Consider the following 259,101-nt stretch of genomic DNA (forward strand, 5'->3'; position numbering starts at 1 on the left):
GTGTGGCTTCCACACTCCTGCCCCTTTGCTGAAGAATTCTCTGGGTCAGAATGCGTGCTTGCAAAGCCCGGGTGAAGGTGTGAGTTCCACCCTGCAAGGTGTGGCTTCCACACTCCTGCCCCTGTGCTGAAGAATTCTCTGGGTCAGAATGCTTGCTTGCAAAGCCCGGGTCAAGGTGTGAGTTCCACCCTGCAAGGTGTGGCTTCCACACTCCTGCCCCTGTGCTGAAGAATTCTCTGGGTCAGAATGCTTGCTTGCAAAACCTGGGTCAAGGTGTGAGTTCCACCCTCCAAGGTGTGGCTTCCACACTCCTGCCCCTGTGCTGAAGAATTCTCTGGGTCAGAATGCTTGCTTGCAAAGCCCGGGTCAAGGTGTGAGTTCCACCCTGCAAGGTGTGGCTTCCACACTCCTGCCCCTGTGCTGAAGAATTCTCTGGGTCAGAATGCTTGCTTGCAAAGCCCGGGTCAAGGTGTGAGTTCCACCCTGCAAGGTGTGGCTTCCACACTCCTGCCCCTGTGCTGAAGAATTCTCTGGGTCAGAATGCTGGCTTGCAAAGCCCGGGTCAAGGTGTGAGTTCCACCCTGCAAGGTGTGGCTTCCACACTCCTGCCCCTGTGCTGAAGAATTCTCTGGGTCAGAATGCTGGCTTGCAAAACCTGGGTCAAGGTGTGAGTTCCACCCTGCAAGGTGTGGCTTCCACACTTCTGCCCCTGTGATGAAGAATTCTCTGGGTCAGAATGCTTGCTTGCAAAGCCCGGGTCAAGGTGTGAGTTCCACCCTGCAAGGTGTGGCTTCCACACTCCTGCCCCTGTGCTGAAGAATTCTCTGGGTCAGAATGCTGGCTTGCAAAACCTGGGTCAAGGTGTGAGTTCCACCCTGCAAGGTGTGGCTTCCACACTCCTGCCCCTGTGCTGAAGAATTCTCTGGGTCAGAATGCTTGCTTGCAAAGCCCGGGTCAAGGTGTGAGTTCCACCCTGCAAGGTGTGGCTTCCATACTCCTGCCCCTGTGCTGAAGAATTCTCTGGGTCAGAATGCTGGCTTGCAAAGCCCGGGTCAAGGTGTGAGTTCCACCCTGCAAGGTGTGGCTTCCACACTCCTGCCCCTGGCTGAAGAATTCTCTGGGTCAGAATGCTTGCTTGCAAAGCCCGGGTCAAGGTGTGAGTTCCACCCTGCAAGGTGTGGCTTCCACACTCCTGCCCCTGTGCTGAAGAATTCTCTGGGTCAGAATGCTTGCTTGCAAAGCCCGGGTCAAGGTGTGAGTTCCACCCTGCAAGGTGTGGCTTCCACACTCCTGCCCCTGTGCTGAAGAATTCTCTGGGTCAGAATGCTGGCTTGCAAAACCTGGGTCAAGGTGTGAGTTCCACCCTGCAAGGTGTGGCTTCCACACTCCTGCCCCTGTGCTGAAGAATTCTCTGGGTCAGAATGCTTGCTTGCAAAGCCCGGGTCAAGGTGTGAGTTCCACCCTGCAAGGTGTGGCTTCCACACTCCTGCCCCTGTGCTGAAGAATTCTCTGGGTCAGAATGCTGGATGGGAAAGAAAGGGCTAAGGTGTGAGTTCCACCCTGCAAGGTTTGGCTTCCACACTTCTGCCCCTGTGCTGAAGAATTCTCTGGGTCAGAATGCTTGCTTGCAAAGCCCGGGTCAAGGTGTGAGTTCCACCCTGCAAGGTGTGGCTTCCACACTCCTGCCCCTGTGCTGAAGAATTCTCTGGGTCAGAATGCTGGCTTGCAAAACCTGGGTCAAGGTGTGAGTTCCACCCTGCAAGGTGTGGCTTCCACACTCCTGCCCCTGTGCTGAAGAATTCTCTGGGTCAGAATGCTTGCTTGCAAAGCCCGGGTCAAGGTGTGAGTTCCACCCTGCAAGGTGTGGCTTCCACACTCCTGCCCCTGTGCTGAAGAATTCTCTGGGTCAGAATGCTGGCTTGCAAAGCCCGGGTCAAGGTGTGAGTTCCACCCTGCAAGGTGTGGCTTCCACACTCCTGCCCCTGGCTGAAGAATTCTCTGGGTCAGAATGCTTGCTTGCAAAGCCCGGGTCAAGGTGTGAGTTCCACCCTGCAAGGTGTGGCTTCCACACTCCTGCCCCTGTGCTGAAGAATTCTCTGGGTCAGAATGCTTGCTTGCAAAGCCCGGGTCAAGGTGTGAGTTCCACCCTACAAGGTGTGGCTTCCACACTCCTGCCCCTGTGCTGAAGAATTCTCTGGGTCAGAATGCTTGCTTGCAAAGCCCGGGTCAAGGTGTGAGTTCCACCCTGCAAGGTGTGGCTTCCACACTCCTGCCCCTGTGCTGAAGAATTCTCTGGGTCAGAATGCTTGCTTGCAAAGCCCGGGTCAAGGTGTGAGTTCCACCCTGCAAGGTGTGGCTTCCACACTCCTGCCCCTGTGCTGAAGAATTCTCTGGGTCAGAATGCTTGCTTGCAAAGCCCGGGTCAAGGTGTGAGTTCCACCCTGCAAGGTGTGGCTTCCACACTCCTGCCCCTGTGCTGAAGAATTCTCTGGGTCAGAATGCTGGCTTGCAAAGCCCGGGTCAAGGTGTGAGTTCCACCCTGCAAGGTGTGGCTTCCACACTCCTGCCCCTGTGCTGAAGAATTCTCTGGGTCAGAATGCTGGCTTGCAAAACCCGGGTCAAGGTGTGAGTTCCACCCTGCAAGGTGTGGCTTCCACACTCCTGCCCCTGTGCTGAAGAATTCTCTGGGTCAGAATGCTTGCTTGCAAAGCCCGGGTCAAGGTGTGAGTTCCACCCTGCAAGGTGTGGCTTCCACACTCCTGCCCCTGTGCTGAAGAATTCTCTGGGTCAGAATGCTTGCTTGCAAAGCCCGGGTCAAGGTGTGAGTTCCACCCTGCAAGGTGTGGCTTCCACACTCCTGCCCCTGTGCTGAAGAATTCTCTGGGTCAGAATGCTGGCTTGCAAAGCCCGGGTCAAGGTGTGAGTTCCACCCTGCAAGGTGTGGCTTCCACACTCCTGCCCCTGTGCTGAAGAATTCTCTGGGTCAGAATGCTGGCTTGCAAAACCCGGGTCAAGGTGTGAGTTCCACCCTGCAAGGTGTGGCTTCCACACTCCTGCCCCTGTGCTGAAGAATTCTCTGGGTCAGAATGCTGGCTTGCAAAACCCGGGTCAAGGTGTGAGTTCCACCCTGCAAGGTGTGGCTTCCACACTCCTGCCCCTGTGCTGAAGAATTCTCTGGGTCAGAATGCTGGCTTGCAAAACCTGGGTCAAGGTGTGAGTTCCACCCTGCAAGGTGTGGCTTCCACACTCCTGCCCCTGTGATGAAGAATTCTCTGGGTCAGAATGCTTGCTTGCAAAGCCCGGGTCAAGGTGTGAGTTCCACCCTGCAAGGTGTGGCTTCCACACTCCTGCCCCTGTGCTGAAGAATTCTCTGGGTCAGAATGCGGGCTTGCAAAACCTGGGTCAAGGTGTGAGTTCCACCCTGCAAGGTGTGGCTTCCACACTCCTGCCCCTGTGCTGAAGAATTCTCTGGGTCAGAATGCTTGCTTGCAAAGCCCGGGTCAAGGTGTGAGTTCCACCCTGCAAGGTGTGGATTCCACACTCCTGCCCCTGTGCTGAAGAATTCTCTGGGTCAGAATGCTGGCTTGCAAAGCCCGGGTCAAGGTGTGAGTTCCACCCTGCAAGGTGTGGCTTCCACACTCCTGCCCCTGGCTGAAGAATTCTCCGGGTCAGAATGCTTGCTTGCAAAGCCCGGGTCAAGGTGTGAGTTCCACCCTGCAAGGTGTGGCTTCCACACTCCTGCCCCTGTGCTGAAGAATTCTCTGGGTCAGAATGCTTGCTTGCAAAGCCCGGGTCAAGGTGTGAGTTCCACCCTGCAAGGTGTGGCTTCCACACTCCTGCCCCTGTGCTGAAGAATTCTCTGGATCAGAATGCTTGCTTGCAAAGCCCAGGTCAAGGTGTGAGTTCCACCCTGCAAGGTGTGGCTTCCACACTCCTGCCCCTGTGCTGAAGAATTCTCTGGGTCAGAATGCTTGCTTGCAAAGCCCGGGTCAAGGTGTGAGTTCCACCCTGCAAGGTGTGGCTTCCACACTTCTGCCCCTGTGCTGAAGAATTCTCTGGGTCAGAATGCTTGCTTGCAAACCCCGGGTCAAGGTGTGAGTTCCACCCTGCAAGGTGTGGCTTCCACACTCCTGCCCCTGTGCTGAAGAATTCTCTGGGTCAGAATGCTGGCTTGCAAAACCCGGGTCAAGGTGTGAGTTCCACCCTGCAAGGTGTGGCTTCCACACTCCTGCCCCTGTGCTGAAGAATTCTCTGGGTCAGAATGCTTGCTTGCAAAGCCCGGGTCAAGGTGTGAGTTCCACCCTACAAGGTGTGGCTTCCACACTCCTGCCCCTGTGCTGAAGAATTCTCTGGGTCAGAATGCTTGCTTGCAAAGCCCGGGTCAAGGTGTGAGTTCCACCCTGCAAGGTGTGGCTTCCACACTCCTGCCCCTGTGCTGAAGAATTCTCTGGGTCAGAATGCTTGCTTGCAAAGCCCGGGTCAAGGTGTGAGTTCCACCCTGCAAGGTGTGGCTTCCACACTCCTGCCCCTGTGCTGAAGAATTCTCTGGGTCAGAATGCTTGCTTGCAAAGCCCGGGTCAAGGTGTGAGTTCCACCCTGCAAGGTGTGGCTTCCACACTCCTGCCCCTGTGCTGAAGAATTCTCTGGGTCAGAATGCTTGCTTGCAAAGCCCGGGTCAAGGTGTGAGTTCCACCCTGCAAGGTGTGGCTTCCATACTCCTGCCCCTGTGCTGAAGAATTCTCTGGGTCAGAATGCTGGCTTGCAAAGCCCGGGTCAAGGTGTGAGTTCCACCCTGCAAGGTGTGGCTTCCACACTCCTGCCCCTGGCTGAAGAATTCTCCGGGTCAGAATGCTTGCTTGCAAAGCCCGGGTCAAGGTGTGAGTTCCACCCTGCAAGGTGTGGCTTCCACACTCCTGCCCCTGTGCTGAAGAATTCTCTGGGTCAGAATGCTTGCTTGCAAAGCCCGGGTCAAGGTGTGAGTTCCACCCTGCAAGGTGTGGCTTCCACACTCCTGCCCCTGTGCTGAAGAATTCTCTGGATCAGAATGCTTGCTTGCAAAGCCCGGGTCAAGGTGTGAGTTCCACCCTGCAAGGTGTGGCTTCCACACTCCTGCCCCTGTGCTGAAGAATTCTCTGGGTCAGAATGCTTGCTTGCAAAGCCCGGGTCAAGGTGTGAGTTCCACCCTGCAAGGTGTGGCTTCCACACTTCTGCCCCTGTGAAGAATTCTCTGGGTCAGAATGCTTGCTTGCAAAGCCCGGGTCAAGGTGTGAGTTCCACCCTGCAAGGTGTGGCTTCCACACTTCTGCCCCTGTGCTGAAGAATTCTCTGGGTCAGAATGCTTGCTTGCAAAGCCCGGGTCAAGGTGTGAGTTCCACTCTGCAAGGTGTGGCTTCCACACTCCTGCCCCTGTGCTGAAGAATTCTCTGGGTCAGAATGCTGGCTTGCAAAGCCCGGGTCAAGGTGTGAGTTCCACCCTGCAAGGTGTGGCTTCCACACTCCTGCCCCTGTGCTGAAGAATTCTCTGGGTCAGAATGCTGGCTTGCAAAACCTGGGTCAAGGTGTGAGTTCCACCCTGCAAGGTGTGGCTTCCACACTTCTGCCCCTGTGATGAAGAATTCTCTGGGTCAGAATGCTTGCTTGCAAAGCCCGGGTCAAGGTGTGAGTTACACCCTGCAAGGTGTGGCTTCCACACTCCTGCCCCTGTGCTGAAGAATTCTCTGGGTCAGAATGCTGGCTTGCAAAACCTGGGTCAAGGTGTGAGTTCCACCCTGCAAGGTGTGGCTTCCACACTCCTGCCCCTGTGCTGAAGAATTCTCTGGGTCAGAATGCTTGCTTGCAAAGCCCGGGTCAAGGTGTGAGTTCCACCCTGCAAGGTGTGGCTTCCATACTCCTGCCCCTGTGCTGAAGAATTCTCTGGGTCAGAATGCTGGCTTGCAAAGCCCGGGTCAAGGTGTGAGTTCCATCCTGCAAGGTGTGGCTTCCACACTCCTGCCCCTGGCTGAAGAATTCTCCGGGTCAGAATGCTTGCTTGCAAAGCCCGGGTCAAGGTGTGAGTTCCACCCTGCAAGGTGTGGCTTCCACACTCCTGCCCCTGTGCTGAAGAATTCTCTGGGTCAGAATGCTTGCTTGCAAAGCCCGGGTCAAGGTGTGAGTTCCACCCTGCAAGGTGTGGCTTCCACACTCCTGCCCCTGTGCTGAAGAATTCTCTGGGTCAGAATGCTTGCTTGCAAAGCCCGGGTCAAGGTGTGAGTTCCCCCCTGCAAGGTGTGGCTTCCACACTCCTGCCCCTGTGCTGAAGAATTCTCTGGGTCAGAATGCTTGCTTGCAAAGCCCGGGTCAAGGTGTGAGTTCCACCCTGCAAGGTGTGGCTTCCACACTCCTGCCCCTGTGCTGAAGAATTCTCTGGGTCAGAATGCTTGCTTGCAAAACCTGGGTCAAGGTGTGAGTTCCACCCTCCAAGGTGTGGCTTCCACACTCCTGTCCCTGTGCTGAAGAATTCTGTGGGTCAGAATGCTTGCTTGCAAAGCCCGGGTCAAGGTGTGAGTTCCACCCTGCAAGGTGTGGCTTCCACACTCCTGCCCCTGTGCTGAAGAATTCTCTGGGTCAGAATGCTGGCTTGCAAAGCCCGGGTCAAGGTGTGAGTTCCACCCTGCAAGGTGTGGCTTCCACACTCCTGCCCCTGTGCTGAAGAATTCTCTGGGTCAGAATGCTGGCTTGCAAAACCTGGGTCAAGGTGTGAGTTCCACCCTGCAAAGTTTGGCTTCCACACTTCTGCCCCTGTGCTGAAGAATTCTCTGGGTCAGAATGCTTGCTTGCAAAGCCCGGGTCAAGGTGTGAGTTCCACCCTGCAAGGTGTCGCTTCCACACTCCTGCCCCTGTGCTGAAGAATTCTCTGGGTCAGAATGCTGGCTTGCAAAACCTGGGTCAAGGTGTGAGTTCCACCCTGCAAGGTGTGGCTTCCACACTCCTGCTCCTGTGCTGAAGAATTCTCTGGGTCAGAATGCTTGCTTGCAAAGCCCGGGTCAAGGTGTGAGTTCCACCCTGCAAGGTGTGGCTTCCACACTCCTGCCCCTGTGCTGAAGAATTCTCTGGGTCAGAATGCTGGCTTGCAAAGCCCGGGTCAAGGTGTGAGTTCCACCCTGCAAGGTGTGGCTTCCACACTCCTGCCCCTGGCTGAAGAATTCTCCGGGTCAGAATGCTTGCTTGCAAAGCCCGGGTCAAGGTGTGAGTTCCACCCTGCAAGGTGTGGCTTCCACACTCCTGCCCCTGTGCTGAAGAATTCTCTGGGTCAGAATGCTTGCTTGAAAAGCCCGGGTCAAGGTGTGAGTTCCACCCTGCAAGGTGTGGCTTCCACACTCCTGCCCCTGTGCTGAAGAATTCTCCGGGTCAGAATGATTGCTTGCAAAGCCCGGGTCAAGGTGTGAGTTCCACCCTGCAAGGTGTGGCTTCCACACTCCTGCCCCTGTGCTGAAGAATTCTCTGGGTCAGAATGCTTGCTTGCAAAGCCCGGGTCATGGTGTGAGTTCCACCCTGCAAGGTGTGGCTTCCACACTCCTGCCCCTGTGCTGAAGAATTCTCTGGGTCAGAATGCTTGCTTGCAAAACCTGGGTCAAGGTGTGAGTTCCACCCTCCAAGGTGTGGCTTCCACACTCCTGCCCCTGTGCTGAAGAATTCTCTGGGTCAGAATGCTTGCTTGCAAAGCCCGGGTCAAGGTGTGAGTTCCACCCTGCAAGGTGTGGCTTCCACACTCCTGCCCCTGTGCTGAAGAATTCTCTGGGTCAGAATGCTTGCTTGCAAAGCCCGGGTCAAGGTGTGAGTTCCACCCTGCAAGGTGTGGCTTCCACACTCCTGCCCCTGTGCTGAAGAATTCTCTGGGTCAGAATGCTGGCTTGCAAAGCCCGGGTCAAGGTGTGAGTTCCACCCTGCAAGGTGTGGCTTCCACACTCCTGCCCCTGGCTGAAGAATTCTCCGGGTCAGAATGCTTGCTTGCAAAGCCCGGGTCAAGGTGTGAGTTCCACCCTGCAAGGTGTGGCTTCCACACTCCTGCCCCTGTGCTGAAGAATTCTCTGGGTCAGAATGCTTGCTTGCAAAGCCCGGGTCAAGGTGTGAGTTCCACCCTGCAAGGTGTGGCTTCCACACTCCTGCCCCTGTGCTGAAGAATTCTCTGGGTCAGAATGCTTGCTTGCAAAGCCCGGGTCAAGGTGTGAGTTCCACCCTGCAAGGTGTGGCTTCCACACTCCTGCCCCTGTGCTGAAGAATTCTCTGGGTCAGAATGCTTGCTTGCAAAGCCCGGATCAAGGTGTGAGTTCCACCCTGCAAGGTGTGGCTTCCACACTCCTGCCCCTGTGCTGAAGAATTCTCTGGGTCAGAATGCTTGCTTGCAAAACCTGGGTCAAGGTGTGAGTTCCACCCTCCAAGGTGTGGCTTCCACACTCCTGCCCCTGTGCTGAAGAATTCTCTGGGTCAGAATGCTTGCTTGCAAAGCCCGGGTCAAGGTGTGAGTTCCACCCTGCAAGGTGTGGCTTCCACACTCCTGCCCCTGTGCTGAAGAATTCTCTGGGTCAGAATGCTTGCTTGCAAAACCTGGGTCAAGGTGTGAGTTCCACCCTGCAAGGTGTGGCTTCCACACTTCTGCCCCTGTGCTGCAGAATTCTCTGGGTCAGAATGCTTGCTTGCAAAGCCCGGGTCAAGGTGTGAGTTCCACCCTGCAAGGTGTGGCTTCCACACTCCTGCCCCTGTGCTGAAGAATTCTCTGGGTCAGAATGCTGGCTTGCAAAACCTGGGTCAAGGTGTGAGTTCCACCCTGCAAGGTGTGGCTTCCACACTCCTGCTCCTGTGCTGAAGAATTTTCTGGGTCAGAATGCTTGCTTGCAAAGCCCGGGTCAAGGTGTGAGTTCCACCCTGCAAGGTGTGGCTTCCACACTCCTGCCCCTGTGCTGAAGAATTCTCTGGGTCAGAATGCTGGCTTGCAAAGCCCGGGTCAAGGTGTGAGTTCCACCCTGCAAGGTGTGGCTTCCACACTCCTGCCCCTGGCTGAAGAATTCTCCGGGTCAGAATGCTTGCTTGCAAAGCCCGGGTCAAGGTGTGAGTTCCACCCTGCAAGGTGTGGCTTCCACACTCCTGCCCCTGTGCTGAAGAATTCTCTGGGTCAGAATGCTTGCTTGCAAAGCCCGGGTCAAGGTGTGAGTTCCACCCTGCAAGGTGTGGCTTCCACACTCCTGCCCCTGTGCTGAAGAATTCTCTGGGTCAGAATGCTTGCTTGCAAAGCCCGGGTCATGGTGTGAGTTCCACCCTGCAAGGTGTGGCTTCCACACTCCTGCCCCTGTGCTGAAGAATTCTCTGGGTCAGAATGCTTGCTTGCAAAACCTGGGTCAAGGTGTGAGTTCCACCCTCCAAGGTGTGGCTTCCACACTCCTGCCCCTGTGCTGAAGAATTCTCTGGGTCAGAATGCTTGCTTGCAAAGCCCGGGTCAAGGTGTGAGTTCCACCCTGCAAGGTGTGGCTTCCACACTCCTGCCCCTGTGCTGAAGAATTCTCTGGGTCAGAATTCTTGCTTGCAAAGCCCGGGTCAAGGTGTGAGTTCCACCCTGCAAGGTGTGGCTTCCACACTCCTGCCCCTGTGCTGAAGAATTCTCTGGGTCAGAATGCTGGCTTGCAAAGCCCGGATCAAGGTGTGAGTTCCACCCTGCAAGGTGTGGCTTCCACACTCCTGCCCCTGTGCTGAAGAATTCTCTGGGTCAGAATGCTTGCTTGCAAAGCCCGGGTCAAGGTGTGAGTTCCACCCTGCAAGGTGTGGCTTCCACACTTCTGCCCCTGTGCTGAAGAATTCTCTGGGTCAGAATGCTTGCTTGCAAAACCTGGGTCAAGGTGTGAGTTCCACCCTGCAAGGTGTGGCTTCCACACTCCTGCCCCTGTGCTGAAGAATTCTCTGGGTCAGAATGCTTGCTTGCAAAGCCCGGGTCAAGGTGTGAGTTCCACCCTGCAAGGTGTGGCTTCCACACTCCTGCCCCTGGCTGAAGAATTCTCTGGGTCAGAATGCTTGCTTGCAAAGCCCGGGTCAAGGTGTGAGTTCCACCCTGCAAGGTGTGACTTCCACACTTCTGCCCCTGTGCTGAAGAATTCTCTGGGTCAGAATGCTTGCTTGCAAACCCCGGGTCAAGGTGTGAGTTCCACCCTGCAAGGTGTGGCTTCCACACTCCTGCCCCTGTGCTGAAGAATTCTCTGGGTCAGAATGCTTGCTTGCAAAGCCCGGGTCAAGGTGTGAGTTCCACCCTGCAAGGTGTGGCTTCCACACTCCTGCCCCTGTGCTGAAGAATTCTCTGGGTCAGAATGCTGGCTTGCAAAGCCCGGATCAAGGTGTGAGTTCCACCCTGCAAGGTGTGGCTTCCACACTCCTGCCCCTGTGCTGAAGAATTCTCTGGGTCAGAATGCTTGCTTGCAAACCCCGGGTCAAGGTGTGAGTTCCACCCTGCAAGGTGTGGCTTCCACACTCCTACCCCTGTGCTGAAGAATTCTCTGGGTCAGAATGCTTGCTTGCAAAACCTGGGTCAAGGTGTGAGTTCCACCCTGCAAGGTGTGGCTTCCACACTCCTGCCCCTGTGCTGAAGAATTCTCTGGGTCAGAATGCTTGCTTGCAAAGCCCGGGTCAAGGTGTGAGTTCCACCCTGCAAGGTGTGGCTTCCACACTCCTGCCCCTGTGCTGAAAAATTCTCTGAGTCAGAATGCTGGCTTGCAAAGCCCGGGTCAAGGTGTGAGTTCCTCCCTGCAAGGTGTGGCTTCCACACTCCTGCCCCTGGCTGAAGAATTCTCTGGGTCAGAATGCTTGCTTGCAAAGCCCGGGTCAAGTTGTGAGTTCCACCCTGCAAGGTGTGGCTTCCACACTTCTGCCCCTGTGCTGAAGAATTCTCTGGGTCAGAATGCTTGCTTGCAAAGCCCGGGTCAAGGTGTGAGTTCCACCCTGCAAGGTGTGGCTTCCACACTCCTGCCCCTGTGCTGAAGAATTCTCTGGGTCAGAATGCTTGCTTGCAAAACCTGGGTCAAGGTGTGAGTTCCACCCTCCAAGGTGTGGCTTCCACACTCCTGCCCCTGTGCTGAAAAATTCTCTGGGTCAGAATGCTTGCTTGCAAAGCCCGGGTCAAGGTGTGAGTTCCACCCTGCAAGGTGTGGCTTCCACACTCCTGCCCCTGTGCTGAAGACTTCTCTGGGTCAGAATGCTTGCTTGCAAAGCCCGGGTCAAGGTGTGAGTTCCACCCTGCAAGGTGTGGCTTCCACACTCCTGCCCCTGTGCTGAAGAATTCTCTGGGTCAGAATGCTGGCTTGTAAAACCTGGGTCAAGGTGTGAGTTCCACCCTGCAAGGTGTGGCTTCCACACTCCTGCCCCTGTGCTGAAGAATTCTCTGGGTCAGAATGCTTGCTTGCAAAGCCCGGGTCAAGGTGTGAGTTCCACCCTGCAAGGTGTGGCTTCCACACTCCTGACCCTGTGCTGAAGAATTCTCTGGGTCAGAATGCTGGATGGGAAAGAAAGGGCTAAGGTGTGAGTTCCACCCTGCAAGGTGTGGCTTCCACACTTCTGCCCCTGTGCTGAAGAATTCTCTGGGTCAGAATGCTTGCTTGCAAAGCCCGGGTCAAGGTGTGAGTTCCACCCTGCAAGGTGTGGCTTCCACACTCCTGCCCCTGTGCTGAAGAATTCTCTGGGTCAGAATGCTGGCTTGCAAAACCTGGGTCAAGGTGTGAGTTCCACCCTGCAAGGTGTGGCTTCCACACTCCTGCCCCTGTGCTGAAGAATTCTCTGGGTCAGAATGCTTGCTTGCAAAGCCCGGGTCAAGGTGTGAGTTCCACCCTGCAAGGTGTGGCTTCCACACTCCTGCCCCTGTGCTGAAGAATTCTCTGGGTCAGAATGCTGGCTTGCAAAGCCCGGGTCAAGGTGTGAGTTCCACCCTGCAAGGTGTGGCTTCCACACTCCTGCCCCTGGCTGAAGAATTCTCTGGGTCAGAATGCTTGCTTGCAAAGCCCGGGTCAAGGTGTGAGTTCCACCCTGCAAGGTGTGGCTTCCACACTCCTGCCCCTGTGCTGAAGAATTCTCTGGGTCAGAATGCTTGCTTGCAAAGCCCGGGTCAAGGTGTGAGTTCCACCCTGCAAGGTGTGGCTTCCACACTCCTGCCCCTGTGCTGAAGAATTCTCTGGGTCAGAATGCTTGCTTGCAAAGCCCGGGTCAAGGTGTGAGTTCCACCCTGCAAGGTGTGGCTTCCACACTCCCGCCCCTGTGCTGAAGAATTCTCTGGGTCAGAATGCTTGCTTGCAAAACCTGGGTCAAGGTGTGAGTTCCACCCTCCAAGGTGTGGCTTCCACAATCCTGCCCCTGTGCTGAAGAATTCTCTGGGTCAGAATGCTTGCTTGCAAAGCCCGGGTCAAGGTGTGAGTTCCACCCTGCAAGGTGTGGCTTCCACACTCTTGCCCCTGTGCTGAAGAATTCTCTGGGTCAGAATGCTGGCTTGCAAAGCCCGGGTCAAGGTGTGAGTTCCACCCTGCAAGGTGTGGCTTCCACACTCCTGCCCCTGTGCTGAAGAATTCTCTGGGTCAGAATGCTGGCTTGCAAAACCCGGGTCAAGGTGTGAGTTCCACCCTGCAAGGTGTGGCTTCCACACTCCTGCCCCTGTGCTGAAGAATTCTCTGGGTCAGAATGCTGGCTTGCAAAACCCGGGTCAAGGTGTGAGTTCCACCCTGCAAGGTGTGGCTTCCACACTCCTGCCCCTGGCTGAAGAATTCTCTGGGTCAGAATGCTTGCTTGCAAAGCCCGGGTCAAGGTGTGAGTTCCACCCTGCAAGGTGTGGCTTCCACACTCCTGCCCCTGTGCTGAAGAATTCTCTGGGTCAGAATGCTGGCTTGCAAAACCTGGGTCAAGGTGTGAGTTCCACCCTGCAAGGTGTGGCTTCCACACTCCTGCCCCTGTGCTGAAGAATTCTCTGGGTCAGAATGCTTGCTTGCAAAGCCCGGGTCAAGGTGTGAGTTCCACCCTGCAAGGTGTGGCTTCCACACTCCTGCCCCTGTGCTGAAGAATTCTCTGGGTCAGAATGCTGGCTTGCAAAGCCCGGGTCAAGGTGTGAGTTCCACCCTGCAAGGTGTGGCTTCCACACTCCTGCCCCTGGCTGAAGAATTCTCTGGGTCAGAATGCTTGCTTGCAAAGCCCGGGTCAAGGTGTGAGTTCCACCCTGCAAGGTGTGGCTTCCACACTCCTGCCCCTGTGCTGAAGAATTCTCTGGGTCAGAATGCTGGCTTGCAAAGCCCGGGTCAAGGTGTGAGTTCCACCCTGCAAGGTGTGGCTTCCACACTCCTGCCCCTGTGCTGAAGAATTCTCTGGGTCAGAATGCTGGCTTGCAAAACCCGGGTCAAGGTGTGAGTTCCACCCTGCAAGGTGTGGCTTCCACACTCCTGCCCCTGTGCTGAAGAATTCTCTGGGTCAGAATGCTGGCTTGCAAAACCCGGGTCAAGGTGTGAGTTCCACCCTGCAAGGTGTGGCTTCCACACTCCTGCCCCTGGCTGAAGAATTCTCTGGGTCAGAATGCTTGCTTGCAAAGCCCGGGTCAAGGTGTGAGTTCCACCCTGCAAGGTGTGGCTTCCACACTTCTGCCCCTGTGAAGAATTCTCTGGGTCAGAATGCTTGCTTGCAAACCCCGGGTCAAGGTGTGAGTTCCACCCTGCAAGGTGTGGCTTCCACACTTCTGCCCCTGTGCTGAAGAATTCTCTGGGTCAGAATGCTTGCTTGCAAAGCCCGGGTCAAGGTGTGAGTTCCACCCTGCAAGGTGTGGCTTCCACACTCCTGCCCCTGTGCTGAAGAATTCTGTGGGTCAGAATGCTGGCTTGCAAAGCCCGGATCAAGGTGTGAGTTCCACCCTGCAAGGTGTGGCTTCCACACTCCTGCCCCTGTGCTGAAGAATTCTCTGGGTCAGAATGCTTGCTTGCAAAGCCCGGGTCAAGGTGTGAGTTCCACCCTGCAAGGTGTGGCTTCCACAATTCTGCCCCTGTGCTGAAGAATTCTCTGGTTCAGAATGCTTGCTTGCAAAACCTGGGTCAAGGTGTGAGTTCCACCCTGCAAGGTGTGGCTTCCACACTCCTGCCCCTGTGCTGAAGAATTCTCTGGGTCAGAATGCTTGCTTGCAAAGCCCGGGTCAAGGTGTGAGTTCCACCCTGCAAGGTGTGGCTTCCACACTCCTGCCCCTGTGCTGAAGAATTCTCTGGGTCAGAATGCTTGCTTGCAAAGCCCGGGTCAAGGTGTGAGTTCCACCCTGCAAGGTGTGGCTTTCACACTCCTGCACCTGTGCTGAAGAATTCTGTGGGTCAGAATGCTGGCTTGCAAAGCCCGGATCAAGGTGTGAGTTCCACCCTGCAAGGTGTGGCTTCCACACTCCTGCCCCTGTGCTGAAGAATTCTCTGGGTCAGAATGCTTGCTTGCAAAGCCCGGGTCAAGGTGTGAGTTCCACCCTGCAAGGTGTGGCTTCCACAATTCTGCCCCTGTGCTGAAGAATTCTCTGGTTCAGAATGCTTGCTTGCAAAACCTGGGTCAAGGTGTGAGTTCCATCCTGCAAGGTGTGGCTTCCACACTCCTGCCCCTGTGCTGAAGAATTCTCTGGGTCAGAATGCTTGCTTGCAAAGCCCGGGTCAAGGTGTGAGTTCCACCCTGCAAGGTGTGGCTTCCACACTCCTGCCCCTGTGCTGAAGAATTCTCTGGGTCAGAATGCTGGCTTGCAAAGCCCGGGTCAAGGTGTGAGTTCCACCCTGCAAGGTGTGGCTTCCACACTCCTGCCCCTGGCTGAAGAATTCTCTGGGTCAGAATGCTTGCTTGCAAAGCCCGGGTCAAGGTGTGAGTTCCACCCTGCAAGGTGTGGCTTCCACACTCCTGCCCCTGTGCTGAAGAATTCTCTGGGTCAGAATGCTTGCTTGCAAAGCCCGGGTCAAGGTGTGAGTTCCACCCTGCAAGGTGTGGCTTCCACACTCCTGCCCCTTTGCTGAAGAATTCTCTGGGTCAGAATGCTTGCTTGCAAAGCCCGGGTCAAGGTGTGAGTTCCACCCTACAAGGTGTGGCTTCCACACTCCTGCCCCTGTGCTGAAGAATTCTCTGGGTCAGAATGCTTGCTTGCAAAGCCCGGGTCAAGGTGTGAGTTCCACCCTGCAAGGTGTGGCTTCCACACTCCTGCCCCTGTGCTGAAGAATTCTCTGGGTCAGAATGCTTGCTTGCAAAACCTGGGTCAAGGTGTGAGTTCCACCCTCCAAGGTGTGGCTTCCACACTCCTGCCCCTGTGCTGAAGAATTCTCTGGGTCAGAATGCTGGCTTGCAAGCAGGGTGAGTTCCACCCTGCAAGGTGTGGCTTCCACACTCCTGCCCCTGTGCTGAAGAATTCTCTGGGTCAGAATGCTTGCTTGCAAAGCCCGGGTCAAGGTGTGAGTTCCACCCTGCAAGGTGTGGCTTCCACACTCCTGCCCCTGTGCTGAAGAATTCTCTGGGTCAGAATGCTGGATGGGAAAGAAAGGGCTAAGGTGTGAGTTCCACCCTGCAAGGTGTGGCTTCCACACTCCTGCCCCTGTGCTGAAGAATTCTCTGGGTCAGAATGCTGGCTTGCAAAGCCCGGGTCAAGGTGTGAGTTCCACCCTGCAAGGTGTGGCTTCCACACTCCTGCCCCTGTGCTGAAGAATTCTCTGGGTCAGAATGCTGGCTTGCAAAACCTGGGTCAAGGTGTGAGTTCCACCCTGCAAGGTGTGGCTTCCACACTCCTGCCCCTGTGCTGAAGAATTCTCTGGGTCAGAATGCTTGCTTGCAAAGCCCGGGTCAAGGTGTGAGTTCCACCCTGCAAGGTGTGGCTTCCACACTCCTGCCCCTGTGCTGAAGAATTCTCTGGGTCAGAATGCTGGCTTGCAAAGCCCGGGTCAAGGTGTGAGTTCCACCCTGCAAGGTGTGGCTTCCACACTCCTGCCCCTGGCTGAAGAATTCTCTGGGTCAGAATGCTTGCTTGCAAAGCCCGGGTCAAGGTGTGAGTTCCACCCTGCAAGGTGTGGCTTCCACACTCCTGCCCCTGTGCTGAAGAATTCTCTGGGTCAGAATGCTTGCTTGCAAAGCCCGGGTCAAGGTGTGAGTTCCACCCTGCAAGGTGTGGCTTCCACACTCCTGCCCCTGTGCTGAAGAATTCTCTGGGTCAGAATGCTTGCTTGCAAAGCCCGGGTCAAGGTGTGAGTTCCACCCTGCAAGGTGTGGCTTCCACACTCCTGCCCCTGTGCTGAAGAATTCTCTGGGTCAGAATGCTTGCTTGCAAAACCTGGGTCAAGGTGTGAGTTCCACCCTCCAAGGTGTGGCTTCCACACTCCTGCCCCTGTGCTGAAGAATTCTCTGGGTCAGAATGCTTGCTTGCAAAGCCCGGGTCAAGGTGTGAGTTCCACCCTGCAAGGTGTGGCTTCCACACTCTTGCCCCTGTGCTGAAGAATTCTCTGGGTCAGAATGCTTGCTTGCAAAGCCCGGGTCAAGGTGTGAGTTCCACCCTGCAAGGTGTGGCTTCCACACTCCTGCCCCTGTGCTGAAGAATTCTCTGGGTCAGAATGCTGGCTTGCTACGCCCGGGTCAAGGTGTGAGTTCCACCCTGCAAGGTGTGGCTTCCACACTCCTGCCCCTGTGCTGAAGAATTCTCTGGGTCAGAATGCTGGCTTGCAAAACCCGGGTCAAGGTGTGAGTTCCACCCTGCAAGGTGTGGCTTCCACACTCCTGCCCCTGTGCTGAAGAATTCTCTGGGTCAGAATGCTGGCTTGCAAAACCCGGGTCAAGGTGTGAGTTCCACCCTGCAAGGTGTGGCTTCCACACTCCTGCCCCTGGCTGAAGAATTCTCTGGGTCAGAATGCTTGCTTGCAAAGCCCGGGTCAAGGTGTGAGTTCCACCCTGCAAGGTGTGGCTTCCACACTTCTGCCCCTGTGAAGAATTCTCTGGGTCAGAATGCTTGCTTGCAAACCCCGGGTCAAGGTGTGAGTTCCACCCTGCAAGGTGTGGCTTCCACACTTCTGCCCCTGTGCTGAAGAATTCTCTGGGTCAGAATGCTTGCTTGCAAAGCCCGGGTCAAGGTGTGAGTTCCACCCTGCAAGGTGTGGCTTCCACACTCCTGCCCCTGTGCTGAAGAATTCTGTGGGTCAGAATGCTGGCTTGCAAAGCCCGGATCAAGGTGTGAGTTCCACCCTGCAAGGTGTGGCTTCCACACTCCTGCCCCTGTGCTGAAGAATTCTCTGGGTCAGAATGCTTGCTTGCAAAGCCCGGGTCAAGGTGTGAGTTCCACCCTGCAAGGTGTGGCTTCCACAATTCTGCCCCTGTGCTGAAGAATTCTCTGGTTCAGAATGCTTGCTTGCAAAACCTGGGTCAAGGTGTGAGTTCCACACTGCAAGGTGTGGCTTCCACACTCCTGCCCCTGTGCTGAAGAATTCTCTGGGTCAGAATGCTTGCTTGCAAAGCCCGGGTCAAGGTGTGAGTTCCACCCTGCAAGGTGTGGCTTCCACACTCCTGCCCCTGTGCTGAAGAATTCTCTGGGTCAGAATGCTGGCTTGCAAAGCCCGGGTCAAGGTGTGAGTTCCACCCTGCAAGGTGTGGCTTCCACACTCCTGCCCCTGGCTGAAGAATTCTCTGGGTCGGAATGCTTGCTTGCAAAGCCCGGGTCAAGGTGTGAGTTCCACCCTGCAAGGTGTGGCTTCCACACTCCTGCCCCTGTGCTGAAGAATTCTCTGGGTCAGAATGCTTGCTTGCAAAGCCCGGGTCAAGGTGTGAGTTCCACCCTGCAAGGTGTGGCTTCCACACTCCTGCCCCTTTGCTGAAGAATTCTCTGGGTCAGAATGCTTGCTTGCAAACCCCGGGTCAAGGTGTGAGTTCCACCCTACAAGGTGTGGCTTCCACACTCCTGCCCCTGTGCTGAAGAATTCTCTGGGTCAGAATGCTTGCTTGCAAAGCCCGGGTCAAGGTGTGAGTTCTACCCTGCAAGGTGTGGCTTCCACACTCCTGCCCCTGTGCTGAAGAATTCTCTGGGTCAGAATGCTTGCTTGCAAAACCTGGGTCAAGGTGTGAGTTCCACCCTCCAAGGTGTGGCTTCCACACTCCTGCCCCTGTGCTGAAGAAATCTCTGGGTCAGAATGCTTGCTTGCAAGCAGGGTGAGTTCCACCCTGCAAGGTGTGGCTTCCACACTCCTGCCCCTGTGCTGAAGAATTCTCTGGGTCAGAATGCTTGCTTGCAAAGCCCGGGTCAAGGTGTGAGTTCCACCCTGCAAGGTGTGGCTTCCACACTCCTGCCCCTGTGCTGAAGAATTCTCTGGGTCAGAATGCTGGCTTGCAAAGCCCGGGTCAAGGTGTGAGTTCCACCCTGCAAGGTGTGGCTTCCACACTCCTGCCCCTGTGCTGAAGAATTCTCTGGGTCAGAATGCTTGCTTGCAAAGCGCGGGTCAAGGTGTGAGTTCCACCCTGCAAGGTGTAGCTTCCACACTCCTGCCCCTGTGCTGAAGAATTCTCTGGGTCAGAATGCTTGCTTGCAAAGCCCGGGTCAAGGTGTGAGTTCCACCCTGCAAGGTGTGGCTTCCACACTCCTGCCCCTGTGCTGAAGAATTCTCTGGGTCAGAATGCTGGCTTGCAAAACCTGGGTCAAGGTGTGAGTTCCACCCTGCAAGGTGTGGCTTCCACACTTCTGCCCCTGTGCTGAAGAATTCTCTGGGTCAGAATGCTTGCTTGCAAAGCCCGGGTCAAGGTGTGAGTTCCACCCTGCAAGGTGTGGCTTCCACACTCCTGCCCCTGTGCTGAAGAATTCTCTGGGTCAGAATGCTGGCTTGCAAAACCTGGGTCAAGGTGTGAGTTCCACCCTGCAAGGTGTGGCTTCCACACTCCTGCCCCTGTGCTGAAGAATTCTTTGGGTCAGAATGCTTGCTTGCAAAGCCCGGGTGAAGGTGTGAGTTCCACCCTGCAAGGTGTGGCTTCCACACTCCTGCCCCTGTGCTGAAGAATTCTCTGGGTCAGAATGCTGGCTTGCAAAGCCCGGGTCAAGGTGTGAGTTCCACAATGCAAGGTGTGGCTTCCACACTCCTGCCCCTGGCTGAATAATTCTCCGGGTCAGAATGCTTGCTTGCAAAGCCCGGGTCAAGGTGTGAGTTCCACCCTGCAAGGTGTGGCTTCCACACTCCTGCCCCTGTGCTGAAGAATTCTCTGGGTCAGAATGCTTGCTTGCAAAGCCCGGGTCAAGGTGTGAGTTCCACCCTGCAAGGTGTGGCTTCCACACTCCTGCCCCTGTGCTGAAGAATTCTCTGGGTCAGAATGCTTGCTTGCAAAGCCCGGGTCAAGGTGTGAGTTCCACCCTGCAAGGTGTGGCTTCCACACTCCTGCCCCTGTGCTGAAGAATTCTCTGGGTCAGAATGCTTGCTTGCAAAGCCCGGGTCAAGGTGTGAGTTCCACCCTGCAAGGTGTGGCTTCCACACTCCTGCCCCTGTGCTGAAGAATTCTCTGGGTCAGAATGCTTGCTTGCAAAACCCGGGTCAAGGTGTGAGTTCCACCCTCCAAGGTGTGGCTTCCACACTCCTGCCCCTGTGCTGAAGAATTCTCTGGGTCAGAATGCTTGCTTGCAAAGCCCGGGTCAAGGTGTGAGTTCCACCCTGCAAGGTGTGGCTTCCACACTCCTGCCCCTGTGCTGAAGAATTCTCTGGGTCAGAATGCTGGCTTGCAAAGCCCGGGTCAAGGTGTGAGTTCCACCCTGCAAGGTGTGGCTTCCACACTCCTGCCCCTGTGCTGAAGAATTCTCTGGGTCAGAATGCTGGCTTGCAAAACCTGGGTCAAGGTGTGAGTTCCACCCTGCAAGGTGTGGCTTCCACACTTCTGCCCCTGTGCTGAAGAATTCTCTGGGTCAGAATGCTTGCTTGCAAAGCCCGGGTCAAGGTGTGAGTTCCACCCTGCAAGGTGTGGCTTCCACACTCCTGCCCCTGTGCTGAAGAATTCTCTGGGTCAGAATGCTTGCTTGCAAAGCCCGGGTCAAGGTGTGAGTTCCACCCTGCAAGGTGTGGCTTCCACACTCCTGCCCCTGGCTGAAGAATTCTCTGGGTCAGAATGCTTGCTTGCAAAGCCCGGGTCAAGGTGTGAGTTCCACCCTGCAAGGTGTGACTTCCACACTTCTGCCCCTGTGCTGAAGAATTCTCTGGGTCAGAATGCTTGCTTGCAAACCCCGGGTCAAGGTGTGAGTTCCACCCTGCAAGGTGTGGCTTCCACACTCCTGCCCCTGTGCTGAAGAATTCTCTGGGTCAGAATGCTTGCTTGCAAAGCCCGGGTCAAGGTGTGAGTTCCACCCTGCAAGGTGTGGCTTCCACACTCCTGCCCCTGTGCTGAAGAATTCTCTGGGTCAGAATGCTGGCTTGCAAAGCCCGGATCAAGGTGTGAGTTCCACCCTGCAAGGTGTGGCTTCCACACTCCTGCCCCTGTGCTGAAGAATTCTCTGGGTCAGAATGCTTGCTTGCAAAGCCCGGGTCAAGGTGTGAGTTCCACCCTGCAAGGTGTGGCTTCCACACTCCTGCCCCTGTGCTGAAGAATTCTCTGGGTCAGAATGCTTGCTTGCAAAGCCCGGGTCAAGGTGTGAGTTCCACCCTGCAAGGTGTGGCTTCCACACTCCTGCCCCTGTGCTGAAGAATTCTCTGGGTCAGAATGCTTGCTTGCAAAGCCCGGGTCAAGGTGTGAGTTCCACCCTGCAAGGTGTGGCTTCCACACTCCTGCCCCTGTGCTGAAGAATTCTCTGGGTCAGAATGCTTGCTTGCAAAGCCCGGGTCAAGGTGTGAGTTCCACCCTGCAAGGTGTGGCTTCCACACTCCTGCCCCTGTGCTGAAGAATTCTCTGGGTCAGAATGCTTGCTTGCAAAACCTGGGTCAAGGTGTGAGTTCCACCCTCCAAGGTGTGGCTTCCACACTCCTGCCCCTGTGCTGAAGAATTCTCTGGGTCAGAATGCTTGCTTGCAAAGCCCGGGTCAAGGTGTGAGTTACACCCTGCAAGGTGTGGCTTCCACACTCCTGCCCCTGTGCTGAAGAATTCTCTGGGTCAGAATGCTGGCTTGCAAAGCCCGGGTCAAGGTGTGAGTTCCACCCTGCAAGGTGTGGCTTCCACACTCCTGCCCCTGTGCTGAAGAATTCTCTGGGTCAGAATGCTTGCTTGCAAAACCTGGGTCAAGGTGTGAGTTCCACCCTGCAAGGTGTGGCTTCCACACTTCTGCCCCTGTGCTGAAGAATTCTCTGGGTCAGAATGCTTGCTTGCAAAGCCCGGGTCAAGGTGTGAGTTCCACCCTGCAAGGTGTGGCTTCCACACTCCTGCCCCTGTGCTGAAGAATTCTCTGGGTCAGAATGCTTGCTTGCAAAGCCCGGGTCAAGGTGTGAGTTCCGCCCTGCAAGGTGTGGCTTCCACACTCCTGCCCCTGGCTGAAGAATTCTCTGGGTCAGAATGCTTGCTTGCAAAGCCCGGGTCAAGGTGTGAGTTCCACCCTGCAAGGTGTGACTTCCACACTTCTGCCCCTGTGCTGAAGAATTCTCTGGGTCAGAATGCTTGCTTGCAAACCCCGGGTCAAGGTGTGAGTTCCACCCTGCAAGGTGTGGCTTCCACACTCCTGCCCCTGTGCTGAAGAATTCTCTGGGTCAGAATGCTTGCTTGCAAAGCCCGGGTCAAGGTGTGAGTTCCACCCTGCAAGGTGTGGCTTCCACACTCCTGCCCCTGTGCTGAAGAATTCTCTGGGTCAGAATGCTGGCTTGCAAAGCCCAGATCAAGGTGTGAGTTCCACCCTGCAAGGTGTGGCTTCCACACTCCTGCCCCTGTGCTGAAGAATTCTCTGGGTCAGAATGCTTGCTTGCAAACCCCGGGTCAAGGTGTGAGTTCCACCCTGCAAGGTGTGGCTTCCACACTCCTACCCCTGTGCTGAAGAATTCTCTGGGTCAGGATGCTTGCTTGCAAAACCTGGGTCAAGGTGTGAGTTCCACCCTGCAAGGTGTGGCTTCCACACTCCTGCCCCTGTGCTGAAGAATTCTCTGGGTCAGAATGCTTGCTTGCAAAGCCCGGGTCAAGGTGTGAGTTCCACCCTGCAAGGTGTGGCTTCCACACTCCTGCCCCTGTGCTGAAAAATTCTCTGAGTCAGAATGCTGGCTTGCAAAGCCCGGGTCAAGGTGTGAGTTCCACCCTGCAAGGTGTGGCTTCAACACTCCTGCCCCTGGCTGAAGAATTCTCTGGGTCAGAATGCTTGCTTGCAAAGCCCGGGTCAAGGTGTGAGTTCCACCCTGCAAGGTGTGGCTTCCACACTTCTGCCCCTGTGCTGAAGAATTCTCTGGGTCAGAATGCTTGCTTGCAAAGCCCGGGTCAAGGTGTGAGTTCCACCCTGCAAGGTGTGGCTTCCACACTCCTGCCCCTGTGCTGAAGAATTCTCTGGGTCAGAATGCTTGCTTGCAAAGCCCGGGTCAAGGTGTGAGTTCCACCCTGCAAGGTGTGGCTTCCACACTCCTGCCCCTGGCTGAAGAATTCTCTGGGTCAGAATGCTTGCTTGCAAAGCCCGGGTCAAGGTGTGAGTTCCACCCTGCAAGGTGTGACTTCCACACTTCTGCCCCTGTGCTGAAGAATTCTCTGGGTCAGAATGCTTGCTTGCAAACCCCGGGTCAAGGTGTGAGTTCCACCCTGCAAGGTGTGGCTTCCACACTCCTGCCCCTGTGCTGAAGAATTCTCTGGGTCAGAATGCTTGCTTGCAAAGCCCGGGTCAAGGTGTGAGTTCCACCCTGCAAGGTGTGGCTTCCACACTCCTGCCCCTGTGCTGAAGAATTCTCTGGGTCAGAATGCTGGCTTGCAAAGCCCGGATCAAGGTGTGAGTTCCACCCTGCAAGGTGTGGCTTCCACACTCCTGCCCCTGTGCTGAAGAATTCTCTGGGTCAGAATGCTTGCTTGCAAACCCCGGGTCAAGGTGTGAGTTCCACCCTGCAAGGTGTGGCTTCCACACTCCTACCCCTGTGCTGAAGAATTCTCTGGTTCAGAATGCTTGCTTGCAAAACCTGGGTCAAGGTGTGAGTTCCACCCTGCAAGGTGTGGCTTCCACACTCCTGCCCCTGTGCTGAAGAATTCTCTGGGTCAGAATGCTTGCTTGCAAAGCCCGGGTCAAGGTGTGAGTTCCACCCTGCAAGGTGTGGCTTCCACACTCCTGCCCCTGTGCTGAAAAATTCTCTGAGTCAGAATGCTGGCTTGCAAAGCCCGGGTCAAGGTGTGAGTTCCACCCTGCAAGGTGTGGCTTCCACACTCCTGCCCCTGGCTGAAGAATTCTCTGGGTCAGAATGCTTGCTTGCAAAGCCCGGGTCAAGGTGTGAGTTCCACCCTGCAAGGTGTGGCTTCCACACTCCTGCCCCTGTGCTGAAGAATTCTCTGGGTCAGAATGCTTGCTTGCAAAACCTGGGTCAAGGTGTGAGTTCCACCCTGCAAGGTGTGGCTTCCACACTCCTGCCCCTGTGCTGAAGAATTCTCTGGGTCAGAATGCTTGCTTGCAAAGCCCGGGTCAAGGTGTGAGTTCCACCCTGCAAGGTGTGGCTTCCACACTCCTGCCCCTGTGCTGAAGAATTCTCTGGGTCAGAATGCTGGCTTGCAAAGCCCGGGTCAAGGTGTGAGTTCCACCCTGCAAGGTGTGGCTTCCACACTCCTGCCCCTGTGCTGAAGAATTCTCTGGGTCAGAATGCTGGCTTGCAAAACCTGGGTCAAGGTGTGAGTTCCACCCTGCAAGGTGTGGCTTCCACACTTCTGCCCCTGTGCTGAAGAATTCTCTGGGTCAGAATGCTTGCTTGCAAAGCCCGGGTCAAGGTGTGAGTTCCACCCTGCAAGGTGTGGCTTCCACACTCCTGCCCCTGTGCTGAAGAATTCTCTGGGTCAGAATGCTTGCTTGCAAAGCCCGGGTCAAGGTGTGAGTTCCACCCTGCAAGGTGTGGCTTCCACACTCCTGCCCCTGGCTGAAGAATTCTCTGGGTCAGAATGCTTGCTTGCAAAGCCCGGGTCAAGGTGTGAGTTCCACCCTGCAAGGTGTGACTTCCACACTTCTGCCCCTGTGCTGAAGAATTCTCTGGGTCAGAATGCTTGCTTGCAAACCCCGGGTCAAGGTGTGAGTTCCACCCTGCAAGGTGTGGCTTCCACACTCCTGCCCCTGTGCTGAAGAATTCTCTGGGTCAGAATGCTTGCTTGCAAAGCCCGGGTCAAGGTGTGAGTTCCACCCTGCAAGGTGTGGCTTCCACACTCCTGCCCCTGTGCTGAAGAATTCTCTGGGTCAGAATGCTGGCTTGCAAAGCCCGGATCAAGGTGTGAGTTCCACCCTGCAAGGTGTGGCTTCCACACTCCTGCCCCTGTGCTGAAGAATTCTCTGGGTCAGAATGCTTGCTTGCAAACCCCGGGTCAAGGTGTGAGTTCCACCCTGCAAGGTGTGGCTTCCACACTCCTACCCCTGTGCTGAAGAATTCTCTGGTTCAGAATGCTTGCTTGCAAAACCTGGGTCAAGGTGTGAGTTCCACCCTGCAAGGTGTGGCTTCCACACTCCTGCCCCTGTGCTGAAGAATTCTCTGGGTCAGAATGCTTGCTTGCAAAGCCCGGGTCAAGGTGTGAGTTCCACCCTGCAAGGTGTGGCTTCCACACTCCTGCCCCTGTGCTGAAAAATTCTCTGAGTCAGAATGCTGGCTTGCAAAGCCCGGGTCAAGGTGTGAGTTCCACCCTGCAAGGTGTGGCTTCCACACTCCTGCCCCTGGCTGAAGAATTCTCTGGGTCAGAATGCTTGCTTGCAAAGCCCGGGTCAAGGTGTGAGTTCCACCCTGCAAGGTGTGGCTTCCACACTTCTGCCCCTGTGCTGAAGAATTCTCTGGGTCAGAATGCTTGCTTGCAAAGCCCGGGTCAAGGTGTGAGTTCCACCCTGCAAGGTGTGGCTTCCACACTCCTGCCCCTGTGCTGAAAAATTCTCTGAGTCAGAATGCTGGCTTGCAAAGCCCGGGTCAAGGTGTGAGTTCCACCCTGCAAGGTGTGGCTTCCACACTCCTGCCCCTGGCTGAAGAATTCTCTGGGTCAGAATGCTTGCTTGCAAAGCCCGGGTCAAGGTGTGAGTTCCACCCTGCAAGGTGTGGCTTCCACACTTCTGCCCCTGTGCTGAAGAATTCTCTGGGTCAGAATGCTTGCTTGCAAAGCCCGGGTCAAGGTGTGAGTTCCACCCTGCAAGGTGTGGCTTCCACACTCCTGCCCCTGTGCTGAAGAATTCTCTGGGTCAGAATGCTTGCTTGCAAAACCTGGGTCAAGGTGTGAGTTCCACCCTGCAAGGTGTGGCTTCCACACTCCTGCCCCTGTGCTGAAGAATTCTCTGGGTCAGAATGCTTGCTTGCAAAGCCCGGGTCAAGGTGTGAGTTCCACCCTGCAAGGTGTGGCTTCCACACTCCTACCCCTGTGCTGAAGAATTCTCTGGTTCAGAATGCTTGCTTGCAAAACCTGGGTCAAGGTGTGAGTTCCACCCTGCAAGGTGTGGCTTCCACACTCCTGCCCCTGTGCTGAAGAATTCTCTGGGTCAGAATGCTTGCTTGCAAATCCCGGGTCAAGGTGTGAGTTCCACCCTGCAAGGTGTGGCTTCCACACTCCTGCCCCTGTGCTGAAAAATTCTCTGAGTCAGAATGCTGGCTTGCAAAGCCCGGGTCAAGGTGTGAGTTCCACCCTGCAAGGTGTGGCTTCCACACTCCTGCCCCTGGCTGAAGAATTCTCTGGGTCAGAATGCTTGCTTGCAAAGCCCGGGTCAAGGTGTGAGTTCCACCCTGCAAGGTGTGGCTTCCACACTCCTGCCCCTGTGCTGAAGAATTCTCTGGGTCAGAATGCTTGCTTGCAAAACCTGGGTCAAGGTGTGAGTTCCACCCTGCAAGGTGTGGCTTCCACACTCCTGCCCCTGTGCTGAAGAATTCTCTGGGTCAGAATGCTTGCTTGCAAAGCCCGGGTCAAGGTGTGAGTTCCACCCTGCAAGGTGTGGCTTCCACACTCCTGCCCCTGTGCTGAAGAATTCTCTGGGTCAGAATGCTTGCTTGCAAAGCCCGGGTCAATGTGTGAGTTCCACCCTGCAAGGTGTGGCTTCCACACTCCTGCCCCTGTGCTGAAGAATTCTCTGGGTCAGAATGCTTGCTTGCAAAGCCCGGGTCAAGGTGTGAGTTCCACCCTGCAAGGTGTGGCTTCCACACTCCTGCCCCTGTGCTGAAGAATTCTCTGGGTCAGAATGCTGGATGGGAAAGAAAGGGCTAAGGTGTGACTTCCAGAGTCCTGCCCCTGTGTCTTTGTGCTGAAAATATCAGCACAACATGCTTAAAACATGTTTTAAAATTGGCATCCTTGGAAAAAAAAAGTTTTCAAAAGTGTTTTGCAAACTGTTTCCTGCCTCCCCCCTACTTTCCTGAACTTTTCCTCGCAGGGAGCAGGGACCTATTGTTATGGTCCGCCCTCGAAGGCTACTGGATCCGATTGGATTCCAGGATGCCATGAGAGGTGCTATGGCTGACCTGGCTGGCGCTCCTGTCGAGGTTCTGGCTGACAGCTGGTTCGCCGCTGCGGTCAGGGCTGCAGACATGACCGCACCTAAACGCCCTCTCCGACGCAGAGGCCGCCCGGCACCCTGGTTTAACCAGGACCTCCGGGCGCTGAAGCGGGTCAGGAGACGGCTAGAGCGCAAATGGAGAAAAGACCCGACGGATTATATCTGGATAGCTGTTAAGGTCGCCACTAACCTTTACCTGGCTAAGGTAAAGGCTGCCAGTCGAGCATACTTCGCTAACTGGATAAGCGAAGCGTCCAACCAGCAGGCGGAATTATTCCGTATAGTGCGCGACCTATCCGGAATTGGCCCGGGTGATGGGCCTCCCCCTAGTTTTACACCGGACCAATTTGCAGCATTTTTTAAATCTAAAGTGGAGGCCATCCGCCGGGACCTGTCTCCTTTTTTGAATACAGTTGGTCGAGTTGAGATGTCCAGCGCTCCATCTTGCCCGGCAATTTTTGACTCCTTTCAGCCTGTCACGCCTGACACTGTCGCCAGGGCGCTTGATCGCTGTCACGCCACCACCTCCTCCCTGGACCCCTGTCCGGCCTGGCTAATCAAAGCAGCCAGGCCTACAACAACGGAATGGGCCACCGTAATAATTAATGGGTCTTTCCTTGAGGGCAGATTTCCATCTGCCCTCAAGGAGACACTCATTAGGCCCATCAGGAAGAAACCAAGTTTGGCGGCGGACGAGATTGGCAATTACAGGCCCGTCGCCAATGTTTCTTTCCTAAGTAAGGTGGTGGAGAGGGTGGTGGCCGATCAGCTTCAAGCGCACCTGGATGAAACAGATGCCCTGGATCCATTTCAGTCGGGCTTCAGGCCGCGCCATGGCACAGAAACGGCATTGGTCGCCCTGTGTGATGACCTACTGAGGGAGGCTGACAGGGGCAAAGTGTCCCTGCTGGTCCTCCTCGACATCTCAGCGGCCTTTGATACCATTGACCACGGGATCCTCCTGGGGAGGCTCTCTGAGTTGGGAATTGGGGGCCTCGCATTGGCTTGGCTCCGTTCCTTCTTGGAGGACCGCCCCCAGAGAGTGCAGCTTGGGGAGAGCGTCTCGGCCCTGTGGAATCTCAATTGTGGGGTCCCACAGGGGTCGATTATCTCCCCAATGCTGTTTAACATCTATATGAGGCCGCTGGGTGGGGTCATCAGGGGGTGTGGAGCCCGGTGTCATCAGTATGCCGATGATACTCAGCTCTACATCTCCTTTCCACCTACCGCAGGAGAAGCCGTTCTGTCCCTTCAGCGCTGCCTGGGGACCGTACTGCAATGGATGCAGGAGAACGGGCTGAGGCTGAACCCGGACAAGACGGAGGTGCTAAGGGTGGGTGCCCCCACACTTGGGGATATGGGAAACTCCCTCACTTTTTGGGGGGGTGACCCTTCCCACCAAGGATGGGGTCCGCAGCTTGGGAATCCATCTTGACCCAGCACTCACAATGGAAACTCAGGTGGCGTCGGTGGTCCGAACCGCCTTTTACCATCTTAGGCGGGTGGCCCAGCTGCGGCCCTATCTTGATGTTGGGGCGCTCACCACTTTGGTGCACGCGCTCGTAATCTCAAGATTAGACTACTGTAATGCGCTCTACGTGGGGCTACCTTTGAGGCTGCTGCGGAAACTTCAGGTGGTGCAGAACGCGGCGGCCAGACTCCTTAGTGGGGTGAGAAAATTCCAACATATCTCGCCCACTCTGGCCGCATTGCACTGGCTGCCCATCCGATTCCGCATCAACTTCAAGGTGTTGATGCTCACGTACAAAGCCCTAAACGGTTTAGGGCCTCGATATTTGGCGGAACGCCTTCTACCACCAAGTTCTACCCGTGTCACTCGCGCGAGCCAGGAGGTGAGGTTGAGGAGCCTAACGCTGAGGGAGACCCGGAAGGAGAAGACAAGAAATCGGGCCTTCTCGGCGGTGGCTCCTCGCCTCTGGAACAACCTTCCCCCGGACATTCGCGTGGCCCCCTCGCTGGGTATTTTTAAAAAGCAATTAAAGACAATGATGTTTCGGCAGGCCTTCCCCCCACCCCCCCTTAGCTAATCCTGATTTTCCTTTTTTCTTTTTCTTAGTTTATAATTTCATGATTGAAAGTTTTCTTCTTTGTAAATTCGTTTTTAGTTATTGTTGTACCCCTGTTGTGAGCCGCCTAGAGTGGTCTATTGACTAGATAGGCGGGATATAAATAAAATAAATAAATAAATAATAAATTTTCTTGACCTAAGAAAAAAAGAAGAAAAATATCCCCCTCTAGCAGCAGAAGGTGGAATAGCAGCTTTCCATTAGTTTCTATGGACGGAAAAGAGCAGATACGGATTAAATGGTTTTCAATGTATTCCTATGGGAAATGCAGATTCGACCTGAGAACTTTTCGACCTGCGAACCGCCTTCCAATACGGATTAAGTTCACAAGTCGAGACTCCACTGTACTCTGGCACAACATGCCAAGTTTGTGTCTCTTGGAAAGTGGAATTAACTAATCAATTTCCAACCAACAAGGGAGTGAAGCAAGGCCGCATTCTTGCTCCCTTCCTATTCAACCTTTTTACAAATGATTTAGCCCCCTTTCTAGCCAGTGTGGAGGGCCATCCACCAAAATTGGGGATGCATCGTGTCCCGTTATTGCTTTATGCAGATGATGCTGTTATCATCTCACGCTCCTGTCCAGGTTTGAAATGTTTAATCAACAGAACTGTGGAATAACTGGACAAAAAACAAAATGTAAGTAAATTATGATGAATCCAACATTTTGGTTTTCTCAAAGGCATGGAAGCAACTTCAATGGAATCTGAATGGGCACAAGATAGAACAGGTAAAAGAGTATAAATACCTAGGCAACCTAAACATCTGCCGCACCCCAAACCTTCACATATAATCTGTGCATTGACCAATCTGGAGAGAGAAAAGGAGGAAGGTAAAGGCTGCTTTTGCAAGTCCCTGCAAGGACAGGATGATTGAGTAATTGATCCAATATTAATTTAATAAGTAAAATTAATTAATTGATTAATATTTAAATTAAATATTAATATTAAATATTAATTCTGCCATGCCCCTACGTGTCCCCAGATTATTTCACTAACCTGAGGCCCACGACACATTCTCTCCTTTACGCTGGTCACCAGTTGACCTCTCTCAACACCACAGTCCTCCCCCCTTAATCATTCTGTTTTATGAGGGGAAAGCTTGCCGTTTGCCTTCGTCAACAAACAGCTACGTACATGCAAATACAATATCTTACTAATATTTATACATATCTTAAAATACAGTTCTCTCTTTATTCTACACATATAACTGTAAGTATTCTACAGTTAAAAAGACCGCAGAGAGATTAGGAAAAGGCAACATTGAAAAAATAAGGATAGAAATAAATAAGAGGGATCTAGGTAAAGAGAGGAGTGGGAGATGTAAACAGAGGCGGGACTTCCTGTGATTGGTTTAGGTGCACCGGATAGGCTGCACACCTTGGAGTAGCCAGACCAATGGGGAAACAAGGGAGGGATCCTGCGGCCGGGTGTAGGGGAGAAATATTGTGTTACCCGTATTGGTGGGTGTGCCTACCCAGTTAGGGCACCCGCTTTTGAAAAAGTGCTTTTTAATAAAAGACAGCTGCTTGCATTCGTGGTTGCCTGGTTACTGTATTAAGTAACAAGGGTGTGAGCATTTCTCTCGATTGGGGGCTCATCCCGGATCCAAGTCTCCTGCCATGGTCCACTGCTGAGAAAACAGGGAGATGCGTCCCATTGATTTCAACGGCCTGCTTTCTCTGGCAGGGACCTTGGCTGCGCAGATGGAACAATCCGAGACATATGACACCACGGTGAAGCAGACAGGGAAAATTTGTTGGGCACAAATCTAACAACCAGGCAACTCCGTGCATGGAACAATGTAAGAAGAGTAGACTGTTAAGTATTGCCTTGGTGGTTGGGATTGGGACTGATTGATAGAATGTGTTAGATGTGTCTTGGACACAAAGTGAGTGTGGAGTCTTGATCCGCAGTTCCATTGTATCCGTGAGGAGCATCCAGACAGGAAAAAGAGGAAATGGGACAAAGGAGAAAAGGGGAAACGCCATCCCCCCCACGTAGGATGTGAAGAGAAAAGGAAGGAGATTAGAAATAAGAAGGACCAGGAACAGAGAGTTAGAGAGAAGTGGAGGCCGGTACGGTGGAGGTGAAGAGAGTAAGGTATTGCTAGAAGGGTGGGTTGGTTTCTGGATGGAGAAATCATGGATTCATATGTGATGATATCAAGAGAAGAGGTAGAAAGGTGAAGGAACCATCACTCAGCCAGAAAAACTTTCCCCTGGGGCAAACGGGAGAGTACAGGATGGACTTGAAAGGGAAGTGTGGATGCAAATAGCAAAGGAGAAAAGAGACAATGTAGAACGGAAGAACCATCACCCACACAAGGCTATGGAATCGCCTTCCCAGAGGAGACAACCGGAGGGGGAGAGCGATGGACTGAGGAGACCCTGCCCCTCTTGCATCTCCTCGTGTCTGCCTCAAGGGAAGCCCCACCTAAAGAGAGTTACTGTAGTCTATTCTTAGAGACATAGAGTCATAGAGTTGGAAGAGACCACGGAGGCCATCCAGTCCAACCCCCTGCCATGCGGGAACATCCATCAAATTATTTCCAACAGACGGCCACCCAGCCTCTGCTTAAAAACTTCCAAAGAAGGGGACTCCACCACCCTTCGAGGCAGCCTCTTCCACGGCCGGACAGCTCTGACCGTCAGGAAGTTATTCCTAATGTTCAGATGGAATATTTTTTCCTGTAGTTTGAAACCATTGCTCCGCGTCCTAGTCTCTGGAGCCCTGGAAAATAAACCTGTCTCCTCTTCAACATGACACCCTTTCAAATATTTAAACACAGCTATCATTTCCTCTCTCAACCTTCATTTTGTAAGGCTAAGCATTCCCAGCTTCCTAAGCCGCTCCTCATACATGGCTTCCAGACCTTTATCCATTTTGGTCGCCCTCCTCTGGACACATTCCAGGTTGTCAACATCCTTTTGGAATTGAGGTGCCCAGAACTGGACACAAGACTCCAGGTGAGGTCTGACCAAAGCAGAATAGAGTGGTACTATCCCTTCCCTTGATCTAGTCAATATACGCCTATGTATGCAACGAAGAATCGCATCGGCTTTCTTGGCAGCCGCATCACACTTCTGACTCATGTTCGGCTTGTGGTTTACCAAGACTCCTGGATCCCTTTCACGGGTCCTGTTTTTCTAGCCAGGTGTCTTCCATCCTAGATCCTAGATCTGTGCAGATCATTTTTTCTGCCTTGCTGTAGGACCTTACATTTCTCCCTGTCGAAATTCATTTTGTTAGTTTTGGTCCATAACTATAATCTGTCAAGGTCATTCTGAATTTTAATCCTGTCCTCTGGGGAATTAGCAACCCCTGCCAATTTGGTATCAAAACCACACGTTTTCTAAATAGTTTTTATCCTAGAGCTATAATTGCAATTAATAATGAGCTTAAAGACCACCAGTAGTTGGACTGTGTTACTTGGCCTGAGGTGTAGATGTTTGTATTTTTAGTGGGGGACTTCTAGTGGGTGGGGAGTGTTTGGGGAATGTTATGTGTGTGCATGTGTCTGGTCTCTGGGTGTCTGTGAATTTCATTGTATGGTATACTGTGTATATACTTACAATGACAATAAATTATATTATTATTATTATTATTATTATTATTATTATTATTATTATTATCATCATCATCATCATCATCATCATCATCATCATCATCATCATCATCTGCAAATTTAATGATACCACTCTGATGGCAGAAAGTGAGGAGGAATTAAAGAACCTTGTAATGAGGGTGAAAGAGGAGAGTGCAAAAAACGGTCTGAAACTCAACATCAAAAAAACTAAGATCATGGCCACTGGTCCCATCACCTCCTGGGAAATAGAAGGGGAAGATATGGAGGCAGTGTCAAATTTTATCTTCCTGGGCTCCATGATCACTGCAGATGGAGACAGCAGCCCTGAAATTAAAAGGCGCCTTCTTCTTGGGAGGAAAGCGATGACAAACCTTGACAGCATCTTAAAAAGCAGAGACATCACCTTGCCAACAAAAGTCCAAATAGTCAAAGCTATGGTTTTTCCTGTCGTGATGTATGCAAGTGAGAGCTGGTCCATAAAGAAAGCTGACCGCCGAAGAATTGATGCCTTTGAATTGTGGTGCTGGAGGAGACTCTTGAGAGTCTCCTGGACTGCAAGGAGATCAAACCTATCCATTCTGAAGGAAATCAACCCTGGGTGTTCACTGGAAGGACAGATCCTGAAGATGAGGCTCCAATACTTTGGCCATCTGATGAGAAGAGAAGATTCCTTGGAAAAGACCTTGATGTTAGGAAAGTGTGACGGCAAGAGGAGAAGGGGACGACCGAAGATGAGATGGCTAGACAGTGTCTGCGAAGCAACCAACATGAAATTGACAGAACTCCGGGAGGCAGTGGAAGACAGGAGGGCCTGGCGTGCTCTGGTCCATGGGGTCACGAAGAGTCGGACACGACTAAACGACTAAATGAACGCAAATTTAATCGGCATGCTCTCTATTCCTTCATCCAAGTCATTGATAAAGATGTTGAATAACACAGGACCCAGAACAGAACCCTGGGGCACCCCACTAGTCACCTCTTTCCAGAACGAAGGGGAGCCGTTTGTGATCACCCTTTGGGTTTGGTCAGTCCACCAATTACAAATCCACCTAACAGTAGCACTGTCCGTCCCACATTGTGCTACCTTCTTTGCAAGAATATTGTGAGGGACCTTGTCGAAGGCCTTACTGAAATCAAGATATGCTAGGATGTCACTTCCGCTCGGGAGGGATGAGCAGCTAAGAAATAAGCCTCCATATCGCCGGTATATAAAACTACTTTTTAAATGCATTTCTTCCTTTTGAAGATGGAGTTTTTCTTCATAAACCTTTGGAGCGAAAGGTAAGGAGTGTCAACATGTTGCTAAATTCTTTTAAGACTGTGTTGGTTTAGAGTTGAACACTACTTTTGTTTTTGAGTCTGGTAAACTTTTAGGGCTATGCTTCTAATGAGACAATTTCCTACCATAACACTCATTTCGAAACAATTTTTCTATACAAAAGAATTTTGTCCTTTTACTTCACCAATAAAATTAGTGACTGGAATAGAAAATTTCCCAGCAAACCTGAAGGGATTTGTTGATTTGTTTAAGGATAAAAAAATTGCCAGATTGAAGGGCTGGATGATTAAAATGAGCTCAAAGGATCAGATTATAGCTAAACTTGAAACTAATAAACTGTCATGGTACAATTATATCCAGTGAGGCAGATGGACTAAAGAATGGTTGAGGATTATTGGCAAACGTAGAGAATGTACTAAGTATGAACAATTTCTATCATCACATGAAGACATGGAGAAGGATGGTTTGAGGAAGGCAGTACTAAGTAAAATTGATAACCTAATTTTGGATCAGGAGGAGAAAGAGAATGAAATAGAAGGATTGATATCAATTTGGGAACATAATTTAACGACAGAAATCAGAATAGAAGATTGGGAAAAAAATCTGGAAGACGAGCGTTTTAAGATTAATGTCCGTAAAAATAAAGGAGATTTTTTAAAAAATTAGTTTAAGGTGGTACATTACTCCAGTGAAATTGAACAGAAAAAAAATCAGAATATTTTAAGGCCTGTTTGAAATGTGATGAAGAAATTGGCACATATTATCATATGTGGTGGGACTGTAAGTAGATTGAGAAATTTTGAAAATTGATTTTTAAGGAAATATATGATACATTTGGAAAAGAGATTGACCTTAACTCAAAAATTGCTTTGTTGTCAATTTTTGATGAATTAGAAATTGATTATTACTCAAAAGAATGGATTTATAATTTTATGACAAGTGCTAAACTATTAGATATTGGAAAGACAAACATGATATCAAAGTAGAAGATCGGTATAATGAAATATGGGACATTGCATTAAATGACAAATTGACTACTGAACTTAAGATGAAAGGAGAGGAAATAAGTTTGAATATTTTTAATGCTATTTGGGGTAGATTTCTTGAATTTGAATTAGTGAAGGGAAAGTAATAAAAGAATTACTCCAAAAGGTCCCGTGGGCAGGGGGGTGGCACTGGGTTTTAGATTGTTAGTAGGTATTTTGTGTTGTTGCATTTGATTTGGAAAATAATTTTTTTTAAAATGAACTCAGGATATTCTACATCCACAACGTTCCCTTCATCCACCAGGCCTGTAACTCTATCAAAAAGAGAGATCAAATTCGTCTGGCATGACTTGTTTTTTTGGGAAACCCGTGTTGACTTCTAGTAATGACAGCATTACTTTCTAAGTAATTACAAACTGTCTGCTTAATTATCAATTCTAGACTCTTTCCAAGAATTGATGTCAGACTGACGGAGCGATAATCCTTTGGGTCTTTTTTTTTTCTTGTACATTTTTTTTACACTTAGCTGAGTTGAAAGTTCTTTAGTCAACCTTTCTGGTTTCTTTAGAGACTCTCTGTGTGTGGACCCATCTGGGGAGCGACAGGGCGTCCAGGCAGGGACACAGCTGTGCAATACGTCTGATAGGGAAATGAGCAGATAGGACCACCGGCACCATCTGGTTCAACATTGACAGCGTTGCGTCCAGGACGCCCAGCGAGTGTTAGGAACCCTGCAAATCACATACATCAGGTGCACCCAGTTGGAAGACCCCCCCATCCTGAATGGGGGCTGAACCCCCATTCAGCCTCAGTCTACCGTCCCTTTTATCCTCCCATCGAAGGAGAAGGTGGGAACAGAAATGACGTTCCTTGTTGATCGACTATCATAAGAGTTTTAAGCAAAAGTTGATGGTGCAAAGCAAACCCCCCCCCCGTCTGGCTTGTCTGTTCAGGGGGAAGGAGGAGGGAGACTTGAAGGGGAACCCCCCACACACACACACCCCAAATCAGGATGACCAAGTTTTGCCTCTTGTCAAGAGGACCTGCCCTTGGTGAGCATGGGGTTGGGGTGAGCAGGATTGAGATTTTATTTTAAAAATACACCTAAATAAGATAAAAAGAAAACCATACCCCCAAACACCACCACTTTGCACATGTTGAAAGAAGAACTGTGGTGTCATGGATGGAGTACCAGAATGGAAACCAGGATACCTGGATTCAAATCCCTGCCGGAGCAGGGAAACTCAGAGGAGAGAGTGTGCGGGGGGGGGGGGGGCAAGGCTACTTAAGCCACCTCTTGAAATCTCACTGACCTTGCAAACGATGGAGGGATCTGGGATGTGGTTCTTTATTTTCGGTCCCAGAAAAAGCAAAGGGAATTCAGCTCAGTCTCGCCCCTTCCTAGGAGAAAAGAAAAACAGAAAAGATCATCTGGGAGGCTTTACGGATAAAGCAAATCAAAAACATTTCCTTCTGGGATGTGCCTTCCTCATGTTTTTATTAGGAAGGAAGGAAGGAAGGAAGGAAGGAAGGAAGGAAGGAAGGAAGGAAGGAAGGAAGGAAGGAAGGAAGGAAGGAAGGAAGGAAGGAAGGAAGGAAGGAAGGAAGGAAGGAAGATCTCATGCCGGGCTCCGAGATCAAACCTCCACCAACCCAGGGAGGAGGGGGGGGCAACAGCTGGGAACCAGAGAGCAACAGGAACCATGCTTCCCACAGACACCTGTGATGAAAGCATCATCATGCAAGATAGTATTTCTCCCACTATTTATCTGAAATATTTTACCCCACCTTTCTCCTTAAAAAAGGTCACAATGCAGCTTATGTAAATCTTTAAAACACAAGATTTAAAAGTTTAAAAACAGCAAGTCTACAAACCTTAAAGAGAATCAAACCAAAGCTACACTAAAAATGGTAAACAAAATCAACATCTAGAAAACACCAGAGCCCGTGTGATGTAGTGGATTTCTGTTCTCAGGGGACCAGTTGTTACTTCTTGTCACTTCACGGGGTTGAGAACGGCGGCCACTGAGGGTGGGGGTGGTCTTGGTGTCTGTTGCCCCTGCAGTAGAAGAAAGCGTTTTGTGGTCACTTGGTCTGGAACAGACCCTTCAGAGCCATTCACTCCACAAAAGACCTGCCCAGAGAGGGAGACGCCCCAGAAGGAGAGGCTGGGCTGCCTTTTCCGGTCCTTCTTTCCTCCTGCCCTCCACGTGGAAGGACCGGAGCCTCTTCCGGCCTCTTTCCAAAGCCCCCTTTTTGCTCCATCCCACGGAGAGCCAGGAACTGGAGGCAGGAGGGCGAATCCCCTGGGAGGAGGAGTGAGGGGGCAGGTCTTTTGCAGAGCCGACGGCCCTCGATAGCGCCTTCAGGACCCAAAGTCCTGAAGCGTTTTGGTGGTGGTGGGGAGAACGACTTCGAAGAAAGACCGTTCCTGGGGAGATGGATCTCCCTTTCAGCCTCCGCTCCAGAAAGATCCCAGAGTGTGTGTGTGTGCAAAAAAGCAAGAGGTCCAGTAGAAGTCCCCCCTCGCAGCGAAGGGTTAGGGAGGCCCCCCTCCTTCGCCAGCCCAACTTCTCCTGTGCCATGTTGCTAGGGATGGGGCCTCCTCCCTCCTGCCCCCCCCAGCACCACCCCCCATTTTCCTCTCCAGCCCCACCTAGGACTTTAAGGGAGGGAGGGGAGCATCCCACATCATGAGAGGGAGGCACGAAGGGGGAGCAAGAGATGGGAGGCAAGTTACTTTTTCCCACGTTTCTCCCCCCCCACCCACCAGGGCTGCTGTTGGCAGGATTCAGGGGGGAAGGGGGGGGTCTCCTCGCAGGGAAGGAAACTCCACCCGCCCAGTCGATGATGAAGCCCTCCTCTGGCTAGATAGGCGGGATATTAATTAAATAAATAAATAAATAAATAAATAAATAAATAAATAAATAAATAAATAAATAAATAAATAAATAAATAAATAAATAAATAAATAAATAAATAAATAAATAAAAAATACTAGGGCCTTGCAGGGGTGGGTGGGGTCTCCCTACCCATGGGGGCTCCCAGATCTGGACCTCAGAGATCCTCTCTCTCCCCCCCCCCTTTGAATCCCCTTCCCCTCGAGGAGACCCAGAAGGAAAAACAGCCTTGCAACTGCAGGAGGGAACCTCGGCCATGTCCGGAGAAGCCGCCCCCCCTCCCCCCCTGAGAGTGGCCACCTCTCATTCCTAGCCCCCCCCGCGTGAAGATCCCACCCCCCCAACCCGACCGGCCCCTCCGTCGCCCCACCTCCGTCTGGGTCCCGATCCGGGAGGCGCCAAGCCCCAACACACAGGCACAGGGGGACGGAGGGAGTGCCCCCTTAAGACACCATAGACTTGGGGGGGAATAGCAGGCCAGGCATGGGGGGGCAGGAGGGGAGCCCCATCGCCCCCAACTTACCCCCCCTCTTCACCCCAGAAGCCCCATTTGTGGGACCCCCCCCTCTCCCTCTCTCTCTCCTCCCCACTGCATCCCACGCCCCACTTCCGACCTGGGGGGGTGAAGTTTGGGGAGGGGGTTCCTGGAGGAAGGAGAAATTGGGGGGGAGAAAGAGCACGGGGGGGACGCTCCCCACTTTCCCCCCCTCTGCCACCCCCCCCAAAAAGGCTGCCTGCAAGATCTGGGGAAAGAAGGGGGTCGAAGAGGACCCAATTGAGCCCTCCCCATGAGAGGAGGGAGAGGAGGGGGGCAGGGACCAAAACAAACGGACCCCCCCTGCGCCCCCCAACCCTCCAACCGGGCGAGGCCTTCCGTGCTTTGCAGACCGAGCAGATTGTGGGGGGGGGGCTCCGGGGTTGGCGGGGGGGGGAAAGAGAAGAACAGGCGGGCTTTTCTCCATCTCTGCCACTCCTGAGCCCACCCCCCCCAAAAAAATCAGTCCTGAATCTCCCAACCGAGGGCTCCCCTCCTTTGCCGGCCCTCTGGAGGGAAACTCGCGAGGAATCCCTTCCCCTCCCCCCTTGCAAAGCGGCCTCTTCTTCCCCGGGGGGGGGAGAATCCTAGAGGGTGGGGCGGCAGAGAGCCAGGCTTCCCACCTCCGGTTCCCCTTCGACGCCGCTCTTCCTCTTCCTCCCCCTTTTTTCCCCTGAATGGAAAGGGGGGCGATGGGGGAGGGGAGGGGGAGGACAAAGAGGGTGGGGGGAGGGGAGGGAGAGCGGAAGGTACGAAGGAGACGTGGGCCAGCCCTGGGCTTTGGGGGGGGCATTGACATCTAGGAGTTTGGGGGGAAAGCCCCCCCCAGAAAGGAGGCCAGGAGTGGAGAGGGAACTCACTGTGGAGAAGGACCAGTGACTCCACTCAAACTGGACCGGGTTTTTTGGGGGGGTTTCTTTCCCAATCATTCAAGCTCAACTCAGAACCCACCCAACCTCTCCCCTTTTTCTGAGGGAAAAAAAACCTTGTTTTTAATAGGGCCCCAAACTTGTTTCCAAGGACTCAGACTTTGGATTCAAGGACTTTGACTCAAACATGGGATTTGGACGAGTCCTTCTAGAAGACCAATCCACCCATAAAAAGGGGGTCCCTTTCCCCCCATCTCTGCAAAGAGACCAGGAATTATGGTATCCAGGTATCCAGGGCCCAAGCCGTTTAGGGCTTTATATGTCAAAACAAGCACTTTGAATTGGGCCCGGGCAGCAACTGGTAAACAATGTAACTTAAACAGTTACATTGATGTGTTCTCTAGCAGCCCCACCACTCACCAGCCGCGCAGCTCAATTCTGGACCAGTTGCGTTGCTGGACCATTTTCAAAGGCAGCCCCACATATAGCGCATTGCAATAATCTATACGAGATGTTACCAGTGCTTGTGTAACTGTCATGAGACTCCGCTTGTCCAGGTAGGGCCGTAGCTGGTACAATTTCCACAGCTGAAGGAAGGCGCCCCTGGCCACCGAGTCCACCTGGGCTTCCAGAGTTAGACTGGGGTCCAGGAGCACCCCCAGGCTGCTGACCCTGTCCCTTAGGGGGAGTGTAACCCCATTCAGGGCAGGGAAATATCCCTCCAACCTGTCCGGCAAAGCACCCACTAACAGCACTTCTGTCTTGTCTGGATTGAGTTTCAATTTATTAACCTTCATCCAGTCCATTATCAGGTCCAGACACGAGTTCAGCACAGAAACCGCCTCACCTGGATTGGTAGAAAAAAAGAGGTAGAGCTGAGTGTCATCAGCATATTGCTGACTCCTCAGCCCAAACCTCCTGATGACATGTTGCAAGCCCTTGGCAAATCCATTTATGCATGTCTTGATCGAGTGCAACTTTTAAGTCAAAAGGCTACCCTGGGCAAAAGGTCCCTGGACAGGTGGACTGAACTGGCCTAGAGGTAAGGCCTATGAACTAGATTCCTGACCAGCCTGTGGAATGGCACTTTGGCTTGTTTCATACACAGCACAATTGCCTGTTCCTGTTGGCAAAAAGGGCTGAGGATTCCATCCAGTCTGGACGTTTTAATGATGGAATGAGCAAAAACAAAACAAAAAACAACCCAGATACAAGACTGCTGTGGCAACAAGGTTCCGGCTGAGCTTGAAGATAAAGGAACAGCATGGACAGGCTACAAGGTTGAATACTTTCATCTTGTAAATCACTTTTTTATTGGGATGAAGATGAAAGGATATACAAAGTTAACAGCAAATGAGTACCGTATAATTATGGACAGAACATACTGTATCAATTTCTTCTTTCTCCTACACGCAATATGTGTGATGAATCCACTTGAAATGCAGAATCATCATTAGTGATGCAAGCAGACCTTTCGGCTCATTTAATCCAACATCGTATCGATGAAGGAATCCACAATGAGAGGACCTCTGACAGAAGACCATCGTGGCTTGCGCCTCTAGAGGCCTTAATGCCACCTTAATCTTACTGAATTGCTTTCCTTGGCATTTCTGCAAAACAGCACCGAGATAACTATCTCTGGGGTCATTGGGGGAATTTCCCATGTGCCCTGGGCATCCTTATTAGGATTTGCTGTTTCAGATCATGGAACCTGGGGGAAAAATGGATTGGAAATGAGGCCAAGGTACCACATGCTAAAGGCTCATCGATATGGAAAGAAGCTGGGTCTTCCTGGGCCTTATTCCAGAACCCGTCCGTGTCCTGCTTTTGGCCTTTCCCGGGGACACCCTATAGCCAAGCATGTGCTACAGGTAGAGGGCATCACCTCTTTCTTGGCCCCATGTCCTGCCACTGTCATTGTTGTGGTCCCTGAAAAGGAAGCTGGGAGCCATATTTTTGCATTTCAACAGTAACCATACTGCCTTTTTTGTTCCCAGTCAAGTCTATAGACCTGCGCTCATCTCCCAGCTGGAGAAAGAAGATCATCTGTTTGCCCAGGACCCAGTGGTGGGATTCAGCCGGTTCGCGCCGGTTCTACAGAACCGGTACCTAATTTATTATCAGTTCTGCAGAACCCTTTGCTGGCCTGCTGAAATCCACCACTGGGCTGAGGGCTCCCTCACGCTCGCCCTGCCCTGCGCACGCCCTCCGGCCATGGCCACTGCCTCCGGCTCCGCTCCGCCCGCGCCTCACCTTGCCTCCACTCTCCTCCAAGTGCCTGACCGGCTGGGGGAGCACACTCAGTCGGTGCGCGCAGGGACTAGTGCGGTGCGGGCACGGTGGGCAGAGAGCGCAAGGAGGAGGGTCCGGGGCTGCTCTGCCGGTAACCCCTTTGTCGCCTCTGCCGCCGCCGCCAGTCCGCAGCGCAGGGGAGAGCCCCCCTCGCCCCCTCCGTCTCCCGAGGGACCCCTCCCGGAGCGCCCAGGGTTCCCCTTCCTCTCCTCGGAGCACCCCAACAGGGAGCTCCCACCCTGTCTTCTCACCCCTTTCCGGAGTGGGGAGACGGCTGTTCGGCAAGAAGCCACTCCTTCTATGCGCGCGGCAGGAGCAAGAGTTAAATACTGTATATATGGTCAAAGCCAGGGGGAAGAAAAAAAGTGGTGTGAGCGGGCGCTTCTTGGTTTGTGCAGCTGGGAGTTGACATCTCTGGTGCTGCAGGAGGAAATTTGCAAGCCAGTGAATTGGGTTGTGTGGGTTTTTTTCTTTTCCTTGTCCCTTTCGATGTCATGTTTGCTGCAGATAAGCAGTAACAGATCTTTTAAAAGGGTGCAGCCTAAAAATTGTGACCTTTCAATGTTTAATTTCAGAGTGAACATAGAAAGTAAACTTAAGTGTAGAGCAAGGCATCTTTTAATCCGGCACTATAGTTGGGAGCTTCATTTGCTGGGTGAGGCTACAGCCTAGTGCAGTAGAATTTGGATAATAATTTTTTTTTTTAAAAAAAGAAACAGCTCATGAACAAGCAGTAGAAGCATCTGAAAAGGTGGGAAATGCTTATTACGCATTTTTGTTTCACTCCTTTCTCTCTGGAGCCGCTCGGGGGAGCGAGACTCTCTCCCTTCCTGCTTTCCAAGGGACTTCTCGCCTATGGCGAAGGTTTCGCCTCCCCTCTTTATCCCTTTTATATTTTCTCTCTCTCCCTTCCCGCTTCCTCCTCCTCTGTCGGCAAAGCCGAGAGCCGGGAAGGGAGGGCGGCGGGAGCGGCTGGAGTGAAGCCCCTCCGTTCCAGGCCATGTGTTCCACTCTGAAGAGTCCCTCGGCCGCTCCTTCCGCTGTCCTGCGTCTTTTCTCTGCCTAGCGTGGCTTTTCTCCTCCGCTCTTTCCTCAGGAGTGCCTCTTTTCCCCCTCCTCCGCCTCTATCTCTCTCGCCGTCCCTTCTGCCCTGTCCTCTCCCCCTGGCCGTTTCCTCCCGGACAAGCCATTCAGCTCCCCCGCAAGGCGAGATCCTGCATGGGTTTCTCCCACGGTGGAGACTAGAAGGAAGGGATGAGGTACTGTAACTAGTTACAAGTAACTGCACTCCCGGTAACTGAGAACTTCCAAGTTCAGTTTTTCTTCCCTGCCCCACCCGGTTCCCTACCTGAACCCTGGGAGGAAGGAAAGAGGTTGGGTGAGTTGTTTGAAGAAGTAGCTTTTATTAGTTGGTGGGAACATATTTGACAAAACAAATAAAACAAAAACGGGGAAAAAAATTATTTCACCTATTTTATTTATATTATTTATGTGCTGCCTTTTGTCTCATAGGGGGCCTAAGGCAGCTATTAACAGATGAGACAAAGAATTCCTCCCTTTTAACATGAGCTTCTTGGATCTAGTCCACTTTCTCAGACAAAAGAGTGAGACAGAAGGGCTGACAGAGGCATAAATGGCCCCACGACCAGGCAGGGATACAGGGGGTGGGCAAAGTGGCTGTGGTCTGTTAGTCACAGAGTAAGACTGAATAATTTCAATAATCCAACCACTCGCACTTATGGAAAAGGCTTCAGGAGGTAACCTCGAGGCAAAATCCAGAGCTGGAGTCCCGGAGGCAGTTCGTGTCGTTCTGCCAACTCCCGCGACGTCGTTGGAACCAGTTGTATTGGCTCTTGCCTTTCCATTGGACCATTCCAGCAACGTGGAGAGGGGGGATCTGCTGCTTGGGTAACAGCCTATCCTCCATATTACTTTACTCAGGCTTCGTGCTCTGGAGAGGACACTCCAACTTCGCATACAGCATCGAATTGGCCTCCTCAGCCATACTAGATGCTGTTCCAAGTCCTCCATACAGAGCACGTTACCATAGTCTTTTGAGACTGAAGGATGCCTAATGTAACGTATAATAAAATAGCCAAACTCTTTCAAGGGCCAAAACCTCTTTATTGCAGGAGAAGCTGCAAGCGTAGGTTTAAAATAATTATATGTTATCAACAATTTTTGTTTGTGTACTTAGTCCATGAATGATGTATGATCATGAGGAAAAAATCCCTTTAAAATATGTAACAGTTTTGCTTGATATATAAAACAAACTCTTGCACAAATTTATCAAGTAGAGCAATGATTCCCAACCTTGGGTCCCCAGATGTACTAAAATTCCCAGAAGCTTTCACCATTAGCCGTGCTGGCCCAGATTTCTCGGAGTTGTAGTCCAAGAACATCTGGGGAACCACGGTTGAGAACCATTGAAGTAGAGCATTCAAAGCATGTTAGCGTGGTATATGAATACTGTACTAAGCACTGCTGATCTCTATTTATATTTAAGATTTAGTTAATCAGCTTCTTCTGCCCTAAAGTGTCTAGGATTTGTTTTCCTGGTATATACTCTGGTTTCAGTAAGTTTAAAGTGGGTTTCTGTGCTTAATGGGAGTGGGGATGTGATACGTTGCATGGGAATGACTGTAACTTTAATCCTTTTCCTTTAAGACCAGATTTTGAATAATTATTGACTTTAAACAGGCAGATACTTGACCATTTGGTAGAAAAATTGGGGTAACGAGCTACATTAGCTACAAACCCTCAATTTCACATTTCCTTGAGAACCTATGCCAAATGATTGTCCATTGTTTTATACAAGCCTGGGTTCTGTTCAGCCCCACATAGTTATTATGCAAAAATCTTCAACATCTGCTAGTTCTGGTCCATTATGTTGTACAGACTATTTGGGTCCCCCTTTGAATATGAAATGAATATATCCAAAGTGATGGCTTGGAACATGGCAGAAAACAGATGTGGTCTTTCTTCTTACCAGATCTACACCAAATGCTTGTGCTAGCTATGTCCTGCTTCAGGCCAGAAGCCCCAACAGGGGTACCTCGACTTACGAACGTCTCCACTTGTGAACGATTCGAGTTACAAATGGCTCCATTTACAAAAAGTTGCTTCGACTTGCGAACGGAGCCTCGACTTAAGAACGAAAAGAACCCCTTTCCTGCCCTTTTTTTTAACCTAAATTCATCTTAGGTCAAAAGAAGAAGAAAAATCTCTCCCTAGTGGTAGAGTACGGATTAACCAGCTTTACATTAGTTTCCATGCGCCCCAAAGCACCCTGGCAGCCTGGGATTTGGGGAGGCGTCGTCCGAAACCGAATGCCCCCCCGACCTGGGTTTGAGGATGGGCAACAAAATGTGGTAGTTGGGTGTGTGTGTGTCCTGGCATAGAACCTGTGGTTAATTTATTTGAATCCCACCACTGGAACAAACCTATCCATTCTGAAGGAAATCAACCCCGAGTGCTCACTGGAAGGACAGATCCTGAAGCTGAGGCTCCAGTACTTTGGCCATCTCATGAGAAGAGAAGATTCCTTGGAAAAGACCTTAATGTTGGGAAAGTGTGAAGGCAAGAGGAGAAGGGGGACGACAGAGGACGAGATGGATGGACAGGGTCATCGAAGAGACCAACATGAACTTGACCCGACCCCGGGAGGCGGTGGAAGAAGACAGGAGGGCCTGGCATGTGCGCTGGTCCATGGGGGGGGGTCACGAAGAGTCGGACGCGACTAAAGGACTAAACGAAACGAATCGCTGTTGAGAAAAAAAGGGGGGGAGGGGCATAGATTCCATCCTGGGGAGGGAAGGGAGGGGGAGAGAACATAGAGCTACGAAAATGGAAGAGGAGGAAGAAAAGGAGGAGGGGCTGCTTCTGTCGCTCCGTCCACCCACCGGAACCGGAAGTGGCGGCCGTGCCCCTCCCTCTCTCCTCCCTTTTTCCCCTCTCGCCCCTCCCCCTCCGACCTCTTTCCCGCCTGAGGATCCCCAACGGAGGTGGTGCGATTTGGGACCCTTTTTTTTGGGGGGGGAGGGGTGTCCCTAGAAAGATATTCCCCCTGAAGGGGGGCGCAGGAGGGGCCTTGTTTGTGTGTTCGTGTGTGTGTGTGTGTGTTTGTGTGTGGGGGGGAAGACAGGCGTATGTGTGTGTACGTTTTTTTTCTCCCGGAGTCCCCGTTGTGGTTGTTTCCCCCTCCTCACCCCTCCTGAGCTTGAGCCCCCCCCCGGGAAACCCCACTGGAAACCTTGGGGGGGTGAAAGTTTCTGGAAAGCCCCAAATGGGAAATGGGGGCCTTTTTGGTGGGGGGGGGTGCAAGGCAGTGGGAGGAGGGGGTGGGCGTCACAAAGAAATGTGGCTGGGGGGAGAAGGTAGGGGTCGGCCGGGAGGGAGGGATGTGGATGATGAGGATGATTTTTCATTTCTACGGCAGGCGAGGCGGCTGCTGATGCCCCTGCAAGGGAGGGACGTTCCCGACATGCGAAACAGGCCCTGACCTGAACCCAGACCCTCCATCCCACCCCCTTCTCTTCCCACCTGGAGAGGCCCTGGGGGGAGGGGCTGCCCATTTCCTACACTGAGAAAACTGTGTGTCTGTCTCTGTGTCTCTGTGGAGTCTTGCGTGAGGTTTTACCGCTGCTGATTTTAGGTTTATAAAAATATTCCCAGGAAATTGTCTGAATCTCCTCTTGGTTTCCAGGAAGAGACTTTCTTAGAGGCAGGAAATTCAGTCATTAGATTCTTAATTAGCTTAGAATTTATTCATTCAAAATTACTTTCATCCTGCCTTTCTCCTCTTTGCTTGTTTATGTCTTAACTGTTTTCGTTGGCGCAGGGGATGGTGGTCGGCTGGATGGCCAGACCTTGGGGGCTGAGAGGCTGAGCGAAGGGCCTCCTGGAAGGTCTTAAAAGCAGACGGAAGTTGAGTGTCATCATCACACGGGTGTGTGTGTGTGATGATGATGGAAGGTCTTAGAAAGCAGACAGAAGTTGGGTGTCATCATCACACGGGTGTGTGTGTGATGATGATGGAAGGTCTTAGAAAGCAGGCGGAAGTTGTGTGTCATCATCACACAGGGAGTGTGTGTGATGATGATGGAAGGTCTTAGAAAGCAGACAGAAGTTGTGTGTCATCATCACACGGGTGTGTGTGTGATGATGATGGAAGGTCTTAGAAAGCAGGCGGAAGTTGTGTGTCATCATCACACGGGGGGTGCCGGACCACCACATTCTTTTGCATAGGCTCTTTCCGGTTCTTCATGCCTCTGTGAAATTGTACGGGGAATTAATGGAAACCTAAAACACTCCACAGGCTGAGGGTCGGGGGGGTGAACAAGAGTCCATCCCCCCCAGCACCCCCGCCATTCACAGAGTGACACCACACGAGGGAAAATCCCAGAATCTGACTCCCCTTTTTGTCAAGTGACCACTCCTCCCCCAGACACAAAGCTGTGTGGTCAGGGCTGTGAAGGGCAAAGAGCAGAAGAGGGTCTCCCGCAGAGTCCAGGGGTCCCCAACCTTGGGCCTCCAGATGTTCTTGGACTGCAACTCCCAGAAGCCTTCACCACCGCCTCTGCTGGCCAGGATTTCTGGGAACGGAAGTCCAAGAACATCCGGAAGCCCAAGGTTGGGGGGACCCCCTGCTGTTAGACCCTTTGGACGGCTGCCTTGGGTGTGGCCACCCTTGAGACGCCCTTTGCTCTGTCAGGCTTGGCCTCCTTTCTCCTGCTGGCAAGGCGGGCACGAGATTGTGCAGCAGTTTTGGGCTATTTCCTGGCTTTTGGAATCGTGGGTACAGAAGCACACAATTCCCCCCTCACACACACACATTCATAAACCAGAAGTTTTTTTTTTAAGAATTAAATTCTCCAGATTATCAAAAAGACGAAGGCTTTTGGTTTTGTCCATCTGGGAAGGCTCCAGAATGATTTGTTTTTATTTTTCTCTCCCAAGGACGAGGTGAGACTCAGCTGATGCTCTCCGATTTTTCTCTGGATGAAAAGACAAGAATCAAACTCCGAAGCTCCCCAAAAACTTGAATGACAGGTGAGATCAATTTCATTCTTTGGGACCAGAAGCACCACTGTGTTTGCTTATTTATTAAACAGTAATCCTATGATTAGCACGCTGCTAATACCGAATTACATCAGTATTTCAGAGAATTTTAGCCCCATCGCCGGAAGCATCAGGAGTGCTTGGAGGCCACCTTTCACCAGACCTTCCATGGTGCCTGGTGAGGGCAAGAGGGGCCACCAAGATGGGAGTGACAGTGCAAAGGACTGAGTTGGTGGGTGTTTGTGCATTTATCGGGACTCAGGCATGGATTTTAGAGAAGGTGCCTCTTGCTTTAATCAAGTGGTAGATGGAACTCATGCACACACACACACACACACACACACACACACACATATATATACACGCATACATGCATACGTAGATAAATGTGGGTTGAAGATTTCTCCCCTAAGGTTCCCACAGTGTTTAAAACATTTTTCCAGGATCTTTGTCCACCGTTTCCCCAAAGCTTACTGAATCTGTTGCAGAAACATCATTGAAATAAAGTTTGGGGATGATGATCTTTGGTCATAAGAAGAGGACATCAAAGGAAAATGTTTCCATTTTGAATCCCATCATCAGATGAAGGGGTGAAAGATATGGAGACAGAGAGTATAGGATCCGATGGACCACTTCATTATTGAGGGGAAAAAATGAGAGAAGAAAAATAAAATAGGATGCAAGTCATTTCATTTATGATCCCCTTTCTGTTTTTCATTGCTTCTAGCTTCAGTCTTTTTTCAATTGTCTCCTCAATTTTCCTAATTTTTTACCTTCTCCTTCCTTTCTTTTCTATTCTTTTGCCCATTTTTCTAATTGAACTATGTTTAGTCATGACATTCTCTCTTCTCCCACTGTCTTTCCTATTTGCTTGCTATCTTGTATCTGTTTCATCCAATTAAAAAAAACATTTAAAATTTTCTAGAGAATTTCTCAACCACTTTGGTCAGAGGGGAGATTGGTGGACTTAATACTCCCCTGTAACATTACCAACTTCCTAACAAACTGTAGTTTTCCATGTATAAGATGGTACTTTTTCCACAGTTCACTGGTTACACAAAAGTAAGCTGAGAGCACGGAGAGAACAAAAAAGGGCCCGTATGTTGCCTCTGTAAACAGGCTTCCTTCAATCACGAGGCTTTGCTTCCTACAGTCAGGAGACTTAGCTTGCTCCAATCACGAGTCTTGTGGAACTGATGTCAGCTGATGCTCTACAAATTAATTGGGACACGCCTCATTGGAGGTGGAAACTGCAGGCTCAGAAGCAACAGGGACTACTAATGTCCGAGCATTCTCAACCCAGAGGCTGAATACTCAAAGCTAAGTTTTCTTAATTTTTGGGTTAGAAAAGAGTCTGTGGGTCTTACAAACAAAGGTGTCTTATAAATTGAAAAATACAGTATTTTTAAGAACAGGATTATCAGTCTTTTTAACCTTTTCCCCAATGTTTTCTTTAAAAAAAAATGTTATCCAAAATTCCCTCCCTCCCATACATTTCTAGTTGTTTTCATATTAAATATTTATTGTTGGTTATAATACCTGAAATACATCTTATTTGATTTGCTATATAATAACATTTAATATCGGTTATCTGACAAGCTTCTTTTTGTAATATCTACCAACATTTCTTATTAATCCTAGCTTTCTTACTATTATGGCAGTATGTATTAATCATCACTCGCCATTATTTTAACTACTTACCCGAAATCTTTATTGGTAACACCCAGAATAGGAAATATAATTTAGGGATCTATTTCATTTTAAATAATGGACTTCTGCCAAACCACAAAATGTTTCATGTTTTATATTCCTTTATCTTTTGACTTATCTTGTTCCTCAACCTATCCAAATTGATTTTAATTTCATCTTGTAATTTCCAAGTAATCTTTACCCAAGTGTGCTTGGGAAGAAAATAAATAAAAAAGGACTGCTCCATGGACAGGGTGTTGGTGGTTGGTCGGGTGAGCTTTCCTTCATTCCAGCCTGGTGTGCAAGCTTTGGAGTCCTCCAGAACTCTTCCTCAGCCTCAGTAGTGCTTATGTCAGAGTGCCGCAGTTTTTAGCAGCGTCTCTTGCCGAAGCTCCTTGTTGCAGTCCCAGGAGTCAAGAAAATTAGGCAGAGACACTAGACTTCTAGCAACTAAGTCTATTGACGTTTATATACAGCAGCAACAGCATAACAGTCCACAAACATCTGCATGAGCCAAGAGAAAGAAGTTATTACCCAGTGTCCGTATAGACTATCACACTGTCCAATCTGTGTTCAGAGACCTGACGTCAACCTCACCCTTAAGTGGTATATTCCGGTGTCCTTGTCGGGCACTTTCTGTCACAGATCTCTGTGCTGAGTGTTCATGGCTGTAAAATTCAGGTTCTGTTTTATTTGGCTTATTTTATATAACCTGACAGTCTGAATGTGGGATATTTTGCTTCTGTAGCCACGATTAAAAAAAATCATCCAGAATTACTGCACAATGTTGTGCCTGTGTTGCTAGCAGGAGAAAAAGTTGCCAGGCTTCCCATAGGAAAGGGCAGCCTGAATATTAGGAGCAGGATTGGGAGCAGTGAAGGTGGTCTACCCACGACACCCTCTCTTCTGCTCCCTGCCATCCACACTTGCTGAAAAATAGCCCTGACATTTGAACTTGGGTTTGGGAGAGTAGCGGTGGACTGTCAGACTGTTGGCTTCTGGGATTTCCCTTTGTGGGATGTCCCTCTGTGAACGGTAGTGGTGCTTGAGTACTCCTGCTCCACCTCTTGGCCACTGGAGTGTCTCCATGTTCCATGGTTTCCCCTACTATTTCACACCACTACAAGATGGGGGACACCTGGCTCAGCACTACTATGAGCGAGAAGGACCTTGGGATCGTCTTAGGTCATAAGCCAGCAGTGTGATGTAGCTGTGAAAAAGGCCAATGCTATTTAGGCTGCATTAAGAGAGGGAGAGTCTCCAAAGTCCATGATGTGCTAGTTCCCTTCTCCTTGGTAAACCTAATTCTCCTGTTGTTTAGTTGTGTCCGACTCTTTGTGACCCCATGGACCAGAGCATATCAGGCCCTCCTGTCTTCCACTGCCTCTTGGAGTTGGGTCAAATTCATGTTGCTCTCTCCTAGTTTCTGATATTAATACAGTGGTGCCTCACAAGACGATGACCTCGCAAAATGATGAATCCGCATGACGACGAGGTTTTGTGACCGCCATTGCGCTTTGCAAAACAGTGTTTCCTATGGGGGAATTTCGCTATACGAGGTTTCTGTTCCCCTCCCAGGATTCCCAGCCTTTTTTCCCCGGAGAAGGAGATCCCCTCCTCCTCTTGGCTTCCCTCCCCTCCCACACCAAGCGACGCTTACTGGTGGCATAGGGGAGGCGGCAGGCGGTGGCTGGGGAGTGGGGGGGATTGCGAGCGGCTTCGCAGATGAACGGGGTTTCCCAGCACAATGAGTCAAGCCCAGGATTTCCCCTCGCCTCCTTATACGAGTGGGGCAGTGCGGGCCAGTTCCCCTCTGCCCACTTTGCTTCCCTACCCGCCCACAGCAAGCAAGTTTGGGATTTCTTGCCGGCTTGGTTTTCCTCCTGACTCATCACCCGAGCAGGAAGCACACGCTGGCTCCCCGTCTCCTCTTGGCTTCCCTCCCCTCCCACACCAAGTGATGCTTACCGGAGGTGCATCTGAGGAGCGGGGGGGGAGAGTCACGAGCGGCTTCAGGGACTACCGGTGCTACTTGGGAAGCTCAGGATCTCCCTTTCGGCATTGAGCAGGGGTTTCCCGGACTGGGGCTCGGGAGTTGGAGGTTCTCTCATTGCTAGATCGGCTGCATCTAGCAACTCCCTTTGTCTTTGCCAGCCACGTGGGCACTCAGGAGCTCCCTTCCAGTGCCAAGCAAGGGTTCCCCTGCCTGGGGGACAAGAGGGAGAGGTCGCCTTTGTTTTGCCAGCCACGTGGGTACTCAGGGGCTCCCTTTCACCATAGCGCAGGAGCTGAGAGGTGAGGTCCCTTGGGCATTAACTGGGGCCAGGTGGGCATGGAGGAGCTCCCTTCCACCAGGAGCTATCGGCAACACAGGGCTTGCAGCGGCAGCCAACCATTGTTCCATTTAATTCAACAGCTGATCGGCGGCTCCGTAAAATGGTTTCCCTAGGGTGTTTTCAGCACTGATGCTTCAGAAGACAGCGATTTTAAATGGCTTCCCTATGGGCGATCTTCGCACAACGACAACTATTTTCCTCATTAGAGCACATTAAACAGGTTTCAATGCATTCTAATGGGGAAATGCTTTTCGCAATACGATGATTTCGCTAAACAGCGATTTCAATGGAACGCATTATCATCGTCTTGCAGGGCACTACTGTACCAGTACTTTATATTAATCCTTGCTTTTTCATCACCATTTCAAAATCTGTAATGTTTTGCCAGTCTTTCAAATCTTTCTTTATTGGTTTCATTCTAAAGAAATTATTTTAGGCACTAACCCTTTGTTACACATTTCATAGTGTGTTAAATTAGGCTTTCCTTACCACCCTCTCTTACGAATTATCCTCCATTTTTCTGTCAAATCTTTCTCCGTTTTCTCTAATATATGTTTATGTTGAAAAATGTCAAGAAACTTTTTTAAAAAATTTATTTATTTTTTCAAAACTATTAAGGGATAGGGAAGGAATACAAAGGCAAGGGGTGATGGGAGGGGTGGAAAAGAGGGGCTTGAGTACAAGAGAGCATCAGAAATACAGTCATTCAATACTTTCATATTAAGTATATAAACCTATAATCTATTCATATTCCAACAAAAGCTCTTCTTCTTCTTCTTCTTCTTCTTTTAACTATTTATCAGTGTATTTACCCCCTAGCTTTCAGCTCATAATTATAACATAGCTTAAATCTAAGTTATTCCAATATCATCAGAACACCAAGACCAATAGTGAAATATATCCTCTCTTTCACACTCCTTTTTTCTTGAAATTACACTCGACTGGCTTGAAATAGTATAGACTCTGTCCACTTCTCCCCCCCTCTCCATATACTTCTTTTTTTTTCTGTGACTCTGTTTTCCTCCACATTCTGAGAGGGTGAACCATACCTACAGTAATATTTCGCTGTTTAATCTCAGCTTTCCTAGCTGTCTTGGTCACATGGCCCACTGGGAGACACACCATCCCCTCCATATTATCTAAAATTGTTCTCGATACAACCGGTTCCAGCATTTCCTTTGAGTGTGGTTTAACCTCTGCTATTTTCTCTTCCTTAGAACCTTTAATTAGATCTTGCATCTGATCAAGACAGTAATTTATCTGCTTAAATTTTTCCAGTGCTTTGCTTAATACCCTCTCTTACGAATTATCCTCCATATTTCTGTCAATTCCTTTTTCTATTTCCGTCAATAGTTTTCTCTAATATATGTTTATGTTGTAAAATGTCAAGAAACTTTTGTTATGTGGACACAAACAGTGGCCGTGGTGGAAGCGTAGATGTTACCCCTCTGGAGGGAATGAGAGAGACCTGACAGAAACTCCGTGCTTTGTCTTTCTCTCCGGATGCAAAAACCTATGATAGGCAAACATAAATATAAAAATACTTTGTATTAAACAATTTAAATTAAATAGCTTAACTTCAGCATAACAGCATGTACAGAACATATAATGACTGTTTGCTCACAAAACCACTGTCGCCCTCAAGCAATGGTGCAGCAATGAATGCTCTGCCTGACCTGCTTTTATACCGACTTCAGCCCCTACAGTCTGCCCGTGGTTACAGCAGCCTCAAACTTTTCCCGTGAATCAGCTTCAAGGTTTTGGCTGACCTACACGCAGTTGGTTTCTCCAGCTTTCCTATGTGAGTATGTTGAATTATTAAATTTACTGAATTTCTCAGTGACCTGATCTATACGAACATTTTGACATAAAATTCCTGTTCATAGCCTCCACCTCCTAGCTTTTTTATAATCACATGTACCCTTAAAATCCATATTTACCAATGTGTGATCTGCTACTTTTATTAACCCTATGTCTCTCTTACAAACTCCAAATCACAATCACTAGATGCAAATATATATAATCTATCCTAAAATAACTTTTATATGCTCATGAATAAAAAAACTTATTTACATCTCCTTTCACTTCTCTCCAAACATCTTGCATGTCAGTTCTATTTATCAGTTCATTTAATATGGTAATATTATACAGTGGGGTCTTGACTTGCGAACGGCCCAAGGTATGAACTTTTTGAGTTACGTACATCTCCGTCTGCAAAAATCCATTTTGACTTGCGGATGGAGAATTGACGTAAGAACCAAAAAGTTAAAAAAAGCGGGAAAGCACCCGGAGCCGGGTGGCGGCGACGCGGAGAGAGGCGGAGAGGCGATGGTGCTGCTCCTGCTCCGGGATTGGGGCGCCTCGAGGCATTCTGGCTGCCAGAATTCCAGCCCGGCCGGAGCCTCCGCCTGTCCTGGGTGGGCCCTCGCTGAGCCGAGCTCCGGTGGCGGCAGCAAAAGGCAGTGGTGAGGATGGCGGAGGAGCCTCCGAGCAGCCCGGTGAGCCCACGTGGGAGGGTGGGAGCGAGTTCGCGGGGTGGCACTGGCACTGGGAAGGCTCTGAGCCAGGGAACTAGGCGGGTGGCGGGTGATGGGAACAGGGGTTGGTGAAGGAGAGCGAGGAGGGCGGGGGCGCGCTGGCTTCTGCCAGGCGCCACTGGGAACTATCTGCTGGGATCCAGCTGGGGCTGGAAACGGGGGCCGGGTGGGGAGGGAGGGAACGCCGTGGGGGCCGTGGGGAGCTCAATGGCTGGGCACCGTGTGCTGCTGCTGCACCCATCTGCACCAGCCCATTCCCTCGGAGCTGGGAGGAAATGGCCGGGCTGCCTGTTTCGCCTTCCTGGGATTACTGTAAAGGTAAAGGTAAAGGTTCCCCTTGACAATTTTTGTCCAGTCGTGTTCGACTCTAGGGGGTGGTGCTCATCCCCGTTTCCAAGCCATAGAGCCAGCGTTTGTCCGAAGACAATCTTCCGTGGTCACATGGCCAGTGCGACTTAGACACCGAACGCTATTACCTTCCCACCGAGGTGGTCCCTATTTATCTACTTGCATTTGCATGCTTTCGACCCGCTAGGTTGGCGGGAGCTGGGACAAGCGACGGGCGCTCACTCCGTCGCGTGGATTCGATCTTACGAATGCTGGTCTTCTGACCCTGCAACACAGGCTTCTGCGGTTTAGCCCGCAGCGCCACCACGTCCCTCGAGGGATTATTGTATCTAAGAAAAAAAGAAACAAAATATTCCCCTCTAGTGGCAGAAGGCGGAATAGCAGCTTCCCATTACTTTCTATGGACGGTACAGAGCAGATACAGATTACAATGGTTTTCAATGCATTCCTATGGGAATGCAGATTTTGACCTGCAAACTTTTTGACCTGCAATCCGCCTTCCAATACGGATTAAGTTCGCAATTCAAGACCCCACTGTACCTTCTTTCATCCTTGGTAGAGTTTAACTTCTTTACCTCTTCATCCATTAACATTTATCTTTATTTATCAAGACTTTAAACCATTCCATTTTAGCATCACATCTCCATTTGGCCCCATACTCTGATGACATACCCCCGCAAAGCAACACCCAATAATAACAAATCCTCAAACTTCAGCTATTTTTCTAAAAATAACCCTAACCCATAAACCTGCACCACTACATTTAATAATATTTCCCCCCTCTTTTTGGCAAGATCCTATGTGGCCATGGTTAAGTGCAAAGTTGTGCACCTTGGAAAAAGAAACCAATTGCACACTTACAAGATGGGGGATACTTGGCTCAGTAGAATTAGGAGCAAGAGGGATGTTGGAATTGTAGATTGCAAGCTAAATGTGAGCCAACAGTGGCTTTTTATTAATCCAGGTTCTCCAAATCTTCCTCCCCTTTCTCCTTTCATGCGTTCTACATTTTCAATACATTTATGGACTTGCAATGCCTTTAAATTAAGTACTGTACAGTGGAGGAAATTTGCAAGTAAACTGGAACTTTTCCAGTGAAACCTCAATTCTAATCAAACCCCATCCATGTATTTCTGAGTAAGCTGGCTGGATAGGTCAGAGGTTCCCCACTGTGTCTCCAAAAGGTAAGGTCAGCCTGTGTGGCTTTCGGGAAACTGCAGGGTTCCAGAAGCAAGGAATGGGGAATGACTTTTGAGTATTCTCTGCCTAGAACCCCCCCCCAACAGGGTTGTCATCAGTCAGAATTGACTTGATGGCCCATGTTTAATATTATTTTGGGCAGTGGTTAATATTAATCATCTATGTTTTCCCATCACTGTCCCTTTGGAAGTATCAATTCAGGCAAGGGGAGTCTGTGCTGTTTGTACAATACGGCTAATTTTTCAAATGTTGCCAGTCAAGCCTTCAGGAGACATATGCCTTCTTTTTTTTCTATTAGGTAACAAAAACGATGGCCAGAATTATACAGAGCCACTTCTTCCGGCCCTGAAAAGAGTCAAGTGTGAAGCCAGGAAGAAAAGCTTAGAAAAACCCGTGAGCTAAAAGAGAAACGGGTTAAATGCCTGAAGTGTGGAGACAGGTTCAGATCAGTGTCGCTAGTACAGATTAAAGAACTCCCCCTGGGGAGAAATCATACAAAAACATGGAATGTGAAAAGAGTTTCAGCAGGAGAAGAAATCTGCCTTCACTTCAAAGGACCTACACTGGGAAGAAACCACATAAATGCACAGAATGTGGAAAGAGCTTTAGTCACAGTAGTACCCTTAGGTTGCATCAAAGGACCCACACTGGGGAGAAACCACATAAATGCATGGAATGTGGAAAGAGCTTTAGTCACAGTGGTCACCTTAGGTTACATCAAAGGACTCACACTGGGGAGAAACCACATAAATGCATGGAATGTGGAAAGAGCTTTAGTCAGCATGGTAATCTTAGGTTACATCAGAGGTCCCACACTGGGGAGAAACCACATAAATGCATGGAATGTGGAAAGAGCTTTAGTCACAGTAGCACCCTTAGGTTGCATCAAAGGACCCACACTGGGGAGAAACCACATAAATGCATGGAATGTGGAAAGAGCTTCAGTTACAGCAGTCATTTTAGGTCACATCAAAGGACTCACACTGGGGAGAAACCACATAAATGCATGGAATGCGGAAAGAGCTTTAGTCAGCATGGTCAGCTTAGGTTACATCAAAGGTCACACACTGGGGAGAAACCACATAAATGCATGGAATGTGGAAAGAGCTTTAGTCAGCATGGTCAGCTTAGGTTACATCAGAGGTCTCACACTGGGGAGAAACCACATAAATGCATGGAATGCGGAAAGAGCTTTAGTCGCAGTGATGCCCTTACATCACATCAAAGGACCCACACTGGGGAGAAACCACATAAATGCATGGAATGTGGAAAGAGCTTTAGTCACAGTGGTAATCTTAGGTTTCATCAAAAGACCCACACTGGGGAGAAACCACATAAATGCATGGAATGTGGAAAGAGCTTTAGGCATAGTGGTCATCTTAGGTCACATCAAAGGACTCACACTGGGGAGAAACCACATAAATGCATGGAATGTGGAAAGAGCTTTAGTCAGCGTGGTAATCTTAGGTTACATCAGAGGTCCCACACTGGAGAGAAACCACATAAATGCATGGAATGCGGAAAGAGCTTTAGTCAGCGTGGTCAGCTTAGGTTACATCAGAGGTCCCACACTGGGGAGAAACCACATAAATGCATGGAATGCGGAAAGAGTTTTAGTCAGCGTGGTCAGCTTAGGTTACATCTGAGGTCCCACACTGGGGAGAAACCACATAAATGCATGGAATGTGGAAAGAGCTTTAGTCACAGTAGTAATCTTAGTTTACATCAGAGGTCCCACACTGGGGAGAAACCACATAAATGCATGGAATGCGGAAAGAGCTTTAGTCACAGTGGTGGCCTTAGGAAACATGAAAGGACTCACACTGGGGAGAAACCTCATAAATGCATGGAATGTGGAAAGAGGTTTAGTCAGTGTGGTCAGCTTAGGTTACATCTGAGGTCCCACACTGGGGAGAAACCACATAAATGCATGGAATGTGGAAAGAGCTTTAGTCACAATGGTAACCTTAGGGTACATCAAAGGACTCACACTGGGGAGAAACCATATAAATGCATGGAATGTGGAAAGAGCTTCAGTTACAGCAGTCATTTTAGGTCACATCAAAGGTCTCACACTGGGGAGTAACCACATAAATGCATGGAATGTGGAAAGAGCTTTAGTCACAGTGGTAATCTTAGGTTTCATCAAAGTACCCACACTGGGGAGAAACCACATAAATGCATGGAATGTGGAAAGAGCTTTAGGCATAGTGGTCATCTTAGGTCACATCAAAGGACTCACACTGGGGAGAAACCACATAAATGCATGGAATGTGGAAAGAGCTTTAGTCAGCGTGGTAATCTTAGGTTACATCAGAGGTCCCACACTGGAGAGAAACCACATAAATGCATGGAATGCGGAAAGAGCTTTAGTCAGCGTGGTCAGCTTAGGTTACATCTGAGGTCCCACACTGGGGAGAAACCACATAAATGCATGGAATGTGGAAAGAGCTTTAGTCACAGTAGTAATCTTAGTTTACATCAGAGGTCCCACACTGAGGAGAAACCACATAAATGCATGGAATGCGGAAAGAGCTTTAGTCACAGTGGTGGCCTTAGGAAACATGAAAGGACTCACACTGGGGAGAAACCACATAAATGCATGGAATGTGGAAAGAGGTTTAGTCAGTGTGGTCAGCTTAGGTTACATCTGAGGTCCCACACTGGGGAGAAACCACATAAATGCATGGAATGTGGAAAGAGCTTTAGTCACAATGGTAACCTTAGGGTACATCAAAGGACTCACACTGGGGAGAAACCACATAAATGCATGGAATGTGGAAAGAGCTTCAGTTACAGCAGTCATTTTAGGTCACATCAAAGGTCTCACACTGGGGAGTAACCACATAAATGCATGGACTGTGGAAAGAGCTTTATTTGTAGTTATGCCCTTAGGTTACATCATAGGTCACACACTGGGGAGGAACCACATAAATGCATGGAATGTGGAAAGAGCTTTAGTCAGAGTGGTCAGCTTGGGTTACATCAAAGAATCCGCACTGGGGAGAAACCAAATAAATTCATGGAGTGTGGAAAGAGCTTTGTCATAGTTTACTATTTGTGTTAAAGAATGCCGGTGCTTCATTTCAGAGGATGATAGACAAACTTTTACATGGTCTTAGTTTTGCTAGTGCTTATCTTGATGATATTGCAATTTTCAGTTCTAATTTTGAATCTCACATGTCACACATTGAAACTATCTTGTCTAGAATCCAGCAAGCAGGGTTGACAGTCAAAGTGACTAAGTGTCAGTGGATGCAGGGAAAAGTCATGTACTTGGGTCATTTAATTGGACAAGGATAAATTCAGCCTCTGCAAGCCAAAGTGCAAGCCATAAATGATTGGCCTATTCCTAAAACTAAAAAGCAAGTTCAATCCTTTTGGGCCTAGTTGGCAATTACAGAAAAATCATTCCTAATTTCAGTCATTTGGGAATGTCTTTGACAGAGCTAACTAACAAAAGACAGCCTGTCAAGGTAAAATAGACACCTGAGTGTCAAAGTGCCTTTGAAGCCTCAAAGGCAAAGATTAGTGCTGCACCTATGCTAAAATCACCTGACTTTGACAAACCATTCTACAAACAAATGCTTCACATTTGGGTCTTGGAGCTGTAACAGAATGGGGAATATGGGATTCCTAATCCAATCTCATATTTCTCCAGAAAACTCTTAGAAAGAGAAAAAATTACTCAGTTCTAGAAAAAGAGGCCTTATCTATTATCTAGTCTCTTAATCTTCTTAGGCCTTATCTGTGGGGATGTAAATTCACTCTGCAGACAGATCATAGAGCTTGGGTTTTGTTGCAGAAGATGAAATCTCACAATCAGAAATTGCTGAGATGGAGTTTGGCATTACAAGAATTTGATTTTGGAGTTCAGCACATTCCTGGAAAGTTGAATGCTGTGGAAGATGGTCTTTCCAGAGTGTATTGTGAAGATCAAGATGTGACAGACTGTTCAAACACTGTTACTGTTTTACTACTTATGTGTTCCTGAGCACATGTAGAGTGCATACTGTATTGAGTATTACTAATGTAATGAGATGTGTTTTTGAAACTAGTATGTATTTCATGGATGGGATTTGTAGTTATGAATATGTCAAGAGGAAATCCATTTTGAATCAATGTGAGAGTCTGTTCTGGAAATTTACAAGCTGCAGTTTGTGTCTCCTAGCTGCCAGACTTATCTGGTTGCTAAGAAGGCCGCAGGGAAGGACTGTGAGTAGTCATAATATTCCTACTGGGATAATGTAAATAACGCCTGTGTTCAGTGAGAATCAGAGGCAGCAAATAACATTTTCTCCATCCTGATTGGTGGTTAACTGAAAGAAGAAGGAGGAGGGGTATCCCTCGGGGTGTGTGTGTAAAAACTGAGGATTACAGAGAAGCAAGGAGATTCTTCCTCTGAGAAGTTTCTTTTTCCTGGAGGATACTTTTTTTTGGAGATGGACTTTATCCAACATGGACTTTCCAGTTTCTGACGGACTATGGAATCCTTGCACTACATAAGGATGTAGTTTTTATTGGAGTTAAGGGAGACGCCTAGCCTTTCTATTAGATTAGTTTTGTTATGATTTTTATAGCAGGATTTTGTTAAGAGTTCTGATGCCTTAGAATGGAAATGGTTTCTAACAGCTATGCTTTGCAATAAATTGATTTCTCTTTATTTTACTAATAAACATAATTATGCTTAAGAACTGAAGGTCTGGTCTCTTGAACAGAATAGCTTGTTACTTTATTTTGCTACCATATAATTGGCCACGTGTTACCATAATTGAGTCAAATATTTACATGAGTTTCTGAGTGATTTAAAACTCATGGTTTTCTAAAAAGTTTTTTTAAAGGAAGTAGACTTAATCCTTCATGGATTGCTGCCTTGTCGTGGCGAAGGGGCTTGGGCAACTCAGAGAAACTATGGGCTATACCGTGCAGGGCCACCCAAGACGGACAGGTCATAGTGGAGAGTTCCGACTAAATGCAATCCACCTGGAGTAGGAACTGGCAATTCCACTCCAGTATCTTTGCCAAGAAAACACCATGATCAGAAACAAAAAGCTAAAAGATATGACGCTGGAAGATAGGACCCTCAGGTCGGAAGGCGTCCAACACTCTACTGTGGAAGAGTATAAGACAAGTACAAGTAGCTCCAGTGCTAATGAAGTGGTTGGGCTAAAGCCGAAAGGACTCTCAGCCGTGGACGTCCCCGGAAGTGAAAGGAAAGTCCGATGCTGCAAAGAAAAATACTGCATAGGAACCTGGAATGTAAGATCTATGAACCCCAGGAAGCTGGAGGTGGTCAAACAGGAGATGGCAAGAATAAACATCGACATCCTGGGCGTCAGTGAACTAAAATGGACAGGAATGGGCGAATTCAACTCAGATGATTATCATGTCTACTATTGTGGGCAAGAATCCCGTAGAAGGAATGGAGTATCCCTCATAGTCAACAAAAGAGTGGGTAAAGCTGTAATGGGATACAATCTCGAAAATGACAGAATGATGTCAATACGAATCCAAGGCAGACCTTTCAATATCACAATAATCCAAGTTTATGCACCAACCTCCATTGCTGAGGAGACTGAAATTGAACAATTTTATGAAGATTTACAACACCTACTAGAACTGACACCAAAGAAAGATGTTCTTCTCATTCTAGGTGACTGGAATGCCAAAGTAGGGAGTCAAGAGATAAAAGGAACAACAGGGAAGTTTGGCCTTGGAGTTCAAAACGAATCAGGGCAAAGGCTAATAGAGTTCTGTCAAGAGAACAAGCTGGTCATCACAAACACTCTTTTCCAACAACACAAGAGGCGACTCTACACATGGAAATCACCTGATGGGCAATATCGAAATCAGATTGATTATATTCTCTGCAGCCAAAGATGGAGAAGCTCTATACAGTCAGCAAAAACAAGACCTGGAGCTGATTGTAGCTCTGATCATCAGCTTCTCATAGCAAAATTCAAGCTCAAACTGAAGAGAGTAGGAAAAACCACTGGGCTACTCAGGTATAATGTAAACCAAATCCCTTATGAATACACAGTGGAAGTGAAGAACAGATTTAAGGAACTCGATTTGGTGGACAAAGTGCCTGAAGAACTTTGGATAGAGGCTCGTAACATTGTACAGGAGTCAGCAACAAAAACCATCCCAAAGAAAAGGAAATGCAAGAAAGCAAAGTGGGTGTCCAATGAAGCCTTACAAATAGCAGAGAGGAGATATCAGAGGAACCTTTTGTGCAAAGATGAACATGATAAAGGACAAAAATGGGAGAGACCTCACAGAAGCAGAAGACATCAAGAAGAGGTGGCAAAAATACACAGAGGAATTATATCAGAAAGATTTGGATATCCCGGACAACCCAGACAATGTAGTTGCTGACCTAGAGCCAGACATCCTGGAGAGTGAAGTCTAGTGGGCCTTAGAAAGCCTGGTTAACAACAAGGCCAGTGGAGGTGATGACAACCCAGCTGAACTATTTAAAATCTTAAAAGATGATGCTGTTAAGGTGCTACATTCAATATGCCAGCAAATTTGGAAAACTCAACAGTGGCCAGAGGACTGGAAAAGATCAGTCTACATCCCAATACCAAAGAAGGGCAGTGCCAAAGAATGCTCCAACTACCGTACAATTGCATTCATTTCACATGCTAGCAAGGTTATGCTCAAAATCATACAAGGCAGGCTTCAGCAATATGTGGACCGAGAACTTCCAGAAGTACAAGCGGGATTCCGAAGGGGCAGAGGAACTCGAGACCAAATTGCTAACATGCGCTGGATTATGGAGAAAGCCAGAGAGTTCCAGAAAAACATCTACTTCTGCTTCATTGATTATGCAAAAGCCTTTGACTGTGTGGAACACAGCAAACGATGGGAAGTCCTTAAAGAAATGGGCGTGCCTGACCACCTTATCCATCTCCTGAGAAACCTATATGTGGGACAGGAAGCCACAGTTAGAACTGGATATGGAACAAGTGATTGGTTCAAAATTGGGAAAGGAGTACGACAAGGCTGTATATTGTCCCCCAGCTTATTTAATTTATATGCAGAATACATCATGAGGAAGGCTGGACTGGAGGAATCCCAAGCTGGAGTTAAGATTGCCGGAAGAAATATCAATAACCTCCGATTTGCAGATGATACCACTCTGATGGCAGAAAGTGAGGAGGAACTAAAGAACCTTGTAATGAGGGTGAAAGAGGAGAGTGCAAAAAATGGTCTGAAACTCAACATCAAAAAAACTAAGATCATGGCCACTGGCCCCATCACCACCTGGCAAATAGAAGGGGAAGATATGGAGGCAGTGACAGATTTTACTTTCTTGGGCTCCATAATCACTGCAGATGGAGACAGCAGCCACGACATTAAAAGACGCCTGCTTCTTGGGAGGAAAGCAATGACGAACCTTGACAGCATCTTTAAAAGCAGAGATATCACCTTGCCAACAAAAGTACGAATAGTCAAAGCTATGGTTTTTCCTGTCGTGATGTATGGAAGTGAGAGCTGGACCATAAAGAAAGCAGACTGCTGAAGAATTGATGCCTTTGAATTGTGGTGCTGGAGGAGGCTCCTGAGAGTCCCCTGGACTGCAAGGAGAACAAACCTATCAATTCTGAAGGAAATCAACCTTGAGTGCTCACTGGAAGGACAGATCCTGAAGCTGAGGCTCCAGTACTTTGGCCATCTCATGAGAAGAGAAGATTCCTTGGAAAAGACCTTGATGTTGGGAAAGTGTGAGGGCAAGAGGTGAAGGAGACAACGGAGGATGAGATGGTTGGACAGTCTCACCGAAGCGACCAACATGAATCTGACCCAACTCCGGGAGGCAGTGGAAGACAGGAGGGCCTGGCATGTGCTCTGGTCCATGGGGGGGGGTCACGAAGAGTCAGACACGACTAAACGACTAAACAACGAAGTGAAGAGTCGTGCTGTGCATGGAGATGATGGAAGATACTGATGGAACCCCCTTTCCTCGGCTCTGCTCGTCCGTGGGGTCTCCTTTTCCCTCCCCCCCTTTTTCTGGCTCTTTGTGGGGAGACCTTGGGAGGGCCTTTCCCCCCCCCTTTGGAGCCTTCCTGCCCTCCAACCGCCCCCCCATTGTTTCTGCCATTATCCCCTCCCGTTCATGGACGGAGGGGGTAAGGGGTAGGGAACCTAGAGCTACGAAGGGGAGGGAGAAGAGCCCCTCCCCCAGGCCTCTTCGAACGGGAGCCGGAAGCGGGATCTGCAGCGCCTGCCGGGGGGGCGCCTGGAGAGAAGAAGAAGCGGGGCTCTTATTTTTTTGGGGGGGTTGGCGCCTCCCTGATCGGGACCCGGACGGAGGTGGGGCGACGGAGGGGCAGGTCGGGTGGGGGGGTGGGATCTGCACGGGGGTGTGTGTGAGATGATGATGAATAAAAGGAAGGAAGGAAGGAAGGAAGGAAGGAAGGAAGGAAGGAAGGAAGGAAGGAAGGAAGGAAGGAAGGAAGGAAGGAAGGAAGGAAGGAAGGAAGGAAGGAAGGAAGGAAGGATCTGATGATGGATGGATGGATGGAAGGAAGGAAGGAAGGAAGGAAGGAAGGAAGGAAGGAAGGAAGGAAGGAAGGAAGGAAGGAAGGAAGGATCTGATGATGGATGGATGGATGGAAGGAAGGAAGGAAGGAAGGAAGGAAGGAAGGAAGGAAGGAAGGAAGGAAGGAAGGAAGGAAGGAAGGAAGGAAGGAAGTGATGATGGATAGAAGGAAGGAAGGAGCTGATTATGAATAAAAGGAAGGAAGGAAGGAAGGAAGGAAGGAAGGAAGGAAGGAAGGAAGGAAGGAAGGAAGGAAGGAAGGAAGGAAGGAAGGAAGGAAGGAAGGAAGGAAGGAAGGAAGGAAGGATCTGATGATGGATAGAAGGAAGGAAGGAAGGAAGGAAGGAAGGAAGGAAGGAAGGAAGGAAGGAAGGAAGGAAGGAAGGAAGGAAGGAAGGAAGGAAGGAAGGATCTGATGATGGATAGAAGGAAGGAAGGAAGGAAGGAAGGAAGGAAGGAAGGAAGGAAGGAAGGAAGGAAGGAAGGAAGGAAGGAAGGAAGGAAGGAAGGAAGGAAGGAAGGAAGGAAGGAAGGAAGGAAGGAAGGAAGTGATGATGGATAGAAGGAAGGAAGGAGCTGATGATGAATAAAAGGAAGGAGGGAGGGAAGGAAGGAAGGAAGGAAGGAAGGAAGGAAGGAAGGAAGGAAGGAAGGAAGGAAGGAAGGAAGGAAGGATCTGATGATGGATAGAAGGAAGGAAGGAAGGAAGGAAGGAAGGAAGGAAGGAAGGAAGGAAGGAAGGAAGGAAGGAAGGAAGGAAGGAAGGAAGGAAGTGATGATGGATAGAAGGAAGGAAGGAGCTGATGATGAATAAAAGGAAGGAAGGAGCTGATGATGAATAAAAGGAAGGAAGGAAGGAAGGAAGGAAGGAAGGAAGGAAGGAAGGAAGGAAGGAAGGAAGGAAGGAAGGAAGGAAGGAAGGAAGGAAGGAAGGAAGGAAGGAAGGAAGGAAGGATCTGATGATGGATAGAAGGAAGGAAGGAAGGAAGGAAGGAAGGAAGGAAGGAAGGAAGGAAGGAAGGAAGGAAGGAAGGAAGGAAGGAAGGAAGGAAGGAAGGAAGGAAGGAAGGAAGTGATGATGGATAGATGGAAGGAAGGAGCTGATGATGAATAAAAGGAAGGAAGGAAGGAAGGAAGGAAGGAAGGAAGGAAGGAAGGAAGGAAGGAAGGAAGGAAGGAAGGAAGGAAGGAAGGAAGGAAGGAAGGAAGGAAGGAAGGATCTGATGATGGATAGAAGGAAGGAAGGAAGGAAGGAAGGAAGAAAGTGATGATGGATAGAAGGAAGGAAGGAGCTGATGATGAATAAAAGGAAGGAAGGAAGGAAGGAAGGAAGGAAGGAAGGAAGGAAGGAAGGAAGGAAGGAAGGAAGGAAGTGATGATGGATAGAAGGAAGGAAGGAGCTGATTATGAATAAAAGGAAGGAAGGAAGGAAGGAAGGAAGGAAGGAAGGAAGGAAGGAAGGAAGGAAGGAAGGAAGGAAGGAAGGAAGGAAGGAAGGAAGGAAGGAAGGAAGGATCTGATGATGGATAGAAGGAAGGAAGGAAGGAAGGAAGGAAGGAAGGAAGGAAGGAAGGAAGGAAGGAAGGAAGGAAGGAAGGAAGGAAGGAAGGAAGGAAGGAAGGAAGGAAGGAAGGAAGGAAGGAAGGAAGGAAGGATCTGATGATGGATAGAAGGAAGGAAGGAAGGAAGGAAGGAAGGAAGGAAGGAAGGAAGGAAGGAAGGAAGGAAGGAAGGAAGGAAGGAAGGAAGGAAGGAAGGAAGGAAGGAAGGAAGGAAGGAAGGAAGGAAGGAAGGAAGTGATGATGGATAGAAGGAAGGAAGGAGCTGATGATGAATAAAAGGAAGGAGGGAGGGAAGGAAGGAAGGAAGGAAGGAAGGAAGGAAGGAAGGAAGGAAGGAAGGAAGGAAGGAAGGAAGGAAGGATCTGATGATGGATAGAAGGAAGGAAGGAAGGAAGGAAGGAAGGAAGGAAGGAAGGAAGGAAGGAAGGAAGGAAGGAAGGAAGGAAGGAAGGAAGGAAGGAAGGAAGGAAGGAAGTGATGATGGATAGAAGGAAGGAAGGAGCTGATGATGAATAAAAGGAAGGAAGGAGCTGATGATGAATAAAAGGAAGGAAGGAAGGAAGGAAGGAAGGAAGGAAGGAAGGAAGGAAGGAAGGAAGGAAGGAAGGAAGGAAGGAAGGAAGGATCTGATGATGGATAGAAGGAAGGAAGGAAGGAAGGAAGGAAGGAAGGAAGGAAGGAAGGAAGGAAGGAAGGAAGGAAGGAAGGAAGGAAGGAAGTGATGATGGATAGATGGAAGGAAGGAGCTGATGATGAATAAAAGGAAGGAAGGAAGGAAGGAAGGAAGGAAGGAAGGAAGGAAGGAAGGAAGGAAGGAAGGAAGGAAGGAAGGAAGGAAGGAAGGAAGGAAGGAAGGAAGGAAGGAAGGATCTGATGATGGATAGAAGGAAGGAAGGAAGGAAGGAAGAAAGTGATGATGGATAGAAGGAAGGAAGGAGCTGATGATGAATAAAAGGAAGGAAGGAAGGAAGGAAGGAAGGAAGGAAGGAAGGAAGGAAGGAAGGAAGGAAGGAAGGAAGGAAGGAAGGAAGGAAGGATCTGATGATGGATAGAAGGAAGGAAGGAAGGAAGGAAGGAAGGAAGGAAGGAAGGAAGGAAGGAAATGATGATGGATAGAAGGAAGGAAGGAGCTGATGATGAATAAAAGGAAGGAAGGAAGGAAGGAAGGAAGGAAGGAAGGAAGGAAGGAACGAAGGAAGTGATGATGGATAGAAGGAAGGAAGGAGCTGATGATGAATAAAAGGAAGGAAGGAAGGAGGGAAGGAAGGAAGGAAGGAAGGAAGGAAGGAAGTGATGATGGATAGATGGAAGGAAGGAGCTGATGATGAATAAAAGGAAGGAAGGAAGGAAGGAAGGAAGGAAGGAAGGAAGGAAGGAAGGAAGGAAGGAAGGAAGGAAGGAAGGAAGGAAATGATGATGGATAGAAGGAAGGAAGGAGCTGATGATGAATAAAAGGAAGGAAGGAAGGAAGGAAGGAAGGAAGGAAGGAAGGAAGGAAGGAAGGAAGGAAGGAAGGAAGGAAGGAAGGAACGAAGGAAGGAAGGAAGGAACGAAGTGATGATGGATAGAAGGAAGGAAGGAGCTGATGATGAATAAAAGGAAGGAAGGAAGGAAGGAAGGAAGGAAGGAAGGAAGGAAGGAAGGAAGGAAGGAAGGAAGGAAGGAAGGAAGGAAGGAAGGAAGGAAGGAAGGAAGGGAGGGAGGGAGGGAGGGAGGAAGATCTCATGCCGGGCTCCGAGATAAAATGTCCACCAACCCAGGGAGGAGGGGGGGCAACAGCTGGGAACCAGAGAGCAACAGGAACCATGCTTCCCACAGACACCTGCGATGAAAGCATCAGCCTACAAGATGGTATTTCTCCCACTATTTATCTGAAATATTTTACCCCACCTTTCTCCTTAAAAAAGGTCACAATGCAGCTTATGTAAATCTTTAAAACACAAGATTTGAACGTTCTTGAAAACAGCAAGTCTACAAACCTTAAAGAGAATCAAACCAAAGCTACACTAAAAATGGTAAACAAAATCAACATCTAGAAAACACCAGATCCCGTGTGAGGTAGTGGACCTCTGTTCTCAGGGGACCAGTTGTTACTTCTTGTCACCTCACGGGGTTGAGAACGGCGGCCACTGAGGGTGGGGGTGGTCTTGGTGTCAGTTGCCCCTGCAGTAAACGAAAGCATTTTGTGGTCACTTGGTCTGGAACGGACCCTTCAGAGCCATTCACTCCACAAAAGACCCGCCCAGAGAGGGAGACGCCCCAGAAGGAGAGGCTGGGTTGCCTTTTCGGGTCCTTCTTTCCTCCTGCCCTCCACGTGGAAGGACCAGAGCCTCTTCCGGCCTCTTTCCAAAGCCCCTTTTCTGCTCCACTTCACGGAGAGCCAGGAACTGGAGGCAGGAGGGCGAATCCCCTGGGAGGAGGAGTGAGGGGGCAGATCCGTGTGTGTGTGTGTGTGTGTGTGTGTGTTTGTGTGTATGTGTGTGTGTGTGCAAAAAAGCAAGAGGTCCAGTAGAAGTCCCCCCCTCGCAGCGAAGGGTTAGGGAGGCCCCCCTCCTTCGCCAGCCCAACTTCTCCTGCGCCATGTTGCTAGGGATGGGGCCTCCTCCCTCCTGCCCCCCCAGCACCACCCCCCATTTTCCTCTCCAGCCCCACCTAGGACTTTAAAAAATACTAGGGCCTTGCAGGGGTGGGTGGGGTCTCCCTACCCATGGGGGGTCCCAGATCTGGACCTCAGAGATCCTCTCTCTCCCCCCCCTTTGAATCCCTTTCCCCTCGAGGAGACCCAGAAGGAAAAACGGCCTTGCAACTGCAGGAGGGAACCTCGGCCATGTCCGGAGAAGCCGCCCCCCCCTCCCCCCCTGAGAGTGGCCACCTCTCATTCCTAACCCCCCCCCCGTGAAGATCCCACCCCCCCCAACCCGACCGGCCCCTCCGTCGCCCCACCTCCGTCCGGGTCCCGATCCGGGAGGCGCCAAGCCCCAACACACAGGCACAGGGGGACGGAGGGAGTGCCCCCTTAAGACACCATAGACTTGGGGGGGGAATAGCAGGCCAGGCATGGGGGGGGCAGGAGGGGAGCCCCATCGCCCCAACTTACCCCCCCTCTTCACCCCAGAAGCCCCATTTCTGGGACCCCCCCTCTCCCTCTCTCTCTCCTCCCCACTGCATCGCATGCCCCGCTTCCGACCTGGGGGGTGAAGTTTGGGGAGGGGGTTTGCTGGAGGAAGGAGAAATTGGGGGGGAGAAAGAGCACGGGGGGGACGCTCCCCACTTCCCCCCCTCTGCCACCCCCCCCAAAAAAGGCTGCCTGCAAGATCTGGGGAAAGAAGGGGGTCGAAGAGGACCCAATTGAGCCCTCCCCATGAGAGGAGGGAGAGGAGGGGGGCAGGGACCAAAACAAACGGACCCCCCCTGCCCCCCCAACCCTCCAACCGGGCGAGGCCTTCCGTGCTTTGCAGACCGAGCAGATTGGGGGGGGGGTCTCCGGGGTTGGCGGGGGGGGGGGAGAGAAGAACAGGCGGGCTTTTCTCCATCTCTGCCACTCCTGAGCCCGCCCACCCCCCCCCAAAAAAAAATCAGTCCTGAACCTCCCAACCGAGGGCTCCCCTCCTTTGCCGGCCCTCTGGAGGGAAACTCGCGAGGAATCCCCTCCCCTCCCCCCCTTGCAAAGCGGCCTCTTCTTCCCCGGGGGGGGGGGAATCCTAGAGGGTAGGGCGGCAGAGAGCCAGGCTTCCCACCTCCGGTTCCCCTTCGACGCCGCTCTTCCTCTTCCTCCCCCTTTTTTCCCCTGAATGGAAAGGGGGGCGATGGGGGAGGGGAGGGGGAGGACATAGAGGGTGGGGGGAGGGGAGGCAGAGCGGAAGGGGCGGAGCCTGAACAGGGGGGGGGGCGGCAGAAAAGATATTTTTAACTCTCTCCGGAGGGAGGAATTTTTTAAAATGAGCGGCTCCTAAAACTCGCCCAACCCCCTTCCTGGGGGGGGGTGAGACGTTCGGGCCGCTTTCTCAACTGCGCATGCGCCACAGCCCCCCTCCCCCACCTGGCTCACCCACGCCCCCTCTGTGGGGGGAAGAGGAGCGCATGCGTGGGAGGGAGACCGAGCCGAGCAGCTAGTGAGGGGATCTTGCGCGTGCGCAGAGAGAAGCCCTGGGGGGGCTTGGAGGGCAGCCTGTCCGTCACTCTGAGGGGGAAGAAAGGGGGGTTCTTGCCCAGCCAGCCTTCCAGAGGGAGGGGCTTCTGCCCGGAGACAGGTGACGCGAAAGGAACAAGAGCAGGATCGAGCTCTCATTGGGTCTGCCTTGTCTTCTGGGCGGAGCCAAAATCTCTCCCCTGACCGTCGCCGGGTTGCCAGGCAACCCCCCTCGTGGTAACGGGTGACACGCAGGAGGACCGAGTTCTCATTGGGTACCCATTGTTCTTCCCTGGGCTGCAGACTGGGAGTGGGACGGGGGAGGGGCTGTGGCTGTGGAAGGCTGGCTGGGCAAGAACCCCCGTTTCTTCCCCCTCAGAGTGACGGACAGGCTGCCCTCCAAGCCCCACCCACGGCTCGTCTCTGCGCACGCGGGAGGTCCCCTCCCTGGCTCGGTCTCCCTCCCGCGCATGCACTCTTCTTCCCCCCACAGAGGGGGCGTGGGTGAGCCAGGTGGGGGGGGGGTTCTGTGGCGCCTGCGCAGTGGAGAAGGCGGCTAGAACGTCTCGCCTCAGGAAGGCGGTTGGGCGAGTTTTAGTAGCCGCTCATTTTTTAAAAATTCCTCTGTGGGGGGGGAAGAGAGAGAGAGAGAGAGGAACGGGGGGGGGGGGTGAATGCGTTCTCTGTCGGGTTCAGGGGTTCACTCGTACCCGCCTCTTATCTGTGTGTCCTCACGTCCCCACCCTGCCCTTCTAAAGTCTTCTGTGACAGGCAGAAGTTCAACAGGATGAGGCTTTTCCTCCGGTCCCAACCGTCTCCTCCTTCCCCACACTTTTGAATGGGGCAAGAGAAGAAATCCCTCTCCCCCCAGGGACGAGGCTGAGCGGGAGAGTTGTGGTACGAAGGAGACGTGGGCCAGCCCTGGGCTTTGGGGGGGGCATTGACATCTAGGAGTTTGGGGGGAAAGCCCCCCCCCAGAAAGGAGGCCAGGAGTGGAGAGGGAACTCACTGTGGAGAAGGACCAGTGACTCCACTCAAACTGGACCGGGTTTCTGGGCGGTTTCTTTCCCAATCATTCAAGCTCAACTCAGAACCCACCCAACCTCTCCCCTTTTTCTGAGGGGAAAAAAAACTTGTTTTTAATAGGGCCCCAAACTTGTTTCCAAGGACTCAGACTTTGGATTCAAGGACTTTGACTCAAACATGGGACTTGGACGAGTCCTTCTAGAAGACCAATCCACCCATAAAAAGGGGGTCCCTTTCCCCCCCCATCTCTGCAAAGAGACCAGGAATTATGGCAAGGGATCATCAGTGGGGCAGAAGACAAGGTGATGGAGTTCGGGGCAAAGAAAGGAACAGGAGGGGAGAAAAAACAGGTAACCTTTAGCCACTCAGTTCTTTTTTTTTCCAGTTCTTTGGGAAAGAGAAGAAAGAGGAGCAGAAAGGCATGGCAAGCATTTGCAAATTAACAGATTCTGGTGCTTTCTAGGAAAATATTCTGCTCCATTCAAAATGGTGCCACTCATGCCAAGCTCAGGCCATGAGAGTAAAGGACACGGGCACTTCTTGGTGAGTGATGCCCAGCATTGTATAATCCTCCATTTCAGCCATATGGTCCTCCTTGACATCTCAGCGGCCTTCAATACCGTCGACCACGGTATCCTCCTGGGGAGGCTCTCTGAGTTGGGTATCGGTGGCTTGGCTTTGGCCTGGTTCCGTTCCTTCTTGGAGGACCGCCTCCAGAGAGTGCAGCTTGGGGAGAGTATTTTGGCCCCGTGGAATCTCAATTGTGGGGTTCCACAGGGGTCGATCATCTCCCCAATGCTGTTTAACATCTATGTGAGGCTGCTGGGTGGGGTCATCAGGGGGTGTGGAGTATCATGTCATCAATATGCTGATGATACCCAGCTCTATATTTCCTTTTCACCAACTGCAGGTGATGCCGTCCTGTCCCTCCAGCGCTGCCTGGGGGCCGTACAGCAATGGATGCAGGAGAACGGGCTGAGGCTGAACCCGGACAAGACGGAAGTTTTGAGGGTGGGTGGCCCTGTGGATGGTGGCTTGGGAAACTCCCTCATGTTTGGGGGGGTGGCCCTGGCCATGAAGAGTGGGATCCGCAGCCTGGGAGTACACCTGGACCCGATGCTCACCATGGAAACGCAGGTGGCATCGGTAGTCCACACTGCCTTTTTCCACCTTTGGCGGATTGCCTGGCTGCGACCTTACCTAGACATGGGGGCGCTCACTACCTTAGTACATGCGCTCATAATTTCTAGATTAGACTACTGTAATGCGCTCTACGTGGGGCTTCCTTTTTTCTCTCTTTATTTGATTCATTTTGTATTTTTCCCATCTTGCTGAATCATTTAATTAATTAATTGTTATAATTTTTTTTAACTTACTATGCTTTATGTTGTAAGCCGCCTAGAGTGGTCGAAATGACTAGATAGGCGGGGTATAAATACAATAAATAAATAAATAAATATCGAATTAGGAGACAAATTGGAATCTGCGTCTGCTTTTCCGAAGATTAGTCACATCCTGCCACTGTATGCAAATCAAATATTGAAAGTGTTTCCTCATTAGAAGATTCACAAGGTAAGAACATTACGGCAATTAACAAAATGATCACCTATCATTAGGGACGTCTGTAAGGGTTCCCCAGTACTGTATTGATTTTCAAGAGCTTCCTCAGATCAAGTTCACCTCCACCTACAGCATTTTTAGCAAAATGGTACTGGATTCCCATTTGGGCAGCTAGGTTTTCTTTCTGTCCTTTTTTGATTAGGCTAGCTAATGATTTAAAGAAAGAAAAAAGCAACGGATGATGAATCCATGATTCCAGACAGCCGTTTTCACCCTCTTCCTAAGCTTCATCTCCTACCTTACCTACCTGGACTACAAGTGTTTCCTGTGGGAAAATCCCTGAAATAAGGCTTACAACAATTAAAATACAATTAAAATACAATAAAAGATAAGATGATTAAAATACAATTAAAATAAATACTCTAAAAATTGCCATCCGGACCCACAGTTCATATTATTTCAATTAAAACTCTTCTGGAACAGGAAGGTTTTAACCTGGAGCTGAAATGTCATCAACATCGGCGCCAGACGAATCTCAGTTGGGAGGGCATTCCAAAATCTGGGGGCAGCTGCCGAAAAGGCCCTTTGTCTACAAGCCCTTCCTCTTACCTCCTTGAGGGACGGCTCTTTCAAAAGGGCCCCCTGGCTAGATCTTAACTGCTGGGTAGGTTCATATGGAAGGAGGCGGTCCTTCAGGTATCCAGGGCCCAAGCCATTTAGGGCTTTATATGTCAAAACAAGCACTTTGAATTGGGCCCGGGCAGCAACTGGTAAACAATGTAACTTAAACAGTTACATTGATGTGTTCTCTAGCAGCCCCACCACTCACCAGCCGCGCAGCTCAATTCTGGACCAGTTGCGTTGCTGGACCATTTTCAAAGGCAGCCCCACATATAGCGCATTGCAATAATCTATACGAGATGTTACCAGTGCGTGTGTAACTGTCATGAGACTCCGCTTGTCCAGGTAGGGCCGTAGCTGGTACAATTTCCACAGCTGAAGGAAGGCGCCCCTGGCCACCGAGTCCACCTGGGCTTCCAGAGTTAGACTGGGGTCCAGGAGCACCCCCAGGCTGCTGACCCTGTCCCTTAGGGGGAGTGTAACCCCATTCAGGACAGGGAAATATCCCTCCAACCTGTCCGGCAAAGCACCCACTAACAGCACTTCCGTCTTGTCTGGATTGAATTTCAATTTATTAACCTTCATCCAGTCCATTATCAGGTCCAGACACGAGTTCAGCACAGAAACCGCCTCACCTGGATTGGTAGAAAACAAGAGGTAGAGCTGAGTGTCATCAGCATATTGCTGACTCCTCAGCCCAAACCTCCTGATGACATGTTGCAAGCCCTTGGCAAATCCATTTATGCATGTGTTGATCGAGTGCAACTTTTAAGTCAAAAGGGTACCCTGGGCAAAAGGTCCCTGGACAGGTGGACTGAACTGGCCTAGAGGTAAGGCCTGTGAACTAGATTCCTGACCAGCCTGTGGAATGGCACTTTGGCTTGTTTCATACACAGCACAATTCCCTGTTCCTGTTGGCAAAAAGGGCTGAGGATTCCATCCAGTCTGGACGTTTTAATGATGAAATGAGCAAAAACAAAACAAAAAACAACCCAGATACAAGACTGCTGTGGCAACAAGGTTCCGGCTGAGCTTGAAGACAAAGGAACAGCATGGACAGGCTACAAGGTCGAATACTTTCATCTTGTAAATCGCTTTTTTGTTGGGATGAAGATGAAAGGATATACAAAGTTAACAGCAAATGAGTACCATATGTTACATACAGCACTGATGTTACCTGTCTGTCATGGGTTTGGAGGGAAAGTTCCATCCTATGGGGAGTGGAAGGCGGGACATCAGGAGGAGGGGCTGTACTGTATATATATGTGGAGCGTGTGTGGTGAAGTTCAGCAGACGCTGGGATGTGAAGAAGCAGCAGCTGGGAAGAAGAAGCTGGTGTGGGAGTCTGTGTGTCAGACAGGGTACTACTGTGTGTCAGAGTACCAACCTGATAGGTTCAGGTGTCTGTTGGTTAGCCAGAACTGATAGGTTCAGGGTCTGTGCTTCAAGTTAAGTGTTCTGTGTGAACCAAACTGTGTGCATGTATGAATGAGACTAAGCCACGTTACTATATCTTATTCACTTGTTCATTTTATTTTCCCTGTGTGTTGTTTTAAATAAACCTTATTCTTTTATTGGTTAAAAATCCATCCCTGGTCTGTGTGACTTCTTACAGGGAATGGTTGGTGGCAGCTTAGTTAACGTGTGGCATATCCCAGTAGGTCTGGGTTTGTCACATTGATTGGTGTCCAGCGTGTGGGATACGACTGGTCCAGTTGTCCAGCGGTCCAGCAAAGCCTTGGCAAGTGTGCCCAGAGCAAGGGGGGTCTAGTCAGGGACAATCTGAGGCGCGTAGGTAATCTTCTAGGTGTACCTCACGGGGAGGTGCGCTAGTAGAAGAACGTGCCAACTGGGGAGACTAGATTAGGGTGCTCTGAGGCAGCCTGTTTTGGCGGGAAAAAGCTGAGGCAAAACTGTGAAATAGCAGTGAGCTAGCTTGTCTGCTGAGAGGCCCAGCAGAGGGGGGTAGACTCTAGCTTGCAACTGTTGCAAGTAGTGCTGAAGGACAGCAGCAATCTATAGGGAGAGCTGGTTCTGAGGCAAAAGAAAAAAAAAAGTGGTCGCTTTATTTTGAGGCTTGACTTTTGAAAGCAGCCTGTTCTGAGGGGGGGATTATGCCCTTGACTCGAAGCCAAGTGGCAGAAATGGGTGAAGTGAAAGACCCCCAGGTAGACCAAGGTTCTGAGGATGAATTTGGCTCAGTGCAGGGTGACAGCACAGGAGAACAGAACCCAGAACTCAGGAAAATGCTCATAGCCCAACAGCATGAACTGAGGATGAGGCAATTTGAAATAGAGGCCAGAGAAACAGCTGAAATCTGTCAGGCAGAGGCAGATGCCAAGAAAAGGGGAATGGCCATGAGGATAAAAGAGATGGAACTGAAACACCAAATTAGAATGGTACAATTGGAATTGGATTTCCTAAATAAGTGTATTAACAATTTATCAGTTGAAGAAATGTCAAAGAAGGAAAAGTATGAGGCTCAGGTCAGACAAAGTGAGCAAGATCTTGAAAAATATACTCAGCAAAAAGACATTAAATTAAAAGAAATCAGAGATAAGACTGAAGAAAAAGTAAAAGAGATAAAAGCTAGGGCTGAGGAAGAAATTTTACAGATCAGGGCTGAGTTTGAGGCCAAGCAAAAGGAGCTGGATTTGAGAATAAAAGGGAAAAGCCAGCAAGGGGGAGGGGCCCATGGTGAAGGGAAGCCCTCAGACATGAAACCAAGACCTCAGATTTTGGAGGGAAAACCAAAACAAGATGAGAAAGACTCAAAATATAGCGGAAAATGTTATTTCTGTCAGGGAAAGGGCCATCTAATCTCAGAGTGTGAGAAATTAAAGCAGCTAAAAGGAATTGTGCCTCAGGATTCGAGTGGGACCAAGCCAAAAGCTGTGTTCTGTGTCCAGAAAGAGCAAGGCTCATTGTCACTGAGGGAGCCTGTTGCCATGGCTACTCAATCTGGAACAGCTACATCTGCTGATCAGGCTGAGGAAAATGGTCCTCTTGTAGAGGTCAGGCGCTGCCTACTGGTGAGAACAGATTCTCAGTTGTTTGAAACCGCAGGGGTGGACGTAGGAATACTTGGCCATCAGTATCGGGGGCTGAGGGACACTTGTTCTCAGGTGACCCTGTGCCATCCAGATATTATTCCTAGGGAGTATGTAATCCCAAATGAGAGCATGAAGGTGGCAGGGATTGACGGGCAGGTAATCTCTCTGCCAGTCGCGGAGGTACCTGTCAACTTTCAAGGCTGGAGGGGAGTTTGGCGGCTAGCAATTTCATCGACTCTGCCAGCAGCCGTGCTCGTGGGAAATGACCTGGCTGAACATGTGAAATGGGTGCTAGTGATTACACGTTCACAAGCCACCACGGGGACAGTTCAAGGGGGTAATGATGAGCCAGAGACGGAAGCAGGTGGGGGAAGTTCAGAAGCTGTGGTGGAAACCTTAACCACAGACAGCCGATTTGGACAAGAGCAAAAGGCAGACGCCACTCTCCAAAAGTGTTTTGAACAGGTGACTGACGCCCAGCTAACACCTGAAACCCCAGTGAGATTTCTGGAGAAAAAGGGGATTTTATATAGAGAGACCCTGAGGAATATCTCAAAAGGGGGAGATGGGATCAGAAGTCAGCTGGTGGTACCTGAAAAGTATCGCCCCATGATCTTACAAAGGGGGCACTCTGACATGTTTGCTGCACACTTAGGGGTGAACAAAACACAGCAGAGAATCACACAGAATTTTTACTGGCCTGACATAGGGAAGCAGATCAGGGAGTTCTGTAAACAATGTGATGTGTGTCAAAGGCAGGGGAATAGCCGCGACAGGACCAAAGCAAAGTTGTGCCCTTTGCCTGTGATTGACACTCCGTTCAAATGCATAGGGGTGGATATTGTGGGACCTTTGCCCAAGGCCACAAAGAGGGGGAATAGGTTCATTCTCACCATTGTGGACCATGCCACGAGGTACCCTGAAGCCATACCCTTGACTAACATTGAAACTAACACAGTGGCAGATGCCTTGGTGGGGTATATGTCCAGGATGGGATTTGCCTCAGAAATAATCACAGATTTGGGCGCATCGTTCACATCAAAGCTCATGAAACGCTTATGGCAAATCTGTGGAATTAAGCACAAGGAAACCACTGCCTATCGCCCTGAAAGTAATGGGTTAACTGAGAGGTTCAATGGGACTCTAATGCGCATGATTAGGGCTTACTTGGCAGAGAATCCAGGCGGTTGGGACCAGAGGCTGCAATCCCTTTTGTTTGCTTGTCGATCAGTGCCACAAGCCAGTGCCGGGTTCAGTCCATTTGAACTTTTATTTGGGAGAAGGGTGAAAGGGCCCCTTGATTTGATCAAACAGGATTGGGAGCAGATCACCCAGGATGACCCACAAGATGTTGTGACAGATATAGACTCTTTAAGGAATGACCTAAAGAGAAACCTAGAGCTAGCAGCAGAGACCCTGCAAGCTCAAAAGGTCAGAAAGAAAGTTTGGGATGACCAGGAAGCCAGGGAGAGGCACTTTAACCCAGGGGAGGGAGTGCTTTGGCCCAGGCCCTGCAAAGAAAACAAACTGCAGCTGGGTAGCCCAGAAATAACATACTTGGGTCACATGGTAGGGGGAGGAGTGATAAAACCCCTAGAGGCCAAAATAGAAGCAGTTCGTGATTGGCCCAGACCCAACACCAAGAAAAAAATCAAATCATTTCTTGGGTTGGTGGGCTACTACAGAAAGTTCATCCCGAGGTTTAGCGAGATTGCGGCTCCGCTGACCGATCTGACAAGGAAGACGGCTGATGACCGCATCCCGTGGACCAGCGACTGTGAGGAGGCGTTCCAGAGGTTGAAGCAGGCGCTCATCAACTATCCAGTGCTGCGTGCTCCAGACTTCGACAGGGAGTTCATCGTCTACACCGATGCGTCTAACAGCGGGGTAGGAGCAGTTCTTTGCCAGGAGGATGAGAATGGTGACCAGCATCCAGTGTCCTACCTGAGTAGGAAACTTCAAAAAGGTGAGAGACATTTGGCAACCGTGGAGAAGGAGTGTTTGGCCATAGTCTACGCGATCCAGAAGGCCAAGCCCTACATCTGGGGAAGACATTTTGTTCTGTGCACTGACCATTCACCACTGCAATGGTTAAAGACAATGAAAACCCACAATAGCAAACTTATGAGGTGGGCTTTAAATCTGCAGGACTATGACTTTGAAGTGAAGGTGGTCAGAGGGTCAGTGAACTGTGTTGCTGACGCCTTGTCAAGAAGACCTGAAGATTGAAGACGGCGAAAGAACATGGACTATGTATATATATTGATGACAAAAGGTTAAATGTACCTGGTTTTTTGAACTTGGTTTGTATGAATAAAGGTAAATTGATGTAATGTATATGGTAAATGTTTAAATGCCTAATTGCTATGGTTAACTTAGAATGTAAGTATAAGTAAGTATGATATGGTATGTATAACTGTTGTTGTGTGTTTTATCCAGGTTGTTTTTTTGGGAAAAAGCACCTTAGCTTTCCCCCTACAAAACAACTTATAAAGAGGGGAGGTGTTACATACAGCACTGATGTTACCTGTCTGTCATGGGTTTGGAGGGAAAGTTCCATCCTATGGGGAGTGGAAGGCGGGACATCAGGAGGAGGGGCTGTACTGTATATATATGTGGAGCGTGTGTGGTGAAGTTCAGCAGACGCTGGGATGTGAAGAAGCAGCAGCTGGGAAGAAGAAGCTGGTGTGGGAGTCTGTGTGTCAGACAGGGTACTACTGTGTGTCAGAGTACCAACCTGATAGGTTCAGGTGTCTGTTGGTTAGCCAGAACTGATAGGTTCAGGGTCTGTGCTTCAAGTTAAGTGTTCTGTGTGAACCAAACTGTGTGCATGTATGAATGAGACTAAGCCACGTTACTATATCTTATTCACTTGTTCATTTTATTTTCCCTGTGTGTTGTTTTAAATAAACCTTATTCTTTTATTGGTTAAAAATCCATCCCTGGTCTGTGTGACTTCTTACAGGGAATGGTTGGTGGCAGCTTAGTTAACGTGTGGCATATCCCAGTAGGTCTGGGTTTGTCACACCATATAATTATGGACAGAGCATACTGTATCAATTTCTTCTTTCTCCTACACGCAATACGTGTGATGAATCCACTTGAAATGCAGAATCATAATTAGTGATGCAAGCAGACCTTTCGGCTCATTTAATCCAACATCCTATCGATGAAGGAATCCACAATGAGAGGACCTCTGACAGAAGACCATCGTGGCTTGCGCCTCTAGAGGCCGTAATGCCACCTTAATCTTACTGAATTGCTTTCCTTGGCATTTCTGCAAAACAGCACCGAGATAACTATCTCTGGGGTCATTGGGGGAATTTCCCATGTGCCCTGGGCATCCTTATTAGGATTTGCTGTTTCAGATCATGGAACCTGGGAAAAAAAAAGGATTGGAAATGAGGCCAAGGTACCACATGCTAAAGGCTCATCGATATGGAAAGAAGCTGGGTCTTCCTGGGCCTTATTCCAGAACCCGTCCGTGTCCTGCTTTTGGCCTTTCCCGGGGACACCCTATAGCCAAGCATGTGCTACAGGTAGAGGGCATCACCTCTTTCTTGGCCCCATGTCCTGCCACTGTCATTGTTGTGGTCCCTGAAAAGGAAGCTGGGAGCCATATTTTTGCATTTCAACAGTAACCATACTGCCTTTTTTGTTCCCAGTCAAGTCTATAGACCTGCGCTCATCTCCCAGCTGGAGAAAGAAGATCATCTGTTTGCCCAGGACCCAGTGGTGGGATTCAGCCGGTTCGCGCCGGTTCTACAGAACCGGTACCTAATTTATTATCAGTTCTGCAGAACCCTTTGCTGGCCTGCTGAAATCCACCACTGGGCTGAGGGCTCCCTCGCGCTCGCCCTGCCCTGCGCACGCCCTCCGGCCATGGCCACTGCCTCCGGCTCCGCTCCGCCCGCGCCTCACCTTGCCTCCACTCTCCTCCAAGTGCCTGACCGGCTGGGGGAGCACACTCAGTCGGTGCGCGCAGGAACTAGTGCGGTGCGGGCACGGTGGGCAGAGAGCGCAAGGAGGAGGGTCCGGGGCTGCTCTGCCGGTAACCCCTTTGTCGCTTCTGCCGCCGCCGCCAGTCCGCAGCGCAGGGGAGAGCCCCCCTCGCCCCCTCCGTCTCCCGAGGGACCCCTCCTGGAGCGCCCAGGGTTCCCCTTCCTCTCCTCGGAGCACCCCAACAGGGAGCTCCCACCCCGTCTTCTCACCCCTTTCCGGAGTGGGGAGACGGCTGTTCGGCAAGAAGCCACTCCTTCTATGCGCGCGGCAGGAGCAAGAGTTAAATAACTGTATATATGGTCAAAGCCAGGGGGAAGAAAAAAAGTGGTGTCAGCGGGTGCTTCTTGGTTTGTGCAGCTGGGAGTTGACATCGCTGGTGCTGCAGGAGGAAATTTGCAAGCCAGTGAATTGGGTTGTGTGGGTTTTTTTTCTTTTCCTTCTCCCTTTTGATGTCATGTGTGCTGCAGATAAGCAGTAACAGATCTTTTAAAAGGGTGCAGCCTAAAATTGTGACCTTTCAATGTTTAATTTCAGAGTGAACATAGAAAGTAAACTTAAGTGTAGAGCAAGGCATCTTTTAATCCGGCACTATAGTTGGGAGCTTCATTTGGTGGGTGAGGCTACAGCCTAGTGCAGTAGAATTTGGATAATAATTTTTTTTTTTTAAAAAAAGAAACAGCTCATGAACAAGCAGTAGAAGCATCTGAAAAGGTGGGAAATGCTTATTACGCATTTTTGTTTCACTCCTTTCTCTCTGGAGCCGCTCGGGGGAGCGAGATTCTCTCCCTTCCTGCTTTCCAAGGGACTTCTCGCCTATGGCGAAGGTTTCGCCTCCCCTCTTTATCCCTTTTATATTTTCTCTCTCTCGCTTCCCGCTTCCTCCTCCTCTGTCGGCAAAGCCGAGAGCCGGGAAGGGAGGGCGGCGGGAGCGGCTGGAGTGAAGCCCCTCCGTTCCAGGCCATGTGTTCCACTCTGAAGAGTCCCTCGGCCGCTCCTTCCGCTGTCCTGCGTCTTTTCTCTGCCTAGCGTGGCTTTTCTCCTCCGCTCTTTCCTCAGGAGTGCCTCTTTTCCCCCTCCTCCGCCTCTATCTCTCTCGCCGTCCCTTCTGCCCTGTCCTCTCCCCCTGGCCGTTTCCTCCCGGACAAGCCATTCAGCTCCCCCGCAAGGCGAGATCCTGCATGGGTTTCTCCCACGGTGGAGACTAGAAGGAAGGGATGAGGTACTGTAACTAGTTACAAGTAACTGCACTCCCGGTAACTGAGAACTTCCAAGTTCAGTTTTTCTTCCCTGCCCCACCCGGTTCCCTACCTGAACCCTGGGAGGAAGGAAAGAGGTTGGGTGAGTTGTTTGAAGAAGTAGCTTTTATTAGTTGGTGGGAACATATTTGACAAAACAAATAAAACAAAAACGGGGAAAAAAATTATTTCACCTATTTTATTTATATTATTTATGTGCTGCCTTTTGTCTCATAGGGGGCCTAAGGCAGCTATTAACAGATGAGACAAAGAATTCCTCCCTTTTAACATGAGCTTCTTGGATCTAGTCCACTTTCTCAGACAAAAGAGTGAGACAGAAGGGCTGACAGAGGCATAAATGGCCCCACGACCAGGCAGGGATACAGGGGGTGGGCAAAGTGGCTGTGGTCTGTTAGTCACAGAGTAAGACTGAATAATTTCAATAATCCAACCACTCGCACTTATGGAAAAGGCTTCAGGAGGTAACCTCGAGGCAAAATCCAGAGCTGGAGTCCCGGAGGCAGTTCGTGTCGTTCTGCCAACTCCCGCGACGTCGCTGGAACCAGTTGTATTGGCTCTTGCCTTTCCATTGGACCATTCCAGCAACGTGGAGAGGGGGGATCTGCTGCTTGGGTAACAGCCTATCCTCCATATTACTTTACCCAGGCTTCGTGCTCTGGAGAGGACACTCCAGCTTCGCATACAGCATCGAATTGGCCTCCTCAGCCATACTAGATGCTGTTCCAAGTCCTCCATACAGAGCACGTTACCATAGTCTTTTGAGACTGAAGGATGCCTAATGTAACGTATAATAAAATAGCCAAACTCTTTCAAGGGCCAAAACCTCTTTATTGCAGGAGAAGCTGCAAGCGTAGGTTTAAAATAATTATATGTTATCAACAATTTTTGTTTGTGTACTTAGTCCATGAATGATGTATGATCATGAGGAAAAAATCCCTTTAAAATATGTAACAGTTTTGCTTTATATATAAAACAAACTCTTGCACAAATTTATCAAGTAGAGCAATGATTCCCAACCTTGGGTCCCCAGATGTACTAAAATTCCCAGAAGCTTTCACCATTAGCCGTGCTGGCCCAGATTTCTCGGAGTTGTAGTCCAAGAACATCTGGGGAACCACGGTTGAGAACCATTGAAGTAGAGCATTCAAAGCATGTTAGCGTGGTATATGAATACTGTACTAGGCACTGCTGATCTCTATTTATATTTAAGATTTAGTTAATCAGCTTCTTCTGCCCTAAAGTGTCTAGGATTTGTTTTCCTGGTATATACTCTGGTTTCAGTAAGTTTAAAGTGGGTTTCCGTGCTTAATGGGAGTGGGGATGTGATATGTTGCATGGGAATGACTGTAACTTTAATCCTTTTCCTTTAAGACCAGATTTTGAATAATTATTGACTTTAAACAGGCAGATACTTGACCATTTGGTAGAAAAATTGGGGTAACGAGCTACATTAGCTACAAACCCTCAATTTCACATTTCCTTGAGAACCTATGCCAAATGATTGTCCATTGTTTTATACAAGCCTGGGTTCTGTTCAGCCCCACAAGTGGATTCATAGTTATTATGCAAAAATCTTCAACATCTGCTAGTTCTGGTCCATTATGTTGTACAGACTATTTGGGTCCCCCTTTGAATATGAAATGAATATATCCAAAGTGATGGCTTGGAACATGGCAGAAAACAGATGTGGTCTTTCTTCTTACCAGATCTACACCAAATGCTTGTGCTAGCTATGTCCTGCTTCAGGCCAGAAGCCCCAACAGGGGTACCTCGACTTACGAACGTCTCCACTTGTGAACGATTCGAGTTACAAATGGCTCCATTTACAAAAAGTTGCTTCGACTTGCGAACGGAGCCGCGACTTAAGAACGAAAAGAACCCCTTTCCTGCCCTTTTTTTTAACCTAAATTCATCTTAGGTCAAAAGAAGAAGAAAAATCTCTCCCTAGTGGTAGAGTACGGATTAACCAGCTTTACATTAGTTTCCATGCGCCCCAAAGCACCCTGGCAGCCTGGGATTTGGGGAGGCGTCGTCCGAAACCGAATGCCCCCCCGACCTGGGTTTGAGGATGGGCAACAAAATGTGGTAGTTGGGTGTGTGTGTCCTGGCATAGAACCTGTTGTTAATTTATTTGAATCCCACCACTGGAACAAACCTATCCATTCTGAAGGAAATCAACCCCGAGTGCTCACTGGAAGGACAGATCCTGAAGCTGAGGCTCCAGTACTTTGGCCATCTCATGAGAAGAGAAGATTCCTTGGAAAAGACCTTAATGTTGGGAAAGTGTGAAGGCAAGAGGAGAAGGGGGACGACAGAGGACGAGATGGATGGACAGGGTCATCGAAGAGACCAACATGAACTTGACCCGACCCCGGGAGGCGGTGGAAGAAGACAGGAGGGCCTGGCATGTGCGCTGGTCCATGGGGGGGGGTCACGAAGAGTCGGACGCGACTAAAGGACTAAACGAAACGAATCGCTGTTGAGAAAAAAAGGGGGGGAGGGGCATAGATTCCATCCTGGGGAGGGAAGGGAGGGGGAGAGAACATAGAGCTACGAAAATGGAAGAGGAGGAAGAAAAGGAGGAGGGGCTGCTTCTGTCGCTCCGTCCACCCACCGGAACCGGAAGTGGCGGCCGTGCCCCCTCCCTCTTTCCTCCCTTTTTCCCCTCTCGCCCCTCCCCCTCCGACCTCTTTCCCGCCTGAGGATCCCCAACGGAGGTGGTGCGATTTGGGACCCTTTTTTTTGGGGGGGGAGGGGTGTCCCTAGAAAGATATTCCCCCTGAAGGGGGGCGCAGGAGGGGCCTTGTTTGTGTGTTCGTGTGTGTGTGTGTGTGTTTGTGTGTGGGGGGGAAGACAGGCGTATGTGTGTGTACGTTTTTTTTCTCCCGGAGTCCCCGTTGTGGTTGTTCCCCCCTCCTCACCCCTCCTGAGCTTGAGCCCCCCCCAGGAAACCCCACTGGAAACCTTGGGGGGGGTGAAAGTTTCTGGAAAGCCCCAAATGGGAAATGGGGGCCTTTTTGGTGGGGGGGGGTGCAAGGCAGTGGGAGGAGGGGGTGGGCGTCACAAAGAAATGTGGCTGGGGGGAGAAGGTAGGGGTCGGCCGGGAGGGAGGGATGTGGATGATGAGGATGATTTTTCATTTCTACGGCAGGCGAGGCGGCTGCTGATGCCCCTGCAAGGGAGGGACGTTCCCGACATGCGAAACAGGCCCTGACCTGAACCCAGACCCTCCATCCCACCCCCTTCTCTTCCCACCTGGAGAGGCCCTGGGGGGAGGGGCTGCCCATTTCCTACACTGAGAAAACTGTGTGTCTGTCTCTGTGTCTCTGTGGAGTCTTGCGTGAGGTTTTACCGCTGCTGATTTTAGGTTTATAAAAATATTCCCAGGAAATTGTCTGAATCTCCTCTTGGTTTCCAGGAAGAGACTTTCTTACAGGCAGGAAATTCAGTCATTAGATTCTTAATTAGCTTAGAATTCATTTATTCATTCAGAATTACTTTCGTCCACTTTGCTTGTTTATGTCTTGCTGTTTTCGTTGGCGCAGGGGATGGTGGTCGGCTGGATGGCCGGACCTTGGAGGCCGGAGAGGCTGAGCGAAGGGCCTCCTGGAAGGTCTTAGAAAGCAGGCGGAAGTTGTCTGTCATCATCACACAGGGGGTGTGTGTGATGATGATGGAAGGTCTTAGAAAGCAGGCGAAAGTTGTCTGTCATCATCACACAGGGGGTGTGTGTGATGATGATGGAAGGTCTTAGAAAGCAGGAGGAAGTTGTGTGTCATCATCACACGGGTGTGTGTGTGTGATGATGATGGAAGGTCTTAGAAAGCAGGCGAAAGTTGTGTGTCATCATCACACGGGTGTGTGTGTGTGATGATGATGGAAGGTCTTAGAAAGCAGGCGAAAGTTGTGTGTCATCATCACACGGGTGTGTGTGTGTGATGATGATGGAAGGTCTTAGAAAGCAGGCGGAAGTTGTGTGTCATCATCACACGTGTGTGTGTGTGTGATGATGATGGAAGGTCTTAGAAAGCAGGCGAAAGTTGTGTGTCATCATCACACAGGGGGTGCCGGACCACCACATTCTTTTGCATAGGCTCTTTCCGGTTCTTCATGCCTCTGTGAAATAGTATGGGGAATTAATGGAAACCTGAAACACTCCACAGGCTGAGGGTCGGGGGGGTGAACAAGAGTCCATCCCCCCCAGCACCCCCGCCATTCACAGAGTGACACCACACGAGGGAAAATCCCAGAATCTGACTCCCCTTTTTGTCAAGTGACCACTCCTCCCCCAGACACAAAGCTGTGTGGTCAGGGCTGTGAAGGGCAAAGAGCAGAAGAGGGTCTCCCGCAGAGTCCAGGGGTCCCCAACCTTGGGCCTCCAGATGTTCTTGGACTGCAACTCCCAGAAGCCTTCACCACCGCCTCTGCTGGCCAGGATTTCTGGGAACGGAAGTCCAAGAACATCCGGAAGCCCAAGGTTGGGGGGACCCCCTGCTGTTAGACCCTTTGGACGGCTGCCTTGGGTGTGGCCACCCTTGAGACGCCCTTTGCTCTGTCAGGCTTGGCCTCCTTTCTCCTGCTGGCAAGGCGGGCACGAGATTGTGCAGCAGTTTTGGGCTATTTCCTGGCTTTTGGAATCGTGGGTACAGAAGCACACAATTCCCCCCTCACACACACACATTCATAAACCAGAAGTTTTTTTTTTAAGAATTAAATTCTCCAGATTATCAAAAAGACGAAGGCTTTTGGTTTTGTCCATCTGGGAAGGCTCCAGAATGATTTGTTTTTATTTTTCTCTCCCAAGGACGAGGTGAGACTCAGCTGATGCTCTCCGATTTTTCTCTGGATGAAAAGACAAGAATCAAACTCCGAAGCTCCCCAAAAACTTGAATGACAGGTGAGATCAATTTCATTCTTTGGGACCAGAAGCACCACTGTGTTTGCTTATTTATTAAACAGTAATCCTATGATTAGCACGCTGCTAATACCGAATTACATCAGTATTTCAGAGAATTTTAGCCCCATCGCCGGAAGCATCAGGAGTGCTTGGAGGCCACCTTTCACCAGACCTTCCATGGTGCCTGGTGAGGGCAAGAGGGGCCACCAAGATGGGTGTGACAGTGCAAAGGACTGAGTTGGTGGGTGTTGGTGCATTTATCAGGATTCAGGCATGGATTTTAGAGAAGGTGCCTCTTGCTTTAATCAAGTGGTAGATGGAACTCATGCACACACACACACACACACACACACACACACACACACACACACACACACGCATACATGCATACGTACATAAATGTGGGTTGAGGATTTCTCCCCTAAGGTTCCCACAGTGTTTAAAACATTTTTCCAGGATCTTTGTCCACCATTTCCCCAAAGCTTACTGAATCTGTTGCAGAAACATCATTGAAATAAAGTTTGGGGATGATGATCTTTGGTCATAAGAAGAGGACATCAAAGGAAAATGTTTCCATTTTGAATCCCATCATCAGATGAAGGGGTGAAAGATATGGAGACAGAGAGTATAGGATCCGATGGACCACTTCATTATTGAGGAAAAAAAATGAGAGAAGAAAAATAAAATAGGATGCAAGTCATTTCATTTATGATCCCCTTTCTGTTTTTCATTGCTTCTAGCTTCAGTCTTTTTTCAATTGTCTCCTCAATTTTCCTAATTTTTTACCTTCTCCTTTCTTTTCTATTCTTTTGCCCATTTTTCTAATTGAACTATGTTTAGTCATGACATTCTCTCTTCTCCCACTGTCTTTCCTATTTGCTTGCTGTCTTGTATCTGCTTCATCCAATTAAAAAAAACATTTAAAATTTTCTGGAGAATTTCTCAACCACTTTGGTCAGAGGGGAGATTGGTGGACTTAATACTCCCCTGTAACATTACCAACTTCCTAACGAGCTGTAGTTTTCCATGTATAAGATGGTACTTTTTCCACAGTTCACTGGTTACACAAAAGTAAGCTGAGAGCACGGAGAGAACAAAAAAGGGCCCGTATGTTGCCTCTGTAAACAGGCTTCCTTCAATCACGAGGCTTTGCTTCCTACAGTCAGGAGACTTAGCTTGCTCCAATCACGAGTCTTGTGGAACTGATGTCAGCTGATGCTCTACAAATTAATTGGGACACGCCTCATTGGAGGTGGAAACTGCAGGCTCAGAAGCAACAGGGACTACTAATGTCCGAGCATTCTCAACCCAGAGGCTGAATACTCAAAGCTAAGTTTTCTTAATTTTTGGGTTAGAAAAGAGTCTGTGGGTCTTACAAACAAAGGTGTCTTATAAATTGAAAAATACAGTATTTTTAAGAACAAGATTATCAGTCTTTTTAACCTCTTCCCCAATGTTTTCTTTAAAAAAATGTTATCCAAAATTCCCTCCCTCCCATACATTTCTAATTGTTTTCATATTAAATATTTATTGTTGGTTATAATACCTGAAATACATCTTATTTGATTTGCTATATAATAACATTTAATATCGGTTATCTGACAAGCTTTTTGTAATATCTACCAACATTTCTTATTAATCCTAGCTTTCTTACTATTATGGCAGTATGTATTAATCATCACTCGCTATTATTTTAACTACTTACCTGAAATCTTTATTGGTAACACCCAGAATAGGAAATATAATTTAGGGATCTATTTCATTTTAAATAATGGACTTCTGCCAAACCACAAAATGTTTCATGTTTTATATTCCTTTATCTTTTGACTTATCTTGTTCCTCAACCTATCCGAATTGATTTTAATTTCATCTTGTAATTTCCAAGTAATCTTGGGAAGAAAATAAATAAAAAATAAAAAAGGACAGGGTGTTGGTGGTTGGTCGGGTGAGCTTTCCTTCATTCCAGCCTGGTGTGCAAGCTTTGGAGTCCTCCAGAACTCTTCCTCAGCCTCAGTAGTGCTTATGTCAGAGTGCCGCAGTTTTTAGCAGCGTCTCTTGCCGAAGCTCCTTGTTGCAGTCCCAGGAGTCAAGAAAATTAGGCAGAGACACTAGACTTCTAGCAACTAAGTCTATTGACGTTTATATACAGCAGCAACAGCATAACAGTCCACAAACATCTGCATGAGCCAAGAGAAAGAAGTTATTACCCAGTGTCCGTATAGACTATCACACTGTCCAATCTGTGTTCAGAGACCTGACGTCAACCTCACCCTTAAGTGGTGTATTCCGGTGTCCTTGTCGGGCAGTTTCTGTCACAGATCTCTGTGCTGAGTGTTCATGGCTGTAAAATTCAGGTTCTGTTTTATTTGGCTTATTTTATATAACCTGACAGTCTGAATGTGGGATATTTTGCTTCTGTAGCCACGATTAAAAAAAACCATCCAGAATTACTGTACAATGTTGTGCCTGTGTTGCTAGCAGGACAAAAAGTTGCCAGGCTTCCCATAGGAAAGGGCAGCCTGAATATTAGGAGCAGGATTGGGAGCAGTGAAGATGGTCTACCCACGACACCCTCTCTTCTGCTCCCTGCCATCCACACTTGCTGAAAAATAGCCCTGACATTTGAACTTGGGTTTGGGAGAGTAGCGGTGGACTGTCAGACTGTTGGCTTCTGGGATTTCCCTTTGTGGGATGTCCCTCTGTGAACGGTAGTGGTGCTTGAGTACTCCTGCTCCACCTCTTGGCCACTGGAGTGTCTCCATGTTCCATGGTTTCCCCTACTATTTCACACCACTACAAGATGGGGGACACCTGGCTCAGCACTACTATGAGCGAGAAGGACCTTGGGATCGTCTTAGGTCATAAGCCAGCAGTGTGATGTAGCTGTGAAAAAGGCCAATGCTATTTAGGCTGCATTAAGAGAGGGAGAGTCTCCAAAGTCCATGACGTGCTAGTTCCCTTCTCCTTGGTAAACCTAATTCTCCTGTTGTTTAGTTGTGTCCGACTCTTTGTGACCCCATGGACCAGAGCACATCAGGCCCTCCTGTCTTCCACTGCCTCCTGGAGTTGGGTCAAATTCATGTTGCTCTCTCCTAGTTTCTGATATTAATACAGTGGTGCCTCACAAGACGACGACCTCGCAAAATGATGAATCCGCATGACGACGAGGTTTTGTGACCGCCATTGCGCTTTGCAAAACAGTGTTTCCTATGGGGGAATTTCGCTATACGAGGTTTCTGTTCCCCTCCCAGCATTCCCAGCCTTTTTTCCCCGGAGAAGGAGATCCCCTCCTCCTCTTGGCTTCCCTCCCCTCCCACACCAAGCGACGCTTACTGGTGGCATAGGGGAGGCGGCAGGCGGTGGCTGGGGAGTGGGGGGGATTGCGAGCGGCTTCGCAGATGAACGGGGTTTCCCAGCACAATGAGTCAAGCCCAGGATTTCCCCTCGCCTCCTTATACGAGTGGGGCAGTGCGGGCCAGTTCCCCTCTGCCCACTTTGTTTCCCTACCCGCCCACAGCAAGCAAGTTTGGGATTTCTTGCCGGCTTGGTTTTCCTCCTGACTCATCACCCGAGCAGGAAGCACACGCTGGCTCCCCGTCTCCTCTTGGCTTCCCTCCCCTCCCACACCAAGTGATGCTTACCGGAGGTGCATCTGAGGAGCGGGGGGGGGAGAGTCACGAGCGGCTTCAGGGACTACCGGTGCTACTTGGGAAGCTCAGGATCTCCCTTTCGGCATTGAGCAGGGGTTTCCCGGACTGGGGCTCGGGAGTTGGAGGTTCTCTCATTGCTAGATCGGCTGCATCTAGCAACTCCCTTTGTCTTTGCCAGCCACGTGGGCACTCAGGAGCTCCCTTCCAGTGCCGAGCAAGGGTTCCCCTGCCTGGGTGACAAGAGGGAGAGGTCGCCTTTGTTTTGCCAGCCACATGGGTACTCAGGGGCTCCCTTTCACCATAGCGCAGGAGCTGAGAGGTGAGGTCCCTTGGGCATTAACTGGGGCCAGGTGGGCATGGAGGAGCTCCCTTCCACCAGGAGCTATCGGCAACACAGGGCTTGCAGCGGCAGCCAACCATTGTTCCATTTAATTCAACAGCTGATCGGCGGCTCCGTAAAATGGTTTCCCTAGGGTGTTTTCAGCACTGATGCTTCAGAAGACAGCGATTTTAAATGGCTTCCCTATGGGCGATCTTCGCACAACGACAACTATTTTCCTCATTAGAACACATTAAACAGGTTTCAATGCATTCTAATGGGGAAATGCTTTTCGCAATACGATGATTTCGCTAAACAGCTATTTCAATGGAACGCATTATCATCGTCTTGCAGGGCACCACTGTACCAGTACTTTATATTAATCCTTGCTTTTTCATCACCGTTTCAAAATCTGTAATGTTTTGCCAGTCTTTCAAATCTTTCTTTATTGGTTTCATTCTAAAGAAATTATTTTAGGCACTAACCCTTTGTTACACATTTCATAGTGTGTTAAATTAGGCTTTCCTTACTACCCTCTCTTACAAATTATCCTCCATTTTTCCGTCAAATCTTTCTCCGTTTTCTCTAATGTATGTTTATGTTGAAAAATGTCAAGAAACTTTTTTTAAAAATTTATTTATTTTTTCAAAACTATTAAGGATAGGGAAGGAATACAAAGGCAAGGGGTGATGGGAGGGCTGGAAAAGAGGGGTTTGAGTACAAGAGAGCATCAGAAATACAGTCATTCGATACTTTCATATTAAGTATATAAACCTATAATCTATTCATATTCCAACAAAAGCTCTTCTTCTTCTTCTTCTTCTTCTTCTTCTTCTTCTTCTTCTTCTTCTTCTTCTTCTTCTTCTTCTTCTAACTATTTATCAATGTATTTATCCCCTAGCTTTCAGCTTATAACATAGCTTAAATCTAAGTTATTCCAATATCATCAGAACGACAAGACCAATAGTGAAATATATCCTCTCTTTCACACTCCTTTTTTCTTGAAATTACACTCAACTGGCTTGAAATAGTATAGACTCTGTCCACTTCTCCCCCCCTCTCCATATACTTCTTTTTTTTTCTGTGACTCTGTTTTCCTCCACATTCTGAGAGGGTGAACCATACCTACAGTAATATTTCGCTGTTTAATCTCAGCTTTCCTAGCTGTCTTGGTCACATGGCCCACTGGAAGACACACCATCCCCTCCATATTATCTAAAATTGTTCTCGATACAACCGGTTCCAGCATTTCCTTTGAGTGTGGTTTAACCTCTGCTATTTTCTCTTCCTTAGAATCTTTAATTAGATCTTGCATCTGATCAAGACAGTAATTTATCTGCTTAAATTTTTCCAGTGCTTTGCTTAATACCCTCTCTTACGAATTATCCTCCATATTTCTGTCAATTCCTTTCTCTATTTCCATCAATAGTTTTCTCTAATATATGTTTATGTTGTAAAATGTCAAGAAACTTTTGATATGTGGACACAAACAGTGGCCTTGGTGGAAGCGTAGATGTTACCCCTCTGGAGGGAAAGAGAGAGACCTGACAGAAACTCCGTGCTTTGTCTTTCTCTCTCGATGTAAAAACTTCTGACAGGCAAACATAAATATAAAAATACTTTGTATTAAACAATTTAAATTAAATAGCTTAACTTCAGCATAACAGCATGTACAGAACATATAATGACTGTTTGCTCACAAAACCACTGTCGCCCTTAAGCAAAGGTGCAGCAATGAATGCTCTGCCTGACCTGCTTTTATACCGACTTCAGCCCCTACAGTCTGCCCGTGGTTACAGCAGCCTCAAACTTTTCCCGTGAATCAGCTTCAAGGTTTTGGCTGACCTACATGCAGTTGGTTTCTCCAGCTTTCCTATGTGAGTATGTTGAAGAATTAAATTTACTGAATTTCTCAGTGACCTGATCTATACGAACATTTTGACATAAAATTCCTGTTCATAGCCTCCACCTCCTAGCTTTTTTATAATCACATGTACCCTTAAAATCCATATTTACCAATGTGTGATCTGCTACTTTTATTAACCCTATGTCTCTCTTACAAACTCCAAATCACAATCACTAGATGCAAATATATATAATCTATCCTAAAATAACTTTTATATGCTCATGAATAAAAAACCTTATTTACATCTCCTTTCACTTCTCTCCAAACATCTTGCATGTCAGTTCTATTTATCAGTTTATTTAATATGGTAATATTATACAGTGGGGTCTTGACTTGCGAACGGCCCAAGGTATGAACTTTTTGAGTTACGTACATCTCCGTCTGCAAAAATCCATTTTGACTTGCGGATGGAGAATTGACGTAAGAACCAAAAAGTTAAAAAAAGCGGGAAAGCACCCGGAGCAAGGTGGCGGCGACGCGGAGAGAGGCGGAGAGGCGGTGGTGCTGCTCCTGCTCTGGGATTGGGGCGCCTCGAGGCATTCTGGCTGCCAGAATTCCAGCCCGGCCGGGGCCTCCGCCTGTCCTGGGTGGGCCCTCGCTGAGCCGAGCTCCGGTGGCGGCAGCAAAAGGCAGTGGTGAGGATGGCGGAGGAGCCTCCGAGCAGCCCGGTGAGCCCACGTGGGAGGGCGGGAGCGAGTTCGCGGGGTGGCACTGGCACTGGGAAGGCTCTGAGCCAGGGAACGTGGTGGGTGGCGGGTGATGGGAACGGTTTGGTGAAGGAGAGCGAGGAGGGCGGGGGCGCGCTGGCTTCTGCCAGGCGCCACCGGGAACTATCTGCTGGGATCCAGCTGGGGCTGGAAACGGGGGCTGGGTGGGGAGGGAGGGAACGCCATGGGGGCCGCGGGGAGCCTCGATGGCCGGGCACCGTGTGCTGCTGCTGCTCCCATCTGCACCCAGCCCATTCCCTCGGAGCTGGGAGGAAATGGCTGGGCTGCCTGTTTCGCCTTCCTGGGATTACTGTAAAGGTAAAGGTAAAGGTTCCCCTTGACAATTTTTGTCCAGTCGTGTTCGACTCTAGGGGGTGGTGCTCATCCCCCTTTCCAAGTCATAGAGCCAGCGTTTGTCCGAAGACAATCTTCCGTGGTCACATGGCCAGTGCGACTTAGACACCGAACGCTGTTACCTTCCCACCGAAGTGGTCCCTATTTATCTACTTGCTTTCGAACCGCTAGGTTGGCGGGAGCTGGGACAAGCGACGGGAACTCACTCCGTCGCGTGGATTCGATCTTACGACTGCTGGTCTTCTGACCCTGCAACACAGGCTTCTGCGGTTTAGCCCGCAGCGCCACCACATTCCTCGAGGGATTACTGTACCTAAGAAAAAAAGAAACAAAATATTCCCCTCTAGTGGCAGAAGGCGGAATAGCAGCTTCCCATTACTTTCTATGGACGGTACAGAGCAGATACAGATTACAATGGTTTTCAATGCATTCCTATGGGAATGCAGATTTTGACCTGCAAACTTTTTGACCTGCAAACCGCCTTCAAATACGGATTAAGTTCGCAATTCAAGACCCCACTGTACCTTCTTTCATCCTTGGTAGAGTTTAACTTCTTTACCTCTTCATCCATTAACATTTATCTTTATTTATCAAGACTTTAAACCATTCCATTTTAGCATCACATCTCCATTTGGCCCCATACTCTGATGACATACCCCCGCAAAGCAACACCCAATAATAACAAATCCTCAAACTTCAGCTATTTTCCTAAAAATAACCCTAACCCATAAACCTGCACCACTATATTTAATAATATTTCCCCCCTCTTTTTGGCAAGTTCCTATGTGGCCATGGTTAAGTGCAAAGTTGTGCACCTTGGAAAAAGAAACCAATTGCACACTTACAAGATGGGGGACACTTGGCTCAGTAGAACTAGGAGCGAGAGGGATGTTGGAATTGTTGTAGATTGCAAGCTAAATGTGAGCCAACAGTGGCTTTTTATTAATCCAGGTTCTCCAACTCTTCTTTCCTTTTCTCCTTTCATGTGTTCACCATTTTTAATACATTTATGGACTTGCAATGCCTTTAAATTAAGTACTGTACAGTGGAGGAAATTTGCAAGTAAACTGGAACTTTTCCACTGAAACCTCAATTCTAATCAAACCCCATCCATGCATTTCTGAGTAAGCTGGCTGGATAGGTCAGAGGTTCCCCACTGTGTCTCCCAAAGGTAAGGTCAGCCTGTGTGGCCTTCGGGAAACTGCAGGGTCCCAAAAGCAGGGAATGGGGAAAGACTTTTGAGTATTCTCTACCTAGAAACCCCGAAAAAAGGGTAGCCATCAGTCAGAATTGACTTGATGGCCCATGTTTAATATTATTTTGGGCAGTGGTTAATATTAATCATCTATGTTTTCCCATCACTGTCCCTTTGGAAGTATCAATTCAGGCAAGGGGAGTCTGTGCTGTTTGTACAATACGGCTAATTTTTCAAATGTTGCCAGTCAAGCCTTCAGGAGACATATGCCTTCTTTTTTTTCTATTAGGTAACAAAAACGATGGCCAGAATTATACAGAGCCACTTCTTCCGGCCCTGAAAAGAGTAAAGTGTGAAGCCAGGAAGAAAAGCTTAGAAAAACCCGTGAGCTAAAGGAGAAACGGCTTAAATACCTGAAGTGTGGACACAGGTTCAGACCAGTGTCGCTAGTACAGATTAAAGAACTCCCCCTGGGGAGAAATCATACAAAAACATGGAATGTGAAAAGAGTTTCAGCAGGAGAAGAAATCTGCCTTCACTTCAAAGGACCTACACTTGGAAGAAACCACATAAATGCATGGAATGTGGAAAGAGCTTTAGTCGCAGTAGTACCCTTAGGTTGCATCAAAGGACTCACACTGGGGAGAAACCACATAAATGCATAGAATGTGGAAAGAGCTTTAGTCACAGTAGTACCCTTAGGTTGCATCAAAGGACCCACACTGGGGAGAAACCACATAAATGCATGGAATGTGGAAAGAGGTTTAGTCGCAGTGGTCACCTTAGATTACATCAAAGGACTCACACTGGGGAGAAACCACATAAATGCATGGAATGTGGAAAGAGCTTTAGTCACAGTGGTAATCTTAGGTTACATCAGAGGTCCCACACTGGGGAGAAACCACATAAATGCATGGAATGTGGAAAGAGCTTTAGTCACAGTAGCACCCTTAGGTTGCATCAAAGGACCCACACTGGGGAGAAACCACATAAATGCATGGAATGTGGAAAGAGCTTCAGTTACAGCAGTCATTTTAGGTCACATCAAAGGGCTCACACTGGGGAGAAACCACATAAATGCATGGAATGCGGAAAGAGCTTTAGTCAGCATGGTCAGCTTAGGTTACATCAAAGGTCACACACTGGGGAGAAACCACATAAATGCATGGAATGTGGAAAGAGCTTCAGTCAAAGTAGTAATTTGAGGAGACATGAAAGAACTCACACTGGGGAGAAACCACATAAATGCATGGAATGCGGAAAGAGTTTTAGTCGCAGTAGTACCCTTAGGTTGCATCAAAGGACCCACACTGGGGAGAAACCACATAAATGCATGGAATGTGGAAAGAGCTTTAGTCACAGTGGTAATCTTAGGTTTCATCAAAGGACCCACACTGGGGAGAAACCACATAAATGCATGGAATGTGGAAAGAGCTTTAGGCACAGTGGTCATCTTAGGTCACATCAAAGGACTCACACTGGGGAGAAACCACATAAATGCATGGAATGTGGAAAGAGCTTTAGTCAGCGTGGTAATCTTAGGTTACATCAGAGGTCGCACACTGGAGAGAAACCACATAAATGCATGGAATGCGGAAAGAGCTTTAGTCAGCGTGGTCAGCTTAGGTTACATCAGAGGTCCCACACTGGGGAGAAACCACATAAATGCATGGAATGCGGAAAGAGTTTTAGTCAACGTGGTCAGCTTAGGTTACATCAGAGGTCCCACACTGGGGAGAAACCACATAAATGCATGGAATGTGGAAAGAGCTTTAGTCACAGTAGTAATCTTAGGTTACATGAAAGAACCCACACTGGGGAGAAACCACATAAATGCATGGAATGCGGAAAGAGCTTTAGTTGCAGTGGTGGCCTTAGGAAACATGAAAGAACTCACACTGGGGAGAAACCACATAAATGCATGGAATGTGGAAAGAGGTTTAGTCAGTGTGGTCAGCTTAGGTTACATCTGAGGTCCCACACTGGGGAGAAACCACATAAATGCATGGAATGTGGAAAGAGCTTTAGTCACAATGGTAACCTTAGGGTACATCAAAGGACCCACACTGGGGAGAAATCACATAAATGCATGGAATGTGGGAAGAGCTTTAGTTGCAAATATTCCCTTAGGATACATCAAAGGTCTCACACTGGGGAGTAACCACATAAATTCATGGACTGTGGAAAGAGCTTTATTTGTAGTTATGCCCTTAGGTTACATCAAAGGTCTCACACTGGGGAGGAACCACATAAATGCATGGAATGTGGAAAGAGCTTTAGTCAGAGTGGTCAGCTTGGGTTACATCAAAGAATCCGCACTGGGGAGAAACCATATAAATTCATGGAGTGTGGAAAGTGTGATGAGATGGGTTTTTGAGTTAAAATCTTTTAAGGCATATGGGTTTTCTAATTATGAAATGAGCCAGAGAGGTTCCATCTTGTTTCTTTGTATAAAGTATCTTTGCTATGCTGACAAGTTGTTTTCTAGGCAAGCCGAGAGAATGTTATTCTGAGAGCCTGAGAAAGGACTCTGTGTGATTAGATAGATGGGAATTGTTGTGACTCTTTGATAAACCACCGTAACCCAAATAACATCTGGTGCGTATGAGAAAGAAGTCATGTGGTGCAACAGGACTGTTTGCCTAGTAACGAACTCTGATTGGATGACATCGTGGGAAGGTGCGATGAGCCCTTGCCAGTTACTCTTGAAAAAGGAACTTTTTCCCTATGGACATTGTCTTTCCAAGACCGACCTTTCAGTCATTCGTGACCTACTCTTCAACCATTTGGGACTGACCCTAATGTCTTTCGAGACGGACTGGTGGCCTACCTACATGGACTGGTTCCTATGCTTTGCTGGATTACTTTTGGACTTATGGGCTTTTTCTTAAGGACTATGCATGGACTGTTTTCTATGGACTGTTACCTATGGAATATTCTTTATGGACTTCTTTTCTTGGAATGCTCCATATGGACTATGCTCTTGTAATTTTGTAAGGACTATGGTACATTTACTGGATTTGACTTTTCTAAGGATAATGGGACTTTTACTGAATCTTTCTTTTTACTACAGGATTCTTGTTCTACCGGATCACTGAGGACTATAGCCTTTTTATAACCTACTTGGATTATTTTGTTTTTACTAATGATTTCCTGGACTGGAACTGTTTTTATTCTTTTTAATGGCTTTTTGTGTTTTTGTAAGGTTTTTGAACACTTTTCTATTTTTCATGTTTTCTTTGCCTCACTACATCTTTGTAACTAAACAGCACAATGCTAGTTTATTTGTTTTGGTTTAATTTGGCTTTGATACTTAGTAACATGCTTATTCTTTAATAAAATAAAGATTATAAAACTCAATTGGTTTCCTGAACAGTACACTTGCCATAGGGTCATCTGAGAGTGCTGCCTCGGCCTAGCTTACTTAGAGTCCTGTCAGTGGTGCAAGTTAAGTCTGAGGACTACAAAGCCCACTTGACCTTTTCATATTAATATCTGAGAGTACAAGGGTGTTCTTATGTGGGCAGACCTGTGAGAAGGAGTGTTGTATCTTGGCTAGCTGAATTTGGACTCATTCAGCCCATTTTAGCATGTGCAAACTCCTGATTGCTCTCTGTCCAGGCTTACACGTGTTTTTGGACCCGTGTTTGCTCACAGAAAGAGCTTTGTCATGGTTTACTATTTGTGTTAAAGAATGCCGGTGCTTCATTTCAGAGGATGATAGACCAACTTTTACATAGTCTTAGTATTGCTAGTGCTTATCTTGATGATATTGCAATTTTCAGTTCTAATTTTGAATCTCACATGTCACACATTGAAACTATCTTGTCTAGAATCCAGCAAGCAGGATTGACAGTCAAAGTGACTAAGTGTCAGTGGATGCAGGGAAAAGTCATGTACTTGGGTCATTTAATTGGACAAGGATAAATTCAGCCTCTGCAAGCCAAAGTGCAAGCCATAAATGATTGGCCTATTCCTAAAACTAAAAAGCAAGTTCAATCCTTTTGGGCCTAGTTGGCAATTACAGAAAATTCATTCCTAATTTCAGTCATTTGGGAATGTCTTTGACAGAGCTAACTAACAAAAGACAGCCTGTCAAGGTAAAATAGACACCTGAGTGTCAAAGTGCCTTTGAAGCCTCAAAGGCAAAGATTAGTGCTGCATCTATACTAAAATCACCTGACTTTGACAAACCATTCTACAAACAAATGCTTCACATTTGGGTCTTGGAGCTGTAACAGAATGGGGAATATGGGATTCCTAATCCAATCTCATATTTCTCCAGAAAACTCTTAGAAAGAGAAAAAATTACTCAGTTCTAGAAAAAGAGGCCTTATCTATTATCTGGTCTCTTAATCTTCTTAGGCCTTATCTGTGGGGATGTAAATTCACTCTGCAGACAGATCATAGAGCTTGGGTTTTGTTGCAGAAGATGAAATCTCACAATCAGAAATTGCTGAGATGGAGTTTGGCATTACAAGAATTAGATTTTGGAGTTCAGCACTTTCCTGGAAAGTTGAATGCTGTGGAAGATGGTCTTTCCAGAGTGTATTGTGAAGATCAAGATGTGACAGACTGTTGAAACACTGTTACTGTTTCACTACTTATGTGTTCCTGAGCACATGTAGAGTACATACTGTATTGAGTATTACTAATGTAATGAGATGTGTTTTTGAAACTAGTATGGATGGGATTTGTAGTTATGAATATGTCAAGAGGAAATCCATTTTGAATCAATGTGAGAGTCTGTTCTGGAAATTTACAAGCTGCAGTTTGTGTCTCCTAGCTGCCAGACTTATCTGATTGCTAAGAAGGCCGCAGGGAAGGACTGTGAGTAGTCATAATATTCCTACTGGGATAATGTAAATAACACCTGTGTTCAGTGAGAATCAGAGGCGGCGAATAACATTTTCTCCATCCTGATTGGTGGTTAACTGAAAGAAGAAGGAGGGGGGTATCCCTCGGGTGTGTGTGTAAAAATTGAGGATTACAGAGAAGCAAGGAGATTCTTCCTCTGAGAAGTTTCTTTTTCCTGGAGGATACTTTTTTTTGGAGATGGACTTTATCCAACATGGACTTTCCAGTTTCTGACGGACTATGGAATCCTTGCACTACGTAAGGATGTAGTTTTTATTGGAGTTAAGGGAGACGCCTAGCCTTTCTATTAGATTAGTTTTGTTATGATTTTTATAGCAGGATTTTGTTAAGAGTTCTGATGCCTTAGAATGGAAATGGTTTCTAACAGCTATGCTTTGCAATAAATTGATTTCTCTTTATTTTACTAATAAATATAATTATGCTTAAGAACTGAAGGTCTGGTCTCTTGAACAGAATAGCTTGTTACTTTATTTTGCTACCATATAATTGGCCACGTGTTACCATAATTGAGTCAAATATTTACATGAGTTTCTGAGTGATTTAAAACTCATGGTTTTCTAAAAAGTTTTTTTAAAGGAAGTAGACTTAATCCTTCATGGATTGCTGCCTTGTCGTGGCGAAGGGGCTTGAGCAACTCAGAGAAACTATGGGCTATACCATGCAGGGCCACCCAAGACGGACAGGTCATAGTGGAGAGTTCCGACTAAATGCAATCCACCTGGAGTAGGAACTGGCAATTCCACTCCAATATCTTTGCCAAGAAAACCCCATGATCAGAAACAAAAACCTAAAAGATATGACGCTGGAAGATAGGACCCTCAGGTCGGAAGGTGTCCAACACTCTACTGAGGAAGAGCGGAGGACAAGTACAAGTAGTGCCAGAGCTAATGAAGTGGTTGGGCCAAAGCCGAAAGGATGCTCAGCTGTGGACGTGCCTGGAAGTGAAAGGAAAGTCCGATGCTGCAAAGAAAATACTGCATAGGAACCTGGAATGTAAGATCTATGAACCCCAGGAAGCTGGAGGTGGTCAAACAGGAGATGGCAAGAATAAACATTGACATCCTGGGTGTCAGTGAATTAAAATGGACAGGAATGGGTGAGTTCAACTCAGATGATTATCATGTCTACTATTGTGGGCAAGAATCCCGTAGAAGGAATGGAGTATCCCTCATAGTCAACAAAAGAGTGGGTAAAGCTGTAATGGGATACAATCTCAAAAATGACAGAATGATGTCAATACGAATCCAAGGCAGACCTTTCAATATCACAATAATCCAAGTTTATGCACCAACCTCCATTGCTGAGGAGACTGAAATTGAATAATTTTATGAAGATTTACAACACCTATTAGAACTGACACCAAAGAAAGATGTTCTTCTCATTTTAGGTGACTGGAATGCCAAAGTAGGGAGTGAAGAGATAAAAGGAACAACAGGGAAGGTTGGCCTTGGAGTTCAAAACGAATCAGGGCAAAGGCTAATAGAGTTCTGTCAAGAGAACAAGCTGGTCATCACAAACACTCTTTTCCAACAACACAAGAGGTGACTCTACACATGGAAATCACCTGATGGGCAATATCGAAATCAGATTGATTATATTCTCTGCAGCCAAAGATGGAGAAGCTCTATACAGTCAGCAAAAACAAGACCCGGAGCTGATTGTGGCTCTGATCATCAGCTTCTCATAGCAAAATTCAAGCTCAAACTGAAGAGAGTAGGAAAAACCACTGGGCTACTCAGGTATAATCTAAACCAAATCCCTTACGAATACACAGTGGAAGTGAAGAACATATTTAAGGAACTCGATTTGGTGGACAGAGTGCCTGAAGAACTTTGGATAGAGGCTCGTAACATTGTACAGGAGTCAGCAACAAAAACCATCCCAAAGAAAAGGAAATGCAAGAAAGCAAAGTGGGTGTCCAATGAAGCCTTACAAATAGCAGAGAGGAGAAGGGAAACAAAATGCATGGGAGATAGGGAAAGTTACAGAAAATTGAATACAGACTTCCAAAGAATAGCAAAGAAAGACAAGAGGGCCTTCTTAAATGAACAATGCAAAGAAATAGAGGAAAAGAATAGAAAAGGAAAAACCAGAGATCTGTTCATGAAAATCGGAGATATTAAAGGAACCTTTTGTGCAAAGATGAACATGATAAAGGACAAAAATGGGAGAGACCTCACAGAAGCAGAAGACATCAAGAAGAGTTGGCAAGAATACACAGAGGAATTATATCAGAAAGATTTGGATATCCCAGACAACCCAGACAATGTGGTTGCTGACCTAGAGCCAGACATCCTGGAGAGTGAAGTCAAGTGGGCCTTAGAAAGCCTGGCTAACAACAAGGCCAGTGGAGGTGATGGCATCCCAGCTGAACTATTTAAAATCTTAAAAGATGATGCTGTTAAGGTGCTACATTCAATATGCCAGCAAATTTGGAAAACTCAACAGTGGCCAGAGGACTGGAAAAGATCAGTCTACATCCCAATACCAAAGAAGGGCAGTGCCAAAGAATGCTCCAACTACCGTACAATTGCACTCATTTCACATGCTAGCAAGGTTATGCTCAAAATCATACAAGGTAGGCTTCAGCAATATGTGGACCAAGAACTTCCAGAAGTACAAGCGGGATTCCGAAGGGGCAGAGGAACTCGAGACCAAATTGCTAACATGCGCTGGATTATGGAGAAAGCCAGTGAGTTCCAGAAAAACATCTACTTCTGCTTCATTGATTATGCAAAAGCCTTTGACTCTGTGGACCACAACAAACTATGGCAAGTCCTTAAAGAAATGGGCGTGCCTGACCACCTTATCCATCTCCTGAGAAACCTATATGGTTGACAGGAAGCAACAGTTAGAACTGGATATGGAACAACTGAGTGGTTCAAAATTGGGAAAGGAGTACGACAAGGCTGTATATTGTCCCCCAGCTTATTTAATTTATATGCAGAATACATCATGCGGAAGGCTGTACTGGAGGAATCCCAAGCTGGAATTAAGATTGCAGGAGGAAATATCAACAACCTCCAATATGCAGATGATACCACTCTGATGTCAGAAAGTGAGGAGGAACTAAAGAACCTTGTAATGAGGGTGAAAGAGGAGGGTGCAAAAAATGGTCTGAAACTCAACATCAAAAAAACTAAGATCATGGCCACTGGCCCCATCACCTCCTGGCAAATAGAAGGGGAAGATATGGAGGCAGTGACAGATTTTACTTTCTTGGGCTCCATAATCACTGCAGATGGAGACAGCAGCCATGACAATAAAAGACGCCTGCTTCTTGGAAGGAAAGCAATGACAAACCTTGACAGCATCTTTAAAAGCAGAGATATCACCTTGCCAACAAAACTCCGAATAGTCAAAGCTATGGTTTTTCCTGTAGTGTTGTATGGAAGTGAGAGCTGGACCATAAAGAAAGCTGACCCCTGAAGAATTGATGCCTTTGAATTGTGGTGCTGGGGGAGACTCTTGACAGTTCCCTGGACTGCAAAGAGAACAAACCTATCAATTCTAAAGGAAATCAACCCTGAGTGCTCACTGGAAGGACAGATCCTGAAGCTGAGGCTCCAGTACTTTGGCCATCTCATGAGAAGAGAAGATTCCTTGGAAAAGACCTTGATGTTGGGAAAGTGTGAAGGCAAGAGGAGAAGGGGACAACCGAGGATGAGATGGTTGGACAGTGTCATTGAAGCAACCAACCTGAATTTGACCCAACTCCAGGAGGCAGTGGAAGACAGGAGGGCCTGGCGTGCTCTGGTCCATGGGGTCACGAAGAATCGGACACAACTAAACGACTAAACGAAAACTTAATGAAGGAGGTTCAAGGTTACTGTCGACTGGGATTTGACTCACTCAGTCTAATTTAGGAGTGCCCTGAGCTCTGGAATTTCTCTATTTCTGGCTTTTTCATCTTGGAGATGATTAAAGCTTACAACTAACATAACTGTTTTTCTATTTTTCAGATAGTAGAAGTGCTTAACCTAAAGAATGTATTTACATGCTGCTATTAGAATGTTTTTCTACCTCAATGCTTTGCTAGATCAAATGCAATTTTGAATGTGTTAAAGTTAATCATTAGTATTTGCACTATGTAACCAGCTAATTACTGCTTATTATTGTAATTTGTAGCCAAAAATAGAAACTAGATTTCCTGTTTCAGAATTTTGGAACTCCCAGAGGTGGCATGTCATGGTTTAGGTTATTAAGGCTAAAATGTGATTTAGGAATGTGATTTGTAGTCATGGAATTTTGTAGAAGGAATCCATATTGGTCTGTGTTAGCATGACTGGATGCTTCGAGAAGCTGTTTCTCCTCAAGCGAGCTGGAATTTTCCATGAAGCTGCCTTGACCAGAGATGATAAGGAGCCAAGACACAACATCAGGATGAGGGACAACAACACCTGCACATCCCGTGGGAAATGGAGGTGGAGTGTGAAGAGACAGCCCTTTGTGCTGATTGGTTAACATCAAAGAAGAGTGGAGAAGAAGGGTAGTCCCTGTGATGAGATGAGTTTTTGAGTTAAAATCTTTTAAAGGCATATGGGTTTTGTAATTAGGAAATAAGCCAGAGAGGTTCCATTTTGTTTCTTTGTACAAAGTATCTTTGCTATGCTGACAAGTTGTTTTCTAGGCGAGCGAGATAATGTTATTCCGAAAGCCTGAGAAAGGACTCGGTGTGATTAGATAGATGGGAATGGTTGTGACTCTTTGAGAAACCACCGTAACCCAAATAACATCTGGTGCATATGAGAAATAAGTCATGTGGTGCAACAGGACTATTTGCCTAGTAACGAACTCTGATTGGATGACATCGTGGGAAGGTGCATTAGGCCCTTGCCAGTTACTCTTGAAAAAGGAACTTTTTGCCTATGGACATTGTCTTTCTTTCCAAGACCGACCTTTCAGTCATTTGTGACCTACTCTTCAGCCATTTGGGACTCACCCTAATGTCTTTCGAGACGGACTGGTTCCTATGCTTTGCTGGATTACTTTTGGACTTATGGGATTTTTCCTAAGGACTGTGCATGGACTATTTTCTATGGACTGTTCTATGGAATATTCTTTATGGACTTCTTTTCTTGGAATACTCCATATGGACTATGCTCTTGTAATTTTGCAAGGACTATGGTATATTTAATGGATTTTTCTTTTCTAAGGACTATGGGACATATAATGTATTTTTACTTTTGTTAAGGGATTTTTATTCTATAGGATCACTGAGGACTATAGCCTTTTTATAACCTACTTGGATTATTTTGTTTTTACTAATGATTTCCTGGACTGGAACTGTCTTTATTCTTTTTAATGGCTTTTTGTGTTTTTGTAAGGTTTTTGAACTCTTTTATATTTTTCATGTTTTCTTTGCCTCACTACATCTGTGTAACTAAACAGCACAATGCTAGTTTATTTGTTTTGGTTTAATTTGGCTTTGATACTTAGTAACATGTTTTTTCTTTAATAAAATAAAGATTATAAAACTCATTTGTTTTCCTGAACAGTACACTTGTCATAGGGTCATCTGAGAGTGCTGCCTCGGCCTAGCTTACTTAGAGTCCTGTCAGTGGTGCAAGTTAAGTCTAAGGACTACAAAGCCCACTTGACCTTTTCACAATAATATCTGAAAGTACCAGGGTGTTCTTAGGTGGGCAGATCTGCGAGAAGGAGTGTTGTATCTTGGCTAGCTGAGATTGGACTCATTCAGCCCATTTTAGCATGTGCAAACTCCTGATTGCTCTCTGTCCAAACAAACACGTGTGTTCTTGGACCCGTGTTTGCGACAGTCCCAGCATGAAAGAAAAATGGAGAATGGAGACCGAGAGAGCTTGGAGTTTTAGAATGATTTTTAGTATTGATTTTAGGATGGAGTTTTGAGTTCCAAATGCTGGTTTTTACTGTTATGCTAGGATGTAGTTCAGAGAAAGCATACAGAAAAGGGGGCTATGCCTAGCCTACCTTCTAAGCTGTTTTTAGAGTTTTTTATTTTTGTAGCTGGAATATGCTAAGATTCTAACTGCTATTATTCATAGAAATGTACTGGAATGCTATGTTTTTGCAACAAACTGAGTATCTCTGAATTCTTCATTTTTCTAATAAAACAATAATTCTTAAAATCCTAAATTTGGTCTCTTAAACAGCAAATCTGCACGTATTAAGTCACAGGCCACAGAAATGCTACTTGAGTCCATTACTAGCGTGAGTTTTGTCTTGACAGACTTTAAAACTCATTATTTCTAGCTTTGGTTCTCTCTTCTGCTCACTGCCATCCACACTTGTTGAAAAACAGCCCTGACCTTTGCCTTGGGTTTGGGAGAGAAGCGGTGGACTGTCGGACTGTCAGCTTCTGGGATTTCCCCTTGTGGGATTTCGCTCTGTGAACGGTAGTGGTGCTGGAGGACTCCTGCTCCACCTCTTCACCTCTTAGCCACTGGAGTGTCTCCTGGTTCCATGGTTTCCCATACTATTTCACACCGTTACAATACAAGGGGATACCTGGCTCAGCAGTACTAGGAGCGAGAAGGACCTTGGAATCGTCTTAGGCCACAAGCCAGCAGTGTGATGTGGCTGCAAAAAAAGGCCAGTGCTATTTAGGCTGCATTAAGAGAGGGAGAGTCTCCAAATCCCATGAGGTGCTAGTTCCCCTCTCCTTGGTCAACCGAATCCTTCTAGTTTCTGATATTAATACCAGTACTTTTTATTAATCCTTGCTTTTTCATCACCATTTTAAAATTTGTTCATTATATTTTGCCAGTCTTTCAAATCTTCCTTTATTCGTTACAACCTAAAGAAAAAAATAATTTTAGGCACTAACCCATTGTTACACATTTCATAGTGCTTTGCTTAATACCCTCTCTTACGAATTATCCTCCATATTTCTGTCAATTCCTTTTTCTATTTCCGTCAATAGTTTTCTTTAATATATGTTTATGTTGTAAAATGTCAAGAAACTTTACACAAACAGTGTCCTTGGTGGAAGCGTAGATGTTGCCCCTCTGGAGGGAATGAGAGAGAGAGCTGACAGAAACTCTGTGCTTTGTCTTTCTCTCTGGATGCAAAAACCTATGACAGGCAAACATAAATATAAAAATACTTTGTATTTAAACATCTAATTTAAATAGCTTAACTTCAGCATAACAGTGTGTACAGAACATATAATGACCTTTTTGCTCACAAACCCACTGTCAGCCTGACCGCCCTTAAGCAAAGGTGCAGCAACAAAAGATCTGCTTGACCTGCCTTTATACCAACTTCAGCCCCTACCATCCCAGGCACCTGCCCGTGGCTACGGCAGCCTCAACCTTACCCAGTAAATCACCTTTGGGATCTGGCTGACCTACACGCAGTTTGTTTCTCCAGCTTTCCTGTGTGAGTATGTTGAAGACATTAATTTACTGTATTTCTCAGTGACCTGATCTATATGAATATTTTGACATAAAATTCCTTTATGTAAACTCCACCTCCTACTGTAGCTTCTTTATAGTCACATATAGTCACATATATTCATATCCAAAAAGGATAGAGGGGCCTAAGTTAATTCCAACCTGCCAACAAAATTCATAACCTCTTTACATGCCCTAGGTCAGCAGGGCCACTCACAATTTGTCAGGAACTACCAGGGTCCCTCTTCTCTGTTGGTGCTCCAGTCTGGGAAGTGGCTCTGCCCTTCCCTACCTCCTCCAGCAGCTGACCACTCCCATGAGGAAGCGAGACAAGGATTCTCCCCACTAAACTAATGGTTGGCTGACTGCAGGAAGAAGCAAGGAAGGGTCAGCAGACCTCCATTCTGGATTGGTGCCCTACTGGAGAAGAAGGACCCCAGCAGTGCACGGCGAGACATGACTGGCCCAGCTGGCCTGTGGGGTTTGGGAGAGTTTATGTGCTCCACCTCTAATTCTGTGCACATGAATTTCATCGGATGGGGCACAAATTAATTCAGAACTAAATCCCAGATCCCTCCAACATTTGCAAGGTCAGTGAGATTTCAAGAGGTGGCTTAAGTAGCCTTGCCCGGCAGGGATTTGAATCCAAGTCTCCTGGTTTACAGTCTGGTACTCCATCCATGACACCACAGTTCTTCTTTGAGCACGTGCAAAGTGCTGGTATTTGGGGGTATGGTTTTATTTGTATTTTTTGTATTTTAGGTGTATTTTTTAAATAAAATCTCAATCCTGCTCACCCCAACCCCATGCTCACCGCAAGCCTTGGTCATCCTGATTTGGGGTGTGTGTTTGGGGGTTCCCCTTCAAGGCTCCCTCCTTCTTCCCCCTGAGCAGACAAGCCAGACTGGGGGATTTTGATTTGCACCATCAACTTTTACTTAAAACTCTTATGATAATAGATCAACAGGTAACCTCAGTTCTGTTCCCACCTTCTCCTTCAATGGGAGGATAAAAAGGACAGTAGATGGAGGCTGAATCCAAACAAGATGGGGGGGCCTTCCAACCGGGTGCCCCTGAGGTCTGTGATTTGCATGGTTCCCAACACTCACTGGACATTCTTCTGGATGCAACACTGTCAGTGTTGAACCAGATGGTGCCGGTGGTCCTATCCGCTCACTTCCCTCTCAGATGAATTGCGCAGCTGTGTCCCTGCCTGGACGCCCTGTCGCTCCCCAGATGGGTCCACACACAGAGAGTCTCTAAAGAAACCAGAAAGGTTGACTAAAGAACTTTCAACTCAGCTAAGTGTAAAAAAAAGTACAAGAAAAAAAAGACCCAAAGGATTATTGCCCCGTCAGTCTGACATCAATTCCTGGAAAGAGTCTAGAATTGATAATTAAGCAGACAGTTTGTAATTACTTAGAAAGCAATGCTGTCATCACTAGAAGTCAACACGGGTTTCCCAAAAAAAACCAAGTCATGCCAGACAAATTCAATCTCCTTTTTTAATAGAGTTACAGGCCTGGTGGATGAAGGGAACGTTGTGGATGTAGGATATCTTGAGTTCATTTTTTTAAAAAAATTATTTATTTTCCAAATTAAATGCAACAATACAAAATACTTACTAGCAATCTAAAACCCAGTGCACCCCCCTGCCCACAGGACCCTTTGGACTAATTCTTTTATTACTTTCCTTTCACTAATTCAAATTCAAGAAATCTACCCCCAGTAGCAGTAAAAATATTCAAACTTATTTCCTCTCTTTTCATCTTAAGTTCAGTAGTCAATTTGTCATTTAACAAAATGTCCCATACTTCATTATACCGATCTTCTACTTTGATATCATATTTGTCTTTTCAGTGTCTAGCTATTAATAATTTAGCCCTTGTCATAAAATTATAAATCAATTCTTTTGAGTAATAATCAATTTCTAATTTATCAAAAATTGACAACAAAGCAATTTTGAGTTAAAGTAAATCTCTTTTCCAAATATATCACATATTTCCTCAAAAATCATTTTTCAAAATTTCTCAATCTATTTACACTCCCACCACATATGATAATACGTGCCAATTTCTTGATCACATTTCCAACAGGCCTTAAAATAGTCTGACTTTTTTCTGTTCAATTTCACTGGAGTCACGTACCACCTTAAACTAGTATTTTAAAAAATCTCATTTATTCTTACCGACATTAATCTTAGAACTCTCGTCTTCTAGATTTTTTCCCCAATCTTCTATTCTGATTTCTCTCTTTAAATCATGTTCCCAAATTGATTTCGATCCTTCTGTTTCAATCTCATTCTCCTCCTGATCCAAAATTAAGTTATAAATTTTACTTACTATTCCCTTCTTCAAAGCATCCTTCTCCATGTCTTCATGTGATGATAGAAATTGTTCATACTTAGTACATTCTCTACATTTGCCATTAATGCTCAACCATTCTTTAGTCCATCTGCCTAATTGGTTATAATTGTACGTTGATGATTTATTAGTTTCAAGTTTAGCTATAATCTGTTCCTTTTAGCTCATTTTAATCATCCAATCCTTCAATCTGGCAACTTTTTTAATCCTTAAACAAATCAACAAAACCCTTCAAGTTTGCTGGGAAATTTTCTATTTCAGTCACTAATTTGAATGGTGAAGTAAAAGGACAAAACCCTTTTGCATAGAAAAAATTGTTTAGAAATGAGTGTTATGGTAGGAAATTGTCTCATTAGAAGCATAGCCCTAAAAGCTTATCAGACTCAAAAACAAAAGTAGTGTTCAACTCTAAACCAACACAGTCTTAAAAGAATTTAGCGACATGTACACACTCCTTATCTTTCGCTCCAAAGGTTTATGTTGAAAAACTCCATCTTCAAAAGGAAGAAATGCATTTTAAAAGTTGTTTTACATACTGGCGACATGGAGGTTTACTTCTTAGCTGCTCATCCCTCCCGAGCGGAAGTGACGTCCTAGCATATCTTGATTTCAGTACGGCCTTCGACAAGGTCCCTCACGATATTCTTGTAAAGAAGCGAGTACATTGTGGGATGGACAGTGCTACTGTTAGATGGATTTGTATGCGGATGACACCCAGCTCTACATCTCCTTTTCTCCAGTCACAATGGATGCCGTTCCGTCCCTTCAGCGCTGCCTGGAGGCTGTACTGCAATGGATGCAGGAGAATGGACTGAGGCTGAACCCGGACAAGGCGGAGCTCCTGAGGGTGGTTGGCCCCTCCATTGGTGGTTTGGGAAACTACCTCTCTTTTGGGGGAGTAACTCTCACCACGAAGAGTGAGGTTCGCAGCTTGGGGGTCCATCTGGATCCGGCACTCACCATGGAAACCTAGGAGGCGTCTATGGTCCTCTCTGCCTATTTCCATCTGTGGCGGATTGCCCAGCTGCATCCTTATCTTGATGTTGGGGCACTCACCACTCTGATCCATGCACTTGTAATCTCGAGATTAGACTACTGCAATGCGCTCTATGTGGGGCTACCTTTTGAGGCTGAGGCAGAAGCTTCAAATGGTGCATTATGTGGTGGCCAGACTTCTCAGTGGGATGAGAAAATATCAGCATATTTCCTCCACTCTGGCTGCCCTACATTGTCTGCCGTTAATTTCCACATTGATTTCAAAGTGTTAATGATGACATAAACCCCTGAATGGTTTAGGACCTCGATATCTAGCAGAATGCCTCCTCCCACCTAGACCTACCCGATTCTTTTGTTCTAGCCAGGAAGGGCAGCTGAGGGGCCTAACGCCAAGGGAGGTCCAGAGAGAAAGATCAAGAATCCAGGCCTTCTTGGCAGTGGCCCCTTGCCTTTGGAAAGGTCTCCCCTCCGAGATCTGTCTGGCTCCCTCGCTGGGTGTTTCTAAGAGCAAACGTAAGACCTGGCTCTTTAGGCAGGCTTTCCCTCCTGACATCACTTGAATTTTTTCCTCCATCTTGAAATATATTACTATTGTTGTTTCTTATTTTATTGTATTCTCTTTATTCCTTTTTGTATTGTTAGCTGCCAGAACAGACTTTGGTCCAGATAGGCAGAGTAAAAATTTAATAAATAAATAAATAGCTGGCCCTGTGCATTTAATGGGTAGCACTTCCAAGAACAATACCTTTGAGGTACAGTAGTATCTCCTTTTATGTAAACCTTGGTTTACATAATTTCTGGTTTATGAACAGAAATCAGTTTGAAATAATGCCTCAGTTTAAATGTCTTTTCCCCCATTTCTTTCACTTTGTGAAGGAAGTTTCCCTGTGCCTGGAGGTTTGTAGCGCCACCACCATCGCTATGGCAGCCCGCGTTCCGGCTTATGTATTTTTCGCATGACACAACGTCCTGGAGGACAGACTGATTTCATAAACCGAGGTACTACTGTAATGTGCAGCATTTAGAATTTGTAATATTTAATTTGGCTGGGGTCAAATACCTTCTGAATTTCAATCTTTAAATTTATGCTCTTATTATCTCAGATGTGATTTATTTAATTCTTCCCTCCCCCCCTTTCCATACACATTGGTTTGAATACCTAACTCTGGAGCCGGACGTTGGGAGTTCACTTCCCTTCTAGCTCTCCAGTTCTAAGATTATACTAACTGAGTGTCTATTTCCCTGACCATCTTTGCTTCCTATCCTGTTTCCAGAAATTCCTGATGATTCCATGCCCATAATACCATCTTAAAAATTCTACATGCCATCCCATCCCATTCATGGACCTTGTAAGCAGCCCCTTATCTCCAAAGAGATTTATGGGGGTGCCGGAGACTGGGATGAGTACGAAATCCAGACAAACCTCTAACTGCTGAGCAGAGCCACTTAGTTCTCAGCCAGGTCCTGTCTAAATTTCTTCCTCAAAAAGCCAATCTCCTTATTAAGAAAGCAACACCCACAGAAAAATCCATGAGCTATACTCAGAATAATTTGGCTCTGAAACTTTGGTAGCAAACCCACGTGGCCAATTAGATATTCAGCTAGTCTGTTCAAGAACTAATACATGCAGATTTAGACATTACTGCTTTATTGAAAAGAATTGCTTTAGAAAAGATTTCAGTTGATAGTAAAACAGTATAGTAGGTACATTTTCAGTCAAGACCAACGGAATACTCCACTCCCCCACTCCAGCTGAAAAAATAAAGAAATGAAACTATGCTAACTAATATAAAGGGTAACATAGTCCATCTCACGTGTCTTGGGTCTTCAAAGGTTGATGCTAGATGAAAACCAGTTGACCTCCATCAGTCTAAGGTAGGAAAAATAGTCCATTATGGGAAAAGCACGTGTCTGACCTTTCTCAGACAAACTCCATCTTTTTCCAACTCCTTACTCACTCCTTCTTCTTCCCAGAATGCTTCATAAGGAACACCCCCTCCTGGGTCTTGTTGTTCCGCCTAACTTTCTCATGGAGCTTCAGTTGTTATCATTCTTTGTGGCAGAATTATTTTGACTACGAAAGTCTCTGCTCTCTACTCATCCTAGCAACGAGATAACCAGAGAGCGAAGCTTCTCTGTAACAGCATGTAAAACTTTCCTACTACAGAACAGACTTTAAATCAAAATGGATGCTATTGGGACAATCTTAGGACTACATATCCCATTCTAATACACATAAAAACACAAATCATCACAGACCTGTCCTTTCTCTTCACCCTCTGAGTAATAATCTCTGCAGAGTTTGTCAGTTCCCGGTGTGAGCACCCGGGTCTTCTAAAAGAACACCTGATGCTTGATCAGAGAGGCTCCGGGCGTAAGTGTACTCCTAAAACATCTGAGCAGAGTCCAGGTAACCCAGCCAGGCAGTACCACTTACCCCTTTCCCAAGTCTGTTCTAATGAGCAATTAAATGAGAAAAAGCAAAGATAGAAATCATGAGTTTCGGAGTCTTCCAAGACAAACAAAACTCAGACTAAAAAAGGACTTAGGTAGCTTCTCCGTGGCCCTTTACTATAATGCTTGCAGATTTGCTGTTCAAGAGACCAAACTTAGGATTTTAAGAATTATTGTTTTAGTAGAAAAATAATTTATTCAGATTGTTGCAAAAGCATAGCATTCCAGTACATTTCCATAAATCAAGGCAGTTAGAATCTTAGCAAATTCCAGCTACAAAAATAAAATAAAATAACTCTTAAAATAGCTAGACATACCCCCCCCCCTTCTCTAATCTTACTCTGAACTACATCCTAGCATAACAGTAAAAACTAGCTTTTGGAACTCAAAAATCCATCCTAAAATCAATACTAAAAATCCTGTCTCCCTGACTCCATTCTATATTTTCATCCCTGCAGGGACCACCCTCTCCTCCACTCTTCTCTGATGTCAACCAATCAGTGCAAAGGGCTGTCTCTTCACACTCCACCTCCATTTCCCACGGGATGTGCAGTTCTCCCTTGTCCTGTTGTTGTGTCTTGGCTCCTTATCGTCTCTGGCCAAGGCAGCTTCATGGAAAATTCCAGCTTGCTCGAGGAGAAACAGCTTCTCAAAGCATCCAGTCATGCTAACACAGACCAATATGGATTCCTTCTACAAAATTCCATGACTACAAATCACATTCATAAATCACATTTTAGCCTTAATAACCATTTTCCCAAGATGGCACCGGCGGCGGGCAGCTAGCGTTTCCGCTGCTCTGGGTTGCTTCTTGCGTTTCCTTTTTAAAAATATTTTCGCCCTCTTCTCTTCTTTCTTTCTTTTGTCCTTTTTCTCTCCTGATCTGCCCCCCTGTTCCCCCCTCGTTCCCTGGAAGGCTGGTCACTGGACTGAGAGTGGGACTGCTGGGCTGGAGCCGGAGCACAAACGCGGAGCCGTTGCTGGCATGTTCGCGGAGCTTGGATGCTCGGAAGCCTCTTACCCGACCTCAGGAGGGGATTGATGGGTGCCGGAGGGGAGCGGGTCCAGATACCGGCCAGGTACTGGAGGTGGCCACCGGAGGGAAGAGGATCCAGAGGCTGGAAGCTTTTCAGGCCCCCCCCACACACACAAGCTAGTGCTGACGACGTGCAGGAAGCTGAAGCCTGGAGCTGAGATCACCGGGCTCTTTGTGGCTGGCTGTGGTGCTTGCAAGACCTCAGGAGCCTATGAGCCTCGGGTTGCTGGTAAAGTAGAGTGGTTTACCCTAGGTTTTGGAAGTAGGGCTATGGAGAGAAGATCCTGGGTGAGGAAGAGAGAGCTCCCTATTGCTGTCCTCAGCAGGCTGGTCACCATCTTGGAGTTCCTCATGGCAGTTTCTCTCCTAAGACCAAACAAGCCACAGAGACGCTTTACCTCCTTTCCGAGGGAGGGAAAGGGAAAGGTCAGTGACTGAATTATTTGCAGCTTGGACCTCATTGTCCCTGATGCCCCCTATACTTCTTATTGAGACCTACGGGACATAACCTGTGAGTAACACTCTCACTCCAGTATTTTTACTATTGTTAAGATCAGCATTAACAACACTGAAAATTACATCAGGACCAGCAATATTTAAAAGGATAAGACTGCGTGGTTGAGGAGGACAGATCTGGACTTCATAGGGGGGTTAAGCACCTGGGTGTTTCATGTAAAAATTTAAATTTATATATGGTTTTTTTTGTATTTGGGATTCTTATTTATATACTGTATTTGTTTATGCACTTATTCTGTTTTCAAGTTTTTGTATTAATTTACTTTTTTTCTTTCTCTCTCTACTTTTTTCCTTTCTTCTTTTTCCTTTGATATGGAGAGGAAGGTTTGTTTGTCCAGCGAGGGGCCTCTGAATATTCTGCTGATCATGGGTAGAGAAAGATATGCCGTTGGCACAGTCCCTACTCATGTCAGAAGAACGATGAACAGATGCTTGAAGGCTGTTCATTGTTCTGGGACTGTGACCAACCCTCAGTATCGAGGTAGCCAGCCCAGCCAATCCTCCACTCTAACTCTGGTCCAATTGAATGCCAGGTCTGTATCCAATAAGCTCCAAGTGATCCACGACCTTATCCTGGAGAAGGATGCAGACCTGGCATGCATAACCAAGATGTGGATCAGCAATGAGGGGGGTCCTCCTCTGGCTCTTGTCTGTCCACTCGGTTATGCTGTCCAGCACCAGGGTAGACTGGAGGGGTGGGGGGAGGAGTAGCCATTGTTTATAAATCCAGCTTTGAGGTTACTAGGCACTCCTCAGTGGTAAGGCCAGGTCTAGAGGCACTTCATGTGTCGATTGGGGCCAGGGATGGTATTGGGATTTTGCTGGGTTACCGTGCTCGCTGTGATCCAGCTACTTCCCTTCCAGAGTTGACTGACTTTGTCTCTGCAGCACTATTGGGATCCCCGAGGCTTTTGGTCTTGGGTGATTTCAACCTGCACGCAGAGGCAGAGCCATCTGGGTCAACTCTTGAGTTCTTGGAAACCATGGCTTCCTTGAACATGTCCCAACATGTCAATGGCCCCACCCATGTGGGTGGTCACATACTGGACCTGGTCTTTTCCTCCAGTTGGAGTGAGTGTGATCTGGTGATGATGGACCTCATGTCAGTCCCCTTGTCATGGTCAGATCACCAGCTAATAAAATGTAACCTCACAGTGGCTCTTCCCCCTCGCAGGGAGCAGGGACCTATTTCTACGGTCCGCCCTCGAAGGCTACTGGATCCGGCTGGATTCCAGGACATCATGAGAGGGGTCACGGCGGAACTGGCTAGCGCTCCTGTCGATGCTCTGGTTGATAGCTGGTCCACCTTCGCAACCAGGACTATAGACACGATCGCACCTAAATGCCCTCTCCGTCGTAGAGCTCGTCCAGCGGCCTGGTTTAACCAGGAGCTTCGAGCGCTGAAGCGACATAGGAGAGGCTAGAGCGCAGATGGAGGAAGAACCCGACGGATTATAATAGGATAGCTGTCAGGATCACAACTAATCTTTACCTGTCTAAGGTAAAGGCTGCTTGTCGAACTTACTTCGCTAGCCGGATAAGCGAAGCATCCAACCAGCAGGCGGAGTTATTCCGTATAGTGCGCGACCTATCCAGAACTGGTCTGGATGATAGCCCTCCCCCTAGTTTTTCACCTGACCAGTTTGCAGCCTTTTTAAAATCTAAAGTGGAGGCCATCCGATGGGACCTCTCTCCTTTTTTGAACACAGTGAGTAGAGCAGAGATGTCCAGTGCTCCATCTTGCTCAGTAACCCTTGACTCCTTTCAGACTGCCACGCTTGATTCTATGGCCAGATTGCTTGACCACTGTCGAGCCACCACTTCCTCCTCGGACCCTTGCCCAGCCTGGCTGATCAAAGCAGCCAGGCTGATAACAACAGAATGGGCCACTACAATAATAAATGGGTCTTTCCTTGAGGGCAGGTTTCCCTCTGCCCTCAAGGAGACACTCATTAGGCTCATAAGAAAGAAACCTAATTTGGCAGCGGACGAAATTGGCAATTATAGGCCTGTCGCCAATATTTCTTTCATGAGCAAAGTGGTTGAGAGGGTGGTGGCAGATCAGCTTCAGGCATATCTGGATGAAACAGATGCCCTGGATCCCTTTCAGTCGGGCTTCAGGCCGTACCACAGTACAGAGACAACATTGGTCACCCTGTACGATGACTTGTTGAGGGAGGCCGACAGCGATAAAATTTCTTTGTTGGTCCTCCTCGACATCTCGGCAGCATTCAATACCGTCCACCATGGTATCCTCCTGGGGAGGCTCTCTGAGTTGGGTATCAGTGGCTTGGCTCTGGCCTGGTTCTGTTCCTTCTTGGAGGACCGCCTCCAGAGAGTGCAGCTTGGGGAGAGTATTTTGACCCAGTGGAATATCAATTGTGGGATTCCACAGGGGTCAATCATCTCCCCAATGCTGTTTAACATCTATATGAGGCCACTGGGAGGGGTCATCAGGGGGTGTGGAGCACAGTGTCATCAATATACTGATGACACCCAGCTCTATATTTCCTTTTCACCAACTGCAGGTTATGCCGTCCTGTCCCTCCAGCGCTGCCTGGGGGCCATACAGCAATGGATGCAGGAGAACAGGGAGCGGCTGAACCCGGACAAGACGGAAGTTCTGAGGGTGGGTGGCCCTGTGGATGGTGGCTTGGGAAACTCGCTCATGTTTGGGGGGTGGTGGCCCTGGCCATGAAGAGTGGGGTCTGCATCCTGGGGGTACATCTGGACCCGATGCTCACCATGGAAATGCAGGTGGCATCTATAGTCTGCACCGCCTTTTTCCACCTTTGGCGGATTGCCCTGCTGTGACCTTACCTAGACATGGGGCACTCACTACCTTCATACATGCACTCGTAATTTCTAGATTAGACTATTGTAGCACACTCTACGTGGGGCTTCCTTTGAAGCTGATGCAGAAACTTCAAGTGGTGCAGAGTGCGGTGGCCAGGCTCCTTACTGGAGTGAGAAAATACCAACATATCTCTCCTACTCTGGCCATGCTGCACTGGTTGCCCATTCACTTCCACATCGACTTCAAAATTTTAATGCTCACTTATAAAGCCCTAACCAGTTTAGGACCTCGATATTTGGCGGAGTGCCTACTCCTACCGAGTTGTACCCGGATCACCCACGTGAGTCAGGAGGTGAGGCTGAGGAGCCTGATGCCGAGAGAGGACCAGAAAGAAAAGACATGAAACCGGGCCTTCTTGGCGGTGGACCCGCGCCTCTGGAACAACCTCCCTACACTGGGTACTTTTTAAAGCCAATTAAAAACATGGTTGTACATTCAGGCCTTCCCTCCTGTCAGTACTTGAATTATTCTCTCACTCTTTTTATTCATTTTTTCTTCATTTTCTACTGTAATTTCTGTTTATGGGATGTCTATGTAGTATTCTTGGTTTTAATGTTTTATTTTATGCTGTAAGCCGCCTAGAGTGGTCAAATAGACCAGATAGGTGCGGTATTAAATAAATAAAAATAAACAAATAAATAAATAAACAAACAAACCATGACACCCAGCATCGACCACTAACTTCTCTACCGGTTCTCGAGTCTAATAATCTAGCTGAATTCATCCACTTTTACACTTCCTTTCTAACACTGTCCTTACCCTCCCCGTTATTCATTTTTTGCTAAAAAAAAAAATCCTTTAATTCAATTATTTGTTTTCTCTTTAATCAACTTTGAGGAATTTCTTTATAATATTCTGGAAACTTAAGTGCAACAGTTGGGGAGAACTTGAGAAGGAAAAAGAGTTAATATACTTTGAATCTGATGTACTTACTTGGGTGTGAAAATGATCCTCCCTTCATAACTCCTCCCTCCAAAAGGTCCCTCACTGAAGAGCGCTTCCAACCTCAACCTCAAAGGAACATCCAGTCTGGCATCATCCCCTCCCTGGTTCTCTTCCCTCGCTGTTTTGGCTGTCTTTCCTTCCTTCTCTGTGACTCAGGCGGAGCCCAAACACCTCATTCCTTAATCCTGCAGATTTTGGAAGTAATTGTTTCTCATCTTTTTTCTAATCTACCAGATGATGAAGAACAGAAGAGGAAGAATTGCCCAGCAACATCTGGGGCAACCTGGGCAAGAATTCGCAATCAAGCAAGAAAACAGAGAACTGAAAATAGGAATGGTCATGCATGGACTTCACATGAAAGGACTGACGCACAGGAAATACTACATAAATGCATGTCACCTCAGTAAACATCAAAGAACACATGAAGGCGAGAAACTGTATCCATGTTTGGAATGTGGAAAGAGCTTCAATCAGAGTAGTAACTTGAGGAGACATGAAAGAACTCACACTGGGGAGAGACCACATAAATGCATGGAATGTGGAAAGAGTTTTAGTCAGAGTGATCACCTTAGGTCACATCAAAGGACTCACACTGGGGAGAAACCGTACAAATGCATGGAATGTGGAACGAGCTGTATTCAGAGCTCCTGATAATTAAACAAGGCATAAGAAGCTCATTCAGTTTTGTGTTGGTTTTCACTTGAAAGATTAAGCTGACTCAATGCAAAACAGAGAGAAAAAGAGAAGAAATGGAGTGCATTTTGAAGTGCCACTTGTGATGTGTTTTACTTCTATCGTTAATTAACAGAGAGATGCCACAAAATAGACGTGGAACTTTTTGCTTTAAAAAATGAGAATAAGCATATATTGTATAATGGAAGCTTTTACCAAATTAATGTAAAAAGAGAAAAGGATGGATGTTCTAAGGCTAACTGATGAAAGAAAAGCAAGCAGTGTAGAGAGAGAAGCTGTCATTTGTTTTAGAATGCTTTACCCTTATAAATAATAATAGTAATTGAGTTTTAAAGAGGGTACCAGTGAATATACTATATTATTCAGGAAAAACTAGGTGTTTCTATGCTATTATATTGAGACTATACTGCTTTGTCATGGCAGGGATTGTTGGAAAGAGTGGAAAGTTTGGTTTTTCAAGCTCAGATCTCTTTGGGCGCTGGACTGGACTGGGCCAGAGGTGACCAAATCCTTTGATCCTTAACATCTGAGCTTCTCAGAGGCTGGGAAATCTAAGCCTTGGGAAAATTGGGTTGTGCTGATTGATGCAGAACAAAGGGATATAAATATTGGGAGAGATCTCACACAAAGTGTTATTAGAAAGGAATGGATGGAGAAACATAGATGTTTGGTTTCATGATGCCAGGTGAAAGTCCTTGGAAGAGGAAAGATAACTGTGAGGCAGTGAGAGCCATCAATGGATTTTACACATGGCTGGGTGAGAACAAAATTTTCTCTGTCTTTAACAAACTGTTTGAGTCAAATAATGCTTTTTTACTTTGTATGTATTTATTTTAAAAGTTTAAATACTTTTGCATGTCTTTCATTGAAAATTATATATTTTTTCCTTTTTATCTTTGTTTTCTTAGGAAGTTTGAAGTGTTCTGAAGATGTACTGTATTCTGTCTTTCTAGATTTTGAGAACCAGTGTTTTAATGTATTTGTATTTTAGTTTCAAACATGCCTTAAATTTTCCCTATTATCTAAATTTAAGTTGCTGCATCTTTTTACAAGATGCAAGGATGTATTTTAAGTAAACCTGCAGTTTTTGCATAAGAGCATGATGTTTGGATTTAAAGATCTGTACTGACTTTTTTTCCTCATGCCTGTAAGAGTGTCTTATATTTTTTTTATTTAATATATTTAAGTATGGAATCTAGAGATGATGTATATAAATGAACTTGTACAGAATTAACAAGTTTTGGAATTGCCTGGAATCACTGCAACAATGAAAATACTTCCCATAAGATACCCAGATGAACTTCAAATGCCTTGTCACTGGCTGTCTATCTGACGGAGAAAGTCGGGCTGAACCCATCCTGACGAGAGTGCTTTCCTGAAAAGAGGAGGGAGAAGCCCATGGAGCCCCAGAGACAGAACATATGACCCGTCAGAGAAGTGACACCTCCATGGGGAGAATGGAAAGATAGAGAGATGAGAAGGGTCACAGAGAAAACCAGGAGGATAGAGATAGTTCCGGGTGAAGAATCAAAGGTTTAGGCCAATGAAGGGATGGGAGATTCTGGAAATAAAGAGCCTGGGGTGTCTAAGGTGGAAATTCCAGTGAGGGAAATGGAAGGTTCATCAGAGGAAAGGATTGCCTGGGCAAAGGAACCTTAGGGTAGCAGCAGAGGTGCAGGAGAAAAAGAAAATAATAAGACAGGAGGAGGGAAGAGAAATATATCTTGGGGGAACCATCAAAAAGGGAGAGAGTGGAAGGTGGAGAGGTAGGAGGGCAAAAGAAGGAGAGGATATTACCACAAGGCTGGGAGTGGATGTGAATGGAGAATCCCTGGACCAAACAGTGGGAGAACTTGATGATACCTCATGAGAGGCAGAAAGGAGACGGAGAGAAGGCTGGAGAAACCCTCCTATTGGGGAGAGAAAGAGGTTAGAAAGTGAAGGAGAAGATCAGGGAGGAGAGAGGCACGCTAGCTGAAGAGAGAGAGGGAGAGATGGACCAACCTCTGAGAGAGGGCTTTGGGCAGGACCCCGGAGGATCAGTTGTCTTCCAGTGGTGACAACATTGATGAATTGTAGAATCTCCTTGCCTGGGAGGTCTGTAAATTTCTGTAGGATTCCTGTGGAGTCAGGTATCCTAATGAAGTTCTGACCTGTAGATATCAAAGACTTAAAAAGGGGTGAGGCTGTAGAAATAACACAGAATGTAGGAGGCCTTTCCATAAAAGCAGTCATCTTTTATTTACCCAAGAACTCATACAAAGAGGAAACCTTTGAAATGCAAAGAATGTGGGAACAGCTTCCATCTGAGCTGACAGGCCAAGAATAGCCCTGTAAGAACTGATAAACAAAGTTTGTGAAAAGTTTTTAAGAAAGAGTCCAATTAATTATTTCATCTGTGCAAGTAACTAGCTGACCAGTTTGATTTAACCCCCCTGTGGACACAAAACGCTGGAGAAGAAGCCTGGAGAAGCTAATCTCTGATTGGCCACTAGGGGCAATAAATTTAAGAGCCTCTGGGCACCTCCTTTGGGTTGAAAAAGGAGGGACAAAGGAGCTACAGTGGGGTCTTGACTTGAGAACTTAATCCGTATTGGAAGGCGGTTCTCAAGTCAAAAAGTTCTCAGGTCAAATCGGCATTTCCCATAGGAATGCATTGAAAACCATTTGATCCGTATCTGCTCTTTTCCGTCCATAGAAAGTAATGGGAAGCTGCTATTCCGCCTTCGACCACTAGAGGGGGATATTTTGTTTATTTATTTTTTTAGGTCAAGAAAGGTTCAGGGAAGGCAGGGAAAATACAGTCCAGGCAGTCCAGGACCAGGCAGTCCGAAGACTGTCTCCCAATCCACTCTCTAAACGCTGGGAGGAGTGAGGAAGCAGACAGGCACCCTTTTCACTGGCCAACAGTTAACTGAAAGTTCAAATTTTGCACTTTCCCTGCCTCCCACATGGTTTTTTTCAGTTCTTAACTCAAATCTAAGTATGTAAGTCAAGTCAATATTTTCCTATGAGAGTGGTTCTTAAGTCAAAATGTTCTTAACTCAAGCCATTCTTAAGTCAAGACCCCACTGTACTCTGTCACTGTAAGGTCTCTGGAGGCCTGGAAATGGTCAACAGGGACTCAAATGGGGAGGAGCCTTTTTCCAGCAGCAGAGGTGGCAGAAGCCTATAAAGAGATTCACACCTTAATAGAATTTGTATATAAGACTTCAAGAGCCATAGATCTCTTGAGGAATGTCACTAGGAAAATACAAGTAAAATTAAAGGCTGAAGTAGTTTCCCTGAAGAATATGGTTTTGCAAAAGAGGTTAGCCACTTGTAGGATGCTCCTGCAGATTGTTTTTTGCCCCCAAATATCTAGATGTTATACAGATCAAGCACTGACACCAAAACACAAAGCAAAAAGTCTGTGCAAGGAACGATATTATCTGAAAGCTATCAAGAACCGGTTGGGGCACACAACCAGAAAGGTTGCAGAACCCCAACCATGGCCCTGTGCTTCCCGTAGGCCAGCCCAGTGTGGCATAGTTCCTACGGACATAGCCCTCCGTGGCCAAAATCCTGTTGGTGTGTGGCTTTGTGTGGCATAACCTGCAACAGGCACCTTTAATTATAAAGCTTCCTATCATCTCCCTTTCATGTTGCAGGTATCCCCCCTTTTCTGATCATGGGGTTTTCTTGGCAAAGATACTGGAGTGGCATTGCCAGTTCCTGCTCCAGGTGGATTGCGTTTAGTCAGAACTCTCCACTGTGACCTGTCTGTCTTGGGTGTCTCTGCATGGCATAGCCCATAGTTTCTCTGAGTTAATCAAGCCCCTTCGCCATGACAAGGCAGCAATCCATGAAGGGGCAGCAATCCATGAAGGGGTGGCAAGAATACACAAAGGAACTATACCAGAAAGATTTGGATATCCTGGACAACCCAGATAGTGTGGTTGCTGACCTTGAGCCAGACATCCTGGAGAGCGAAGTCAAGTGGGCCTCAGAAAGCCTGGCTAACAACAAGGCCAGTGGAGGTGATGGCATTCCAGTGGAACTATTTAAAATCCTAAAAGATGATCCTGTTAAGGTGCTACATTCAATATGCCAGCAAGTTTGAAAAACTCAACAGTGGCCAGAGGACTGGAAAAGATCAGTCTACATCCCAATCTCAAAGAAGGGTAGTGGCAAAGAATGCTCCAACTACTGTACAATTGCACTCATTTCCCACGCTAGCAAGGTTATGCTCAAAATCCTCCAAGGTAGACTTCAGGAGTATGTGGACCGCAAAATTCCAGAAGTACAAGCTGGATTTCAAAGGGGCAGAGGAACTAGAGACCAAATTGCTAACATGCGCTGGATTATAGAGAAAGCCAGAGAGTTCCAGAAAAACATCTACTTCTGTTTCATTGACTATGGAAAAGCCTTTGACTGTGTGGACCACAGCAAACTATGGCAAGTCCTTAAAGAAATGGGAGTGCCTCACCACCTTATCTATCTCCTGAGAAACCTATACGTGGGACAGGGAGCAACAGTTAGAACTGGATACGGAAACACTGATTGGTTCAAAATTGGGAAAGGAGTACGGCAAGGCTGCATATTGTCCCCCTGCTTATTCAACTTATATGCAGAATAAATCATGCGAAAGGCAAGACTGGAGGAATCCCAAGCTGGAATCAAGATTGCCGGAAGAAATGTCAACAACCTGAGATATGCAGATGATACCACTCTGATGTCAGAAAGTGAGGAATTAAGGAAGCTTGTAATGAGGATGAAAGAGGAGAGTGCAAAAAACGGCCTGAAACTCAACATCAAAAAAACTAAGATCATGGGCACTGGTCCCATCACCTCCTGGCACATAGAAGGGGAACATATGGAGGTACAGTGGAACCTCTACTTAAGAACGTCCCTACTTAAGAACAATCCAACTTAAGAACAGCTCCGTTCACTAAATTTTGCTTCTACTTGAGAACGGAGCTCCAAGATAAGAACGGGGAAAAAAACTTTCCTGCCCTTTTTTTAACCTTAGGTCATCTTAGGCAAATCTCTTAGATTAAAAAAAAATTCTCCCTCTAGTGGTAGAATACAGATTAACTGCCTTTGCATTAGTATATCTACTGAACTTAATCAATGGACTTTGTTACTGATACATGAACTAAACTCTTTTAAAACTACTGTGCATTATATCGGAGCTGAAAACTTTCCTGTATATATTGTAAATAATAGAATAACTACTATCAACACTATCCTTGTGCCTGGTGTATTCATAATCTCAGTGAAGATCTTTTTTGGCTATCATACTTTGGTGTTCAACTGGATTCCGCTACTCTGTCATCCTGCCTGTGTGTCTTTGTGCTGAAGAAATCAGCACAACATGCTTTAAAACATGTTCCTGAACTTTTCTTGACCTAAGGGGAAAAGAAACAAAATATCCCCCTCTAGTGGTCGAAGGCGGAATAGCAGCTTCCCATTAGTTTCTATGGATGGAAAAGAGCAGATACGGATTAAATGGTTTTCAATGCATTCCTATGGAAAATGCAGATTCGACATAAGAACTTTTCGACTTGAGAACCGCCTTCCAATACGGATTAAGTTCTTAAGTAGAGACCCCACTGTACTGAGTTTGTTTCCCCTCAGGGTAACTCTGGGCAACCGTCTACCTATACCAAACCACTGCATTGAACTGAGTTTGAAATGACAGGTAAAGGACATAGCTGGGCGTCAGTTTTGTCACTGCCCTCCTCTGGCCTCTGACCTCCTTCACCCCCCTGGCCAAATTCTTTTAACTGCTCCTCTACTTCCAGGCAGTAAAAGTTTTGTCCTGATCTCTGGCCAGTGTTTGCCGAATCTATATTAGCTGAAAAGGTATCAGTGTGTCCCTGCTCCTCTATCCCCATTTGATCTAAGAGAGGAACAATCATTTGCTTGTGGTGATTCTCTCCTCCCCCACTGGGATCTACAAAGGCCTCCCTGTCCAACTGGTCTTTTCCTGGGAAGACCCTATCTGGGCTCTCTGGGTTTGACTGCTCTTCACCACTAGGTTTAACACACTGATACAGCTTGGGATCAGTACTTTGTTCCCTTTTTAATATTTTCTGGCAGTATTTAACAGGCACCACTAACTGCCTTTGAACCCCTTCTCCCCCTTTTGAGGGTTTAACCAGTGTTTCTCTGTACAGTAATCCCTGCTTAATGTGGAATCTTTCAGGTGTTTCAGGGGTTAACTGTATTCCAGACACTTTTTCAAAGCAGCTTTTTAAAGTGGGATCTGCTTGCTGTTCTTGGGAAAAAGTATTGTGTTGTGGTATATCAGGTGTGAATATCTCAGCTGTCTTTCTACAGTCAGTCGTTTTTACCCCCTGACTGCCATTCTTTTCCTCAGCTGTCTCTGTCTGCTCATGTTGTGAACGTGTTATAACCAGAACTCTCTTGACATGCTCAGAGAGGTCTGTACCAATTAAAACAGCCGATGGCAACTGTGAGGAAATTCCTACATGCCAATTTCCCTGCCATCCCCTATAACGAAGTGGCATTTCAGCCACAAGCAAGATAATAGTTTCTTGTCCTATTCCTTTCACTGCCATGTGTTCATCTGGTAATATGTATTTGTGTGGTATGATATCTGGATGACACAAGGTCACCTGTGAGCAGGAATCTCTCAGTGCCATGAAGTTGTTATCTAAAATACCAATAGTGTCCCCAGCTGTTTCAAATAATTTGTGATCCATTCTAATCAAACAGCAATGCCTGATCTCAGCCAAAGGAATACTAGGTTCACTCTCATTACCTAGAGAAGATAGCTCTGCTGGCGTTGCCATGGCTACTGACTGCTCACCTATTGTATCAACTTGTTCCTGCTGTACACAAAGAACAGCTTTTGGCTTGCTTAAATTTACTTTCTGTGGTAAAAATTCTTTATTTTCTCTGCCTTTACTACACTGGGACGCAATGTGACCTTTTTTCATTACATTTGAAGCAAGTTCTAACATTCCATTGTTCATTTCCAGCCCCTTTTACTACTTTTCCCCTCCAAATTTTGCCCTCTGGCTTGGCTCTGTTCTGAGGACTTTCCCACAAAATGGCTGCCAACCTTCTGCTGGTTTTTAAATTGTCCTCTAGGATATCTATTAGAGTCCTCCCAAGTTTTCCTCATACTTTTTCCCTCAGAAAAACTGGTTTTTCTTATCTGGGAAATGAAATCAGCAATTTCTCCCGCCTCTTTCAAATTCTGGGGTTTCTTGTCTTTGACCAAATATTTTAATTCACCATGTAAGAGAGAATAAAACTGTTCCAACCCCATAACATTCTTCAGATCCTGTACTGTCTGAACTCTCTCCTGTACCATCCATTTGTCTAGATATCTAGCCAAGTTTGCCCCTAATTGTGAGTAAGACTCATCAGGTTTCTTAGTTAGTGACCTAAATTTTTGTCTCAGATGTTCCAGGTTTATGCCATACCTGGCAAACACAAACTTTTTGTATTCTTCATAATTTTTTATTAATTCGATGGGCATCTCAGCATAGATTTCAGCGAGGCCTCCACTAATTTGGGATCTTAAAATAATCATCTTTTCAGATTCCCTCACAGAAAAAGCAGCACACACTCTTTCAAATAAAATAAAAAATGATTCTGGACAATCCCCTTTTTTAAAAGTTGGGAATTTCTTTAGGTCTGCTTTTGACAAATGACCCCCCTCAGAGTTGGAATCCCTATTCTTCTTCTTCTTCTTCTTCTTCTTCTTCTTCTTCTTCTTCTTCTTCTTCTTCTTCTTCTTCTTCTTCTTCTTCTTCTTCTTCTTCTTCTTCTTATTCTTATTCTTATTCTTATTATTATTATTATTATTATTATTATTATTATTATTATTATTATTATTTTGATTGAACAATTCCAATCTCTGGAGTTCAAAAGCCATACGGTCTGTCTCTAAGGCAAATTTTCTCTTTCTCTAACTGTGCATCCATTTCTCTCTGTCTCATTCTTTCCTCCATCTCTATTTTTTTCTCCATTTGAGCCTCCCTTTCCATTTTCTCTTTCTCAAACTGTAAGGCCCTTTCCTGCATCTCTAGCTCCTTCAACCTGTATTCATGTGCTTGAGCCAATTCCAACTTTCTGAATTCTGCTAAGTCTTCTCTTGAGGACTCTCCCTCTTGAGCTGAGGTAAATCCTTCCTCCACATCACCAATCTCACTATCTGACCCGGCTGCCATTTCATACGGCCTCTGTTCAGCTTTTTTCCTCCTGGTCAAGGGCATTTTCTTTCCTACAGGCTTCTGTTCCCACTTACAAGCCTTGATTTTAAAACGTACACTTTTCTCCTGTCAGTAAGTCTGCTATAAAGTTGCTGCTCCACCAGCACTGGCAAGCTAGCTACTGTAACCAGGCTTCAGCCTCCAGCTAGGCCTCCCGCCAAAACAGAGTTTTCCTTTCTCTGCCTCAGGCACTAAAACCTTAAACACACAGATTTCCCCTATCCCAGGTTTAGCTGTTTTCAGTAAGTCTCCTCAGCTTCACTGCCCTTGGCTCCACTCTGTCCCTTCAGAGTTTTCCTTAAACTCAGGACAAGTTAACCAAACACCACAGCATTTGCTTTGGGCAACTCTTCACATAGAAATGGTCAAAACAGAGCTGTCCCTATCTTAGTCCCCAATCTGAGCTCCCGCACCCTTCTACTAGACTTGCTCCCCATGAGACAAGTCCTAGAAGGTTACCCACACGTTCACACAAATGTCCCTGATGAAAGACCCCTGCTCTGGGCACCTTTCCACACAAGGCTTTACTGGATCACTTCGAATCCCACACGCTGGACACCAATTTATTAGTAACCTCAAAGGGGGTTGCTAATTTACTTTAAAACTCTGCTGCCACCAACTTATCCTTAAAATCAAAAGAAGGACAAGTAAATCTTTGAAAACAAGAAAAACTGGTTTATTGCTTAAAGGAAATAACAGAATAGTAAATCACTGGTAAAGAATCAATAAGTCAATCCCTCTTAATAATTCACTGGCTCACACAGACTATTTCACACTGACAGGCTCTCTCTCTCACTATAACTAATATCACTTTAAACCCTCAGCTCAAACTCATCTCTATTCTCCAGTCTGCAATCTCTCTCACACATGCTTCACCAATCTTTTTATACTAGCTCCTCCCCTTAAGTTCCATCCTCTGTCACACCATTGGTTGATGACTCACTGCCCAGCTGTGAAAGACATGTGATGTTATGTCTGCCCTTTACAATGCCTTCTTCTTGGGAGGAAAGCGATGACAAACTTCAACAGCATCTTAAAAAGCAGAGACATCACCTTGCCAACAAAAGTCCGCATAGTCAAAGCTATGGTTTTTCCTGTAGTGATGTATGGAAGTGAGAGCTGGACCATAAAGAAAGCTGACCGCCGAAGAATTGATGCTTTTGAACTGTGGTGCTGGAGGAGACTCTTGAGAGTCCCCCCTCTTGAGAGTCCCCATTTTGAAGGAAATCAAGCCTGAGTGTTCACTGGAAGGACAGATCCTGAAGCTGAGGCTCCAGTACTTTGGCCATCTCATGAGAAGAGAAGACTCCCTGGAAAAGACCCTGATGTTGGGAAAGTGTGAAGGCATGAGGAGAAGGGGACGACAGAGGATGAGATGGTTGGACAGTGTCATTGAAGCAACCAAGATGAATTTGGCCCAGCTCCGGGAGGCAGTAGAAGACAGGTTGGCTTGGCGTGCTCTGGTCCATAGGGTCACGAAGAGTTGGGCACGACTAAACGACTAAACAACAACAATCTTTATTGGTAACATCCAGAATATGAAATTTAATTTAAGGATCTGTTTCATTTTAAGTAATGCAACAGCTTGGGCCCTGGCTACCTGAAGGACGGTATCTCCCTGTTGTGACTGCCACCTCCTCCTACGTCACCACAAGAGATGACAGGTCACGATCCTTCACACACACACACACTTCGCTGCCACCAACCACACATAAACCTGACTCTTCAGACTTAGTGTGGATTTCAAAATAAAATGATTATTTATTGATTACAGAAATAAAAAGGAAATCACTGAGTAAATGAATCACTTGTCACACTATATTTATCAGACCTTAACCCTGCACAGTTCTTTGTTATTTAACACTTAATTACTCAATTACCTAACCTATATCTAACCCTCTCACTCTCCAACTCTCTAATTCCCCAACAACAACCCTCTGATCAACTTTCCTTTGCACTCCCCCCCTTATATACAAAAACTCCACCTCTTTAAGACCCACCTCCTGCCTTGCCATAGGCCAGGAAACTCCAGCCTTAGCCAAGACAGGCAGGTGACGTCATGGCATACGTCACATACCTTCCCCCTTTAATAAGTTGTTTTGTGGGGGAAAGCTAAGGTGCTTTTCCCCCAAAACAACTGAAAACAACATCAAGCATTACATTTATCAACACAGTATAATGCAACTAGAGTATTCAAATATACTTACACTTCTGCCATACAGGTAAATAAAAACATGCAATGCATAACATTTATCATACCACAACATATCATAACTGTCCAAACATTCTACATTGCCATATATCATGTACAAAGTCCATAAGTCCTTTAGATGTCATCTTCCGGTCTTCTGGATAAGGCGTCAGCCACACAGTTTATAGTCCCTCTGACCACCTTAACCTCGAAATCATAGTCCTGCAAAAGAAGCACCCACCTCATCAGTGATTTCATAGTCTGCAACCACGATAGAGGTGAGTGATCAGTGCACAAGGTAAAATGTCGACCCCAGACGTAAGCCTTCAACTTCCGGATCGCGAAGATGATCGCCAAACACTCTTTCTCGATGGTAGAAAGATTCTTCTCCCTGGGAAGCAACTTCTTGCTCAGGTACGCCACTGGATGTTGGTCTCCGCTGTCATCCTGTTGGCACAGTACCGCTCCCACACCGGCATTAGACGCATCTGTGTAGATGATGAACTCTCTGTTGAAGTCAGGAGCATGCAGCACTGGATGGTTGGTTAGAGCATCCTTCAGCTGTCCAAACGCCATCTCGCACTTTTCCGACCAGGAAACGCTGTTGCTGCTCTGCTTCTTTGTCAGGTCTGATAAAGGTGCAGCAATCTCACTGAAACCGGGTATAAACTTTCTGTAATACCCTGCCAGACCTAAAAAGGACCTCACTTTCTTTTTAGTGGTAGGTCTGGGCCAATTCAGGATTGCTTCTACCTTGGCCTCTAAAGGTTTGATTAGGCCTCCTCCCACTATGTGACCTAGGTACTTCATCTCTGAGTTACCTAGCTGACACTTACTAGCTTTAACAGTTAAGCCAGCATCTTTCAATCTTTGTAGCACTAACTCTAGATGATGTAGGTGATCTTGCCAGGTGTTGCTAAAGACCCCTATGTCATCGATATAAGCTACTGTGAAGTCACTAAGCCCTTTCAGAGCCTTTGAAATGTTGCTGGTGAATTGATATGAACAACTCTCCTGCCTGAACCTTCCTCGTCCTCAATAATATAATTGAGGTCACTCATTTTCTCAACCACTCTGTAAGGACCATCCCATTTAAGTTGTAATTTGTTCCCTTTTATGGGCTTCAGCCTGAGAACATCATCTCCTGGGTTGAACTGACGTTCTCTTGCCTTTCGATCATACCATTGCTTTTGTTTGGCCTTTTTAGTGGTTAAATTTTCCACAGCTAAATCCATATTCCGCTTTAGGCAATTCATTAGGGAGTCAATATAGGCTACCACATTTTGTGGATCATCTTCAAAGCATTGCTCCCAATTTTGCTTGATCAAATCTAGCGGTCCCCTCACTTGCCTTCCAAATAATAATTCAAAGGGACTGAAGCCAGTGCTCTCCTGGGGTACTGATCTATATGCATAAAGGAGCAGCTGTAACTTTTGGTCCCAGTTATTTGGATTCTCTTGTAAATATGCTCTGATCATTCTTATAAGAGTTCCATTAAATCTTTCTGTTAACCCGTTGCTTTCTGGGTGATAAGGGGAGGTTTCCAGGTGTTTGATCCCACAAATTTGCCATAACCTCTTCATTAGTCTGGATGTAAAAGAGGTTCCTAAATCTGTGATTATCTCAGAAGGAAAACCCATCCTACTCATGTAATTTACTAAAGCTTCTGCTACAGTCTGGGTCTCTATATTACGTAATGGGATCGCTTCCGGATATCTCGTTGCATGGTCTACTATAGTTAAAATAAATCTGTTCCCCCGCTTAGTGGCGTTGGGCAATGGACCTATGATATCCACCCCTAGAAGTGTAAAAGGAGTTGAAATCACTGGTAATGGGCATAGCTTTGCTCTAGTTTTATCACAGTTAGAGCCCTGTCTTTGTTTGGTCTTGTTTATCCCCATATGAGCTGAGAAAATGTCTGCATGTCCCTTTTCCAGAATCATAGGGCGATATTTCTCAGGCACCACCAACTGTCTCTTAACTTCAGGCCCCCCTTTTGAAATATTATTCAGTTTTTCCTTATACAGTAAACCACCCTTAATAATAAAACGTTCGGGGCACTCAGGTGATAATTCTTTATCAGTCACCTTTCCAAAACAGTCTTTTAAGGTGGGGTCTGCTGTTTGTTCCTTGACAAAGAGGCTTTTCTGAGGTATTTCCACTGAGAATGCCTCAGGTTGTGGTACAAATTTCTCTGGCTCTTGAGAGTCAGTCTCATTACTGGCTTCACTGTGTACTGATTGTGAACGTGTTACCACCAGGGCACTCTTGACATGCTTTGTTAAGTCATTACCAATAAGAAAAGGGGTAGGAATCTCAGAAGACACCCCCACTCTCCACAATCCCTTCCAACCTTGATATTTAATTTTCAAATCAGCTACAGGTAATGAAACTAGTTCTGACCCAATCCCTTTCACAGATAGAGTCTGGTCAGCAATCATACAACTTTGTGGTACTATGTCTGAGTGGCAAATAGAAATTTGAGAACAGGTGTCTCTCAGAGCAGTATAGTCATTTTCAAAAACTTTTATCCTGTCCCCAGCAGATTCCAATAAAGCACAATTGGTCTCTATGTAATAACAGTGGACAACTTCAGCGAGAGGCAGCTCCTTCAATGTATCCAATTCAGAGCTCCTAACTGCCTCTGCCTGGGTTTCCATGGTAACAGAACTTTCAGTAGAAGAAGCTTGAGGTTTACTCTGAACACAAAATACAGCCTTTGCTTCTTTTACATTAACTTTCTGAGGTGGAATTTCTTTATTTTGCCTTGTATTAAAACATTGTGCAGCAATGTGGCCTTTCTTTTTGCAAATGAAGCAGATTCTCTCCCCCCATGAGCTTTTCCCATCAAATCTTTCAAGTTTCTCTTTTCCCTCCAAAACTTGTTTACTGTGCTGGCCCTGTTCTGAGGGCTTTTCACTAAAATGGCCGCCTACTTTAGTCTGTCTCTGTGCTTGTTCCTTAGAGAACTTTGGGTCCCATGTTTTCCTCACACCTCTCCCCTCATAACAACTAGGACCCCTTATTTGAGAAATAAAATCAGCTATTTGAGCAGCGTTTCTAACGTCAGTTGGTTTCCGTTCTTGAACTAAATATTTAAGTTCCCCATGGAGTAAGGAATAAAACTGCTCCAGGCCCACAACATTTTTCAATTCCTGAAAAGTTTTTGCATTCTCCTGTTCAAGCCACCGATCTAAACATTTTTCTAAGTTAAAACCAAGTTGGGTATAAGATTCATCTGATCTTTTAGTAAGTTTTCTGAACTTCTGCCTAAGATGTTCTGAATTAATGCCAAATCGATTGAAAACCATTTTTTTGAACTCTGAATAATCTTTACTGAGCTCAACTGGCATATCAGCATATACTTCTGCCATTTTCCCACTAATCAGAGACCTTAAAACTACCATTTTCTCTGCTTCTCTGAGGGAAAAATCTGAGGCTGCTCTCTCAAAACTTGTAAGGAATGCTTCAGCCGAATCCCCTTGTTTATAGGATGGAAATTTCTTTAAATCTGCTTTTGATAATTGGCCCACTTCAGAATCTCTATTGTTATTATTGTTCTTGTTCATCATTTCCAATTTTCTTATCTCAAATGCCATTTTCTCTTTCTCTAAGGCAATTCTCTCTCTCTCAGCTTCCCTTTCTAGGGCAATCCTTTCCCTTTCTATTCTTTCCTCCTTTTCTATTTGTCTCATCCTATATTCATGTTCCTGGGCTAATTGAATTTTCCTCAGTTCTGATAACTGTTCACCATTAGCTTCTTCCTGCACTGAGGCAACTCTTCCCTCACCATTTGACTCATCCCCAGACCAGTCTGACATTGCTTGGTCTCTTTGTTCACTCACTTCTGCCATTTGACTGCGTGTGAGAGGCATTTTACTAACTCAAAAGGCTCCTGTCAATTTCCACGCCTCTGTTTTAAAATATTTTTCTTCTTGCTGTGCTTTAGGTCTGACACTCTCTAACAGGGTATACCAACAGATACGGCTGGGCTTGTTACTGTAGTCTCTAATGGCTTCTGCCCCTTCACTGGGCCTCTTGCCAGATTTAGAGCTACTTTAATTTTCTGCCCTTGGCTCTACTTCCAAATCCACCACAGCTTCACCTTCTCTCAGGTTCTGTAGTTCCCTAGAGAGATCCCAAATCTTCGCTGCCCTTGGTCTGTCTGTCCCTTCCGAGTTCTCCCAACTCTGGACTCTCAGACCAAGTCACAACAGCCTCTTACTTTGGGCCAATCTCCCTCACAAAATGGACCTTCTAGAGCTCATAAGTCAGTTCCCTCACTCTGAAGTTTAGGTGCCTCTCTACTAGATCTGCTCCCCCCTGGAGACAAATCCTAGAGAGTTACCCACACCCCACTTCAGGTGCACCTAACTGAAATCCTTTTGCTCTGGTCACACTAGCCAAGGCTTTTCTGGGCAACTGGGCAACTGGACAACTCGTATCCCACACGCTGGCACCAGTTTTGCCGCGACTGCCACCTCCTCCTACGTCACCACAAGAGATGACAGGTCACGATCCTTCACACACACACACACTTCGCTGCCACCAACCACACATAAACCTGACTCTTCAGACTTAGTGTGGATTTCAAAATAAAATGATTATTTATTGATTACAGAAATAAAAAGGAAATCACTGAGTAAATGAATCACTTGTCACACTATATTTATCAGACCTTAACCCTGCACAGTTCTTTGTTATTTAACACTTAATTACTCAATTACCTAACCTATATCTAACCCTCTCACTCTCCAACTCTCTAATTCCCCAACAACAACCCTCTGATCAACTTTCCTTTGCACTCCCCCCCTTATATACAAAAACTCCACCCCTTTAAGACCCACCTCCTGCCTTGCCATAGGCCAGGAAACTCCAGCCTTAGCCAAGACAGGCAGGTGACGTCATGGCATACGTCACACTCCATATATGCGTCTTCTCTGAGATTAAGATCAGCAGAGGGGGTTCTCCTCTCAGCCCCATTGCCAGCCCAAGGATAGCAGATGGGGACATGGAAGAGGAGGGCCTTCTCAGTGGCACCTCATTTAAGCAGATATTAATTTTTTCCTGTTTTAATATTTTAATTATATTTTAAATCATATATTGTTTAATTTGTATACTAATATTTAACTTACAGTGTTTTTAACTGTGTGACTTAATGTTCTGAGCTGCTTTGGGTCCCTTCTTGGGAGAAATGCGGTATATGCATTAAGATAACAATAAGAACAACAACAAAAATAATAATAGGAATAGTAATAAACTGTGAAATTCCAGCCTGATGTGTAAGCTTTGGAGACCTCCAGAACTGTTCATCAGCCTCATTAGTGCTTATGTCAGAGTGGCGCAGTTTTTAGCAGCGCCTGTTGCTCAAGCTCCTTGTTCCAGTCCCAGCAGTCAAGAAAATCAGGCAGAGACACTAGACTTCTAGCAGCTAAGTCTATTGACATTTATATACTGCAGCAACAGCATTTGTGGTTGGTGCATAAAACTGGATGACTGTGATGTTGAAAGGTCTGCCTTGGATTCATATGGAAATCATTCTATCATTTTTCACATATCCCATTACAGCTTTTCCCACTCTTTTGTTGACTATGAGGACTACTCCATTTCTTCTAGAGGATTCTTGCCCACAAAAGTAGATATGATAATCGTCTGAACTGAATTCACCCATTCCTGTCCATTTTAGTTCACTGATGCCCAGGATGTCAATGTTTATTCTTGCAATCTCGTGTTTGACTACATCCAGCTTACCAAGGTTCATAGATCTTAGATTCCAGGTTCCTATGCAGTATTTTTCTTTGCAGCGTCAGACTCTCCTTTCACTTCCAGGCACGTCCACAGCTGAGCATCCTTTCGGCTTTGGCCCAACCACTTCATTAGCTCTGCAGCTACTTGTACTTGTCCTCCGCTCTTCCTTAGTAACATGTTGGACACCTTCCAACCTGAGGGGCCCATCTTCCAGCATTATATCTTTTAGCCTTTGGTTTCTGTTCATGGGTATTCTTGGTCAAGATACCAGAGTGGCTTGCCAATTCATACTCTAGATGGATTGTGTTTAGTCAAAACTCTCCACTATGACTTGTCTGTCTTGGGTGTCCCTGCACAGCATAGCCCATAGCTTCTCTGAGTTACTCAAGCCCCTTCACTACAACAAGGCAGCAATCCGTGAAGGGGTTGTGTCGCAAACACGGGTTCGAAAACACACGTGTAAGCTTGGACAGAGAGCAATCAGGAGTTTGCACATGCTAAAATGGGCTGAATGAGTCCAAATTCAGCTAGCCTTGATACAACACTCCTTCTCGCAGGTCTGCCCACATAAGAACACCCTGGTACTCTCAGATATTATTGTGAAAAGGTCAAGTGGGCTTTGTAGTCCTTAGACTTAACTTGCACCACTGACAGGACTCTAAGTAAGCTAGGCCGAGGCAGCACTCTCAGATGACCCTATGACAAGTGTACTGTTCAGAAAACCAAATGGGTTTTATAATCTTTATTTTATTAAAGAAAAAGCATGTTACTAGGTATCAAAGCCAAATTAAACCAAAACAAATAAACTAGCATTGTGCTGTTTAGTTACACAGATGTAGTGAGGCAAAGAAAACATGAAAAATATAAAAGAGTTCAAAAACCTTACAAAAACACAAAAAGCCATTAAAAAGAATAAAGACAGTTCCAGTCCAGGAAATCATTAGTAAAAACAAAATAATCCAAGTTGGTTATAAAAAGGCTATAGTCCTCAGTGATCCTATAGAATAAAAATCCCTTAACAAAAGTAAAAATACATTATATGTCCCATAGTCCTTAGAAAAGAGAAATCCATTAAATATATCATAGTCCTTGCAAAATTACAAGAGCATAGTCCATATGGAGTATTCCAAGAAAAGAAGTCCATAAAGAATATTCCATAGAACAGTCCATAGAAAATAGTCCATGCACAGTCCTTAGGAAAAATCCCATAAGTCCAAAAGTAATCCAGCAAAGCATAGGAACCAGTCCATGTAGGTAGGCCACCAGTCCGTCTCGAAAGACATTAGGGTGAGTCCCAAATGGCTGAAGAGTAGGTCACGAATGACTGAAAGGTCGGTCTTGGAAAGACAATGTCCATAGAGAAAAAGTTCCTTTTTCAAGAGTAACTGGCAAGGGCTCATCGCACCTTCCCACGATGTCATCCAATCAGAGTTCGTTACTAGGCAAACAGTCCTGTTGCATCACATGACTTCCTTCCCATACGCACCAGATATTATTTGGGTTTTCTGTGGTTTATCAAAGAGTCACAACAATCCCCATCTATCTAATCACACAGAGTCCTTTCTGATGCTTTCAGAATAACATTTTCTCTGCTCGCCTAGAAAACAACTTGTCAGCATAGCAAAGATACTTTATACAAAGAAACAAGATGGAACCTCTCTGGCTCATTTTTTAATTACAAAACCCATATGCCTTAAAAAATTTTAACTCAAAAACCCATCTCATCTTTCATATATATCATATATTATTATATATTGTAATATTATATCTTCTTTCATCCATGGTAGGGTTTAACTTATCTTCCACTTCATCCATTAACATTTATCTTTATTTATCAAGACTTTAAACCATTCCATTTTAGCATCACGTCTCCATTTGGTCCCATACTCTGACTACATACCCCAGCAAAGCAACACCCAATAGTAAGAAATCCTCAAACTTTAACTATTTTCCTAAAAATAAAACACCCTAACCCATAAACCCTCACCGCTATATTTAATAATATTTCCCCTCTCTTTTTGGCAAGATCCTACCTGGCCATGGTTAAGTGCAAAGTCCTGTACCTTGGAAAAAGAAACCAATTCCATAGTTACAAGATGAGGGTTACTTCGCTCAGCAAAACTACGAGCGAGAGGGATGTTGGAATTGTTGTAGATCGCAAGCTAAATATGAGCCAACAGTGGCTTTTTATTAATCCAGGTTCTCCAACTCTTCCTTCCCTTTTTCCTTTCATGGGTTCACCATTTTCAATACATTTATTGACTTGCAATGCCTTTAAATCAAGTATTGTACAATGGAGGAAATTTCAAGTAAACCATGGAACTTTTCCAGTAAAACCTCAATTCTAATCAAACCCCATCCATGTGTTTCAGAGTAAGCTGGCTGGATAGGTCAGTGGTTTAAATATCTGGTTGAAGAACCAGAAGTTCCCTGCTGTGTCTCCCACAGGTGAGGTCAGCCTGTGTGGCCTTCGGGAAACTGCAGGGTCCCAGAAGCAGGGAATGGGGAACGACTTTTGAGTATTCTCTACCTAGAAACCCACCCAAAAAGGGCTGCCATCAGTCAGAATTGACTTGATGGCCCATGATTAATATTCTTTCAGATAGTGGTTAATATTAATCAACTATATTTTCCCATCCCTGTCCCTTTGGAAGTATCAATTCAGGCAAGGGGAGTCCATGCTGTTTTCACAATATGGCTAATTTTTCAAATGTTGCCAGGAAAGCCTTCAGGAGACATATGCCTTTCAAAGGAGTTAAAGACAGAGCAAACTCTTTCATTTGACCTCCAGTTAGATTCTGCTCGGTGCTACATCCTCATCTTCCTTTTTCTCTATCAGGTAACAAACACAATGGCCAGAATTATACAGAACCACTTCTTCTGGCCCTGAAAAGAGTCAAGTGTGAAGCCGGGAAGAAAAGCTTAGAAAAACCCATGAGCTAAAGGAGAAACAGCTTAAACACCTGAAGTGTGGAGACAGCTTCGGACTAGTGCCGCTAGTTCAAAGAACTCACCCTGGGGTGAAATCATACAAAAACATGGAATGTGAAAAGAGTTTCAGTGGGAGAAGAAATCTGCATCCACTTCGAAGAACTCACAGAGGGAAGAAACCATATAAATGCATGGCATGTGGAAAAAACTTCAGTGAAAATGGTAATCTTAGGTCATATCAAACTCACAGTGGTGACCTTAGGGTACATCAAAGGACCCACACTGGGGAGAATCCGCATAAATGCATGGAATGTGGAAAGAGCTTTTGTCAGAGTGGTCAGCTTAGGGTACATCAAAGGACCCACACTGGAGAGAAACTACATAAATGCTTGGAATGTTGAAAGAGCTTTAGTCGGAATGGTGACCTTAGGTTACATCAAAGGACACACACTGGGGAGAAACCACATAAATGCATGGAATGTGGAAAGAGCTTTAGTCAGAGTGGTCAGCTTAGGGTACATCAAAGGATCCACAGTGGGGAGAAACTACATAAATGCATAGAATGTGGAAAGAGCTTTTGTCAGAATAGTGACCTTAGGTTACATCAAAGGACCCACACTGGGGAGAAACCACATAAATGCATGAAATGTGGAAAGAGCTTTAGTCAGTGTGGTCAGCTTAGGTTACATCAGAGGTCCCACACTGGGGAGAAACTACATAAATGCATAAAATGTGGAAAGAGCTTTAGTCATAGCAGTACCCTGAGGGCACATGAAAGAATTCACACTGGGGAGAAACCACATAAATGCATGGAATGTGGAAAGAGCTTTTGTCAGGATCTCGAGTGTCATTTCGGGGGATGGGATCAGGATGATTAAGGCAGTATGCCCCGCGGCAGCTGTTCCGCAGGAAAAAGCTCCCCCTCCTTCACTGTGTCCCCCTTTATTGTCTTTTGCTACATTTGCACCAGTTAATTAGTACAATCTAAACAGAGACAGGAAAAACCCTAGATACACAAAAAGGTTTAACATTCCTGAATACATGAGCAGGGTAAACAGAGTTAACAAACATTCCTGAATACACAAGCAGGGTAAACAGAGAGTTAATAACATTTTACCCAGAGACAGTTAATTCCTTTAGTACACAGGCAAGCTAATCAACTCAGAGACAGGTAATTTCTTGAATACACCAGCAACAGGTTAATCATCATCCTTTGCTGGAAGCTAGCTGTGCACATGACTTGTACGCTTCATCACAATGGCTGCTGAAACCACAGACACATATCTGACAAAAGCATACATTTTCCCCACATCCCATCCGTTTTCATTTATTTTGTTGAAGACGATAGCTGTTGTAAACTCCTGAAAATTCTGAATCCAAGGAGTTCCGGCGTTGGTATGATGGCATAAAGTCAGGTTTGTCTTCGGCAAAGGGTAGATTTTCCCCTCAGGTTAGGGTACATCAAAGGACCCACACTGGAGAGAAACCACATAAATGCATGCGATGTGGAAAGAGCTTTAGTCAGAGTGGTCATCTTTGGTTACATCAAAGGATCCACACTAGGGAGCTTCAGGATCTGTCCTTCCAGTGAGCACTCAGGGTTGATTTCCTTCAGAATGGATAGGTTTGTTCTCCTTGCAGTCCACAAGACTCTCAAGAGTCTCCTTCAGCACCACAGTTCAAAAGCATCAATTCTTCGGCGGTCAGCTTTCTTCATGGTCCAGCTCTCACTTCCGTACATCACTACAAAAATAAAAATATAGCTGTGACTATGCGGACCTTTGTCGGGAAGGTGATGTCTTTGCTTTTTAAGATGCTGTCTAGGTTTGTCATCGCTTTCCTTCCAAGAAGCAAGTGTCTTTTAATTTTGTGGCTGCTGTCGCCATCTGCAGTGAATGTAGAGCCCAAGAAAGAACAATTTGTCACTGCCTCCATATCTCCCCCTTCTATTTGACAGGACGTGATGGGAGCAGTAGCCATGATCTTAGGGTTTTTTTTACTGTTTTTCGTGCTCTTCTCTATCACCCTCATTAAGAGTTTCTTTAATTCCTCCTCACTTTCTGCCATCCGAGTGGTATCATCTGCATATCGGAGGTTGTTGATATTTCTTCTGGCAGTCTTGATTCCGGTTTGGGATTCCTCCAGTCCAGCCTTTCGCATTATGTATTCTGCATATGTTAAATAAGCTGGGGGACAATATACAGCCTTGTTGTACTTCTTTCCCAATATTGAACCTATCAGTTATTCCATATCCAGTTCTAACTTTCCCACATATCGATTTCTCAAAAGATACATGAGGTGGTCAGGCACGCCCATTTCTTTAAGAACCTGCCATAGTTTGCTTTGGTTTTACACAAACAAAGCAAAGTGTTTTGCTTATATACCACCCAATATTGCTTCAAACAGTCACTGGGTGGTTTACAAGTTATTTATGCAGGCTACACATTCCCCCCCTCCAGCAAGCTGGGTACTCATTTTACCGACCTCGGAAGGATAGAAGGCCGAGTCAAACTTGAGCCAGCTACCTCAGATTGAACGCCAGGTCAAAGGCTTTTGCACAGTCAATGAAGCAGAAGGAGATGTTTTCATTATGTTGGAAAGCTTGGGGGAAGCTAAAAGGTAGATAAATATATGTAGCTATAAATTCCATAAAGGTTAATGAAAAATAATAATATTAAATGCTTTGGCTCTTATGGTTTATATAGAGAGAGTTTAAATATGTGAATCACCATATTGATTATATAGACAAGATTAGACTTACAATGTCTTTTTACCTGTAAAAATGGGACTCTTACAGAAATATATTGATCTGGCCTAGAGCTTCTGTGTGGGGAGGTGTGTATGGCTAAGGTACCTTTATGATGAAATTAGAATTGCTTATGATGAGTTCTGGTTAGATGTGTACGCAGGTGAAAAAATATAAAGAGACTTTATAGATAGAACTTTAAAAGCCAGGAAAAAGAATGAAAGAAATGAATTCCTAGATCCACAAGGCTGTAAATAATTAAAAATTCCTGATTTATACATGGAAATATAATAAAGAAATATAATAAAAATTGGGAAGTTACTTGCTGAATGTCTTAAATGGTTAATAAGTATAGGTAATGCTTAGATTACATTTTTTGATCACAATTGTTTAGAAGGTATTTATGATGAGTTCGAAACATGAAGATACTAAGTAACTTATGAACTATAATTGGTCTATGCAACTAAGAATGGCTTGAATATAAGATCAATACAGGTTTAAGTTTATATATTAGACAATTTATGTATGTTAATCTTTAGGGTTTATGTAGTCAGAATTATATATTAAATGGATATGGCCTAAAGATGTTTAGTAGGGCAATATGGTTTATGTAGTCAGGTTTATATGTTAGATGGATATATTCTCCCCGCGTATATGTTTTGTGTTTGTTTTGTATGTTTGTGTTTAATAAAAAGAAAAAAGTGATTGGCCCTCCGGATGAGGAGGGAGGCAAAGGGGAAGTAAAGGGGGACTTGGAGATTGCAGAGAAACTAAATGAGTTCTTTGAATTTGTCTTCAGGACAGAAGGTTTTGGGCAGATTCTGCTGCCCAAACAACTCTTGCTGACTAATGAATTGAATCAGATTAAAATAGATTTTTTAAAACCTAATCGATTAACCCAAAATCAATAAGTCACCGGGCCCAGATGGCATCCAACTGTAAACAACAGGAATACAAAGGTTTGGTTCATTCAGGAGCAAGAGGAGGAGGAGAGAGGGGGGTTGTGAATCTGCGCATGTTTTGCTGTCGCCATTTTTTGCTAACTGTATGCCACGAATACGGAAATAGTTTGCTAGAAAGACCCCCTTGCTTTTAGCAGCCAATTACCTGAATGCAATACGGTTTTATGACCTTATTTGGTGAAATTCCAGAACCGTGAGATCATTAGCTTTATAACCCTTTTGCTTATCTTGTCCCAGGCAGAGAAATGCCTCTAGCGTTTGTTTGGACAGAGCTTTCTCTCCGCTTTCTGCAGAAACGTAATAAAAAATATCCTTTCAACGGAACACACGCCTCACGTTTGATAATTGTTTTGAGTTAAGAGTTTTTGGTTGACAATTTTGGCGACCCAGATGGGACTTCCCTGAACTCTAGAAGAGCTGAGTCGTCGGCGTGAGGAACTGGAGGGGCCCTCCGTTCCTGTTTGAACGGCTGCTTCCCGGCCGCCACCCAGCTTCTCGTTTCCAAGACCTCACAGAGGCATTCCATGAAGGAGGGGTAGGAGGGGTGGAACGGGTGGAATGGGGAGGAACGCAGAAGTTTATATAACAACTGGGTAAGTATAATGATTAACCAAATGCTGTGAGAATACACATTCTGGGAGGGATTCTGTTTGTGTGTATGCAGAGTGAATGACGTTTGCAGTTCTCCTTTGTTGCCGTGACTTTCCAGGGCAAGGAGTCAGACCTGGGAGATTGGACGTGACACTCTTGTGTATCTGTGAATTGAGGACCCCTTACCTCTCTTTGCACCTCCTTTTTTCCCTTTGTGTCTGTTTGTCAGTGGGATGGGAAATAAGACATCTAAGATAGGGAAGAAGCCTTTAGAGAGTACAAAGGAACAAAGGGATTTCGCTGGGGATGCCCAGGCTTCGGACAGAGATGAGTCAACGAAGCTAGAAATCCCGGGAAACAGCCCACTTGCAAGGCTGCTTCTACATTGGGAACAAGTTAAGGTTCAAGATTCTCAGACCCCTGGGGAAATGGTACAAATGTGCACCAACATCTGGCCAGCATTCTGTAATAAATGGCCAGTTTGGGTCTTGTTCGTTTGAGGAAATGCAGAAAGTAGACTTGGTCTATCGGAAGCATCCTCCTCACTCACCCTACATAGATAGTTGGATGTGGTTCATCATTAAATTTTGTGACGGTATTCGGATGGCTGTCGCTAGGGAACCAGTCCCAGATAAGATTAAAGGGGAGGAAATGTCCAAATTTGATCCGTTGGAATTCCTTTCCCGACCTCCGCCACATGCCCCACAAGCTGTCCCTCAGGATAATTTATATCCGGCTTTGTTAGATGGTATTCCAAGGGTTGATGATCAAGGGTTTTTGAGTTAAAATCTTTTTAAGGCATATGGGTTTTCTAATTATGAAATGAGCCAGAGAGGTTCCATCTTGTTTCTTTGTATAAAGTATCTTTGCTATGCTGACAAGTTGTTTTCTAGGCAAGCCGAGAGAATGTTATTCTGAGAGCCTGAGAAAGGACAGTACACTTGTCATAGGGTCATCTGAGAGTGCTGCCTCAGCCTAGCTTACTTAGAGTCCTGTCAGTGGTGCAAGTTAAGTCTAAGGACTACAAAGCCCACTTGACCTTTTCACAATAATATCTGAGAGTACCAGGGTGTTCTTATGTGGGCAGATCTGCGAGAAGGAGTGTTGTATCTTGGCTAGCTGAGATTGGACTCACTCAGCCCATTTTAGCATGTGCAAACTCCTGATTGCTCTCTGTCCAAACAAACACGTGTGTTCTCGGACCTGTGTTTGCGACATGGTGGCAGCTGCGTGATGGACCACGTGCTGGGTTTTGTAGTACCTCAGGATGACCAATCTTTGTTCTATCTAGCAGCTTGAGTGACTCTGATCCACAAGCTAAGTTTTGATTGCTGTGGGACACTGAGGCTTCAAGGAGCTAGGTGCTTCCCTGGGTGTAAATAGTAGCTTCCTAGGAAACGCTGTTTGCCAGCAGTTAGATCTAAAGGCTGTGGTGAGAGGTGTTAAATCTTCAGGCTGTGGTAATGTGTGTTAGAATCTGGGGTGCTCTTTTAAGAAAGAGATTCCCAGTGGGACAAGCAAACTGTTAGGAAACAATTGGATTTAAACAGTAGGCATGTGCAGGTTGTTACAACGTTTTTTAAGAAATTCCAAGATGCATGTCCTTTGTTTTTAGAGTCCTTGCACTCTGTAATAGCACCCAAGTTGAGCAGGTTATTTCACAATCTTAGGATTGCATAAATGACTCTGGCTACATTGTTCTGGCTACCTTGTTCAGCTTGTTTTGGCCTAAGCGTACTCCACTACGATTTTAGGATCTGTCAGGAGTACCTAGTTGCATCTGGCTTGGCCTAGAGTCATGCCCTATGATCTTAGGATATCTATCTGCACCCAGCTCAGTCATTGATCATCTCTGTAACTTTAGGGTTCACAGAGTGATCACAGTTTTTCTTTTCTCTTCCTTTTGGATTTTTCAGTATTTTGTTTTGGCAGCTGTTTGTTCTCTCGCCTATCTTAGGATAGCAGAGGGACAGCAGTTGGTCAAAAGTGCAGAGGAGATTTTTAAATTTTTCTTTCTTTTATGAGAGTTTTGTTTGTTTTTATTGCTGACCTAGCCAAGGCTAGATTGCCAGCAGAAGATGGGGGAGCAAAAACAGTCAGCAACTGTGGATAGAATCTTGGAAGTGGCTTCGGGATTTTTCGAGCAAGCCAAGCAGAAAATTAAGGAAAGAGATTGCCTGATACGTGAGCTTTATCAGGAAAACTTACTTCTAAAACGTTTTTTAAGCACAGAACCTGGCTTGATGCAAAGGTTTTTCCAAGCTCAGCAGGGTTCCTTTGGGGATTACTGCAATGAGACGCTCCAAACAATTGGGAGCGACCCTGAGATGAAAGATGCTTGTGTGGAAAGAGTTAACGAGGCCCAGTGGAATTCTAATGGGCATTCCAGAGAAGACAGTGATTTATCGCCCGTCCAAACAAAGGATTCACAGGCCCTGGAGTCGCGCGCAGAGAAAGGAATGCAGGAGAAAGTTCGCTGAGAAACTGTTTCCTTGGGAGAATTAGCATCGGACGACCCAAGGGAAAACTGCAGTGCTCCAGAGAATTTCAGTGCATTGGGAGTCAACTCAGCACCACCCTCAGCTCTTTTTCAGAGCACAGGACAGGTGAGAAATTCTGAAATAATTCGGGATGAGACTATGGGTTTGCCAGAAGAAAGAGAGCAGTCAGTTGAGAAGGCTGGAGGAGTGAAGGTTTTCTCAGAGTCTTTGCCAAGTGCCTTAGTAATTGATAGTGGAGCGGTTTTGCAGCATGGACTTTCACATTGTTTCAGTAGTACAAGTGAATATGGGACTGATCCTGTAAATTTGCTTAATGATAGAAGGCTGCATTTGAACCTGTCAGATGGTGAGACTGTTTCTAACACAACCAATGAAGGGGGAAGCGCTAACTTTTTGGGATTACAAAGTACAGATGTTTATCCAGAGACTGAAATCATATCTGGAAACTTTGGCCCAGTACCACAGTTAATCTTCCCAGAAAGATCTTTAAAAAGAAAGGCAGAGGTTTGGGACCATTCTTATTTTCAACAGCCTATTTTCCAAGGAAGTGGTGAGAATGCTAATATTGTTTCTGAGGCTATGTAGAGTACTCCCGAGGGAACTTGGATGCAACAGCGGCCTCTTGTGACCAAACCTGATAGCACAGCTAATTCAGCAATACAGGTATCCAGGGGTGAAGGCATTGATCAGTTTAGCCCAGGACAGATATTGGAGCCTGTGTTAGCTAAACACCAAAACGTCTTCTCGAATTCACCGGGAGAAACTAATGTGGTGAAACATTTTATTACAGTCAATGATGGTTTGACTGCTGTTTCTGTTCCTATAGACCTAGAAGGGACTAAGGGCAATTTAGTGTCTGGAACTGTTGAAAGTCTTATTTCACAAGGAGTGATTGAACCATGTAGAACAGCTGTATTCAATACTATTTCAATGTGTCAAGGTGAACAGGATGTTAATCCTAAAGTAGAATTAGATTTTAGCCAGTTAAATAAGTTCACGGAGATTGAAACAACCCCTACAAACAATGTTGAGACGTTGGTAGAAATTGTTGCAAACGCTGAATACATTCCTGTGATTGGAATAAAAGGAGGACTTTATCAGATTTTAATTAAAGAGGAACATCACCCTTATACATTATTTACTTGCCCTCAGGGAATTTACCAACTCAGAAAACTAGCACCTGGAATGAAAAATACCTATGTTACTTTTCAGAAATTGGTTGATGAATTGTTTGGTGATTTATATTACGTGATTGGCTATGTAGACAACCTCGTAATTTACAGCCCTGATCAAATTCAAGCAGACAAAAATGCTTTGACATTCTTAGAGAAGCAGAGACATCGAAGCCCAAGATTAATGCAGTGGTATTTAGGTTGCAAAAGTATGATTTTGATATTGAACATCTACCTGGAAAGGAGGCCTTAATTGCCCACTGTTTATCTCGGATGTTTAGTGCAGATGCAAGGAGAAAATGGCTAGAATTGATAAAGCTCTGATGTTTCATTTTCTTGATATTCTGTATGACAATGTTCCTGAGCATACCTAGAGTGTTTTATCCATTATTACTTCATATCAGTATATTGGTTTGTCAAGTCATTATGATGTTAACCCTGGTTTCATTATTTTACTGTTTGATGACTAGAGTATTATCTGAGCATATGCAGAGTGACGTATTTGATTAAGTATACTAACATGTTTGTTCTTCTGTTTTTCAGACTAGTAGAAGTGTCTAACGCAAATTTCTCTCATGTATGGTAAATACTGTAATTATAATAGTTCTCATGTATCAATTGTTTTGCTATTTTAGAATCATATTTGAAATGTATTACTTTATGTTCAAATTAATATCTTTCTATATTTTGTTAATGCTTAATTATGACATCTCATCTTATTCAGTTATCAAAATTAAAACTTAAATTGTTTGAGAATTTTGTTAATCTTCCAGGGGCTTGTGATGAGATGGGTTTTTGAGTTAAAATCTTTTTAAGGCATATGGGTTTTCTAATTATGAAATGAGCCAGAGAGGTTCCATCTTGTTTCTTTGTATAAAGTATCTTTGCTATGCTGACAAGTTGTTTTCTAGGCAAGCCGAGAGAATGTTATTCTGAGAGCCTGAGAAAGGACTCTGTGTGATTAGATAGATGGGAATTGTTGTGACTCTTTGATAAACCACCGTAACCCAAATAACATCTGGTGCGTATGAGAAAGAAGTCATGTGGTGCAACAGGACTGTTTGCCTAGTAACGAACTCTGATTGGATGACATCGTGGGAAGGTGCGATGAGCCCTTGCCAGTTACTCTTGAAAAAGGAACTTTTTGCCTATGGACATTGTCTTTCCAAGACCGACCTTTCAGTCATTCGTGACCTACTCTTCAGCCATTTGGGGACTCACCCTAATGTCTTTCGAGACGGACTGGTTCCTATGCTTTGCTGGATTACTTTTGGACTTATGGGATTTTTCCTAAGGACTGTGCATGGACTATTTTCTATGGACTGTTCTATGGTATATTCTTTATGGACTTCTTTTCTTGGAATACTCCATATGGACTATGCTCTTGTAATTTTGTAAGGACTATGGTAACCTACTGGGTTTGACTTTTCTAAGGACTATGGGACATATAATGGATTTTTACTTTTGTTTAGGGATTTTTGTTCTACAGGATCACTGAGGACTATAGCCTTTTTATAACCTACTTGGATTATTTTGTTTTTACTAATGAATTACTGGAGTGAAACTGTTTTTATTCTTTTTAATGGTTTTTTGTGTTTTTATAAGGTTTTTGAACTCTTTTATATTTTTCATGTTTTCTTTGCCTCACTACATCTGTGTAACTAAACAGCACAATGCTAGTTTATTTGTTTTGGTTTAATTTGGCTTTGATACTTAGTAACATGCTTTTTCTTTAATAAAATAAAGATTATAAAACCCATTTGGTTTTCTGAACAGTACACTTGTCATAGGGTCATCTGAGAGTGCTGCCTCGGCCTAGCTTACTTAGAGTCCTGTCAGTGGTGCAAGTTAAGTCTAAGGACTACAAAGCCCACTTGACCTTTTCACAATAATATCTGAGAGTACCAGGGTGTTCTTATGTGGGCAGATCTGCGAGAAGGAGTGTTGTATCTTGGCTAGCTGAGATTGGACTCACTCAGCCCATTTTAGCATGTGCAAACTCCTGATTGCTCTCTGTCCAAACAAACACGTGTGTTCTCGGACCCGTGTTTGCGACAACCGGAGGGAGCGATAGGAGGAAGGGGAGATGAGGAACAGCCTCCTCCTTACCAGGAGGATGATGAGAAAGGGAAAGAGGAAGGAGGGGCTGGGTGATTGAACAAAGAACTCAGGGGACTAGAGATACAGCAGAAAGGATGGGAACCGCCTATAGTTGGAAAAAGGTGAACAAGTAAGGAGGAATCTATCGCTCAGAGCAAGGATGAGATCGATACAGGACCAGGGGGGTCCTCTAATCTCTTATGTCCTTTGCGACAGGTTCCTATGGGGGCGGGTCTAGGCTACATGGAGGTTCCTATAACTAGCAGTGATCTCAGGATTATTAAAGGACAAATACCCTCTTTAACAGAGGATCCTTTGGGGTTTGTGCAGAGTCTCACGGATACCCTTGGTTCATCTATTTACAGTCCCACAGAGTTCCTTTATATTTGCCGACAATTGGCAGGAACCATTTATGCAAATCAAGCCCTGGCAAAAGCCAGAGAAATCTGGAGGAATGAGGCTGGATTCAGGACAGAAGATCAAGCTAAAGAGACATTTCCAGAACAAACACCAGGTGACTGGGACTTTCAAACAGTGGAAGGCAGGGAACAGTGTGAGACTTATCGCAGATACATGCTGCAGGCATTTCAGCAGATCATTCCAACCAACATAAGCATGACCAAAGCATTTGGTCAGCCACAAGGGAAAGATGAAAGTCCAGGTGAATATCTAGAAAGAATTAAGAAAAACATGAGGCAGTATACTGGGCTTGATCCAGATACACCACCAAATCAGGCAATTCTGAAACTTCAGTTTGTAGCAGGTAGCTACCCAGATATTAGAACCAAGTTACAGAAATTTGATGGGTTAATGGTGAAACCAATTGAGGATTTGTTACATGAAGCACAGAAAGTGGTGGTGAGAAGAGAAGATGAAAGGGAAAAGAAGAAAACCAAATTAATGGTGCAAACAGTTCAGCAAGTTCTGTCTCACCAACAGGGGACTGGGTTTAGGCAAAAGTGGCACAGTGGCCCGCCCAAGGGAAGAGGGAACTGGAAGGAGCAATCAAATAAATTTGAGGGAACAAAGGAAGAATGGAAACCCTGGCAACAGGGGACGGGACGAGGGATGAATAGAAGTGAGGGGCCAAGGGGCCCCCTTCCAAGGGATGTGTGTGTGAACTGTTTTCAAAGGGGCCACTGGAAAAGAGAATGTTCACAGAGAATGGGGAAAGACACTGAAGAATTAGTGAGGCAAGCAGCTTGCTTTGAAGATAATGATTAGGGGGGTCAGGGCTTTCTGGTCGAAAGACCCACCTTTGCAGAGCCTATGTTAACCCTAAAGGTGGGCAACCCTTTCAGAGAAGTAGAATTTCTAGTGGATTCTGGAGCTACACGCTCTAGTCTGGTCAATCCTATATGGACAGGGGAACCACCCCTTTCGGGGGCTGTTTGTAGGATCACGGGAGTGGAAAATCAAGTCACCCCGGTCCCTATTCTTCAGCCCCTTCCTGTTGCAAAGCCAGGAGGTCAGGGAATTATACTCCATGACTTTCTGTGGATTCCTGATTCAGGAGTGAGCCTTTTGGGGAGAGACCTTATGGGAAAGCTGGGATTGGCAATCATCATAAAAGATCAAATTTGCACCGTAAGGCTAGCTCCTTTACGAACAGAAGATGAGGACAAAATCAATCCAAAAGTGTGGGCCATGGTAATCCAGGCCTGTTACCAGTCACCCCAGTCAAAATTCATTTGAAAACTAAGATACCAGTGTAGAGAGGGCAGTATCCCATTCGCCCTGAAGCTGAAGAAGGGCTTAAACCAGTTATCAAGGAATTACTGGATGATGGCATTATTGAACTAAGTGACTCACCATATTGTACACCGATACTGCCAGTTAAGAAACTTAATGGTACTTGGAGAATGGTACAAGATTTGAGGGAAGTAAACAAGGTAGTTATCCCTAGAGCCCCCATTGTTCCTGACCCACATACAATTCTTAAAGGGATTCCCAGTAATCATGTTTGGTATACTGTAGTAGATCTAAAATCCACATTTTTTTGTGTTCCCCTAGCACCAGAGTCAAGATTAATATTTGCCTTTCAGTGGCCACACCCTGATACCAGACAATTGACTAGGTTTCAATACCGAAGGCTCCCTCAAGGCTACTCAGAGAGCGCCACTATTTTTGGGGAAGCATTGGTTCAAGTGCTCCAGAAGTGGGTTCCTTCACCTGGTACCATCCTTACTCAGTACGTGGACAATCTTCTGATCAGCGGGGAGCACGGAAAAATAGTTAGGCAGGCTAGTATAAATCTTTTGAACTTTCTAGGAGATGAAGGGCTGAGGGTAGCTAAAGAAAAATTGCAATTCTGTGAGCAGGAGGTAAAATACTTAGGTTTGAGGCTGAGGGGAGGTAAGAAGTATATTGACCCAAAAAGGATAGAAGGAATTCAGGAACTAACTATGCCAAGAACAAAAAGGGAGTTGAGAGGATTACTGGGAACGCTGAATTTCTGCAGGCAATGGATTGAAAGATTTTCAGAATTAGTGCAACCATTTTTGAAGAAATTAACCAATGATCAACCGGATGTGTTGATAGTGGAAAAGGCAGATTACAAATTACTAGAAAGATTGAAAAAGATTCTGACAAGTGCCCCAGCTTTAGGCCTTTCAGATCCAAAGAAACCTAGTCATCTTTTTGTTACAATTGGCCATGGGGTAGCTAAAGGAGTGTTAGCCCAAAAGAAGGCTGGGGTTTACCAACCGACTGGGTATTTTTCCAAACATCTGGATCCAGTAGTTTTGGGGTGGCCAAATTGTTTGCAAGCTTGTGCAGCGGCTGCTCTGATGGTAAAAATAGTGAGAAAACTGTATCCTTTTGAAGTAGTCATTGTGCATTCCCCACACCAAATCAGGGCAATTTTGACACACACAGCTAGGAAGTGGATGACTGATGCACACTTGCTTCAGATAGAGGCCATTCTGTTGGAGCAACCGGACCTATTAGTCACCACTACCGATCATTTGGGCCCCGCTGAGGGCCTATCAGAAACAATAATAAAGGAGTTTTGAGGGGAGCATGATTGTGTTTCAATCACTGACTTGCAAACCAAGTATAGGAAAGATTTACAAGAGACACCAATTGAAGGTGCATGGAACTTGTACACAGATGGGTCATCAGGAGTGATCACAGGAAAAAGGTATATAGGGTATGCAATAATAGAAGATGGATGTTTGGAAGTAGAATCAGGAGCACTTCCTTCATCGATGTCAGCTCAAATGGCAGAGCTATATGCGCTGAAAAGAGCATTAGAAATTGCAAAAGAAAGATCTGTTAACATTTACACAGATTCAAAATATGCATGTGGAGTAGCCCAGGTATATGGCAAACTCTGGTGTGAACGAGGGCTTTTAACTTCCCAAGGAAAGAATCTCGCTCACCACCAGTTAGTTAAAGATACACTGGAAGCATTAGACTTACCCGCCCAAGTGGCGATAATCCACACTGCAAGGCATCAGAAAGGAAATAGTCCAGAAGCAATTGGAAATAGGACGGCGGATGAGGTAGCTAAAAAGGCAGCTATGGAAAGACTGGTGGTGATGGCTGCTCTAATCCCTGTAGGACGGGAGCCCCCATCTCCTCCATACTCATATCAACAAAAAGAAAAGGAAATGGCAGAAAATCAAGGGGCAAAAATGGAGAATGGGGTTTTGACACTACCTGATGGAAGACAATGGCTACCAGAAGGAGTGATCCGGGAAATATTAAAGGCTTTACATGAAGGGGGACATTGGGGAACTAGGACTTTAGTTAGTACATTTCTTCAGAAATATGTGGGAAGAAGGGTTTGGACTCATGCAAATGCCCTGGTGGCCAGATGTGTGCCCTGTCAAAAGGTGAACAAAAACAACCCGAGAAAAACAGAAATGGGAGGAAGACCTCTCGTAGTACACCCATTTGAAAGTATGCAATGTGATTTCATAGATCTTCCTAAGGTTGGTTCTTACAAGCACTGTCTGGTGTTCACTGATCAACTGACAGGATGGGTAGAGGCATTTCCTACCTCCAGGGCGACTGCAGGAATAGTATCTAAATTAATATTGGAGCAAATTATTCCTAGATATGGGATTATAAACGCTATAGATACAGATCGGGGCTCACATTTTACCCAAAAGGTTCTGCAGGAGACTATGAGGGTTTGGGGAGTCCAATGGAAGTTGCACACTCCTTGGCACCCCCAAAGTTCAGGAAAAACGGAGAGAATGAATCAGAGTATTAAGAATCAGCTGCTCAAATTGATGCAGCAGACTCAACTGCCATGGACAAAGGTGTTGCCTCTAGCCCTTTATGCCATCCGTACAAGGCCTAATCAAAATACAGGACTAACACCGTTTGAAAGTTTGTATGGGATGGGGATGTGGGATATAAGCCCTAAAAGTGTAAATCCCACCCTAGATTTGTTTAAAGATGCTTATTTGAGAAAATATTTGCTGGCACTCTTCTATTATGTCTAAAAACAGGGAACAGAACTTGGTGGTCCAAAGAGTGCCTCTCGAAGCCCCGATGCATTCCTTTCAACCTGGACAGTGGGCGTACGTCAAAACTTGGAAAACTGAACCTTTAACTCCAAAGTGGTCGGGACCCTACCAAATCCTGCTGACTACTGAAACTGCTATTAGGACAGAGGAGACTGGTTGGACTCATCATACCCGAGCCAAAAGAGCTGCTAACCCAGAGGACAGTTGGGCTGTCCATCCTCAAGAGGGACTTAAAACTGTTTTGAAACGCCTACCTAATGTCTAGATGTTCTGTGTTATCTGGTGCCCCATGTCCATTCTATACATTTCAATTGTTGCGAAGTAGTGACGATTCTACTGGTGGGAGGATTTGGAAGTGGGAAGTTTGGGTACAAGGGGAAGAGTATTGGGAACTAAAGTTCAAAGGGCAATCATACCACCAGGCATTGATATACACGAGGACACAATCAGAGAGGGAGATTGTGATTAGTTGGGCTAAGGGAGAAGATTTGAATTACTGGCATAATCAACACTGTGACAAGTGTCCACTCATTAGAGAAGATTAGTTCCATGTCTAAACAGTTGGTGTTCTGCGGATCTCCCTGTCCCTTCTATCAGCTCAGGATTTATAGAAAAGAGTCTCCTTTCCTGTATTATGCCGATGGTCGGGATTGGGAAATCCAACTGCTGAAACATAATTCATCTACACCTTGGTGGATTACATATTTCAAGGGTTTCACTACATTGGGGCTTTTAGTATTTGACAAAGTGGTGGGGGACATAGAATCGGGACACACTCCGGCTCACAACACAAACTCACCCGAGTTTTGGCACAGACAATACTGTCGTAGGTGTCCCCTGATCACCCAAACTGAAATAGACGGAGACTCCACTGACGAAAGTGACACTGGGGAGGACGTATTGACTGAAAGTGAGGGAACAGACAGTGAATGAATTGGGAACCCCTCAACAGCCTAGAAGTCAAGTAAATCTTAGACCCTTTGACAGGAATAAACCCTTTCCAGCCTTATCAATACTTAACTTCAGAAGAGTGTCCTTACCAGTGGTGCGTCCGTATAACCAAATTTGATTGTCAAGGAGATAGGTGGTTGAGGTTTAAAGTTGGCTATCACCCTTCGAGGACATGGACGGAGGTGTTGTGGGCACAGCAGAGGAACGGGAAAACCAGATGGTGGAAAACAACTTCGGACATAGCCACTCCGGCGAAAGAGGTTCCAGTGGAATGGCTAAGGGAAGTGATGATTCTCCACGCCCAAACCTGCTGGAGGTGCCAGAAACAACGCCCTTGCTGCCAGTTCGGAGAAGACTCAGACGAGGACGAATGGAAAGATCTATACGTCCACCGATGACATAGCCACCTCCTCCACCTTTAATATCTTTTGCATAACTACTGTTTTTTTTGTTTGGGCGAGCCACTGGTAATGACAACACCTGTCCATGTATATCAATTACCCGACAGGGGAGCCACGAGAGTCACACTGTTATGTACAAGTCTGTATATAAGTGCACAGGGACGATTACTACTTGTAAGTTCAATTCCATCATCTATCAGGTATGTACTTTAGGTGATACCATCACCTGCTATGACCCCAAAACAGACCCTGAGCGAACGTGGATTGAGCTAAGTGCAGGCGCAGGATTAGGCCATACACTAGATAGAAAAATAAGACCAAAAGGAAATCAGTCTATTTCTTTCCTTTTTGATGCTTGTGAGATCTTAAAATATGATTGGTGGGGAAAGTGTGGAGGATTAAAATGGGAAAGAAATTATAGATTGGAACATAAATATATGGGGTATAAAGGAAAGTGGTGGTCCGTCTGTGGTGGTGATCCTCCCAATCAGTGGTACTTACCTTATTGGTCCTGTGTAAAATGGGCCAACTGGTCAAGGGAATTCTCCTCCGCTGTTCTTAAGAAGGGCAAGGTTCCTGAGTATGAATGTAGCAGTGGACACTGCAATCCTCTGAATTTTACTATCTTGAACCTGACAGAATGGGATAAGAAAGATATGTGGTCCAAAATTTTTGGTTTGAGGATTGCTGGGAAAGGAACAGATCCGGGGTTTTTTTTCCGTATAAACTTACGAAAGGAAGGGCTTGTAGGAGAAGACAGATGTGTATATCAGACCTTCCGGAAGAAAATGGAGACAGACACATGGAAGCAGGTAATCACTCCACGAACCAAAAACCTTTTTATAGAATTGGCCCAAACTATTGCTATAAGCATGAATGCAACGAATTGTTATGTTTGTGGAGGAACTTTAAAAGGGGATCAATGGCCCTAGGAAGTTATGGAATGGAATCAGAATGCCCCCTATAATGCTTCAGAGTATCCTACTCACAGAAAACATTCTCAATGGGAAGTAATCAGCAATTTGATAGGAAAAAGTTGTATCCAACGAATTGCTAAAGGAATACTCACTCCTATTCCAGTTGGAGACTCTAATTGCCACTTTGTACGGATTATTAATGGAACTAATTATGATTTTTGGGGAAATTCCACCTTAGGAAACAACTCTGTTAACCCGTGGAGAAGTCTGACTGAGATTGCAAAAACAATTTGGCAGAATGGTACGGTGATAAGGGAAGGAGTTGCACCCTCTGGGCTTTATTGGATTTGTGGGGAAACAGCCTATTCACACTTAGATCCCAAATGGACAGGTACCTGTTATCTGGGGCATTTAAGGCCTTCCTTTTTTATGATACCATTGTCCGAGGGAATAGATTTGGGTCAGCCAACTCTGCTTAAATGACCAAAAAGGGGAATTTCAATAGGTAACTGGAAAGATAATGAATGGCCACCAGAAAGAATAATTGCCTACTATGATCCAGCTTCCTGGGCTAGAGATGGATCTTATGGTTATAGAACCCCCATTTACTTACTGAACAGATTGATCAGGTTACAAGCAGTGGTTGAATTACTGACAAAAGAAAATGAACAAGCTTTGTTAGTATTAGCTAACCAAAACACTAAAATCAAAAATGCCATTTATCAAAACAGGTTGGCTTTGGATTACCTCCTGGCAGCAGAAGGGGGAGTATGTGGGAAATTCAATCTTACGAACTGCTGTCTTGAAATAGGGGATACTCAGGAAGTAATCACTGAAATCACGGGCAGGATGAAAGAACTCACTCATGTGTCTGTACAAACATGGACTGGAATGTTAGATTCTACTGGGTGATTGGGAGGAATTTTTAATAACTGGAAACAAGCTATGTTTTTCCTATGCTTCATATTATTAGGTTTAATGATCATGCCTTGTGTTCTCCCACTTGTAAAAAATATGATAATTTCTGCTGTGAATGCTGCAATGCCCAGAGCAACTCAGATGGTAATGAGAGGTCCCAAAATTTGGTACAGAATTATTCCCATACGGGACGAAGAGACTGAATGAACCAAAATTGGTTGGAAAAAGAAAAGGAGGGAACTGTAAACAACAGGAATACAAAGGTTTGGTTCATTCAGGAGCAAGAGGAGGAGGAGAGAGGGGGGTTGTGAATCTGCACATGTTTTGCTGTCGCCATTTTTGCTAACTGTATGCCACGAATATGGAAATAGTTTGCTAGAAAGACCCCCTTGCTTTTAGCAGCCAATTACCTGAGTGCAATACGGTTTTATGACCTTATTTGGTGAAATTCCAGAACCGTGAGATCATTAGGATGACCAGCTTTATAACCTGTTTGCTTATCTTGTCCCAGGCAGAGAAATGCCTCTAGCCTTTGTTTGGACAGAGCTTTCTCTCCGCTTTCTGCAGAAACGTAATAAAAAAATATCCTTTCAACAGAACACATGCCTCACGTTTGATAATTGTTTTGAGTTAACAGTTTTTGGTTGACACACCCAACGGTTATTAAGGAACTGAGAAATGAAGTTGCTGAATTCTTAACTAAGATATACAATTTGTCATTTAAAACAGTCAATGCATTATGTTTTACTTGCGAGTAGACTCTGCTATTTTTGTTCACATTGGAGGCACATATTTCTGCCAGTGGAGAATATCTACACCCCGAGAAGCTGGAAATAGATTTTCTCCTGTCATTGGTAGGCTTCTCCTCTCTCTCTCTCTCCCCCTTCCTTCCTTCCTTCCTTCCTTCCTTCCTTCCTTCCTTCCTTCCTTCCTTCCTTCCTTCCTTCCTTCCTTCCTTCCTTCCTTCCTTCCTTCATTCATTCATTCATTCATTCATTCATTCATTCATTCATTCATTCCTTTTTCACATGTGGTTTTTTTTAGCAGCAACAGAAGTGGATCTGTATAATTCTGATTCTTCTGTTTCTGACCTGGTGGAGAAAGGAAAGGGAAGGAAAGGGGAGGGCCTCTCACTGGGGATCAAGGGTTGGGCTCTGTCTCTGAAGGTCATGAGAAAGGAAGGGCCCTCCTGGCCGCCCCAAGGACAGCAGATGGAGGAAAGGGGGAAAAACGTTCTTGCAATCCTTCCATTTCCATGGGTATGCTTATAAATCCCAGCTGAGCCCTCAGATCCTGTCCCAGTGTGATTGGCTGCTCGAAACCAGGGGAGTTTCCCATCTTGGCTCAGGCCTTTCTTGGCTTTTCTCAGCCCGAGGAGCCTTTGTTGTTTCTTCCGGCCGGCATCAGGGAAGGCTGGGTGGATCTCAGGCCAGGAAGTGACTGACTTTGGGGCACCCAGAACCGGGGGGGGAGAGAGAAACAAGGGAACACCTCCTCCCTTTTGACTTAGAAGTTCAAGCTCTCAGGTTGTCACAGGGGCGTTCCTCTGGGGAACCAGCTGCCACCATCATCATCCAGGTGTCTGTCAAAGAACAGAGATGTTTGGACCTTTGGAACCCTCTGTTTACTTGTCTGGCAAAAAAAATTTAATTGCCGGAATTGAACAGGGCAACTGTAGATCTGTCTAGGTGGGGGGGTATAAAAGCTAAATAAATAATAGACAAGGGGATCAAAACAAAAAGGCCAAAGGGACGATGGAGGGAAGAGATGCTTCAGTTGTGGGGATCTGCAAATGTTTGTGCAACGTTTGTCTTTGTGTCTGAGTGTGACACGGTGCACGCGCACGCAAGGCATGTCAAACGCGCGGCCCTGTGGGGAAGAAGCCTTGAGAGAACCAGAGCAGCGAGAAGAGGTCTAAAAGGAAGTCGAAGTCTAACGTGTCCATCCTCCTCCTTGGAGGTCTCGAGCAGAAAGCTATTTTCCCTCTCATGCAGTACCAGGACCCTCAAGGGACATCCACTCCAATGGGGTTCTGCTAGAGCAAGAACAGAGAAAATAGTTCTTGACTTAGCATGTTAGCCTGTGGAACTCCTTCCCATGGGATTTGGTGTCCGGTAGGGTCTCCCAGGGAGTGAGGCGTCCCTTGCCCCTGACCCCCCCTGGCCCCGGGCTCCCTCCTTGCCCCTCTTCCTCCCTTCAGGGAAGAAGCGGGGGCGGCGGCGGATCGTGGCCCCTTCTCAGGTGCCGCTCCTGGCCTGGAGGGTGGGAAAGCAGCGGCCGTTTCCTCCCCCCATGGCTCCTTCTGCCCATCCCCCCCCTTTGGTCCACGAGTAGGGCAGAGGAGTCGTGCGTGTGTGTTTGTGTGCATGCCCATGGTAAGCCCCCCCAGGATGGAAACGATGGGAAGAGAGGAGGGGCCAAGGGGCTTGGAAGGGAGGGGCAGAAGACAAGGGGTTGGCTGGGAGGGAAGGAGAGATGACAATGATATTTCATTTCTATGGCAGCCAAGGTGGCTGCTGATGCCCCTGCAAGGGAGGGAAGTTAATTTGTTTATTCCGGTGTCTTTGTCAGGCACTTTATGGCACAGATCTCTGTGCTGAGTGTTCATGGCTGTAAAATTCGGGTTCTGTTTTATTTGGCTTATTTTATATAACCTGACAATATGAATGTAGGATATTGTACTTCTGTGGCCACGATTTTAAAAAAAGGTCCAGTGTGTTGCCAGCAGGAGAAAAAGTTGCAAAGGTTCTCGTACGAAAGGGCAGCCTGAATATTGACAGCAGGACTGGCACCAGTGAAGATGGTCTATCCAGGACACCCTCTCTTCTGCTCCCTGCCATCCACACTTGCTGAAAAACACCCCTGACCTTTGCCTTGGGTTTGGGAGAGAAGCAGTGGACTGTCGGACTGTCAGCTTCTAGGATTTTCCCTTGTGGGATGTTGCTCTGTGAATGGTAGTGGTTCTGGGGGACTCCTCCTCCACCTCTTCACCTCTTGGTCGCTGGAGTGTCTCCTGGTTCCATGGTTTCCCGTACTATTTCACACCATTACAAGACGGGAGATACCTGGCTCAGCAGTACTAGGAGCGAGAAGGACCTTGGAATCCTGGGTCACAAGCCAGCAGTGTGATGTGGCTGCAAAAAAGGCTAATGCTATTAAGGCTGCATTAAGAGAGGGAGCCCTGTGGGAGTACACCATTATGCTTAAGCGAAGCAGTTACGTAAACCAGCAAGCTAGGGAACTTAAGTAGCATACCCATATATGGTAATGTTGTATTACCCTGAGCATGCTCAGTGAGAAGATATGTTATGTAAGTTCATATACTGTATGGTGATTGGCTGTGTAACCTTGGTTTTGGAGGACATTTTGTATGTTTAATAAAGAAGGGCTACGAGCATGCAGGCAGGAGTTTTTGCTCCCCTCAAGCCACAATACACCATGGCTGATCATTTGATCATTTGGCCCTGATCTTTGTGTCCTGTGTGATTCTTTCACACCTGTGTGGTGGCCGGACCGTCACAAGCCCCTTCACGGATTGCTCCCTTTTTGTGGCGAAGGGGCTTGAGTAACTCAGGGAAGCTATGGGCTATGCCATGCAGGGACACCCAAGACAGACAGGTCTGGAATGCCCTGACCTGAATCCTGAACCTCCATCCCCCCTTCTCTTCCCATCCACAGCAATAGGGGCATGAGTGCCCCTGGGGAAAGGGATTGCCGGTTTCCTACCCTGGGAAAAGTGCTTTGTGTGTGTGTGTGTGGAGTCTTGTGTGAGGTGTGCTGATGATGATTTTGAGTTAAAAATATTCTCAGGAAATTATCTGAATCTTCCAGGAAGAGACTTTCTTAGAGGCAGAAAATTCAGTCATTAGATTGTTAATTGCTAATTGTTAATTAGCTTAGAATTCATTCATTCCAAATTGCTTTCCTCCTTTTTGCTTGTTTATGTCTTACTGTTTTCGTTGGTGCAGGGGACGGTGGTCGGCTGGATGGCCAGACCTTGGGGCCTGAGAGGCTGAGCGAAGGGCCTCCTGGAAGAACTTAAAAAGCAGTCAGAAGTTGTGTGTCATCATCACATGGGTAGTGCCGGACCACCATATTCCAGACAGCCTCTTTCCGGTTTTTCATGCCTCTGTGAAATAGTACAGGGAATTCATGGAAACCTGAAACTGCAACTCCCAGAAGCCTTCACCACCGCCTCTGCTGGCCAGGATTTCTGGGAGCGGAAGTCCAAGAACATCTGGAGGCCCAAAGTTGAGGATCCCTTGCTGTTGACGGCTGCCTTGGGTGATTATCAAACTTCAGCCGACCTTTGCTCTGTCAGGCCTGGCCTTCTTTTTCCTGCTGGCAAGGCGGGCACAATATTGTGCACCAGTTTTGAGTTTTATCCCGGCTTTTGGAATCATGAATATAGAAGCACACAATTTCCCCACCCATTCATAAATTGGAGGGTATTTTTTAAAAGAATTGAATTCTCCAGAGTGTCAAAAACACAAAGGCTTCTATCCTAAGGGGAAGTTTTTGGTTTCATCCAATCAAGAAACCTTCAGAATGATTTGTTTTTTCTTTTGTCCCAAGGATGGGGTGAGACTCACCTGATTCTCTCCCGACTTTTCTCTGGACGAAAAGGCAAGAATCACACTCCAAAGCCCCCCAAAAACTTGAACAGCAGGTGAGAAATTTCACTCTTTGACATTAGATGCGACACTGTGTTTGTTTATTTATTAGATAACCCTATGATTAGCAGGATGTGAGACGTTGTAAAGCTTATATCAGTATTTCAGAGAATTTTAGCCCAATCACAGGAAGCATCGGGAGCGTTTGGAGGGCGCCTTCCACCAGACCTTCCATAATGACTGGTGAGGGCAAGAGGGGCCACTGAGATGGGCGTGACAGTGCAAAGGAGACTGAGTTGGTGTGAAATCTCCATATTCTGATGTTCACGTTGAATCTCTTCTGTCAACTTCATTCTGTCGCCCCTCTGGTTTGTGAAAGCAAGCACACACTGTCAGTTCCCTGGCCAAGTGGGGGTTCGAACCTGGGTCGTGTGAGTCCCAGTTTTACTGTCTACCGCAGTGCTTCTCTGAACATTTGCAGAGTGTTTTTCTTTTGGTTCCCAGTCTTGCTGGGCTCAACCCTGTGGTCACCAAGAGCAGGTGCTGTTGGTGAGATTCCAACCCTGGACAGCCTAGCATGGGGCCTCCCCTGAATTTCTCCTTTCCTCTTTTGGGATCCAAGAGGACGAGTTCAACAAGTCACTCCTGTCAGGACCAGCCTCCCTCTAGGGAGCACCACTCCTTTGGCCACATAGCCTCCAGGTATCTATGTACCCCATTTCAGCTAAGCTGAGTCCCTTTAACCATCAGCTAGGGCGTAGCACAAATCCTTTCCAGTAAGCCTGGCCTTAAAGGTTTTCTTCTGCACTTGCTTGTAGCTAGCAGGTACAGACACCTTGGCTTTGTAGTCCCTTAAGACTCACTAAAGCTCAGAGGATTAGGACTCTGTCTGATAGCAATATCATGGCCTTGCCACCCCTGGAAGCAGGCTCAGGAGACTTGCTGTTCAAGAGACCTGTAGATTTTTAAAATTTCTTTTTATTGAAAAAATAAAGTTTCATAGAAAATTCAGTTTGTTGCATAAGCAGGGCATAGATTACATTTCCAAGGAATATTGCAGTTAAAATGAATAACAAGTTGCAGCTAAATAAAAATAGCTAAGGTTTCTAAAAAGCTTTCTTCAGGGTAGGCAAAGGGTGAGAGCCCCCCTTCTTCTCTCTGTTCTTCCTACATTCTGAAACCTTAATCCTAATACAAGGGGGGGGGGCGAAGCCTCTCTAAGATTGAGCAGGAAGTTGGACTTGATGGCCTTCGAGGCCCCCTCCGTTTTTCTATAATTCTATGATTCATTTTATATTTTACCCAAGTGTGATCCTCCGGGAAACAAGAGTTTGAGTGTCTAAAGAAACTGCCTTAGCCACAGATTGATGGGGGATATTTTTATTCTTCTGGAGTCCTACCTGGTCAGGATGGTGTGCAGGGTTTAAAGTACACAGTCAACAGTAGTTTGTCCCCAAATAAGTGGATAATTGCGAATCTAGGGTTAGAAGCTTGCCCATATTTGTCCATTTCCACAACTTCTAGGTTTCACTCAGCCTAGGATTCAAGGTTTGGTGAACCTAGGAACTCAAGTTGGCCCCTTCCCCTAGTGGAATAGCACCTTTAACATGGTGGGAGTGGTTTATCTGACATGAGTGGTGGAATCGTTTTAGCACTTAATCTTGATGTGTTTTAGTTTTTTGTGAAATTTTTGAGAACTTGCCACAGTTTTCATCTGAAGAGGCACATGGAAGAGGCTGTAATTTCATTTTGGGAGGGTGCTGTTCTTAAGGTTTATGAGCACAGAGGAAACTTTCTCCGTGCTATTTTGCTTAGCCAGACAAGGCAGAAAAGATGGCTAGGAATGAAGAGGACATTCCTGACATCCCGCATCATGCAACTGCCAGTCCCCCAGCTGTGATGTCGATTGATAGAATCATTTGACTTTGAAGGGGGCTATCAGTCTATCCCCGTCCTGTGCTCAGTACTATCATATCCAAAAAGGAGAGAGGGGCCCAAATTAATTCCAACCTGCCAACAAAATTCATAACCTCTTTACACAACCTAGGTCAGCAGGGACACTCTAGGTCAGCAGGGCCACTCACAATTTGTCATGAACTATCAGGGTCCGTCTTCTCTGTTGGTGGTCTAGTCTGGAAAGTGGCTCTGCCCTTTCCTGCCTCCTCCAGCAGCTGACCACTCCACTGAGGAAGTGACACAAGGAAGGGCCAGCTGAGCTCCATTCTGGATAGGTGCCCTACTGGAGAAGAAGGACCCCAGCAGTGCACAGTGAGACATTAATTTCCCAGCTGGCCTGTGGGGTGTGCAAGAGTTTATGTGCTGCATTTCTAATTCTCTATTATGTCTCTCCCCTGAGGCTTCTTTTCTCAAAGCTAAATCTGCCCAATTCTTTCAGTCTTTCTCTGTTGGTTTTCAGTTTTCAAGATGTTTGCAGAGTGTCTGCTTTGTAATCTCCTTCAGAATTTTCCCGAACATGATTGTCAAGGTGTCAGGTCCGCAGTTCCCTGCCTCCCCTTTTTAAACATAGGACTCCTCTTTCATCTCTCTGTCTTCCTCTAACAGGTGAATAAGAAGACGAATGCAATTCTGTGGAGCCAATCGTTCTTTCAGTGGAAAAGAAAAATGTGAGGGACCAAAAAAATTGACATCTTTTAAAGGTGAAAAAGGGAGAAGGGAAGCCAGAAAACAACAGGGAAAAAGAAATGTCCAGCTTCTACTGTAATTGATGTTGATGCACTTCTGATGATCTGAAAAAATCAACAGGGAAAAGGAAGGAAAAAAGTTTCCCTGGGCAGATAAACATTCAGGGGTGCCTCAGATGACAATAGACTTGATAAAGCCCACCCAGAGGAAAACCGAAGTCAATGCATTGAACAAGGAAAGAGCATCACAATGCACACAGATTGTATTTCATCTGAAACATCCCTGAGAGGTGAGAGACCGTACAAATGCCTACAGTGTGGAAAGAGCTTCAGTCAGACCAGTAGTCTTGTTTCCCATCAAAGGACTCACACAGGGGAGAAACCATATAAATGCATGGAATGTGGAAAGAGTTTCAGTCAGAGCAGTACCCTGAGGTCACATCAAAGAATTCACACGGGGGAGAAACCTTATAAATGTATGGAGTGTGGGAAGAACTTCACTCACAGCAATAACCTCACTTCCCATCAAAGAACTCACACAGGGGAGAAACCATATAAATGTATGGAATGTGGGAAGTGTTTCAGTCAGAGAACTCACCTGAGTTCACATCAAAGAATTCACACTGGGGAGAAGCCATATAAATGCATTCAATGTGGAAGGAGCTTCAGTCACAGCACTCACCTGAGTTTCCATCAAAGAACTCACACTGGGGAGAAACCGCATAAATGCATGGAATGTGGAAAGAGTTTCAGTCGGAGCAGTATCCTCAGGTCACATCAAAGAGCTCACACTGGGGAGAAACCATATAAATGCATGGAATGTGGAAAGAGCTTCAATCGGAACAGTTCCCTGAGTTCACATCAAAGAATTCATTCAGGGGTGAAACCTTATAAATGCATGGAATGTGGAAAGAGCTTCAATCAGAACAGTTCCTTGAGTTCCCATCAAAGAACTCATACAGGGGACAAACCATATACATGCATGGAATGTGGAAAGAGCTTCAGTCACATTAGTAACCTGAGTTCCCATCAAAGAACTCACACTGGTGAGAAGCCATATAAATGCATGGAATGTGGAAAGAGCTTCAGTCAGAGTGGTGACCTGAATTCACATCACAGAACTCACACTGGGGAGAAACCATATAAATGCATGGAATGTGGGAAGTGTTTCAGTCAGAGCGGTGACCTGAGTTCTCATCAAAGAACTCACACTGGGGAGAAACCATATAAATGCTTGGAATGTGGGAAGTGCTTCAGTCAGAACAGTCACCTGACTTCGCATCAAAGAACTCACATGGGGGAAAAAACCATATAAATGCATTCAATGTGGGAAGTGCTTCAGTCAGAGTAATCAGCTGAGTTCACTTCAGAGAACTCACACTGGGGGAAAACCATATAAATGCGTGGAATGTGGGAAAGGTCATTTTTTAAATTAGCCATATTAATCAAGAAAAATCTTTATCCTAGAATGCAACGTTTTCTGAGTAAAAAGATAAGAAATTGCTGTATTTTTTGCTCCATAAGACACACCTGACCATAAGACGCACCTAATTGAAAGGCTGTACTTTGTCCACTCTGATCTAAAATCTGGTTGTGTGAAGAAAATGAAAAAAGAATAGGCCAAAGCCACAAGAGATAGATGAGGACCAGTAATGAGAAGGTTAGCAGAAAACACTTAACAATTCAACTTTTTAACTGTAGGTGGCGCTGAGGCTACTTTGTGTTGTAGCTCTTTTGGCAGTTATAGGGTGTGTCCGGTTATGTCGCAGTTAAGAGGCTTGGAAAAGCCTCCTGCTTCGGAGTGAGCCTGTGTGCGTGTGTCTGTAGGGAAGTAAGCTGATATTTTCTCCTTTGAAAAAGTTTTCTGAGTGGGTTTTGGTGGCTCTGTGTGTGTGTCTGCAGGTTTGTTTCTGTGCTCTGCTTTCAAGCGAGCATGTGTGTGTGTTTGTGTGTCTGTATTTTTGGAGTTGGCTCTAGTGTTTGTTTTTTTGAGTTTTCTTAAAGCCTCAGCAATGAAGCACCTTCTTACTGGGCTTGCTGTGCTCTTTTTTTGGTTTTTTTTTTCCTGGGCAGCTAGGGGGGAAGCCATGGCTACAGACTGGAGTGAGGGAAGCTCCAGAGGAACAAGAGGAGGCAGGCGGGCAGGCAGGCAGGCAGGCAGGCAGGCAGGCAGGCGAGCACTTCCCAGGCAGGTCTCTGGCCCCGGCCCCGTTCACTTCGGCCAGCCTTTGAGGTTCCCTTTCTCTCCCTGGTTTTGTTTTGTTTTTTGCAGCCCCAGCGCGTTCCTATGGGCTTGCAGTGTTTTATTTTGGGGGGGAGTAAGGCCCCACTGTAGTCACTCCATAAGATGCACACACTCCCCCCACTTTTTTTGGGGGGGAAGTGTGTCATTTGGAGCGAAAAATACGGTATTTCAACAGTCAGCAAATTAATGACAGAAATTAACCATGATGTTGAAAAAAACAACTTAACTGGAATTTTATGTTGCTGCAGTTGGAGAAGATGGGAGCAGATTCTGTAAACTATTAAAGCAACATATACTAAACATAAGGCCAAAATCTAAGTCAACAGCCAAATAACTGAAGATATCCCCATTTAACAAGGAACGAGACAGGGTTGCCCCTGTCTCTGTTACTGCTTATTCTAACATTATAGATTTTGAATAGACTAATAAGAGAAAATAGAGGAATTAGAGGCCTTAGAATCAATACCAAATTGAAACCACAGGAGTTCCAACTTTGACCAAAGGTACTCCGTCCTCTCCCCTCCACCTCAGCAAAGCTCCTTGGCCAGTCACAACACATCCAGTGGGCTGGGCCCCTTGAGTAGCCCTGGTGGAGTATTTGTCCCATGGACAGAGAGCTCACATGTGTCAACTAAAGGAATGTGTCAACTAAAGGAATAAGAATTCCAGGATGTATTTTCATTGACTTCTGGGAGGACTCTGCTGACTGAGTATGCCATCAACATTGACTCAGGTGTAGTAATGAGGGCTCCAGGGAGAAGCTGGCCAACACAGCTATTGCAGGGAATTGAAGGGGAGGTGGACAGTATTCTCCCTCTCAGAGTCATAGAGCCATCCCATTGCTCATGGAGGTGTTAACCTGTCTGCCCAACCCAGATGAGCTCAATTTTGCATCAACCTGTGGATGAGACATTAGACATTTTAGGGGAAGCACTCTTCCTCATATCTTTAGACTTCATCAAGGATTACTGGCAGATATCCCTGCAGAAAGAAGATAGAGGAAAAAAGTTTTCTCAACCACCAAGGAGCTCTATCAATTCAACTACATGCCTTTTGACCTCTTTGACACATCTACATTATTCCAACAACTGAGAGACCAGGCTCTCGCCCTCCAGTCCATTACTAACACCAGACACTGATTTAGAACCTAAACAGTTTCCTTTGATTTAGATGGAAAGGGAGAATAGAGTTGGATGTCATCCACATCCAACTGCCCAGAATAAACCTTTGGTCTAGATGGGTGGTATATAAATCCAATAAAAGAAATAAACATTCTATTGACACCAAATCCGAAAAACTTAGACAACCTCTCCCAGTGGCTTTATATAGATGTTAAACAGCATAAAGGACAAAACAGGTACTGAGGGACACCACAGGCTGGTGGCCAGGGTGGCAAACAAGAATCCCTAGCACCATCCTCTGAGTTCTTCCTTTCAGGAAGAACCAGAGCCACTGTAAAACAGCCCCCCCCCCAATTCGCATTCCAGAGAGACTACCCAGAAAGAGATCATGGTCAATAGTATTAAAAGCCCCTCAGAGGTCCAGTGTAACCTACATGGACACAGATCCCTTAGCTAGTTTCCAGTATAAGTCATCCACTAAGGTGTCCTCCAACCCATAATCAGGCCGGTATCAGATTGAAATGGATCTAGATAACCTGTCTCATCCAGGAACCCCTGGACCTTAAAAGCCACATCCTGCTGTGAGTCAGTTGTCATATCTGTTTGCTTTATTGTTATTAGGTGCTTAGGGTAGTGCTCTTTTACTAGATAGGTGGGACAGAAATGCAATAAATACAGTCTTTGTCCCTTAGCCGGAAGGGATGAGAGTAAGCTTGCCTTTGCATGGACTGAAATGAAGAGAAAGCTCCCGTGACATGTTAGTGTGGAAAGGGTAAGGAGGACAATGTTGTTCAACCTGCTGTGGGCGTCCACAGATGGCTTCTGGGGAGAGGAGGATGTCTCGATTTGCTCTTGTCCCATCGGGGCTGTGGAGGCGGTGGGGGGTCAAGGCATGCCTTTCTTTCTATGACTGGCTGGGGCCAATCTGTGACCAGAAGACTCGACCTATGGCAGAGGTTTCCATTGACTTCCTCGTCACACATTGATCCTAGCTTCAGCAGGACCTCCCTTTCTAGTCTTCCAAATAACCCCAGTTCTGAGGCTAGGCCATTTCTTTTTCCTTGTGGGTGAGCCGTTCCCCTGCTGGGAACTGAACCCAGGGTAGCGCTTTCCATACTGACCCCTTCAGGGAAGTCTTTCCTCTTAGCCTTTCTGTCCTGCAGACTTTGGACCATATGAATAGATTCGCCATCCCCAACTTTTGTCATGACCAGGTTGCTTATCATGATTTTAATTTGCTGCTTGAAGATACAAACATGTTTTAATTAATTGAATTAAATAAATTAGTTAATTAAAAAAGCAAAAAAATCTTTTAAAAGGCACTGAATTGGGGTCACAGAAGGAAAGACTAACTGGTGCTGAAAAACAATCCTCCCCTACTGTGAAAACAAGAAAGCTACGGAGTCATGAGCCAACTCTTTCCTTACCAGGAGCTAGGAGACCATCTTTCTTTCTCTTTGTAGAGAGAAGGGAGGTAGAAATTCACCTTGTGCACCTTTTCTGAGCATGCAGAAGCATTAGTAGAGATACAGTACCTGTTGGACTTGCAACCATCCTGCTCGTAAGACTCAAAGTCCTTTGTCAGCTTTCTTAGCGGAAAAACCCATTTTAGCAGAGTGCTTGGCGGTTCAGGCAGTCCAGGAATAATTCACATGCAGTCCGGCAGCATTTCTCTCAGGAAAGTGTATTTACAGGAATATATACAGCAGTCCAACAGCATAACAGGCATATGTGATCTCCAAGCAGGTGAAGATGCAACTAACTGTAGTAGGCATCCTTCAGTCTCGAAAGACTATGGTAGCGTGCTCTGTATGGAGGACTTGGAACAGCGTCTAGTGTGGCTGAGGAGGCCAATTCGAGAGGTACAATCTCTTCCACACTGAAGACAAATCCAATCTGTCCCCTGTCCAGCTCCCTGGTTTTGCTTCCTTTGTGACTTCCTCTTTGCCTCGGCCTGCTGGACAAGGGTCTCTTCAATTTGGGAGAGGCCGTGATGTACCACCTGCCTCCAGACTGAACGATCAGATGTCAGAGTTTCCCATCTGTTGAGGTCTATTCCTAAGGCCTTCAGATCCCGCTTGCAGATATCCTGGTATCGCATGCCCAAGCCAGCGTAGACGTCGCTGTTTCAGTAGTGTATGCATGCTGAAAATTCCAGCTTGTTCTACGACTACTCTATTTGGAACTCTGTCCTGCCAGGTGATACCAAAAATCCGTCGGAGGCAATGCATATGGAAGGTGTTCAGCTTCCTCTCCTGCCGGGCACAAAGTGTCCAGGACTCACTGCAGTACAGGAGTGTGCTCAGGACACAGGCTCTATAGACCTGGATCTTGGTATGTGTTGTCAGTTTCTTATTGAGCCATATCCATATCTATCCAGAATCACAGTGTGGATTTCGAGCTAATAGATCCACCGACATGGTATTCTCCCTCCGACAGTTGCAGGAGAAATGCAGGGAACAACAACAGCCACTCTTAGTGGCCTTCATAGACCTTACAAAAGCATTTGACTTGGTTAGCAGGGGGGTAGATGTGTATTCCTTATCTGTGTAGCAATGTGATTCTTCCTGAGTTCTGAGGACTTACTGTATTGTAAATCTGGTTCACTAGCCTCTTCTCGCCTCCCAGAAACATTCTGTAACATTCCAGTTTGGAAGGGATTGTCACTCTCAAATTGGCCTTCTCAGCCACACTAGATGCTGTTCTAAGACCTTTATTCAGACCATGTTACCATAGTCTCTCGAGACTCAAGGATGCCTACTGGAGGTCACCTAGGCCATATCACGTTTCTGGGAGTTGAGGTTAATTCAAGCTCGTTCCATATGGTGTCAGGGGATTTTACCCCTGTGCTGTGGGTTAAACAACAGAAGCCTCTGTGCTGCAAGGTCAGAAGACCAGCAGTCATAAGATCGAATCCATGCAACCGAGTGAGCTCCCGTCGCTTGTCCCAGCTCCTGCCAACCTAGCAGTTAAAAATCATGTAAAATTGGCAGTAGATAAATAGGTTCCACCTCAATGGGAAGGTCACAGTGTTCTGTGTCTAGTCATGCTGGCCACGTGACCATAGAAACTGTCTTCGGACAAACGCTGGCTCGATGGCTTGGAAACAGGGATGAGCACTGCGCCCTAGAGTCAGACACGACTGGACTCAATGTCAAGGGGAACTTTTACCTATTACTTTCACTATTTCTTTTATTCCTTTATTCAATACCTACTTGCTATCATTCATACTCATTGGGGAGGAAGGGGGAGATATTTTTGGCTCAAAATGTCTGCTTGTGCCCTCCATTCTCAAAAAACTGAAAGTGGCTACTAGAGGGAGCAAGGAGCATTTCCTTTTTCAAACCCCATTTTTCTAAGGATTCTGAGGAAAATATGTACTGTAGGTCACAGGCAGCGCCCTCTGCAGTCCAGGGATGGCCTTGCAGGGCTTCCCAGCCTTCCTTCACTTGCTCACCCTTGGCACCGGTTATGAACACTTGTGTCAGATTAAATGTTGTGAGTTTTTAAAGTGGTATGATGCTATTTTTGTTGTTGGCCTCTTTGTTATGAGTAAAATTCTAAGAGCAAATAACACTCTTAGACTAAGTCTGAGGTGAAAACAAGAAGCAGCTTTATTTTATATCTCACTGCAGCAGCGGGGAAGCTCAAGTTGGAAATCCCCCAAGAGCTTCCGAATAAATGAGGTATCAGCATTGATTTTTATACTCAAAATAATCTCCCTGCCCCAAAGACCAGTTGGCCAATGGGTTCACAATCTATCTAATTAATATCCCTTAATTCCACCCCTTTCCCACCCAAAATCAAAGCCCTCCCTCTTAATCATCCCACCTCCTTTTTATTATTCTTTCTTATGACCGTTAGTATCAATTTCCACATTCAGCAAAAGCTATTTCCAAAACACACATTTTTAGTACATTGGTTACACTGGGTCAACGGTTAGTAACATTGTTTACTTAACTTCCTGTTTTCGACTTTGTCTGGAACATTTCTGCTGTCCCAGGCATCTGTGCCCAAGTTCACATCCTCTTTTTGTGTTAGTCAAGCAGTATCTTAAAATAATTCTTGCAACTGAAGCTGCAAACATAAGCAAGCTTGCTTTGCTCTTTGTTAACCCTAAACTCTCATTGATTATCGGTAAAATTTGTTCATTATTGGGCCTCTCTTTTTATCCATAACAATCCAGCCCCAAATACTTGAACAAATTTTACTCCCTGGGAATCTCCTCATAGTTGCAGGAGACCTTATCCATCTCTAATGAGGCATAATCACTGGAAACATCTACCTCTTCAATAGGTGGGTCTTCAACCAGTGTGGTAGTTCTCACCAATCTAATAGTGATCATGCCTCTTTTTCCCCAGGGTGAGGGAAAGGCTTTCGGAAAACATTTAGTTATGAGCTGTAGACCACAGCATACAATAAGACTGATTACTATAAATCCTATTGCAGCTACAAACAACGCTTTTAACCACCCAAACGATAACCACCCAGTAAGCCAATCCCACCATGCAGGGTTTGTGTCCTCCTTTATATTCTCTACAATTTCCCTAAGACCAGCCACTTGATGGTGAATTGACTTACTGTTGTCTGTCAGATTGAAGCAACATAAGTTATGAAAACTCTCACAGCCCCGTCCATCCTTAAGCATCAGATAATCGAGAGCAGCTCTGTTGTCGAGTATAGCTCCTCGCAACTGCTGCTGTTCTTGATTTAGAAGACTGATGGCTGTAGAGGTTTCATTAATGGATTTAACTAATGCACATGCCAAAGCTGATACTTGCTTTGCGTTATACACAGCTAAGGCTGGAACACCTATCAAAGATACTCCTAAAGACAAAAATTCTGCATCACTGAAGATGTGTACATGACTGTTACAATCTGGGCTCAACTCGTGGAGGTCTCTTTTTATTCTTACATTTCTCCCAGAATATCCTAATGCCAATTCCTCCTTTCGTGGTAAATTAAGTACCAAACGACTCAAACAATAAAGAGTATCACTTAGATTTGCTGGTATGTAATTAAATGTTTGCTGCCCGCATGTGAAAAACCAACCAGGGGGCAGAATCACATGAGCCCAATTATAAGAGATGTTCACTGGCTGGGAACAATTCCATGTAGCTTTGGGTGTTTTCACACATTTATTTGATGAACAACCGACCACTCTGGCACAGGTTGTGTTTTCACCAGCTGCCACTATGGGTGTATGTAAAGAAAAAGCATCAGCCGGGAGTCGCCTGGTAATGTATCCCCATTGGTGTGAATTAGTATATTTTACAATAGATTCGTCAAACCACTGACCTAAATCTGTGTGATTTGCGATACTCTGAGGTTCCTTGCAAACTGGAATTAAACATGTTCCCAACATTCCATGTACTGTATCGTCTGGGCCTAGACAAAAGTCTGAAACTTTTGCAATTTTTGCTAATTTTACCCATAAGTTTTCCTTCATCCTGGTCTCTATGTCATTAAATTCTCCTTTAATCACACCCTCAGTCCCATCCCAACAGCTTAAGAACAGAATCCACAACATCAATATTTTTATTTCTCGGCCCCTGACCCACTTCTGCCCCTCCTTTTTATTTTCATCTTGAGTGGCTCCTGCAGATCGGGGATCCGGCAAACCCATGACTCTTCTTCGGTTCCGCTGTTCGGGATCACGGCCTGTTTTACTCGGGTGTGATGAGTCCAACCAGTTTCTTTTGTCCGAACTGCTGTTTCGGTGGTCAGTAAGACCAGATATGGACCGTCCCACTTGGCTCCCAAAGGACTATGGTTCCACCTCTTCACGTACACGTACTGTCCGGGCTGGAAAGGATGCACAGCAGCCTCCAGTGGTATGGTCTGGTGCTGTATTCCTTGGATCCTATTAGACGACAACACAGAAGACAGGGCCAGAACATATCTTTTCAGAGCAGCCTCACCCAACTCATGCACTGCCCCTGTGAACTTTCCCTTTCCAAGAACATTATGTCCATATAACATTTCGAATGGTGATAGACCTATGTCTGTTCGAGGTTTTACCCTCATGGAGAAAAGGGCTATAGGAAGGAGCTTAGTCCAAGGCAGACGATGCTCTACCACCAATTTCCGCAATGTCTGCTTTAGGAAAGCATTCACCCTCTCTACCCTTCCACTAGACTGAGGGTGCCAAGGTGTATGGAGCTCCCATTCTATACCTAATGCCTCTGCCACCTTTTGCACCACATTACCGGTGAAATGCCCCCCCGTCTGAATCTAGGGTGTCAGGCAACCCAAAACGAGGCAAAACCACCTCTAGCAACACCTTAGCTACTGCCGAGGCTGTGGCCTTCACTACAGGTACAGCTTCCACCCATCCAGTAAGATGATCCACTAGGACAAGACAATATTTAAATCTTCCCACTCGTGGCATCTCGATGAAGTCCAACTGTACTCCAGCGAAAGGCCTAGTCACCAATTCTCGGCCTCCCTTCTCTACCTTTCGTCTCCCTGATTTATTTACCTTCTGACATATCTCACAACTCTGTGTTATTCCTTTAGCAATTGTCCACACACTTCTGGTTAAGTAGTCCTTTAAGAAAGCATTTACCAGTGCCTCAGTACCCCAATGCCCTCCTGAATGTAATGCTTGCATTATTCGGTTTGCTGCTGACTTAGGAACCCATTCCCTCCCATCTGGGTTAATCCATGAGCCTGACTCCTCTTTGACTCCATTTGCACTCATCCATTCTAATTCTTTTTGTGTAAACACCCATTTTTTTTTGGATTTACTCCATATTGAGGAATTCGAGCCACAGCAATTTGGACTAATGGTCCATTAATTGCTCCTTCCTTGGCAGCTTTGTCGGCTGCTCTATTCCCTGTGGCTTCCTTTGCATTTCCCTTTTGATGTGCCGAGACATGTACGATAGCTAAGCTGCGGGGTTTGGAAAGAGCTTCAAGAGTATCTTCAATGATTTTCTCATGGGCTATTGTTTTTCCCCTAAAATTTAGTAGTCCTCGCTCCTTCCAAATCTTCCCAAAGGCATGGGCTATTCCCCAGGCATACCGAGAATCTGTATAAATGGTCAAATCCAAATTTTCTCCCAGTTCCAAAGCTCTTTTCAATGCCCACACCTCAGCTGTTTGTGCTGAAGTAGATGGAGGGAGTTGTCCCTGTTCCACCACTTCCCCTGACTCCGTTACAATTCCATACCCACTTCTCCGTTCCCCATTTATTACTTTGGAAGACCCATCAATGAACCATTCAATCGCCTCAAGGTTCTCCAAAGGCTCCTCCTTTAGGTCAATTCTCCATTTTGTTTGGAAGTCTACTATTTGTCTACAATCATGGTCCGGTGTTTCCACTTTATAACCCTCTAATGGTTGAAGGCCTCTCCCCGGTTCGACCTCGTCCACCACTACCAGCAGGTCCTTTCCTTCTACTAACAACGCTTCAGCTTGCATGAGCCTCTGATTGCTCATCCATCTGCTTGCCGATGCAGTTAGTATGGTTTTAATTTGATGGGGAGAATGCACCTCCAAAGCATACAAGGGAAATAATTTCCGAGCTACCTTTACCATAGTGGCCACTGCTTCACAAGCCTGTACACATGTTGGCCACGACTCTATAACCGGATCCATGGTTCTGGACAAATAAGCTACCGGCTGCATTGCTCCTGCTCTTTTCTGTGCTGCTACAGCTGCTGCAAACATTCCCTGATTTGAGACAAAAAGATGTATGGGTTTCTGTATATCTGGTAGACCCAAGGCTGGGGCCTCAGTTAACCTTTTCTTTATCTCTTCGAAAGTCCGGTTACCCTCTTTGTTCCAAATCAGGGGATCTGGTTCAGTTTGCCCTAACATCTTCACCAATGGACTAACCAGTCTTGACATTTCAGGGATCCAGGCACGACAAAACCCTACCATACCCAGAAACCCTCGCAATTGTCTTTTTGTTCTTGGTTTTGGTGTTTCCAGTAATGCCTGGATCCTATGTTCCCCTAGACACTTCTTTCCACCGATTAGTACATGTCCTAGGTACTTCACAGTTTTCTCAACAAATTGAACCTTCTTTTTACTGACTCTTAATCCCTTGTCTCCCAGAAAATTCAACAATCTGACTGAATCTTTCCTAACCTCATTTCCTAGCCTCCCGCTCAACAGGAGGTCATCCACATATTGAATAAGATGACAACCATGTTCTGGCCGCCATTCCACAAGGATTTGAGCAAGAATTTCCCCAAAAATAGTCGGACTTTCTACGTAACCCTGCGGCAACACGCGCCACTGGAACCTGGTCATTTGTCCAGTTTCTGGGTGTGGCCATTGGAAGGCAAACACTTCACCACTAGACTTAGCTATTGGGACTGTAAAAAATGCTGATTTGAGATCAAGCACGGTATACCACTCATGTTCCCCTGGTATTCCGTTCATGATAGTATAGGGGTCTGGAACAATTGGAGCTCTAGGTTTTACAATCGCATTTATTTTCCTCAAATCCTGTACCATCCTGTAACTCCCATCTGGCTTCTTGACCGGCAAGATCGGAGTACAGTATGATGAATTAGAAATTTCAATGAGTCCATCATCTAATAGTTCTTTTATTACTGGCTTCAACCCTTCTTCAGCTTCTTTTGATACAGGGTACTGCCTTTGCTGTACCACTTTATTTGATTTCAATTCTATTTCTACTGGTTTGATACTCAAAAGTCCTGGATTCCCAGGACAAGCCCAAACTTTGGGATTAATTTGCATCTCATCTTCTTCTTTCAACATAGCTATAGCTACAAGACACTTTTGTTCCCTGCAGGTTATTTGTAGACCCAATTTTCCCATTATATCTCTACCTAACAGGTTTGTTCCTGCCCCAGGTACCCACAGAAAATCATGCCATTCTCCTGGTCCTTCTTCACCCACTATTCTGACTATAAGGGGTTGCAGTACTGGAACTTCCTCTGATTGTCCAGTTGCTCCTAAAATTTTCACCCTTCCTTTTGTGAATTGCCAATCAGGATTCTTCCAACACAATGTAGAGCGTGTAGCTCCAGTATCAACCAGAAATGTTATTTTCTCCTTTTCTGGACCCACCAATAAATTTATCAAGGGCTCCTTAAATGTGGGTCCTTGATGTAGCAGCCCCTGACATCCCTAATCCGAATCCTCCTCTAGCTGCATCATCTGTTGATACAGCTCCCTTCCTTCCGTTCTTCCTCCATCCCTTTGCCTTCTTTGTTCCTTAGTCTCAATCCTTCTCTTTTCTGCCCCACCCTGCTCCCCTTCTTTATTTTGGGGGTTCTCTGGGCATTCTCTTTTCCAATGTCCTTTTTTCTTACATAAAGCAAAGACATCAGGGGGCAGGGGCGGACCCCCCGCTCACCTGCTTTATTAACCCCTGCTTTGTTCTTATTTCGCCATCCTCCCTTTCTAGCATACTCACCTTCTTTTTGTACCTCCTTTGCTACTTGCGCCATCATTTTTACTTGTTTTCTTGTTTGCTCTTCCTCCCTTAGAGCAATAATCTTTCTAGCCTTCTTTACTAAATCCTCTAGTGACACATCTGCCAAATCCTCTATCTTCTGTAGCTTCTTCTTCACATCTGGAGCTGCACCTTGTATAAACTGCAGCTTCAGTGTATTTTTGTTTTCCTCTTTTTCTGGATCTAACCCTGTATACTGTTTCATCCCTTTCTTCAGTTTTTCCAGATATTCATCTGCTCCCTCATCCTTTCTCTGGTGTTTAAAGGCCTTATCCACATTGAGAGGAATCGGGGCAATGCTCACTAGTCCCTCAAGGACAAATTTTCTAAACAATCGTGCCCTGTCAATATCTGCAGCATGGTTAGGGTCAAACGCCTTTTCTTCAGGCTTGGATAATACCTCTTCCGCTGCCTTTTCGCCAAGATGTTCATCCTTAGCCATTAACTCCTTCCCTTTTTTAATAGCTCCCAGAAACCGCTCATGTCCCACCACTTGTTTCAAGATTGAACTTAATTCAGCTGGGGAATAAATGGAAATTCCCAAGTAAGCATTTAATGCTTCAACAAACACTATAGGCCCCTCTTCCCATTTGGGCATATTCAGCATAAAAGCTCTTAGCTCGGCAGCCGTTAGGGGCTGCTCCACATAGCCGTACCCTCCCGTAGCTACTGGTACTTGCCTTAGAGGCAAGACGGCAACTGCCTCACTTTCTTCACCTTCTTCTGTTATCTCATGGAAGGTTCTACCATCTCCAAATTTCTCATTACCCTCCTGTATTTCTTGTAGTTCTTTTCTCCCTACTCCGCTAGGTTTCTTCACCTTCTTAACTTCTGATTTTCCTACTGGGGTCTTCACCACCCCTGGGCTACTCCCTTCTGTAGGTCCTGTTTCTTTTCCCTGTTTAAACCAATTCCTCCACCATTCTCTTTCTTTTTCGCTTACAAGTTTTGTACCTTCCTCAGTTCTCGCCCACTTATGCCAGTCCTCCTGCGAATATGGGGGAAGATTATCCAGGACATCCCACTGTGGAGCCGTAGGAAGAAGCTCCTCTAGCTTTTCCTTCGGTGCGCTTGCCCCACTGGCAGCGCTCAACCCCACCTTGGCAAGCCGCAGTCCCTCTGACTCCAGCCCGCAGTAACCTGATCCTGAAAATTTCTCCCATATTTGCCAATAGGGCCATTGTCCTTTGATGGTGTCCGGATTATTGATAAAGTATGCCCTCATGTAATAGCAAATTTCATTCTCACAGCTCCCTATTGTTGGCCATTTCCGATACGGAATGTCCGGCAACTCAAACCGTGGCCAAACAGAAGTACAAAGATCCACCATCACACTTAGTGTTTGGTGCCTTAAAATCGTCCCACCTATCCATAAGCCTACCCAAAGGTGTACTTTTTGGAACCGATACCTCCGTATCAGGAGGGGGACGTCTCCCTGTCGATCCCTTCCTAGGCTTAATACTGCTAGCACTGTGACCCATGGTACCACACCCAACTAGACTATTAAAGCGGCTTCCACAACAAGCACACACACACACGCTGTGGGTAGAGGTATCTGCCCTGAAAATCGGAGCGCTGAGTCCTTAACTGACGCAGGTCATCAGACGGTGGGCCTAGCTGCGCAGAAGTATCGCCCCTCTCCGACAACAGAAGCAGAGGAACCTTGGGCTACCCCGGGTACAATAAAGGGACCACAATCATATGCATTCACGCCACTCACTCCCCAACCACCCAATTCAAAATTACCCACTTATTAAATTTAATACTCACCCAATCAGTTCTTCGGCCGTCCGAAAAAGCTTGTTCCTGCCTTCACCTCAGGTGGGTCCGTGAGATCTCCTCGCGGCGGGAGTTGGCTCAGAAATGTCCCCGGCAGTTGAAATCAACCGGGCGCCCCCGAGGCACAGGCCCGAACCCCCTGTTGCCCACAAGAGAGAAACTCCGATTCCTGGCCAATGCACCAAAACTGTTATGAGTAAAATTCTAAGAGCAAATAACACTCTTAGACTAAGTCTGAGGTGAAAACAAGAAGCAGCTTTATTTTATATCTCACTGCAGCAGCGGGGAAGCTCAAGTTGGAAATCCCCCAAGAGCTTCCGAATAAATGAGGTATCAGCATTGATTTTTATACTCAAAATAATCTCCCTGCCCCAAAGACCAGTTGGCCAATGGGTTCACAATCTATCTAATTAATATCCCTTAATTCCACCCCTTTCCCACCCAAAATCAAAGCCCTCCCTCTTAATCATCCCACCTCCTTTTTATTATTCTTTCTTATGACCGTTAGTATCAATTTCCACATTCAGCAAAAGCTATTTCCAAAACACACATTTTTAGTACATTGGTTACACTGGGTCAACGGTTAGTAACATTGTTTACTTAACTTCCTGTTTTCGACTTTGTCTGGAACATTTCTGCTGTCCCAGGCATCTGTGCCCAAGTTCACATCCTCTTTTTGTGTTAGTCAAGCAGTATCTTAAAATAATTCTTGCAACTGAAGCTGCAAACATAAGCAAGCTTGCTTTGCTCTTTGTTAACCCTAAACTCTCATTGATTATCGGTAAAATTTGTTCATTATTGGGCCTCTCTTTTTATCCATAACAATCCAGCCCCAAATACTTGAACAAATTTTACTCCCTGGGAATCTCCTCATAGTTGCAGGAGACCTTATCCATCTCTAATGAGGCATAATCACTGGAAACATCTACCTCTTCAATAGGTGGGTCTTCAACCAGTGTGGTAGTTCTCACCAATCTAATAGTGATCATGCCTCTTTTTCCCCAGGGTGAGGGAAAGGCTTTCGGAAAACATTTAGTTATGAGCTGTAGACCACAGCATACAATAAGACTGATTACTATAAATCCTATTGCAGCTACAAACAACGCTTTTAACCACCCAAACGATAACCACCCAGTAAGCCAATCCCACCATGCAGGGTTTGTGTCCTCCTTTATATTCTCTACAATTTCCCTAAGACCAGCCACTTGATGGTGAATTGACTTACTGTTGTCTGTCAGATTGAAGCAACATAAGTTATGAAAACTCTCACAGCCCCGTCCATCCTTAAGCATCAGATAATCGAGAGCAGCTCTGTTGTCGAGTATAGCTCCTCGCAACTGCTGCTGTTCTTGATTTAGAAGACTGATGGCTGTAGAGGTTTCATTAATGGATTTAACTAATGCACATGCCAAAGCTGATACTTGCTTTGCGTTATACACAGCTAAGGCTGGAACACCTATCAAAGATACTCCTAAAGACAAAAATTCTGCATCACTGAAGATGTGTACATGACTGTTACAATCTGGGCTCAACTCGTGGAGGTCTCTTTTTATTCTTACATTTCTCCCAGAATATCCTAATGCCAATTCCTCCTTTCGTGGTAAATTAAGTACCAAACGACTCAAACAATAAAGAGTATCACTTAGATTTGCTGGTATGTAATTAAATGTTTGCTGCCCGCATGTGAAAAACCAACCAGGGGGCAGAATCACATGAGCCCAATTATAAGAGATGTTCACTGGCTGGGAACAATTCCATGTAGCTTTGGGTGTTTTCACACATTTATTTGATGAACAACCGACCACTCTGGCACAGGTTGTGTTTTCACCAGCTGCCACTATGGGTGTATGTAAAGAAAAAGCATCAGCCGGGAGTCGCCTGGTAATGTATCCCCATTGGTGTGAATTAGTATATTTTACAATAGATTCGTCAAACCACTGACCTAAATCTGTGTGATTTGCGATACTCTGAGGTTCCTTGCAAACTGGAATTAAACATGTTCCCAACATTCCATGTACTGTATCGTCTGGGCCTAGACAAAAGTCTGAAACTTTTGCAATTTTTGCTAATTTTACCCATAAGTTTTCCTTCATCCTGGTCTCTATGTCATTAAATTCTCCTTTAATCACACCCTCAGTCCCATCCCAACAGCTTAAGAACAGAATCCACAACATCAATATTTTTATTTCTCGGCCCCTGACCCACTTCTGCCCCTCCTTTTTATTTTCATCTTGAGTGGCTCCTGCAGATCGGGGATCCGGCAAACCCATGACTCTTCTTCGGTTCCGCTGTTCGGGATCACGGCCTGTTTTACTCGGGTGTGATGAGTCCAACCAGTTTCTTTTGTCCGAACTGCTGTTTCGGTGGTCAGTAAGACCAGATATGGACCGTCCCACTTGGCTCCCAAAGGACTATGGTTCCACCTCTTCACGTACACGTACTGTCCGGGCTGGAAAGGATGCACAGCAGCCTCCAGTGGTATGGTCTGGTGCTGTATTCCTTGGATCCTATTAGACGACAACACAGAAGACAGGGCCAGAACATATCTTTTCAGAGCAGCCTCACCCAACTCATGCACTGCCCCTGTGAACTTTCCCTTTCCAAGAACATTATGTCCATATAACATTTCGAATGGTGATAGACCTATGTCTGTTCGAGGTTTTACCCTCATGGAGAAAAGGGCTATAGGAAGGAGCTTAGTCCAAGGCAGACGATGCTCTACCACCAATTTCCGCAATGTCTGCTTTAGGAAAGCATTCACCCTCTCTACCCTTCCACTAGACTGAGGGTGCCAAGGTGTATGGAGCTCCCATTCTATACCTAATGCCTCTGCCACCTTTTGCACCACATTACCGGTGAAATGCCCCCCCGTCTGAATCTAGGGTGTCAGGCAACCCAAAACGAGGCAAAACCACCTCTAGCAACACCTTAGCTACTGCCGAGGCTGTGGCCTTCACTACAGGTACAGCTTCCACCCATCCAGTAAGATGATCCACTAGGACAAGACAATATTTAAATCTTCCCACTCGTGGCATCTCGATGAAGTCCAACTGTACTCCAGCGAAAGGCCTAGTCACCAATTCTCGGCCTCCCTTCTCTACCTTTCGTCTCCCTGATTTATTTACCTTCTGACATATCTCACAACTCTGTGTTATTCCTTTAGCAATTGTCCACACACTTCTGGTTAAGTAGTCCTTTAAGAAAGCATTTACCAGTGCCTCAGTACCCCAGTGCCCTCCTGAATGTAATGCTTGCATTATTCGGTTTGCTGCTGACTTAGGAACCCATTCCCTCCCAGGACAGCATCTTGTGGCGTCAGTGAATAAAATAAATTTAGGGTTCCCTTGAACCTCTGCTTGCTACACTGAATGTTCTTGCAGTGACTTGAGTATTTCAGGTGCAGCTGTTCAGTCCCATGTCTGGAAGGGGGGGAGATGGAGAAGGAATTGCCTGAAGGAAGTGCCTGTGCTATACTTTTCCCCCACCTGTTCCACCCGGAGTGCAGCCCAACCAGAATTATATCTCGAGATGTGGTTCAAGGTGAACAGTGGCATCCCACCTCTCTCATTTTAAGATTTGATCCCATCCTTCCCAATCCACACCTCAGGTAGTCCTCCCCACTGGGTGCGGTCAGAGTGCATCTGGTCCAAGTGGACGCTCCTTCCAGGGGGAATGAAAAGAAATTAGCGAGGGTTCTCCTTTCTCTTTCAGGTCCCCAAGAGGGATCCACAGCCTTTTGAAGGCAGCCTTGATGGTCCAGATGCCTGGACTGGCTGCCCTTGAATCCATTGAGAACGTATGTCACTGGAAGTGTAAAAGGATACCTGGAAAAAAGTGAAGACAGTTCTAAAAAGCAGCGGGAAACCAAAGGACAAGAAATCCAAAGTGGAAGGTACATGGGTGTCCCATTGTTATAATCTAAATTTTTTTTTTGTTTATTTAAAAAAAGCTGCTCTGCTCTAAAACTGGGTCTTCGAGTTCTTTCATCCTTTGGGTTCCCAGAGATCCGTGGGTGGGGCCCAGTCACAAAGCCATTAATTCCTCCCAGCAGGAGGCAATTGAGAGAGATAGAACCCCGTGGGTCACAAAGCCATTAATTCATCCCAGTAGGAGGCAATCGAGATAGAAAAAAACCCGCAACATGTAGCGGAGAGCACTGTCCCATTGAGCTTCAATGACACCCAAGAGGAATGACCAAAATTCAAAGCACCCACTGGAGGGTCTCCTTCCTTCTGTTCTCTCCCAAGGAGACTGGCTGGCCCAGAGACGGAAGGCAGGATCTCAAAAAGGTCAGGCTGCTGAGAGAAGAAGGGAAAGGAAACGTACATCAGAAGGATTGTGTCCTGTCCTGTCTCGAGTACACAGTGGGAGTAAAATGTGGATTTCTTTGCTAGGGTTTATTTTGGAGAGGACGTGAAAATGCTAGGAAAACCAGAGAGATCTCGTGGACATGTAGAGAAACATGAATAGTGTTACGCCTTGCCCACCTCAGAATGGATGTGTGGGGCAAGGATGGGGGAGGAGGGAAGAGGAGTCATGGTAGTACTCTAAATCAGAAGAGGAAGATTATTCATCTATTTCCTCAATTCATCCATAACATTCTCTCTGTGCGGGGATGGATGTTGGTGAGGGAAGGGGGGCATCCCGCTGAACTGAGAGGGTACTGGGCTCTCCCTTCTTCATCAGCTTGATTTCCTCCAGCTCTTTAGGAGGGAATTCCTTGTCTCCGCTCCCCTGGGAGGTTACGAGAGCTTCATTTGGAGCTGCAGAGAAAGAGGAGGAGGAGAGAAGAGGTGTTAGATTTGGGTAGGATTACCAGTGGCCAGAGGATTGGAAAAGATCAGTCTACATCCCAGTCCCAAAGGGCAGTGCCAAAGAATGATCCAACTAATGTACAATTGCACTCATTTCACATGCTAGCAAAGTCATGCTCAAAATCTTCCAAGGTAGGCTTCAGCAATATGTGAACTGAGAACTCCCAGAAGTAGAAGGTGGATATCGAAGGGGCAGAGGAACTAGAGACCAAATTGATAACATATGCTGGATAATGGAGAAAGCCAGAGAGTTCCAGAAAAACATATACTTCTGCTTCATTGACTATGCAAAAGCCTTTGACTGTGTGGACCACAGCAATCTATGGTGAGTTCTTAAAAAAGATGGGAGTGCCTGACCACCTTATCTAACTCCTGACAAATCTATAGTATATGGGACAGGAAGCAACAGTTAGAATTCATAGACATCCTTCAGTCTCGAGAGACTATGGTAACGTGCTCTGTATGGAGGACTTCAACGCTGTATGCGAAGCTTGAGTGTCCTCTCCAGAGCATGAAGCCTGGGTAAAATAATATGGAGGCTAGGTTGTTAGAACTGGATATGCAACAACTGATTGGTTCAAAATTGGGAAAGGAGTACGACAAGGCTGTATATTGCCCCCCTGCTTATTCAACTTATATGCAGAATACATCATGCAAAAGAATGGAGTGGAGGAATCCCAAACTGGAATTAAGATTGCTGGAAGAAATATCAACAACCTTAGATATGCAGATGATACCACTCTGATGGCAGAAAGTGAGGAGGGACTAAAGAACCTTGTAATGAGGGTGAAAGAGGAGAGTGCAAAAAACGGTCTGAAACTCAACATAAAAAAAACCTAGATCATGGCCTCTGGCAAATAGAAGGGGAAGATATGGAGGCAGTGAGAGATTTTACTTTACTGGGCATCATGATGACTGCAGATGGTGACAGCAGCCATGAAATTAAAAGACTCCTGCTTCTTGGGAGGAAAGTGATGACAAACCTAGACAGCATCTTAAAAAGCAGAGACGTCACCCTGCCGACAAAGGTCCACATAATCAAAGCTATGATTTTTCCAATAGCGATATATGGAAGTGAGAGCTGGACCATAAACAAGGCTGACTGGCGAAGAATTTATGTTTTTGAATTGAGGTGCTGGAGGAGGCTCTTGAGAGTCTCCTGGACTGCAAGGAGAACAAACCTATCCATTCTGAAGGAAACCAACCCTGAGTGCTCACTGGAAGGACAGATCCTGAAGCTGAGGCTCCAGTACTTTGGCCATCTCATGGCTCAAATTCAAACCTTCTTGTGTTTACTTGAGATCAGGCAGGGGGGGGGCTCAACATGTGGCAGATTATTACCCCCCTCGAGACGGCACAGCGAAGCTGCTTGACATTATCTGCTGGGAGGAGATGTTTTTTTTGGGGGGTGACCCCCTCCCCACCCTTTCCCTCATTTTCCTCCCCTTTCAGGCTCAGCATGGCCTCTTGTGGGGGGATTTTGGGGGCTGGGGCTGCCCTCCTGCTGCTGGCTGGCATGATCTACTACTCCCTCCATAAGTGGAGCCCTGAATGACCTTGCTGGGCACAGGAGGGGAGTCACTTGGACAGGATTCAAGGGGGTGAACAACATCCCAGGGCATTTCAGGGAGCTGGGTCTTTGATGTCCCCAAAAGGCAGATGTTTTCCCCCAAAGGTGCCGTGCCCTCAACCACTTGGTTGTGCTTGTTGTTGGAGAGATACAGAAGTAGTCCAGGTTGGGATGTGGGTTTTTAAAATCCTTCCTTGGCCTAGTGGGTCAGACTAGAGGGCCTCTCGGGTCTCCGTCCGAGCCAGTGGCTCTGAATCTGTTTTTTCTGCAAGAACCTGGCCATCAGCCTCCGAAGCCACCTCCGAATCAGCCTCCGGTGAGTGAAGCCTCCTCTCCTGGAAATAACAAGCAGAACCATCGCAAGAGAAAAGGAAGGGAAACGGGGGGACTCAGAGGGAGGAGCGGTAAAGCAGGGAGTTGAGCTCAACCGGTGACCAGTAGGGCCTTTCAGGGAACGGTGCTCCTTTTCCCCGTTGAGATCCATTTCCACATCAGACATTTCAAACCAAGTTTGATACAAGATAACAGCTTCTTGGCTTTTTAGCCAAGATGAAGTGTAGTAATACCCCCTTTCATTTCTCCAACTTTCATTCTGCCAAGTGTCCAAGTATCTTAGAGGGAGTTTCACCCTTGAGTTCCTGCTCCTGTCTACAAACCCAACAAAAGCAATCCATCCAAGTCTTTATAAATGTGCAGATGGGTTCCCCCCACCTCCGCCCCCAGCTCCACTCTTCCTTCATGCATTGACTTTTCAACAAGGGCTTTCTGGCATTCTGCCACACTTCCTAACCGTTGGAGCAGGACGAGAGTGGAACCGGTCACCTCGGGAGTTGGGGAGGGCTCCAACCCTGGAGGCCTTCAAGAGAAACTGAGATCGTCACCAGGCAGATCTGCTTGGATTCAGATTCCTGCCTTGAGCAGGGAGGGGGTTGGCCTTGATGGCCTTGGAGGCCCCTTCCAGCTTCACTTTTCTAGAAGGCAGTAGGGGGCTTTTATTTTCAGAGGGAAAATCAGTTTTGGAAGGAAAAAGAAAGGATGGGTTATAGGAACAGGGTGCTGGGACTATGTTGGCCACCCATGAACCCCTTGAACTCATCCAATCCCTCCTTCGACCTCTAGTCTGAGACCTCACTTCCTTCCAAGATCTGCTGCAAAGGAGGCTCGTCTTAGCGGGCCCTCGGAAGAACCCCCCCTTCCAAGCCCACAAACACACCTGACAGGCTGCCTCTCCCCTGGCCCCTCCCAAGCCACGTCGAGGGGTTTCGGGAGGCCAGCATGTTCCACCTGGCACCGGTCGATCTGGAGGCTCAGCTGTGCCTGGAAAGTCCCGTCCGTGTTGGGGAGGGCACCTTTATGGAGCGTCTCATGCAGGAAGACTTGGCCGTCCTTCAGCCAGGAGACGTTGATCTCTTTGGGGTAGAAGCCGTCCGTGCAGCACACCAGCGCTTCCAGGCTCCGGCTGGTCCCAACGTGGGTCACCCTCATGGCTGGGGGCTCTGGCGAAGCAGAAAAATACGACAGCGGAAGAAACGCTCAAAGGAAGACCAGTTGACCACATGAGGTGGCTCAATCTGGATCCCAGGTGTGCTTCTGGGCATTATCCAGCAAGAGAGCTCAGGTCTTCGAGATGGGAGCTTTGGGGACTACAAATCCCCAAATCATTAGGGCCAGGGCACTGGGGACCCTCCCAGGCCAGCCTCTGCTCTGCCCCTTCTTCATGGGCCCCCAACCCTCCTGCCTCTTCTTCCTCCCCAGGGTGAGTCTTAGGGTGGGTGATCAGAGCTGCAGCTGGGGTGAGCACCATGCCTCCCTTTTATAAGCAGATCTGCTTCCAGTCTGGAATCAGGTTCGTGATCCTCAGAAACAGGCACAAGAGGGAAAAGTTTTTACTCGGAGACTTCCACGCTATGTAAACCTGACTTGTAACTTTTTCTTTCGTTTAGTTGTGTCCGACTCTTTGTGACCCCATGGACCAGAGCACGCCAGGCCCTACTGTCTTCCACTGCCTCCCAGAGTTGGGTCAGATTCATGTTGGTTGCTTCGATGACACTGTCCAACCATCTCATCCTCTGTCGTCCCCTTCTCCTCTTGCCTTCACACTTTCCCAACATTAAGGTCTTTTCCAGGGAGTCCTCTCTTCTCATGAGATGGCCAAAATATTGGAGCCTCAGCTTCAGGATCTGTCCTTCCAGTGAGCACTCAGGGTTGATTTCCTTTAGAACTGACAGGTTTGTTCTCCTTGCAGTCCAGGGGACTCTCAAGAGCCTCCTCCAGCACCACAATTCAAAGGCATCAATTCTAAGGCGGTCAGCTTTCTTTATGGTCCAACTGTCACTTCCATATGTCACTACGGGAAAAACCATAGCTTTGACTATTCGGAGTTTTGTTGGCAAGGTGATATCTCTGCTTTTAAAGATGCTGTCAAGGTTTGTCATCGCTTTCCTCCCAAGAAGCAGATGTCTTTTAATTTCGTGGCTGCTGTCTCCATCTGAGCCCAAGAAAGTAAAATCTGTCACTGCCTCCATATCTTCCCCTTCTATTTGCCAGGACGTGATGGGGCCAGTGGCCATGATCTTAGTTTTTTTTATGTTGAGTTTCAGACCGTTTTTTGCACTCTCCTCTTTCACCCTCATTACAAGGTTCTTTAGTTCCTCCTCACTTTCTGCCATCAGAGTGGTATGATCTGCATATCGGAGGTTGTTGATATTTCTTCCAGCAATCTTAATTCCGGTTTGGGATTCCTCCAGTCCAGCCTTCCGCATGATGTATTCTGCATATAAGTTAAATAAGCAGGGGGACAATATACACCCCTGTCGTACTCTTTTCCCAATTTTGAACCAATCAGTGTTTCCGTATCCAGTTCTAACTGTTGCTTCCTGTCCCACATATAGGTTTCTCAGGAGATGGATAAGGTGGTCAGGCACGCCCATTTCTTTAAGGACTTGCCATAGTTTGTTGTGGTCCACACAGTCAAAGGCTTTTGCATAATTAATGAAACAGAAGTAGATGTTTTTCTGGAACTCTCTGGCTTTCTCCATAATCCAGCGCATGTTAGCAATTTGGTCTCGAGTTCCTCTGCCCCTTCGGAATCCCGCTTGTACTTCTGGGAGTTCTCGGTCCACATACTGCTGAAGCCTACCTTGTAGGATTTTGAGCATAACCTTGCTAGCGTGTGAAATGAGTGCATTTTTAGGTTTTTGGAGCATTCATTGGCACTGCCCTTCTTTGGGATTGGGATGTAAACTGTAACTTTTAAATAACCTCAAAAACCGATGGTTAACTTTTCAATAACTTTTGAATGTGTCCTTTCTCTTAGGGAGATCCTTTCTATGTTTCAAAGCTTCCTCGGTTTGGAAGGCTATCCAGCCCACGTCTGATTTTAGGGTCACAAAGTCAATTTCTCATTGTGGCCCTGTGCAATTCAGTTAGCACATGTCCTTTTCTGCCCATCGGGATCTTTAATGGTTCTTTATTCTTTCTTTTTTTGAGGACTGCATAGACACAGCCATTAAGCTAGAGAAGACATGACTGTGTTTCCCTCCCCATCCTGTGTAGGTTTGTTTTCGGGGACTACAAATGATGCAGCTGGGGAAGGCTGGGCTTTGTAGTGCAGGAACCCCAACCTGCCCCTCTCCCGCCCCCACCTTTCCTTCGCAGCTCCTCCTCCTTCAGGTACGGCTGGTGCCTCTTCAGCCACCCGGTGCAGTTCATGCCCCAGAAGCTTTTCTGGTGCCTGTAAGGGACCCACGTGGGCTCCCACTTCTGGATCTCTCGCCCATCGTAAGTCTCCTGGTGGAAGGAATTCTCCTGCCCATCGTCCCCGAGCTCACGGCCATCATTGCACTGCAAAGTGTGAAACCCTAATGGAGAAAAACATCAACAAGGTGAAGCCAATGGGGTTCCAGAGCCCAAGGGCAGGGCTCCCCCCACAATAAGCAGGGTCAGACTGAAACTTAAGGAGAAGGCACCTTCTCTAGGACCACCCTGTCTGCCTTCCTGGGTACCAAGACATTTCCTCAGAGATGCATGTCTCAACTGCCAGACTTGTAAATTAATTTTGTGTTTACCTCCCAGCGACCAATCACAGAGCAAGGACGGCGACATGCAAGACACATGATGCAAAGCAGATTTAATGCCATGGAGGGAGAGAAATAGCGTATTGTGTATAAGATGACCTCATGTTTAAGACGACCCCCACTTTTCCAACCCAAATAAGATTTGATTGCTGCTTTCCCCCTCCACTTCCTAAGCCCCACGAAAGATGGATCAAAGAGATGCGGAAGTGGAGGGGGAAAGCAGCGATCTTAGAAAGTGCAGGGATAAAGCAGTGATGAAGTGGGCTTATGAAGTGGAGGAGCAAAGGGCTCCTGCAGCCCTTTCATCGCTGCTTTACCCTGCCACTTCCTAAGCCTCACGGAAAGCAATGATCAAAGGGTTACAGGGTCAAAGACCTGTGACCCTGCAGCTCTTTGACCCCTTTCCCTGTACTTCTGTGTATAAGACAACCCTCAATTTTTAGTCTAAAGATTTTAAATAAAAGTGTCATCTTATACACAGAAAAATACGGTAGATCTGCCTTTTCCACAGGTCCTCCCCTCCTGACGCCAGTTGTTAAAGGCCCAGTGAAAGCCACCCACACCTATAGCCACCCACATGGAGGTTTTATTGTAATAGTATAATAATCATCTTAGAGCTGTACAGCTGGATGGGGCCCTCCGGATTCATGGCATCCAGCCCCTGCCGAGGAGGCACCTCTGGGGAATTATCTGAACTGACAACCACTGGCTCCACAGCTGGACCAAAACCACAGAGCAATCCAACTCATTTATCATAATTTTAAATGACTTTATAAAATTATAAATATGCATATTTAAATTTCTAAATATGTATAACATATATTAATTTATAAGTATATAATGTTATATATTATATATTAAACAAGTTTAATTTATAATGTATATATAATTATAAAATATTTATTACTGGTTTGATTGTCAGAGTTTTCCCCCGCTGCTACCAATTTTTCTCCATACTTGTACTATATGCTTTAAAAAAAAATCAATAGAGACAAATAAATGAAGTTCTCTTTATTATGATGATGATGAGGAGGAGGAGGATCGATGGGGCCCACTGTCTCCTCCACTCACCAAAGGCTAGATGAAGTGAAATGGATGGGCAATACAACTCAGGGCCTCACTAGACAAAACATGCTGATTCCCTATTGAGAAGGAGGATGCTTCAAATAATTTTTTTTAAACCAGTCTGTTTTTCCAAACACACACACTTGACTTAAACTATGTTTGGTGCATTCGCTTGCTTTTCGCAGTAAAGAGTGAGATAGCATGGCTTTGTTTGCCCATCGGATGTCTCCGGCGAGTCGCCCAGAAAGATTAGCGTGCCTCAAGGGATGGTTTCCTATCCTTCCATTGCACATTCAGATCTGAGCTTCTGCACATCCATTTTCTTGCACACTCTGAAGCCACCTGTTCCCACAGATCAGAAAATTTACTTTTCCGGACTACAGTTCCCTGAAAGCTCAACTATTCCCCCAACTCATACACACCTCTTTTGAATTCCTCCTCTTCCCCCCCTTTCAGCTAGCATAAAACATACTTTATTAATCACGACACATAAACATGCATTTTCTCACCCTGGGGAGTGCAGAGCACAGAATCCTCATTGCTCCCATCCTGGCAGTCAAGAGACCAGTCGCAGATATAACGCCAGGGAATGCAAGTCCTGTCCCCACATTTGAACTCAGTGCTGGAACAGGAATTGGGTTCACGGCCAGCAATTGGAAGCAAAGGAAAGAGGAGCAAAGAATCAGTGCCAGAGCTTACCACCCTTCCCCGTAAGACAAGTGGGAAATCCCCCCTTACTATGTGCTTAATCCTGGAAGTACCTAGTTGCAAGTAGCTAATTACTTTTCAGGTAAGCAAATGTAACTTTTGAGCATAATTAGAAACCATCAGTTGTTGCATTGGAAAAGTAACTGCTTATATTAAAAAGTGCCTTACTTTCTCAAAGCTGTTCTTCTTATATAATATCTTGTTATTGCGAACCCATGCAGAATCCAGCAGAGTTAATATTTTCAGGTCCAGAAGACAAAATAAATCATGCAGACACGTTCAGCTTCCTCCAACATGACATGTGTATTTACAGCATATATACAAGTGTAAAAAGCGGCAGCATGACAGCATGACATCATCAAATGACGGTGGTGGTACATGTTCTCTATACAGTAAATATATATACAGTTGAGTCTCTGCTCTTATCCAATCACAGTAGGTGTTGCATCATCCAAGGCACCACCTCTCGAGAATCACTGTGACTCAGCAAATTACATACCTGTATAACATGGCAGCTCATTATTACTTCTGTTCTGTTCTGTTCAGGCCTGTAAATTTTCAGTATTCTGACATATCTCACATAGATGCCCTCCAACCCGTTTTTTCAAGAGTTTCCTTTTTCCTTTTCTTTTCTAAAAAGGCTTTTAAAATGTTGAAGATGATGGGGGGAGGGGGGAGAGAGAGAGAATTGGAGGTCAGTACAGTAGAGGTGAAGAGAGTAAGCTATTGCTAGAAGGGTGGGAAGGTTTCTGGATGGAGAACCCATGGATTCATATCTGGGAGAGGATGATGATACCAAGAGAAGAGGCAAAAAGGGGAAGGAACCCTCGCTTGGCCATGAAATATTTTCTGCAGGGTAAACAGGAGAGAAGAGGATGGAGAGTCTATTCTAGAGACTCTCTGTGCGTGGACCCATCTGTTGTGGGTTTTTTGGTTTCTTTGGCCATGTTCTGAATGTTCTTCATAACATTTCACCAGTCTCTGTTGTCCCGCAGGCCGGGGCAAAGAGGCAGTCACAAAAGCAGCAATATGAGGGAGCTAGACGGGGAACAGATTGTATTTGTCTTCAGTGTGGAAGGGATTGTCACCCTCGAATTGGCCTTCTCAGCCATACTAGATGGTGTTCCAAGTCCTCCATACAGAGCATGATACCAAAGTCTCTCGAGACTGAAGGATGCCTAATCACTAATTCTATGATAACTTTAACAAAGTTTTTGACCAAGTGCTCCATGATCTTCTAATTGATACAGATGGCTAGGGAATCATATTCAGAGGGTGATGATTAATGGCTCCTTCACTAACTGGCAGGAGGTCACAGGTGGGGTATCCAAGGCTCAGTCCTGGGCCCGGTGCTCTTCAACATTTTTATTAATGATGTGGATAGGGGATGCAGGGAATGCTAATCAAACTTGCAAATATCACAAAATTGGGTGGACTAGCCAATACATTGGAAGATTGAAAAAAATCAAAATGAGTTTGATAGGCTGGAGCCCTGGACCGAAAGCAACAGAATGAAATTTGACAAGGAGAAGCACAAAGTACTGCACAACAGAAAAAGAAACCAATTGCGGTTACATGGATCAGCAAAACTATGAACGAGAAGGATATGAAAAATGTCATGGATCACAAGCTAAATAAGAGCCAACAGTTGGATGTGACTACAAAAAATACAAATGCATTTCAGCCTCACTGTGAATTCTTTGATGGGAACTCAGGTGACTGTTCCTATTGAAGCTGTTTCCACATTCCATGCATTTATATGGTTTCTCCCCAGTGTGAATTCTTTGATGTGCACTCAGTTGACTGCTACGACTGAAGCACTTCCCACATTCCATGCATTTATATGGTTTCTCTCCAGTGTGAGTTCTTTGATGGTTACTCAGGGTAGTGCTTTGACTGAAGCTCTTTCCACATTCCATGCATTTATATGGTTTCTCCCCAGTGTGAATTCTTCGATGTGCACTCAGTTGACTGCTACAACTGAAGCACTTCCCACATTCCATGCATTTATATAGTTTCTCCCCAGTGTGAGTTCTCTGATGGGAACTCAGGTTACTGTTCTGTCTGAAGTTCTTTCCACATTCCAAACATTTATATAGTTTCTCCCCAGTGTGAGTTCTTTGATGTCTATTCAGGGAACTGACGTGACCGAAGCTCTTTCCACATTCCATGCATTTATATGGTTTGTCTCCAGTGTGAGTTCTTTCATGTCTACTCAGGGAACCGCTGTGTCTGAAGCTCTTTCCACATTCCATGCATTTATATGATTTCTCCCCAGTGTGAGTTCTTTCATGTCTACTCAGGGAACTGACGTGACCGAAGCTCTTTCCACATTCCATGCAATTATATGGTTTCTCCCCAGTGTGAATTCTGTGATGTGAATTCAGGCCACCACTCTGACTGAAGCTCTTTCCACATTCCAAGCATTTATATGGTTTCTCCCCTGTGTGAGTTCTTTGATGGGAACTCAGGCCACTGCTGTGACTGAAGCTCTTTCCACATTCCATGCATTTATATGGTTTCTCCCCAGTGTGAGTTCTTTGATGGGAACTCAGGTCACCACTGTGACTGAAGCTCTTTCCACATTCCATGCATTTATATGGTTTCTCCCCAGTGTGAGTCCTTTGATGAGAAACAAGCCTACTGGTCTCACTGAAGCTCTTTCCACACTGTAGGCATTTATACTCTCTCTCACCTCTCAGGGATGTTTCACGTGAAGTATAATCACTGTGCATCGTGATGCTCTTTCCTTGTTTAATGCACTGAATTTGTTTCTCATCTGGGTGCACTTTGTCAAGTCTATTGTCATTTGAGGCACCCCTGAATGTTTATCTGCCCAGGGAACCTTTTCTCCTTCCTTTTCCCTGTTGATTTTTTCAGATCATCAGAAGTGCATCAACATCAATAGCAGGAGAAGCTGGAGATTTCTTTTCTCCTCTTTTTTTTCTGGCTTCCCTTCTTCCCTTTTATGCCTTTTAAGTGTGTTGATTTTCTTTTTTGGTCCTTCACATTTTTCTTTTCCACTGAAAGAATGATTCGCTCCACAGAATTGCATTTGTCTTCTTATTCACCTGTTGTAGGAAGACAAAGAGATGAAAGAGGAGTCCTATGTTTAAAAAGGGGAGCCAGGGAACTGCAGACCTGACACCTTAACAATCATGTAAGGGAAAAATCTGGAGGAGATTACAAAGCAGACACTCTGCAAACATCTTGAAAACTGAAAGCCAATAGAGAAAGATGGAAATAATTGGATGTATTTAGGTTTGAGAAAAGAAGCCTCAGGGGAGAGACATAATAGAACTCTTTCCTAAATATGGGCCTGAATTAATTTGGATCCCACCGACAAAATTCATATGCGGAGAATTAGAGGTGCAGCACATAAACTCTCCCACACCTCACAGGCCAGGCAGAGCCACTTCCCAGTCTGGAACACTGACAGAGAAGAGGGACCCTGGTGGCGCATGACAATTCATGAGTGGACAGACCGACCAAGGGTGTATGAAGAGGTTATGAATTTTGTTGGTGGGTTGGAATTAATTTGGGCCCCTCTCTCCTTTTTGGATATGACAGCACTGAGCAGGGGATGGGACCTGATAGACAGATAGCCCCCTTCAAAATCAAATTATTCTTTCATCCATCATCACATCTGTGGGACTCACAGTTGCACGATGGGAGATGTTAGGAATGTCCTCTTCATTCCTAATCATCTTTGCTGCCCTGTCAGGCTAAGCAAAATAACACAGGGATAGTTTCCACTGTGCTCATTAACCTTAAGAACAGCACCCTCCCAAAATGCAATTACAGCCTCTTCCATGTGCCTCTTCAGATGAAACTGTGGCAAGTTCTAAAAATTTCACAAAAAACTAAAACACATCAAGTGCTAAAATGATTCCACCACTCCTGCCATATCATATAAGCCACTCCCATCATTTTAAAGGTGCTATACCACTAGGGGAAGGGGCCAACTTGAGTTCCCAGTTTCACCAGCCTTTGAAACCTAGGCTGAGTGAAACCTAGAAAGTGTGGAAACAGACAAATATGGGCAAGCTTCTAACCCTAGATTCCCACTTATCCCCTTATTTGGGGACAAAATACTGTTGACTGTGTACTTTAAGCCATGCAGACTATCCTGACCAAGTAGGACTCCTGAAGAATAAAAATATCCCCCATCGCTCAGTGGCCAAGGCAGTTTATTTAGACACTCAAACTCTTGTTTCCCGGAGGATCACACTTGGGTAAAATATAAAATGAATCATAGAATTATAGAGAAATGAAGTTGTAAAGATTTAATTGTACCACGCTCCCCGTGGTTCATAGGGAGACTCAGACCACCCTGGTGGTACCTAATCAACTACGCATCTGGGTGATGCACTGGACACATGACCTGCTGGCAGCTGGACACTTTTGATGTCACGGGTGAGACAAAGGTTCTTTTGGCCAAAAATGACAAAGGAAATCGAGGACTTTTGTAAACTGTGTCTGGAATGCCAATTAACTCAGCCTAAGGTGGGGCCAGGGGCAGCACTAATGCTGACGCCCCTGGTGGACCGTCCCTTTGATAGAATTGCTATGGACATAGTAGGACCGCTGATCAAATCAGCAGGGGGACATCAGTACATCTTGGTTATTATCGATTATGCCACCCAATACCCGGAGGCCATTCCCCTCAGGTCTACGACAGCAAAGGTGTTGGCCAAAGAACTGTTCAGAGTGTTTTCTAGGGTGGGCTTCCCAAGGGAGGTATTGACGGATCAGGGGCCTAATTTCATGAGTTCTATGTTTAAGCAGATCTGGGAAATGTTGGGGTGAAGCCTCTTAAAACCTCCATCTATCATCCTCAGGCCAACGGCCTAGTAGAAAGATTTAATTGTACCCTTAAGGGCATGCTGAGAAAGCTGGTGCTTGAGAAGCCAAAAAAGTGGCACACTTTTGTGAACCCTTTAATGTTTGCACTGCAGGAAGCCCCACTAGCTTTGACAGGCTTTTCCCCTTTTGAGCTGCTGTATGGGCGGCAGCATAGGGGTATTTTGGATCTGGTTAGAGAAAAATGGGAGGAAGGGAAAATCATTCACAAAATGAGTTACAACAGATTTTGGACATGAGAAATAACTTGGGGCTGGCTTGGGAGGTGGCCAAAGACAATCTGGGCCAGGCGCAGACCAAACAAAAGGCACGATTTGATCAAAGGGTGAGGCTATGGGAGTTTGAACCTGGGCAGAAGGTATTGGTACTCCTGCCTACAGAAACCTCTAAATTTTTAACTAAATGGCATGGCCCTTATGAGGTAAAGAGGAGGATGAATGACGTTGATTATGAGGTGGAAACCCCAGATAGGAAAAAGAAGTATCAAATATTCCATGTCAATTTACTGAAAGCATGGATAGATCGGGAATGCCTGTATGTTGATGTGGAAGAACTGGGGCCCAAAAGTTATGAAATGCCAGTGAGAAGGAAGTGACGATTGGGCCCATGCTAGACCCTAGACAGAAGAGACAAGCCTTAGGGCTAAAACAGGAATTCCCTAATGTGTTCTCAAAGGTGCCTGGACATACTAAGTTGGTAGAACATGCTATAGAGACAGAACCTGGAGTGGTAGTGAGGGATAATGACAGGACCTGGCCAAGGCATTTAACTGAGGTAATGGAGAAGGAACTGGATGAAGTGCTAAAGCTGGGAGTAATAGAACCAGCTAAGGGGCCATGGAGAAGTTTTCCAGTCATGGTACCCAAACCTGATGGGACCTTTCATTTCTGTATCGACTTCCGTAAGGTCAATGCTGTTTCTAAGTTTGATGCCTACCCTATGCCAAAGGTAGGGACCTGTTGGATCGCCTAGGTCAGTGGTTCTTAACCTTTTTGAAAGAAACACCCCCTTGAGCCACTGAGGAACTTATCATTGACCCCCTCCCCATGGTGATATTTATTTATTTATTTATTTATTTATTTATTTATTTATTTATTTATTTATTTATTTAAAGACACTTAAATCCAATGACCCCTGAAAACAATATTCAATTGCAAGAAAATGAAATGCCCCCCAAAAGTAACATTTAATGATTAAATTAAGATTGGAGGAAAATATATATTCATATATATTCATGTAAAAAGGCTGCAGCCATCTTCACAGGTTTGGCTTGCTCCAGCGCCCCCTACCGCCCCCATTCTGCTCCAGCACCCCCATGCCGCCCCCTTTTGTTCTACCACCCCCCTGAAAAATGAAATCGCCCCCTGGGGGCATTATCGCCCACGTTAAGAACCACTGGCCTAGGTAACGCCAAGTACCTAAGTTCCATCAATTTGACAAAAGGTTACTGGCAAATACCACTGAGACCCCAGGATAGGGAAAAATGGCTTTCTGCACCCCAAAAGGATTATTTTAATTCATCAAAATGCCTTTTGGGTGGCGTGGGGCAGCGGCAACCTTTCAGCGGCTTATGGACAAGCTGCTGGACCCTCATCGCGAATGGACAGCTGCCTACATAGACGACATCATTGTATTTAGTCAGACTTGGGACAAACATCTCAACCATCTAAGAATGGTATTGTCTGCATTAAGAGAGGCAGGTCTGACAGTAAACCCCAAGAAATGTAGGATTGGGCTACCCAAGGTCGAGTACTTAGGCTTTAAGGTAGGCCAGGGTGAAATTCAAACCCAGGATGAAAAAGTAACAAAGATCTCCAACTGGTCCCACCCTCATACAAAAAGAGAGGTTCAGCAGTTCCTAGGCTTAGTGGGGTACTATCAGCAGTTCATTCCCCAATTTGCAACTATAGCGGCCCCGTTAACTGATTTAACCTGGAAAAGTGCACCTGTGAAAGTTCCATGGACCCATTCTTAGGAAAAGGCCTTCACCACCCTCAAGGAGATAATTAGCGAATTGCCTATAAGGTTTACCCCTGATTTCAATGTGCCTTTCACTCTGTTCACAGATGCTTCAGACTGGGGATTGGGAGCAGTGTTAGCCCAAGTTAAAGAAGGGGTAGAGTTTCCAGTCCCATATCTGAGCAGAAAGTTAACCCCAAGAGAGCAGAGGTATGCAGTTATTGAAAAGGAGGCACTGGCTATTAAATGGGCTACCCATTGTCTGAGGTATTACCTACAAGGCATCCCTTTCACCTTGGTAACTGACCACACCCCTCTCCAGTGGCTGAATTGCATGGAGACCAATCCCCAACTTACCCGCTGGTATTGAGCTCTGCAGTCCTTTTCCTTCATCGTCAAGTACCATAAGGGTTGCAAGCATGCTAATGTCAATTATTTTTCTCAGCAGGGACCATGGGTGTGCAGTGAGGAGGAGCGGATGGCCCTCTCGAAGGGGGGTATGTGAAGTCCCAAAGCCAAGACAGGAGGCGTTTCTGGGAGTGTTGTCACTCCCCGCAGTTCATAGGGAGACTCAGACCACCCCGCCACCCTCTCCTCCTAGGAAGGAACATCGAGGCACAGATACCCAGGAGCTGGAGGAAGCCTCAAGGGATAATGGGTGGAAACATCAGGGAGTAGATACTTGGGAACTGGTGCTGGAGATGAGGGGGTTAAATGTGGCTACCCAGACTGACTGGGAAAAAGCGGGAACAGCCAACGGCCGGTAGTGGAGGAGGGAATAGGAGACATAAGAGCAGCCCGGGACAAAATACCAGGGGGTTGGGAGAAGATATGGGTACAGGACTCATGGACTGGTAAATGGGAACAAATCCGCATGCCACATGCCGAGGCTGAGAAGAGACACCGGCAAGGACTCCCCCAAAAACCATCTTACTGGGGTGAGTCTGAGACCAAAGAGTGGAGGAAGAAGCTGCATGAGGAAAAGGAACAGATTGTGAGAGAACAAGAGGCGAAGCGAGCATGGCATCTGGAGGAGCTCCAGAAGATGGGCTGCTACCCAGACTGTGGCTCGAGCAGCCGGGAGAGGGATCCCCTATGTGGGGCTGGCTCGGAGATGAGGAGACCCTCCCGCTTCTAATCCCAGACGACGATGAGGGGGAGAACCAAAATCGCGGGAAAGTATTAGGAGGGCCTTGGGACTTTAATGACGTTCACCAATAGTTCATGGACACCCTTGCGAATTCCATTTCAGCCGCAAGAGACATTTGAAGCATGTTGAAGTTTCAATACCGGTTCCAGAGTTAATAAATACAGAACAGTTGTTTGATGAAAAGCAGTCTCGTGGTTTATTTGAAGAAAAGGAAGGCCCTAAAACCGAACCTTTACATGCTTCTATTAATGTAGCCTGAAATAGAATTTGCCCTTTTTGTAGTCACATCACACTGTTGGCTCATATTTAGCTTGTGATCTACAACAATCCTTCTCGCTCATGGTTTTGCTGAGCTAGGTCTCCCCCATCTCGCAACTGTGAAATTGGTTTCTTTCTCTGAGCTGCAGGACTTTGCAATTATCCCTGTTGAATTTCATTCTCTTGCTTTCGGTCCAGGGCTCCATCCTATCAAGGTCATTGTGAATTTTGTTTCTAGGGTATTAGCTATTCCCAGAATTCAGTTCACAATCTGGGGCTCCATCTTGACCTGGCACTCATCATGGAGACCAAGGTAGTGTCAGTGGTCTGTACCACCTATTTTCATGTTCGGTGGATTGCCCAGCTGTGTCCTGGTCTTCATGTGGGGGCCCTCACCATTCTGGTCCTTGCGTTTGTAGTCTCGAGATTTGACCACTGTAATGCTCTCTATGTGGGGCTGTGATGATTTGTGTTTTTATGTATATTAGAATGGGATATGTAGTACTAAGATTGTCCCAATAGCATCCATTTTGATTTAAAGTCTGTTCTGTAGTAGGAAAGTTTTACATGCTGTTCCAGAGAAGCTTCGCTCTCTGGTTATCTCGTTGCTAAGATGAGCAGAGAGCAGAGAGTTTCGTAGTCAAAATAATTCTGCCACAAAGAATGATAACAACTGAAGCTCCCTGAGAAAGTTAGGCGGAACAACAAGACCCAGGAGGCATTCTGGGAAGAAGAAGAGTAAGGAGGAGAGAAAAAAGATGGAGTTTGCCTGAGAAAGGGGCAGACACATGCTTTTCCCATAATGGACTGGTTTTCATCTAGCATCAGCCTTTGAAGACCCAAGACACGTGAGATGGATGATTTATGCTTTTTGTTAGTTAGCATAGTTTCATTTCTTTATTTTTTTTAGCTGGAGTAGGGGAGTAGTGTGTTCCGTTAGTCTTGAATGAAAATGTACCTACTGACTTAATTTACTATCAACTGAAACCTTTTCTAAAGTAATTCTTTTTAATAAAACAGTAATGATTGATTTCTATGTAGAAGCTTTGTTTCTTGAACAGACCAGCTGAATGTCTAATTGGCCACGTGGGTTTGTTACCAAACTTTCAGAGCCAAATCATTCTGAGTATATCTCATGGTTATGACTGTGTTGCTTTCTTAATAAGGAGATTGGCCTCTGAGTAAGAAAATTTAGACAGAACTTGGCTGAGTTTAATTGGCTCTGCTCAGCAGTTAGAAGTTTGTCTGGTTTTCTTACTCGTCCCGATTTCCTGCACCCCCATAAATCTCTTTGGAGATACGGGGCTGTTTACATGGTGGCAGCGGCGGGACGAAACACGTGCTTTAGTGTGATTTATGGATTTATGGTGCTTGCTTTGTAAGTGAAGCTGCAGGCATTCTTCCGGAAGCCTTGGCTGAGGGAGTGCGTGCATGCTGACAGGCTGTAAATTAGCCAAATTGCTTTTCTCTTTCCAGCTAAGGATCTTACGGAAAGACTTAGCTGCAGTGAGGTCTGATAAGAAACAACGCTTAAGTTTTAACAGACATTAAAATCTGTTTAATTGGGCTGTTTAATGAGTGGGCATTTTCATGCAAGTAAACGGTCGCCCTTCTGAAGCTCCAGTTTAGGGCTGTTCCTGCCAGAGTGTTTTATGGCTTTGCTCTCGCCCTACAGTTTCGGCTACATGGGCAGAGAGAGATTTTACTTTTTGGGTCGGCTCGGTGTTTGCGTTGGTTGAAGCTTATATGGATCAACACTTAGCAGGAGAAGAATTTTTGGAATTGCCTGGAGAGCTGTTTGTGACTCAGAGAAAAGCTAAGATTGGTAGTGCATCTGCTAAGCTGTCTTCGGTTAGTACAGATAATAAGCCCTGGCACCAAGAGCTTTTGGAGGCTCTTGAACAGGACGTCTTGACTCCAAGTGGTGCTAAGCAAAGGATTACTTATGATTCTTCACAACTGAGAAGGGAATTACAAAAGGGAAATATAATGGCTAAACTCCCAGCACAGGACGTCCAGGATCTACTTAGATCTGATTCAGATCAGACTTGGACTAAGTTGCAACAGATGGATCAGGCAGAGGAAATGGCGGGTGCCAGCACTCCAGTAGGGAGGGGAGTGCCAGGCAGAGGCATTTCTGATGGGACAGCAGGAGCAGCAGCAGCAGCAGCCGGTGCTGTGGGTCCTGATCCTAACAAGAGTCTATCACCAGTGGATAAGTTAGCCATGGTGTTTGCTGATTTTGTTGCTTGTCACACTCAAACTATTCGTAATCAGAGCATGGCTGATGATGAGTTATTGAAGCAGTACAGAGAGGCAGAGGTGGAGCGTTTGGTTAATAAGCTGAAGGAAAAAGAGGAGTTTGAGGACTCAATAGCCAGTGGTGATAGAAGCAATCTACCTTACTACCATGATGACCTACCTGTTAGGCCAAAGACTGCACCAGTAGCGCCTAAGAGACAGAGTCAGCCTGAATTTAGAAAGTCTTTTCCTCAAGAGCCCAGGCAAAGTTCATTTGAGCAACGCAGGAGTCTAGCTCCTAGCCAGAGTAAAACGCCTCTTAAATGTTTTGAATGTGGTGGCTCTCATCTGCGACGAGATTGCCCAAGGTTGAATGTGCCAGCTAGCCAAGTTAAGGAGCCAGCTAGGAAAACACCTGTGCCAGCTCCACGCAGATCTAAAGCAGGCACACCCAAGATGGCGTATGTAAGTTCTGTACCAGCAGGAACTCAGCAAGTGCCAGCTGCCAGTAATGCAGTTTCTGTGCCTCACCAGTCAAGCCTTGTGCCTTCACAGAGTCAGGAAGGAGTTAACCTAACTGTAACCCCTTCGCAAACCAGTGGAATGCAGGCAGCAGTAAACCAATATGTGCCTAGAGTTTTGGACTTACAAATTGCTTCAATTTCCTCAGAAATTGTAAAAGAGACTGCATCAGGAGAGAGGTTTTCTGTTATGGATCCTGATTGCATAGTACCAACTGCGCAAAGGGACTGGGCAACCCGCACATTTTCTGAGGTGGTTTTTCTTCACACACCTGGAGGTGATATGGCTTTAAGTGCTTTTCGAGACTCGGGTGCCGACATTTCTTCGATAAGCAAACGTTTTCTAGACCCCACCTTAATCTTGAACAACCTGAGGTGTCCAGTAAAAACTTATGGATCTGTAGAGACTGATCAGCGTTTCATTCCTTTAGCTTATGTCAAAATTTCGTATAAGTCTTGGTCAGGGGCAAAACATATTTTAACCCATGAGGGAAAACCTGATTTTCTTCTTGGAAATGATCTTGCTTTTTTGGATCACATGCAGAGTCAAAATGCAACTTCAATGTCGGTAGTTACGCGATCTCAAAGTAGGGAGATGCATGATCCTGAACGGGAGCAGGAATCCACTGAGGATAGCTCAGATGGAGACCTTACCCAACAGCAGCCTCTTGTGACCGAACCTGATAATGCAGCTACAACAGAAACTAAAATGGAGGAGGTGATACCTAAGGGATCAGAGGACTTTAGACTGAAGCAACTTAATGATCCCTCTCTAGCTTCTTTGAGGTCACAAGCAGACAACTATGCTAAACGCCCTGCGCATCAGCAAGTTAGTTTCCTGTGGGGAGAAAATGGACTTTTGTACAGAGAATATTTCCCCAAATCCAACTTGGATGCCCAACCTGTTCAACAGTTAGTTGTGCCTACTGAATATAGACTGAGAATACTAGAAATGGCTCATGACCATCCAAGTAGTGGGCACCAGGGAATACAAAAAACCCTAAAGAGGATTTCTCAACATTTTTACTGGCCTGGTATTTCAAAAACTGTAAAGGACTATGTCAGTTCTTGTGACTATTGCCAACGCACAGGCCATCAAACTGACAAGGTAAAGGCCGAAATGCAGATTATGGAAATTCCTGACCAAGTGTTCCAGTGTTTGCAAATGGATGTGCTAGGACCTTTTGTTCCTACTAAATCTAAGAAGAAATACATCATTTCTTTCATCTGTTCTGCCAGTAGGTGGATCGAGGCTTACGCTATTAGCAACCTGACAGCTACCACCATAGCTAGAATCATCGTGGACTTGTGCTCGCGTATTGGAGTACCATCCAAAATAATTTGTGATCAAGCAGGAGCCTTTACAAGTGAACTTATGCGTAAGATCTGCGAGATAAGTGGAATAACCATCAGTTTTTCCACGGCCCATCATCCTCAATCTCATGGTATGGTGGAAAGAGGTCAACAAACTTTGCTTAGGATGATTAAAACTTTGACCCAAGAATATGGAAACATTTGGGATGAGCTTTTGCCTTTTGCTTTGTTTGCTTACCGTAGCTCAGCTCATTCTTCACTAGGTGGCTTTTCTCCAAGTGAGGTGGTGTTTGGAAGAAATCTACAAGGACCATTGGACTTCCTGAAATCCGATTGGGAAGGTGTGGTTAAAAGTAGTACTGTGCCAGTTGCTGATTTTGTTAGAAAACTTCAAGAGAAACTCTTGGCTGTCCAGGAGTTAGCCAGAGACAATTTGTTGGACGCTCAAGCAAGTCAGAAGTTCTTCCATGACAAGAGATCCAGACACAGGGAATTTTCTGTGGGTGATTTGGTACTTGTTCTGAACCCACTCAGACCTTCTAAGCTAGAAGTTGTCTGGGAAGGTCCAGGTGAAATTGTTCAAAAATTGGGAAATGTCAATTATCTTGTCAAAATGTTGGATTCTAATAAGAAACCTGTTCTTTACCATGTCAATAGTTTGAAACTGTATAAAGATAGATCTGCAATGGTTTTTCAATGTCATGCTGAATATTTTCATGCTGCAAATGAACCTATTGATATGTTGTCGGAATTGCAAGATGCAGGTACATGGTCTGATAATCTTGTTTTAACAGGTACCGTTGATCAGAAAGAAAGGTTGTTTCAAATTTTAGAACAATACCAAGATGTGTTTTCAGATAAACCAGGTTACACCAAATTGATCAGTCATGTGATAACTACTGAGAACAACGCCCAGCCCATACGGTCTAGCCCATATAGAGCAATTGGTAATCATGCTATCCAAATTGAACAAGAGATACAAAAGATGTTATCTTTGGGGGTGATTGAACCGTCATTCTCCCCTTGGGCTTCTCCGGTGGTTCTGGTGCCAAAACGTAACGCTTTGGGTGAAATCCTCGAGGAAGTAAGATTTTGTGTTGATTACAGAAAGTTAAACAGTGTTACTGTTCCAGATCCATACCCATTGCCTAGAATGGATGATTTAATTGAACATCTGTCAAAGGCTAAGTTTATCAGCATTCTCGATCTAAAGAATGCTTATTGGCAGTTAGATTTGGCTGAAGATTCACGAGATAAGACCGCTTTCATCACGCACGTGGGAACTTTCCGTTTCCGCAGATTGCCATTTGGTTTGAAGAATGCAGGTGCGTCATTTCAAAGGATGATAGACAAACTTTTACAAGGTTTACCTTTTGCAAGTGCTTATCTTGATGATGTTGCCATTTTCAGTTCTGATTTTGATTCTCACATGTCTCACATTGAAACTGTTTTGTCCAGACTTCAGCAAGCAGGACTGACAGTCAAAGCCAGCAAGTGTCAGTGGATGCAAGGAAAAGTCATGTACTTAGGTCATTTGATTGGGCAAGGAGAAATTCAGACTTTGCAAGCTAAAGTACAATCTATTAATGATTGGCCTATTCCAAAAACTAAGAAACAGGTACGCTCGTTTTTGGGCCTAGTTGGCTACTACAGAAAATTCATTCCTGATTTCAGTCATTTGGCTTCACCTCTGACAGAGCTCACTAGGAAGAGACAGCCTGTCAAGGTAAAGTGGACACCAGAGTGTCAAGGTGCCTTTGAAGCTTTAAAAGCTAAGATTATGGATGCACCTATACTGAAATCCCCTGATTTTGACAAACCATTCATTTTACAAACTGATGCTTCTGAATTAGGACTGGGAGCTGTTTTGTTACAGCAAGGAGAAGATGGGAACCTTTACCCTATCTCATACTTCTCTAGAAAACTCTTGGATAGAGAGAGAAGTTACGCAGTACCTGAAAAAGAAGCTCTTTCTATATTTTGGTCTCTCAATTTACTTCGACCTTACCTATGGGGTCGTAAGTTTACACTCCAAACAGATCACAGAGCTTTAGTTTGGTTGCAGAAGATGAAATCTCACAACCAAAAATTGTTGAGATGGAGTCTAGCATTGCAAGATTTTGATTTTGAAGTTCAACACATTCCTGGAAAATTGAATGTTGTGGCAGATGGTCTTTCTAGAATGTACTGTGAAGATTCTTATGAACCTGAACGTTGAAACAATGTATTCAACAGTGTGCTATGTTTCAGTATTGTAATAGTTAATCTGTAGTTGAATTTTGAGATGTAACCAGTTAATTACTTTGAATTACTTTTTAGTTACTTTTGCTTGATTTCTTAAAATTAGATCAGATTAACTGCTCTGAATTTTAACGATAATCAGGGGGGGCATGTGATGATTTGTGTTTTTATGTATATTAGAATGGGATATGTAGTACTAAGATTGTCCCAATAGCATCCATTTTGATTTAAAGTCTGTTCTGTAGTAGGAAAGTTTTACATGCTGTTCCAGAGAAGCTTCGCTCTCTGGTTATCTCGTTGCTAAGATGAGCAGAGAGCAGAGAGTTTCGTAGTCAAAATAATTCTGCCACAAAGAATGATAACAACTGAAGCTCCCTGAGAAAGTTAGGCGGAACAACAAGACCCAGGAGGCATTCTGGGAAGAAGAAGAGTAAGGAGGAGAGAAAAAAGATGGAGTTTGCCTGAGAAAGGGGCAGACACATGCTTTTCCCATAATGGACTGGTTTTCATCTAGCATCAGCCTTTGAAGACCCAAGACACGTGAGATGGATGATTTATGCTTTTTGTTAGTTAGCATAGTTTCATTTCTTTATTTTTTTTAGCTGGAGTAGGGGAGTAGTGTGTTCCGTTAGTCTTGAATGAAAATGTACCTACTGACTTAATTTACTATCAACTGAAACCTTTTCTAAAGTAATTCTTTTTAATAAAACAGTAATGATTGATTTCTATGTAGAAGCTTTGTTTCTTGAACAGACCAGCTGAATGTCTAATTGGCCACGTGGGTTTGTTACCAAACTTTCAGAGCCAAATCATTCTGAGTATATCTCATGGTTATGACTGTGTTGCTTTCTTAATAAGGAGATTGGCCTCTGAGTAAGAAAATTTAGACAGAACTTGGCTGAGTTTAATTGGCTCTGCTCAGCAGTTAGAAGTTTGTCTGGTTTTCTTACTCGTCCCGATTTCCTGCACCCCCATAAATCTCTTTGGAGATACGGGGCTGTTTACAGGGGCTACCTCTGAGACTGATGCAGAAATTTCAAATGGTGCAGAACGTGGCAGCCAGACATCTTCCAGGGGTGAGAAAACACCTACTATGTCTGCCCTGCATTGGCTGCCCTTCGTTTCCGCATTGAATTCAAAGTACTAACGATGACATATAAAGCCCTGAATGGTTTAAGAATATCTGGTGGAATGCCTCCTCCCACCAGATCTACCCGAATCACACGCTTCAGTCAAGATGGAAGGCTGAGGGGCCTAAAGCTGAGGGAGACCCAAAGAGAATGAACAAGAAAATGGGCCTTCTTGGTAGTGGCCCCTCACCTTTGGAACAGTCTCCCCCCAGAGATCTGTCTGGCTCCCTTGCTGGGTGTTTTTAAGAACCAACTCAAGACCTGGATCTTTAGGCAGGCTTTCTCTCCTGTTAATACCTGATTTATTGTTAGCCTTGTGGTTTAAATGTTGTTGTTTATTTTATTTTATTATCCTTCTATGTTGTCACCCACCCAGAGTAGACTTCGGTCTAGATGGGTGGGATATAAAACAAAAAATAAATATTCTCCCCAATTTGGTATCATCTGCAACTTTGACAAAGTTCTCTGCATCCCCAATCCAAATCATTAATAAAAGTGGTCGTATTGACCAGATAGGCGGGGTACAAATAGAATAAATAAATAAAAATATTGAAGAGCATAGGACCTAGGACTGAGCCTTGGGGTAGCCCACATCTGACCTCCTCCCAGTTAGAGGACCCTTTAATCATCATTATCTGAGTACAATTCTGTAGCCAACTGTGTATCCGCCTGGCCCTTGATCTACCTGGCCCACACCTAGTTAGCTTGCTAATCAAGATATCATGTGGCACTTTGTCAAAAGCTTTGCTAAAGTGAAGATATACAGAAGTCAAGATATCCCTGGGTCAGCAATACTATAAGCAAAAAAGATCAAGGAATTGTCATAGATCACAAGCTGAATATGCACCAGCAGTGTGATGCAGCTACAAAAAAGGCAAACACTATTTTGCAGGATTAATAGGAAGGGGGTCTCCAAATCCTGCGAGGTTCTGTCTCATATAGAGTACTGTGTCCTGTTCTGGACACCGCACTTCAAAAAGGATACTAAGAATTTGCAGCAAGTTCAGAGGAGGCCAAGAGTGTTCCACCAATGGAGGCATTCAAGAGAACATAAAAACATTAAAAAGAGCCCTGCAGGATCAGGCCGAGGGCCCCTCTAGTCCAGCATCGTGTATCTCACAGTGGCCCCAACAGATGCCTCTGGGAGCACATGAGACCATGAGATCCCTGTCTCCTGATACCCCTCTCTTGCATCTGGCCTTTGCGGGGACCTTCCTTTTAAGCCTGGAGATTGTACATCCCCATCCTGACTTGTCCTCCTGGAATCTGTCCAATTTCCTTTTTGAGGTATCTACGCCAGATGCCATCACCACATCCTGTAACAAGGAGTTCCAAGGACCAATAACACGCTGGGTCAAGAAATATTTTCTTTTCTTTGTTCTCAGTCTCCCAACACTGCTAATGAAGTGGTTGGGACAAAGCCGGATGGACGTTCAGCTCTGGATGTGCATGGAAGTGAAAGAAAAGTCTGATGTGCCAAAGAAAAATACTGCATAGGAACCTGATATTCAAGATATTTGAACCTTGATAAGCTGGATGTGGTCAAACAGGAGATGGCAAAAATAAATATTGACATCCTGGATGTCCGTGAACTAAAATGGACGGGAATGGGTGAATTCAATTCAGACGATTATCATATCTACTATTGTGGGCAAGAAACCTGTAGTAGAAATGGAGTAGCCTTCATAGTCAACAAAAGACTAGGAAAAGCTGTACTTGGATATAATCTCAAAAATAATAGAATGATTTCAATACGAATCCAAGGCAGACTTTCAGCATCACAGTAATCCAAATTCATTCACCAGCCACGGATGTTGAAGAGGCTGAAATTGACTAATTCTATGAAGACTTACAACACCTTCTAGAACTGACACCAAAGAAAGATGTTCTTCTCATTATAGGGGATTGGAATGCTGAGGTAGGGAGTCAAGAGATAAAAGGAACAACAGGAAAGTTTGGCCTTGGAGTTCAAAACGAAGCAGGGCAAGGACAAATAGAGTTTTGTCAAGAGAACAAGCAGGTCATTACAAATGTTTTTCCAGCAACACAAGAGGTGATTCTACACATGGACATCACCAGATGGGCAATACCGAAACCAGATTTATTATATTCTCTGCAACCAAAGATGGAGAAGCTCTATACAGTCAGCAAAAAGAAGACCTGGTATTGATTGTGACTCTGATCATCAGCTTCTCATAGCAAAATTCAAGCTTAAACTGAAGAAAGTAGGAAAAACCACTGGGCTAGTCAGGTATAATCTAAACCAAATCCCTTATGAATACACAGTGGAAGTGAAGAACAGATTTCAGGAATTCGATTTGGTGGACAGAGTGCCTGAAGAACTTTGGATAGAGGCTCGTAACATTGTCCAGGAGGCAGCAACAAAAGCCATCCCAAAGAAAAGGAAATGCAAGAAAGCAAAGTGGCTGTCCAACGAGGCCTTACAAATAGCAGAAAAGAGAAAGGAAACTAAATGCAATGGAGGTAGGGAAAGTTACAGAAAATTGAACGTGGAATTCCAAAGAATAGCAAGGAGAGACAAGATGGATTTCTTAAATGAACAAGGCAAAGAAATAGAGGAAAATAATAGAAAGGGAAAAACTAAATAGTTTGCTGTTCAAGAAAATTGGAGATATTAAAGGAACATTTTGTGCAAAGATGGACATAATAAAGGACAAAGAATGCAGGGGCCTAACAGAAACAGAAGACATCAAGAAGAGGTGGCAAGAATACACCAGAATTATACCAGAAGTAATTATACCAGAAAGATTTGGACATCCTGCACAACACAGATATCGTAGTTGCTGACCTTGAGCCAGACATCCTGGAGAGCGAAGTCAAGTGGGCCTTAGAAAGCCTGGCTAACAACAAGGCCAGTGGAGGTGATGGCATTCCAGTCAAACTATATAAAATCTTAAAAGATGCTGCTGTTAAGGTACTACATTCAATATGCCAGCAATTTTAGAAAACTCAACAGTGGCCAGAGGACTGGAAAAGATCAGTCTACATCCCAAAGAAGGGCAGTGCCAAAGAATGCTCCAACTACCGTACAATTGCACTCATTTCACACACTAGCAAGGTCATGCTCAAAATCCTACAAGGTAGGCTTCAGCAATATGTGGACCCAGAACTCCCAGAAGTACAAGCGGGATTCCGAAGGGGCAGAGGAACAAGGGACCAAATTGCTAACATGCGCTGGATTATGGAGAAAGCCAGAGAGTTACAGAAAAACATCTACTTCTGCTTCATTGACTACGCAAAAGCCTTTGACTGTGTGGACCACAGCAAACTATGGCAAGTCCTTAAAGAAATGGGAGTGCCTGACCACCTTATCCATCTCCTGAGAAACCTATATGTGGGACAGGAAGCAACAGTTAGAACTGGATATGGAACAACCAATTGGTTCAAAATTGGGAAGGGAGTACAACAAGGCTGTATATTGTCCCCCTGCTTATTTAACTTATATGCAGAATGCATCATTGTAGCGAGCATGCTGAAGCCTCAATTATCTCAGGCCTCCAAGAGGTGCTCACTCTTTCCACTCAGTTGCTGCTACCAAAATACCATTTATTCAATGAGGCATATGTCACTTTAAAACTAAAACTTGTTTATTTGATCAGTAATATATAATAGGTAAATCAACAGTTGCTAATCAATCTCTCTCACTCACTCAACTCTCTGGCACGCAGAACCCTACACTCACTGACTTACAGGCCCACAGAATCATAAATCTCTCACATATCTCTCCCCATCATACTCCATACACACCCCTTTATATCCAAGCCACTCCCCCTTTAGCACCACCTTCCGTTCACTCATTGGCTCCTTTTCCACTGCTCTGCTGTGACGGACAGGTGAGGGCAGGGCTGTTCGCTACATACCTCCCCCCTTAACAAGTTGTTTCATGGGGTAAAAGCTATAGTGCTTTACCCTCATGAACAACGAGGAGCTTGACAATATTACATCATCACAACATTACACTCAAACTTACCACAACATTTACATAACATTACCCTCAAACTTACCACAACATTCACATAAACAATAAGTCAACCTCTTACATGTTATACATTAAGTTTGCAATCCAGTTACTAGTTCATTGACTACGCAAAAGCCTTTGACTGTGTGGACCACAGCAAACTATGGCAGATTCTTTAAGAAATGGGAGTTTCTTAAGAAACTATCTCCTGAGAAACCTATATGTGGGACAGGAAGCAACAGTTAGAACTGGATATGGAACAACCGATTGGTTCAAAATTGGGAAAGGAGTATGGCAAGGCTGTATATTGTCCCCTTGCTTATTTAACTTATATGCAGAATACATCATGCAAAAGAATGGAGTGGAGGAATCCCAAGCCGGAATTAAGATTGCCGGAAGAAATATCAACAACCTCCGATATGCAAATGATACCACTCTGATGGCAGAAAGAGAGGAGGAATTAAAGAACCTAGTAATGAGGGTGAAAGAGGAGAATGCAAAAAAAAACCGGTGTGAAGCTCAATATCCAAAAAACTAAGATCATGGCCACTGGTCCCATCACCTCCTGGCAAACAGAAGGGGAAGATATGGAGGCAGTGACATATTTTACTTTCTTGGGCTCCATGATCCCTGCAGATGGTGTCAGTAGCCACGCAAGATCCTGAAGCTGAGGGTCCAATCCTTTTGCCATCTCATGAGAAGAGCAGACTCCCTGGAAAATACCTTGATGTTGGGAAAGTGTGAAGGCAAGAGGAGAAGGGGATGGCAGAGGACGAGATGGTTTCAACAGTGTCACTGAAGCGGCCAACATGAACTTGACCAAACTCTGGGAGGCAGTGGAAGACAGGAAGGCCTGGCATGCTCTGGTCCATGGGGTCATGAAGAGTCGGACACAACTTAATGACTAAACAACAACAAAGTGTGGATCAAACAGTTACTTAGAGATTTAAATGTTAATGTAACTGACCCTTCGTCTATTTTTATGGATAACATGTTTCAGTTTATTTGAGAATACAAGTGTAAAAGGTAGAAGCAAACACATATGCACAAAATATTATGATGGAAGGCAAGCTGTAAAAGAGGGAAAAGTAAAAGTTGCATTTTGCCCTGGTAAAGTCCATATTGCTGGCCTCTTCACAAAACGTCTTCCAGAAGGAAGTCATGTAGTTTTGTCAAGTAGAACAGGAATGTTCAAAACTATATTTAGGAGGGGTGTCAAGATATAAAAACCATCCCATAGAAAAGGAACTGAGTGTGCAAGACCTACTGCAAATGCAAACAAAACAAAGCAAAAAGCAATCAAGCATGCAAGACCTATTGTACTGTAAATGCAAAGAAAACAAACCAAAAACCTATCAACTGTGCAAGACCGATTGCAAATGCAAACAAAGCAAGGCAAAAAGCAATCAAGTGTGCAAGATCCACTGCAAATGCAAACAAAGCAAAAAGCAATCAAGCAGATTGTGCAAGATCAGAAATGGGGGAAAAATAAAAGGAAACAAATTCCCCAAGACCCATTGGAAATGGGGGGGAAACCACAAAAGCAACCAAACCTTGCAAGACTGATCGGAAATGGGGGGGAATCCAAAAGCAAGGAAACCGCCAAATCCCATAGGAAATGGGGGACAATAAAAAATGCAAGAAAACCCCCCAAGACCCTTCAGAAATGGGGGGAAAACAAGAAACAAACCCCCCAAGACCCATCGCAGCACAGAAACATAATCCCCAGCCCGAAACCATGCCGCAATAACACCCAGAACAGTGTTTTAAAAAGCAGAAAACAGCACCTTACCTTACCAGGCAGTCCCAAACCTCCCTGCAAACACACACACACACTCAGAGGCAGAAGCTAGGCAGTCCCAATGCACACTCTCTTAACACAGTGGTCAGGGAACAGGGGTAAATATCAAGAAATGGGGTAAATATGCAAATCTTGGGGCTAATTTTGGATGCGACCCTAACCAACTTCCCTCCTTCTCCTCCTCTTCCTTCTCTTCTGCCTGGAGGGGGGTCTCTGGCTCCCCAATTGTCCCCTTTCCTCCCCCTTCTCCAGCCTGGCTGCGGACCTCTGAAGTACACAAAACCTGCAGGCAGGGTTTTGCCATGGTGCCGTCAGCAGCATCTGGGAAACAGCTCCTGGGGAAAGCTGAAACCACCCGGTCTGCCCCCCCCGTTACAACGGAGGCACAGGAGAAGAAAGGAGAATCTTTCCTGAGCTGTGAGTGAGCATCAGAGGGATGAATGGGAAGCTGCAACCAACATTTTTTTCCTTCTGAAGAGATCACGGAGCACAGACCGGGTCCGGAAGCCATCTTGCGTCCAGCTGTGAGTAACCCACCCACCCTGGAGGAGAGGAGAATGGAGAACTACGGTTAAAAAGTAACAATAATAAATAAATCTGAAGACCTTGATCTAGAAAGGAGCATGTAATGCGACAAGGCCGAAAGGAGTGAGGTAGCAGTGAGATTGCTTACCGGCTCTGCTGCTTTGCTATTTCAAAAGTGAAACCAGCTGGTTGCAGACCAGCCAAGGCCAGCAGCCAGACTAAAATAAAGCAGACCCAGAAAAACTTTTTTATGAAATAAGCAAACATGGATATGGATAGAGCCTGAGTTGTTACTATTAAAAATTGGATAGACTTTTTGATAGCATACTGTAAGTTTCCATGACTATGTATTAAGCCTGTGGCGGGAGAAAGCCCCCCCCTTTTGAGGTTACAACTGTAAATAACATTTCAGCTGGGAAAGTTTTGATTCTTAAAGTGAAAGGTGTAATTGAAAACCAGAACTGGAGTGGTGGACCGGAGTGGAAAGAACATACTGTACTTTGGATAATGACATCTACTTGAGGAAAGTGGAATGTCAGCCCTAATATACTTAATTGACTTTTGAAACCCTTTGGGATTTTGGTGCCTTGTATGAAGAAGGGAACTGCAAAATATTGAGATGGGAAAAGAGAAAAATTTTCCTAGCTCCACAAGAACATCATCACTGAGAACTTGGGAATATCGACCTTTAAGACTCTGTGACTGTACTTAGCCTGGATTTATTTGGTTGGACTGCGTGGGTAACTAAGAAACAGAGGCTGGAGGTACAACAACCTTGATAAGACTTTCGAAAACAAGGTACATTCTACTATGGTGGTGGGTTAAACTGCTGGGTTAAAAAGTGATTTATATATTGTAATATTGGGCAAAGTTTGGAGGAAGGTTGTAGGTGAGGTTGTTGATAGTAGGCTCTTATCCTTAGCTAAATAGGGATTCGAGATGGCCTCAAAAAAATCAAAACCTCAGATGCCTGGAACCTCTCCTGCTCAGGCACCAGGTCTGACTAAGCTGGTAGAACCAGAGCCAGATAAAGAATGGCAGACCACTATGCAAAACCTATTTACAGGATTCCAGCAAATTAATTAACGTCTTACCCAGACATTCACTCAACAGACCAGATGAAGAAAATGAAAACGGAATTAACTGAAGCTAAGAAACAGATAACAGAAATGAAAACAAGAACACAAGATATTGAGGAAAAAGTGAAAGGCACTGATACCAGGGTGGACCAAACTGAAGAAACACTACAGGCAACACAGAAGAATCAAAAGCAAGATGATGATAGATTTGTAATGTTAGAGATGGGGAGAGCATCAAAAATGCTGAGATTTCAAAATGTACCAGTAAAGGAAGGTAAAGATCTAGAAATATTAATAAGTGAGGCATTGGCTCTAGAAATAGAAATAGACCCAGCAGAATTTCGTCAATATCTGGAAGCAACTTACAGGGTGAGTACAGCATATCTCAGAAAGAACAAGCTTCCTAAAGAAATTCATGTGACATTTACAAAGAAGGTAATCAGAGATGAAGTTTTAAGAATCTCACAAGATAAACAACTGATAATAGAAGACAAGAAAATCAATGCACTAAAACAAATTCCCTGGCAAATGAGACAGAGAAGGAAGGAATATTCCTCTCTGGTATTGTTACTTCAACAAAATGGAATCTCATACAGATGGCTAACACCAGAAGGTTTATTCTTTAGGATTGATACACAGAGATATAACATAACATCTCCGATGAAAGCACGAGACTTCATGGGGGAAAATGAGAAGAATTTGAAAATACAGGGCAAAAGAAAGAAGGAGAGGAAACCAGAAGGAAGATCCCAAGAGAAACCAAGGCAATCATCACAATCAGAATCAGACACAGACTTAGGAGAACATGAAGTAGCCGATGTAACAGAAGTATGACAAGGAAAAAACAGAAAGTTAATAATCTACAACAAGATGTATAGAAAACAAATGAAGATTTTCTCAGTCAACGTAAATGGTTTAAACTCACCTCACAAATGGAGAAAGATCCTTCTACAATTACAGAAACAGAAATCCAACATTATTTGTATTCAAGAAACCCATATGAAAAGAGCAGACTTGAAACTGTTAGAACGGCCAAGGTTAGGAGAATTATTTGCAGCCTCGGATAGAAGTAAAAAGAAGAAAGGCTTGGCTATGTATATCAAGAAAAAATTAGAACCAAAACTGATTTTTGCCTCAGACAATGGAGGATAGTAATGGTGGAAATTCAAAGAGAATCAAAGAAATTGCTAATTGTTAACATCTATGCACCAAATGGAAATCAAGAAATTTGTTTTAAACAATTGCAATCAGAACTGATAAAGATTACGATTACTACTGTCTGATAGGAGACTTCAATGCTGTCTTTGATAAAGAATTAGACACAAAAATCAGATAAAATAATTTTTAAAAGAGAGGTACAATTTCAAGAAACTTTTTACAACTGGCAGAAGAAGTGAACATCATAGATGCTTGGAGAACATGTAATCCAATGACAAGAGACTACACTGTCTATTCTAAAAGACACAAATCATGGTCAAGAATTGACACATGCTGGATCTCAACAAGCTTAATGAAAGAATTGGAACAAGTAGATATTTTACCTAATACATTCGTAGACCACAACCCAATTTCATTATAATTGGGCAGTAAATCAAGAGAATTTAATTGGAAGCTTAATAATACACATCTAAAAATGAGGATTTTAAGAAACAAGCAAAAGAAGAAATAGATCTTTTCTTTAAATAGAATATAAGGCTAGAAACTGATTATTATGGTCTGGGAGGCAAGTAAGGCCTTTTTAGAAGAATAGCTATATGATTTGCAGCAAAACAAAAAAAGAAAAACAGAAAAAATATGATATGTTGGAAAGCAGATTAGCCTCAGACGAGATCCAGGTGAAACAAAATCCGACAAATATAGAATTGAAAGAGAGGATAAAATCTATAAACCACCAGATAAATATACTGTTCACCAAAGAAATCGCAAAGAAGCTTAAATTTGCAAAGCATTTTTTTTTTGAAAAGGCAAACAAACGGGGAAGCATACAAATTGAGGAAAGAGAAGGAGGAAACAACAATATGAACATTGAAAGATGAAACGGGGATGGGGGAGAGGAGCGGGGCTACAAACAGCGAGGCAGCAAGAGAATCTGGGCTCTCCAGATTTCTGCTACATGCCGTGAATCCAAGACCCCCCCCCCGAGAAATTGGGGGAGAAGGGGAGCCAGGAGAAGCTCCCCTGGGTTGTAGGAGGGCGGGGGTTTTCTGGGGGGGGTGGAAGGCAACCACCTCTTTAGATTACCCTTTCTTCAGACAAAGGATTCCGTCGACACCATGTTTTATGGCTGTCCCAGCTGTAAGCCCCACGGCAGGAAGGAAAGCAGGAAGATTTTATGAAGGACTGCACCAACAGAACATCTTGTGAGTACAAAATAAATAAACTCAAATAGCTGGACAGTGTAATCCTGAAGCGGCATACAGGCTTTAGCCCCGAACAGATCGGCTTTTTTTTTACTGCGTCACACCCGAAATAGAGAAGCAGATAAGGACAGAGACTTTCATTTTCTGCTCCCTGTAAGAGGTGTAATTTAATGGTTGTTCCTTTAGGACTGACTTTATAATTTACAACCGAAGCTATTTGGAGAAAGCCTCATCATCTGTTGAGGATTTGACTTTTATTGCTTAAATACTTTACAGCTGTCGGCCTTGAGTAGTAAACAAGCTAAGTTGGGGAGAATCTTTATAACAAGGAATGTCTCTTCAAATGAGGTGGATACTTGGAAATTAAGAGGCAGTTTTGAACATTTACTTCGCAAATATGGAAACTCTAACAGGGGATATAGTAAATGTTTTTCAGAACTTACAGAGAAAACATTCCTGACCACCTGAATTTCCAGTTTGATGGGCTCAAGACTGTCCTTTCTGCGATAGAGGAAAGGATACAGCACTGGAACTTTTCGTCAGAACAGACTGAAACAGAGAACATCACTACACAGTCACAAAGGAAGGGACAAAGGAGGAGAAAGAGGCTCAGGTGGAGGAGAGGTGTCCGAATTTGATGGGTGTTTATGCAGACCGAAGAAGCGAGAAGGAAGAGTTGCAATATGATTACAAATCAGACATTCCTTGGCCCCAAATGGACATGAAAATTGGGGAAATTTCAAATCAGAGAGAAAATAACCTAATAGGATTTTATAGGTGGCATTTTAAAACTAGGGAAAAAAGGAGCTAATGTTTAATTTTGATGAAATATGAAATTGGGATATCATTGTAACACAATCAATCTATAAAGTGAGAGATACATAACATACCTATTCTCTGAAATATTGATATCATGTGAAATTTTGATACAGAATTTTATATTTGCATAGATTATAAATTGAAAGTAATATAGTGTAGGAGGATAATTTACGCGTTTATATAAAGATACTAAACACATATGAAGTACAATATGATTAGGTAGCCAATGTTAGATATGTCTTGTGTGGTTTTGCTTTGTTTTTGTTTTTCTAATGATGTTGTTTATTGCTGAAATGTGGATTTTACATGATGGTAGTATAGATATTCTGAGAAATAATTGGTAGCCAAGGATGTAAAAGAAATAATTATTAACTGAATCAGAGATAAAAATAAAATAAAAGGACTGAAAGTAAGAGGTCACACTTATAAACTCCAAGCCTTTGCATATGATTTATTCATTATATTGGAAGATCCGTTGGACTCAATAGAACAGCGGTCCCCAACTTTCTGGGGACTGCAGAATGGCTGAGCCTCTGAGGAAGGCGGGCCCCCTGCAGGTGCATGCAGGTGTGAGCGGGCTCTCTGGTACATGTGCAAAGTGATGGAGGAGTGCCCACCTGCCCACCACCGCCAATGTGAGTGCTCCTCCACCCCTTCGTGCATGCACAGGGGCACCTGCACACCCACCCACCCCTTCATGTGGGTGCTTGAGTGCATGTGCAAAGCAGTGGGGGAGCGCCTGCCCACCCGCCAGCACTGGCATGAGTGCTCCCCCACCCCTTTGCACATGCGCAGGGGCACCTTCAAACCCACCTGCATGCCCGCCCACCCTTCACCCGAGTGCTCGTGCACTTGGCCACATGCATGAAGGGGTGGGGGAGTGCTCACGCTGGCGCTAGCATGCACACACATGCAGAAAGCAGCTGTGGAGAGGGGAGTGCGTGAGAGGGGGTGGGGAGGTCTGTCTTCATGGCCCAGTCCGGCTCAGGCTACAGACCAGAACCAGGCCACGGACCAGGGGGTTGATGACCTCTGCAATAGAAGACCTGATGGAGATGCTGAAAAACTTTGGTGAAGTGGCAGGAATGAGAATAAACCAAAAGAAAACAAAAATACTCGTTAAAAATATGAGAGAACAAGAACGACAGAAGTTAATAGAAAAGACTAATTTCCAAGAGGAAAAGAGAACTAGATATTTAGCTATTCGAATTACAAAGATGACGAGCACATTATTCAAAGATTATTACATGAAATTGATTACAGACCAACTTGGAGAGATGGGACAAATTACAGTTAACGTTGATGGGAAGAATTGCAACTATCAAAATGAATGTCCTGCCAAAAATTGTATTTTTATTTCAGACAATTCCTATAATATTAAAACAGTCCTTTTTCCAAGAACTCAAAAAGATAATTATGAGATTTGTATGGCAAGGCAAAAAGCCAAGAATTAAAATTAAAGCAATGCAAGATGCCAAACAGAGGGCGGGTTTTAGTCTTCCAGATTGGGTTTTGTACTATAGATCCTGCGTACTAGACTAGATAAAAGAACGAATAATTTTGGAAAATGATCTGCAGTGTGGTTGGCATGCTTTTCTGTGGTATAAAAAAAGATAAAGAACAAAAACAGTTTAATTCACATATGATAAGAAGAGCTTTGTTAGGAACCTGGACAAAGACTATACAACAAATTTACCAAAAAATACCAGTATGGGTATCACCTATAGAGGCCTTTACTCAATCCAATCTAATGACGAAAGTCAAGCTCCTAAGATATCAAGATTTACTGAAAAGTGACTGTGAGCTAAGGTCTAAAGAAGAATTAGAAATACAGAATATATACATAGACTGGTGGTCCAGAGCACAGCTTGAAGCCAGATACAGTAAAGATAAAATAGAGGGTTTCTATCTAGAACAAACGACATTTGATAAAGCTTTACTAGGCTCAAAAGATAAAATAATTAAGAGAATGTATACCCACTTGTTAGAAATTAAAATGCAAGATAAGATGGTTAAAGAATGTATGATTAAGTAGGCACAGAATATAGGACATAATATTGATATTGATCAATGGTCGAAAATATGGCAAATAATATAAAGCTCACAAAATCAGTTAACTTTCAAGAGAACATATATAAGATGTTTTATAAATGGCATATGACTCCTGAAAAATTGTCAAAGATGTATACAGATGTATCAAATTGTGGGAGTACGCCATTATGTTTAAGTGAAGCAGTTGCATACACCAGCAAGCTAGGGAACTTATGTAATATACCCATATATGGTAATGTTGTTTTACCCTGAGCATGCTCAGTGAGAAGATATGTTATGTAAGTTCGTATACTGTATGGCGATTGGCTGTGTATACTGTATGGCGATTGGCTGTATAACCCCTGTATTGGAGGACATTTTGTGTTGAATAAAGAAGGGCTACGGGTGTGCAGGCAGGAGTTTTTTCTTCCCTCAAGCCACAATACACCACGGCTCACTGTTAGGCTCTGGAACCCATTTGGCCCTGATTTTTGGGTCCTGTGTGATTCTTTCGCACCTGTGTGGCGGCCAGACCGCCACATCTGGTGCCCCGTGTGAGGCAAGGCCTACTCCACAGCGTGAGGCCTACTTTACAGTTTGAGGCCTACTCCACTGTGAGAGGCAAATTTTGGACCGGCTGTTCAGATAGAAGGCCGTCTTTCCCCCTACTTACCATGCCCTGCGAGGGTCTCGGCGCGTGCATTCGTCTTCGGATCCCGGTGAGTAGGACTGTGAAAATTAGAACACACAGACCATGGGCTGCTCTTTGTCATCAGCCCAGCAGACCTATGTTGAGGACTTACAACAACTTCTTTCCTCAAAAGGTCAGAAAGCCACTAAAGAAGAAGTAATTGAATTAGTTAAGGCTCTCGCCTGTTTTTGCCCTTGGTTACCGGAAAAAGGCACGTTGGACTTGGAAAAATGGATAAAAGTTGGAAACACTTTTCAGAATCATCCGCAGCTCCCTTTCCAGGTTCTTTTTACCTGGTGCAAGATTCGAGCTTGCTTGGCGGATATCACTCTGAAAAATATTCTCTTCAATAATCAATGGCAAACTGGCGTGGTTGGTGGCGATTTAGTTCTGCCGGTGCTTTTACCACCAGCACCAACTCCCTCAGCTCCTCCTCCAATTTATGAACCACCATTGGAGAAGATCCGTCCTAAACCACCGGATCAGGGATTGAACAAATGGGCTAATAACAACTCGGATGACCTTAATTTGTTCTCCGAGGATGAACATGACAAGCCATTTCATGAAAAGCCACTTCCTAAGCTGTTTCAACCTTTTCCTATTGCTTGTTCCATTGCTGCAGCTCTGCTAGAGATGGGAAACTCTCACCATTCTACTGTTGCTGCTGCATTTCCTATTATTCGGGGGAATCCAGCTATCCCGGGGCAGCCTGGGAATGATCAAAACCCGGGTGTCGCGGGCATTCCTGCTATGCCATATCATTACGCCCCGCTTCAATTGAAGTTGGTGAAAGACTTTATGCAGGCTGTTCGAGATTATGGTCCTCACTCTTATTTTGTTAAGGCACTGATCCCTAACATAGCTGCCTTAAGTTTGACACCTGGTGACTGGAAATTGTTAGGTCTGCCCTACCCCCTGCTCAGGCTCTCATTGTCCTTGATGAATTCAAGTTTTTAGTGGAAGGGCCCGAAATGCACAATTGATTATTGCTGCCATACGGCTTAAAGCTGAAGATCAACTTAATGGTACTAGTAATTTTGCAATGGTCACTCAGCAACTCGCTCTAACAGATGTGGCAATTCAACAAATTGCACAACTTATTCAGAAAGCTTGGTCGAAGATTCCCAGCCCCCGCGAGGGTGGCGGATCCCTTGGCTTTGCCCGTATTCAATAGGGAGCTACTGAGTCATATTCAGATTTCATTAGTCGGCTCATGACTGCCACCGAACGCCAAGTGGAAAACGAAGAGGCTCGGGCAATCCTACTTAAGCAACTTGCATTTGAAAATGCAAATGATGACTGCCGAAAGGCCCTCGTTTCTACGTATAGCAATGCTGGCTCGACCATTCAGGACATGCTTAGGGTGTGCCAAAATATTGGGACCATTTCTCATACAGCAGCTCTGATGGTCGCCGCACAGACAGAAGCCTTTCAGGTTGCCTTTTCAGCAAATCCACCATCTGCCCAAGAAGATAAAAAATGTTTCGGGTGTAACAAGCCTGGCCATTTCATTAGCCAATGTCGTTCCATGCCCAAGACTGTGGCGCGCCTGTCCAAGAAATGCCCAATCTGTAACAAAGGGTTCAACTGGGCTAATCAATGTCGATCCCGACCGTTACCTCAAAATCATAACCAAGCAGCCTCCTCTTCAAACCCCTCACAAAATCAGGGAAACTTCAGAGGGGGGTGGCCCCAGGCCCCGTAAAATCCAAGGGGTTTCACTTTCCAGATGGGAGACAGATTGGCATGCTAGTACAAACTGTCAATTCTACTGACTTCACTGTGCCAGGAGTAGCTCTTCCAGTTCTTGCTGGTATTTTTGACTCTGTCCTGCCTGGTCTGGTGGGCCTGTTTATTCCAACAGACAAGTTCCCCACTTTAGAAATCTTGGGTGGGCTGGTATTTCACACCAATGACCATAGCTCAGAAAAGTTTTTCCTTAGTGTTAGACCTTTTAAGGTCCCTTTCACTCTTCTGGCACAGGCAGAAATTGGCCGCCTTTTTTTCCTCCCCCTCCCCACAAATACACCATTTGCTCCACAGGATTTTTCAGCTTTTGCTGTCCTCACCATGGATAACAGGCCTGTTACATACAGCTATGACATCACCTGCCCGTCACTGCTGAAGCTGTGTGTCATCTACCAATGGCGTGACAGAGGGTGGGACATAAGGGGTGGAGCTGTTGTATATAAGGGGAGTGAATGGTGTGAGAGATTCAGATAGGGCTAGATAGGGCTTTGAGATGGGGTTGAGATAGGGAGGTAGGGCTTGGAAATACTGTGAGATAAGAACAGTGCTATATAGTGAGGGTCTGTGAGAGTGTGTGTGTGATTGCTTTATTATTTATGTTCAAGTGATTTACCATTCCTTTTGTTTGTACACAATAAACCTAAGTTTTTATTTTGAAATCATACTTTGGCCTGAAGATTCATTTGAGGGAATGGTTGGTGGCAGTGGGAACAAGAGTGATTGAGAGTGACGTAACAGCCCCTTTGTGAGGTATAAGGAGGCTGTCACAATAAAATTGGTGTCCAGCGGCGGGATGCAAGTATTCCAGTGAAGCCTTGGCAAAATCGTGCCCAGAGCAAGGGTCTTCAGTTAGGGTAATCTGAAGTGGAGAGCGTGGGTCACCTTCTAGGGCTTGGCTCAAGGGGAGCAAAGCCTAGTAGAGGGGCGCTGAAGCTTCAGAGTGTGGGGAGAGTGACCCAAAGCAAAGGCTGTGGTGTTTTGGCCAGCGTGTCCTGAGTTTAGGGAAACTCTGAGGGGACATAGCGAAGGCCAAGGGCAGCAAAGCTGAGGGATCTCCGTTTGTACAGCTAAACCTAGGTCAATGTAGCTGTGTGAATTCAAGATTGGTGCCAGAGGCAGAATAATAAAGTAAACTTTGTTTGGCAAGAGGCCCAGCTTAAGGGGCAGAAGCATAGTTACAGTTGCTAGCTGACAGAGCTGGAGAAGGCTGCAACTTTATAACACAGACCAATAGCACAGGAAAAAAGTGACTTTAAACCAAGGCTTGAGAGTTCATATAAGAGACTTTGGTGAAATAAAATGCCCTTAACCCGAAGTAGAAAAACTGAAATAAGACCATCTGAAATGGCAGCTAGTTCAGACGAAGAAATTAGTGGGGGAGAGGAAAGATTTTCCTCAGCTCAAGAGGAAAGGTCCTCTAGAGAAGATTTAACAGACCTCAGAAAATTTGAATTAGCACAAGCACATGAATACAGAATGAAACAGCTAGAGATGGAGGAAAGAATGAAACAAATAGAATTAGAGAGAGGATGTGTGTTGTGTGTGTGTTTAGTCGTTTAGTCGTGTCCGACTCTTCATGACCCCATGGACCAGAGCACGCCAGGCCCTCCTGTCTTCTACTGCCTCCCAGAGTTGTGTCAGGTTCATGTTGGTTGCTTCGCAGACACTGTCCAGCCATCTCATCCTCGGTCGTCCCCTTCTCCTCTTGCCGTCACACCTTCCTAACATCAGGGTTTTTTCCAAGGACTCTTTTCTTCTCATGAGATGGCCAAAGTACTGGAGCCTCAGCTTCAGGATCTGTCCTTCCAGTGAGCACTCAGGGTTGATTTCTTTTAGAACTGATAGGTTTGTTCTCCTTGCAGTCCAGGGGACTCTCAAGAGCCTCCTCCAGCACCACAATTCAAAGGCATCAATTCTTCGGCGGTCTGCTTTCTTTATGATCCAGCTCTCACTTGCATACATCACGACAGGAAAAACCATAGCTTTGACTATTCGGACTTTTGTTGGCAAGGTGATGTCTCTGCTTTTCAAGATGCTGTCAAGATTTGTCATCGCTTTCCTCCCAAGAAGAAGGCGTCTTTTAATTTCGGGGCTGCTGTCTCCATCTGCAGTGATCATGGAGCCCAGGAAAATAAAATTTGACACTGCCTCCATATCTTCCCCTTCTATTTCCCAGGAGGTGATGGGACCAGTGGCCATGATCTTAGTTTTTTTGATGTTGAGTTTCAGACTGTTTTTTGCACTCTCCTCTTTAACTCTCATTACAAGGTTCTTCAATTCCTCCTCACTTTCTGCCATCAGAGTGGTATCATCTGCATATCGGAGGTTGTTGATATTTCTTCCGGCAATCTTAATTCCGGCTTGGGCTTCTTCCAGTCCAGCCTTCCGCATGATGTATTCTGCATACAAGTTAAATAAGCTGGGGGACAGTATACAGCCTTGCCGTACTCCTTTCCCAATTTTGAACCACTCAATTGTTCCATGACCAGTTCTGACTGTTGCTTCCTGTCCCACATATAGGTTTCTCAGGAGACAGATAAAGTGGTCAGGCACTCCCATTTCTTTAAGAACTTGCCATAGTTTGCTGTGGTCCACACAGTCAAAGGCTTTCGCATAGTCAATGAAGCAGAAGTAGATTTTTTCTGGAACTCTCTGGCTTTCTCCATAATCCAGCGCAAGTTAGCAATTTGGTCTCGAGTTCCTCTGCCTCTTCGGAATCCAGCTTGTACTTCTGGGAGTTCTCGGTCCACATACTGCTGAAGCCTACCTTGGAGGATTTTGAGCATAACCTTGCTAGCGTGTGAAATGAGTGCAATTGTGCGGTAGTTGGAGCATTCTTTGGCACTGCCTTTCTTTGGGATTGGGATGTAGACTGATCTTTTCCAATCCTCTGGCCACTGTTGAGTTTTCCAAACTTGCTGGCATATTGAATGTAGCACCTTAACAGCATCATCTTTCAAGATTTTAAATAGTTCAATTGGAATGCCATCACCTCCACTGGCCTTGTTGTTAGCCAGGCTTTCTAAGGCCCACTTGACTTCGCTCTCCAGGATGTCTGGCTCAAGGTCAGCAACTACATTGTCTGGGTTGTCCGGGATATCCAAATCTTTCTGATATAATTCCTCTGTGTATTCTTGCCACCTCTTCTTGATGTCTTCTGCTTCTGTTAGGTCCCTCCCATTTTTGTCTTTTATCATGTTCATCTTTGCGCAAAATGTTCCTCTAATATCTCCAATTTTCCTGAACAGATCTCTGGTCTTTCCTTTTCTGTTATTTTCCTCTATTTCTTTGCATTGTTCATTTAAGAAGGCCCTCTTGTCTCTCCTTGCTATTCTTTGGAAGTCTGCATTCAAGTTTCTGTAACTTTCCCTATCTCCGTTGCATTTTGCTTCCCTTCTCCTCTCTGCTATTTCTAAGGCCTTGTTGGACAGCCACTTTGCTTTCTTGCATTTCCTTTTCTTTGGGATGGTTTTCGTTGCTGCCTCCTGGACAATGTTACGAGCCTCTATCCAAAGTTCTTCAGGCACTCTGTCCACCAAATCGAGTTCCTTAAATCTGTTCTTTACTTCCACTGTGTATTCATAAGGGATTTGGTTTAGATTATACCTGAGTGGCCCAGTGGTTTTTCCTACTCTCTTCAGTCTAAGCTTGAATTTTGCTATGAGAAGCTGATGATCAGAGCCGCAGTCAGCTCCAGGTCTTGTTTTTGCTGACTGTATAGAGCTTCTCCATCTTTGGCTGAAGAGAATATAATCAATCTGATTTCGATATTGCCCATCTGGTGATTTCCATGTGTAGAGTCGCCTCTTGTGTTGTTGGAAAAGAGTGTTTGTGATGACCTGCTTGTTCTCTTGACAAAACTCTATTAGCCTTTGTCCTGCTTCGTTCTGAACTCCAAGGCCAAACTTCCCTGTTGTTCCTTTTATCTCTTGGCTCCCTACTTTAGCATTCCAGTCCCCTAGAATGAGAAGAACATCTTTCTTTGGTGTCAGTTCTAGAAGGTGTTGTAAATCTTCATAAAATTGTTCAATTTCAGTCTCCTCAGCAATGCTGGTTGGTGCATAAACTTGGATTATTGTGATGTTGAATGGTCTGCCTTGGATTCGTATTGACATCATTCTATCATTTTTGAGATTGTATCCCATTACAGCTTTTCCCACTCTTTTGTTGACTATGAGGGCTACTCCATTCCTTCTACGGGATTCTTGACCACAATAGTAGATATGATAATCATCTGAGCTGAATTCGCCCATTCCTGTCCAGTTTAGTTCACTGATGCCCAGGATGTCGATGTTTATTCTTGCCATCTCCTGTTTGACCACCTCCAGCTTCCCAACGTTCATAGATCTTACATTCCAGGTTCCTATGCAGTATTTTTCTTTGCAGCATTGGATTTTCCTTTCACTTCCAGGCACGTCCACAGCTGAGCGTCCTTTCGGCTTTGGCCCAACCACTTCATTAGCTGTGGAGCTACTTGTACTTGTCCTCCGCTCTTCCCCAGTAGCATGTTGGACGCCTTCCGACCTGAGGGGCCCATCTTCCAGCGTCATATCTTTTAGCCTTTTGTTTCTGATCATGGGGCGTTCTTGGCAAAGATACTGGAGTGGCTTGGCATTTCCTACTCCAGGTGGATTGCGTTTAGTCGGAACTCTCCACTATGTCCTGTCCGTCTTGGGTGTCCCTGCACGGCATAGCCCATAGCTTCTCTGAGTTACTCAAGCCCCTTTGCCACGACAAGGCAGCAATCCATGAAGGGGAGAGAGAGGATGGCTTTTGAAATCAGGAGAATGGAACTAATGAACCAGAACAATAACAATAATAGAAATTCCAACTCTGAAGAAGGGCAGTTGTCAAAAGCAGATCTAAAGAAATTCCCTACTTTCAAACAGGGAGACTGTCCAGAAGCATTTTTAACTCTTTTTGAAAGAGTGTGTGCTGATTTTTCAGTCAGAGAGTCAGACAAAATGATTATTCTGAGATCTATAATTAGTGGAAGCCTCGCTGAGGTTTACGCCGAAATGCCAATCGAAATGATTAAAGATTATTCTGAATTTAAAAAGTTGGTGTTTGCCAGATATGGCATCAATGCAGAACATCTGAGGCAAAAGTTCAGAACACTAACGAAGAAACCTGATGAGTCTTACTCACAGTTAGGGGCCAATTTGGCTAAATATTTGGATAAATGGTTGGCGCAGGAGAAAGTTGAGACAATTCAGCAATTTAAAAATATAATAGGAATGGAACAGTTTTATTCCCTTCTACATGGTGAAATAAAATATTTGGTAAAAGACAAGAAACCTCTAGATTTGAAACAGACAGGGGAAATTGCAGATTTCATTTCACAAATCAGAAAACCTATTTATTCTGAGGGAAAGAGTATGAGAAAAACATGGAAGGACTGGACTACAATAGATATCCCAAGCGACAAGTTAAAAGCCAGCAGAAAGTGGGCGGCCATTTTGTGGGAAAGCCTTCAGAACAGGGCCAAGCCAGAATTTGGAGGGAAAAGAAAAAGGGGCTGGAAAGGGTCCATGGAGCGATAGAATTTGCTTCATCTGCCATGAAAAAGGCCATATTGCATCCCAATGTTATAAAGCAAAAGAAAATAAAGAAATTTTTTACCTCAGAAAATGAATTTAAACAAGACTAAATCTGTTTACTGTATTCAGAAGGGACAGATAACTCCATCAAGGGAGGAGGAGTCTGTTGTCATAGCAACGCCAACAGAGGTCTCTACAACAGATGAGTTTAATGAAGATAATATTCCTGTGGCTGAAATAAGACATTGTCTACTTATAAGAACTGATCCCCAATTATTTGAAGCAGCTGGTGATAATATAGGAATTTTAGACCACAACTATTTAGCATTAAGAGACACGTGCTCTCAGGTTACACTGTGTCACCCTGATATCATACCACAAAATCACATTATACCAAATGAAAGTATGACAATTAAAGGAATAGGGGAAGAAATAGTTGTTTTGCCTGTAGCAGAAGTGTTAGTTCGTTATAAGGGCTGGCAAGGAAATTGGCGCATAGGAATTTCCTCGCAACTGCCTTCAGCTGTACTTATTGGGACAGACCTCTCTGAGCATATTAAGAGAGTGTTAATTCTTACACATTCACAAGACCAAACAGAGGCAACTGAAAAAGTTACTGACATTCAAGAAGGAAATGAAAATATACCACAAGCTGAGGCATTTTCACTTGAAATACCCCAAAGCAGTATATTTTCCCAGGAGCAGCAAGCAGATCCCACTTTAAAATGTTGTTTTGAGAAAGTGTCAAGCCTGGAATTATCCCCTGAAAGGTTCCTTATTAAGCAGGGTTTGCTATATAGAGAAACACTGATGAACATTTCAAAAGGGGGACGTGAGATTTGAAGCCAGTTGGTAGTGCCTGATAAATATCGCCAAATGATTTTAGAAAGGGGACATTCTGATATATTTGCTGCACATTTAGGGATAAATAAGACCAAGCAGAGAATAACTCAAAACTTCTATTGGCCAGAAATAGGAAAACAAATTAAAAATTTCTGTCAGAGATGTGATGTGTGCCAGAGACAGGGTAATAACCGTGACAGGACTAAGGCTAAGCTGTGTCCATTACCCGTAATCTCTACACCTTTCAAATGCATTGGCATGGACATTATAGGACCATTGCCTAAGGTCACAAAAAGGGGAAACAGATTTATTCTCACCATTGTTGACCATGCCACAAGATACCCTGAGGCGATTCCTTTGAATTACATTGAGACCCATATAGTGGCTGATGCACTTTTAAGCTATATGAGTAGAATGGGTTTTGCTTCAGAGATTATAACTGACTTAGGACCATCGTTTACTTCCAAACTTATGAAGTGACTGTGGCAGATTTGTGGTATTAAACATTTAGAAACTTCCCCATATCATCCGCAGAGTAATGGGTTAATAGAGAAATTTAATGGAACCCTTATGAGAATGATTAAAGCCTATTTAGCGGAAAACCCAAATAACTGGGACCAGAAACTGCAATTATTGTTATATGCCTACAGATCAGTCCCACAAGAAAGTACCGGGTTCAGTCCTTTTGAACTGCTATTCGGGAGAAAAGTGAAAGGACCACTTGATTTGATTAAGCAAAATTGGGAACAGATTGTAGAAGATCCTCAAAATGTAGTCTCATACATAGACACATTAATGAACAACCTCAAAAGAAATTTAGAGTTGGCTGCTGAAAACCTGCAAGCCCAGAAAATTAAACAAAAAGTTTGGTATGATAAAAAGGCTAGGGAACGACAGTTTAACCCTGGAGATGAGGTGCTGATGTTGAGGCCCATCAAGGGGAACAAACTACAGTTGAACTGGGCAGGACCTTATAGGATCATTTCCAAAATGAGTGATCTTAATTACATTATTGAAGGAGATGAACACCAAGGCAGGAGGGTAGTTCATGTGAATGCAATTAAGCCTTATTACAGAGAGGAAAAGAGAGTGCTTTTTGCAATGAAAGCAGCTGATAAAGAAGAACATAATTTGCCATACTGGGAAGGAAGGGGTGAAATAAAGTTCAACACAGAGGAGGTGAAGATCAGCCCTGCACTCACCCTAGAACAACAGAGGGAAATAATGATGTTGGTTACTAAGTATCAACAGGTCTTCTCAAGCAAGCCTGGTTTAGCCAAGGGAGTGATGCATAGAATAGATACTGGAAATGCACCCCTGCAGGCAGTAACCCCATACAGAGTAACCAGACCTTATGTGAACAAGGTGCGCAAGGAGCTAGATGAGATGCTAAAAGAAAATATTATTGTGCCATCGTCTAGCCCACTGGTTCTTAACCTTTGTTATTCAGATGTTTTTGGACTGCAACTCCCAGAAGCCTTCACCATCAGCTCTGCTGGCTGGGGTTTCTGGGAGTTGCACTTCAAAAACACCTGAGTAACAAAGGTTAAGAACCACTGGTCTAGCCCTTGGTCAGCTCCAATAGTTTTGGTGGACAAACCGGATGGAAGCATTAGGTTCTGTGTGGATTACAGAAAATTAAATCTAGTAACCAAACCAGATGTTTACCCCATGCCCAGACTTGACAACCTGACTGAAACCATTGGGGGTTGTCAATACATTTCCTGTTTAGACTTGACTAAAGGGTTCTGGAAAGTGCGGATAGACACTAGAGATCAAGAAAAAACTGCTTTTTGTAGCCCTTTCTGCTTATTTGAGTTTCGTGTCCTCAGTTTTGGCCTTAGGAATTCCCCAGCTACATTCCAAAGGCTGATGGACAAAACTCTGCAAGGGCTCAGTGCATTTACAGTTGCCTACATTGACGATATAGGGATCTTTAGCAACACCTGGCAGGATCACCTGTGTCACCTAGAGTTAGTACTGCAGCGGTCGAAAGCAGTGGGGTTAACAGTAAAAGCAAGTAAATGTCAGCTGGGTAGCCCCGAGATGAAATATTTGGGTCATATGGTAGGGGGAGGTGTAATCAAACCCCTAGAAGCAAAGGTAGAGGCAATACGTAATTGGCCTAGACCCAATACCAAGAAAAAAATTAGATCCTTTCTTGGTTTAGTGGGATAATATAGAAAATTTATCCCCAGGTTCAGCGAAATTGCAGCACTGTTGACCCGAGCTGACGAGGAAAAGGAGTGATGACTGCATCCCATGGTCCAGCGACTGCGAGGAGGCGTTCAGGAAGCTGAAGGAGGTGTTAACCAACCACCCTGTGTTGCGTGCTCCAGACTTTGATAAAGAGTTCATCATCTACACCGATGCATCCAACGCCGGGGTAGGAGCCGTGCTATGCCAGTGTGATGACAACGGAGACCAGCATCCTGTGTCCTACCTGAGCAAGAAACTTCAGAAAGGCGAGAAACACCTGTCGACCATTGAGAAAGAATGTTGGGCCATCGTGTACTCAGTCCAGAAATTAAAACCTTACATCTGGGGGAGACACTTCATTCTGTGTACAGACCACTCACCTCTGATGTGGTTAAAGACTATGAAAGCCCAAAACAGCAAGCTAATGAGGTAGGCTGTAATTTTACAGGACTATGACTTTGAAGTTAAGGTGGTCAAAGGGACTATGAACTGTGTTGCTGACGCCTTATCCCAAAGACCAGACGACGACAGATGAGAAAAAAATGGACTCTTGAAATTAATAACTGTGTTTAATAAGTTATGAAAATATGTGGTTATTGGAATATTCTGTGTGTATATACATATATATATATATATGCAATTGATTATTTAAGTGTAAGTATATTTTGAATAATATAGTTATGTAAGAGTGTGCCTAATATGTTAATGGTAAGTGTTAAAATGTGGGAAAAATGTAATGTTTGATTTTGTTTCCAGTTGTTTTGGGTGAAAAGCACCTTAGCTTTCCCCCACAAAACAACTTTTAAAGGGGGGAGGTATTGTTACATACAGCTATGACATCACCTGCCCGTCACTGCTGAAGCTGTGTGTCATCTACCAATGGCGTGACGGAGGGTGGGACATAAGGGGTGGAGCTGTTGTATATAAGGGGAGTGAATGGTGTGAGAGATTCAGATAGGGCCAGATAGGGCTTTGAGATAGGGCTAGATAGGGAGATAGGGCTTGAAGATACTGTGAGATAAGAACTGTGCTATATACTGAGGGTCTGTGAGAGTGTGTGTGTGATGGTTATATTATTATAGTGATTGCTTTATTATTTATGTTCAAGTGATTTACCATTCCTTTTGTTTGTACACAATAAACCTAAGTTTTTATTTTGAAATCATACTTTGGCCTGAAGATTCATTTGAGGGAATGGTTGGTGGCATTGGGAACAAGAGTGATTGAGAGTGACGTAACAGCCCCTTCGTGAGGTATAAGGAGCCTGTCACAAGGCCTACCACGGACCTTATTGTAGGGGGAAGAAGATCACTGGACTAACTGACTCGGGTGCTGATGTTACTGTTGTGGCATTAAAGGACTGGCCCTCGTCATTTCCTCTTCGCACCACTGCTTCAGTGTTTGGTGTTGGAGGATTCCAGCCTGCACAGATTAGTGCTCAACCACTTTTATTTCAACATGAACAGCAACATGTAACCCTCACCCCACTTGTCATGGACATCCCTTTTACTTTGTTTGGCAGAGACCTTCTTTCCCGTCTCAACGTTACCATCCACATGTCTTCAAATTTATCCTAAGGGCCTCCCCCTGCACTCCATGTCATGCTCTTCCTATTATGTGGATTGATGAATCTCCTGTATGGGTTGATCGGTGGCCACTCCCTCAGGAAAAATTGCAGGCGGCCACGGCCGAGGCCATCGTCTCTGAACAATTAAAACTTGGCCACATATGTCCATCCACTTCCCCATGGAATACTCCTATATTTGTAATCAAAAAGAAATCGGGAAATGGCGACTGCTGCATGATCTTCGTAAGGTCAATGAACGCATGGTTGTCATGGGCTCTCTCCAAAGGGGGATGCCTAACCCTAATCTAATACCTGCTAATTACCAAGTGAGGATTATTGACCTAAAAGACTGTTTTTTCCCATACCACTTGCACCTCAAGTCCAAGTGAAATTTGCCTTTTCCCTTCCCACCTGCAACAACCATCATCCTGCTGCCAGGTATCAATGGCGGACACTCCCGCAAGGGATGGCAAATTCGCCAACTCTGTGTCAATATTTTGTTCACACAGCTTTGCTGTCATGAATTTGATTATGAAAATAGAATAGAGTTGTATTTCATAGGATTTATTTCAGAGCTGCAACGAAAAAGCTAGAAATCTGCTTGTGTCCAGGTGCTAATTAGAGAAAAAAAATGTACAAGGTCAGTTCTTCTCCAGCTAAAGAAAAAAAAGTCAAGATGACCGTTATCTTATCAAAACTCCGATGGACAAGGACATAACTTCTTAATTTAAGAAGGACGGAGAAGAGAGAGGGGGGAAGAGTTTGCTTTCACGACAGCCAGAGACGACACACGGAGAGAGATGCATCTGGCAGAACTTTAATCAGAAGACTGTGTAAGAATGTTAGTTTAAGATATAGCTAGACTGTTTATTATTTTCACTTTATAGAGGAAATGACTGGTGGCTAAGGCTGGGGGTTATTTTGGAAATAATTTGGAAATACTGAATGACATTAAAATGAGCTTGTTGAAATGATATCTTTTGTAATAAAATATAAAAAGACAAATTGTCTGTAAGCTGTCTCCTTGTTTAGACCAAGCTACTGTAGTAAATTGGATATTTTGGAACTAGGATTGTTTTGATCTGGCCACATTACGCTACCAAATTAGGGTCCTAGATTAATGAAAGGAAGATTAGATCTTCCAGAGCTCCTAGACATTGTTTATTTAAAATCGGGACAGACTTGGGTGAAAGGGTGAGAAGTCGCCTAGAGCAGTGGTTCTTAACGTGGGCGATAATGCCCCCCAGGGGGCGATTTCATTTTTCAGGGGGGCAGTAGAACGAAAAGGGGCGGTATGGGGGCGCTGGAGCAGAAGGGGGCGGTAGGGGGGGCGCTGGAGCAAGCCAAACCTGTGAAGATGGCTTCAGCTTTTTTACAGTGTGCATGAATATATATTTTCCTCCAATCTTAATTTAGTTTCAGAGTTTTTGTCCTGAAATTTTTAGTTCCTGCATTGTGGTTTGTTTTTATGCCCCTTTTATATTTCTTTTTTGCATCTTAAAATTCGCTTGCAACTAAATCACTAAATGTTACTTTTGGGGGGCATTTCATTTTCTTGGAATTGAATTTTGTTTTCAGGGGTCATAGGATTTAAGTGTCTTAAATAAATAAATAAATAAATAAATAAATAAATAAATAAATAAATAAATAAATAAATAAATAAATAAATAAATAAATAAATAAGATATATCACCGTGGAGAGGGGGGCGATGATAACTTCCTCAATGGCTCAAGGGGGCATTTCTTTCAAAAAGGTTAAGAACCACTGGCCTAGAGCAAAGTTACAGGACCCGGTTTTGCTGGAGATAGGGATGGATCATTCCTGGATCCCTCTCTGTCCTGTGTAAGGGCCGTTCTAAGGAACGCTTTTACCACCGTTTAGAAATGCTTTTCCGCAGCTAAGAGTTTACCATTATATGGATGACATCCTTATTGCTGGTAAAGAAATAACTGATCATCATACTACCTTCCTGGTGAAAACCTTAACTGAATATGGACTTGTCATAGCTCCTGAGAACGTACAATCATCACCTCCCTACACCTATCTGGGACATAAACTTTCAGAGTCAGTCTCACTTCCCGTCTTACCTGATTTAAAGTTTAAAACTACTTACACTCTTGTAGAACTGCAAAGTTTAGTAGGAAATATTAACTGGGTACTGTTACATACAGCACTGATGTTACCTGTCTGTCATGGGTTTGGAGGGAAAGTTCCATCCTATGGGGAGTGGAAGGCGGGACATCAGGAGGAGGGGCTGTACTATATATAAATGTGAAGCCTGTGTGGTGAAGCAGGGAGACGCTGGGATGTGAAGAAGCAGCAGCTGGGAAGAAGAAGCTGGTGTGGGAGTCTGTGTGTCAGACAGGGTACTACTGTGTGTCAGAGTACCAACCTGATAGGTTCAGGTGTCTGTTGGTTAGCCAGAACTGATAGGTTCAGGGTCTGTGCTTCAAGTTAAGGGTTCTGTGTGAACCAAACTGTATGCATGTATGAATGAGAATAAGCCACGTTACTTTATCTTATTCACCTGATCATTTTATTTTCCCTGTGTGTTGTATTTAAATAAACCTTATTCTTTTATTTGTTAAAAATCCATCCCTGGTCTGTGTGACTTCTTACAGGGAATGGTTGGTGGCAGCTTAGTTAACGTGTGGCAGGTCCCAGTAGGTCTGGGTTTGTCACATTGATTCGACCATATTTGAAACTTCGAACACAAGATCTATCACCTTGTTTGCTGCCTTAACAGGACACTCTTCTCCGGCTGACATCATCCCGATAACTCCAGATATGCAGCGTGTTTTTCGCCTGATCTCCCAGGCACTACGAGACCGTTCTGTGGATAGGATTCCTTATGATACCTCTCCGGTTGCCTGTGCTATTTTCCCGCCTTCATCTCCTATGGCTTTACCAACAGGAATTATCTACTCTCCCGGTCAGAATCAAGTCTATATAGTAGAATGACTTCATCTTCCACACACTCCACCGAAGAAGATCTACAGTTTGATTGAAGCTACTTCAGACTTACTTGCCAAGGCTCGCTCCCGCGTTCTTCAACTTACTGGGACAGACCCTGTGTCACTTTACTTACCTTTCTCCCCAGGAGAAGTAGAAAGACTCCTACAAACCTCTGTTCCTTTTCAGGTGGCTGTCGCAGGCTTCTCTGGTGCTGTACTAGCCAATCCTCCTAAGGATAGATGGCTTACCTTTCTCTCTTATGTCTCATACTCTTAGTTCCTTTTTGCAGATTATCCGATTCCAGATGCTACTACTGTTTTCACCGATGGCTCCCTGTCCTGTGGGGTCATTACGTGGAAAGATGAAGAAGGCAAATGGCAATCTCGCTACACTACTTCTTGCTCCTCTGCTCAACGTTCTGAGCTAACTGCTGTTATTCTTGCTTTTAACATCTTCTGCATAAAGCCGTTTAATCTTGTTGACACTCAATATGTTTATCGTCTTTTGCTTCATCTTCCTCATTCTTACTTATCTCCTACTATGGACCAAGAACTTTACAATCTCTTTGACTCTCTGCAGGCTCTTCTCCATGCTCGTACTGCCTCTGTCTTTGTCACTCATATACGTTCTCACTCCCTGGTGTTCTGGCTGAAGGTAATGCAATGGCTGATTCGCTTCTCCGTTCCCCTGTATCTGTCGCCTTTTCGCTATTTGATGACCCTCTTCTTTCCCACTCATTCTTCCATCAATCAGCTAAGACTCTTCACAAACAGTTTGCCATTCCTATGTCTCAAGCTCGTGATATTGTTTCTACCTGTTCTTCCTGTGCTACCTCTCCTCTAAATCTTGCTTTTGATTCTGTCAATCCACGTGGAACTGGACCCAATGATATTTGGCAGATGGATGTTACACATGCTCCATTGCTTTCTCCCTTTTCTAAGGTCCATTTGATTGTGGACACCTTCTCTGGTTTTATTTGGGCTACACTGCTTAAAGGAGAAACAATTCGTCATGTGATACAACATGCCATCCGTTGTTTCGCCATTATGGGACGACCACTTTCCCTCAAGACTGATAATGGACCTGCATATGTCTCATCTGCCTTTTCAACATTTTGTAAAGACTGGGGAATTAAGCTTATTCATGGGATTCCCTTTAATTCTACTGGTCAAGCTATAGTAGAACGTGCTCATTTAACCTTCAAATCCTTGCTTTCTAAACAGTTGGATAGCAAACATGTTCCTGTTGCCAATATACCTTTTTGTGTTGCTAAAGTACTATATGTCAGCAAACACGGGTCCAAAAAACACACGTGTAAGCCTGGACAGAGAGCAATCAGGAGTTTGCACATGCTAAAATGGGCTGAGTGAGTCCAATCTCAGCTAGCCATGATACAACACTCCATCTCACAGATCTGCCCACATAAGATCACCCTGGTACTCTCAGATATTATTATGAAAAGGTCAAGTGGGCTTTGTAGTCCTTAGACTTAACTTGCACCACTGACAGGACTCTAAGTAAGCTAGGCCGAGGCAGCACTCTCAGATGACCCTATGACAAGTGTACTGTTCAGAAAACCAATTGAGTTTTACAATCTTTATTTTATTAAAGAAAACGCATGTTACTAAGTATCAAAGCCAAATTAAATCAAAACAAATAAACTAGCATTGTGCTGTTTAGTTATAAAGAGGTAGTGAGGCAAAGAAAACATGAAAAATAGAAAAGTGTTCAAAAACCTTACCAAAAACACAAAAAGCCATTAAAAAGAATAAAAACAGATCCAGTCCAGGAAATCATTAGTAAAAACAAAATAATCCAAGTAGGTTATAAAAAGGCTATAGTCCTCAGTGATACTGTAGAATAAAAATCCCTTAACAAAAGTAAAAAATCCATTATATGTCCCATGGTCCTTAGAAAAGTAAAATCCAGTAAATATACCATAGTCCTTACAAAATTACAAGAGCATAGTCCATATGGAGTATTCCAAGAAAAGAAGTCCATAAAGAATATACCATAGAACAGTCCATAGAAAATAGTCCATGCACAGTCCTTAGGAAAAATCCCATAAGTCCAAAAGTAATCCAGCAAAGCATAGGAACCAGTCCATGTAGGTAGGCCACCAGTCCGTCTCGAACGATTAGGGTGAGTCCCAAATGGCTGAATAGTAGGTCACGAATGACTGAAAGGTCGGTCTTGGAAAGACAATGTCCATAGGCAAAAAGTTCCTTTTTCAAGAGTAACTGGCAAGGGCTTAATGCACCTTCCCACGATGTCATCCAATCAGAGTTCGTTACTAGGCAAACAGTCCTGTTGCACCACATGACTTCTTTCTCATACGAACCAGATGTTATTTGGGTTACGGTGGTTTATCAAAGAGTCACAACAATTCCCATCTATCTAATCACACAGAGGTCTTTCTCAGGCTCTCAGAATAACATTCTCTCTGCTCGCTTAGAAAACAACTTGTCAGCATAGCAAAGATACTTCATACAAAGAAACAAGATGGAACCTCTCTGGCTCATTTCTTAATTACAAAACCCATATGCCTTTAAAAGATTTTAACTCAAAAACCCATCTCATCACAAATCCTTGCTTTCTAAACAGTTGGATAGCAAACATGTTCCTGTTGCCAATATACCTTTTTGTGTTGCTAAAGTACTATATGCTCTTAATCATCTTTTTTATCCTCATAATAGGAATCTGACTCCTGTTGAGGTTCATTTTAGAACACAGGAGCAGCTTCCACGTCCTTTGGTATCCTACCGTATCCCGTTGGACCCACAGTGGCATGGTCCCGCCCAGCTCATCACATGGATACGCAGTAGAAGTGGACGGAACACCTCGTTGGATTCCTGCTCGCTGCGTTAGGCCATGGCGATCCGAGACAAAATAATAGTACTCTGTTTCATAGTTGTTACTAATGTTTCCTGTTACTCACCCTCATGGAGGGACAATTATTTTATGAAAGATATTGCAAAAGTTTCAGTTATTAACTGTTATATATGTGCTCATATATCCGGCAATTCCTTTTCTGATGGATTTTTTATTAGTGTACCCCTACCTGCATGGCTGTCTAAAGCCATCGAACCCATGCGCTCACTCTCTCCTGCGAGGGGTGGGGAGTGGAACTATAATAATCTTTTACAGCTTTCGAACTTTACAGAAGTTACATTTAATGACACAATACGTGCCTTGAAACTTGTTAATGTTAAACCTAAAAAGAATTTCGCACTGTAGCCTTACAAAACCGATGAGCTCTCGATTTTATCTTAGCTAGTAAAGGTGGCGTCTGTGTCTTGATTGGTGATGCTTGTTACATCTATGCTCCTGATCATTTCTCTGATATTTCTCAAAGACTTTCTGACATGGAACATCACTTTACTCAATTCAATTCGGTGTCAGGTTTTCCCTTTTGGGACTCCTTTTGGTCATAGCTACTGTCATTCGGTTTTGGATGGCTTTGACAATTACTTATGTACTTCATTATTGTCGTTTGTGTTCTCATGTTGATTTCTTGCTGCATACAGTTATTCCAAGCTTGATTCATATATTTCGTAACTGCTTTGCTCCTGCTACTCCTACCTTCTCTTTAACCTTGTGGCAATTATATCAAATCTCTCACTATGTGCTTAATACTGAATCCCTCCAGATAAAAAACTGTTTCCTAGTTCTTCATACCTTCGTCATAATTCATTGGACTCAGAATATATAGGAGTATGTAATTGGCAATGACTTCTAACTAAATTAAAATAAAAACGAAGGAGATGTGGGAGTACGCCATTATGTTTAAGTGAAGCAGTTGCATACACCAGCAAGCTAGGGAACTTATGTAATATACCCATATATGGTAATGTTGTTTTACCCTGAGCATGCTCAGTGAGAAGATGTGTAAGTTTGTATACTGTATGGCGACTGGCTGTATAACCCCTGTATTGGAGGACATTTTGTGTTGAATAAAGAAGGGCTACGGGCGTGCAGGCAGGAGTTTTTTCTTCCCTCAAGCCACAATACACCATGGCTCACTGTTAGGCTCTGGAACCTATTTGGCCCTGATTTTTGTGTCCTGTGTGATTCTTTCGCACCTGTGTGGCGGCTGGACTGCCACATCAAATATCTGTTGGAAATGTGAAACACATGTGGAAAGCTACTATCGTATGTGGTGTACTTGTAGAGTAGCGAAACAATATTGCATAGGAGTACATATTGTGTTACAACAAATATTGCTTTGTAAGGTTCCATTAACCCCAGAACTGTTCTTATTGAGTATGATACTAGACAATATAGATAAAGCAATGTATAATTTATATATAATTACTGCAGCTAGAATTCTTTATGCTAAAAATGGGAAAAGCCAGGTGGTACTGAAACAAGAAGATCTTACAGAAACAGCAGAAATGGACATCTTATCAGAAGTGATGAAGGCCTATCCATTACAAAAGGCAACAGAAAGATGGGACTTATTTCACAAATGGTTAGAGTCATCGGATAGTGCTCAAATAACATAGATCTAAATGTGAACTAAAATATGGAAGGCAGAAAATGGTAGAATAGCTGAGTTTGGATCTTGATATTGCAATATGAATAGAATGGATGTTAGTATATTTTTGTTTCTCCTCCCCCTCTAACCCAAATCCTCTTTCCTTCCCTTTTAACTTCTGTATCCCATACCCAACCCAAGCTATCCAAATAATAAAAGTAATTAAAAAAAGAAGTACACAAAACCTTTTATAGTTAAACATCACCTCCTGAGGCTTATTTTCTAAAGTGCCAGGCTTTGGTGAGGGTGGATACCAAGAACAACTGGGTAAAGAAGGGGACTTCTACAGCTAATTCTGCCCTTAAACAGCTGGCCTTCCGCTGTGCATTTTACTGGAACGTAAGCAAGTTCCCAGAACTCTTAACAGAGAGTTGCAGAAAGATATATTTTAAAATGCCCAGAAAAAGAGCCTGCCCCCCCACATCCCCCAGAGACCGTAAAATTTGGATTGGGCCCCTCCTCCCACTTGGTCTGCAATGCATGAAGGCCTTGCAAGTGGAGGGAGGTGGAGGCGTCTATTTTTCTCTTGTGCTTCCTCATCTTCCTCCTTGGGGGGATAAATTTGGAGGGGGCAGATCGGATGTCTGGGAGGGGTCTCAATCTCCCCTCCCCACCAGGGCCCTTTCTCTGTGCGTGTCCTGGGTCCTCCTTTGCTTTCCTGCGAGGAGACCCCCCTTCTTTCCTCAGATCCTGCAGGCACCCTTTTGGGGGTGGCAAAGGTAGAAAGGAGGGAGCGTTGCTTGGAGCTCTTTCCCTCTGCACCAATTTCTCCTTCCTCAAGGTAACCCCCCTCCAGCCTCACCCCCAAGTGGGAACCGGGCTATGCAGTGCAGGGGGAAGGAGGGAGGGAGGGATAGAGGGGGCTGTAAATGGGGTACACCAGGGGGTCCCAGAAAAGGGGCTTTGGGGGAGAAGAGGGGGTCAGCTGGGTGCAACGGGGATCCCTTCCTCCCCCCCATTGCCTGACCTCTTATCCTGAGCCTCTTTGGGATCCCCCTTCCCTTCTACCTTTCTCCCCTCTTGATGCCTATGTATGTACAGTATCTATCTATCTATCATCATAACTCCTATGAGGCTGGATGGAGAAAGGACTCTTAGATCTGCCCATTATTTAAAGAAAAACTATTGTTCTCCTATAAAGATTTCTTTAACAAAATATATCAGGACAATATACTCGTGCCTGGTGGATTTAGAAACAGGCCTCCTTGTAAGGACAGACTGGGTGTATGGTGAGGGAACAAAAATGGGGTGTTGAGATCTGGAAGCAGGACCGGACCAACATGGTTCAAAAGGATCCTTTGAAGGGTGGGTCAGCATGGTGGAAATGAAAGAAAATGCCCGGGAAATAAAGTGCTGGAGAGCGAACGGAGCCTCCATGACACGGGGCTGGAGTCGATGATCCAGAGGGTCCCTTCCCACTCAGCAGTTCTAAGAGGACGGGTAGACGCCAGAAGTGGCATCTCGCACCAGTGAAGGTATGATTTCTAACGTACCTCTCTAGTGGAAAAAGAGGTTAGTTTCAGGATTTCTGAGGGCTCTGGAAGAAACCTGAGGCATTTTGGGATATTTAATAAAACCAGAATGATTGCTGGGCAATCCAAAATCAAATCTCCAGAGTTAGCCTTACAAATCACTTTATGGAAGGGCTCAGGCAAATCTACTTTATACACCTTTTATAAGCTATGTGTTAGATGGCCAGAATATTACACTAGAGGAAAAACTAACAATTTTTTTTTGCCAAAGGAATAAAAGTTCCCCAGCCCACCCCCCATTAATTTATTTATTGAAGAGGGAGAACCTTTCGTAGTTATTGATGAGAAGCAAAGCTAATATCAGCCTCTGAGGCTCTTACATTTGGGGGGATCATGAGCCAGGTTGAAATGTGAACATTTTAAGAGCATGTTTTAAAGTTCTTATATCTCACGTCTGCAATGGGACAGAGAGTGGGGTGGGAGGAGGGAGTAAGTAATGGGAATGGCTATTGTATTGTATATGTACGGTGGTGCCCCGCATGACGACAATAATCCATTCTGTCAAAATCACTGTTAAGCGAAATCGTCATCATGCGAAAAAAAATCCCCATTGGAATGCGTTCCAATGGGGAAAATACCTGCTCATCCAGCGAAGATCCTCCATAGGGCGGCCATTTTCCGAGCGCCGATCAGCTGTTTTTAATCACTGTCTTCCGAAACAAGGGTCGGAAAACAGTGGGAGGCCATTTTAGAAACCCGATGATCGGCTGGGAAAATCGTCGTCCAGCGAAAAAACTGTTCCCGGAGCAGGGACCTAATCATCATAAAGCGGATTTTTCTCATAGGAACCATCATTTTGCGATCTCTATAGCGATTGCAAAAAAGTCATCATCAAGCGATTTCGTCGTAATGTGGGGTCATCGTAAAGCAGGGCACCACTGTACTAGACATTTTTTTAAAAAATTACCTGGAGAGACGTCGTTCCCAGAAATCTCCAGCAGGAGGTCCTCATGCAGAGATCTCTAGCCTCGATCCAGAAGATCCCACCCTCTGAGTTGGGGTCAATACGGGGTCACCTCCTCAAAGGCAACTGGAAGCGGGAAGGAGAAAAGAGTCTTACAGTGGACCCTTGACTTACAGACGGCTTGACTTACAGACTTTTTGAGTTACAGACTTCTCTGGCCGCAAAATTTAGGTTTGACTTGCAGACTGAGATTTGACTTACAGACCAGAAAAAAACCAAAATGGAACAAAAACGGCCTGTTACGGCATTAATCGGTTTTCAATGCACTGTAGGTCAATGGAGACTTGATTTACAGACTTTTTGACTTGAGAACCGCCTTCCAATACAGATTAAGTTCTCAAGTCAAGACCCCACTGTACTAGATGGAAAAGGTCCCATAATATCCCAACTCTGTTTAAAATGTTTGAAAATAACAGGCGTACTCTGAAGTTCAGCTTCAGTAAGCTGAGTCGCATGTCCAATTTTCTGACAAACAGGTCAGCTGCGACAATTACGTCTGGCTGATTTTGAAACACTGGGCTTTTAGAAATGAGTAGTAATTCTATTCAAGGTCCTTTGGAAGCGAAGGTGGCCAGAAAAAGCAGCATCATGGGCTAACACGAACACCTTTTCTTGGAAAGGCGTTGGCACTGTGTTGGGGAAGGCAGGAGCTCCTCTTAAGAAAGTCCCAGACCAACCCTGACATACCCCCCACACCCACACCTATGGGGGGGGCTATGGTGGGAGGGGCTCCCCAACCTCATTGCAAGGAGAGATGTACGTGGGGTGGGTGGGCAGGAGCAGTGAAGGAAGAAGAGGTGGAGCAAAAGAGAGATGCGTCACCCACCCTAAAGCATGGGTGAAGGAAGGCCAGGGTGGGGTGGGGGGGTCACCTGGAGAGTCACCGCCTCTCCTTTCTTTCTGAAACACCCTCAAAGAAAGGAAGGAAAGCAAAAAAGGAAAAGAGAGGTCTCTATGCACAGGAGAAGAAACAACCACCACCAGAGGATGATTCCCTGCACGCTCACACACACATGCATGCGTGCAAGCTTCCTGGTCCCCCCCGGGTGGGATTGTGACCCTCCCTCTCTCCTCCCCCCGTGTATATCATCCCTGTAAAAACTACATATGAAAAAGACATTTTCAGACGGTATACTGTGGTAACGTCCCTCTAAAACTGCAGATGGAAGGCAGTTAAATCTAGCTCCTGAAAAGGCCTGCCGGTATTTTGAGATGGTTAGGTGGAATTTATTTATTTAATTTTATTTATATCCCGCCAATCTGGTCGACCACTCTAGGCGGCTTCCAAATATATACATAAAACGACAAATAGATATTACACGAGAAATTACTACATTAAATTACAAATTCTACAAGATGGAAAAAATAAGAATAAATAAAAAAGGTAAATGAAGAGAAAAGATCAAATATTGACTGGAGGGAAGGCCTGCATGAACATCCATGTTTTTAGTTGGTTTTCAAAAATGTCAAATTTAAAAATTTGACCTTTAGACCAAAGTTCACGGGTGAAAAGATTTTGCAGACCTTGTAAACACCTTTGCTCGGTAAGGCTTTGGGACGACAAGCTGATGCTTTTGTTCCAAATCCAAACGGGATTCCTGGGCAAATGCCCCGAATGAAAGTCCCTTTGCAGCCCAAGACGACCTGAGAGGTTTCACTGGGGAGGAAGGCAAACCAGAGTCACCCCCGTCCCTTTGAGATGGCAGAGAGAGGTCACTTTTCTGCTCCCAACAGAAACATCTGGGGAAATGGCCTGGCTCGGGGGGGGGGGCAAAAACCTCTGCCTGAGCAGACAGCACTCCCTCCCCCACTTTTGGAGTTTACAACCTCAGGGTTAATTAATTGTTCATCAGGCTCCAGCAGCCCATCAGTCCCTTCAGCATGTTTTGAAGGCAAGGAGCTCCACTTCTCCAGCTCAGCAATTCCCCTGTTTTTAAACATTCTGTGCAGCCTTTAGGCCCTTGATTTCTTTGTCCTGCCTAATCAACCGGGCAAAGCAAACATACCTGTTTCTTTCTTCAGAATTGAGGAATTCTCATTCGTAGCCCCCTTTTCCTCCTGGTCAGAGGGCCTCAGGCCGCCCAGAACAGTCGTATGGGTTTTAAAAGGCAAATGGACCAAATGTGTGGAAGTGCTGGTTTTAAAAAAGGAGAAAGAGCACCTCCCGCGCAAAAGGGCCACAGAGCAGACGGGCGTTGGAGAAATCAGCTTTCCCGAGGATGACCTCCCTTTCCTTCATCCTTTCCTTCATCCGGCCTAAAGGCTGACAGAAACAGGCAGCGACTCGGGTTCAGAAATGAATGACCGGCTACAGAAATCGTCCCGTCAGAATGCAGAACGAACAACTCTGGTGACCTGGAAGGGTATCTCTTCCCCAGAATAGCCTCGTTCTGTCATTTCTCTCCCCAAAAACGTGCTAGCCGGTTGCAGAAAGAGTCGCCCCCCCCCCCGAAACGCACCGACTCTCACAGGCGCCGAAGCCTGGCAGACCCCGAGGGAGGTGGAAAGAACTCGTTACCCCCTCACACGAAAGAGCCTTTCCTGACACGCTTTGCCCGCCTGGTTCCTCACCTGTCCTGTCAGGATCTCAAGTCCTCCACACACACACACACACCCCAGGCTGGACACTGCCTCGGCCCCCCCCTCCACCCACCGGACGTGTTTGGGGGGGGGATTTGCCACCTGGGTTCCTTTTCTCTTTTTTTAAAGGGAAATGACTTGGAGGAGGAGAAGGAGACTCGCCTTTTTGGCCATCCTGGCCGGCAGAGCGGGAGGGAGGCTCTTTTGTGTGTGTGTGTGTGGGGGGGTGTCCCTTGCACAGACTGACCGGGGGGGGCACCACCACCACCACCTCCCCTTTTGCAAGGAGGAAGGCTCCCGGCCATCTCTCGACTTCCTCAGAGAGAGAGAGAGAGAGAGAGAGACGGACCTTCCTTCCTTCCTTCCCCCCCCTCCTCCCCCCCCTCCGTCTGACAGGCTCTTCCTTGAAGGGACGTTTTAGGCCTCCCGCCCCTCCTCGAAAGACGCCTTGCCCGCCATCCTGAATCCTCTTGGGGGAAACTCAGACCCCCCACCCCCCCAACCCCCACCTCTCCCAGGGACACACGGGGGGGGGGGATTTTTCTACTTACCAGAAGGGCCACTAAAACTCGCCCAACCGCCTTCCTGAGGGGAGACCTTCTGGCCGCCTTCTCAACTGCGCACGCGTCACAGCCCCCCCACCTCACACCCCGTCTGTGGGGAAGAGGAGCGCATGCGCGCGAGGGAGAGCGAGCCGAACAGGCAGGGAGGGGGTCTCGCGCATGCGCAGAGAGGAGCCCTGGGTGGGCTTGGAGGGCAGCCTGTCAGTCACTCGAGGGGGAAGAAACGGCCATTCTTGCCCAGCCAGCCTTCCAGAGGGAGGGGCTTCTGCCCGGAGACAGGTGACGCGGAAGGAGCAGGAGGAGGACCGAGCTCTCATTGGGTCTCCGTTGTCTTATGGGCGGAGCCAGAACCTCTCCCCTGCGCGTGGCTTGGTTGCCAGGCAACCCCCGCATAGACGCCATAATGCGGCAGGGGGACGCCCAAGGAGACCCAGCCCTGGAAGGCTTCCGCCCAGCAACGGGTGACGCGCAGGAGGAACGAACTCTCATTGGGCCTCCATTGTTCTTCGGGGAGAGGCTGATTTGCAAGGGGGGAGCGGATTCCTCGCGAGTTTCCCGCCAGGGGACCGGCAAGGACGTGAGCCGTCTGTCGGGGGTGCAGGACCGCTTTGGGGGGCTCAAGAGTTGCAGAGATGGAGAAAAACCCGTCTCTTCTCCCCCCCCGCCAACCCCGGAGACCCCCCCTCACAATCCGCTCCGTCTGCGAAGCACGAAAGGCCTCGCCCGCTTCGAGGGAGGGGGGCGAGGGGGGGTCCCTTTGTTTCTCTCCCTGCCTTCCTCCTCTTCCTCCCCGCATGGAGGGGGGGCTACATTGGGAGGGGGGGCCGAATGGGAAGTCTGGGAGGGGTCTCGATCTAGTCCCCCCCCCCCCCGAGCGAGACACCCGGGCCCTTTTCTCTGTGCGTGTCGGGGGGGGGGTTCCCCTCGACCCCCTTCTTTCCCCGGATTTATTTATTTATTTGATTTATATCCCGCTCATCTGATACATCTGTACCACTCTGAGCGGATCTTGCAGGCAGCCTTTTTTTTGGGGGGGTGGCAGAGGGGGGGAAAGTGGGGAGCGTCCCCCCCCGGTGCTCTTTCTCACCCTCCAATTTCTCCTTCCTCCAGGAAACCCCCTCCCCAAACTCCACCCCCCCAGGTCGGAAGCGGGGTATGCGATGCAGTGGGGAGGAGGGAGGGAGGGAGGGAGAGGGGGGTCTGCAAAGGGAGGACACAAGGGGGATCCCAGAAATGGGCCCTTTCGGGGTGACGAGGGGGGGTCAGCTGGGGGGCGATGGGGCTCCCCTCCTTCCCCCCCCCCAGATGCTTGGCCTGCCATCCTGAGCGTCCTCTGGATCCCCCCTCCCAGTCTATGGGGTTCGAAGGGGGCTCTTCAGAAGCTGTGGATGGGGGAGAGGGAGGGGCCGACCAGATCCCCCCTCCCCGACCAGATCCCAGGCTGCAGGAAAGGGGTTGTGGGGGTGGGTGGAAGGATTCCCTCCCTCCCCCCCCCCGTGCCTGTGTGTTGAGGGTGTTTCTCTGTGTGTGTGTTTGGGGGGGGCTTCCTGGTGGCCTTGCAGGAAAAGCCTTCCCCCCCCCCAAGAGGAAAGCAGGGCAGAAAGAGAAAGAGGCCCAGGAAGGCCATGGGTTTTGGGGGCAGAGGCGGGGGGGGGGAGAGGATCCTCTGGCTGGCTCTCCTGTCTGCAAAGGGGGGGGGCTTGGCTTTCTCCTGGAGGCGCCATTCAGAGCCCCCCTGTTTGCAAAAGGCCCCTCCCTCCCTCCCTGCCAGCTTTTCCTCCTCCTTCCCTTGCTCCTTTCTCTGCCCCACGGGATGGAAGAAGGAGAAAGGCAGCCCTTTGCTCTCAGCTGAAACGTGGACTCACATATCCACAGTGGGACTTTCTCCAGAGAATAAAAATGGAAAATATAAAATTAAAAAATATTTTAAAAAAATTCCAGTAAAAAAAAAACTGGACATGCAGCCCAGGGCTGCTTCCCCCGCATGGGGCTCAGCCGAGAGGTGGGACCCCGTGTGAAAGCCTCGTCCAAGAGGAAAATCTTAAAAGACACAGAGAAAAACAAGGCTGGCTGAGGGAGAATCAGCATGGCATCTCTGTCAGGATATTGTCATTTTGTAGGCCTGAAACTGGATTAAATATATTAATGAGCTTCCATAATGAACAGATGTGTGACTGCTGAGTCACTGTGACAGAGAAGAGGATCATGTAATGTCTGAAGATGAGGTGACAACCAGGTGGAGAAGATGATGTAAGGTGCCCAGTGACTGGACAGAAGAAGCTCTGTAAATGTATATAAGAGAACAGTGTGTACATAATGTATTCTCCTCCCTCTATCACTTGCTGCTATCCTCTGTGCCAGTTTGTCTGATGATTGCCTGCTACGCCGAAGTGCTGCCGGTCTGTATATTTGTATATATTTTGTATAATACACGTGTCTTGCTATAAAAGAAGAACGTGTCTGCTTCATCAATCAATTAACTCTACGCCGCTATCCAGACAATCTCTAAGGGCAAGTCTTGCCTCACAAACCTTTTGGAGTTCTTTGGAAAGGTCAACAGGCAGGTGGACGTGGTTGAACGGGTGGATATGGTCTCTCTGGATTTTGAGAAGGCATTTGACACGGTCCCTCACTAAAGGCTCCTGAGAGAACTCCACAGTCCAGGGGATAAGAGGGCAGGTCCTCTTATGGGTCGAGAATTCATGGAGAACCAGGGAACAGAGAGGAGGAGTCAATGGGCAGATTTTCACCGTGGAGGGAGGTGAAGAGCGATGTGCCTTCAAAGATCTGACCTGGGACCGGTGCTTTTCAGCCTGCTCATCAATGTCCTGGAGACAAGGACAAGCAATGACGTGGCCAAGTTTGCAGATGACATGCAAATTTTTCCAGGTGGTGAAGACCAGGAGGGATTGTGAAGAGCTCCAGAAGGAGCTCTTCACTCTAGCCACCTAGAGTGGTCCTGACCCGACCAGATAGGCGGGATATAAAATAAATAAATAAATAAATAAATCTCTCCAAACAAGGAGACTGGGTGGAAAAATGAAAAATGTGTTTCAGTCTAAGGAAATGTAAAGTAATGCACGTCGGGGCAAACCATCTAAACTTTGTATTTGCGAAGGCTCTCACGGCCGGGATCTGATGGTTGTTGTGGGTTTTTCGGGCTTCTTGGCTGTGTTCTGAAAGTGGTTCTTCCTGACGTTTTGCCAGTCTCTGTGGCCGGCATCTTCAGAGGACAGCAAACTGTGCTTATCAGCTCATGGGTTCTGAGCTGCTCTTATGTTCTTTTGAATGCATCCATTAGTTTTAACACTCTTGGCCTCTTCTGAACTTGTTCCAATTTGTTAGTATCCTTCTTGAAGTGTGGTGTCCAGAACTGGACACAGTACTCTAGACGAGGCCTAACTAATGCTGAACGGGGGGGGGGGGATCCAGGGCCTCGCAGGGTTTGGAGACTGTATTCCTCTTCCTATCTCTGGTAAAACAGTGTTTGCTTTTTTCGTAGCCACATCACACTGCTGACTCATTTTCAGATTGTGATCTATGATGATTCCAAGATCTTTTTTTAGTATTGCTGAGCCAGCAATACTTCATCTTGTCTGTTTGGTTTCTTTTTTCAAGGTGAAGTACTTTGCTCTTCTCCTTGTTAAATTTCATTCTGTTGTTTTTAGCCCAGGGCTCCATCCTATCAAGCTCATTTTGAATGTTGTTTCTGTCTCCTAGGGTGTTAGCTATTCTGCCCAATTTTATGATACCCACAGATTTGATTTGCATTTCCCTGCATTCCCAATCCACATCATTAGGAGAAATGCTGAAAAACAACGGGCCCAAGACTGAGCGTTGGGGTACCCCACTTGTTATCCTTTCCCAGTTGGAGAAGGAGCCATTAATCATCATCCTAAATCACGGGACACTTTCTCAAAAGCTTTGCTGAAGTCAGGATATTTATGTATGTATTTATTTATTTATATATTTATTGAGCTTATATGGCACCCATTTAGACATAGTCTACTCTGGGCGGCTCACAAACACGTAATAAAAACAATTAATATAAAGCAACGGTTTCTTACATTAACACAAAACAGAATAGAAAAAGAGAGAGAATTACTATATCTACAGCGTTCCCCCTTTCTGTCAGGGAGGTCAAAAATGAGATCAGGTTAGTCTGGCAGGATTTGTTCTTGACCAATCCACATGAGCTTCTGATTTTTAATGCACTGTTTCCTAGGTGCTTGAAGAATGTCTGCTTTATGATATTGTAGCGAACAGCGCTGCCCTCACCTGTCCGTCACAGCTGAGCAGTGGAAAAGGAGCCAATGAGTGAACGGAAGGCGGTGCCAAGGGGGGAGGGGTTTGGATATAAAGGCTGGTGTATGGAGTATGAGAGTTCAGTTCAGTGAGTGAGGGAGATTCTGGTATTGAGAGACTGTGTGAAACTTAAGAGTGAACTGAGAGTTGATAGAGCTCTGATTCAGATTCAAGTGGTTATCAACCTGTGATTTACCTACTGCATATTAATCAAATGTTACCCTCCCTGATCAAATAAATAAGTTAAGTTTCAAAGATACACATGTCTCCTTGAGTGATTGGTATTGAGACAGCAATACTTGGTGGCAATGAAGAAGGAAGAAGAGCGAGAACCTCCTGAAGGCCTAAGAGAATAAGGGCTTCGGAGGAGATCGCCACAGATATATTCCAGAATTCCCCTGGGATTGATGTTAGGCTGATTGGTCTATGTGAAGAAATGGATTTTGTAGTACCACATTTTTCAGAGTTTGCCTGGGATGGAGCTTCGCTTGATCTGCCCAAAGCCCTCTTCAAGGTTTCCGTCTCAGAGAGATAAACACATGTGTCAGGAAGGCGTCTCCTTCGGGGAGCCATTCCACGAGGGGAAGGAGCCAAACTGTACTTCCTAGCATCACCTAACTGTCTAACCTAGACTAGGTGAGATCTAGAAGGGTGTGATTGGGAACTATGAGATATCTTCTGTCCCAAGATTTCCAACCACTTACTTAAAATTTCTTTGTCTCTTGCACACCAGCCTTTCCAGGTAGGACACCCCAAATAACCAAAAACAGCAAACAAAGCCCTCGTGGCTAAGGCACTCTCTTTAGGTGCTCTCACCTTTGCTCCCAAGAAGCACACTTGGGTAAAAGATAAAATATTTATTCAAAAGTAGTAAAAAGCCAGAAAGCAAAATAAATAGCAAAAGATACAATTGTACTGATTAAATGCAAAGCATCTAAGAATTAACAATAAAATACTTACTAACTAAAAGCTTTAATACTTAATTGCTGGCTGTTCTAAATTACCATGACTGAGACTCCAATCCACCGTGGAAGGCTGTCAAGCTGTCCTCCATCTTCTCCAACTTACAGTCACACACCAACGACTTACTTAACCCCCTTTTTCTATAACTTAAAATCTCTTCTTCGTGATGACATCCCATCAGCCTGCAGTCCCTTGTCGGAAACTCCATGCCCGACTGGTAACTTCCCAGAGCTCCTTCTCCCACGCCAGGCTGGTCTGCTGGAACACCATTGGCAAAGAAGGTTTTGGTTCTCACTCCTGAGGAACGGCGTGGACTCCTCTCCGGAGGAAGGAACAGTTTCTAGGCACAATGAAAACCTGCAAGTCCTGAGAAATAAGGACTACAAAACCCATATCCTCACACACTGGACTCCATCTTAATTGTTTACCAGCCTGGGAATGAGGGACTGAACTTTGGGAAGTTACAAGTTGGGCATGGACTTTCCAACAAACAACTTTAAGGTGATTGGATACCCTCACAATGCAGAGACATGATTTAAGTCACAGAAAAGGGGACCAAGTGTGTGTCAAAGGAGGAGGAGGAGGAGGAGGGCATGACATGGGAGATGGAGCAATGGTAACATAGAATAGCATTGTATTTAAGTATAAATCCAGATACTTTAGGTAGCTAGCCTGTATTATTTTATGGGAGGAACTGCTTCCAAAAGTTCAACTAATCGTTAGCGGCTTGGAATTTTAATAGTACATCGTGTACCTCTTTTGAATATCTTATGTTTTACAACGATTAAATCTTTTAAATAAACTTAATTTTGTATTTTACCCAAGTGTGATCCTCAGGGGAACAAGAGTTTGAATGTCTGAAAGAAACTGCCATAGCCACAGAGCAATGTGCACTATTTTTGCTCTTCAGGTGTCCTACCTAGTCAGGCTGGTGTGCAAGGCTTAAAGTACACAGCCAACAGCATGTTGTCGCCAAAGAAGGGGGGAAGGGGAAATGTAGGTTGGAAGCTTCCCTGTATTTGTCAATTTCTGCACCTAATAGGTTTCACTCAGCTTAGGTTTCAAAGGCTGGTGAAACTTTTGTGAATTTATTTAACTTTGCATCTGAGGTGGCACATGGAGAGGGTGTAACTGTATTTTAGAAGGGTGCTGTTCTTAAAGTTAATGAGCACAGTGGAAACTGACCCCGTTTGTTATTTTCCTTAGCCAGTCCCATCCCCTCTTAATGCTATCATATCCAAAAAATAGAGATGGGCCCAAATTAATTCCAACCCCGCGCGACCTATCCGGAGTTGGTCTGGGTGATGGGCCTCCCCCTAGTTTTTCACCGGACCAATTTGCAGCATTTTTAAAATCTAAAGTGGAGGCCATCCGCCGGGACCTGTCTCTTTTTTTGAATACAGTGAGTCGAGCTGAGATGTCCAGCGCTCCGTCTTGCCCGGTGATTTTTAATTCCTTTCAGCCTGTCACGCCTGACACTGTCGCCAGGGCGCTTGACCGCTGTTGTGCCACCACCTCCTCCCTTGACCCTTGCCCGGCCTGACTAATCAAAGCGGCCAGGCCTAAAACAACGGAATGGGCTACTGTAATAATTAATGGGTCTTTCCTGGAGGTCAGATTTCCTTCTGCCCTCAAGGAAACACTCATTAGGCCCATCAGGAAGAAACTAAGTTTGGCGGCGGACACAATTGGCAATTATAGGCCTGTCGCCAACGTTTCTTTCTTAAGCAAGGTGGTCGAGAGGGTGGTGGCCGATCAGCTGCAAGCGCTCCTGGACGAAACAGATGCCCTGGATCCATTTCAGTGGGGGTTCAGGCCGCGCTATGGTACAGAAACGGCATTGGTCGCCCTGTGCGATGACCTATTGAGGGAGACCGACAGGGGCAAATTGTCTCAGTTGGTCCTCCTCGATATCTCAGCGGCCTTCGATACCATTGACCATGGTATCCTCCTGGGGAGGCTCTCCGAGTTGGGAATTGGGGGCCTTGCCTTGGCCTGGCTCTGTTCCTTCCTGGAGGACCGTCCCCAGAGAGTACAGCTTGGGGAGAGCTTCTCGGCCCCGTGGAGTCTCAATTGTGGGGTTCCACAGGGGTCGATTATCTCCCCAATGCTGTTTAACATCTACATAAGGCCGCTGGGTGGGGTCATCAGGGGGTGTGGAGCTCGGTGTCATCAATATGCTGATGATACTCAGCTCTACATCTCCTTTCCGCCTACCGCAGGAGATGGCGTTTTGTGCCTCCAGCGCTGCCTGGAGGCCGTACTGAAATGGATGCAGGAGAACGGGCTGAAGCTGAACCCGGACAAGACGGAGGTGCTGAGGGTGGGTGTCCCCACAGTGGGGGGTCTGGGAAACTCCCTCTCCTTTGGGGGGTGACCCTCCCTGCCAAGGATGGGGTCTGCAGCTTGGGGATCCATCTGGACCCGGCGCTCACCATGGAATCCCAGGTAGCGTCCGTGGTCTGAACCACCTTTTACCACCTTAGGCGGATAGCCCAGCTGCGGTCCTATCTTGATGTGGGGGCCCTCACTACCTTGGTGCATGCGCTCGTAATCTCAAGATGAGACCACTGCAATGCACTCTACGTGGGGCTGCCTTTGAGGCTGCTGCGGAAACTACAGGTGGTGCAGAATGCTGCGGCCAGACTTATCAGTGGCGTGAAAAAATACCAACATATTTCTCCCACTCTGGCCGCATTGCATTGGCTGCCCATCCGTTTCCGGATCGACTTCAAAGTGTTGATGCTCACATATAAAGCCCTAAATGGTTTAGGGCCTCGATACTTGGTGGAACGCCTTCTCCCACCAAGATCTACCCGTGTCACTCACGCGAGCCAGGAGGTGAGGCAGAGGAGCCTAACGCCGAGGGAGGCCCGGAAAGAAAAGACAAGAAATTGGGCCTTCTTGGCGGTGGCTCCTCGCCTCTGGAATAACCTTCCCCCTGACATTCGTGCCGCCCCCTCGCTGGGTACCTTTAAAAAACAAAACACTGATGTTCCGGCAGGCCTTCCCCACAGCCAATTCCTGACCTTCCCCATTTTTCCTTTGCCCTAGTCTCCGTTTCACTTCGTTCTTGCCTTTCCTCTATCTTAAAATTGTATTAATTTTATTGTAAATTGTTGTTGTAAGCCGCCTAGAGTGGTCCTATGTGATTCAGATAGGCGGGATATAAATTAAATAAATAAATAAATAAATAAATAAATAAATAAATAAATAAATAAATAAATAAATAAATAAATAAATAAGTAAAATAAAATAAAATACATAACCTCTTCATACTCCCTAGGTCAGCCGGGCCACTCACAATTTGTCAGGAACTACCAGGGTCCTTCTTCTCTGACGGTGGTCCAGTCTGGGAAGTGGCTCAGCCCTTCCCTGCCTCCTCCAGCAGCTGACCACTCCCATGAGGAAGCGAGACAAGGATTCTACCCACTGAGCTAATGATTGGTTGACAGGGAAGGGCCAGCTGAGCTCCGTTCTAGATCAGCACACTGCAGGAGAAGAAGGACGCCAGCAGTGCACGATGAGAGGTGATTGGCCCAGCTGGCCTGTGAGGCGTTTAAGGGGGTTCATTAGCTGCACTTTTGATTCTGCACCCAAGAATTTTGTCGATGTTGCAACACATTAATTCAGGCCAATGTTTACCCAAGATTGCTATGGTTGATTGACTGATTTATCTATTGCTCATCAGGAAGCCAGAGACTTACAATAATAAAATAACATCAGGGTTGAGCGGTATGGAAATCAAATAAATAAATAAATATCCGAGTGCACAAATTAGTGAAAGGGCTACACTGCCTTCTATGCCCACCCAGGACTCAGTTGTGCAAGCTTGTTATTGATTGGTCATTAATTCATGTCCAACTCTTTGTGACCCCATGGACCAGAGCACGCCAGGCCCTCCTGTCTTCCACTGCCTCCCGGAGCTGGGTCAAATTCATGTTGGTTGCTTCAATGACACTTTTCAACCAAATTGTCCTCTGTCATCCCACTTCTCCTCTTGCCTTCACACTTTCCCAACATCAAGGTCTTTTCCAGGGAGTCTTCTCTTCTCATGAGATGGCCAAAGTATTGGAGCCTCAGCTTCAGGATCTGTCCTTTCAGCGAGCTCTCATGGTTGATTTTCGTCAGAATGGATAGGTTTGTTCTCCTTGCAGTCCAGGGAACTCTCAAGAGTCTCCTCCAGCACCACAATTCAAAAGCATCCATTCTTTGGCAGTCAGCCTTCTTTATGGTCCAGCTCTCACTTCCATACATCACAACAGGAAAAACCATAGCTTTGACTACGTGGACCTTTGTCAGCAAGGTAATGTCTCTGCTTTTTAAGATGCTGTCAAGGTTCATCATCGCTTTCCTCCCCAGAAGCAGGCATCTTTTAATTTCAGGGCTGCTGTCACCATCTGCAGTGACCATGGAGCCCAAGAAAGTAAAATCTGTCACTGCCTCCATATCTTCTCCTACTATTTGCCAGGAAGTGATGGGACCAGTGGCCATGATCTTAGTTTTTTTGATGTTGAGCTTCAGACCATTTTTTTCTGTTCTCCTCTTTCACCCTCATTAAGAGGTTCTTTAATTCCTCCTCACTTTCTGCCATCAGAGTGGGATTATCTGCATATCAGAGGTTGTTGATAGTTCTTCCCGCAGTCTTAATTCCATTTTGGGATTCCTCCAGTCCAGCCTTTCTCCTGATGTATTCTGCATATAAGTTAAATAAGCAGGGAGACAATATGCAGCCTTGTTGTACTCCTTTCCCACTTATGAACCAATTGGTTGTTCCATTTCCAGTTCTAACTGTTGCTTCCTGTCCTACATATAGATTTCTAAGGTGGTCAGGCACTCCCATTTTTTTAAGGACTTGCCATAGTTTTGCTGTGGTCCACACAATCAAAGGCTTTTGCGTAGTCAGTGAAGCAGAAGGAGATGATTTTCTAGAACTCTCTGGCTTTCTCCATAATCCAGTGCATGTTAGCAATTTGGTCTCGAGTTCCTCTGACCCTTCAAAATCCAGCTTGTACTTCTGGAAGTTCTTGGTCCACATACTACTGAAGCCCACCTTGGAGGATTTTGAGCATAACCTTGCTAGCGTGGGAAATGAGTGCAATTGTACAGTAGTTGGAGCATTCTTTGGCACTGCCCTTCTTTGGGATTGGGGTGTAGACTGATCTTTTCCAATCCTCTGGCCACTGCTGAGTTTTCCAAACTTACTGACATATTGAGTGTAGCACCTTAACAGCGTCATCTTTTAAATAGTTCAGCTGGAATGCCATCAGTTCCACTGGCCTTGTTGTTAGACAAGCTTTCTAAGACCCACTTGACTTCACTCTCCAGGATGTCCGGCTCAAGGTCAGCAATGACACTATCTGGGTTATCCGGGATATCCAAATCTTTCTGTTAGAATTCCTCTGTTCATTCTTGCCACCTCTTCTTGATGTCTTCTGCTTCTGTGAGGTCCCTACCATTTTTGTCCTTTATCATGTTCATCTTTGCACAAAATGTTCCTTTAATATCGCCAGTTTTCTTGAACAGATCTTGGGTTTTTCCCTTTCTATTCTTTTCCTCTGTTTCTTTGCACTGTTCATTTAAGAAGGCTCTCTTGTCTCTCCTTGCTATTCTTTGGAAGTCTGCATTCAATTTTCTATAATGTTCTGCAGCCAAAGATGGAGCAGCTCTATCCCTTATGAATACACAGTGGAAGTTTCGGTGGACAGAGTGGCTGAAGAACTATGGATGGAGGCTCGTAACATTGTACAGGAGGCAGGAAGACCCATTGCAAATGCAAATTTCTTGACCCAGTGTGTTATTAGTCTTTGGAACTCCTTGTCACATAATATGATGGCATTTGGCCTAGATACTTCGAAAAGGAGATTGGACAGATTCCAAGGGGACAGGTCATGATGGGGATGTACAATCTCCAGGCTTAAAAGGAAGGTCCCTGCAAAGGCCAGATGCAGGAGAGGGGGATCAGGAGAAAGGGATCCTGTCATCTTGTGGGAAGCAGAGGCATCTTTTGGGGCCACTGTGAGATACAGAAAGATGGACTAGAGGGGCCCTTGGCCTGATCCAGCAGGGCTCTTCTTATGTTCCCTTGAATGCCTCCATTGACGAAACACTTTTGGCCTCCTCAGAACTTGCTAGTATCCTTCTTGAAGTGCGTTATCCAGAACAGAACACAGTACTCTAAATGAGACCTAACCAATGCTGAATACAGGGAAACCAATACCTCACAGGATTTGGACACTCTCTTCCTGTTAATCCCGCCTAAAGTAATGTTTGCCTTTTTTGTAGCCGCATCCCACTGCTGGCTCATATTAAGTTTGTGATCTATGATGAGTCCACAATCTTTGTGTATTCCTTGATCTTTTTTTTGCTTATAGTGTTGCTTAGCCAGGGATATCTTGACTTCTGTATATCTTGACTTCAGCAAAGCTTTTGACCAAGTGCCACATGATATCCTGATTAGCAAGCTAACTAGGTGTGGGCCAGATAGTTCAAGGGTCAGGCAGATACACAGTTGGCTAGAGAATCATACTGAGAGAGTGATGATTAATGGGTCCTTCTCTAACTGGGAGGAGGTCAGATGTGGGCTACCCCAAGACTCTGTCCTGGGCCCGGTCCTCTTCAATATTTTTATTAATGATGTGGATTGGGGATGCAGGGAAGCTTGTCAAAGTTGCAGATGATACCAAATTGGGTGGAATATTTATTTATTTTATATCCTGCCCATTGAGACGAATTCCTGCACCTCAGAAAAAGAAACCAGAGGACTTCTGGCTTGACGTCGCGACGAGACAGCAGCAGGAGGACAGAGCTCTGTCCCCTGGGCTGAATTCTGACCCATTTTGGGACACTGTAGGGTGTCGGAACCACCCTGGAGGGGTGGTGAACTGGGGGAGAAAGCCTGTTGATCATGGGGGGCAGCGGCCACCCCGGTTCGATCCAGGAAGCTCCCTAATCAGCCAATGGGCAGAAATAAGCAGCTTCGGCTAGCTTTCAAGTCACTGGCAGCCGTCCGAGAGAAGCAAGGAACAGCACCTGGCATCGCTGTCTTTCCATCGGGTGATAATTCTTTTGCAACTAATTGCCTACGTACCCCTACATATGGAAAAAAAAGAATTGCTATCTTATCTCAGTAACTTTCTAAAGCGGCAGAAAATCTGGTGAGAGGGATAGCTGAAGAAAGTAACTTTTTTAAACTATACTTTAAGAATATTTACAACCTGGTGTTATAAGCTTAAGAGACCTTCATGCAAATTAAGTGTGGACATTGTTTTGTCTATCTAAAGTGTTTGGAATGATTCCCAGAAGAGGTGGCCTTGGACATTCTGTTGTTGCTTAAGGCTGAAAAACTGTTTATCTCCTCGTGAGCTTCTCTTTGCATTTGGCCGGAATTAACCCTAAAGTGGACTTTTCAAAAACTGTTCCTTGGGTCGAATTTGGTTCAACTCTACATAGACAAAGCGGAACTCCTGAAATGACTCTGGAAATTTGGAATATCTGTTTATAAGCATCTAGGCAGCAGAAACAGAATGGCACAACAAGGACAATTTTGGAATGAAGTAAAATTTATGCTTCAACAAATATTAACGACCGTGACATCTCATTATGAAGAGGCAAAATTATCCAATCAACATAAGGACTATAGTCCACAAGCAACTGAAAACAACAAGGAAGGAAATGGGAGTATCACAGATGATGCATGCCAAACCAAGCAGCAGCTTGAGAAAGTTAATCTAAGAGAAACATCAGTCTTGGACCAGAGGAGAGTACCAAGGGAAGACAAAGGGAAAAAAACAGCAAAATTAACCAAAAAAAGCCTGGAAGACTCATTGAAGATAGACCAAGTACAAAAAATGGACATAAATCAGATCTACAAAATGGTTTTAGAGGACATGAAAGATGACAGCATGTTTAGAGATATAGCAGGGAATGAAAAAAGAGGAACCAGAGAGGGAATTACCTAGAAAGATGAAAAAAGGGAAAACAAGGAAGGGCCCCTTAATATTGGAAACATGTTTATATTTATCATTTGGATCTGTAAAAGGGTATATTCTATATATTAAAAGGAGAACTAAATTGAAATAAGGGAGCCCGAATCAGGGTAAAGATGTAATATGGTGACTTTTTATTTTAGACAAACTAAACTAGATATAAAGCTGGGTCATGGATCTGGAACCACTTTCAATAAGAATGTTATTAGACGATCTTGAGAACTTTATATAATATGAGAGTAATATTATGATAGTAGCTATACTATATACTAAAATCTGTATATGAATGGTTTGAAAGAAGGTCGGAATTTGGGGGGATAATCGAGAAGACACTGAGATGTAAAAAACAAATAATTGTAAGCAAGTATGTAACACAATGTCTGATAAGCACAATGTAGATAGATTGGAAAATTAATAAAAAAAGTTAAAAAGAAAAAGAAAAAGAAACCAATTGCACAGTTACAAGATGGGGGAGACTTGGCTCAGCAAAACTACGAGCGAGAAGGATGTTAGGATTGTTGTATATCACAAACTAAATATTAGCCAAAAGTGTGATGTGGCTACAAAAAAGGCAAATGTTATTTTAGGCTGCATTAATAGAAGTAGGGTTTCCAAATCCCGTGAGTTGCTAGTCTCCCTCTATTTAGCACTGGTGAGGCCTCGCCAGTTTCAGAGTATTGGTGTCAAGAGTTCAGCTGAAGAAGATCTGGAATCTGAGGGGTTAATTACAGCTGAGGAGAATGCTGGGCAAACAGAATTGCAGGCAGCGAAATTACCACCAGATTCTCCTCCCCCAGTAGCCAGAGTGAGGGAGAAGCTTTGGTAAGGACTCATGACACGAAGATCCAAAGCCCACACGAATGCTTCCCATAGGAACATCAGGTCGACCAGCCCTGAATTTTAGCAGGATGAAGTATTTAGATGACTGATGTTGCTATACAATCTGCACCCAGATGCTTGCAAGCTTGTGGAAGCAACAAGTCAATTCCCTGGCTTGCATCCACGCTCCTGCTCATCTTGGACCTTGTGTTCTGGAGTCTTGGCTTTGGACTCTGGCCTCTGACTATGGTTTGTGTTTGAGCTCTGGCATTTTTGGTATCTGTTTTGCATCTAGTGGACTTCTGATATTGACTGGTTTATTGGACTTTTGCCTGTTAAAACCCCGAGAAATATGACAGTTTGTTTCCACCACCACACTCTCTCCATAAGATGGAGAGGAAGGCAAGCGAAGGCTCTGGTCAGCTGCATGCTGTGCTTACTCAGGTGCAGTTTTTGACACAAATGGTGGCACAGCTTCAGCAGCAACAACTGCAATCTCAGGCCAACGCTGCCACCAAGGTCAAGTGCCCTGTGCTTCCTCCCGAAAAGTTTGGAGGAAAGGTGGAGGAGTTTCCAGCATTCCTGGCAGTGTAAACTGTATATTGAGCTGCGTGCCAGAGACTTTCCTACAGATAAAATCAAGGTCTGCTTCATAGTCAGCCTTCTCAAGGGACAGGCCAATCCTCTACTCCTTGCTCCAGGAGAGGAGGGAGCTCAGGGAAGAACGAGCAGTGAGAGCAGCAGCAGACGAAAAGAACTCTTTGGCCTGGTTTGTTAGTAAAACTCTTCCGACTTTCCAGGAGGGCCAAGATACACTTTCATTTCTAACTAACTGAGCAGGCTTGCAGAGAGTTAAACACACCTGAATCAATCTTCATTAAATTGCTTCGTTCTCAAGTGTCGGGACAGTTAGTCGGCCTGCTGGCTCTGAAAGCCAGAGATGACAGCTCATGGAACGACTTCAGGCAGCTCATAAATCGCCATTTTGGTTATACGCCAGAAGGACTAAGGTAGAAATTTAGAAGCATGCATCGTCAACAGGACTCTTTTTCTGCTTTTGCAGACAAATTGGAACATGAGCATGCAATTTGGCATAAAGCAGCTGGTGTGGACTCTTATGATGAGTTATGCCAGCTACACCTGTGTGAGCAATTCCTAAGCACAGTTCCCCATGAAATGAATTCTGCCTTGTTAGATAAACATATAACTAACTTGCAGGAATTGGCTTTAACAGCAGATGAGTTATGGGTGGTTAGAGCAGATGAACTTTGCCAGAAAGCAAAAGCTGGGAAGGGCTTTCAGCAGCAGAGGAAGCCAGAACAATTTAAGAAACAAGATAAGGCTTTCCCTGGACTAAGTATGCTCGCCCTGTGGAAACAAGCCAGAAGCCCATTGCTTCTGCCCCCCCTATAAAATCTACTTCTTTGGAGGGAGCCACTTGTGATGGGACTGCCCCCAATATAACCAGAGCAAACAGCCACCCAAGTCTCCCACTAAACCACCTGCTTGCCCATCTTGTACTGAAGAGACTCCAAGTGCTTGCAGACAGAGTCTATCCAGAGCCTATCACCTGGCAGGATGAAGTTCCAAACAGAGTATAGTCCTAGAACTAGGTGGAATTGTTAGCATGTATACAGTACATTACAGTGGGCCCTCGACTTACGAACTTAATCTGTTCTGGAAGGACGTTCATACCTCGGAAAGTTCATAAGTCGAAGTACCATTTCCCTTGAAATGCATGGGAATGGAATTAATCCGTTCCAGCATTTAAAAAAATAAATAAATACAAAAATAAAAAGAGCAAGTCCCACATTGGGACTGCAAAAAACATACGCACACACACACACACACAAACCCACAGAAACATAACCCCCCAGTCCAAACCCACCCTCCAAAACCCACCCAGAAATGTTTTTTTTTAAAAAAAGGACTTACCAGTCGGTGCTC

The 259,101-nt window shown here is 45.9% G+C and overlaps 5 protein-coding genes and 3 long non-coding RNA genes across 14 annotated transcripts; 5 read left to right on the plus strand and 3 right to left on the minus strand.

Annotated features, from left to right (window-relative positions):
• Positions 1-29,242: 29,242 nt before the first annotated feature.
• Positions 29,243-37,711, minus strand: LOC144584966 (uncharacterized). Its single transcript, XR_013539466.1, has 2 exons — positions 36,388-37,711; positions 29,243-35,913 (listed from the first exon to the last, which is right to left on the minus strand). It is a non-coding gene; the product is annotated as an uncharacterized LOC144584966 (long non-coding RNA).
• A 3,806-nt stretch (positions 37,712-41,517) lies between these two features.
• On the plus strand, positions 41,518-59,972 carry LOC144584967 (uncharacterized). Its single transcript, XM_078382329.1, is given in 4 exon segments — positions 41,518-42,367; positions 44,567-45,112; positions 47,067-47,159; positions 55,577-59,972. A coding segment is annotated over 1 exon segment (2,565 nt). The 5' UTR covers positions 41,518-42,367; positions 44,567-45,112; positions 47,067-47,159; positions 55,577-55,780; the 3' UTR covers positions 58,346-59,972.
• Positions 51,652-69,086, minus strand: LOC144584970 (uncharacterized). Its single transcript, XR_013539469.1, has 3 exons — positions 68,976-69,086; positions 67,368-67,551; positions 51,652-52,706 (listed from the first exon to the last, which is right to left on the minus strand). It is a non-coding gene; the product is annotated as an uncharacterized LOC144584970 (long non-coding RNA).
• Positions 69,087-69,261: 175 nt separating this feature from the next.
• On the plus strand, positions 69,262-72,019 carry LOC144584969 (uncharacterized). The gene is made up of 2 exons (XR_013539468.1): positions 69,262-71,086; positions 71,454-72,019. It is a non-coding gene; the product is annotated as an uncharacterized LOC144584969 (long non-coding RNA).
• Positions 72,020-83,565: 11,546 nt separating this feature from the next.
• LOC144584968 (uncharacterized) lies at positions 83,566-105,058 on the plus strand. Of its 3 annotated transcripts, XM_078382330.1 has the most exons (4): positions 83,570-83,752; positions 85,840-85,932; positions 91,675-91,778; positions 94,353-105,058. In XM_078382330.1, the coding sequence occupies exon 4, from the start codon at positions 94,557-94,559 to the stop codon at positions 96,222-96,224; it is 1,668 nt and encodes a 555-aa protein (XP_078238456.1). In that variant the 5' UTR covers positions 83,570-83,752; positions 85,840-85,932; positions 91,675-91,778; positions 94,353-94,556; the 3' UTR covers positions 96,225-105,058. The 3 variants fall into 3 exon arrangements, 2 of the variants coding, with proteins under 2 accessions (XP_078238457.1, XP_078238456.1); XM_078382331.1 differs by lacking the exon at positions 91,675-91,778 and having other exon boundaries at positions 83,566-83,752; XR_013539467.1 differs by lacking the exon at positions 94,353-105,058 and having other exon boundaries at positions 83,656-83,752; positions 91,675-91,780.
• Positions 105,059-113,683: 8,625 nt separating this feature from the next.
• Positions 113,684-147,276, plus strand: LOC140702936 (uncharacterized). Its single transcript, XM_078382473.1, is given in 3 exon segments — positions 113,684-116,311; positions 117,719-118,132; positions 137,263-147,276. Coding segments are annotated over 3 exon segments (2,214 nt in total). The 5' UTR covers positions 113,684-115,405; the 3' UTR covers positions 138,157-147,276.
• An 11,896-nt stretch (positions 147,277-159,172) lies between these two features.
• On the plus strand, positions 159,173-163,781 carry LOC144584986 (uncharacterized). Its single transcript, XM_078382414.1, is given in 4 exon segments — positions 159,173-159,302; positions 159,594-159,687; positions 162,194-163,576; positions 163,578-163,781. Coding segments are annotated over 2 exon segments (1,185 nt in total). The 5' UTR covers positions 159,173-159,302; positions 159,594-159,687; positions 162,194-162,523; the 3' UTR covers positions 163,710-163,781.
• A 5,449-nt stretch (positions 163,782-169,230) lies between these two features.
• LOC144584985 (uncharacterized) lies at positions 169,231-243,363 on the minus strand. 5 transcript variants are annotated; one of them, XM_078382410.1, is made up of 5 exons: positions 243,068-243,363; positions 241,461-241,593; positions 239,880-240,002; positions 190,778-192,158; positions 169,231-181,617 (listed from the first exon to the last, which is right to left on the minus strand). In XM_078382410.1, exons 4-5 carry the CDS (start codon positions 191,820-191,822, stop codon positions 181,442-181,444), a joined length of 1,221 nt encoding a protein of 406 aa, XP_078238536.1. In that variant the 5' UTR covers positions 191,823-192,158; positions 239,880-240,002; positions 241,461-241,593; positions 243,068-243,363; the 3' UTR covers positions 169,231-181,441. The 5 variants fall into 5 exon arrangements, with proteins under 5 accessions (XP_078238536.1, XP_078238535.1, XP_078238537.1 ...); XM_078382409.1 differs by lacking the exon at positions 241,461-241,593 and having other exon boundaries at positions 243,068-243,359; XM_078382413.1 differs by lacking the exons at positions 169,231-181,617; positions 241,461-241,593 and adding an exon at positions 189,372-189,728 and having other exon boundaries at positions 243,068-243,360.
• Positions 243,364-259,101: the final 15,738 nt, after the last annotated feature.

The sequence above is a fragment of the Pogona vitticeps genome, chromosome W (genome assembly GCF_051106095.1).
Source record: "Pogona vitticeps strain Pit_001003342236 chromosome W, PviZW2.1, whole genome shotgun sequence".
Lineage (NCBI taxonomy): Eukaryota > Metazoa > Chordata > Lepidosauria > Squamata > Agamidae > Pogona > Pogona vitticeps.

Coding starts and splice junctions, on each gene's coding strand:
- LOC144584968 (XM_078382331.1), top strand. CDS start 94,557: ATGGAATGTGAAAAGAGTTTCAGCAGGAGAAGAAATCTGCCTTCACTT.
- LOC144584985 (XM_078382410.1), bottom strand. CDS start 191,822: ATGCACAGTGATTATACTTCACGTGAAACATCCCTGAGAGGTGAGAGA. Junction 181,618..190,777: donor TTCCCATCAAAGAATTCACA/GTGAGGCTGAAA, acceptor CTTTCTCTGCAG/CTCCAAATGAAGCTCTCGTA.